The following is a 288358-nucleotide window of genomic DNA, read 5'->3' as shown; positions in this document are numbered from 1 at the left end:
CTCTTCCGGGACCCTAGAGTCGCCCCTCTCCACAGGTTGCCCCCCAAGACTGCATAGGTGATTTAGGTGAGACAGCCCGCCTTTAACTGACTGTCCTGCCGCTGTTTGAAGTATTGCTTGAAGCTGAATGTTATAATACTCCCTCGGCGTTCCGGCCACCGGTAGTGCGCCTCAGTAGGATGTTGCCTCGGTCTTACAGCACGACCCCTACTGGTATTTCTCCTTTTGCGTGATCTCGTTTCTCACTCAGCACAATCTATCTCGCTTCTAGTCCTTCCTTGGGCACCGCCGCTATGCTGAGCAGGCACGGTCCCGTTACGTTCGTTCAAGTTGCCAAGCCTCGGTCAGGATCCCACCCCTGACAGAGACCCTACTGTATCTTCCCCCACAACACCCTCTGCCACAAGGTGTTGCCTGGTTCCAACCCAGTCAGCTTTCTGATCTAACTTCCTGCCTGACCCCCAGTTTACCCACTATGGTGGGGAGTGGCCTAGTGAATAGAACCCTTAGCTCCCCCCGGAGGCCCAGCTGTGAAATGTATTGGTGTCTGTGATACCTGATCAGATGAACTCCTTCAGTGCCATCAGACGCACCATAGCTCCCCATAGTGGCGGAGCCACAGTACTGCAACGACCAGGACTCTGGGGCGCTGCACTCCCCCCTGGTTAAACATAGTACTCCGGGACTGGGAAGAAAACAACAATACAAGTTAGCAAAAAGACATACAGTTTTGTTGAGTGCAATAACAATAAGTATACTTGAACAGGCTTCCCTTTATGGGAGGTAAGGACACTTGAACGTTACAAACATGGTTAAATTTCATAGCAACATGCTACAAATAACTTTTCTTACCCAACCGGGTATTCTACTAAGTGCAACATTGTTAAACAATAATTTAACATTGCCTTTAAGGACATACACTCTAAATCCACTAAAGACCTTCCTATAATCACATTATAAGGTAATTTAACTTTTTCATTCTCCTTCTTTAAATCTGCAGGACCGCCTGTCCTATCGGCGCCAGACCTACTGCCTCTCCTTTCTTACAGGACCGCTCCTTTCAGCCCGAGCCTTCTGTCTTTTCAACTACTATACACAGTATAGAACATAACATTACTTTCAGTTTAAGAGCACTGAGCCATCTCTACATGACTCCTATGAGGACTCAGGGTTTACCTTCTATCCTAACTATCTATCACATTATCAAAACATTTTCTATTGAACATTAAGCCTTCTCATTATCTTTCTCTCTATCATGCATGCTGGACATCACGTCTATCCCTACGGGCCCACTGCATCTTTCTTCTATCTTTCAATTTTCTTTTCAGAGAACATCATCAGCATTTCTTCACAATTAACTGGTTAAATACATATAACTTACTCACATAAACATTATCATCACTTTCTTTGGTCAAGACATTATTGCTTCCAGTCTTAAAGCAATATCACGGTTTAAGCGCAACAAATGAACATCCCCTTTAAGAGAGGACCAAGTCTCTATGAGGTAGCGCGTTTTCTCAAGCTACCAGTCCATACTCAGCAAAGGTTCCAGTGTGGTATCTTCACAAAAAGTCCTTCTTTAAGTAAAACCAGTAGGGAGCACCTTCAATAAGGTGCAAACTATATACAAGAAGTTCGGATCATGCACTGTTCATGATTTCAGCAGTTCTGGAAACTTGTGCAACAAAACTTCAAAAGAATGAACAAAAAACAAAACAATAGGGATCCCAGGTCCACAGAAGGATCCCCTTTAGAGTTAACCCTGAACGGGTTCAGCAGCAAAAAGCAGGGAAACAAACAGTTAACTATTTACATATTCAGGTTTCCGAGGTTTAGTTGGACGGCTTCCAGGGCTGCACCTGGCACTTAACCCTCCTTGGCCTGGGCAAAGTGAGGTCCAGGGTTACACCCAGTGCTGGACAAACACCGTTAATCCGTCTTTCATGTATGGTTAAATCATGCGCAGCGATGGAGGTCTGCGCAGCTTGAGTATGGGCATTTGCTGCAGCAGAGGTAGCGGCTGCTGCAAGATCAGTCACGGGAATGGAGTCAGCAGTTGTGGCACTAGCAGTCACCGGAGTGGTGTCGGTCGTCAGGGCAGGGTCGTCCTTCATACCTGCTTCAGATGCGGTCTCTCCGGTGCCGGTCTGCTCTGCCTCCGCTGGGGTCTGGAATGCTGGTTGCGGGGCCTTGTGCTGCGGCGTTGTCATCTCTGCATGCAGCATACCGCTTTCCGGCAGGGCCTGGCTTTCCAGCTTCGGAGCACTGGAACTTCTTTCCTGCTCCGGACCAGACGAGGCTGCCGACAGGCGTCTGGCGAGGCTCCCGATGAAGATCTTCTTCCACCCGGCCTCAGTGCTCAGCTGCGTCCACCGGGGTCGGTCGTTGAGCTCGTCCACTCCGGCCTGCAGGAATTCAGCATCAGCGGTGGAGGCCTGGTTGCGGTGCCCCTCTGGGTGGCTGGGGGAGTCCTCTGCTCCGACCCCACGCTCCGGCTCCGGGCGGCTCGCCATGTCGTCCTCCATGTCGCTGACTTCTTCTTCCTGGTCTTTTTCCCGCTCTCTCCTTCGTGGGCGGTTTCGTTTTCTCTGTCTCTGCCCACCATTGAGGATCAGGAGGCGATCTCGGCTGCTGACGGACACGTCCTCAAGGGGCCGGAATGTTTAGACTGGGCGGCCATTGTCTTTCGCGCTCTTCAGCTTGTTCACGCCCACTTCCACGCCCTTCTTCTTCTCCTGCGCTCTCCTTAGCGCTGTAATGGCGGCGGTTTTGGCGGGAACTTTTGGCGGCAAGTGGCAATCCACAGTCTTTGCAATAAAGTACAGTCCAAGCACAGTAAATCACAGTTCCAAGGCACACCTGACCTGATTCTTCAGGCTTAAGTAGATCCTGTTCGTGACGCAAAAATTTGTAGCACCCCCACCGCCGCAGGGCCGAGGAGTACCCGGTACCGGGCCTGTGAGTCTCTGCTCTGGGGTTGTCACGGCGGCTAGGCCCCGGTCCGTGACCCTGCCGTGGGGCGCACAGTGAAAGATATGATGGTGGTGATGCTGTGGTGGTGCGGGTCGCAGTAAATAACGAGGACACCAGGTTGCAGTCTCTTTACCTCTTTACTGAAGATCTCTGGGTCCTCAGTCCGGAACACGGTTCACCAGGCTGCGCAAGTCCGGCCGGTCCAATGGCACCTCCAGAGTTCCCCTCACAGGTGGAAATCGGTGCCTTCCTTCTAGCGCTATGTGTTGTGGTCCTTCCCTGCTGTGCTTACGGAAAGTCCCCCACAACTGTTGTGTCTGTTTCTTAAGTTCCCTCACAACTCGATTAGATGATGTTCTGCTAATTCTCCGTCCCTCCCTGATGTTCTGGTTGGAACGGCACCCGTTTGACGGGTAGGCTCGGAGCTCTTCCGGGACCCTAGAGTCGCCCCTCTCCACAGGTTGCCCCCAAGACTGCATAGGTGATTTAGGTGAGACAGCCTGCCTTTAACTGACTGTCCTGCCGCTGTTTGAAGTATTGCTTGAAGCTGAATGTTATAATACTCCCTCGGCGTTCCGGCCACCGGTAGTGCGCCTCAGTAGGATGTTGCCTCGGTCTTACAGCACGACCCCTACTGGTATTTCTCCTTTTGCGTGATCTCGTTTCTCACTCAGCACAATCTATCTCGCTTCTAGTCCTTCCTTGGGCACCGCCGCTATGCTGAGCAGGCACGGTCCCGTTACGTTCGTTCAAGTTGCCAAGCCTCGGTCAGGATCCCACCCCTGACAGAGACCCTACTGTATCTTCCCCCACAACACCCTCTGCCACAAGGTGTTGCCTGGTTCCAACCCAGTCAGCTTTCTGATCTAACTTCCTGCCTGACCCCCAGTTTACCCACTATGGTGGGGAGTGGCCTAGTGAATAGAACCCTTAGCTTCCCCCGGAGGCCCAGCTGTGAAATGTATTGGTGTCTGTGATACCTGATCAGATGAACTCCTTCAGTGCCATCAGACGCACCATAGCTCCCCATAGTGGCGGAGCCACAGTACTGCAACGACCAGGACTCTGGGGCGCTGCACATGTGCTGTGACTGTCACACAGCCGCGACACATGCAGCTGAGGCACCGGATAGCTGATCAGCAGGAGCGATCCAGGTATCCGGGTTCCCTCTGCAACTTATTCAGTAAGCGCTATAGCTTAGGAGGAGCCGATCAAATTTGCTCATGTCTAGTGGAGACGTGTGGACACATACTCTTCCAACTTGTTGAAAAGCTGCCTCCTCCTACTATGGACTGTATCAGATGGTGCTGCTGGATGTTGTGGCTTGCAGAGGAAGGTTTTCCACAATTCAGCCAGGCTACCCCTTTCCTTCTAAGGTAATGGCAGTGACCCAGCTGGGTTGGCAACTTCTCCCTTCTCTGCCTTGTTCTTCAACTGCGTCCCTGCTGTCAGGTGTTAATGCAGTCAGTAGTGCATCTACCAGCGAGTGCTTATATTGCCACATTTCTTTATACGGCTGCATTAATGGAAGTAACACAATTCAGTAGCATACATAGTCCGTCCTGGTTATATACATCATACAATATTAATACTGTCCATATCGACCAAGACAGACCTAGGACCACATGTGGACAACTGCAGATATATCATATCATACAAAGCACCAAGAACGCAGTCAAAAAAACGTCCGATTTATGCAAAAATAGAAAACAACTTTATTGGATTAAAACACACAGGTGTACAGCATGGCGGGCAACAGATTTCCCCTATATAAGCCCACACACACATCTCATATAGAGGGACCGAACAGCAGTGCACTGATATTTATTATGGGTCCTATAGATAAATAGTCCATATATACTATAGGAACAACAAAGATAAAGGAGCATCCATATATAATATATGTGACCTTATGGACAAGTGTCCCAGACGTAGTACATACCACAGTGGTGAGTCACAAAGTATGTGCACAGCAGTCGCGTCCTCCCCAACGCGCGTTTCGGCGGGTGGCCTTCCTCAGGGGGGGGGGAAGGCCACCCGCCGAAACGCGCGTCGGGGAGGACGCGACTGCTGTGCACATACTTTGTGACTCACCACTGTGGTATGTACTACGTCTGGGACACTTGTCCATAAGGTCACATATATTATATATGGATGCTCCTTTATCTTTGTTGTTCCTATAGTATATATGGACTATTTATCTATAGGACCCATAATAAATATCAGGTCACTGCTGTTTGGTCCCTCTATATGAGATGTGTGTGTGGGCTTATATAGGCGAAATCTGTTGCCCGCCATGCTGTACACCTGTGTGTTTTAATCCAATAAAGTTGTTTTCTATTTTTGCATAAATCGGACGTTTTTTGACTGCGTTCTTGGTGCTTTGTATGATATTAATGGAAGTAAGCAGGGCCGGACTGACCATCTTGCAATTCTGGCAAATGGCATAAGGGCCTGTCTGGTTATGGGCTGCCTTGTCTGCTACGTTGTTAACAGAATCGTTGTTCTCAAGACACCCATACTGTTAACTGTTGTGATGTAGCACAAAGTCACTCACTCTGTCACTTACCCCAGCAGGCCACGAGTATCATTAGAAATATTGGTTTTGTAGAAAATCGTCCTTTCCTCCATCCAGGGTAATATTAGTAATATATCCTATCTGGTTCATGGGGACGGAGACAGCATGGGCATGTGTGATTTCAAATGCCAGGGCTGAATTTCAGCCCCAGTCCATACCTTGAAAGTAAGGATGGTATATTGTCCTTGGAGCAGGGATCCAACATGGTGGCCATCCAGTAATCAGCACTAGTAACAGTCTGGGCAAATCGGCAAGCCATCATTACGCTGCCACAGCAGCATGTATTGGCTTATGTGTGCCAGGTTGCCCAGAGACATTGACAAGCTGTTGTAGCCGGAGGGAGGTATATCGTCTGGGTCTTCTGTATCTCCCCCCCCAGCCATGCTCCAGTTATGCCCATGAGCTGCTTTGAGTGCCACCCTGCTGTGAACACAGTTCTTCCTCCTCCAAAACTGTTCCCTGGCTGGACCATTGTGTACCTCGCCACTGATGGTACAGGAACCCATCCTCCAAGCCATGTGTGGACGACTGGCCTGATAATGGTGTGAACGGTCCTGGTTCCCCCTCCTCCTGTGCCAGAACCTCATGAATTGCCTGAAGCATTTTTTTCAAATGGGAATAGACTTGTTATAGTAACTCTGATGATGGGGTCATTGTAACAAGGTGGCCCGGGGCGGTAGTCCTAGCTGAGTCAACTAAGCAACAGTCAGTATACACCTCGGAACCTTGTACATGAAATAGACAGAACAGATGCAGCCCCCAGACAAGTTACCTCTCCTCCTTAGTTACTGCAGTCCAGGAACAGAGTTATAATCCAACAGGGAAACTATTTGTTTTGTAGGATAAACAGGGTAAGAAAAAGGTAGTAGCAGTAAATATAGTAAAACTTCCTGCTCTTTCCCTATTCCTCTTCACTGCAGTGTCAGCAGCAGTAGTAGTGGAGATGCTTCAGTGGCTGGTATCTGGACGCTTATAGTCCCTTCAGTGGAGCACTCACTCAATCTCGGTGCCTGACAGTCCTGGCAGCAAATATTCTCCCCAGACGGGAGTCCCTTCTGACCCGGATGGGGACACACTCATGCCCCAGATGGGGGTTCCTTCTGTCCCAGATGGGGACACACTCATGCTGGAATCTGGACGCTTAAAGTCCCTTTGGCGGGGCACCTACGTAGTCCTGTGCCCACTTCGCTGCTCGTGGGCAGCAGTTTCTCACCCCTCCAGGGGGGTCCTTGGCTCCAGACGCTGGAGCACAACTTGCCACGGCCAAGCTTGGCCTGGCTCTGCTGCAGAAGCTGGAACTTCATGCTCCTTTGAGGCTGCAAGTCCAGCCCCCTAAAGTATCCCCTTCTGTCTCTGCCTCTAACATGTGCAAACAGATATGGCAGTGTAAAGCACAGAGAACAATACAGCACAACAGTAATACAATATCAGTTAAGACAGTACAGAGTAAAAGTGGTATCACACATTGCATCAACACATATGAAACATTGCAAACATAGCACATTAATATGTTAACAGATGCACCGTTCGGGTGCCGCATAAAGTGGATAGGCCCAGCATACGGGAGAGAGGGGGCAGACAAGGGTTCCTGCCACCTCCTTACACACTTCCCCCCCTAAAACATGGCATTCCCCAGCCATGATGACCTCCAAATAGGTAAAACAGTAATAAACATCAGGGTAACAGATGTCAGTTACAGCAAATGTAAGAGTCCAAGTCTCTTGCTCAAAACAGCTCTGATGGACCAAGCTCTCCCAGCTTTGACCAGAACATGGGCTTAGCAGCAAACAGGTGTGCTGGGCTTCAACAGGGGCCCGTCCAAGGTAAAAGGAGTCTTTGCCACAGTCGCACACACAGTCAGTTAAATAGGATTGTCCGGCCCGTGATCCCGCAAGGGATGTGCAAATAACTTGGAGAAGGGAAAGACAAACAATACCTAGTCCTTTAACGGTGACCATGGTGGCCACTCCTCACACCTCAGTCCTTTGGTGCCATGCAGGGCTCCTGCCCACTCAGGAACGTGGAATACCCTGGTGCCATACTGGGCTCCTTGCCCTTAAGAGATGCAGAATAGTCTCTTCACAGTCTTTCAGGTGCTATATATGGCCAACTGCCCTTTCAGGGACGCGGAACAGTCCCTTCCACTGCTCAGGTGCAACCAGCACAACACTTTTTTTTTTTTTAGTGAACAGAGCCACATCACCTAATGCAGGGTAACTGGGCAGCATAATAAGCTGCATTCGGGCCCTGCACCACTATGTATGTGTGGCCTAAAGATTCACTAGAAGAGGAGTCACCCCTGTTGTTCCTTCTGCGTCTCACACTCCTCAGCGGTGAGTCCAGGGTCTCCGGAGCTTCCGGCTTCTTTCTTCCAGCAGCGGCCAGCTCTACAAACTTGGAGCCTCCCACTCCCGGGACCCGACTATTGTCACCAATTTCTCTGAGGGCACCTCTCCCCTCTGGCTTACTGCGGGGGTAGCGACAATTGCAGGTGGCTGCACATAACACCGTGCTTTCCGTGCTGGTCACTCCTCGATGCTAGAGAGCACTTTTACTGCCACAGCATACAGTCCCTGGGGATGGAGTAGGTGCGGGGATTGGGATGAGGGTAAGCGTCGCACTCATTCTGACTGCATCCAGCTGCGATGGTCCTCCACTGCGGCAGCGCAAACTCAGGATTACGGCCACGACGGTCCCGCTTTCAACTGCTTCCGCCTTCTCGACTGCTCCTTCTGACTTCTTCAGTCTCACAGGTTCCTCACTCTCCATATCAGCAGGTAATGGCGTCTCTCTGGCAAGCATGTTGTCGGACTTCTTTGGGTTCCACCCATTCGTGGGCAGGACCACACTTCTCTGTTCCACCGATTTACTTAGGTTCTGCTGCACGGGCGGGCACTCTTTCTTCACCTGCACCCATTTAGTGCGGGCACACTTCGCAAAGGGTCATGGTATTCTTTCTTTTGGTGCCAAACTGCTTCTTTGATGCCCACAACAGGCAGCCTTATCCTTAGTTTTTGCACCAACGGCCGTCATCTTTTTGGCAGCTGTCAGCTCCATCTTTGAGTCCACAACATCCGCCATCTGCAATTCTGTCACGGCGGGCATCAGAATACAAGTCCCGAATCTGAAATCACAGAGCTCAGGCACTTCTTCATCACAAGCCCCAAATTCAAATTCACAAGTCTCAGGCACTTCTTCCATTACTCTCAGGGTTACAGGGATGCGGAGGTCGGATCCTGCCAACTACGCCAAGAGTAACAAAGTGGCCCGGGGCGGTAGTCCCAGCCGACTCAACTAAGGCACAGTCAGGATAAACAGGGAAAGAAAAAGGTAGAAAAGGTAATTGCAGTAAAACTTCCTGCTCTTTCCCTATTCCTCTTCACTGCAGTGTCAGCAGCAGCAGTAGTAATGGAGATGCTTCAGTGGCCGACATCTGGATGCTTATAGTCCCTTCGGTGGAGCACTCACTCAGTCTCAGTACCTGACAGTCTTGGCAGCAAATATTCTCCCCAGCTGGGGGTCCCTTCTCTCCCAGGCAGGGACACACTCATGCCCCAGATGGGGGCTCCTTCTGTCCCAGATGGGGACACACTCATGCTGGAATTTGGATGCTTAAAGTCCCTTCGGTGGGGCACCTGTTATGAGCTGGTGGTTTAGGAGCAACATGGGATGTGCTCTGGAGGAGGTGGTACCTGTACTGACCGCAGTTCCTGAGCTTAACACAACACTAGAAGTAGCCGTGGGATGTTCTTGTCACTCCCTAGACACCTCGTCACAGCCGGAGGACTAACTACCCCTAGAGATAGAAACAGGAAAGCTATCTTGCCTCAGAGAAAATTCCCAAAGGATAGGACAGCCCCCCACAAATATTGACTGTGAGTGGAGAGGGAAATTACATACGCAGAATGAAACCAGGATGTAGCAAAGGAGGCCAGTCTAGCTAGATAGATAGAACAGAACAGAATACTGTGCGGTCAGTATTAAAAACTAGAAAAATCCACCACAGAGTTTATAAAAATCTCCACACCTGACTAAAGGTGTGGAGGGTAAATCTGCTTCCCAGAGCTTCCAGCTTAACTGAATAAATCCATAATGACAAGCTGGACTAGAAAAAAACATAGAAAGTGCAGAAAGATTAAGTCCACCACAAGTGGACTACAAAAGAACAAAGCAAGGACTTATCTTTGCTGAACTGGTCAGAATATCAGGGAAATCCAAGCAGAGATGCGAATCCAACCAGGAACCATTGACAACTGGCACAGGCTGAAGGATGGAACCAGGCTAAATAGCCGAGCCAGAAAGACAATCAGTGGAAGCAGCTGCAGACCACTAAATCCAAGGAGCAGCAGTACCACTTAAAACCACCGGAGGGAGCCCAAGAGCAGAACTCACAAAAGTGCCACTTACAACCACCGGAGGGAGCCCAAGAGCGGAATTCACAACAGTACCCCCCCCCTTGAGGAGGGGTCACCGAACCCTCACCAGAGCCCCCAGGCCGATCAGGACGAGCCAAGTGAAAAGCACGAACCAAATCGGCGGCATGGACATCGGAGGCAACAACCCAAGAATTATCCTCCTGGCCATAACCCTTCCACTTGACAAGATACTGAAGCCTCCGCCTCGAAAAACGAGAATCCAAAATTTTCTCCACCACATATTCCAACTCCCCATCAACTAACACCGGGGCAGGAGGATCAACACAGGGAACAACGGGCACCACATATCTCCGCAACAAAGATCTTATGGAAAACATTATGGATGGCAAAGGAGGCTGGAAGGGCCAAACGAAAAGATACCGGATTGATAATCTCAGAAATCTTATAAGGACCAATAAACCGAGGCTTGAACTTAGGGGAAGAAACCTTCATAGGAACATGACGAGAAGATAACCAGACTAAATCCCCAACCCGAAGCCGGGGACCAACACACCGACGGCGGTTAGCAAAACGTTGAGCCTTTTCCTGAGATAACGTCAAATTGTCTACCACATGAGTCCAAATCTGCTGTAACCTGTCCATTACAGAATCCACACCTGGACAATCGGAAGGCTCAACCTGCCCCGAAGAAAAACGAGGATGAAAACTAAAATTACAAAAGAAAGGTGAAACCAAAGTAGCCGATCTAGCCCGATTATTAAGGGCAAACTCGGCCAACGGCAAGAAAGCCACCCAATCATCCTGGCCAGCAGACACAAAGCATCTCAAATAGGTTTCCAAGGTCTGATTAGTTCGCTCAGTATGGCCATTAGTCTGAGGATGAAACGCCGAAGAAAAAGACAAATCAATGCCCATCCTGGCACAAAAGGCCCGCCAAAACCTAGAAACAAACTGGGAACCGCTGTCAGACACAATATTCTCCGGAATGCCATGCAAACGAACCACATGCTGAAAAAACAATGGAACCAAATCAGAGGAGGAATTTAGGCAAAGGTACCAAATGGACCATTTTAGAGAACCGGTCACAAACCACCCAGATAACAGACATCCTCTGGGACACAGGAAGATCCGAAATAAAATCCATGGAAATATGCGTCCAGGGCCTCTCAGGGACAGGCAAGGCAAAAGCAACCCACTAGCGTGGGAACAGCAAGGCTTAGCCCGGGCACAAGTCCCACAGGACTGCACAAAAGAACGCACATCCCGCGACAAGGAAGGCCACCAAAAGGACCTAGCCACCAAATCTCTGGTACCAAAAATCCCAGGATGACCGGCCAACACCGAACAATGGACCTCAGAAATTACCTTACTTGTCCATCTATCAGGAACAAACAGCTTCCCCACTGGACAGCGGTCAGGTTTATCAGCCTGAAATTCCTGAAGCACCCGCCGTAAATCAGGGGAGATGGCAGAAAGAATCACCCCTTCCTTAAGAATGCCAACCGGCTCAAGGACTCCAGGAGAATCAGGCAAAAAACTCCTAGAGAGGGCATCAGCCTTAACATTCTTAGATCCCGGAAGATACGAGACCACAAAATCAAAATGGGAGAAAAACAGGGACCATCGAGCCTGTCTAGGGTTCAACCGCTTGGCCGACTCGAGGTAAATCAGATTCTTATGATCGGTCAAGACCACAACGCGGTGCTTGGCTCCCTCAAGCCAATGTCGCCACTCCTCAAATGCCCACTTCATGGCCAACAACTCCCGATTGCCGACATCATAATTGCGCTCCGCAGGCAAAAACTTTCTGGAAAAAAAGGCACACGGTTTCATCAAAGAACCATCAGAACTCCTCTGAGACAAAACGGCCCCTGCCCCAATCTCAGAAGCGTCAACCTCAACCTGAAAAGGAAGAGAAACATCCGGCTGACGCAACACAGGGGCAGAAGTAAATCGGCATTTAAGCTCCTGAAAGGCCTCAACAGCCGCAGAGGACCAATTCGTCACATCAGCGCCTTTCTTCGTCAAATCGGTCAGGGGCTTAACCACACTGGAAAAGTTGGCAATGAAAAGGCGATAAAAATTAGCAAAGCCCAAAAATTTCTGAAGACTCTTCACAGATGTGGGTTGAATCCAGTCATGAATGGCTTGGACCTTAACAGGATCCATTTCTATAGACGAGGGAGAAAAAATAAAACCCAAAAAAGAGACCTTCTGAACTCCAAATAGGCACTTAGACCCCTTCACAAATAAAGCATTATCACGAAGGATCTGGAATACCATCCTGACCTGCTTCACATGAGACTCCCAATCATCGGAAAAAAATCAAAATATCATCCAAATACACAATCATGAATTTATCAAGATAATTGCGGAAAATATCATGCATGAAGGACTGAAATACAGAAGGAGCATTAGCGAGCCCGAAAGGCATCACGAGGTATTCAAAATGGCCTTCGGGCGTATTAAATGCAGTTTTCCATTCGTCATCCTGTTTAATACGAACAAGATTATATGCCCCTCGAAGGTCAATCTTAGTAAACCAACTAGCCCCCTTGATCCGAGCAAACAAATCAGAAAGTAAAGGTAAAGGGTATTGGAATTTGACCGTGATCTTATTAAGAAGGCGATAATCAATACAGGGTCTCAAGGAGCCATCCTTCTTGGCAACAAAAAAGAATCCCGCTCCCAATGGTGACGAAGACGGCCGAATATGCCCCTTCTCCAAAGACTCCTTAACATAACTCCGCATGGCTGTATGCTCTGGCACAGACAGATTGAAAAGTCGGCCCTTAGGGAACTTACAGCCAGGAATCAAGTCAATAGCACAATCACAGTCCCTATGTGGAGGAAGGGAACTGGACTTGGGCTCATCAAATACATCCTGGAAATCCGACAAAAACTCAGGAACTTCAGAAGAGGGGGAAGAGGAAATTGACATCAAAGGAACGTCACTATGCACCCCTTGACAACCCCAACTAGTCACAGACATAGATTTCCAATCCAGCACCGGATTATGTCCCTGTAACCATGGGAAGCCCAGTACAACAACATCATGCAAATTATGCAGCACCAGAAAACGGCAATCTTCCTGATGTGCTGGAGCCATGCACATTGTTAGCGGAGTCCAATACTGAGGTTTATCCTTGGCCAACGGTGTAGCATCAATGCCCCTCAAAGGAATAGGGCTCTGCAAAGGCTGCAAGGAAAAACCACAGCGCCTGGCGAATTCCAAGTCCATCAAGTTCGGGGCAGCGCCTGAGTCCACAAATGCCATGACAGAAAAGGACGATAATGAGCAAATCAAGGTCACAGATAAGAGAAATTTAGGCTGTACGGTACTGATGGTAACAGACCTAGCGACCCTCTTAGTACGCTTAGGGCAATCAGAAATAACATGAGCAGAATCACCACAGTAAAAACACAACCTATTCTGGCGTCTGAATCCCTGCCGTTCTGCTCTAGTCAAAATCCTATCACATTGCATAGGCTCAGGACTCTGCTCAGAGGATACTGCCATATGGTGCACAACTTTGCGCTCGCGCAGGCACCGATCAATCTGAATGGCTAGAGACATAGATTCGCTCAAACCAGCAGGCGTGGGGAACCCCACCATAACATCTTTAAGGGCTTCAGAAAGACCCTTTCTGAAAATTGCTGCCAGAGCCTCCTCATTCCATTTGGTGAGCACAGACCATTTTCTAAATTTCCGGCAGTATACTTCTGCCGCTTCCTGACCCTGATACAGGGCCAACAAGGTCTTTTCTGCATGATCCACAGAATTAGGTTCGTCATACAATAATCCGAGCGCTTGAAAAAATGCGTCTACATTAAGTAATGCCGGATCCCCTGATTCAAGGGAGAATGCCCAGTCCTGAGGGTCACCACGCAGCAGAGAGATGACAATTTGAACCTGCTGAATGGAATCACCAGAGGAACGGGGTTTCAAGGCAAAAAACAATTTGCAGTTATTTTTAAAGTTCAGAAACTTGGATCTGTCCCCAAAAAACAAATCAGGGGTAGGAATTCTAGGCTCTAAAGCCGGAGTCTGGACAACATAATCTTGGATACTCTGTACTCTTGCAGCAAGATGATCCACACGAGTAAACAAACCCTGAACATCCATGCCAGCGCCAAAATCCTGAACCACCCAGAGATTAAGAGGAAAAAAAAGACAAAACAGACTGCAGAAAAAAAAATGGCTCAGAACTTCCTTTTCCTTCTTTTGAGATGCATTTAAATCATTTTTGGCCAGTTGTACTGTTATAAGCTGGTGGTTTAGGAGCAACATGGGACGTGCTCTGGAGGAGGTGGTACCTGTACTGACCGCAGTTCCTGAGATTAACACAACACTAGAAGTAGCCGTGGGATGTTCCTGTCACTCCCTAGACACCTCGTCATAGCCGGAGGACTAACTACCCCTAGAGATAGAAACAGGAAAGCTATCTTGCCTCAGAGAAAATTCCCAAAGGATAGGACAGCCCCCCACAAATATTGACTGTGAGTGGAGAGGGAAATTACATACGCAGAATGAAACCAGGATGTAGCAAAGGAGGCCAGTCTAGCTAGATAGATAGAACAGAACAGAATACTGTGCGGTCAGTATTAAAAACTAGAAAAATCCACCACAGAGTTTACAAAAATCTCCACACCTGACTAAAGGTGTGGAGGGTAAATCTGCTTCCCAGAGCTTCCAGCTTAACTGAATAAATCCATAATGACAAGCTGGACTAGAAAAAAACATAGAAAGTGCAGAAAGATTAAGTCCACCACAAGTGGACTGCAAAAGAACAAAGCAAGGACTTATCTTTGCTGAACTGGTCAGAATATCAGGGAAATCCAAGCAGAGATGCGAATCCAACCAGGAACCATTGACAACTGGCACAGGCTGAAGGATGGAACCAGGCTAAATAGCCGAGCCAGAAAGAATCAGTGGAAGCAGCTGCAGACCACTAAATCCAAGGAGCAGCAGTACCACTTAAAACCACCGGAGGGAGCCCAAGAGCAGAACTCACAAAAGTGCCACTTACAACCACCGGAGGGAGTCCAAGAGCGGAATTCACAACAGGCACCTACGTAGTCCTGTGCCCACTTAAAATCATAGAATGGTAGAGTTGGATGGGACCTCTGTTGTGAATTCTGTTCTCGAACTCCCTCCTGTGGTCATGAATGGTACTTCGGCGAGTTCTGTCCATGGACTCCCTCTGGTGGCTGTGAGTGGAGCTGCTGGTTCTGAGGTTCCTTCTCCAGCTGACCTCATTTAGTTCTAGGCTGGCTGCTCTATTTAACTCCACTCAGATCGTTACTTGATGCCAGCTGTCAATGTTCTAGTACTGGTTCAGTTCTCTCTTGGATCTTGCAGATGACCTGTCTACTCCAGCAAAAGCTAAGTCCCTGCTAGTTATATTGTTTATCTCTGTTTTCTGTCCAGCTTGCTATCATGATTTTGCCAAGCTAGCTGGAAGCTCTGGGATGCAGAGTGGCACCTCCGCACCGTGAGTCGGTGCGGGGGTCTCTTTTGCACACTCTGGTGGTTTTTATAGTTTTTTGTGCTGACCGCAAAGTTGCCTTTTCTATCCTCAGTCTGTTTAGTTAAGTCCGGCCTCCTTTGCTGAAACCTATTTCATTCCTGTGTTTGTGACTTCCCAGAGCTGGTCCTGTATTACTAGTTTGCTCATCAGGTCATTCCTAGTGCTCCTAACCACCAGGTCACCATAACAGTTCAGCTGGCCAGTAAAGTGTTAATGCATCTCAATAGAGGGATAAGAGAAGTTCTGAGACCATTTTTTTTTTCCTCTGCAGCGTGTTTTGTTTTTCCTTTCCCCTAAATCTCTGGGTGGTTCAGGACACAGGTGTAGATATGGACATTCAAGGTCTGTTCTCTTGTGTGGATCAACTCACTGCAAGGGTACAAGGCATTCAAGATTATGTAGTTCAGAATCCGATGTTAGAACACAGAATTCCAATTCCTGATTTGTTTTCTGGGGATTCATCTAAGTTCCTGAATTTCAAAAATAATTGTAGACTGTTTCTTGCTTTGAAACCCCGCTCCTCTGGTGACCCCATTGAGCAAGTAAAAATCATTATTTCTTTGCTGCGTGGCGACCCTCAAGACTGGGCATTTTCCCTTGCGCCAGGAGATCCTGCATTGCGTAATGTAGATGCGTTTTTTCTGGCGCTTGGATTGCTTTATGATGAACCAGATTCAGTGGATCAGGCAGAGAAAATCTTGCTGGCTTTGTGTCAGGGTCAGTATGAAGCGGAGGTATATTGTCAGAAGTTTAGAAAGTGGTCTGTGCTTACTCAGTGGAATGAGTGTGCCCTGGCGGCAATTTTCAGAAAGGGTCTTTCTGAAGCCCTTAAGGATGTTATGGTGGGATTCCCCACGCCTGCTGGTCTGAATGAGTCTATGTCCTTGGCCATTCAGATCGATCGACGCTTATGTGAGCGCAAAACTGTGCACCATTTGGCGGTATCTTCTGAGCAGAGGCCTGAGCCTATGCAATGTGATAGGACCTTGACCAGAGCTGAACGGCAAGAATACAGAAGTCAGAATGGGCTGTGTTTTTACTGTGGTGACTCCACTCATGCTATCTCTGATTGTCCAAAGCGCACTAAGTGGTTCGCTAGGTCTGCCACCATTGGTACTGTACAGCCAAAATTTCTTTTGTCCGTTACTCTGATTTGCTCTCTGTTGTCCTATTCTGTTATGGCATTTGTGGATTCAGGCGCTGCCCTGAATTTGATGGACTTGGAGTTTGCCAGGCGCTGTGGTTTTTTCTTGGAGCCTTTACAGTATCCTATTCCATTGAGAGGAATTGATGCTACGCCTTTGGCCAAGAATAAGCCTCAGTACTGGACTCAATTGACCATGTGCATGGCTCCTGCACATCAGGAGGATATTCGCTTTTTGGTGTTGCATAATTTGCATGATGTGGTCGTTTTGGGTTTGCCATGGCTACAGGTCCATAATCCAGTATTGGATTGGAAATCAATGTCTGTATCTAGTTGGGGTTGTCAAGGGGTACATGGTGATGTCCCATTGTTGTCAATTTCGTCTTCCCATCCTTCTGAAGTCCCTGAGTTCTTGTCGGATTACCGGGATGTATTTGATGAGCCCAAATCCAGTGCCCTACCTCCTCATAGGGATTGCGATTGTGCAATTAATTTGATTCCTGGTAGTAAGTTTCTGAAGGGCCGACTGTTCAATTTGTCTGTGCCAGAACACGCCGCTATGCGGAGTTACATAAAGGAGTCCTTGGAGAAAGGGCATATTTCGCCCGTTGTCATCACCGTTGGGAGCAGGGTTCTTTTTTGTGGCCAAGAAGGATGGTTCTCTGAGACCTTGTATAGATTACCGCCTTCTCAATAAAATCACCGTCAAATTTCAGTACCCTTTGCCTCTGCTGTCTGATTTGTTTGCTCGGATTAAGGGGGCTAGTTGGTTCACTAAGATAGATCTTCGAGGGGCGTATAACCTTGTGCGTATTAAACAGGGCGATGAATGGAAAACAGCATTTAATACGCCCGAGGGCCATTTTGAGTACCTGGTGATGCCATTCGGGCTTTCTAATGCTCCATCTGTGCTTCAGTCCTTTATGCATGACATCTTCCGAAAGTACCTGGATAGATTCATGATTGTATATTTGGATGATATTTTGGTCTTTTCGGACGATTGGGAGTCTCATGTGAAGCAGGTCAGAATGGTGTTCCAGATCCTTCGTGCTAATTCCTTGTTTGTGAAGGGATCTGTTATGACCCCAATGGCGAGGGTCTCAGAGGAACGTGGAAGTCTGCAGAATACAAAAATCCAGCTCATAGGGCAGTGGTAACTGGGTTGACCATATATCTACTCCTAACGCCAACACTAGAAGTAGCCGGGGATCATTCCTACGTTGATTCTAGATGACACGCGCCAGCCGGAGAATCTAGCTACCCCTAGTAGAGGAAAACAAAGACCTTTCTTGCCTCCAGAGAAGGGGACCCCAAAGCTGGATAGAAGCCCCCCACAAATAATGACGGTGAGGTAAGAGGAAATGACAAACACAGAAATGAACCAGGTTTAGCACAGAGAGGCCCGCTTACTGATAGCAGAATAAAGAAAGGTAACTTATATGGTCAACAAAAACCCTATCAAAATCCACACTGGAAATTCAAGAACCCCCGAACCGTCTAACGGTCCGGGGGGAGAACACCAGCCCCCTAGAGCTTCCAGCAAAGGTCAGGATGTAGATTTGGAACAAGCTGGACAAAAATACAAAACCAAAACAAATAGCAAAAAGCAAAAGGCAGACTTAGCTGATATAACTGGAACCAGGATCAGTAGACAAGAGCACAGCAGACTAGCTCTGATAACTACGTTGCCAGGCATTGAACTGAAGGTCCAGGGAGCTTATATAGCAACACCCCTAACTAACGACCCAGGTGCGGATAAAAGGAATGACAGAAAAACCAGAGTCAAAAAACTAGTAACCACTAGAGGGAGCAAAAAGCAAATTCACAACAGGGATCTAAATGTCTCTTTGGAGTTCAGAAGGTTTCATTTTTGGGCTTCATTTTTTCCCCTTCTACTATCGAGATGGACCCTGTTAAAGTTCAGGCCATTTATGATTGGACTCAGCCTACTTCTGTGAAGAGCCTTCAGAAATTTCTGGGCTTTGCTAATTTTTACCGTCGCTTCATGGCCAATTTTTCTAGTGTTGTTAAACCATTGACTGATTTGACCAAGAAAGGTGCTGATGTGGTCAATTGGTCCTCTGCGGCCGTTGAGGCTTTTCAGGAGTTGAAGCGTCGTTTTTCTTCTGCCCCTGTGTTGTGTCAGCCAGATGTTTCGCTCCCGTTTCAGGTCGAGGTGGATGCTTCTGAGATTGGAGCAGGGGCTGTTTTGTCTCAGAGAAGTTCTGATGGCTCGGTGATGAAACCATGTGCTTTCTTTTCTAGAAAGTTTTTGCCTGCTGAGCGCAATTATGATGTGGGCAATCGAGAGTTGTTGGCTATGAAGTGGGTGTTCGAGGAGTGGCGACATTGGCTTGAAGGAGCCAAGCATCACGTGGTGGTCTTGACGGATCACAAGAATCTGACTTATCTCGAGTCTGCCAAGCGGTTGAATCCTAGACAGGCTCGATGGTCGCTGTTTTTCTCCTGCTTCGATTTTGTGGTTTCGTACCTTCCGGGTTCTAAGAATGTGAAGGCTGATGCCCTTTCAAGGAGTTTTGTGCCTGATTCTCTGGGAGTTCCTGAGCCGGCTGGTATTCTCAAAGAGGGGGTAATTTTGTCTGCCATCTCCCCTGATTTGCGGCGGGTGCTGCAGGAGTTTTAGGCTGATAGACCTGACCGTTGTCCAGCGGAGAAACTGTTTGTCCCTGATAGATGGACTAGCAGAGTTATCTCTGAAGTTCATTGTTCGGTGTTGGCTGGTCATCCTGGAATCTTTGGTACCAGAGATTTGGTGGCTAGATCCTTTTGGTGGCCTTCCTTGTCACGAGATGTGCGTTCTTTTGTGCAGTCCTGTGGGATTTGTGCTCGGGCTAAGCCCTGCTGTTCTCGTGCCAGTGGGTTACTTTTGCCCTTGCCGGTCCCGAAAAGGCCCTGGATGCATATTTCCATGGATTTTATTTCGGATCTCCCTGTCTCTCAAAGGATGTCGGTCATCTGGGTAGTTTGTGATCGCTTCTCTAAGATGGTCCATTTGGTACCTTTGCCTAAATTGCCTTCCTCCTCTGATTTGGTTCCATTATTTTTCCAGCATGTGGTTCGTTTGCATGGTATTCTGGAGAACATCATGTCGGACAGAGGTTCCCAGTTTGTTTCAAGGTTTTGGCGGTCCTTTTGTGCTAAGATGGGCATTGATTTGTCTTTTTCTTCAGCTTTCCATCCTCAGACAAATGGCCAAACCGAACGAACCAAATCAGACTTTGGAAGCATATCTGAGATGCTTTGTTTCTGCTGATCAGGATGATTGGGTGTCCTTCTTGCCTTTGGCTGAGTTCGCCCTTAACCCCTTAATCCCGTATGACGTACTATCCCGTCAAGGTGACCTGGGACTTAATTCCTGGTGACGGGATAGTACGTCATACTGTTTAATGCGACATCGCGACTTAAGTCGCGGTGATCGCATTAAATTTCCGGCGCCATCTCACCTGCAGGATGATGGCGTCGGCATCCCAGGGGCTGGCTCCGCCCCCCAGGCCTCACGATCGCTGTGATTGGCTGTTCAATTCTGGACAGCCAATCACAGCGTTTCTCATTGTTTCAGCCAATCGGAGCGGCTGAAACAATGAAGTCCCAGGCTAGGATCGAGTACCGATGTACTCGATCCTAGGGCCGGTGCCTGGCAACGCCAGGCACCGGCAAAAGACCCCCGGATTGGCGCGATCGCCGATCTAATCGATCGCGCCAATCGCTGGGCACGGCAGCGGTATTACCGCGCTGTGCCCTGCTGTACTCGGCCCTCCCCGGCTCTCCCCTGCTGCAGCGGCCTGGATCGGTGCTTCAATCGCACCGATCGCAGGCCAGAGACTAGTGCAGGCCCAGCAGGGCCTGCAGGAGGTGATTGGCGCGATCGATGCTATCGACGATCGCGCCAATCACAGGGCACAGCGGCGGTCACGTTGTGACCGCTGTGTGCCCTGCTGGTGACCTGGCTGTGACCTGCCTAGAATCCTAGGCAGTTGCCATGGTCACCAGGACCTGCAGGGATTGGTGGGATCGATGTTATCATTCGATCCCACCAATGACAGCTCACAGCAGCGGTGTGACCGCTCTGTGACCTGTCTGTCACCTGCAGGTGACCTGTCTGACCGCTCTGCAGGGGTCCTCACTCTAGCTGAGGACTCCTGCAGAGCGGTCACACAGCCAGATTTTGTCTTGCTGGGCCTTGTGGTGCTACAGAAGCCTGTAACACCACAATCCCCTGCGTTTGAAAACAGCGAAAGCAAGAAGAAAGAAAAAACGAAGAAAGAAAACCGAAGAAAGAAGAGAGTCTACAAGCGTAAGTGTTAACAGCCCCTACCCGATCTCTCTTCACCCCCCCATCCCCCTTCCCCCCCTTCCCCTCCCCCCCCCCTCTTTTAACCCCCTCCGTCCCCCTTTGCGCCACCTCCGTGCGCACGTTCAGCAGCCGCCGAGGTTTGATTGGTGACGCAGTTCACCAATCAACACTCGTGCTCGCTTTTTTTTCATCAGCCCCCTTTGCCCAATTCCGTACACCCAGCCCGCAGCCGCCAAACTTTGATAAGTGACGCAGTTCACTTATCAGAGCTTGTGCCTGCCGTTTTCCTTTTTTTTTTTTTTCACAACACCTGTGCGCACACCCAGCAGCCGCTGAACTTTGATAAGTGACGCGGTTCACTTATCAAAGCTCTCGTGCCTGCCGTTTTCTTTTTTTTTTTTCCATTTTCGTGCGCTCACCCAGCCGCCGCGTCTAACCCGCGCCTTTCTTTTTTTTTTTACATCTCCGTGCGCTAACACAGCCGCCGCGTCTAACCCGTGCCTTCCTTTTCTTTTTTTTTCCCAATTTCCGTGCGCTTACCCAGCCGCCGCGTCTAACCCGTGCCTTCCTTTTCTTTTTTTTTTTCCCTATTTCCGTGCGCTTACCCAGCCGCCGCGTCTAACCCGCGCCTTTCTTTTTTTTTTTTACATCTCCGTGCGCTAACACAGCCGCCGCATCTAACCCGTGCCTTCCTTTTCTTTTTTTTTTTCCCCATTTCCGTGCGCTCACCCAGCCGCCGCGTCTAACCCGCGTCTTTCTTTTTTTTTTACATCTCCGTGCGCTAACACAGCCGCCGCATCTAACCCGTGCCTTCCTTTTCTTTTTTTTTTTCCCCATTTCCGTGCGCTCACCCAGCCGCCGTGTCTAACCCGCGCCTTTCTTTTTTTTTTTTTTTACATCTCCGTGCGCTAACACAGCCGCCGCGTCTTACCCGTGCCTTCCTTTTCTTTTTTTTTTCCCCATTTCCGTGCGCTCACCCAGCCGCCGCGTCTAACCCGCGCCTTTCTTTTTTTTTTTTTTTACATCTCCGTGCGCTTACCCAGCTGCCGCGTCTAACCCGTGCCTTCCTTTTCTTTTTTTTATTCCACATCTCCGTTCACACACCCAGCAGCGGCCGAACTTTGATAAGTGACGCGGTTCACTTATCAGAGCTCTCGTGCCTGCCGTTTTTTTTTTCATATCCCGTTCACACACCCAGCAGCCGCTGAACTTTGATAAGTGACGTGGTTCACTTATCAGAGCTCTCGTGCCTGCCGTTTTTTTTTCACATCCCGTTCGCACACCCAGCAGCCGCTGAACTTTGATAAGTGACGTGGTTCACTTATCAGAGCTCTTCGTGCCTGCCGTTTTTTTTTTCACATCCCGTTCGCACACCCAGCAGCCGCTGAACTTTGATAAGTGACGCGGTTCACTTATCAGAGCTAGGGCCTGCTGTTTTATAATTTTCTTTCACAGGTATTTTTTTCCCTATTTGCTTTTTTTTCCTTTAGCTTTTTCTTTTTAGAGTAGTTTTGCACCAAGCACTATCCCCCCACACTTACACAGTTACCAATAAAGTACACCCAATCACCACACTTACAAAAAAATGTCCCGCTCGTCCCGTTCGTCCCAACAGCGCTATTCAGCGGAGGAGGCATATTCTTTCCTTGCCTCCGACACTGATAGCGAGGGAGAGGATCCCACTTTTCTTTATTTTTCTGATTCTTCCTCATCCTCTTCCCACTCCTCATCTTCCTCCTCCGGCCCTGCGGAACCGCCACGCAGACGCCGCAGGACAGAAGATGAGGCAAGGCCCATCGTTGATGAAGATGAAGATGAAGCGCCCACCATTGCTGAAGACGAACCAGCGCACCCCACTGCGGACCCCATATGGACCTCGCCACCTGAAAATTACGAGCCACTGATTCCTGATTTTGTGGCAGAATCAGGAATCAAGTTTGACACCACCGGCCTCACAGAACTAGACTTTTTCAAAATCTTTTTCTCTGAGGCTTTCGTTAACCTAATGGTGGAGCAAACTAATCTGTATGCTCGGCAATTTTTGGACCAAAACTCTGGTTCATCATATTCTAACTGGTCTCCTGTAGACGCAGTTGAAATGATGCAGTTTTGGGGCCTGGTCCTCCACATGGGGATCCTAAAGAAGCCTGAACTTCGGCAATACTGGAGTAAAGATATTTTATATAACACTCCAGTATTCCGAATGGTCATGAGCCGGCCGCGTTTTGAGGCCATCCATAAGTTCCTGCATTACAACGATAATGCACGGTGTCCCGCACGAGATGACCCCAACTTTGACCGTCTGTTCAAAGTTCGGCCGGTCATCGAACACTTCAACAAAAAGTTTGCTGAAGTGTACGTGCCTCAAAGGGACATCTCCGTGGATGAGTCCTTAATTCATTTTAAGGGGCGGCTCAAATTCCGTCAATACCTGCCCAGCAAAAGGGCCAGGTATGGAATCAAACTCTACAAGCTGTGTGAGAGTACCTCAGGGTACACCCACAGCTTTAGAGTTTACGAAGGGAAGGACACCAGGATTGAACCGCCTGAGTGTCCTTCTATCCTGGGAGTGAGTGGGAAAATTGTGTGGGATTTGGTGCACCCACTGCTGGATAAAGGTTATCACCTCTATACGGATAACTTTTACACCAGCATCCCACTCTACAAATCTCTCTCTGCGCGAGGTACCGCAGCCTGCGGTACTGTCCGCAAAAATCAGAGAGGCCTCCCGAAGACGCTACTTGGGCAGACTCTCAGAAAAGGTGAGAGTAAAGCCCTATGTAGCGACCACCTGCTGGTGGTCAAGTACAAGGACAAAAGGGATGTCCTTCTACTGACCTCCATACACGGTGATGGCAGCGCCCTCAGCACTGTAAGGGGTACCTCTGCACAGGTCTGCAAACCGGACTGTGTACTGGGGTACAACAAAAACATGGGGGGCGTTGATCTCTCTGATCAACTCCTCCAACCGTACAGTGCTTTGAGAAAGGCCAGGGTGTGGTACAAAAAGCTGTCCGTGCACATTGTACAAATGGCAATGCTCAACGCCTTCCTGCTGTCACGATGTGCACACAACACCAATACTTCGTACCTTCATTTCCAGGAGGTAGTGGTTAAGGCCCTGATGTTTGGCACGAGGGAAGGAGCTGGCCCCAGTACTTCTGGAACTGAAGGTACACGTATCGTACCAGGTCAGCATTTTCCGGGGGTGATCCCGCCAACTGGAAGCAAAGGTAAGCCGCAAAAGAGGTGCCGAGTGTGCTACAAAAGAGGAATACGGAAGGACACCACCTATCAATGCGACACCTGCCCCGAAAATCCTGGCCTGTGTATGAAGGATTGCTTTAAATTGTACCACACCTCCATGCACTATTAATTTACAGGAAACAGATTTATTCCAAAGGAGGGACATCTACGTAAGTTCTTTGGGGACCTACTTTCCAAAATGTTGTCACTTGTGGGTTTTTTTCCTGTTTAGGCACATCAGGGGCTCTGCAAACGGAACATGACGCCCGCAGACGATTCCATCTAAGTCTGCATTTCAAAACTTCAGTACTTCCCTTTCGAGCCCCAACGTGTGCCCAAACAGTTTTTTCCCACATGTGGGGTACCAGCGTACTCAGGACAAATTGGACAACAACTTTTGAGGTTCAATTTCTCCTGTTACCCTTGGAAAATTAAAAAATTGGGGACTAAAAGATCATTTTTGTGGGCAAAAATTAGGATTTTTTATTTTCACACCCGGGCGTTCTAAACTTTAGTGAAACACTTGGGGGTTCAAAGTTCTCACCACACATCTAGACAAGTTCCTTAGGGGGTCTAGTTTCCAAATTGGGGTCACTTGTGGGGGGTTTCGACTGGTTAGGCACATCAGGGGCTCATCAAATGGAACGTGACGGCCGCAGACGATTCCATCAAAGCCTGCATTCCAAAACATCACTACTTCCCTTCCGAGCCCTGACGTGTGTCCAAACAGTAGTTTTCTCCCACATATGGGGTACCAGCCTACTCAGAACAAATTGGACAACAACTTTTGAGGTCCAATTTCTCCTGTTACCCTTGTGAAAATAAAAAATTGGGGACTAAACGATCATGTTTGTGGGAAAAATAGGATTTTTTATTTTCACGCACGGGTGGTATAAACTTCTGTGAAGAACTTGGGGGATAAAAGTGCTCACCACACATCTAGATAAGTTCCTTAGAGGGTCTAGTTTCCAAAATGGGGTCACTTGTGGGGGGTTTCCACTGTTTAGGCACATCAGGGGCTCACCAAAGGCGACATGGCGTCCAATCTCAATTCCAGCTAATTTTAGCTTGAAAAAGTCTTATGGTGCTCCTTCCCTTCTGAGCCCTGCCATGCGCCCAAACAGTGGTTCCACCCCACATATGGGGTATTGGCGTACTCAGGACAAATTGGACTACAACTTTTGTGGTCCAATTTCTTCAGTTACCCTTGTGAAAATAAAAAATTGGGGACTAAACGATCATGTTTGTGGGAAAAATAGGATTTTTTATTTTCACGCACGGGTGGTATAAACTTCTGTGAAGCACTTGGGGGATAAAAGTGCTCACCACACATCTAGATAAGTTCCTTAGAGGGTCTAGTTTCCAAAATGGGGTCACTTGTGGGGGGTTTCCACTGTTTAGGCACATCAGGGGCTCACCAAAGGCGACATGGCGTCCAATCTCAATTCCAGCTAATTTTAGCTTGAAAAAGTCTTATGGCGCTCCTTCCCTTCTGAGCCCTGCCATGCGCCCAAACAGTGGTTCCACCCCACATATGGGGTATTGGCGTACTCAGGACAAATTGGACTACAACTTTTGTGGTCCAATTTCTTCAGTTACCCTTGTGAAAATAAAAAATTGGGGACTAAATGATCATGTTTGTGGGAAAAATAGGATTTTTTATTTTCACGCACGGGTGGTATAAACTTCTGTGAAGCACTTTGGGGATAAAAGTGCTCACCACACATCTAGATAAGTTCCTTAGAGGGTCTAGTTTCCAAAATGGGGTCACTTGTGGGGGGTTTCCACTGTTTAGGCACATCAGGGGCTCACCAAAGGCGACATGGCGTCCAATCTCAATTCCAGCTAATTTTAGCTTGAAAAAGTCTTATGGCGCTCCTTCCCTTCTGAGCCCTGCCATGCGCCCAAACAGTGGTTCCACCCCACATATGGGGTATTGGCGTACTCAGGACAAATTGGACTACAACTTTTGTGGTCCAATTTCTTCAGTTACCCTTGTGAAAATAAAAAATTGGGGACTAAACGATCATGTTTGTGGTAAAAATAGGATTTTTTATTTTCACGCACAGGTGGTATAAACTTCTGTGAAGCACTTGGGGGATAAAAGTGCTCACCACACATCTAGATAAGTTCCTTAGAGGGTCTAGTTTCCAAAATGGGGTCACTTGTGGGGGGTTTCCACTGTTTAGGCACATCAGGGGCTCACCAAAGGCGACATGGCGTCCAATCTCAATTCCAGCTAATTTTAGCTTGAAAAAGTCTTATGGCGCTCCTTCCCTTCTGAGCCCTGCCATGCGCCCAAACAGTGGTTCTGCCCCACATATGGGGTATTGGCGTACTCAGGACAAATTGGACTACAACTTTTTTGGTCCAATTTCTTCAGTTACCCTTGTGAAAATAAAAAATTGGGGACTAAACGATCATGTTTGTGGGAAAAATAGGATTTTTTATTTTCACGCACGGGTGGTATAAACTTCTGTGAAGCACTTGGGGGATAAAAGTGCTCACCACACATCTAGATAAGTTCCTTAGAGGGTCTAGTTTCCAAAATGGGGTCACTTGTGGGGGGTTTCCACTGTTTAGGCACATCAGGGGCTCACCAAAGGCGACATGGCGTCCAATCTCAATTCCAGCTAATTTTAGCTTGAAAAAGTCTTATGGCGCTCCTTCCCTTCTGAGCCCTGCCATGCGCCCAAACAGTGGTTCCGCCCCACATATGGGGTATTGGCGTACTCAGGACAAATTGGACAACAACTTTTGCAGTCCAATTTCTCCTATTACCTTTGGGAAAATAAAAAATTGTTGCTAAAATATCGTTTTCATGACTAAAAAGTTAAATTTTCATTTTTTCCTTCAACATTGCTTTAGCTCTCATGAAGCACCAGAAGGGTTAATAAACTTCTTGAATGTGGTTTTGATCAGCTTCAGGAGTGCAGTTTTTAGAATGGTGTCATTTTGGGGTATTTTTTGCTATATAGACCCCTAAATGTGACTTCAAATGTGAGGTGGTCCCTAAAAAAAATGGTTTTGTAAATTTTGTTGTAAAAATGAGAAATTGCTGGTCAACTTTTAACCCTTATAACTCCCTAACAAAAAAAAAATTTGTTTCCAAAATTGTGCTGATGTAAAGTAGACATGTGGGAAATGTTACTTATTAAGTATTTTGCATGACATATCTCTGTGATTTAAGGGCATAAAAATTCAAAGTTGGAAAATTGCGAAATTTTCAAAATTTTCGCCAAATTTCCATTTTTTTCACAAATAAACGCAGGTAATATCAAAGAAATGTTACCACTATCATGAAGTACAATATGTCACGAGAAAACAATGTCAGAATCACTGGGATCCGTTGAAGCGTTCCAGAGTTATAACCTCATAAAGGGACAGTGGTCAGAATTGTAAAAATTGGCCCGGTCATTAACGTGCAAACCACCCCCGGGGCTTAAGGGGTTAATAATTGGGCCAGCTCGGCCACTTTGGTTTCGCCCTTTTTCTGTAATTCTGGTTTCCATCCTCGTTTTTCTTCAGGGCAGGTTGAGCCTTCGGACTGTCCTGGTGTGGATTCTGTGGTGGACAGGTTGCAGCAAATTTGGACTCACGTGGTGGACAATTTGACATTGTCCCAGGAGAAGGCTCAGCGTTTCACTAACCGCCGTTGCTGTGTTGGTCCCCGACTTCGTGTTGGGGATTTGGTTTGGTTGTTGTCTCGTTATGTTCCTATGAAGGTTTCGTCTCCTAAGTTTAAGCCTCGGTTCATTGGTCCTTATAAGATTTCTGAAATTCTTAATCCTGTGTCATTTCGTTTGGACCTTCCAGCTTCTTTCGCCATCCATAATCTGTTCCATAGGTCGTTATTGCGGAGATATGTGGCTCCTATGGTTCCCTCCGTTGACCCTCCTGCCCCAGTGTTGGTTGAGGGGGAGTTGGAGTATGTGGTGGAGAAGATTTTGGATTCTCATATTTCGAGACGGAAACTTCAGTACCTGGTCAAGTGGAAAGGTTATGGTCAGGAGGATAATTCCTGGGTTGTTGCCTCTGATGTTCATGCTGCCGATCTGGTTCGTGCCTTTCATTTGGCTCGTCCTGATCAGCCTGGGGGCTCTGGTGAGGGTTCGGTGACCCCTCCTAAAGGGGGGGGTACTGTTGTGAATTCTGTTCTCGAACTCCCTCCTGTGGTCATGAATGGTACTTCGGCGAGTTCTGTCCATGGACTCCCTCTGGTGGCTGTGAGTGGAGCTGCTGGTTCTGAGGTTCCTTCTCCAGCTAACCTCATTTAGTTCTAGGCTGGCTGCTCTATTTAACTCCACTCAGATCGTTACTTGATGCCAGCTGTCAATGTTCTAGTACTGGTTCAGTTCTCTCTTGGATCTTGCAGATGACCTGTCTACTCCAGCAAAAGCTAAGTCCCTGCTAGTTATATTGTTTATCTCTGTTTTCTGTCCAGCTTGCTATCATGATTTTGCCAAGCTAGCTGAAAGCTCTGGGATGCAGAGTGGCACCTCCGCACCGTGAGTCGGTGCGGGGGTCTCTTTTGCACACTCTGCGCGGTTTTTATAGTTTTTTGTGCTGACCGCAAAGTTGCCTTTTCTATCCTCAGTCTGTTTAGTTAAGTCCGGCCTCCTTTGCTGAAACCCATTTCATTCCTGTGTTTGTGACTTCCCAGAGCTGGTCCTGTATTACTAGTTTGCTCATCTGGTCATTCCTAGTGCTCCTAACCACCAGGTCACCATAACAGACCTCCTAGGTCATCTGGTCCAACCCCTTGCTCAAAGCAGGATTCACTAAATCATCCCAGACAGATGTCTGTCCAGCCTCTGTTTGAAGACTTCCATGGAAGGAGAACTCACAACCTCTTGTGGCCACCTGTTCTACTCATTGATCACCCTGTCAAAGTTTTTTCTAATATCTAATCAGTGTCTCCTCCCATTCAGTTTCATCCCATTGCTTCTAGTCTTTCCTTGTGCAAATGAGAATAAAGATGATCCATCTACAATGTGACAGCCCTTGAGATATTTGTAAACAACTATTAAGTCTCCTCTCAATCTTTTTTCCAAGCTAAACATTCCCAAAACCTGTAACCGTTGTTCATAGGACATGATTTGCAGACTGGTCACCATTCTGGTCGTTCTTCTTTTAACTTGCTCCAGTTTGTTGATGTCTTTTTTGAAATGAGGTGCCCAAAACTGGACACAGTATTCCAGATGAGGTCTGACCAAAAAGGAGTAGAGGGCAATAATGACTTCTTGTGATCTAGACTGTATGCTTCTGTTGATACATCCCAGAATTGCATTTGCCTTTTTTGCTGCTGCATCACGCTGTTGACTCATGTTCAGTTTATGATCTATTAGTATACCCAAGTTTTTTTCACATGTGCTATTGCTTAGTCCTATTCCTCCCATTCTGTATATGCTTTATTCATTTTTATTGCCCAGATGTAGTACTTTGCATTTTTCCTTGTTAAAAACCATTCTGTTAGTTGCTGCCCACTGCTCCAGTTTATTTCTATCTTTTTGAATCCTCTCTCTCTTCTCTAGTATTAGCTATCCCTCCTAGCTTTGGGTTATCAGCAAATTTAATCAGTACCCTCAATTCCTTCATCTAAATCATTGATAAAGATGTTGAACAATCCATGGCCCAGGACAGAACCCTGTGGTACCCCACTTGAGACATTCTTCCAACTGGATGTGCAGCCATTTACTCTTTGGGTCCGATCACTAAGTGTCACAGCTCCCAGGTATTAATGCTGCAGGGAGAGATGCACACAGCAGCAACGGAGCTGAGCCAAACGCCGGGTACAAACTTGGTCACCAACAGGGCCTTAGACATGTGACAGAGTGGGAGGTGGTCAGGGGGTGGAGCTTGATGCCGGGGAACAAAGAAGGGATAAACACGAGAGAGTTACCAAACAAGCAAATATGTAACAACTCTGCTGGCATCACGGCATGGCCTTGCATCTCTCACACTATCTTACTCACTGCTCCAGGTCATGATGTGGTTTCTGTTTCATGCCAGCTTCATGTTCTGTCTCTCTGCATGCTTCATGGCTGTGTATAGGGGGGTGGCGCCTGAACTCTCTGGTTCTTATAGGAATCAGGTGCATCTGTCTAATCTGTTCCTGACCAATTGCCAGGAGGCCTCCAGTATATAGTGCAGCTCCACCCAGTGGTCTGGGCCTGTGCAATGTGTTAGCTCAGTTTGTGTTTAGCTGCTGAGTTTGCCAGGCCTTGCTCTGCGTTACTCCCTCTCTGGAGGCTTTTCTCTGTGCTACTGCCTTGGTCTTGTTGTCTGCCCTCCAGGAGGCAGAATATCCTGGTCCCTGTGTCTTTGTCTTTGTTTCTTGTCTTGTTCCATTTCCTTGTCTGTACTTAGTCTTATCTCGGTCTCCTTGTCTGTGGCTTCCTTCCCTGCTGTGTCTTTCTTCGTGTTCTCAGTCTGCTTACACTCCGCACTCTGGCGGCTCTGCCTGTTCTGTACCCTTGTGGCTTTACCTCTGCTCCGCACTCCTGCGGTTCTGCTCCTTTCTACTCTGCTTATCATCTGCTGCTGCAGTTCTCCCTTGCTGCAGCTCCTCTCCACATTCCTTGTGGCTCCGCTCTGCTTTGCTGCAGAAACCTCTTGCTGCAGCTCCTCTCCGTATTCCTTGCGGTTCTGCTCTGCTTAGCTTTTGTTGCTACACTATCTCTTGCTGCTCTACCATTCCTATCCGCAGCCTTGCAGTTCTCTTCCTGTGTGAACAGGTCCCAACCTGTTCCTTCATTCTCCTTTCCTTCTGGCTTGTTTCCGTACCTACATCTCCTGTGTAAACAGGTCCCAACCTGTTCCTTCATACCTCATTCCTTTCTGCTTGTTTCCTTTCCTGAACCTCCAGTGTGAATAGGTCCCTACCTGTTCCTTCATAAACCACATCATCCAGTCCTGCTGTTCCTGCTGTGCCTTCCAGTCCTGTGTTCCTGCCATCCTAGCCAGTCCTGTGTTTCCTGCCGTCCCTGCCAGTCCTGTGTTCCTGCCAGCCCTGTGTTCTCTGGCGTGTCTCTGCCAGCCCTGTGTTCTCTGCCATGTCTCTGCCAGCCCTGTGTCTCAGCCATGCCAGCCTACTCGTCTGAGTTTCAGCCGTGCTCTTCTGCCAGTCCTGCCTGATGCCCACACCAATCCTGGTGTTCCTGTCTCCCAAGTGGGATCAGCAGCCACAGCCAGACACCACCCTGGAGTAGCACCTGGCAGCTGCCTGCTGCATAAGCCTTACCTCACCATCAGAGGCTCCAGTGAAAACCCAGGCAGCTGTCATAGTCACGCCCCTTCCAGGGTAGTCTGGTTTGTGGCACAGTGGGGCCCCAAACCCCCCAAGCTCATGCCCACCAGTCAGGGAGTGAGAGTGACAAAATATCAGAGCCAGGAGATCACGAGGTACCAAAGGGTAGATACAGGGGATTGTCAGAAGCAAAGCCAGAGGTCAGAAATCCAGAATAGCAAACAGAGTAATGCACAGAGAGCAAGGTAAGCACAGTGCAGACCGAGCAGACACTCCAGGTGTCAAGCAGACAAACCAAAGCAGAACCTATAGCTGACAAAGAACCCCAGCTGGGAATGAGTATAAATACCCTTCCCATCTTGAAAGAGAGGCCAACCAGCCTACAGTTCCCTGGGTCCACCTTCTTCCCCTTTTTGAAGATAGGAACAACATTTGCTCTACTCCAGTCTTCTGGGACTTCTCCTGTTCTCCAAGAATTTTCAAAGATTATGGAGAGTGGTTCAAAAATTTCTTCTGCTATCTCCTTCAGTACTCTGGGGTGTAATTCATCTGGACCTGGAGACTTGAATTCATTTATGTTAGCTAACTGTTTTCTCACTATCTTTCTGTTTATAGATATCCTGGATTCTTCTATTCCTTTAATAGGACAATGAAGATCAGTTGATGTTACATTTCCTTTTTGAGAGAAAACAGATGCAAAATAGGAATTTTAAAGTTCGGCCTTCTCAACATTCTTTCTTACCTTTTCAAAATCCTGTCAAAATCCTTTAGCATCTTTGACTTTTCTTTTACTTTTGACATATCCCCAAAATATTTTTTTTATTGCTTTTGACATCTCTTGCAAGCCTTAATTCATTGTCAGCTTTAGATAATCTGATTCGTGCCCTGCAGGTTCTGTAGACAGCATTATATTCTTCTTTAGATATGTGTTATGATCCTAGTGGTAGAGGATCTCAGGAGTTGTAGCTAAGTCCGTAACCACAAAAAACCAGCTCATAGGGAGGTGGTAACTTGGCTGACCGCATACCTGATCCTAGCACAACAACTAGAAGCAGCCGGGGAACGTACCTACGTTGGTTCTAGACGTCTCGCACCAGCCGGAGAACTAACTAACCCTTTCAGAGAAAATAAGACCTCACTTGCCTCAAGAGAAAGGACCCCAAAGTTAATATACAAGCCCCCAACAAATAATAACGGTGAGGTAAGAAGAAAAGACAAACGTAAGTATGAACTAGATTTAGCAAAGAGAGGCCCACTAATTAATAGCAAAAAATAGGAAGCGGACTTATGCGGTCAGCAAAAACCCTACAAAAATATCCACGCTGAATATCCAAGAACCCCCGCACCGACTAACGGTGTGGGGGGAGAATATCAGCCCCCTTAGAGCTTCCAGCAAAAACAGGAATCACATTTTGTACAAGCTGGAACAAAATAAGAACAAATGCAATAAACCAAAATAAGAAAGCGGACTTAGCTTTTCTTGCAAAAATCAGAGGACCAGGAGTCAGGAGAAAACAGACATAGACTGATTACATCGATTCCAGGCACTAGACTGAGCATCCAGGAAGTCTAAATAGGAACACCCAAGGCCTAACGAACCAGGTGGGTATCAACCTGGAGAAAGACAATCAAAGTGTAATACCGCTAGTGATCACAAGAGGGAGCCAAGAAATACAGTTCACAACAGTACCCCCCCTTTAAGGAGGGGTCACCGAACCCTCACCACGACCACCAGGGCGATCAGGATGAGCAGCGTGAAAGGCACGAACCAAATCGGCCGCATGAACATCAGAGGCGACCACCCAGGAATTATCCTCCTGACCATAGCCCTTCCATTTGACCAGATACTGAAGCCTCTGTCTAGAGAGACGAGAATCCAAGATCTTCTCCACCACGTACTCCAACTCGCCCTCAATCAAGACCGGAGCAGGAGGGTCAACAGCAGGAACCACAGGCACAACGTACCGCCGCAACAAAGACCTATGGAACACATTGTGAATGGCAAACGACACCGGAAGATCCAAACGAAAAGACACCGGATTAAGGACTTCCAAAATTTTATAAGGACCAATAAAGCGAGGCTTAAACTTAGGAGAGGAAACCTTCAGAGGGACATACCGAGAAGACAACCAAACCAAATCCCCAACTTGAAGTCGGGGACCCACACCGCGGCGGCGGTTGGCAAAACACCGAGCCTTCTCCTGTGACAACTTCAAGTTGTCCACCACATGATTCCAAATCCGCTGCAACCTATCCACCACGGAATCCACCCCAGGACAGTCAGAAGATTCAACATGCCCCGAGGAAAAACTGAGGATGAAAACCAGAGTTGCAGAAAAATGGCGAAACCAAAGTAGCGGAACTAGCCCGATTATTGAGGGCAAACTGAGCCAATGGCAAGAAGGTAACCCAATCATCCTGATCTGCAGAAACAAAACATCTCAAATAAGCCTCCAGTGTCTGATTAGTTCGCTCCGTTTGGCCATTAGTCTGAGGATGAAAGGCAGATGAAAATGACAAATCAATGCCCATCTTAGCACAAAAAGATCGCCAGAATCTGGACACAAACTGGGATCCTCTGTCAGACATGATATTCTCAGGAATGCCATGCAAACGAACCACATTCTGAAAGAACAAAGGAACCAGATCGGAAGAGGAAGGCAACTTAGACAAGGGCACCAAATGGACCATCTTGGAAAAGCGATCACATACCACCCAGATGACAGACATTCCTTGAGACACCGGAAGATCTGAAATGAAATCTATGGAAATGTGTGTCCAGGGCCTCTTCGGGACGGGCAAGGGCAAAAGCAACCCGCTGGCACGAGAACAGCAAGGCTTAGCCCGAGCACAAATCCCACAGGACTGCACAAACGAACGCACATCCCGCGACAAGGAAGGCCACCAAAAGGACCTAGCTACCAAATCTCTGGTACCAAAAATCCCAGGATGCCCTGCCAACACTGAGGAATTAACCTCGGAGATAACTCTGCTGGTCCATTTATCAGGAACAAACAGTCTATCAGGTGGGCAAGGATCAGGTCTACCAGCCTGAAATCTCTGCAACACACGTCGCAAATCAGGAGAAATGGCCGACAAGATTACTCCCTCTTTAAGAATACCAGCTGGCTCTGAGACTCCCGAAGAGTCAGGCACAAAACTCCTAGAAAGAGCATCAGCCTTCACATTCTTTGAACCAGGCAGGTATGAGACCACAAAGTCAAAACGGGAGAAAAACAACGACCAACGAGCCTGTCTAGGATTCAGGCGCTTAGCAGACTCGAGATACATCAAATTTTTGTGATCAGTCAAGACCACCACATGATGCTTAGCTCCCTCGAGCCAATGACGCCACTCCTCAAATGCCCACTTCATGGCCAACAACTCCCGATTACCAACATCATAGTTCCGCTCCGCAGGCGAAAATTTCCTAGAAAAAAAAAGCACAAGGTCTCATCACAGAGCAACCAGAGCCTCTCTGCGACAAAACAGCCCCTGCACCGATCTCAGAAGCGTCCACTTCAACCTGAAAGGGAAGTGAGACATCAGGCTGGCACAAAACAGGCGCCGAAGTAAACCGGCGCTTCAGCTCCCGGAAAGCCTCGACGGCTGCCGGAGCCCAAGTAGCAACATCAGAACCTTTCTTGGTCATATCCGTCAAAGGTTTAACAACGCTAGAGAAATTAGCAATAAAACGACGGTAGAAATTAGCAAAACCCAAGAACTTCTGTAGACTCTTAACAGACGTGGGTTGAGTCCAATCATAAATAGCTCGGACCTTGACTGGGTCCATCTCTACTGTAGAAGGGGAGAAAATGAAACCCAGAAAGGAAACCTTCTGCACTCCAAAGAGACACTTTGAGCCCTTCACAAACAAAGCATTATCACGCAAAACCTGAAACACCATCCTGACCTGTTTTACATGAGAATCCCAATCATCAGAAAAAAACAGAATATCATCCAGATAAACAATCATAAATCTATCTAGATACTTCCGGAAGATGTCATGCATAAAGGACTGAAACACTGAAGGAGCATTAGAGAGCCCAAAAGGCATCACCAAGTACTCAAAATGACCTTCGGGCGTATTAAACGCAGTTTTCTATTCATCTCCCTGCTTAATGCGCACAAGGTTGTACGCACCCCGAAGATCTATCTTGGTGAACCACTTGGCACCCTTAATCCGGGCAAACAAGTCCGACAATAGTGGCAAAGGATACTGAAATTTGACCGTGATTTTATTCAGAAGCCGATAGTCTATACAAGGTCTCAAAGACCCGTCTTTCTTGGCTACAAAAAAGAAACCCGCACCAAGAGGGGAAGAGGATGGACGAATATGTCCCTTCTCCAAAGACTCCTTTATATAAGAACGCATTGCGGCATGCTCAGGTACAGATAGATTAAATAATCGTCCCTTAGGAAATTTACTACCAGGAATCAAATCTATTGCGCAGTCACAGTCCCTATGAGGAGGAAGGGCACTGGACCTGGACTCACTGAACACATCCTGATAGTCCAACAAATACTCCGGAACCTCAGAAGGAGTAGAAGAAGCAATAGACACCGACGGGGAATCACAATGAATTCCCTGACAACCCCAACTTGACACAGACATTGCCTTCCAATCCAAAACTGGATTATGGGTCTGTAACCATGGCAAACCTAAAACGACCAAATCATGCATTTTATGCAGAACAAGAAAACGAATCACCTCCCGATGTTCAGGAGTCATGCACATGGTCACTTGTGTCCAATACTGCGGTTTATTCTCCGCCAATGGCGTAGCATCAATTCCTCTAAGAGGAATAGGATTTTCTAAAGGCTCCAGAACAAAACCACAGCGCTTGGCAAACGACAAGTCCATAAGGCTCAGGGCAGCACCTGAATCCACATATGCCATAACAGGGTAGGAAGACAATGAGCAAATTAAAGTCACAGACAAAATAAACTTAGGTTGCAAATTACCAATGGCGACAGGACTAACAACCTTTGCTAGGCGTTTAGAGCATGCTGAGATAACATGTGTAGAATCACCACAGTAAAAACACAACCCATTCTGACGTCTATGATTTTGTCGTTTGGTTCTAGTCTGAATTCTATCACATTGCATTGAGTCAGGTGTCCCTTCAGACAACACCGCCAGAGGATTAGCAGATTTGCGCTCCCGCAAACGCCGATCAATCTGAATAGCAAGAGCCATAGAATCATTCAGACTTGTAGGAATGGGAAAGCCCACCATCACAATCTGAATAGCTTCAGAAAGGCCATTTCTGAAATTTGCGGCCAGAGCACACTCATTCCATTGAGTAAGCAGGGACCATTTCCGAAATTTTTGGTAATATACCTCAGCTTCATCCTGGCCCTGAGAAATAGCCAGCAACGCTTTTTCTGCCTGAATTTCAAGATTGGGCTCCTCATAAAGCAATCCAAGCGCCAGAAAAAACGCATCAATATTTGTCAATGCCGGATCTCCTGGCGCCAATGAGAAAGCCCAATCCTGAGGGTCGCCACGTAAGAAGGAGATAACAATTTTTACTTGCTGAGCTGAGTCTCCAGACGAACGAGGTCTCAAAGAAAGAAACAATTTACAATTATTCCTAAAATTCCTAAATTTAAATCGATCTCCAGAGAACAGCTCAGGAATAGGTATCTTAGGCTCTGACATAGGACTACTTGTAACAAAATCCTGAATGCCCTGCACTCGTGCAGCAAGCTGATCCACACTAGTAATCAGAGTCTGAACATTCATGTCTGCAGCAGAGCTTCAAGCCACTCAGAGGAAAAAGGGGAAGAAGAAAAAAAAACAAAAAAAACAACTCAGAACTTCTTTTCTTTTAATCCCGCTTCTGCAATGCATTAAATATTCACTTTTTGGCCTGGAATACTGTTATGATCCTAGTGGTAGAGGATCTCAGGAGTTGTAGCTAAGTCCGCAACCACAAAAAACCAGCTCATAGGGAGGTGGTAACTTGGCTGACCGCATACCTGATCCTAGCACAACAACTAGAAGCAGCCGGGGAACGTACCTACGTTGGTTCTAGACGTCTCGCACCAGCCGGAGAACTAACTAACCCTTTCAGAGAAAATATGACCTCACTTGCCTCAAGAGAAAGGACCCCAAAGTTAATATACAAGCCCCCAACAAATAATAACGGTGAGGTAAGAAGAAAAGACAAACGTAAGTATGAACTAGATTTAGCAAAGAGAGGCCCACTAATTAATAGCAAAAAATAGGAAGCGGACTTATGCGGTCAGCAAAAAACCCTACAAAAATATCCACGCTGAATATCCAAGAACCCCCGCACCGACTAACGGTGTGGGGGGAGAATATCAGCCCCCTTAGAGCTTCCAGCAAAAACAGGAATCACATTTTGTACAAGCTGGAACAAAATAAGAACAAATGCAATAAACCAAAATAAGAAAGCGGACTTAGCTTTTCTTGCAAAAATCAGAGGACCAGGAGTCAGGAGAAAACAGACATAGACTGATTACATCGATTCCAGGCACTAGACTGAGCTTCCAGGAAGTCTAAATAGGAACACCCAAGGCCTAACGAACCAGGTGGGTACCAACCTGGAGAAAGACAATCAAAGTGTAATACCACTAGTGATCACAAGAGGGAGCCAAGAAATACAGTTCACAACAGATATGCCTCCCTCTTTCCATTTGATAAATATTTCTTTCTTCCTTTTTAACATGTGTTTAAGTTCTCTGTTCATCCATCCTGGTTTCCTTAAATGCTTCATATTCTTCCCTCATTTTCGAATTTTTAATGATTGTGTTTGAGAATCTCATTTTTAAAGACTTCTCATCCTTCCTGGACAGTTTTGTCCTTAAGGATATCCAGCCATTGGATCCCTCAGATTCTCTTTCCGAGTCCCTTAAAATCTGCCTTTCTGAAATCTAACCTTGAAGTCTGAGTCTTAACAGGTCTTCCTCCTCTAGCTATCCAAAATTCTAAAATAGCATGGTTGCTACTTCCTAGGGTCCTAGCCACTCTTACCTCCACAACCATTTCCTCCCTGTTTGTAAGGATTAGATCCAAGGTAGCAGATCCCCTTGTTTTCTCCCCTACCTTTTAGAAGATAAAGTTGTCCGCAAGAGAGGATAAGAATTTGCTTGACCTGTTAGTTTTGCCTGAGATTCCCAAGAAATGTCTGGATAGTTGAAATCTCCAATGACCACTGTCATATTTTTTGGAGAACTTGGCCATTTGATGCATAAAAAGTTCTTCCATATCTTCAGCTTGCACAGGCGGTCTGCGCTGAAGTTGATAATGCAGATCTTACTTTGACCAAATGAGGAGGCGGTGGAGGAAGCGGAGTAAGAAGAGGAGGTAACATGGACAGAGATCCGTCCAGCAATCCGTGGTGGTGGTAGAACATGCACCAAAATACCTTCTGCCTCAGGCTCACCTGCCACTTCATTTACGCAGTGGGCAATTAGAGAGATATAGCTTCCTTGCCCAAGCTTACTGGTCCAAGTATCAGTGGTTATGTGGACCTTGCCACTGATGGAGTTGTGCAGTACACACCTGAATTTCTCCACAACATGTGTGTGCAGGGCAGGGATGGCACACCTGGAAAAGTAGTGTGGCTGGGAAACACATACTGTGAGACAGACACCGCCATCAATTTTTTAAAACTGTCTTCACCAGCCAGAATGGTTCTCTAGTGGGGTACTTTCTTTTTCTCTGGAGATGCATGGTGACACTGCTGGTGCTGTCACATCTCACTCTCTTTGCAGTGAGCCAGGTGGCCCTGTCAATTGGGAGCAGGAGGAAGAGACTGAGACCATAACAGAAGAGGGAGCAGAAGGAGCCTTATACTGGTTTTTCAGGTGCGTACTCTACTGCAGCTCGGGCTTTGAATTCAGAAGCCTCATCATGCAGGTGGTGATCAGGTTCAGAAAATACATGCCACACTTCAGGCTCTGACATCACAGCATGCAAACCATCTGTGTCTTGTCGTTAGTATATTGCCTAAAGAAATGCCATGCCAGGGCTCCTTTGAGCTGGCTTTGATGTGCTCAGTTCATCGGCGTGGTGGGCAGTAGCTATCTGTTTACATACTGGCTATGCTCTCTTTTTCAGTGCAACTGGGGCAAAATGACCACATCCTTTTCCTCCGAATTTTCATTAGGATGGTCTTCACTCTATGTGGGGTCTAGGACCTCATCATTCCCACATCATCTTCCACCCACTCCACACACCTTCCCTCATTGCCTGTCTGCACACTGCAGAAAGACGCAGCAGTTGGCAGTTGTGTTTCGTCATCATTATAGATGGGCTGTGGTGGTCCGCTGACCATATGCACATGTCCTCCATACACTCATCCTCAAATTGAACAAGCAGTTGGGCACTGTTTGGCTGATTTGTAAAGGGGTGAGGTAGAAAAAAGATGCCCATGGGCTGTAGGTGCCAAACTATGCGCTTTCAGCAGGGGTCCGGGTGGAAGAGAATGTAAAGGTACTGGAGGTACTCTCAGCCATCCAATTTAAACTGCCTCAAAATGTTCTGGCTTCACCATTTGTCCTGTGATTCTCGGGCCTACGAAATTAAGCAAAACGTCCTATCGCCTGTGTGCACCAGAGAAAGGTATTTCATTTGGGCAAATAGCAGGCACAGAATGACCACCACAGCAGCAACAGCACCACGGCCACTTCCACATCCCATATTTGATTCCCTCCTCATTTTTTGCACCCCAAGAAGTGCACAGTAAAGAAGAGAAAGTGCCCAGTAGATTATTACACTCTTAAGGTACGCTGCACCAGGCGCTGTCAGGGCACTCTGCACCAGGCGCTGTTTAGGGCACTCTGCAGCAGGCTAATAGAATAGAATGGCAGCACAAACCCTGATCTGGCATTTATACAGGCCGGGTCACATAGTGCGTCAGACTATGACAGCGATGCCAATACTTGGCATGGCTGAGATGGCTCTGAAAGTGCCCAAAGTCTAAAGGCTTGCTGGTTGACTGATCTGCAACATTTCAACAAACTGTATTCAGAAAAAGGTTGCGAGTCTCCTGATTTAATTCTACTATCATTTTTTATATGGTGCATAGAACTGGTAACTACCACTATATAGTTACTTTTTAGTAGTAATATTCGTCTTGGTCTTTGTATAATGTTTTTTTATTCATTAACAGGTTTCTCATCTTTTAAGGAATCCACCATATCCTCTATAATTATGATGCACGTCTGCAGTTGTACCTGTGTTACTTGGGCTGAGGGGTCACTAATAAGTCTTTTACCTCCTACTGCACCCCAAGTTATGTCTCTGGTTCAATTTCTATAGAGAGGGACCTACAAACACCCCTTACACACAAATCAGGATTTAGAAGGTAGAGGGACCTACTCCTCAGTTAATTACTTAATGGCTAACTTAGAGTTTGCCAAAGCGCACTCTTATTAGGAAACAAGATTTCTTTAGGTCTGATATTCACTGTATGTACTACTTAAAGGGAACCTGTCACCTGAATTTGGCGGGACCAGTTTTGGGTCATATGGGCGGGGTTTTCAGGTGTTTCATTCACCCTTTCCTTACCCGCTGGCTGCATGCTGACCGCAATATTGGATTGAAGTTCATTCTCTGTCCTCCGGAGAACACGCCTGCGCAATGCAATATTGCCTTGTGCTGGCATGTACTCCGGAGGACAGAGAATGAACTTCAATCCAATATTGCGGCCAGCATGCAGCCAGCGGGTAAGGAAAGGGTGAATGAAACACCTGAAAACCCCGCCCATATGGCCCAAAACTGGTCCCGCCAAATTCAGGTGACAGGTTCCCTTTAATTCTAGAATCCATTCATTTTGTAATAAGTTGTCTCACTGTTGTCTCGCATTGAGCCAAAGGCCATAATCATCATAGATACATTAGACTTACAAGTAAGAATTCTTCATGTTCAGAAACATTTTGGAAACAAATAACATTTTGCAGAAATAAATCTTAAACTAATTTGGTTGTTAATTTATTCCATTGTTAAATATATTTTGTCACTTATAATCACTAAGTTGTTAAAGGGTTTATCCAGGACTCGTGATAGACTATCTGCCTATCCTACTCAGCGAACGGGCTCAGAACAGTTACCGGTCGTCCCTGCCGGCGATATAGCTGCTCAACGTCAACAGAGCAGCTCTTCCTCTGTAGACTGCTTTTTTGATGGGGCGTGACTGCCGGCATCATGCTGATTGACAGCCGGGTCTTCACAGTTAGGCAGCTGGGAGTTGGCTGTCAAGCGGCAGTCACGCCCCGTCAACAGAGCAGAGTAGAAGAAGAGAAGCCACTGCTCTGTTGATGTGACATCAATGGAAGCTGCTGAATGACAGCAGGATTGGTCTGTGACCACTCTGTGCAGGCAGAGACTGGCGCCAAGCCCAAAAGGCAGGTAGGTAGCAACCAACTGACCGTTAATAAAAAAAAAAACCTTGTGGATAACCTTTTTATGTTGGTGCATTTTATGTAAAAATATGATAATAAAAAGTTTCATATGCAGATTTTATGATGAGTATAGCTGCTGTTGGTCCTGTCTTTGAGTCATGTTGGTTTTTATCCAGAGATGTGTCCTTCCTTGCCTTAACACTTGGCCAGAGAGGTTGTTGGATAAGAAGTGGGAAATGAACTACTTTAAAAAGGCCAGATAATCATAAAAAGACCTAGGGATTACTGCCAGGTAGGAGGTTGTTCTCAGGGCCACCATTCAGCAGCCACAGAATACTGTTGTGGCCGATGAACCAGATCCTGCAAATTGTTTCGTAAAAAAATTTTGTTTTAACCTCCTCTCGACACAGGACGTACTTGTATGTCCTATGTCAGAGTCTATGCATGGAGCAGGTTTGGGAGTTGGCCCACTCCACAAACAGGTCGCCTGTGTTATACAGCAGACGTTCGCCTCAAGCAGCAACAAAGCTATTGATTGTGGAGTGTCGATGGGTTCCTGAAGTCCTCCATAATTGCCATGTTGGTCCTCTTCTTATAGTCTTAGGAGACCACCAGTTTTCCTAATACTGTGATACATAGAACAAGTGATCGCAGGCTCAAATTTCCTAAGGAGATTAAAATATTAAGTGAAAAAAGGTATTTAAAATATAACAATTATTCCCCTTTCATGAGTAAATAAGTACGGTAAATAAATTTAAAAAAAAAAGTATCTATCAAAATTATTTCATTTGCACGCGGCATAAAGCAAAAAACAGAAACAGAATGGGAACATTGTAGGTGTCCCAAGAGGATACCAAAGAAATAGGTAGTTTTTCCCCCCCTTATGCCAAAACCCCCCCAGCTCCATTGGCAGAAAATTGAGACCATTACAGGTCTCAGAAAATGTAGTTAAAACCCACATTTTTAGTTTTTACAAATTTAATTAAAAAAAAAACCAAACAAACAAACAACAATTTTGTTTCCAGCTTTCCATTACATTGAATGGCAAATTAATGGTGTCAATCTAAAGTAGAACTCATTCCCAGCTATGAGGATGTATAACAAAATGAGAAAATTAAGTCTCTTAGAAGGAGGGGAGGGAAAAACAAAATGTGCAAAAAAAAAGGAAAATTACCTGGTCAGAAAGGGGAGCGGAGAATGCAATTACATCCAGGTCGTGGTGATCAAAGATGCCCCTTTGTCAGATGAGAAGGCATTAGTAATGGGGACATTATCACGTGTTAAGTTGGTATCAGGGGGCATTAGTAATTTTTAAGGGGACACTCAGAGAATTATTACTGGTTAAAGGAGCACTCTTTATTTCGTCCTTTGATAGGGGAAGAGAATGTGTGTAGTGTACATTAAAATACTGCAGTCTTCTGCCGTTTCCAGCACTGATCCAATCCTCTCCTACATAATGTGACTGCAGCTCTTTCTTGCCGGTTCACACCTCTTTCTCAGTCTCATAGATTTATATTGGGAAAGTGACATGTGGTGCACAAAGATGATACTGTATGGAGCCAGCAAGTCACATCTGTGGTCACGTGATACAGTAAAGGTTCAGAGTAGCGCTAAAAATGGCAAAAGACGGCAATCAGTATGTATTTTAATACATCCGTTACACATGATTGGTAACAAAGGGGGAAATAAAAAATAATAATAAAATGCCAGAGTGGTGTTTTAACTTTTTTAAAGGAGGCACTTTGAAATAATTATTCATGCCGACTTCAACTCAAAAATATTTCACGGATCTGTACATTCCTAAACCAAGAATCTGTACAAACCCTAGTCCATGCCCTCGTCATCTCCCGCCTCGACTACTGTAACCTCCTGCTCTGTGGCCTCCCCTCGAACACTCTCGCACCCCTCCAATCTATTCTAAACTGCTGCCTGACTAATCCACCTGTCCCCCCGCTATTCTCCGGCCTCTCCCCTCTGTCCATCCCTTCACTGGCTCCCTATTGCCCTGAGACTCCAGTGCAAAACCCTAACCATGACACACAAAGCTATCCACAACCTGTGTCCTCAGTATATCGGTGACCTTGTCTCTCGGTACTTACCTGCACGCAACCTCCAATCCTCACAAGATCTCCTTCTCTACTCCCCTCTTATCTCCTCTTCCCACAATCGCTTACTAGATTTCTCCCACACATTCCCCCTACTCTGGAACTCTCTACAGCAACATATCAGACTCTCGCCTACCATTGAAACCTTCAAAATGAACCTGAAGACCAACCTCTTCCAACAAGCCTACAACCTGCAGTAGCCACCGATTGACCAAACCGCTGCATGGCCAGTTCTACCCTCACCTACTGTATCCTCACCCATCCCTTGTAGATTGTGAGCCCTCGCGGGCAGGGTCCTCTCTCCTCCTGTACCAGTCGTGACTTATATTGTTTAAGATTATTGTACTTGTTTTTATTATGCATAAACCTGCTCACATTTAAAGCTCCATGGAATAAATGGCGCTATAATAATAATAAGTAATAATAATAGTTGTTAATTGGATACTCGGTGGGCAATATAGTTTGCCAAGAGACACTTAGGGGGACATGATTACATGTTAAGTGGATAGCAGGGAGATTATTCTGTAAGTGGGCAGTTAGGGCATTATTACTTGTTCTGGGATTCTCACGGTATTAATACTTTTTAAAGGAGGAACTCAAGGGTTATTATTAAGGAGGCACCTTAGTGCCATTATTACAAGGGGGCACTAACTCAGAAGGCACTATTACATGTTAAGGGAGTCAATATTACTTGCTAAGACATGCAGGGGGGCATTATTATTCTTTAAAGGTAATTAAGATTTTTTTTCGGGGTCACAGGGTATTACTTGTTAATCGAGGACTTGGGATAGTATAGAATTGTATAATCATCTACACTTTTTGATACAGGTAAACATATAAAAGATAGGCAGGCAGTGTGCACATACTCTTGTAAAAATATCACTTCTTTAGTTAAAAATAATTACTTTGAAATGGTATGGAGAAGACTACGGCATTTGAGATGTTGAAATTATATCACAATGCCAAATGGGAATAGGGACAATCATTGTTAAATTATTACACACTTATTAAATTTTATAAATAATATATATATTATATATATATATAATTTAAATATATAAATTATTTTTATGTATTATCCACATGTTATTTATATATATACACATGCATATTTATCTATTTTTTATTTCTTTTTAGAAAGAGGAGTAGGATGATTTATATACCATAGATTTAGGATATTCCTATTACAGCTATTTTTTTCTAAATACTTAAGACATTTAGAACAAATAATATACTCGAAAAGCAGACCTAGATTTTATGGGATCCAAAAAAATGTGGCAATAACACAGATAAATTAAATTCAGGAAAAATAAAAAAGTAAAAAATCTATTTATAAAACAATGAAACTTTAGATTTACACAGAACAATATAATCCAATAAAATGTAATCCGGTGTGTTATAGTCATAGTAATGATATAAATTGTTCCCAAAGCCCTTGTAGATTCCTCTATTCAAAATTGAACCCAAAAAAAAAAAAAAGAGTAAACTTTACGCAAAATAAAAAATTCAAACATTATTGTCGGAATGTTCCAATTTCAAGATGGAATTTATAATAAAATTCACAATTCTTCTTTGTGAATAAGGTTTTTCTTAGAAACTGTTTAGGAAGCCATGTCATTGGGGTAAAATTGCAGCACATTTTTGGGATAAGGTTTTATTGATGACTTTATGCTATAAAAGCCTTTGGAGTAAAGCTATTCCAAATGCAAAGTGTTTAAAAAGTTATGCCGCTTTTTGCAAATTATTCAGAAGGAATAAGATTTCCAGACATTTACAGCATCTTTCCACAAGCTGTTGGGAAATAGATCTTTTCCAGATTTTTTCTTATTTTAGGGGGGATTTTTTTTTTTTTTTTTTTTTAAATCTGGTTTCCAAATGACTCAGTCTTCGAAAGGACTGAAGTTTGTCCCTATTAAATCTCTACAATTATTAATTAGCACAACACCTGACAGGATGTCAAGGGCCGCAAGACTTTAATCTATATTTATTTTTCCCTCAATGTCGGCCGCATTGCTTTGTCCTAGTTGCTGGAAGGAGCGACTAGGAAATATTTTTTTTTAATGGATCAACTGGAAGGTTTCTTCCTTTCTCTGTCAGAGAGAAATGATAAAAAATCCTTTTATCACTCTACAAGTTGTTAATGTTCTACCTCGGGACCTCTTCATCTGTAATAAACATCTTAAGGAAATATGTAGCCCTTGGGAAAGGTCACTTAATTTCCTCATGGCCTCCCATACGTAATGGTTTTTATTGCATGCAGGTGCTTGGGTACAATAGCAGAAACTGCTAATAAACGTCAAGAAGGGAACAGGTACCACCTACCTCTGGATGGCGGATGTGCACCTGTTTAAGGAGGACAGATAGATGCGGATGTGCTTAGCCCAAGCCAAGGATAAAAAAAAGGGTCACTGTGGAAGAGTAGTTGAGTATAATGGGAATGGTAAATAATAGGACATCATGAGTTAAGCCTTCGGGCTCTTGTAGACGTCCATGCAACAAGGTCCAAGCAAGGACTATCCATGGGTCTCTCAACCCTTCATGTGAAGCCGTCATGCTCATTTCCAGAGTCCAACAGCCAGTCCATTACTCGGACGGTGTTGCATGAACATCTACATGAGCCCTTAGAGTTTCTACGAGTTAGGTCATCTTCTCGTAGTCATCCTTGGAAGGACAATAGGATTTTTGTCCACTCATTGCAGTCTTTTCTATTATAAGATCTTGATTCTACTCATTGAGTTGGTACGTTTTCTTGTATACCATTCTCTAAGAAAATAAATACTGGTCATTTTGAATAACCTCACTTAAAACATACCCTAGGAAATTTCTCATGGTCATAAGGAAAAAAGAAAAAAATTAAAAGGGCTTATTAGTCATTTACATATTCTCTATGTAGTATAATAGAAAGATTTGGAGCCATAAAAACAAAAGATCCAACCAACAGATGATATGATCATATGACATTACTGCCTACGGTTGGCCCAATGCAATGTCAGACTGGTGCATAAAAGTTGAAGAAAAGCGGGCACTCACCATTCAGATAAAGACCCATGGAAGCGCAACTGGGCAAAATGGCCATCGTCTTGTGGAAGCCCATGTTTCCCTGCCTGTCCTGCATTTGACATGATGTCAGAATAAAGTTTGGATTTTATCTGGATGGTGAGTGCCCGCTTTTCTTCAACTTTTATGCATCAGTGATTTGAACTTGTTTCAGCGTGAGCACCCGATATCCATTTTGGCTTCTTGGTATCTGAGTCACACTTAGAAAGATTAGGTGATAGAACCAGCTGGTAGTGCGGTCCTTTTTCTCTGTTTTTCAATGTCAGACTGGGTTTGCTTAGGAACACCAGGGGATGATCTACTATATAATTGTCTAAGGGTCACTTCCGTCTTTCTGTCTGTCTTTCTGTCTGTCTGTCATGGATATTCATTGGTCGCGGCCTCTGTCTGTCATGGACTCCAAGTCGCTGATTGGTCTCGCCAGCTGCCTGTCATGGCTGCCGCGACCAATCAGCGATGGCCACAGTCCGATTAGTCCCTCCCTACTCCCCTGCAGTCAGTGCCCGCTCCATACTCCCCACAGTCACCGCTCACACAGGGTTAATGCCAGCGGTAACGGACTGCGTTATGCCGCGGGTAACTCACTCCGTTACCGCCGCTATTAACCCTGTGTGACCAAGTTTTTACTATTGATGCTCCCTATGCAGTGTCAATAGTAAAAAAATCTAATGTTAAAAATAATAAAAAAAATAAAAAATCATTATATACTCACCTTCCGCCGGCAGGTTTCGGTGGCAAGGATGGTTTGCGCAAAGGACCTGCCATGACGTCACAGTCATGTGACCGCAACGTCATCACAGGGCCTGCGCGAGAAGGACCTGCCATGACGTCACGGTCATGTGACCGTATGCGTCATGGCAGGTCCTTCTCGCGCAGGTGCTAAGAAGCTGCGGTACCATGGGACAGGCAGGGACAGCATCAGGAGCGCCAGGAGCAGGTCAGTATTTCATATTCACCTGTCCGCGTTCCATTCGCCGGGCGCCGCTCCGTCTTCCCATCCTCTTGCAGTGACTGTGCAGGTCAGAGGGCGCGATGATGTATTAGTGTGCACGCAGCCCTCTGCCTGAACAGTCAGTGCGGAGAGACGGGACGCTGAGGAGCAGTGACGAGAGGTGAGTATGTGATTTTTTTTTTAAATTGCAGCAGCAGCATTACATGTGGCACAATACTGTATGGAGCGTCTATGGGGCCATAAAGAACTGCATGGAGCATTATATGGGGCATCTATGGGGCCATAAGTGCATGGAGCATTATATGGAGCATCTATGGGGACATAACTGCATGGAGCATTATATGGGGCATCTATGGGCCCATAACTGCATGGAGCATTATATGGAGCATCTATGGGGCTTGAATGAACTGCATGGAGCATTATATGGGGCATCTATGGGGCCATAAGTGCATGGAGCATTATATGGGGCATCTATGGGGCCATAACTGCATGGAGCATTATATGGGACATCTATGGGGCAATAACTGCATGGAGCATTATATGGAGCATCTATGGGGCCATAAGTGCATGGAGCATTATATGGGGCATCTATAGGGCCATAACTGCATGGAGCATTATACTACGTGACTGGGCAAAATACTACGTGACTGGGCAATATACTACGTGACTGGGCAATATACTACGTGACTGGGCAATACACTACGTGACTGGGCAATACACTACGTGACTGGGCAATATACTATGTGGGCTGTGCAATATACTACGTGGCTGGGCAATATACTACGTGGCTGGGCAATATACTACGTGGACATGCATATTCTAGAATACCCGATGCGTTAGAATCGGGCCACCATTTAGTACACTATATGGAGCATGTATTTATCCACACAAAATTGTGTTGTAATTTGTTTTTGTCATTGCACACATACATCTCATTGGTAAGGAATGAAAGAAATATCGCCTAGTGGAAGGTGATTGGCTTCAAAGCCAGCTCCTATTGGGGTCTGCTGCTAGATCTTTGGTAGAATGAAAAATCAAGGTGCACTATTTATGGGACTGATCTAAAGTGATTAAAGAGGTTGTCCACTACTTTAACATTGATGACTTATCCTTTGGATAGGTCATCATTGTCTGATCAGTGGAGGTGCAGCAACCGGCACCACTGTCAACCAGGTGTTCCAGATGCCAGCCGAAATGGCTCAGTTTGGAGCTGCACAGCTCTGTCAACTGTATATTGGCCACAGCTGAGTACTGCACATCCGCCCCATTCAAATCAATAGAGATATTCAGTACCCGGCCGCTGCCAATATCAGTAGACGGAGCAGCTCCATTACGGAGCACCTCCTGCCACTGCCGGCACCAAAAACAGCTGATCGGCGGGGAAGTATCACACCCCCACCTATCAGACAGCAATGGTAAAGTAGTAGACAACCTTTTTAATAATACATGATAATCTACTGAATTATTGTTTTCTATCACATTTTTCTTACACTATTTTAAGCTTTCCAAGTAGAACTTTCAACCATACATAAAAATGTGCACAGGTACTGAAAAAATGCAGCTTACTCAGAAGCGTAAGAGTTAGTACAAAAAGAGATCGCAAGATCCGGAAAGTCACGAAGGCTTGTGTGATTCCACTCTGCATGTCAGAATCCCACATCAGACTTGCTAGAAACGTGGACATTTGGGACAATGGGACACTTAGCACTTCTTTTGTTGATAGTTTTTTTTTTTAGAACACTCAACAGTCTGAGGCTGCCCACTCTCTTAAAGCACCAATTAAGTATCTTTTTTTTTATTTCAGTGCTAGAGTGGTGCAACTAATCTAAGTTCCCTAACCTTAGTATTATACTTACCAGCTGCCATCTTATGCTCCTCCCGATGCCACTCTGGTCATCTTGAGATTGCAACATCTGACTGACCGGAAGTCAAAGGTAATAGTCACAGGTTCTCATTGTAAGTCTATGACAGCCTTGTTCTGGCCTAGTTCTGGCTCTTAGATTTTCTTTGTGTTGCGACTTTCGGATCGCCCTGCAAATACTGGAGCTATCCGGCAGGTCACAAACTGCTAGAAGCCTACTGGAGCGGTACAGATGAACACAGCAGCAGGTAAGTATATGATTATGGGTATGGAACTTCGATAAGTAGCATCACTCTAGTACTGCAATCATAAAAAAGGGCAGCTGCAGACTGTTAACAGGGATTCTTTAGGCATAAGTTTGAGCCCTGACTGTTTTTGCATGACTCATCAATATCTGATTGCCTATGGTTTTATTTGGTACCAGCTCTCTCCTCTAAAACTTACTTTTCAGGGTTTTTGTGCATAGCCATATTACAGGACCGTGTTATATTGCAGTCGTTCAGTAGGAATAAATATACTTCTGATTTCATACAGGCACGCAAAAGAGGATTTTACAGTATAAATTATTTGTGTGTAACAGTACTAGAATGTCAAAGTTCTGAAAACAAATGATAATATGTGCACTTAAGAGAGACTACCATGGTGATCAACGTGTTTGTGCAAAACTGTTTGACTTGGCTAAATGAGGAGGCTCCTCAGGGGTGGAGATCAGAATTTCTCAATAGGATGAGTTGGGTTTTTTTTTTAAACCATACAACCCCACTGCATTTCAGAGGTAGGTATATGCTGTGCTGTTCCAAATTTCAGCAAAGATTAAGCATCAGTTGATACTGAAACCAGTCAACATTTTGTCGACAGACAGCTTAGCTATGCGTATACATCAGCACTCAATTCCGCACTTTTTTTTTTTTTTTAAACGAAAGTGCTATTTTTGGTTTACTGTACCCAAAAACTATTCTTGAATTTAAAACAGTTTACTATCAAAAGATTATACTTTATATTTCAATATAAAAAATATAGATAATAGATAGGAGATAGATAGATAGATAGATAGATAGATAGATAGATAGATAGATAGAATGCAAAACTAGTGGGTAAAAATAGCCACAAAAATGTTTCTCAATTACAAATCTTCCGCTTCAGCTAAGGAAAATTTAGGACAACTGAAACATTTTTTTTTTATTGGAAATTCAACTATTTCACACTATTACTAAACAGGTCTATCCAGGATAGTATTTGCCTCTAAGTGATTGGTCTTAACTGCAAGTGCAAATCTAATTTAGACATGTTTGCATTTTTATTTTAGCCACAAGGCTCCATAAGCACGTGAAACATATTAGAAGTGGAAAAATCATTTGATTTCCATTTTTAGATCACCGCCATTGTAGTATTTACAAGGCCAGTGAAATGGGATCCATGTGGCCAAATATTACTTTTCCATGGACCTAAGGACATTGACATATATCAATTTAATTTTTTTTTTCACACTTATAAAAGTAAAAATACAGGAAATAAAAAACATAGCAAACACCAAATCAAAATGTTTGCAGTTTTTAAAATGATTTGATGACAAAGATGGAGACGGTAAAATAACTACAAATGGATTTTCTTTCAGAACTCTTTTGTTCTCAACTCATTTTTTCATTATGATTTTTTTCTCTTTAAATTTGTACCAGATTACAATATTTTAAAAAAGGCTGCATTGTTTTATTTAATTGCCTACATATATATAGTAAAAAAAAAAACAATAATAAACATATCATTAAATTAAATTCTTCTAAGAAATGGAACAAATAGAAAATGTACCCCAATAAAAACAGTATGATTTTTCAATACAAGGTTTTTTTTTTTGTTTTTTTTTCAAAATTTTGCTAAATGTTTTAAGTATGAAAATTAAATTAACTAAATATATTCAAACTTTATACTTTGTAATGTAAATAGTTATAAAAATAATTCTAAAAGATTTATTGTATGCAAATAAATATTTGTATACAACACAATATTATTAGCAATATATGGGATCCAGAAATCGAAGAAATGGTCGATGTGAATGTTTCTAATAAATCAAATATAAGCAGTTTTAGGTTTATATTGTACCATAAATAGGTTGATTGGCCGTCCTTTTAACGATAGATGGCTGTGAATGGAGGTATTAGAGCCAATTTTTTTGGGTAGGTTCTATTTTCAAAGACATTGTGGCTTTTTTGATTCTCCATTGAAGTTTTAAAATAATAATTTAAAGACCAATTTGCAGGAAAAAAAAAAAGTTTAAAAATATTGCAGTGTCATTTTTTTCATTTTCACAGGTTAAATTATTTCACAACATATCAGTGCAATTGGCTTTTGTGATTTGCCCAATTTTACCATGTAAGAATAACAGTTTTGCAAACAATTAATAAATCAAATTGTGCATATCAAAATCCACCACTATGAATAAAATAACATATAAACATACATAATAGAATTGCTCTATCATTTTTCTTTTTTTTTTTTATTTAAAAATTAGGTTATATAATTTTTATTTAAAAATTAGATTCCATAGCAAGTTTAAAGATAAAGAGTGGAATAATCCATAAATTAAGTTTCACAAAATTAATTAAACTGAAATAAATAAATAAATAAATAAATAAATATATATAAAAGGAAAACAAAGTTGACATTATAGTTTGTCCTGTTCAGGTTAATATTTCAATTATATTTGACACTGCACATTTTTTCAAAAATTTGTTCAACTGATTTTAAAAAAAATATTGTAACTGATTTTTTTTTCACTCTGAAAGTTAAAATAAAACTTTATGAAGATAGATAATGAAAAACATTTTTTCAGGTATATTAGATTTAAGATGAATTAATATAATAACATATTGAAAACATATTAGAATTAAACAAATAAAGTTAGACTTTCTATTTTCATTTTCTTTTAAATATACATTAAACATAAAACTAAACTTTCTATATTTATTTTTTCTTTTAAATATACATTTTATTTTTAAAAGACATTAAATATAAAGTTGAACTTTCCATTTTTATTTTTTCAATTTTAAATATATATTTTATTTTTTTATTTTAAATAAAGTTAGACTGTTATTTTTAATATTTTTTTATTTAAATATACAGAAGCATAAAGTTAGACTTTCTATATTCATTTCACTTTTTTTTCTATTTTAAAATAGGCATGTGTATGTAAAGATTAAGTAAATTAAGAGCAAGGTGTAAATAAAGGTGCGTAAAAAGATTTAAGCTCTATAAAAAGAATATTTCACAGCAAATATTTAAAGCAAAAATTACCAAAATTTCAAAAACATTTTGACAAATTTTAATTAAGTTCCCAAAAAAGTATTTAACAATCGAACACAACATATATAATTCAATAAAACCTTGTGAAATTACATCTCGGATCAACGAATTAACGATATTTAGGTAAGACATTTGTATCCAAAAAGTCTTCTATACCATTTATCCTACTACCAGAAATGTATATGAAAATGTTTCTTATGACAAGTTCATTCATTTCTTACTCCATAAATTACACTTAAAAACTTTGTTTCACTTTTTTACATGTAAAAAATAAAATCGAATAAATAATCAAATAAATGAAAACTAAAAATATTAGGTTACATGCGGAAATATACTGTTACTATTGATATTTCACTTTGGTAATAAAAAAAAATACTGCGGCTTGCTGGCTTATTTGTAGAAGTAACCGCTGCTATGAATATATAAGCATTTCACATTCTTGATGACATTTCCAGGTTTAAATGTACGTACATGATTTAATAGATATGTTTTTTAAATTATTAAATTTATATATTTTTTAAATAAACAACTTACTGAAAAAAAAAATCAGAAATCTCAAAAACTCATTTTTTGGAACATATTTAAATTAAAATATTGTGCCTGGTCTCTTATTGGCCAATTTCATTTTTTGGGGACAATTTTACCCATTATCTGCAGGAGATAAATGTCTTCGGACAGCCACATGTAAGACGCATAATATTAAATAGATGGTGTTGCCTTTCCATATTTCCAAAACATCTTAATGACCTGTCTGTTTCCACTTTCCTCCCATACAGACCACAAGAAACGAAAGCTTTTTGTAGGAAACCAACCTGTTTGAATGTTCCATTCCCAGAATCCTCCGGGGGCCTCCCAGCGTTACAGATTAGTTCCTTCCCTTTCCTTTTGAGCCGCGTACGGATTAGCTCCCAATTCTGTACCATTCGGGTCCTTTGGAAAATTTGCAAATTTGATAGTGATTTTATTAAAAAAAATTTAAATAGAAATCTTGAAAAATAATTTGAATGTTACAATTTAAAAAAAATAAAAAAAATAGAAGTACAATAAAAAAAGAAACTAGCAACGTGAGAATTTAGTGCTATGTATCTTTACTACCATCACTTAGCAACTGTCTAATTTCAGAAAAAGATTTGCGCCTTTTAACTAAGCTCTGACAGCATGAATGCTTAGAAGTGTTTTCCCAATAAGACAGTGGCAGGAAACTAGAGTTCTAACAAACTTAACCCTTTTCTTGCCAGAGGGTTCCCTACTTTTGATTCTTTTTTTTTTTGACAGTCCAGAGGTTAATGACTAATAAAACCGGGGAAATTGGATAAAATGTTTTCTCTTAAAATCTTGAAAGAAAATGCAAAAAAAAAAAAATACTTTATAACCTTGATACTTTGAGAAGATCGGAACTTGATTCAAAGAAGAGTGGGAGTTTGTTTGTTTTTTTGTCCCGGGGATAAGAAAAAAAAAAAAGTAGTGGATATCAGTAGCACCTTCTTACAACTCAACTCAATTACCTTAACTGGTTTCATGTGGCCAGACGTAATTTCACAAAGATTAACAGGGAAAAAGGATGAACTGACACAATCACCGAGGATGTAATTTGCCAAAAACTACAAAAATAACAGAATCTTATAGTTTGCCCTCTTTTCACACCTCCAACTGTCCACCTATCCGATCCAGTGAGAAAATTCCAGGACAATTTGTAAAAAATAGGGCAATTTTTTGTAAAAAAAAAATTGAGGCATCCGTAAATTTGAAGCTGAAGAAAATTATACAGTATTAGGTTTTTCCTAATTTTCATTTTACAGTAGTGATGAGCGAACGTGCAGGGATGAGGTGATATCCCCCATGCTCGGGGGCTAAAGGAGTGTCTTCGGCGTGCTCGAAAAATATGTCCGAGTTCCCACGGCTGCATGTCTCATGGCAGTTCGACAGCCGCAACACATGCAGAGATTGTCTGATTGTGTTGCGGCTGTTGAGCAACCGATAGACATGCAGCCACGGGGACTCAGATATAACAGTGAAAAGACGTTCCAAAGACAGAAGATGTGTTCAAAACTTAGTTTTTTTTTCTCCATAGAAATGCATAGGTTCATTATTTTGAGCATTTTCCATTCTTTTTTTTTTAGGTAGTTTCTGATGCGGAATCGTGTGCACATACCTTTAATAAACTCTGAGGGTGACAGAGAGATGACAATTTTTTCATGTAGTTTTGATTTTTGTTTCCTCATTTCATTCTGTGAAATTAAATGGACAGAGTACATATATTTTATTAATTACACAAATATCCTTTATGACCGGTGTGAAATTTTGCCTTAAAAAGCGCTTATGGCAAACAATAGGAGTGCTGCTTGCATGTCGCAAACGACATGGTAAATTGGTAATGGAAACTCAAAATCAGCTGTTTTGGGAAAGACTAATCCCCACCACCCCTGAATTAATGATGGAAGTGCACATCAATGTGGATTGCAGGCAGAAAATTTGCCGCCTGTTACTGTATTAGCAAAACTGACAAGATTTTAAGAAATGCTGCCGACAAATTCTACAGGAGCAATTGATCTGTGCTGCAAATTTCTGCAGTTCTGTACTGAAATCCACATAGGTTTTTTATGGATTGGATTTTCTGGCATGGAAAGTTCGTAAAGGATCAGTCTGCGTGGATGTGACCTTTAAAAAAATTATAAATACAGCATCTGATAGTAAAAACCTAGTCATTTTCAGTACAGGTATTGGGAAAATAATTAGGGATTTATGGTCTTTACTAGTACATCCCAGCAAACAGCCGCTAATTATTATGGGCTAGTATTCGAGATGAGCAGATAGTTGAAATTCCAATTTGTCAGCTCACCAAAAAGAAAAAAAAAAGACAAACTGGCTGTTTGTAGCATCAAAAAGACCCCATGCTTCATGAGATAGGACTGAACTTTGCATGGTGCTCACTGTCAGGATACTCCGATGAAGGCAGACTTCCGGCCACATTCCAACTAGACATGTCCAGCCTCGCTCAATTTTCTTGTATTGAGCAAGGTTGCTCATGTCTAGTCGGCATGTGATCGCAAGTATGCAAATTACATACTTTTGGTCACATGCCCCTGATTCCCCTTTGTAAAGTAATAATTCCCCAAGTGCCATCTTATAAAGTAATAATGGTCTGAGCTCCCCTTCTGCTCTTAGCTCTCCTTTATACAATATTAATGTCAAGTTTCCCCATATAAAGGAATAATTGCCTAAAAGGGACTCAATCACCACATTTCTTGCTACCCCATCTTAGAGCAGCAGGATGTAGGGGCAGAGACCCGGGTTCCAGCGATGTATCACTTACTGGGCTGCTTGCTGCAGTTTTGATAAAATCATTGTTTTCGCTGAGGCAGATGTAGCAGTTCTCGGAATATTGAGCTCTGTATAACACAGTCCACACCAGCGATTGAAGATTTCTGTGTACGCTGTGCATAGGCAGAAAGCTTTCAATCAGTGGTGGGGGCAGGATTATACAAAGCTCATGGATATGGAGGACTACCTGGCAGCAGATTACTAGTCCTCTAGTGATAAAATCACTGTTATCAAAACTACAGCAGTGAGCTCTGTAAGGGACACATTGCTGGAACGAGGGTCTCTTCCCCTACATCATGGTGCTTTCAGATTGGTTGGCAAAAACATGGTTAGACTCCCTTAAATGCCCAATTACAGAGTAGTCAATTCATGAGTACCCCTTTAAAGTGAACCTGCCAACCAGGTTTGACCCACATGAGATACGGCCACCACCTTTCAGGGCTGATACACGGCATTCTATAATGCTGTATATCTGACCCCAACCCGACTTGCAAGACAAGAAAAAGACCTTTTGTTATACTCACTTGCGGGGCAGTCGGGTCCTGCGCCTCCCTTCTTCTTGTGATGCCATCCCCCTTCTTGTTTTGTGTGGATGACCCGTCCCTATGTCTTTAAAGAGGTTGTCCACCTTTGCAGTCATTTTTTTTCACTTAAATGCATGTAATTGGGGCTAAAAATAATTTTTGCAACTTGGTTTCATAATAAAATGTTGCACCTTTGATAGCCTCGGTGTTAGGGTGCGGTCAGACGCCCATATAACAGGGACGAAGATCGCATCGCAGTGCACGGCGGCTCTCCTGACCCGAGTGTGACGGCTGCATAGAAATACACGCTGTCACACTAGGGTCAGGAGAGCTGATGGCCAGTCTGAGCATTACGGTGCTAGTGTCGTCCGTGTTTTACGGCCGTCTGACTGCACTCGCCCTGTCTATTGTTGGCTGCAGAATGAGCTAACAGAGAATTGATCAGTCAGCTTGCTTTGGTGATCTAACTGGGAGTTTGTGACTCCGTCATCTGCCCTTTCTTTGAACTTCTCTCACCTGATTTATGATCACAGACCACATCAAGGTGCAAGGAAACAAACCGCCTGTAAGAGCCAAAAGGCACCTTTTTAATGAATCCCTATTGCAAAAATGATTTATAGCCATAAATACATGCATTTAAGTGTAAATTAAAAAAATGTCCCCATAGGTGGGCAACCCCTGGGTCTACCACTTAAAGGGAACCTGTCACCTGAATTTGGCGGGACCTGTTTTGCGTCATATGGGCGGGGTTTTCGGGTGTTTGATTCACCCTTTCCTTACCCGCTGGCTGCATGCTGGCTGCAATATTGGATTGAAGTTCATTCTCTGTCCTCCGGAGTACACGTCAACGTAAGGCAAGATTGCCTTGTGCAGGCATGTACTACGGAGGACAGAGAATGAACTTCAATCCAATATTCCGGCCAGCATGCAGCCAGCGGGTAAGGAAAGGGTGAATCAAACACCCAAAAACCCCGCCCATATGACCCAAAACAGGTCCCAAATTCAGGTGACAGGTTCCCTTTAAGGGTTGCTTCCCCATTGCTTTTAGTCCAGGCTTGGTAGCCCCATGGGGGCATACAGTACGTCCAAACCCTCCTGAAAAATGGGATTCGGATGTATGCGAACATGTGCTCTGCCGTGCATCATTTTTGAGTGTGCATGTCTACTGGAGGCGGACATCCAGACACAGTCTACAACACCTGAGTGTCCGCCTCCAGTAGGCATGCACTCTCGAAAATGATGCACAGCAGAAAGCACATTCAATTTGTCAGCACCATTATAGTCTATGGCCCTGTCGATGCATACGTCCGAATCCAGTTTTGCAGGAGGCTTCGGACGTACGCTCCAACAGGGCCACCGAGCCTCTACTAAGCACAATGTGAAAGCACCCTAAAAAACAATGGACCTACCAAAAATACTGGTGGAAGCATTATAAAATCTGGAGGTACATGTCTGGTTCACCAAATTGGATGCTAATTATAGGGACACCATATACGTGCATATTCCTATCGCAGACATCCTAAAAGCATGAAAATGCGTCATGTTAATTTTTTAAAAGAAAACACAGATTTTTACTCTAAATTTTCCTTCCATTTTAAAAAAAGTGGATACACATCAAATCAAAGTCTTCTTTGTATTTTTGTAGAATTTTGCCAGACTTGAGATTCATTGCTCTTTCTTGGTCTCCTTCTAACTCAAACTCTTCAGTTGTGAAAGCGTTAAAAGGCTTGCACTACTGAGTGCACTTTCTTGCCCCGGCTTCTTATACACTCAAGTGATGAGGAGGTGAAGGAGGAACCTTAGGGGTTAGGAAAGAAATTGGCCTCTGCTGAATTCTCCACTGACAGGAATTATTGCCAACCTCTTGACCCCTAGTTTACTCCGCCAGATTAGCTGAGTACTCCTAAGGGGAATCAGAGTGTCCGGTGCGGTGCATGGAGATGCAGTTATTTATTTTATATATATCTAGTTTGTGAGAGAAGTTTGTTTTTTTTAAAAAAAGGGGAAATTTAAATATCAGTTTATGGGAACTTTGGTGAAATCACTGCTGTAGGGCACAATCCTATGGAGATGAAAAAGGGGACGGAATTTGTCATCGGAATTTACCCTTAGAAGGTATCATTGGCGCTTAATCATCCTCCTAGTATCCTCTTTAATTACGTATTAGCCCTAAACACTAAATGTAGAGTGAGGTGCAAATGGGAGTCATCCGAGAGAATCGGGCAATTATGCAAATGGTACTGATCAGAGTTTCATCATAGTATGATCTGATTATCTAGGATGAGGAGAAGATGGAGAAAAAAAAAATGTCTCCATCTTCTCCATTGTGTCATTGTCTCCATCTTCTCCATTGCGTCAATGTCTCCATCTTCTCCATTGGTTACATCTGAGTGCAGTCTCCTTTCCACGGATTAACACAGAGTGCAGTCCAATGTTTCACTCATACTCATTGACTTGCATGACCGAGTGCAATATGAATATCAGATCAAACTCAGGCACGTAGCGATTCTGTTCGGGGAAATAATCGGACCTATGCACGGATGTTTTGTCAGCTCACACGAAGACCGATAATATGGCTGCCTGCAAGACCCCCAAGTGCTTAAAAACTAACTTTAATTGTCTCGACTCTCACTGCCTGTGATCCCCGGCCTAGTCCATGACTGCTGTCAATCAATACTGCTGCATGGTAGGAGCACGTCCACGGCAGTATAAGTGCTCGTGTACACGGACAATTTTCTTGCCTGAGTGCGATCCGTGGTTTTCACCCATAGCACCCGTACCAATGCTATTCTATGGGGCTGTGCACATGGCCGATTATTCCTTCGGACCACAAAATAAAATTAAAGACATGTTTCTGATACATGGAGAGGAAAAAAGAAAAAGTTTCTCCACCTTGTGTTATGTCAGTCTGTGAAAAATCGGAAGGCACTCAGATGCAATATTCCTTATCAGTGTGTTTTTGGAATGTGGGAGGAAACTGGAGAACCTGGAGGAAACCCACGCAAACACGGGAGAACATATAAACTCCTTGTAGATATTCTCATTGGTATGATTTGACCCCAGCACTGTAAGGCTGCAGTGCTAACCACTGATCCACCATGCTGCCCACGCTCCTACCACACGGTAACGGACAGCGGTCCTGGACTAGTCCAGTGACCTCAAGCAGGGAGAGCAGAGACAAACATCTTACATGCCTACATTTAGTGTTTTGGGCCAATCCAAGCATCTGGGAGACTAATAAGGCATCCTCATACCTTCTAGATGTAAGTCCTGGTGACAGGTTCCCTATAAGCTTTAAAACGGAATATTGAGCTTCGGCACAGGAAATCTCAAGCAGATGAAGGCTGAGATAACTGCAAGTACATTGCCCTGTTTTTTTTTTCCAGATTCACTTCATTAATCACCATTCCTAATGCTGAACTAACAGTCGCTCTGCAGTTGTCCTGCGGTTGCCTCTGCAGTTGACCTGCAGTTGACCTGCGGTTGCCTCTGCAGTTGACCTGCGGTTGCCTCTGCAGTTGACCTGCGGTTGCCTCTGCAGTTGACCTGCGGTTGCCTCTGCAGTTGACCTGCGGTTGCCTCTGCAGTTGACCTGCGGTTGCCTCTGCAGTTGACCTGCGGTTGCCTCTGCAGTTGACCTGCGGTTGCCTCTGCAGTTGACCTGCGGTTGCCTCTGCAGTTGACCTGCGGTTGCCTCTGCAGTTGCCTCTGCGGTTGACCTGCGGCTGCCTCTGCAGTTGACCTGAGGTTGCCTCTGCAGTTGACCTGCGGCTGCCTCTGCAGTTGACCTGCGGTTGCCTCTGCAGTTGACCTGCGGTTGCCTCTGCAGTTGACCTGCGGTTGCCTCTGCAGTTGACCTGCGGTTGCCTCTTCAGCATCGGAAGAGTGCAGGGACACTGAAGTTGGCTGGATCACTTCAGAGCTGCACTAGCAATTCTGAACTCATTGCTTAGGAAACTGTCCACCTTTCAGAACACTTTGCAGAAGTGGCCGGCGAACTAAGAAATGAGCAGTAAACTATAAAATAAATTAATCAGAGGGTTTTTAGTAATAAGTAAATTGCAAAGTTTTCACAAGCACTTTACAACATTAACTATTTTTCATGAACAGATAACCCTTTAACCCCTTGATAACAGGGAAATTTTACATTCTTGCACTTTCACTAAGTTCTACTCCCCTTATTACAAGAGCCATAATCTTTTTATTCATTCGTCCAGTAATATAGCATATGAGGGTTTGCATTTAAATGTGGCTCTCCTATGGAGCTCTGCCAGTGGCTGAGCTGCACAGGAGGACCAAAGATGGACATGATGATGGCCCCATAATGACCATCAGTTCCCCCACAATCACCTCGCACCGATGGGAGCCGGTGTGTATGCAGCGATCATCATGAAAATTAAATGACGCTGCCAGGGATGGACGGGGTATTTAACTAGATGAACAGCAGTGGGGCAGAGCTTGCTCTGGCCACGATCATGTGCCATAAATTGACGTAATGTGGACCCTATAGAATACATCAGATACCCTCAAAGAAATAGGTTATTGACAGGTCACATACACTTTAAAGGGAACCAGTCAGGATGATTTTACTAATCAAACCTCAAACTAAACTTGGCTGTAAAGGTTGTGAAATGACAATAAAATTGATGCCCATGTTGTAGCAATCCTATGCGCCAGCGCTGAGAAATTAAAGGGAACCTGTCACCCCCAAAATCGATGGTGAGGTAAGCTCACCGGCATCAGGGGCTTATCTACAGCATTCTGTAATGCTGTAGATATGCCACCGATGTTACCTGAAAGAGGAGAAAAAGAGGTTAGATTATACTCACCCAGGGGCGGTCCCGCTCCGATGGGCGTCTCAGGTCCAGTCCGGCGCCTCCTATCTTCATTCCATGACGTCCTCTTCTGGTCGTCACGCCGCGGCTCTGGCGCAGGCATACTTTGTCTGCCCTGTTGAGGGCAGAGCAAAGTACTGCAGTGCGCAGGCGCCAGAAAGGTCAGAGAGGCCCAGCGCCTGTGCACTGCAGTACTTTGCTCAGCCCTCAACAGGGCAGACAAAGTATGCCAGAGCCGGAGCCGCAGCGTGAAGACCAGAAGAGGACGTCATGGAATGAAGATAGGAGGCGCCGGAGCGGACCTGAGACACCCATCGGAGCGGACCGCAGCGGGACTGCCCCTGGGTGAGTATAATCGAACGTCTTTTTCTCCTCTTTCAGGTAACATCGGGGGCTTATCTACAGCATTACAGAATGCTGTAGATAAGCCCCTGATGACAGTGAGCTTACCTCACCATCGATTTTGGGGGTGACAGGTTCCCTTTAAGCTTTAAATTCACATGTAAATTAGCCTGTAAGTGCATTGGGGGGTGCCAATATACTCCAAGTGCATCGCCACGCTTCCTTTGAGGCTAAGGCTGGATTCACATTACGTTTACAGCAGCCCGTTCAACACATAACGGGCTGCTGTAAACGCAAGTGCCTGTATGGCAGCACGCTAGCGCAGATAGAGCATCTGCTAGCTCTATCTGTCCTAGCAGTGATGGACCTGGAAACGCTGCAGCCCGCGTCTCAGGGTCCGTCACTCAATGACGGCACATCGCTAGTGCACGCCCATTGTGGGCGGGTGCTAGTGATGCGTCTGACATTGGAGTCAATGGCGGCGTTAAACAGACTACGTTACACCGCGTTGTGCCGCTGTGTAACGTAGTTCGTCTAACGGACGCCCATAACTTAATGTGAACCCAGCCTAATTTACATTTAGCTTCAAATCTCAATTTCTTAGCACTGGCACATCCGATTACTACAAAACATGCATCATTTCTCTTGTTGTTCTATGACCTATATTACCGTATCATTGATTTGATTAGTAAAATCATCCTGACATGGTCCCTTTAAGATGTTTATCCAAGTGGCTGGTTTGAGAAAGAAACAGGTTGATGCAGACAAAGCAGTTATTAACTTTTGATTGGAGGGAATTAAAGACCTGTCAATCATCAAGCTGAGCTGTATTAAAAGAAGATATGATAGAAGTCAGTAACATAACTCCTTAAAGGGAATCTGCCAGCAGGTTTTTGCTATGTAATCTGAGAGCAGCATGATATAGGAGCAGAGACCCCGCCTCCAGCGATGTGTCACTTAGTTTACTGGGTAGAGCAGTTGCGATGGAGTCCCTGTTTTCTCTGCTGTAGATTTAGCAGAGCTCTGAATGCGGAGCTCTATATATCCCCACCCCCACCTCTGATTGGCTGCTTTCTTTGGTGGAGCGTGTGGTTGAACTAGGAAGCACGAGACACTCAGTCCTGTAGTGATAATCTCCTGCTGATTAAACACTGAAATAGAAAAACACCTGATAGGTGGCACATTGCTGGAATTAGGGTCTCTGCACCTGCATTATGCTGTTCTCGGAATACATTACAGAAACCTGACATATTCTTTTTAAATATGGCAGCTGAAATTAATTCTGCCTAAGAAAGTCTGACACTGATAATAAAGGATATCCATACTCTGGACTAGAATACACGATGAATAAGGAAAGCAGCGCAGAGACCGGCATTTCCCCTTTGGATGGGTTAATATCACATGTGGTGGGCTTCCAGTTCTCCCATCTTTCACCAGAGCGGGTCACAAACTGAAAACATGTGAAGGAGCTTAAAGAGTTTTGCTTAGTTTATCTCTCAGAAATCACTGTCTGGGGAAGGATCTATCCCGCTTCTCTCAACGTGCATTAAATGCAGATATCTCTGGATGTGTCTGTCCAAGCCCCACAGGATACACTTGTACACTTTGGCTACTTACTAATATAAATCCAGCATAATCCTTCTGACTTCTTTTTCCTTCAGCACTTACCCTGAAGGTTGCAGAGGAACACAGAGATTCCCCTGGTTGGGGTCATGGGAAGATGGTGCTGCTTTTCACATCCAGACAGTCGAAAAGTTCAATTCTTTGTGAAGTTTTATGAAGACCCAACTTTAGCAGAATACCTCTACTCTTGCACCAGTTGTGCTGAAGTTTGTAGATCAGAGTCCCAATTTCTCACTTTTTGACAGATTTGGATATCTACAGGTTATGGAGCGTGACGCGCTTCACGCCTGGTCACACTTTCTACAAGGTAGTTCTCATAGATGAGACACTACGCATGCCGCCAAATGGATTCTCTGCACAGCACCGTACTACACAGGGCATCTAAATGGGCATGGATCCCCTATGAAAGAGAAAATAAAATTGGGGATGGGATACACATACAGTTGGTTCTCAAAAGGAATCTGTGAGCAGGCTTTTGCCACTTAATCTAACAGCAGTATAATATAGAGCAAGTGAGCCTGATTCAAGGGATGTGTCACTTACTAGGCTGTGTGTTGTAGGTTCAATACAATCAGTGTTCAACCCCTTAATGACCGATACGCCTTTTAAAGGAGGCAGTTAAGGGTACTTATTCCTCAGGGCTGCTTTTTAATGGCGCTGAGAAATAAGGTTATAGCGCCAGAAAATCTCCGGGGTCTCGGCTACCGGGGGTAGCGGAGACCCCTGGCAAGTATGATTTGAGTTGGTTTTTACCAACCCAAGTGTTGCGATCACCATTATTCACCACAAAAAAAAGTCTGATTTCCCATTTATTTCTCTCTCCTATGATATGATCTAGCATACCAGAGAGATGAGGTCCCCCCCTCCAGGTGTCCCTGGACCCTCCGGCTCTGTCCCACAGCGTCTTTTTTTTTTTTAGATCCTATTACAGTGATCAAAATAAAAACAAGTGTAAATCAACTCCCCCTTTATCATTCCCTTAGTTAGGTAAAAAATATAAAATAAAATATGTATTTATTTCCAGTAGGGTTAGGGTTGGGACTAGGGTTAGGGATGAGCTAGGGTTGTGTGAGGGTTATAGTTGGGTATGGGGGTTAGGGTGGTGTTGGAGTTGGGATTAGGGTCAGGGCTAGGGCTGTGTTAGGGTTGGAGTTAGAATTGGGGGTTCCACTGTTTAGGTACATCAGGGGGTCTCCAAACGCGACATGGCACCCGCCATTGATTGAAGCCAATTTCGGGTTCAAAAAGTCAAATGGTGCTCCCTCCCTTCTGAGCCTTGCCATGCGCCTAAACAGTGGCTTTCCCCCACATACTGGGTATCGGTGTGCTCAGGAGAAATTGCACAACAAATTTTGTTGTCTATTTTCTCTTGTTACCTTTGTGAAAAAAAAAAAAAAGTTTGGGTCTAAAGTAAATTTTTTGTGGAAAAAGTAAAATGTTCATGTTTTCCTTCCACATTGCTTTAGTTCTCAAAGCACCTGAAGGGTTAATAAACTTCTTGAATGTGGTTTTGAGCACCTTGAGGGGTGATGTTTTTAGAATGGTGTCACTTTGGTAAAATTTGCCAAATTTCCGTTTTTTTTTCATAAACGCAAGTCATATCAAAGAAATTTTACCACTATCATGAAGTACAATAGGTCACAGAAAAACAATATCAGAATCACCGGGATATGTTTAAGCATTCCAGAGCTATGACTTCATAAAGTGACAGTGGTCAGAATTGTAAAAATTGGCTTGGTATTGAAGTACAAAATTGGACCTGTCACTGAGGGGTTAAATAGCAGAAAATTATCACTGCCTAAGTTTATGTGTACAGCAGTCCAGCTTCAGTGCTGTGAGCGGGGTTATGCGCAGCTCAACATTCAGAGAACTGCTACATCTACAACAGGGATTATATGAAAACTACACCACACAGCCCAGTAAGGGACACATCACTGGAATCGGGGTCTCTGCCACTACATCACACTGCTCTCTGATTATGTAGCAAAACTTGATGACAGATTCCCTTTAAATCACTATTATGTTGCAATCTGGCTCTGCTCACCTCAAATGCTTGTTATAAAGCCATAGTACATCCAGGTACAGGAGCCTTTCCTCTATAATGATAGGAGCTTACAGGCTCAGTTGACAGTCTAATGTGTATGACGGTTTCCTAACTGCCCGCCACCACCACCGGTGTCAGGGAAGATAAGGACCCAACAAGTCTGATTTCATACAGCGAAAAATTTTGTTTGCCACCAGAAATGACAGAGCTGCTCTTTCAGAGAACACAGGAGTGTTCGGCACATGTATGGGAGAGTCAGGAGATATCACTGCCCGCTGTCCAATCGCCGGCACCATCATTCTGCCATCATGCATCTGTAGTGTATGATTACCTACAGTGTAATCTATCTTAAGAAACAGAAACATTGTTCTTGGGGGAAGACATTGGAGCCTCTTGATCAAAGGGAGTCTAAAAAAAATTATAAGATCACTGTCTTGTTAAAGCTGCACCCATCTGTACATTGGGCACTATTTGCATGTAAATGACCAAGCTGATGAACTTTATAGCTAACAATTACTGCAGGGTTGTTAAAGAGACGTAAGGCGTATACTCTAATGGATGCCAATGGGTCCTTGTGGAGACAATGGGGGAATCAGTGGGTGCTATAGTTTGCTAGCCCGAAAACACATGGCCCAGGGCTCATCCCACCGAACGTCCTCTCTCCTTTTCCTGTGGGCATACTACTACTCTGGCAACACAGGGTGAGTATAAAACAGCATGGCAATATTTCATAGAACCACAAAAAAGACAAATGACACATGGAACAGTCGCAGCAAAATACCCAAGATGGTGCAAACTTACAGCGTCTCACCCTTCCACTGACTCACCTGGATAAGAGGAGCTGTGACTTCAGAGCTTCCAGGGCCAACTACTCCCACCTGTGACATGCACAGAGAGGAGGTAACGACAAGCTTAGGAAGCCGACAGTCCATTAAGGTACAAGGCCAGGTGACTGAAGGGTCACAATCTGGCTTCTCCGAACATATCTATGGAGCCAGATGACTGGTGGGTCCCTATCCTGGCTTTCCCAAACGCATCCATCTGACTCTTGTGACCAGTGGGTCCAAATACTGACTACTCCAAATGTTTCCATGGGTTCAGGGATGATCATTGGAGTTTTTTCAGCTGGAGTCCTGGTCCCTAAGCTGACATCCTATAGAATGTCAAATCTGTTCTTGTGATGGAGCCATGGTGTCTTGGCTGCTGCCTTGTAGACTGTTCCTGGCTGTGGTTTTGTAAAGAGTCTCTGGTTCTTTGGATCTCTCGAATATATTGTTACAGAGGCATATCCCCTTTTTATAGTTCACAACTACTGTCCATCAAACCATAATCCACAGAACAAGGAGAAGGGGTGATAAAGTTAACCTGCATTGTTTGATTATTAATAGTTTATCCTTCAATGTTTGCAAATCAACAAACTGCATGGCCTAGTATAATGTGTAATCAACATATCAGCAAACATCATTGTTCAGTGACCCTGCATCCTTGTTTTGCAAAGATAATAGTTCAATAAACTGTAGGAGCTGATATAAGGGGTTAATAATCATTCGTCAATTTACAAATATCAATCCAACCTACAAGAAGAGTCAGCATAAACAAAACAGTCTATGCCACCTGGCTTACTGAAAATATATGTCTGGATTATTAAGATTAAATGCGGTGTCGTCACAGCCTTTTTTTTTTTTTTTTTTTACTCTTTATGTCCTCAGCTGTATGTGTCTACAAAAGCTAGAGTTCGAAACCTATGGACCTAGATAAAAATATACATAAATGAGATGCAAATAGTTACTTTTTTAATTTAATTCAATTAATGGCGGCACCGAATCGGTCAGGTGACAGTCACTACACACGGTGTCCAGCTGTTTCACTTCTATTCCCATACTTATGATAGGAGTTATCTGTGTTGGCAGGTGACCACAGAAATGTGTGAAGGAGGCTGGGTGACTGCTTATTTTAACTCTCGAGGTTGCAGAGGAGGCAGACTTGGCTATTAAATTATCAGCCAGGCCCCTTATCAAATTATTTTTTTAATTCACTTAGGGTAGGTGCCCCCAATGTCAGGTCCAATGACATACTGGTCCACTAATTTTAATTCTTGGTCGTTGTGACAGAGAAGGATGGCTTAGCTAGATCATCAGTCTTGCACAGCTATGGGTGTATGCCCAGACAGGAAACTCTGTCCTGTATGGAGCACAGGATGAGAAGCCAAGTGAGCCAAACGCTGGATAAATCAGCTACGAGGCAGTCTAAGCACCTAGCTGAACAAACTAAAGCAGCAAAATATATAAAACTAATGGCAGCTCATTTATTTAGTGGTAGATAGCAGACATATAAGTGATTACTGTACAGTTATTTATTTATATAGCACCATTGATTCCATGGTGCTGTACATGAGAAGGGGTTATAGGCAAAATTACAGATATCACTTACAGTAAACAAACTAACAATGACAGACTGATACAGAGGGGCGAGGAGAGTTATAGATGGTGACTTACCGCTGACATTCTTTCTGACGGAATAGTTCACTTTTCATGTCTTTTCCATCTGGCCCAGACCGACATGACAACTTCTCCAGCCAGGACTCGTCTGCAGAGAATACAACAAAGACACATCTGACTTATCACATTTCCAGCACCGGCCCCATCTAGCTCCAACCTGCACAAACTCCTCATCCTGCCGATACCCCAAAAGTGAGCCACTGCTGCCGCATTTGTCCCTAATACTGCACCTACTGTGTGGTACAAAAACCGTGCTCCTCTTAGTAGCCCACATTGTAAAGGACACCACGGTGGTGGCATTACTAAGTATAATGCCTTATATGTGCCTACTAGATGGTAAAATTGATCCCTAGAATATAGTAATGCCCTGTGCAAGTGTCCTAGAAAACAGTGCAGACATTTTGCCCTAGAAATTAATAATGCCCAAATGAACCTTTGACAGTCACATTACTGAGTGACCCACTAATACTTCAGTACCTTTTTAACATATAATAATGTCCCGAGTTCCCCATGTAAAACTCCTCTATACACTGTATGTTGGCCCACAGCTCCTCTATACACAGTACAATGCACCGACAGCTCCTCTATATACAGTACAATGCACCCACAGCTCCCCTATATACAGTACAATGCACCCACAGCTCCCCTATACACAGTACAATGAACCCACAGCTCCCCTATACACATGATATCCCCACTGCTCTACGTATACACATAATGAACTCCACAATAGTCCTCACAATGTATGATGGCACCCAAACTGTACAAAAGCCCCGACACTGTATAATGGCCCAAAGTAGTTTCCACCCTGTATGAGGGCTTACCACGGTAGCCCTAAAACTGAATAATGGCCCCCACAGTCACTCACTCACACTACATCATGACCCCTACATTAGGTCTTACACTGTATAATGGCCCCCATAGTAGTCACCACAACGCATGATGGCCCCCACGGTAGACCCCCAAACTTTACAATGGCTCCCACATTAGCTCCCATGCTGTATAATGGCCCCGACACTATGGCAGGCCCACACTGTATGATGACCCCCACAGTAGTCCCTACAATGTATGAGGTGAATCCCTCACAACAGCAACCCAACATTGTATGAGGCCCCCTCCCACAGAAGTCTCTACCCTGTATGAGGGTCTCCCATATTATGCCCCCACATTCACATCACATGTTTTAATTAAAGTAACAAACAACATATACTTGCCTAATTCAGGACTCTGACGACTCAATCTGCAAAGCACCAGCGCATCCTCTGGACATGAGTCCCGGCTCAGCGAGATCACAGCGCCTGGGCTGCCATCCTGTCCGCGGTGAAGCTTCAGTACCTGTATTACCCTGCTGTGCTGTAGACCACAGGCTTAAAGTGATCTGTGGTCTACAGAACGGAGAGTGGTAGTTCAGGGGGATCATGTCTTACTGCCTTACAGCACAGCATAATGTGCTATTCCCATCTCCAAGATCCTATCCCAATATGTAGTAGGTGTAAAAATTATAATATTAGCAAATATCTCCAATTAGAAATGTAGTATAGTTTTTATTCACTATGTCTCTTTTCTCATGTGCAGGCATTGCAGCACCTTAGGTATCCATGGTTACGTCCACTGATAAAGTTAGCTACTTGCTAGTGGTCGTAACCTTGGATACCCAAAGGTCCTGCAAGGAAATAGACATAGCTAATAAATGAAACTATACATTTCTAATTGGAGGTATTTGCTACTATTGTTATTACACTGACTGCGTATTGGGATAGGATCCTGGAGATGGTGGGCCCCTCTGAATGCAAGACCTGGGCCAACTACACTCCACAGTAGCTAAGCTACTGATCCAAACCTCATGAAGTTCATGGCAAAAAAAAAGTATTTTATTCTTTTGACAAATTAAGATTCTCATTTTTTTGCTTTGATGGAGCATTAGCGGATGAGAACATTATGTAAGTAAATCTCATAACAGTGAAAGATGAGTTCCGGAATGACAATCCAACAAAACATGTAAGGTGTGACAGCTATAACCAAAACATTGTAGTGCCAAACTACGCCCAATTTTGCCTATAACAATGAAAGTTCCACACTGCACCTGTAAAAGGAAAAAAAAGGGCATCCGACTGGTCATCCATTCACTCGAGACCATGAGACAAGACCGGGTTCGTGAAACTTATTTCCTCCAACAAGCACCTATAAATTTAATAACTATTGCATGGCCGGTTAATGATGTGGCGTGCATGCTAGATATTCCATCAGGTGAACCCTTTAGAGGTCAGGGACAAATCCAGCTTCCCCTCCTCTTCTGTCCCACAAGTGGTTTTCATTTTGAATAACCAGAGGTTAGAAAAACAAAAAGAAAAGCAAAGAACAGCCAGGAACCACATGATTAATCTGCTCAATCTCAAGAGGACATTCCACATTTAAGGGACAGGCAGAGAACAAGTCATTCGGAAGAAGGATGCAGATTCCTATTTGTGCTCTGACTTTTAAAAGAAACTTTTTATCCTTTGGGATCAAGCATTTTTCATTAGAAGTTTATACACATCCACAATGCAACGTATGTGACAAAGATACAATGTGACGGGAGCAGAATTACAATAAGATGGATGAAAAAAAATAAATTAAAAAATCAAAGCTCATGAAGACCTGGAATATCGTGATCATGTCCTCAGAACGCAATTATACCAAACTTCCTTTCTTTTTTTACACTGGACTACGTTGTGATGGAAAACCTAGATTCCTAAAGAGGACTCCTATATGGCTTTACCTAAACAAGAAAAAAAAACCTCAAACACAAAACCACAGGATACATTTACTACAAACGTAATGGATGGTTCTACAAGGGTCATCCAAAAGTGATCTATTCACCCAAGAGTTCTGTATTTCACAAATAAAGACACACACTCATTAGAGTCTATGGGGCTGGTAACCTGTCCATGTATTTTTGTGGACTGAACACATGGAAGCTTTTCTGATTTTCATCAAACTCGACAATTAAAATCTACGGGTCGAGTACAGAAAACCTCCATCACTTTTTTTTTTGCATAAGAGAAAAACGTAATGAAACCAGTTAAGGTCTATAGAGCAGACCCATAAGAATCCAAATCGGAAAGCATGTATATACACACACACTGTATAGTAAGCATAGTTAGAATATATTCCACTACAGATATCACCTACTAAACAAATATCTAAAAAAAAAATAAAAAAATAAACCCAAATGTTTGTGTGAAATGAAGAATTCAGAGAATTTCCACTTGCAATCTGAAATGAACTATGTGACCTAAATACATATAACAGATGAGTATTCGAGATTTAAAAAAAAAACAAACAAAAAAAAAAAAATACAAGCATATTTTAAAACACAACCTGTATAAATCATTAAGTAGAATCTCTGACCTGATGAGACTGGTGTACTTGCCTTGAAAATTCATGTTACAATGCATTAAACTGAGCATTTTAGGACGTCCAAATGTATTCAGTTTCCACCCACTCACCCAGCTGCAGCTTATACTTAGCACTACGAGATCTCAGCAGGGAGGAGGGACACTGAGGATCTCAAAATCAGGCTAGGAGGGCACTGTTCATCATCCGATTTGTCAGTTTAAACCTCTCCCAGTACTCTGTACTTGCCTATCTAAGAGCAGGGGGAGGGTCTCAAGTTTGACTATGCACCCCCCCTAATCCGATGGATCGGCCAAGAGCAGGGGGAGTGGCTCAGACTACCATTTTGCATACAGGAAACTTTACATACATGAAGTTTTGAAAATCAGAATAACAGCGGCAGGAAGGTTAAAAAGGAGATCACCAAGAATCTAAACCCACCATTATGCACTTATTGTGATTTTTTTATATAGAGAGGTAAAAAGTTTCTTTAACCTGGATCCTTTACTAAATTATCGAGGAATCAGTTTTAGCAAATACATCTTTATTGGGGGCTATCTCCTGGTATCCAAATGACAAATCTGGATGTCAGAGTACATAATGAAGGAGAAAAGCAGATTTACAATAGATTTAATAAACTATTTATTACTGAATGACTAAACAAAAAAGGTTAAAGACAAACTTTTATTTAACAAATTATATTAAGAATACACACTAATATCACAAGAAGAAAAAATCCCCTTCTTAAAATACAGGGTGTCCTGTTAAATAAATATAAAATATTTGTATACATAAACTGCACACTTCCAAGAAAGCCTAACAAAAAATGCATAGAACAGAACATTTCTGGACAGATTTCCTTGAATTTGTTTTCCGGCACTATAAAATTGGCTCGTTTCACAGCACATATATAGAGGAGTAGCGATTGCACAGGATGCTGGGCGACCATAGGGTTTGGCTTTCTAAACACCACCTATGGCCAGAGGTGGGACGGTTTCTGGAAGAAAGTAACTGTTTTTTCTAATCCTGCACAATCCATTTTTCTAAGTCTAAATATCAATCATTTGTTCTTTTGCCCGTAGCATTAAAGAGTAACGATTCTCCATGCAAAGCTAAATTATGCATTTTTTTATGATTTACTTGATTCTCTTACTTTGCTTCTTTATCTCCCAAACATTATGTTGCAGTGCCCATTTCATGCTTCTTTAGAAGCTGCTTTCAACTGCTGCCTGCTTTCAACTGCTGCAAAGCCAAAAAGATCCATACTCTGTTTACATTGGATAGGAATTTCCCAGTACAAGTACTGGATTGGAGAGCAGAGGGGTTTAGCGAGGGAAAGTCCGAAAAGACGGATTAGAAAGAATGTAAGATCTTGGTAGAGCAGCAATTGAAAGCAGCTCCTAAAGGAGCCTGAACGGACAAGTGTAAAACACTGTGGTAGAATGGTGAGAATGGTTTGTGAGAAAAGGAAGCAAAACAAGGCAATGAAGTATTACAAAAAACTTATATCTTTGAAGTCCCAGGAACATTAATTTAAAAAGAAAAATAAAAGATCAGTTACTCTTTCATGAATTCTGACAAGAAATTAAAAAAAAAAAAAAAAAACATTCTGCATTTCTGAATTTAGTCTATGGTGCAAAGGCTAAAGGAAAAAATTTGGGGCAAATTTTTTTCCGCAGTGTATCTGTATCTCTTATATCACTCTTCATATTTATCACCTTTGAATATTTGATTTGGGAGATATGCTCTCATAGTAGACTACAGAGCATAAAAAGAAAGAGACATTATTCCATTCAGGCTCTGTTCACACTGCATTTCTTTAGTGCGTTCTGAGGTTTAATCGGATTCCCCCTTAAAACTGGGACTCACACGGAAGCCACAGACCGGGCCATAAACCGCAATGATGCGGAGTTCAAACTGAACTCAATTTGTGTTTTTTCTTACAGTGTTTGTAGGTTCAGACGGGCATGGAAAAGCAGTGTTGTCGCGGTCCATGACCCTGACGAGGGTTCATCGGAGTCCTGTCCAAGTCCCATTTTTAGGGAGATTCAAGCAGAACCCCTGAACGCCCGTCAGAAATGTGGTGTGAACAGGACTTATCAAACAACATACTAAGAGAAAAGTCGACAATCACATTTTTGAGGTTCCCCGAAGCAGCCACTGTCCCCATCAAAAGGCCACAAATTAAGTTTGGTGTTAAAGTGCAATAAGTAGAGGATCATACACACTTGGAACCAATTCAATGGAGGCGGCTCTACTGGGAGAAAGGACACGCAGAGCTCAGTAGTACTGACACTGTATAGAGCAAGGATGGAAAAATGGAGTCTGTAGGGCGAGTACTGGATGGACACATACAGTCCCTAAACTCAATTAAAGCAAAATCTATTGCATACCAGTTAGATCGTACGAAAAAAAAGAAATTACGGGCACTCCAAAGGCTACATATACCAATAGATCCAAAAGGATAAGAGGACTCAAAGTGGTTTCTCACAGCAATTTACCCTCAAAAGCGTTCCCTTTTCACCGGATTTATCGCATAGAGGGGTACAGCGACTATCTTCCATCTCTACAAAGTTCATATACTTATCAGAATACTGTAGACTGTACAGCCAAGTACAAATGAACCTGGGTTCTTCAATAATTGCATGGATGTAAACTTCGCAGAAACAATGGCAATCAGATTGTTATTGTCAAGTATCTCTTGAGCTGCTCACAACTCTGCAGTCTCCTTACTTCTTGGTTCCGGCAGTGCGGGCTCTGCACCTTAAGTGATCGTTCTGGTGAATAGCACAGCTATAGTAATAGTATAACTATAAAGTTCAGCACTAGTTTTGCTGTAACATACTCAGGTATTAGTGGTTTGTTCTGGAGTGTACACTTAATATATATATATATATATATATATATATATATATATATATATATATATATATATATATATATATTAGATAGAGAGAAAGAAAGAGAAAGAAAAGGAGAGAGAGATAGATATAACAGTGCACTTGAAAATGCACATGGCTCTGGCAGTGATAGCAATGATGGTTGGGGCCGGGGAGTTATGGTCACACAGAACTGATAAGAGCAGCTTGTCAGGAGATGACAGGGAGGCAGGGGGAAAGCGAGCAGCTAACTTGTATAGAAATGAATGGGCTGTAGAAAGATGGATAGTATGTTAAGAGTCAACTCCTCTCCTGAAATGTAACTACGGCGCACACTTGGCCAGCGTTTGGCAGGCAAGAGTGGTCAAGCTTCATAGACACAAGCTGTACAGTAAAATAAAAGCTCTCCCTGCAGGAGAATGACAGCAGATAGAAAAAGCAAGTTTCAAACTTATTTACATGCTGTCTAATTAAAGCAACTTAATAATTTGAGAATACTTTTAAAAAATATTGTTTGTAAACCAATAGTTCTCCGGAGTCATGGTCCTTAAGACTTGGTCACAGACCCTACATAAACAGTAGAAAGAGTTTTACAATCAGGAGGACAAAACGATTTTCAGTCAGATGCTTGGAAGTAAAGACCAGCACCAGAGCAAGACCTGTGGGGATCGGTGGAGGTGGGTATCTTTTAAAAAAAAAATTAATATTTTTAACAGTTTTATTGGCTGGAAACCCCGTTGACATTATTTAAAAAAAAAAAAAATCACACGGATATACCTATCTTTTACTGCACGGACATCTTAAATTATAGAAACTATAGGTATTAATAAGTGCGCATAAGCCAACAACAATTTATATAAAGTTTCAGAAGTTTTTTAAATTAGGAAACCCCTTTACTTGCCAATTTACTTTTAAAATAGACCCTCCAAAATCTTCATTGCTGATGGGACAACAACCAGTTAAACTAGAGGGACCAAACTCCGCTTGTTCATTATCTTCCTTTTTTTGAAATTACGGAATACACTTTTCTTTTTTTTTCCTACAGTCCATTTAATATTTAATTAAGAGTCCGGCTCTCGCACAATATTGTATTACAGCCTGCAGAATTGCCTCCCATAAACCTCCAGCATTTTTAATTTAGAAGAATAATTACAAGAAATCTGGTGGTTATGAAATGTATCCTGTATGTATCTTACACAAAAAGAATTCTAAACACCCCCGAAGAGTATCGGGCTTATGCCATCTGTCTAGCATCTAATCTGATCTCCACTTCAGAAAAGCAGAAATCGCCCTCGTTTGTGCTTTTGCTTTATACACAGAGGTCATTTGTGCTGAATGGGGCAAGTGGAGGTGAGCGGAGTTACGTTAAAAATTAATTGAAGTTGTGAAAATAAATTAGTTTTTCATATTGCCTGCCGATGTTGATGTTTTTGTGCTGTTAAAGGCATTGGCCACTTTGTAGCTAAAGACCAAAAAAAGGAAATAAACTCTGTCATGCTAAAGGTAGAAGAACGCAAAATCATCTGTGCAACATGTGAACAGACACGGCCATTTCTGCATGCACACCATGAAAAACGGTGGTGGCCACATATCTCCATCTGACTACTTTATTGGATACCTCCTTTCTGCACGTTCACAGATGCAGGTGGTCGTTGCTGCATGTGGCGACAGACTAGGAAGAGCCATGGGAATCTATCCCTTGAATATCAAGAATGGATTTTTTGAGAAGGAGAAATCGCCCCATCCATTATTTAGATGGTGCCTAGACTGAGGTTTTTACTAGCACAGGGAGGGAATTAATATTTTGGTACTTTCAGGCCATCACAGTTTTTTTTGCCTTTTATCATTCTGGTCTATAAAAGTAGACAGCCCATTTAAAGGTAATCGGTCATCAGATTTTTGTCACTTAACCTGAGAACAGCATGATTTAGTTTGACATATCACGTACTGGGCTGCATGCTGTAATTTTGATTAAAAAAAAACAAACACTATTTTATCAGCAGATTATCACTAGAGGACTAGTAAACCAGCTGCCAGGTAGTCCTCTACATTCATGAGTTGTGTTTAACCCCGCCCCCATGATTGATTGGCTGCTTTCTGCCTAGACACAGAAAACCACCAATCAGATGTGTGGGCGGGGTTATATAGAGCTCAGCTTTCAGAGAACTGCTAGATCTGCAGCAGAGAAAGCAGTGATTTAAAAAAAAAAAAAAATGCAACAAGCAGCCCAGTAAGACACATCCCTGGAATCAGTGATCCCCTATAAGTTATGGGGTCTCAATTGGTCCAATCTGACAGGTGCGCGGCCCACTGGGGGACAGATCTGGTCAATATAGAGTGAGATTTGCCCAACCTATGGTGGTCCACCACACAATGGCAATCCAAAGTTCTCTATTAAAGGGTTTTTTCATCACAGAACTTTAGGACATACCCATACGATAGATGTAAATCCCATCTCTCTCCAATACAGGGGTCCTTCTGGTCTCTCGATCTAACTCTTGCAGTGATAAGAGGTAGTTGTGCATACGCACATGCTCAGGAGTTTTCAGGACCCCCACAAAATTCAATGGAGAGAGCAGAGCATGTGCAGACACAGAGAATGGGGGGGACCCTCCTTATGGAGATAAGTGATCGTCCCACGGATGGAAATAAGATGTCCTGTGGAAATGTCTGTAGACACATCTCTTTAACATACATGTTTTACAGATATGGGAAAAGTATTTAACCCCTTCTAATTCTTCATTTAGCGACCCTAAAGAGTAACTGGACTTCCAAGGTTTTGATTGGTGGAGATCCTTGTGCCGAGACCTCCTGCATCGCTTGCGGAAACAAAAGGAATGTTCTGCTCTACTCGAGAAGATGAGCTCACAGATATTCCATTGAGGAAGTTTTCTGCTGTCCTCACCTTCTAGGAGCTTCCACTCAATTATTTCAGCGATTGTGGGGGGTCTCTGTACTCGGAACCCCACCGATCAAAATTTCTCGTGTGTCTCTATGTTTTGTCACTTTTTCCCCCCCTCTTTTTAAGACTTCACTCTTTGGGCTTATGTATGTAACAATCTCTACATAAAATCTGCTTAGATCTTCCCTTAAAATTCTGCACAGTTTTTCCACGCTCTGACTTCTGGCATGTAACTGGGAGGACAAGCTCCGCATGTCCTAGCCCCAAAGGAGGGTACCAACACAAGCCAGCCTGAATTTGCCAGGGTATGTAGACCCACGGAAAGGATGACTACCAGCCCAGCTGGACGAGAGCCGAGCTGCAGCTTGCCTGTGCCTCTTAATAAATCTGACGCAGCTTTCAGCGGGTGTGAATTGACGCCAACAATTTCTGGCATAAAATAAAATAATGCTGCCGCCCATTGGGGTCCATCATGCCCTCTCCCACTCAACCACAATCACTTTGCCAGACAATTTATGAAAAGTTACAGTGTAAGTGTGGGGTGCCCCACAATGGGGACTTTTTAAGGTGTAAAAAAAAAAAAAAAAAGATGGCAATGCCTTTGCTAAATTCCCCTATGACTGCTGCAGATAAATGGATAAACAGCATGTAGCAATATGGAAACTATCCACAGCATAGGTGATAAATGTGATAAATGCCTGATCAGGGGTGATCAGACCCCCCACTAATTAAGGGAAAGGGGGTGCTCCATGTGAATGGAGTGACAGTGTGCATTTGTAAGCACAGATCCCTTCACAGCCTGTGGGAGCGGTGTTCATACACACGGCCTACTCCTCCATTCACTTCCCCCCTGTTACGGATCAATCGGACCTCAACCAATCATACATTTATTGGATTTTTTATAAATGTTTATGGGATAACCTCTTTAAAGACATGCATGTTTTATGTCATAGGGGGTTGTCCAAAACTAAAAAAAACAAACAAAAAAAACAGCATTTTTCCCCCCAGAAATAGTGCCACTGCTGTCCATGTCAGGTATTGCAACTCAGCCCAAATTGAGTCAGTGGGGCCGAGTTGTCATACCAAAGTCCACAATATCCTAGAGTAAAGCCGTTTCTATTTATAAAAAAAAAAAACCCAAAAACCCCCCTTTTTTTTTCTAACTTTTTGCCTTCCTTTTGGCCAAGGATGTATGATCATGGGATCTTCACGCTGCCAAGCACTATGCACTTAATGTAAGCGTCAGCTTCCCTTATATCACATATGGTATAGGAAGAAAGTGCGTTTTGGACAAAGCGATGGCGTAACGTTACATGCCGCCATCCCGGACTGCTCATGGATATCGCATCTACAGAGACTGGAAGTGTGCAGACCAACTTAGCAGCGGTTAACACTGGCGAGCGCAGAGCTGCGGAGCTCAGCGTGGATAGAACAACTCAACATGGGGTTGTTGGTTTTTTTTCGTTTTCAGTCGCTAGATTTACAAAATACCAATACAAAAAAAAACAACCTGTTAGAAAAAAAAAATCCACCAACTCTTCATGACTGCCACTTTGGCAGGGCAGGGGTTAGAAGTTTTGGTTAGCAGCAATGGGTTCTGCTCAGTAGTACTTGTGCGCGCCAACTGCATTAGGCCATCTTCCCATATCTCACGGCGGGGGCATCTGTTGGCAACGGGCAGGACTGGGGGGCAGGCGGGCGGCAGCGCTCTGTTCTGTTCTGAAGCTGTAGTCATACTGTGGGAAGACAAAAGCGGAAAAGGTTGTCAGAGGGTTATTATTCATACAGATTACCCGCTAACGGGCGGATACAGCGAGCGCATTTCATTTTGTGTAGTAAAGATAGCACTGCCATCTTGTGGCCAAAGAGAAAATTGCTACACATCACCAAATGAGTATCTTATAAACTCACAAGCAAGTATACGTGGAGAAGACATCATAGGTCTTTCATCTCCCAAGTCCTAGCTAAGAACGGAGCCTGCTGGGAACATAACCAGCTCCCAACAACTGGCCAGCTCTGATCAAATTAATTTAACCTCTTAAATGCTACTGTGAAGTGTGTAACAGCTGTAGTCACATGGCGGATGTCCCTTCTGATGGCCATCAGTACCCCACGGAATGTGATCCTGGAGGTGCCGATCATTTGCCAAGCAACTGGTGGCCTCCAAAGGCTCCATGTCAGCCATCAAAGACTGGACTTCATAGGAAATCAATTTCTCAATATATTGCAATACTATCGATTGCAGGTTCGCGTTCCCAAGAAGATCGAACGATAAACCCCCCCCCAACTTTTTTTTTTTTTAAGCTGCTAGAGTATAAAAAATTATAAGATTGGCATCACTGACCTAGAGAATTATGTTTGTTCTTTGTGCTGTTAAAATAACCTAAGTAAAAACAGATCCCCAAAACAATGGCAGAAATAAGAGGGGAAGGAGGGGGGAATCATCATTACTTTGATTTTTTTTTTTTTTCATATTTTCAGTACATGATAAAAATGAGTGGGGTCAGTTAAAACTACAACTCGTCTCGCAGCAAACAAGCCCTGGTACGGAAATGGAAACGTTTACGGAAAGGTAAAAAGGGAAGGAAAATAGGAAAGCACAAAAAAGTGAAAATTCACCTTGTCCTTAAGGAGTTAAAGTGATCAGTGAAGTATGGAGTCTTTACGGGCCATCGGCTGGGCAGACTCTGCTTTACACTGTATGGGAATATTTTAAGTATTTATACTGTAGTAAGGTTTGACATGTTTTTTCTTTTTTTTTTTCCTGCGCCTTCTTTCTACACTGATGAGGGGCAAACTACCTGAAACAGGCTTCCTGTAAAGGAGTTTCTGGTTTATTTATCGCAGGTCATATAGCAAGGGTCGGACATTGACTTATAGGGCGGTTACCTCTCCTAGATGGTACTAGGAGGTAAAGTGCTGCTCATCTCTTAGTGCAGGAGATCTCATCGATGTCTTTCGCAAAAAGTTCCTTCTCATGAGCAGTCAACCATTTGACAATGATCCCAAACACACAGCCAAGGAAACGCTCAGTTGGTTTCAGAGAAAAAAAATAAAGCTGCTAGAATGGCCGAGCCGATCACCGGACCTGAATCCAATAGAAAATGTATGGAAGGAACTAAAGCTGAGTTCATAGAAGGAACCCAAGGGACCTTCAGGATGTGAAGAGTATTTGTGTGGAAGAATGGGACAAAATCACACCTGAGCAATGCCTGTGACTAGTTTCTCTATACAGGAGGAGTCTTGAAGCTCCATCAACAACAAAAGGCTTTTGCACCAAGTATCAAAAAAATTTCAGTAAGTGTGTTCAATACTTTTTCCCTGTGTAATTTCTCATTATTACACAAAATATATGGACATCTATGGTTTAATTTCTTTGCCTGTGTGGATTGGATGAGTTAACGACATGACGCATTCAATACTTATTTCTCCTGCTATATACGTGTATATATACACACACACAGACATACCGTACATATATACATACCAATATGTAGACATACATGTGTACCCCATTATGTAGTAGGTATAATAATTATAGCATTGCATCCAATTAGAAATGTAGCACATTTCTTTTGATAACCTATGTTGCTTACCCCATGTGCAGGGCATTAGAGTAGCATAGATATTCACTGTTACGACCACTAACATATAGCTAATTAACTTTCTGTCACTATAGGAGTATTCGTAATCTAAGTAAATGCCCTGCACATGGGGTAAGTCACATGGCTAAACAGAAGAACTATACTACATTTGTAATTGAAGGTATTTGCTAATATTATTGTTACACCTACTACATATTGGGATAGGATATTGGAGATGGGAATACCCCTTTAAAGTACATCTCATGTTAATAAAAACTAGAATTAGAAGTCCCCATAGAGTTATCTGAACTGCTTTTATATAGCCACCAAACAATATATATACAAATATATATTCAATGGGAATCTAATAAAAGAGTGAAATTCTATGAAATTTGTCAGTCCCGCTTAATATGAACAATTTTTGATTCAATCGAATCCCTAAAAAAATAAAAAATGACAGATGCCTTGTAACACATTGCATCAGTCACAGAAAGGTGACAAGACTCCATGCACAACGGTGCAGAATCAAAGCCTTGCGGCTGTAACACCACATAGTATAGTAAAGCCAATCAGGAGGAATTTCACAGCCTGTATAAAAGCCAAGAAAGTCATAGTTACTCACCGATAACGGTGTTTCTCAGAGACCATGACAGCACTACCAGAGAGAGAGGATCCGCCCTTCAGGGACAGGAAACCTACAGGATAAAAGGGCGGTACCTCTCCCCTGCATCAGTTTTGTTTACCAAGCATCGGAGGTCTTCCAGGTTAGTCACAACAACAAAAAAATATACAATTTAACGTATCTCTTAGTAAGTAAACACCGTGTCTATATGGAAAACCACTTCACACAAAATAATGTGCTCACCGCACACGTGATGAGGGGGGGAATAAGCAGGTGCTGTCATGGGCTCTGAGAAACACCGTTATCGGTGAGTAACTGACTTTCTCAGTCGCCCATGACAGCACTACCAGAGAGAATTTCAGAGATATTGCTTAGGGAGGGACCACAGCCTGTAGAACCCTTCTTCCGAAGGTCAGGTCAGATGAAGAGGCTAGGTCTAAGCGGTAGTGTCTGAAAAAGGTTGAAGGTGATGACCAGGTGGCCGCTTTACAGATTTGATCTAATGGTACCTCCGACCTTTCGGCCCAGGAGGTCGCCATAGCCCTCGTAGAGTGGGCCTTCAGTCCCTCTGGAACAGCGTTTCCGGTGGATGAGTACGCCAAGGCTATTGCGTCTGTCACCCATCGAGCAATAGTGCCTTTAGAAGCTTTGAGTCATTTTCTAGGCCCCTGGAAGCAGATAAAAAGAGACCCTTCCTTCCTATGCTGCTGGGTGATTTTAAGGTATTGGGCTAGACACCTTTTCACATCTAGTGTGTGGAATTTCTCTTCCTTCTTATTTCTAGGGTCTGGACAAAAAGAAGGAAGTATTATTTCCTGAGATCTATGAAATGAGGATGCAACTTTTGGCAAATAGGCAGGGTCTGTTTTTAGTATAACTCTATCATCCAGGATTTGTGTAAATGGAGGGTTTGCGGATAGGGCTTGGAGGTCACTTATTCTACGGGCCGAAGTCAGGGCTATTAGGAGGGCCGTTTTAAGTGAAAGAATCTTAAGAGGGAGTGATTCTAAGGGCTCGAACGGGGATTCTGTTAGGGCTGACAATACTAAGTTCAAATGCCAAGATGGTAACCTCCGTATAGTTACGGGTTTAGATCTTGCGGCTGCTCTGACGAATCGTACTACCCAAGGGTTGGCTGATATGTTTTCACAGTATAATGCTCCTAGGGCTGCTATTTGTACCTTTAATGTACTTACTGAAAGGCCTAGGTCTAACCCTTTTTGTAAAAACTCTAGTATTTCAGTGATTGGGACCCCATCCTGCAATCTTACCCCGAGGATGATAGAAATTTTTTCCAGGTTTTACCGTAAATTTTTGTAGTCATAGGTTTCCTACTTTTCATTAGAGTGGACACTAGTTTGTCAGAAAAACCTCTTTCCCTCAATAGTGACCTCTCAAATACCATGCTGTCAGATGTAAATTCTCTGACTGAGGGTGGAACACCGGTCCCTGAGACAGGAGGTCCGGAAGATCCGGAAGGACCCAGGGATCGGTGATTGATAGCATCCTCAGCCATGAGAACCAGGCTCTCCTGGGCCAGAAGGGGGCTATTAGGATGAGACTGGATCTGTCCTGCCTGACCTTCCGCAGGACTGCTTTAATGAGAATGGTGGGGGGAAAAGCATACGCCAGTGTTTGTGTCCAGGGAATTGTGAATGCATCCACAGCCTGAGGGTTCCCCCCGGGATCTAGGGAGCAGAAGGCTTCCACCTTCCTGTTGTGAGAGTTGGCAAAGAGGTCTATCACAGGGACTCCGCATAGATCTGTGATTTTGTTGAAAATCCCCTGATTTAGAGACCACTCTCCCTGTCTTAATTGGGTACGACTCAAGAAGTCCGCTTTCTGGTTTTCTACTCCCTTTATGCGTAGGGCCGATAGGGAAAAAAAGTTGTTTTGAACCAGGCTGAAAATTTCGGAGGTGGTCCTCATTAATGTTTGGGATCTGGTTCCCCCTGGTGGTTTAAGTAAGCTACCACTACTCTGTTGTCCGAGAATACTCGGACATGGTGACCTTGTAACTCGTTTAGAAAGTACAGTAAGGCATGCTTTACCGCTCTCAGTTCTTTTTGATTTGAGGAAGACAGTAGCTCCTGATTTGTCCATAACCCCTGAGCGATTCTGTTGTCCAGGTGAGCCCCCCACCCTGTGGGACTTGCGTCTGTAGTGACTATCTGAGATGTCTCTATCACCCAAGGAACTCCCTTTGACAAGTTGCTGGGATTTAACCACCAGGCTAGGGAACGAATAGTAGGCAAATCTAGAGTCATGCGACCTTCTAACCACCCTCCCAGTAGTTTCTGTTTTTTTAAGACATCCCACTGGAGGGGTCTTGTGTGGAGTTGCGCCCACTGAACTGCTGGAAGGCAAGCAGAGAGGGACCCCAGTAGTGACATCGCCTTCCTTAGAGTCATGGTAGGGTTCTCGCACGTGCTTCTGACACTAAGTGAATTATTTTTTGTTTTTTCTCGTGTGGCAGGAGACACATTTGAGAATTTGAGTTAAGATGAGACCCAAAAATTCTTGAACCCTGGCTGGTTCCAGCTTCGACTTTTGGAGGTTCACTAACCACCCCAATTTTTTTAAAACGTCTATGACTGTCGCGTTGCTGGCATCTTACTGCGCATGCCCGCAGCCAGCAACCCGGAAATGGAGTATTCCGGTTCCGGGACAGCGCCATCTTGGTGCAGTCACTCAGAGCGGCGCCCCCGAAACCGGAAGTTCCATTACTACTTCCGGTGCGGCGCCATCTTGGATTCCGGCATTCACACAGCATGATGAAGCCCCAGGCTCCCATCAGAGCGCCGGCTGCGCTTCCCCCCGCACACACTACCGGACCCATCAGTCGGAGCTGTGGCGGCTTCGGATACCGGACCAGCCGTGGCAGGGGCGTCACCGCTGCCAGAAGTCCGACTGGCCGGCCCCGGTCCTCGTCGGTCGGTCTTCAGCAGGTACCGTCCAAGGAGGTTCCCCGTCAGGGACAGGAAACCAAACTGATGCAGGGGAGAGGTACCGCCCTTTTATCCTGTAGGTTTCCTGTCCCTGAAGGGCGGATCCCCTCTCTCTCTGGTAGTGCTGTCATGGGCGACTGAGAAAGAGAATGCAGCAGCCATTTTAAGGTAATTTTAGGATAGTGAAAAGTTTGTTAGTATCGTTATTGCTGAACTGTGAGCTCTAAGAAAAAGCCTTAAAACATTGAACAAATCTTCCATGCAACACTGAAGATGAGTAGTAGTCTGCAAGTAATACATCGATTCATTTAGAATTACACTTTTTTCCAGTTCATTCCTAATGCACTAGAAGAAGCAAGACAACAAAATAAATTTTTACTGAAAAAAAAAAGATCTGAAATCTGTGTCAGAGGGTGAGCTTTGCGTGACAAGCGACTTTTGAATGTCTTGTGCAGTCGTTTCGTAAAAGGAGGGAATTATTGTTTTTGAAAAATACAGAAGAAAAATCTTTTTAAGCATTTATGTCCTTTTTTGACAAAAGTTGACTAACTGGGGTTGCAACAACTACAACGTTGTCTACAGTGAGGCTTCTTTTACACATACCGTGGTTTTGCGGCCCCAATAGATTTCTATGGGGCTGAAAAAACGGGCCGCAATAATTTCACGGTGCGCCGTATGGCTGTGAGGGCCATATTTACGGCCATGAAAAAATATCAAGCCCGTTACCTCTGACAGTGACATCATCAGTTTGAATGAGAGTTCTGCACGGGTCTGCCCGATTACCAATGACTAACAAAGATAATTTTTAACTGTTTTTTTTTTTTTAAAAAAGATGAAAAAAGTTTGTGCTCCACTGTTTTTAAATGGGCTGATTGTTGCTACAGTTTCTATGACGAGTTCACTTTAACACAATCACAACCTTGTTAATCATTCAGACATTTTTTGAGGTACGGGAAAAAAAGGACCAATGCCTCTGATCAGACTCTGGGGTCGGGTCTGAGTGACGTCCGTTTTTCTGACAGTCCATGAAATTCGGACCACTCTGGGTTGTCAACCGAGTACGGTCTGATTTTTTCACGGACCCATTGACTTCTATTGACAGGTCTCGGCAATTATCAGTGGTCTCTGCCTGCAAAAAAAAAAAAATCACTAATCCCCTTGGTTAGTAACACAGATACAGCATAAACTATGGTACAATTCACCATTGTGAGTGAACGCAAGATTTAAAGGAAAACAAAAGTGTTGCGCCATCCGAGAAAGAATAGGGTAGGGAATATAAGGGTGCTGTCATGGGCTCCTGAAAAAAACACCGCTACCGGTAAGTAGCTTACGTATTTATTCAGTCGCCATGACAGCACTACGAGAGACTTTCAGAGAAGTAAGAAAAAATTTAGGGAGGGATAACTGCTTCAAGCACCCTTCTCCCAAACGTGAGGGCGGAGGAGCCACCCAGATCCAATCTATAGTGTTTAAGAAAGGTAGATGGAGAAGACCATGTGGCTTACAAATGTCTTCAATCGACACCTCTGATCTCTCCGCCAAGGATGTTGCCACGGCTCGAGTGGAGTGAGCCTTTATACCTTCCGGGATCTCCATGCCACCTGCTGTATAAGCGAGAGAGATCGCCTCCCTGATCCATCTGGCTAGTGTGTTTTTAGATACTCCAAGACCCTTTCTAACTCCCTGATAAGATATAAATAAGGAGTTGTCTTTTTTCCAGGTATCTGTAACTGAAATATATTTCAGAAGGCATCTTCTTACATCTAAAGAATGAAATCTATATTCCTTATCAGTAGGATTAGAACAAAACGAAGGTAGGACCACCTCATGTAACCTATGAAATTTTGAAGCAACTTTTGGAAGATAAAGGGGATCAGGTTTCATAATAACTCTATCCTCCCTAAACTGCATGTATGGAGGTTGTCTAGATAGTGCTTGTAGATCACTAACCCTTCTTGCGGATGTGAGTGCAAGTAAAAGGGCTGTTTTAACCGACAGAATTTTTATTGGGACAGTATCAATAGGCTCGAATGGGGCTTGCGTTAAAGCTGAGAGTGCAAGATTTAGGTCCCATGGCACTATTTATTGTTTAATGACTGGTCTGGATCTAGTAACCGCTTTAAAGAACCTGGATATCCAGTGATTGCTGGCTAAGTTAGAATTGTATAGCGCCCCCAGAGCTGACACTTGAACTCAGAGTGCTTGTGGCTAAACCCATTCCTAGGCCCCTTTGTAAAAATTCTAAAATTTGATTAATACAAGGTTTCTGGTCGATCTGCGCTCCTGAACTTGATAGAAATTTTTTCCAAACCCTGACATAAATGTTTGTCATCGAGGTTTTCCTACTCTTTAGAAGTGTATTTACAAGATCTTGAGAAAACCCTTTCCCCCTTAGTAGCAACCTCTCAAATTCCACGCTGCTAGGTGTAAATTGGCTACTTGTGGATGGAGAACTGGGCCCTGGGAGAGGAGATCTGGTAATTGTGGGAGAATCCATGGTTGGGTAATAGACATCTTCCTCATCCAAGGAAACCACGACCTCCTGGGCCAGAACGGGGCTATCAGGATTACTCGGGCCCTGTCTTCCCGTATTTTCCTCAGAACTATAGGAATTAGGTTTAGAGGGGGAAAGGCATAAGCGAGACTGAAGTGCCAGGAGATTAGAAGAGCGTCCACTGCATATGGGTTGTCCCTTGGATTTAAGGAACAGAATTGGTGTAGTTTTCTGTTTCCTCGGTTGGCAAAAAGATCTATTTCTGGACATCCCCATAAATGTACGATCTGATTGAAGATGGCCTTATTTAGTGACCAGTCCCCTTGTCTGAGTTTGTTGCGGCTTAGATAGTCGGCCATGGTATTGAGCTTTCCCCTTATGTGAAGAGCCGTAAGAGAAAGTAGGTGATTTTCGGCCATCTGAAAAATACGATCCGCAACCTCCATTAATGAACCAGACAGCGTACCTCCTTGATAGTCAATATAGGCTACGGTTACCTGGTTGTCCGAAAACAGCCTGACATGTCGACCCTGTAGGGGTATAAGAAGACTATTTAACGCGCGCTCTACCGCTAACAATTCTTTTAGATTGGAGGATGAGTGTTGTTCAGACTGGGACACAGTCCCTGGACCCAATTATTCCTCAAGTGTGCCCCCCAACCCTTGGGGCTAGCATCAGTAGTTATTATCCGTGTTATATGATTTGTCCAGGGAACCCCTCTACGAAGATTTGGTATGTGCGTCCACCAATTTAATGAATGAATAGTTTCAACAGATAGTGAAAATTTACTTTCAAGATTAGCTCCTAGCCGACGAGAATTATGTAGGACATCCCACTGCAGTGTTCTGGTGTGATACTGAGCCCAGAGAGCCGCCGGAATACAAGATGTAAGTGAAACCAAAAGTGACATCGCTCCTCTTACGGAGACTAATGGATTGCTAATCATTCTGGTGGCCAGCCGTTGAATACTATACTATCCACTTTTGAATCTGGCAGGCGACATTCCTGCTGACTAGAGTCTATGACAAGACCCAAAAATTCCTGTGATTTTAAGGGCTGCAAACGAGATTTTTTGAGATTAATGATCCATCCTAATTTGTGCAATGCTGCTATCACCTTCCCCAATTGGTCTTTACAATGTGATTCTGAATGTCCCACAATCAATAAATCATCTAGGTAGGGAATTATTAGTATGTTCTGTTCGTGAAGGTGCGCCATAACCTCTACCATGATTTTAGTAAATACACGGGGTGCAACTGCAACACCAAAGGGAAGTGCCTGATATTGAAAGTGTTCTACTCTGCCAGCAAATGAAACCACCACCCTAAGAAAACGTTGATGATCTACATGTATTGGGACATGATAATAGGCGTCTTTTAGATCTAAGACAACCATGAAGCAATTGTTAAACAGAAGGCTTATTGCCGTCTTTACAGACTCCATTTTGAAGGATGGGGCCAGCAAAAATGTATTCAGGCCTTTTAAGTTGATGATGGTACGATATGATCCATCAGGTTTTTTGACCAGGAACAAAGGGGAATAGAACCCCTTACCTCTTTCTTCCGTGGGCACTTTAATCAGAACCCTTTTTTGTTGGAGTTCCTGAACTTCCGACTCCAGTGCCAATTGTTCTGTAGGAGAAGAACGGATAGGCGTCAATTTAAATTTGTCCTGAGGAACTCGATAGAATTCGAACATCAAACCCCTTTCAATAATACTGAGAATCCATGGGCTATTGGTGATCTGTATCCAGGCCGGATGGTAGGATAAAAGTCTACCCCCCCACCTGGTCCGCCAGTCATTGTGGCTTTTTAAAGTCCCGAGAGGAATTAAACATATATCCTCTACCTCTTCTCCTGTAGCTGTCATGTCTGGTTGGTTCTCTGTTTGAATCTCTTGTTTGATCTTGTGCGGTTAGCCCATCCTCTGTTGTACTCCCCTCTATAAAAGGGCCTTCTTAAGAAAGGAAATCGCTTTTTATTGTCTCCCGCCTTTTCCAATAGTTCATCCAGAACTGTTCCAAACAAATGAACTCCTTCACAGGGAATGCTACACAGTTTTGATCTGGCCTGTAAATCTCCTGGCCAACATTTAATCCACAGCGCTCTACAGGCTGCGTTGGATAGGGCCGAGGATCTGGCGGCCAATTTAACAGAATCCGCCGACGCATCCGAAAGAAATGCTGCTGCATCCTGAATTATAGGTATGGAAGACAAAATCCCATTTCTGGAAACTTTTTTTTTGAGTTGATCCTCTAGGTGACCCAGCCACACCATTAACGACCGAGCTGTGCAAGTGGCTGCAATTGCCAGCCTCAGGGAACCTGCTGATGTTTCCCAAGTACCCTTAAGGAAGACGTCGGCTTTTCTATCTAGTGGGTCCTTTAAATTTCCCAAATCCTCGAATGGAAGAGAGGTTTTTTTTGCACGCCTTGGCCACAGCTGCATCTAGCTTCGGGCCTTGTCCCATGAGGATGAAGCCTCCTCCTCAAAAGGATACCTTCTTTTGAACGCTGGTGGAAGTGAACCCTTCCTTTCGGGTTTTTCCATTCCCTTGTAATCAATGTCTTTATCTTATCCACTACTGAAAAAGACCTTCAGGATTTCCGATCTATACCCTTAAACATTATGTCTTGAATGGAGCATTCTGACTGGGTCTCCTCAATCCCCATTGTGTTGTTGACTGCTTTAACTAAGTGGTTAACCCTATCGAGCGATAGACAGGCCTGGCCGGATTCTATGTCCCCCGATGAGGAGGATGATGGGAGGGAATCTGAACTCAGTTCACCCGAGTCCGAACCTATATCTGAAATAGGGGATGTAACTTCCTTCCTCTTTTTGGCATCCGTTCTCTGAGACCTGGATTTTATAGAACCTCTGACTTCTTGTCTAACCATCTCTCTTAGCGTAGAGGTAAGGTCAGGGGCCTCTTCCTCAATTAAGTGTTGTATGCAGGATCTACATAATCTCCTTGTACGACCATCTGGGAGTGGTTCCCCACACTCGGCACACTCCCTATGTTTGGCCTTGGTAAGACATTTTCTCCCCTAGAGAGGGAAAATAAGGAGGAATAACAATCAGTAAGTGAACTTCCACGTAGATCACTTACCCAGCCCTGCAGCGAGTGGTACCGTAGTTGGGGGGGTCCTTCCTAGCCGGTGATTCTTTACGGCTTGAGGACTTGCTTGATCTTGATTTTTGAGTCTCCTTAGCTCCACCAGCACGACTACCGCCACTAGAATGCCGCTGGGAGATCACCTGAGACTCTTCGGAATCCTGAAGCTGCTGTTGCTGCTGCTGCTTGTCCAGCTGCGTTGCTACCTCTGACGATTCCATTCTGAGAATGGGTTCGGAGCAGTTTGCAGCTTCCTCCAATACTTTAAATACCCTCACGGTACCGCCCCCGGATGCGGGGTAGCAGGAACTCCAGGTGGCCTGCCCGGTACCATTAACTGAAGGGACGTGTTCTCCCCCTTCAGGGCCACGCCCCCGCCGCCGGCCAGTGAGACCCCCGCCCACCCCCCCTGGGTCCAAGCCCCGCTCGGATGTGGGAGCGCCGCCATCGGCCGGAATGGCGCTTTCTGCGCATGCTCCGCCGCGTCATCAGGCCGCGCCGCCCAGTCGCATTATCCGGACACGCCCCTTCCGGTTGCGACGGCGGCTTTGCAAGCCGACACGCGACCGAGGACGCCAGCACCGCCCGGACCAACGCGCACGCCCCCAGCAAGCAGCGGACAGATCCCAAAGGCCCCAGCAGGCGCGGTCCCCGAGGAGAGCCCCATACTCACCCGGTACACGCGACGATGGACCACATCGGAAGCCAGCCCTTTTAAACCTCAGGCTGCGTCCTCCTGCTATCACCGACACCAGACAGTTCCCCTGCGGTGTGGTGCTTCCAGCAACCGGTCCAGGCCGAGGTAGGGAACCTCCGCTACCTGCATCGGTCTGTCAGGAGTGGGATACTTTCTTTTTTCTTTGGATCTCTTCTTAGGGCCTGCCTGAAGAGGTTCCCTTGTGAGGGACAGGAAACCAACTGATGCGGGAGAGAGGTACCGCCCTTTTATGTCTGTAGGTTTCCTGTCCCTGAAGGGCGGATCCGGTCTCTCGTAGTGCTGTCATGGCGACTGAATAAAGGACGTGTGCCAATTGGCAAGAAATGTTTGAGGTCGGACCCACCCCGATGAGACAGTGATGGCCAATGTTAACCGCCGAGGTGGATGAGCCATTCCGGCACCCTAGGCCATGTGATGAGGTTGTTCCCATCTACCACAACCACATCTTACAAACTACAATTCACCATTTTTTTATGCTCTGTCCACGACAGTTTCCAGCTCACGGTTATCGAAGAGACACCGGGCTCGTGTCAACCAACTCTCCAGAAATCGACCGTTTCTTGTCCCGCCAGGTTAAAAATAGGTGAAAATTATTGGTAAACCAACCTCGTTGGTCGGAATAAAGCAATGTACTGGCACAACATCTAAGTGGTAGAGAACAGGCAGTGTTGTCATGGGGCCTCACATCTTCCTCTCTAAATCTTGAAAGGGGTATTCTTAAAGTTTGGAAGTTCTCCCATATCCATTCCAATTGATGGGATCCTCACCGATCCTGTGAGCCTGGGCTCTGAATATGGCGGTAGTCGATCATGTGCACTCATTCATAATGGGATGGTCGTAGATGGCCAGTGCCCACTACCACTCAGGATTGGTGGGGGATCCCAGGGGTCAGATCACCAGCAATCGGGAAACCATCCCCTATCCCATAAACAAGGGATGGCTTCCAAACTTGAGAGAATGCCACTTTAACTATATTTAACATTTTAAGTTATGAGAGCTAGAATCCTGATTGTAAAGTCTTAGCCCAATATAAAAAAATCTTTGTCTTCTCAATGCCACCACTAGAGGGCACTAACTGCATACACAATGCTCTGCATAGTAAGCCAACAAAAATTAAGTGACTGTTCAAACTGAGCGCAAGCAGAGTGTTCACCTTTATTTGTGGCGACCAGTTCGATGAACCCCCGATCCCATAAAGGCAACAGGTTTCTGCTAATAACCAAGAAAAATTATCTTTCACAATCGGTGCAGAATAGACCTGACAGAATAACAAATCTGCAGGTGGTCGGGCATCTAGGAAATAGCGACCACAATATTGTACAGTTTCACCTGTCTTTCACTAGGGGGACTTGTCAGGGAGTCACAAAAACACTGAACTTTAGGAATGCAAAGTTTGACCAGCTTAGAGATGCCCTTAATCTGGTAGACTGGGACAATATCCTCAGAAATAAGAATACAGATAATAAATGGAAAATGTTTAAGAACATCCTAAATAGGCACTGTAAGCGGTTTATACCTTGTGGGAATAAAAGGACTAGAAATAGGAAAAACCCAATGTGGCTAAACAAAGAAGTAAGACAGGCAATTAACAGTAAAAAGAAAGCATTTGCACTACTAAAGCAGGATGGCACCGATGAAGCTCTAAAAAACTATAGGGAGAAAAATACTTTATCTAAAAAACTAATTAAAGCTGCCAAAAAGGAAACAGAGAAGCACATTGCTAAGGAGAGTAAAACTAATCCCAAACTGTTCTTCAACTATATCAATAGTAAAAGAATAAAAACTGAAAATGTAGGCCCCTTAAAAAATAGTGAGGAAAGAATGGTTGTAGATGACGAGGAAAAGGCTAACATATTAAATACCTTCTTCTCCACGGTATTCACGGTGGAAAATGAAATGCTAGGTGAAATCCCAAGAAACAATGAAAACCCTATATTAAGGGTCACCAATCTAACCCAAGAAGAGGTGCGAAACCGGCTAAAAAAGATTAAAATAGATAAATCTCCGGGTCCGGATGGCATACACCCACGAGTACTAGGAGAACTAAGTAATGTAATAGATAAACCATTATTTCTTATTTTTAGGGACTCTATAGCGACGGGGTCTGTTCCGCAGGACTGGCGCATAGCAAATGTGGTGCCAATATTCAAAAAGGGCTCTAAAAGTGAACCTGGAAATTATAGGCCAGTAAGTCTAACCTCTACTGTTGGTAAAATATTTGAAGGGTTTCTGAAGGATGTTATTTTGGATTATCTCAATGAGAATAACTGTTTAACTCCATATCAGCATGGGTTTATGAGAAATCACTCCTGTCAAACCAATCTAATCAGTTTTTATGAAAAGGTAAGCTATAGGCTGGACCACGGTGAGTCATTGGACGTGGTATATCTCGATTTTTCCAAAGCGTTTGATACCGTGCCGCACAAGAGGTTGGTACACAAAATGAGAATGCTTGGTCTGGGGGAAAATGTGTGTAAATGGGTTAGTAACTGGCTTAGTGATAGAAAGCAGAGGGTGGTTATAAATGGTATAGTCTCTAACTGGGTCGCTGTGACCAGTGGGGTACCGCAGGGGTCGGTATTGGGACCTGTTCTCTTCAACATATTCATTAATGATCTGGTAGAAGGTTTACACAGTAAAATATTGATATTTGCAGATGATACAAAACTATGTAAAGCAGTTAATACAAGAGAAGATAGTATTCTGCTACAGATGGATCTGGATAAGTTGGAAACTTGGGCTGAAAGGTGGCAGATGAGGTTTAGCAATGATAAATGTAAGGTTATACACATGGGAAGAAGGAATCAATATCACCATTACACACTGAACGGGAAACCACTGGGTAAATCTAACAGGGAGAAGGACTTGGGGATCCTAGTTAATGATAAACTTACCTGGAGCAGCCAGTGCCAGGCAGCAGCTGCCAAGGCAAACAGGATCATGGGGTGCATTAAAAGAGGTCTGGATACACATGATGAGAGCATTATACTGCCTCTGTACAAATCCCTAGTTAGACCGCACATGGAGTACTGTGTCCAGTTTTGGGCACCGGTGCTCAGGAAGGATATAATGGAACTAGAGAGAGTACAAAGGAGGGCAACAAAATTAATAAAGGGGATGGGAGAACTACAATACCCAGATAGATTAGCGAAATTAGGATTATTTAGTCTAGAAAAAAAGACGACTGAGGGGCGATCTAATAACCATGTATAAGTATATAAGGGGACAATACAAATATCTCGCTGAGGATCTGTTTATACCAAGGATGGTGACGAGCACAAGGGGGCATTCTTTGCGTCTGGAGGAGAGAAGGTTTTTCCACCAACATAGAAGAGGATTCTTTACTGTTAGGGCAGTGAGAATCTGGAATTGCTTGCCTGAGGAGGTGGTGATGGCGAACTCAGTCGAGGGGTTCCAGAGAGGCCTGGATGTCTTCCTGGAGCAGAACAATATTGTATCATACAATTATTAGGTTCTGTAGGAGGACGTAGATCTGGGGATTTATTATGATGGAATCTAGGCTGAACTGGATGGACAAATGTCTTTTTTCGGCCTAACTATGCTACTATGTTCTTGTTTTGCATCTACCTCTGCCCTCCTCCTCTTCTGTGATTGACAGCTCACACATTACAGGAGCCAGAGGGGGGAACATATAGATGGAACCCTAGTAGGTGGGAAAGGGCACTGAACTGCTTAGCCACACCGAGAGTGCACTGAGCACCTGTACTTGGTTTGAACAGTTGTCCCGAGCTGACAACGCAACCGCTTTCTGATCCAACATTGACAATTTGTGTAAATCACCTTTTTCTTCCTTTTATCAGACCAAAGCACAAACCATAAAATATAGTGCAGCACCATCTTAGCAGAAAGAATACATTCTTAAGGTCATTATTATACTCAAAGATGTAGAATTTAAAAAGTGTTTATGCTTCCTAACCTGGTGTAGGAGCAGAGACACTGATTCCAGCGATGTGTCACTTACTGAGCTGCTTTCTGTAGTTTTGATAAAATCATTGTTTGATAAGCAAGAGATTATCACTAGAGAACTAGTAAACCTGCTGCCTGGTAGTCCTGCATATTCATGAGCTTTGTATAACCCCGCCCCCACCACTGATAGGCAGCTTTCTGTGTACACTGTGCATAGGCAGGAAGCTGCCAGTGTGGGCGGGGATATAAAGCTCAGCATTCAGAGAATTAGTAGATCTGCAGAAGAGAAATCAGGGATTTTATCAAAACTGCAGTAAGCAGCCCAATAAGTGATACAATCACTGTAATCAAGGTCTCTCCCCTTACATTATGTTGCAAAATACTAGTGATAGGTACCCTTTTAAAATTATTTTGAGAGACTTATAATACCAGTAAGGTTTGTTGCCAGAATATATTTACCTACATTTTTATTCATGACAGACCAAAAGGAAAAAAGAGCAACATGCAAGGTATCTACATAAAAATATATGAATTTTTATTATTGAACATCAGAAAAAAATTAGAGAGAGAAATAACTAAAACATGTCAAACCAGTAAGTGAAACTATGCCAGATCCTGGATGAAGCACTTGCGAAACGCGCGTCGGGTGAATTGCATTGTTTTCATGTCTTCTTAAGCATTTGTGGAATCCATAGTTTATCAGGGTGATTTTATTTTGTCCACAGTGACCTCAACTACTTACTTTTAGTCCCCGTGATTTATTACTATGATTTTTTGGATGGAATTTGTGTCTCGCAAATAATTGCACCCTTCTTTTTGATTACTTAGCCTTACATTGCATTATATAAATTTCTGTATGTGAGAGATACACTGCTCAAAAAAAATAAAGGGAACACTTAAACAACAGAATATAACTCCAAGTCAAACTTCTGTGAAATCAAACTGTCCACGTAGGAAGCAACACTGATTGACAATCAATTTCACATGCTGTTGTGCAAATGGAATAGACAACAGATGGAAATTATTGGCAATTATCAAGACAACCTTAATAAAAGGAGTGGTTCTGCATGTGGGGACCATAGACCACATCTCAGTACCAGTGCTTTCTGGCTGATGTTTTGGTTACTTCTGAATGTTGGTTGTGCTTTCACACTCGTGGTAGCATGAGACGGACTCTACAACCCACACAGTGGCTCAGGTAGTGCAGCTCATCCAGGATGGCACATCAATGCGACCTATTGCAAGAAGGTTTGCTGTGTGTCAGCATAGTGTAAAGAGGCTGGAGGTGCTACAGGGACACAGGCCTATACATCAGGAGACGTGGAGGGGGCTGTAGAAGGGCAACAACCCAGCAGCAGGATGGCTACCTCCACCTTTGTGCAAGGAGGAACAGGAGCACTGCCACAGCCCTGCAAAATGACCTCCAGCAGGCCACAAATGTACATGTGTCTGCACAAACGGTTAGAAACCGACTCCATGAGGATGCTCTGAGTGCCCGCCGTCCACAGATGGGGGTTGTGCTCACAGCCCAACAGTGCAGGACGCTTGGCATTTGCCACAGAACACCAGGATTGGCAAATTCGCCACTGGCGCCCTGTGCTCTTCACAGATGAAAGCAGGTTCACACTGAGCACATGTGACAGATGTGACAGAGTCTGGAGACGCCGTGGAGTGCGATCTGCTGCCTGCAACATCCTTCAGCATGACCGGTTTGGCAGTGGGTCAGTAATGGTGTGGGGTGGCATTTCTTTGGAGGGCCGCACAGCCCTCCATGTGCTCGCCAGAGGTAGCCTGACTGCCATTAGGTCCCAAGATGAGATCCTCGGACCCCTTGTGAGACCATATGCTGGTGCGGTTGGCCCTGGGTTCCTCCTAATGCAGGACCGTGCCAGACCTCACGTGGCTGGAGTGTGTCAGCAGGTCCTGCAAGATGAAGGCATTCAAGCTATGGACTGGCTTGCCCGTTCCCCAGACCTGAATCCGATTGAACACATCTGGGACATCATGTCTCGCTCCATCCACTGTCGTCACATTGCACCACAGACTGTCCAGGAGCTTGCGGATGCTTTAGTCCAGGTTAGGGAGGAGATCCCTCAGAAGACCATCCGCCCGCCTCATCAGGAGCATGCCCAGGCGTTGTACAGTAGGGAGGTCATACAGGCACGTGGAGGCCACACACAATACTGAGCATCTTTTCCTTGTCATGAGGCATTTCCACTGAAGTTGGATCAGCCGGTAATTTGATTTTCCACTTTGATTTTGAGTTTCATTCCAAATCCAGACCTCCATGGGATATTCATTTTGATTTACATTGGTAATTGTTATGTTTTATTGTTCTGAACACATTCCACTATGCAATGAATAAAAAATTTCAACTGGAATATTTCATTCAGAGATATATAGGATGTGGGATTTTAGTGTTCCCTTTATTTTTTTGAGCAGTGTATATGTATGTTCATTTTGTGGCTCACCCACCATCTTTGTGTGTGTACTTTGGCATGTTTTAGTTATTTATCTAAGGTTGGGAAAATAAGTATTTGATACTCAGCTGATTTTGTAAGTTTCCCCACCTACAAAGAATGGAGAGGTCTGTAATTTTTATCGTAGGAACACTTCACCTGTGAGAGACAGAATCTAAAGAAAAAAAAAAATTCTGAGAATCGCATTGTATGATTATTACAGAATTAATTTGCATTTTATTACATGAAATAAGTATTTGATACAATAGAAAAACAGAACTTAATATTTGGCACAGAAACCGGTGTTTGCAATTATAGAGGTCAGACGTTTCCTGTAGTTCCTGACCAGGTTTGCACACACTGCAGCAGGGATTTGGGCCCACTCCTCCATACAGATCTTTCAGGTTTTGGAACAGTTATTGGGAAACATTGAGTTTCAGCTCCCTCCAAAGATTTTCTATTGGGTTCAGGTCTTGAGTCTGGCTAGGCCACTCCAGGATCTTGAAATGCTTCTTAATGAGCCTTTTAGTTGCCCTGGCTGTGTGTTTAAGGTCATTGTCATGCTGGAAAACCCAGTCACGACCCATCTTCAATGCTATTACTAAAGGAAGGTGGCTGTTGGCCAAACTCTTGCGATACATGACCCCATCCATTCTTCCTTCAATATCGTGCAGTGATCCTGTCCCCTTTGCAGAAAAGCACCCCCCAAAGTATGATGTTTCCCCCACCATGCTTCACAGTTGGGATAGTGTTCTTGTGGTTCTTCTTCCTCCAAACATGGCAAGTGGAGTTGATACCAAAAAGTTCTATTTTGGTCTCATATGACCACATCACCTTCTCCCATGCCTCCCCTGGAGCATCCAGATGGTCATTGGTGAACTTCAAATGGGCCTGGACATGTGCTGGCATGAGCAGGGGACCTTGAGTGCCCTGCAGGATTTTAATCCATGACGGCGTAGTGTTACTAATGGTAATGTTTGAGACTGTGGTCCCAGCTCTCTTCAGGTCATTGACCAGGTCCTCCTGTGTAGATTTGGGCTGATATCTGACCTTTCTCAGAATCATCCTTACCCCACAAGGTGAGCCCTTGCATGGAGCCCCAGATCGAAGAAGATTGACAGTCATCTTGTGTGTCTTCCATTTTCTAATAATAGCGCCAACAGTTGCTGCCTTCTCACCAAGCCGTTTGTCTATTGTCCTGTAGCCCATCCCAGCCTTGTGCAGGTCTACAATTTTGTCCCTGGTGTCCTCAGACAGCTCTTTGGTCTTGGCCATGGTGGAGAGATTGGAGTGTGATTGAGTGTGTGGACTGGTGTCTTTTATACAGGTAACGAGTTCAAACAGATGCAATACAGGTAAGTGCAGAGTAGGAGGCTTCTTAAAGAAAAACTAACAGGTCCGTCAGAGCCAGAATTCTTGCTGGTTGGTAGCTGGTCAAATACTTATTTCATGCAATTTAATTATGGAAAAATCATACAATGTGATTTTCTGGATTCTTTTTAAAATTTTGTCTCTCACAGTTGAAGTTTACCCAAGAAAAAAAAATGACGGATCTCTCCATTCTTTGTAAGTGGGAAAACTTGCAAAATTGGCAGAGTATCAAATACTTATTTTCCCCACTGTATGTATTTTTTTGATATTTAATAAAAAAAAAAAAATAATCATATGTTTCATTGAGATTTCATGCATCCTGCACTTTCTCCTTGTGGTCTATCATGTTATACTGTATGTGCGCTGCGGGATGAAAGAACCTTGCCTTTGGACAATAATTTTTCGGTTTCTACAAAATTCACGTGTAGTCTCCCGATTGCTGCTGCACCATCACTCTGATCCTGTCATTACGAGTGGTAAAAAAAAAAAAAAAAGCAGCACCTAATTTTTAAAGTAGTAGGAGTATGTATTGTTGACTTTTAACTGGCAAACCTACCTGAATTGTATGTTTCTATGTTTCTTGATACATCTTTATTAATTATGCTTACTCGTTTATATACCGCGATCATATTCCACAGCTCTTTAAAGACACCATCACCCAAAATGTGTAAGCAGTATGGGTTTTTTTATGTGTGCACATTCTGCCAATTTTTCTATCCTATGTTATTGAAGGCTAAGTTTTAACTACTTTTCCTTGGTGCTGGAGAACATTCCTTTTTGGACCATTGACAACTATTTGACCAGGGAATACTCCGTGCACCAAACCCAGACCACGGACTGTCCACCATGGAAGTCTCCTGGGATACTTCTCTCTAACACAAAAGTGGTGAGCTTGATTGAAACCTTCTGAAAATTTTGAAGAAAAATTGTGGTTACACAAATAGTCGATTGTGAGTTAGAAGGATGCCATTTAATGCCTGAAGTGATGGAAAAGGAGAGGTCTAGTTCATTTCAAGCTCTGAGAAACGAACGAGACAAGTATGTATTTTGACTTGAGGTAGAGGATACATCATACAGTCAGTTCTCAAAGTTGATGCATCAAAAGAAGTAAAATGGACACTTGTAAGGATCTGAGCCAAATCGTGATGACTGGGTCAAAGCATCACCAAAACTGCAAGTCTCATGGTATGTTTCCGGTATTCCTTACGATCAAAGATCGAAGTAAAGGCAACTGGTAAATCAGTGACATCATCATGGGCACCAAGGCTCAGTGACGACTAGCCCATCTGGTCCGTTCCCACAGAAGAGAGATACTATAGCAAAAAATTGTGGCATAGACAAAGTCAGAACATCTCAGCTATAGGCCTGTGTGGCAACAAACTGGTCAAGGTGCTCATGGTGACCCTTATCCAATGCCAAAACTCTCAACATTGGGCGTGCGAGCATCAGAACTGGAGCAACAGAAGTTGGCTTGATTACATTTTCTTTCACATCACGTATGTGCATCACTTACCTGAAGAAGAATTGGAACAAGGATGCACTAAGGACAGAAAATCAATGGAGGCTGTGATGCTCTGGGCAATGTTTCGCAGGGAAACTTTGGGTTCTGGCATTTATGTGGATGTGAATGACATGAAAAACTGACAAAAACATTGTAAAGACCAAGTAAACTCCTTTATGACAACTGTTTTTCCCAAGGGTACTTTCATATTTCATTCTGCCATTCGTTCGGTGATTGCGTTGAGGCTTATGTCTGAAACCCCCACAAAACGGGATATGGAGGTATGCGCCGATGGGGCTATAGTCTATAATGGTGTAAAATAATCGAATGTGCGCTCTGCATCATTTTGGAGCGTGTACACCTCAGACTCAGATGTAGTAGACCCAGTTACAATACCGATTGTGAGAAATATTTTGGTAACTATCTCTGTCTGGGTGTCCCATTGATGCTATTAAAGAGGTACTTATACCAAATATTAAATTTGGCAACAGACAATATTATTTAGAAGACTTGTCCTTAGGTCAAAAGTGGTCAGGATTTACTCTATTCAGGGGAGTAGCGGGAATGGAATAACTTTTTTTGCTTTGTTTTAACTCCACTATAAGATTCATGATATATTAGATTTGCATAATTTTTATGGTCTTAATTAGTGATGAGCGAGTATACTCGTTGCTCGGGTTTTCCAGAGCATGCTCGGGTGGTCTCCGAGTATTTGTGACTGCTCGGAGATTTCGTTTTTGTTGATGCAGCTGCACGCTTTATGGCTGCTAGCCAGCCTGAGTACATGTGGCGGTTTGCCTGGTTGCTAGGGAATCCCCACATGTAAACAAGCTGTTTATCAGCTGTAAGTCATGCTGCTGAGGCAACGAAAACCAAATCTCCGAGCAGTTACAAAATACTCGGGAGACCACCCGAGCGTGCTTAGGAAAACCCGAGCAACGAGTACACTCGCTCATCACTAGTCTTAATAAGAGGAAGTGTCTCACAGGCTCCTCTGGGGCGGGTCTTTAGGCTGCTCTGCGTTATTACCCAGTGAGCAACGCCCCCAAGGTACAGATCTAAAAATTAAAACTAAATAAAAAGAAACATACCTCTGGAAACATAAGTCGTGTTATAAAAAAATAAAACTGATACTCAGAGGAGCAACAGGAATAAAATAAAAGCAAAAGCTGGACACGTTTATCTGGTGATGGGTATTCTTTAAAACAGAACTATCGAGTCATATAAGGAACAGAAGGGGTTACTGCAGTCAAGTAGGAGACGGTTTTGTCAAACGCAAACCTCCTGGAGCTGAATTGCAAGGAGGCGACTTGATCTGAGCACAACACATAAAGATGTCGAGTACTCGCTAATTAGCTCTTAAAAAAAAAAAAAAAAATTAGATATGCGTGGCTAACAGCAATTATAATCAAGACGAATCTCCAGCCATTTGGGAACAGAAGAAAGAAACAAAGGAGTAAAAGAAAAGCAAGGAGGAAGAAAGACAGGAAATATGGGTCACATTCTTTCTTTTACTACATGGGAGACATATTGTTCATTTTGCTACAAGCACTGATTTGCTGCTACCTTCATAGAAAGTGAACTGTTATCTCATTGTTAGGTGTCATCTTCAGCTATTCTGCATCTTTCATGAGCAAATACAAATCAATAAGGTGTATTGTTAACACATTCATGAAAAAGACAATTTTTAGATGTCGGTCCACCTAGAGAAGCTTACATTGCACCTTTATAGGCTGATTTCTGCTAATGTGTGATTGTGCATCTGAAAATTCAGAGCTCATTGAGAGTTTTCTATCATATTTACTATGCTGCACAAGACAATTTTTTTTTGTGCGCAAAATGCAACTTAGCTAAATTCTCACGGATAAATAAGCTGTAAGTAAAAAAAAAAACAACAAAAAAACAAACAGGTGGGCAGGTGTGACGGAAGAGCAAGCATATCTCATAACTTTGCAGCCTTTACAAAGTAATTGTCCTGCTACTCAAGCCCCTAGATTCCACTTTCATTGCACCCATAAAGTAGGACCTCAGCAAAAGTGCCCCACAAACACTATGATACCACCACAGTGAGTTCCTCCATAGCACCCCCCACAAGCACAGTATTGTGACCCCAACACAGTATGATCTCCCAACTATAACCCCCACACAGTTCTCCATGCAGTACAATGGGCAGTATAATGGCCCACAGCTCACCGCACTGTATAATGGCCCTCGCTAACCCTCCAAATGGCCCCCCACACAAACCTTCACGATGTATAATTGCTTGGATACAGTATAATGGCCCCCACATAGCCCTCCAAATATTATAATAGCCCCCATATAATAAAATAGATAGTCCTCCATAGGGTATACTGCACTCCCCATAGTCCTCCATGGAGAATAATGCACTCCCCACAGTGCTCCTTACAGTATAATACACTACCCATAGTCCTCCAGAGTACACTGCACTCCCCACAGTCCTCCATAGGGTATACTGCACTCCCCATAGTCCTCCAGAGTATACAGCACTCCCCATAGTCCTCCATGGAGTATACTGCACTCCCCACAGTCCTCCATAGGGTATACTGCACTCCCCATAGTCCTCCATGGAGTATAATGCACTCCCCACAGTCCTCCTTACAGTATAATTCACTCCCCATAGTCCTCCAGAATACACTGCACTCCCCACAGTTCTCCATAGGGTATACTGCACTCCCTACAGTCCTCCAGAGTATACAGCACTCCCCATAGTCCTCCTTACAGTATAGTACACTCCCCATAGTCCTCCAGAGTATAGAGCACTCCCCATAGTCCTCCATAGAGTATACAGCACTCCCCACAGTCCTCCATAGAGTATAATGCACTTCCCATAGTCCTCCATAGAGCATACTGCACTCCCCACAGTCCTCTATAGAGTACACAGCACTCCCCATAGTCCTCCTTACAGTATAATACACTCCCCATAGTCCTCCATAGAGAATACTGCACTCCCCATAGTCCTCCATAGAGTAAACAGCACTCCCCATAGTCCTCCATAGAGTATACTGCACTCCCCACAGTCCTCCATAGAGTACACAGCACTCCCTATAGTCCCCTTTACAGTATAATACACTCCCCATAGTCCTCCAGAGCATACAGTACTCCCCATAGTCCTCCATAGAGTATACTGCACTCCCCACAGTCCTCCATAGAGTATACAGCACTCCCTATAGTCCCCTTTACAGTATAATACACTCCCCATAGTCCTCCAGAGCATACAGTACTCCCCATAGTCCTCCATGGAGTATACTGCACTCCCCACAGTCCTCCATAGGGTATAATGCACTCCCCACAGTCCTCCATAGAGTATAATGCACTCCCCACAGTCCTGCAGAGTATATGGCACTTCCCATAGTCCTCTTTACAGTATACTGCGCTCCCCATAGTCCTCCATGCATTATTATGGCCACTACAATGTACTTATTGATTTAAAAAAAAAAAATGTAAAAAAAAATAAAAAAATACAATTCTCATCTCCCCTCCTCGTTCCCCAGCTGCTCTGGTCTCTGCAGCGTGTGTTCTTAAGTGCCCGCACATCTCAGGTCAGTGGGAGTCACGTAATGACGTCATTGCGCCCACTGCGCTGAGATCAAGACACCACGTCGTGGAAGAATGATGGAGGGAGCTGGGTCTCCCTCTTTCATCAGTGCCTGTAACTATCAGCAGACAGATGAGCTTACGATGACTGGCGGGGGTGTTGGCTGGGTAGGGATGGGGCCGGCGTCAGCACCAGGTCCCCCAACTCACGGGCCCCATAGCAGCCACATGGCTGGCCGCATTAGTGGCACATATAGCGATTTATTTGAATTTTATATTTGAATTCTTCCTTTTCTCCATATAAAAATAGGGAAATAAAAGCAGATATTTTGTATTGCCGCATCTGTAAGAGTCCAAGGAAAATTATTTAAACTCCTTAACAAAACAAAGAAAAGAAAGAAAAAAACGTACTAAAATAAAAAAAAAAAATATATTCGAAATGTCAAATATACCCCAAAGAGATGAGATTACAGCACAGTAAAGAGGTTTCATTTTCAATTAAGATTTAAGTTATTCTACATTTTTGCAACATTTTCTTATTTTCTTAGTATGAGGCATTAAACGAGTAATCAAGATATGGTGCAGGAGACTTCTAAAAAGTATTTTTTGGGATATGCTGGAGCAATTGATGGCTTATATACAGGTTGATGGACTGCGGTAATTGAGGGCTTAAAAGTGGTGGCTTTTGTTTATAAATGGGAAAACCGGGTGACAGCTTCCATTTATCTATGACAATAGAAAACATTTTCAAAATCGCTCGTTTTCGTCTTACCTCTTTTTCGATTTCTGCCAGAGACTTGATTGTAATCCCCAAAAGATCAACCTGCTGCATCTGAAACAAAGAAACCTCTTTCTGATTAACCAGAATTTAAGAGGTTCAATTAAAAAAAATAAAATTGGAATCTTTAAATTGCAAAAAATAAAATCAGTGCATTACATCATTTTCTTAACACAAACTCTGATGAATATAACAATCTCTTCTGATAAGAAATTGTGCCCAAAGACAATTCCAGCAATTCTACTGCTGACCACATGAGGGCAGCAAAACCAAAGGAATAGATGACAATTTCTAAGAAAACATTCCTAGTCTTCAATGTGTATTGCGAGGTACCCACACCACAACCCACAGATGAAATATGGTTTTAGAAACTATCAATATTTCTATTGTGTATTAAAAATTATATAAAATATTTTCACTTCTGTAAATGAATATTTTTTTTTAGAAAATAAAAATGTGTAAAATTTAAAAATGGAGCGAAAAAAGTGTACTAAAAAAAGAATGAAAATAAGCAAAATCGTATTATATATGTATACGTACACATTTAATTTTTTCATATTGTATACTTTTCTAAAACTGTTGTAATTTTAAAATTATATATTTAGTTTTCTTTTAAAATATATTCATATACATACCTCTTAAAACAAAATTTTAAAAATAACACATTTATTTAGTCTAAAACAAACATTTAAAACATACAAAGTCTCCACCCCTCCCCCCCCGAAAAAAAAATAATAATAAAAAGTAATAAAAAATATACAATTGACTTCAGTTTTACATATTTTGAATAAAACCCCAAAACAAATATTTGCAAGATAATACTAAAAAAAAAAAATAAATATAAAAAAGTAAAGAAGTGTATATTTAAAGACAAAAAGCAGTAGAACAATATAAAAATATTTCTATATCTTCTTAATCAAAAACATTGGAAAAAACACAACCTGCCCTTAAAAATATTATATTTACAAACACAGACTACGTAAAACTGAAGTAAATTGTGTGATTTTTTTTAAACATTTTTTTTTATTATTTTTAGAAAATTTATAAAATATTTGTATATTGCTCTACTGTGTTTATGATTAAATATCCACTTTACTGCTCTATAATTTTAACTATTATTATTTTTTAATTAATGGTACTATTATTTTGCAAATATTCTGTTATTGGTGTTTTAAAACAATATTTGCAAAATATAAAGATTAAAATAAAAATAAATTAATAAAAATAAATGATAAATACTAAAAACGTTAATAGTAAAATTGAGATAAATTATTATATTAAGAAATATTACTAATAAAATACTATAATACAAATACTAAAATTATACCAGTAATAAAATAATTGTGATAATATTTCTTATAATATAATTTATCACATTATTTGATTACTATTATAATTTTGGCATTATTTTATTAATATTTAGCAATATAATTTAATAAAATACTAAAATAATAATACAAAAAAATAAAATTATAATAGTAATAAAATACTAAAATAATACTAATTAAAAATACTACTAAAAAAATACTAAAATACAATACTAAAATACCAAAATAATAGTAATAAAATACTAAAATACTAATAAAAAATACTACTAAAATACTAAAATACCAAAATAATAATAGTAATAAAATACTAAAATACTAAGAAAAAAAATACTAGTAATAAAATACTAATAATAAAATACTACTACTACTACTACTAATAATAATACCATTACATAAGCTAGTAAAGAAGTGATACTTAGTGATAAGAGCAGTAGAACAATTATTAATCATTTGTGCTATTGCATTTCCTATCACAGTGATTGGAATAATGGCTAGGAGAACAGATCTACGGTACCTATACACATAGCAGGAATCTAAGGGACGAGCTGTAGGGGGCTGCAATGTACAGACCACTCTGAAGGAACGGTGATGGCATAACCCGTATTATCGGACATGCCATTTTATATTAAGCAGCTAATAACTTACATTCCCATCAAACTCTTCTCCCTGAAATATCTCTGGAAGGTTAACCAACTTTTCGGATATGCAATCGTCCATAATTGGACTGATCTGGACAATAGAACTTTAAGAACGGAATTATTTATACAGATTGCGTACGGACAATCCGACAGCAGGAACTAATAGGAACGTTCTTTCCAGTTCTAATGGAGAGAAAAGCTTCATCAGTTCTCACACTGTAAATACAAGAAAGGGTCAACCTGCTTTCCTGAGAACGTCACTCTTGGGAATGGGCGAGGTCTGTCCTGGCAGATAAAGGGCTGTTCCCATCTGGGGCATTTAGGACAATATAATTAGTGCTAGTTTGAGAGGTTATTGCCATTTATTGTGAGTATGCCGTAGATGTCTAACAGAGTAATACCACTTTAAGAAGGGGGTTGTCCTCATTTGGAGACATGTTATTTTTTTTACTTTATGAAAATCATTTTTGTATTTCAGTCCCATTATAAATTTTGCATCGTTTGGCTTTTACAGGTTCTTTGGTCCCCTGCACATTCAACTTTGATGTGGTCTGTGGTCATAAACCAGCGGAGAGGAGCTCAGAAAAAAAAAAAAAAGAATTTGAAACTTCCATTGGACTATCAGAATGAGCTCACTGCTAAAGTCTCAGTTCACTCATTCTGCAGCCAGCAAAAAACACACAGTTTACAGAAGGGAAACGGGTGCAACATTTTTACTGAAGCCAAATTACAAATATTATAATTTACCCAAAAATTATCCAGTTGAGTAAGTTACTATTTAATTATCCTCAAAAGGTGGCCGAGCAATGGGATGGAGCTGCAAAATCAGGCAGAGCCTATCGAGAAAAGCTGTGCCGTTTCAGGAAAGAAAGTAGACTTTTTTTTATCTTCGATTTCCCGTATTAATAGTGAACAGGAAGATAAGATAAAAAGAACAAACCGATCGGTCAGACTATAGCGTGGATCGTACACTCACCGCCTCTGACGCACAGGCAAACTTCTCAGAAATCATAAAAGGAACGCCATCCATTGCTGAAAGAGAAACAAAGGAGGAAGCGAAAAGAAAGAAATTTAATAAAAAATTATCAGGCCTGCAATCATTTATAAACGATATCACTTTCTGTAATCAACACAGCAAAAAAATTAAGACATTTTTTATGTTTGTGCCGCTGCCTTCGATACATTTCTCAAAACCCCATAAAGCCCCGACGCGCGTTTGCGTGACAGCCCAGATACGGTTCTGACGGGCTATTCATAGAAATGTTTCCTGTTCGCCGAGGGTCTGCGCAGAGTCGCTCTCATCTGGGCGTCTGTCACATATGAGTTAGGGCAGCGCCGCGCGGCATAACAAGCTCTCTCCGTGTCACCTGCAGTCATTAAAGCTGAAGCCACTTCATCTGGGCGTTCTGCCACTGTACGGCGTACAAGAACGCGAGCCCATGCCAAGGGCTCAGCAGTGTAATTAGCATCCTCCTAAACAAACGAGTTTCCACACAGCTGTAATTAAGCAAGCTTGTAATTAAGTAGATGCCCTTTATCATACAGATCATGCTTAAAAACGCTTTGAAGAATGGATGTGTTATTAATGCGATAATGTCAAATCACAGACATTCACCAGGGCTGTCAGCGTGCTCCCCCTCCGCACACTACACACTCCGCGCAGAAATATGGAAACTACATCCACGTTACATTTAATTACTTTATGGTAGGATTAGCAAACACTAAAGTCGCACGTTTCCAAAGAGAGTTATTAATATGGACCGAGCTCGCAGGCTTCCCGGCCTGTCTATCACAGAAGTGGGGGGAAAACACAGAGGGGGTGGGCGAGAGCCGAGTGCCCCCACAATCATGTACCACCATATGTGCGGTCTGTGGGCGACAAAGAGGACGACGCTCTGCTCCTCATAACACCTCAGCTGGAAAGGATCATCAGAAAGTGACCTACTGCTGAAATCAGGTTTAAACCTGCATTTAACATGATTATTCCATAAAATATAATATTATATATATATATATATCTCATTTCTCACGCTTGCCACCATGTCTAATACTACATTTCTACTTCCTGTTTTTAACACTGACTCAAACCCTAATTATTTTTTTATTATAAGTGTTTTCTGGGTATAGGTCACTGTCAAGGAAGGGGGTGGAGGTGAGCTGTGGCATCACCTATTGTTAATGGTGGATCCTGTGTTATCTACGGTATATAGAGGTGTTATCAGTCATTGTACAGGAGGAGGAGGTGAGCTGTGACATCACCTATTGTGAATGGTGGATCCTGGGTTATCTACGGTATATAGAAGTGTTATCACTCACTGTACAGGAGGAGGAGGTGAGCTGTGACATCACCTATTGTGAATGTTGGATCCTGTGTTATCTACTCTATATAGAGGCGTTATCAGTCATTGTACAGGAGGAGGAGGTGAGCTGTGACATCACCTATTGTGAATGTTGGATCCTGTGTTATCTACTGTATATAGAGGTATCACTCATTGTACAGGAGGAGAAGGTAATCTGTGACATCATCTATTGTGGATCCTGTGTTATCTACTGTATATAGAGGTGTTATCAGTCATTATCCGGGGGGGGGGGGGGGAGCAGGTGAGCTGTGACATCATCTATTGTGAATGGTGGACCCTGTGTTATCTACTGTATATAGAGGTGTTATCAGTCATTGTACAGGAGGAGGAGGTGAGCTGTGACATCACCTATTGTGAATGGTGGATTCGATGTAATCTACTGTATATAGAGGTGTTATCAGTCATTGTACAGGAGGAGGAGGTGAGCTGTGATATCACCTATTGTGAATGGTGGATCCTGTGTTATCTACTGTATATAGAGGTGTTATCAGTCATTGTACAGGAGGAGGAGGTGAGCTGTGACATCACCTATTGTGAATGGTGGATCCTGTGTTATCTATCTACTGTATATAGAGGTGTTATCAGTCATTGTACAGGAGGAGGAGGTGAGCTGTGACATCACCTATTGTGAATGGTGGATTCGATGTAATCTACTGTATATAGAGGTGTTCCCTTTCATTGCACTTTTACTTAAACACATGGAATTTGAGCTAAGATCATTTTTTTTCAATTGGGTTTCAATAAAAAAAAACATTTGGTTTCTATAGCCTCTCTATTGTACAATCCATTGCTGGCTGTAGAAGAGTTAACCAAGAATCCATCAGTGAGCTCACTGACAGTCTTATTATAAGAGTTTGTACCTGTCTTTAAATAAAATAAAAAAGGAGGAATCTATTTTCTTAACAAAACCTCTGAAGTTCCTCAATTATGGGGCATCACAATTTTCGGGGGGATAAGCCTATAGTTGCAGAAAAATCTCTGAATATTTTGACAGAGAGTAAACTAAGTGTCGGAAATTGGGCTCCCAAAAGAAATGAGATTTCTGCCTTTGTGCAGAGAAAACAACACCTATTGTTTTGTCTGGCATTTGGAGACGGCGCAGGAGAGAGCGCTCACCCGGCGGATCACTCAGCCGACACATAAATTGAACTGCCTACATGGATGGCTAAATCCTGCCTGAAATGATAATAAAATACTATATTAATATGGAAATTATCCTGCTGTTACCGAGCACCGATTAGTATATAAATTACACCTCATTACATATTACAACCAAATAAACACAAACCGTGTGTATAATGAATTACGGGAGAGAGGGCAAGAATTCTAGTCCCGAAACCCCTCCTGCTTCCTCCATCCATCTGCTTTGTCAGTAGACCACTGTATATATGGCCAACATATAGAAGGCACAGCCTGACAAGAAAAAGGATGGCATTACTAAGGCGATATATTCTTTTCTCCCTCAAAGGGATCATGCGTTCAGAAAAAAAACTAAAAACTTTAAACAAAGTTTCCCATGTTCAAAACATTGTTTAAAGAGGTATTCCCAGTCTATTGTTTACGGAGGTCAATGTGGCTGCTATAAAGTGATGCTGTTAACAGAAGCTCAGGCAAGATGGACGCTCCCATAAACAAAATATCAAATGAAAAAAAAAGAAACTGCCAATAGAAAATAAATATATGTTTATTAAAAAAAAAAACAACTAATTATACACATACATCATAAAAAGTTAGGGATATTTGGCTTTCGGGTGAAATTTCTGGAAGATCCTACAATGCCCTCTATCCTTTTCATGTGAACTTAATGTGACGTCGGGATGCCCATGTCCAACTGGTCAATGTTTCAGGACTTTTTGCACAACTTGCTGTTCCCCAAGAAGGAGCTTAATGGCAAAATTCACAACAGGTGTTTAATCCGTGAATCGGCCAATACATGTCGGTGGTCAGTTAGAATTGGTATTAAACAGTCCTCCTCATCACACTGGCCACATTGTGACCAAGATGACACCTAACAATTGATCACCAGGACCTCATTGTGAGGCTTCAGGCAGAATTATATTAGATGCAAGAGGACACTGAGCTCAGAGCGTCAGAGTCATCAGCAGGCGGCAACAGAGATCGACAGAGGCTGGAAGAGTCACAGAAAGGCAGAGAAGAGGACGTCCTTTGGCCACATCCCACTCATAAACGCTTCATTGTGAACAATGCTCTGTAGAACCAGATGATGAAGGTCACAAAACACCTGGCACATTAAAGGGAGGCGAGAGGCACCCAGGTGTCACGTCAGAACATTCAAAACAGTTCACACCATCAGGGTCTGTGTGCTAGACGACCTACAAGGGGTATCTGACCTCATCACCAGGCGCAGGCGTCATCGCCTTGTATGGGCCAGAGAGCTGATGACAGTCGATTCATGCCGAGTAGAAATGATGGCCGCCACGAAGTTGGAGACGTCAAGGAGAACGTTATGCATCAGCCACTGTTGTCAACGGAAGAGCCTTTGTTTGGTGGTGGTGTTACAGTGTGGGCAGGTGTGTATAGTCCATACAGAACTGTCCTACATTTTATGAATGGTACAGTGACAAGTGTCTACTACTAGAATAGCATCATTAATCCAGACATTGTACCTCTGCATGAACAACACAGGCCTAATCTCATCTACATGGACGACAACGCTGGGGTACCAGTCATATGGAGAGGCCTGGACTTTCTACAGAAAACACAGGGAGTTCAGATGAGCCACCAGTAGAAGCTCATAATTCCGTACCCCAGAACCTTAATGACCTGAGGTCCATCCTTCAAGAACAGTGGGACACCATACCTCAGAAGACAATAACTCCACTTGTGAATAACAGGAGACGTCGTTGTCAGCAGTAATTGAGGCTCAAGGTCACAGGACAAGTTATTGAGACATGAATATTTTTTGTTGGGGTATACCCATCACTGTTGGAGATATAATGTAGCGGGACTGCACAGAATGAGACCAACTCATCTGCAGGATTTTTCTCATGTTGATTCTTTAACCTCCTGATGAACTAACACCCGGTGGCGAAACGCGTGAAGAAGTAACAGAAAAGAGCATATGTACTGATAAGCATCATGGCGCATGACTAACTTTAAATCATAGATGTACAAATCTATTAATCTTTATCATGATTTTGGATCCATTTACTTTTTAAGCTTGCTTAAAAGTTGCCGATCTTCTCTAAACTGTTCTACTATTGTCATATTGTTATATGGGGGCCAGTGGGGTTTATGTCAGTACCTTAAATCTGATTCTGTGTACACCTTTTCAATGAGATATATATCGTGATGGAACCCATAAGAGATGGGCTATACCTACACAATCATAAGTTTACTGAGTACCTATCTCCGACATAGTTCTGTTAGTGACCCATTGTTGCCATCAACCATATAGTGGCATCTGTTTGATTTATTCGGCAAAGTTACGGTAATACCCATTAGGTACATATTTGAATCTTATTACTTGTGGACGTTGTATGAACAAGATCTTTTTCACCCTTATGCCAGATTTTCTTGGCTGACCCAAATATATTTATATCTGATTAGTGGATTTAGAGAAATATAGGAAAATAGAGGGATAGATGATGTCTCTATTATCCATGCTAGAATGTTAAGAGTTTGAAGGGACCTCCAGCGTTGTGTGCAACCCCCTGCTCAAACCAGGAGTCACTGAACCATCTCAGACAGATGTCTGTCCAGCCTCTGTGTGAAGACTTCCATTGAAGGAGAACTCACCACCTCTCGTGGCCGCCTGTTCCACTCATTGATCACCCTTACTGTCAAAAATTTTTTCTAATATCTGGTCCTTGGAAAACCTTAATTGTAACAGAAATCTCTATATGGCAAAGCATGGATTCAGTTTTGCCCCTATAGCGTCTTTGGTGATATTGCCTCTCAAATCAGATGAGCATTGGTGTGGTGATATTACATAGATGGGGGTCAAATGCAAAAAATATGTCTGCGCATGGGTTTCTAATAAATAGCATTAAAAAAAAAATTCTCTCGTTAAGGCGACAGATAATCGAGAACAATTTTTCTGAGGAAATCTTATTTCCCAATAAACTTAGGTGTCTAAACAAGCTGCTGATCACCCACTTGTTTGCTCGTGGAGATAATTTTGAAGCTTGCTTAAAAAAAAAATAAAAAAAAAAAATTGTTCTCGGCAGCACTTTTTCCTGTGTAAACACGGGATGTGCTGTCGAGAAAAATGACAGTCTATTGGTACAGAATGATTATGCGTGCACTGGAAGTACAGTTTTCTTGCCATGCACCAATCGGCACACATTTAGCCGATCGGTGATCGTTTAACAGCCAGGGTCGACAAACGCAAATTAGTCATTACATTAAGCAACCAATCACAGCTTTCATTTTTGATTGGTGGCGATAGGCAACAAGGGCGGCTTTGATTGAGTATGCCTACTCAATCGATGGAAAACAAAAGTTTCAATCAAATCGGCATCACTATAGCCCACGGTCCTAAGCTGACTGAGATAATACGAGTTTCTGCGCCGAGAACTAATATAATAATGTCACAAGTTAATGAGCAGCCTTGTAAGAAATTTGCATATATTCAAATGCATTTTAAGTAAATTGAGCATCAGAGTTCTCCTGATCCAAAGAGTGAAATTTAATAAGTCATAAAAAAAAAAATCTCATAATTTTTCCTGCTAATTAACGAATTCGGTTAGCGCTGGCCCCAATAAAAATAACAGCTCAACATGCGCAAATGTTCAATTGTCTGGTATTGCAGCTATTAGGATAATTGAGCCTTGTAATTAAGATAATACTCAGTCCCTGAAGCCAATTAACAAGACAACAATTAGTCCCGTTCGTTAATGCAAATCAAAGATTTTTCTCTTTATTAGTGGAGCAGTTGCCGAGCCCTGGAGGAAAAGCCAAAGTGTTTGCACCAATCTCGAGAAAGGTTAGACTATTCCGCTATTAATGCAGACCTTGTCAGGGCGTAATTAGTTATGATTAATCAATAGCAGGGTGAATTCATCCGTCTTACTCTACAGGACCTGACCCCTCATATTCATTGCCTGGAACGCATCAAGTATACAGACAGGATCTGATCCTTACACCATAAATAATGTGCCATAAACAGGAGAGGTATGTCATTTTAGGAGAATTCTCCAAGACGCTAGATATTGTAATACAGTGATGCTTCAAAGTTTGAGAACCCTTCAGAATTTTCCATATTTCTGCATAAATTTGACCTAAATTTTCATCCGTTTTTCATACAAGCCCTAAAGTACATAAAGGGAACCAAATCAAACCAAGGAGTCGAAACATTAGACTGTCATTTTTTTATTTTTTTTATCAAGGAAAATGGTCCAATAGCACTTCGGACAGCAGCAAAAGTATGTGAACCTTTGTTTTTAGTATCTGTTGTGTCCCCTGTCTGTACAATAAATTAATCTGATTAGTCCAGTACTTTTACAATCATGTGTTGAGAAGTAAACCATAAAAACAATGATCAGACTTTGATACAGCCGTTAGTTAAAAAAAAAAACAAAAAAAAAAAAACACAACAACAACAGGTAGCCCATTCATATCTGATAGTCGTCCCATTGATTTAAAAACAAATTTATCTGGTAACCTTAAAGGTTCACATACTTTTGCCACTCCATACATGTGATATTGCAAGATTTTCCCATTTTTTCTTTTAATAAAAAAAAGGTCTAATATTTTTGACTCATTTGTTTGTCCCTCTAGCTCCGGTTTTAGAAGATTTAGGTAAAATGTATGCATAAATGTGGAAAGTTCTGATGGGTTCACAAATTATTAGGCACCACTGTAAATGTCAATAGAGATTTGGTTTATGGATGGTATTATTATAGGGGATACTGGGGGCGGCATTGTAAAGGAAGAACACGAAAGGTGAAATTATTGCGAGAGGTGGACATAACGAAGGGAGACAAATGTTTGACGAATGTATGGCAAGGGGACGACAATTCCTGGGCAAGCGCCTTTATTTTGGACATTTTTATATGACGTTAACATCCTCTTTTCAGCCCCCAGAAACAGAATTTGAGGGTGTTGTATGTAGCATAATAAATCCTGGTGAATGAGGAGAACCTTAAGGTCACCATACACTAATGCCGGCTGAGCCCACAGATATCGACAGGTTTGGCCTACACACTTGAATATGTATGGGGGGCCTCTGATTGGGAAATGATTTTTAAGCTTGCTTTAAAAAAAAAAAAAACAGTGTTCTCAGCAGCACATCTGCTTGTGTAAATAGGACATGCTGCAACCTATGTGCACAGAACGATCTATTGACGATTGTTCTGTGTGCACCGGAAGTGAGGTATGCCTGTCTAAACGGGATATTAAACGATGGCCAATCAGCACACATCAGCCAGTGTAAAGGCATGCAAAATCCTGACAGGAATATGAAACAGGAAAAGTCCTTGATTGATGCTGCTGGCTAAACGGTGTGCCAGTTGGTGAAACATTGTAAACAGTGAAGAGGCTGCGGTGATAACACGATCACCGCGACCATTGAAATAAATGATCGGAATCGATGCTGAATCAGACCCCAACATCCTGCTAATAATGGCATATTCCAATAGCAGCCCATGTTGGAAAATCCCTTTAAGTACTATAATACAGCACATATCACTGACGGCTAAGGAGCAACTTGAAAAGGAAGATTACAGCCTTTCAAAGTTTGGTTGACTAAACTCTCTAAATTATGGTACAGAACATTTTCCACAGTCTTTCCATTGTTGATCCAAGTCATATGTTGATCTAATCATTCACCCAACTACAAGTAGACCTAAGAGACAGTCTTTTGCTGGAGTACATAATTACACACTCATTGCTTGTGAAGACTCTTCTTAGAAATGAAACTATGACGAAAGTTCACAGAAGAAACGTTAATCTAAATTAGAATCATCTTGAAAGATGCACAGAAGTAGTTTACAGAACAGGATGGAGCACAGTCTTGGACAAGACGTACTAGAGACGATGAATCGACTGGTGCAGCTCGGAGACAGAATTCAGCATCTAAAAGGATGACGAGTTTACCAATCCACATGTGAAAGTTACCAATCAGATGAGAGAGAAGCAGGGCTCCTTCAGCATGGTGAAAGGAAAAATACAAGTATCAGCAAGAAGAGAGAAAAGTGCAGGAGACCAAAAGGATAAGCGCTGGCATACAGGACAGAGGATGGGGTAAGTATCGATCAGTAGCTGAAAGGCAGCCAGAAACAAAGCCTTGGAGCAGACTAGCACAATATTGGAAGTTATGTGCAATCTCTCCTTAGCCCTGGGCAACCATTAACCTAGTTTAAATAATTATTTATTTTGTTGCCTTTAATGGGAGTCCCTATCACATTCTAGGAGACAAACAGGCTTTTTAAAAGTATAACCATTTGTCCCAGCAGGTCAAGTAACAACAACCCATCCGATCCACACAAGCAAAGAAATCAAACCATAGATATCAATAAATCAAGTTAATATATTAATGAGAAATGACAAAGGAAAAAAGTATTGAACCCATGAACAAAGAGGAGCTAAAAGTCATGGAAAGTCATGACACCAGCTGAAATCTTCCAGTAATTAGAAAGCAATCCTGCCACTTAGTGAAAAATAATATCAGCTGGTTCAACTGATGGCCTATAAAAATATGCCATTACCAAGGTGCCACACAAGAAACATGTCAGACTCATGATGGGTAAAACCAGTGAGCTGTCTCAAGATCTTTGCAACATTATTGTTGTGAAACATACTGATGGCACTGGTTAAAAAAAAAATTATTCGAAACTACTGAAGGTTGCAGTGAGCACTGTTGGAAGTGGAACCTTCCAGAAAGGGGAAAGAACATAATTTCACCATAAACCGTCCACGTGCTCCCAGTAAGATTTCAGACAGAAGGGTGAAAATGTGAGCACCTATTCTTACTGCAACCCCACATCTTGCACCCCGAGTATGTATGTATGCAGTGGAATCATGGCTTACAGAACCAAGAGGGCCCCCAATCTTGGTCAAGGATAGGCCAATAGGAGGATGCTACTCAAAAAAATGTCTTGAAAGCGAAGATCCTCAGGCTGGCTGAGAGCAATCATGTTCCTCAGATTTCACTCCTAAAGCACTATTTGTCAAAAAGTGTCACAGAAATGTTTTGGGAACATACTTACCGTATATTAGAAACTGCCATAAAAGCATCTCCGCTTGCACTCATTAGTGCCGCCTTCCGCAAAGGTCTCCGGTTGTCAATATGGCCATTGATTGAAGAGCATGTGACCAAAGCTTCTTCCAATTGAAAAACACGACACATGAAAAAGCTGTTTTTTCAATTTGAGAAGCCGGATGTACTAGTCGGGTCTCATGCTCCTCCATCAGAAGCCATCTTTGCTTTTACCAAAGCTCATCATATTAAGCCATCACAAATAACTGTTGCATGTAGTCATGATACATAGAACATAAAAAGTAACTTATGGACGCCTACTGTGAGTATGAAATAGGAAAGACAGAGGTTTTCCTTCCTCCCCAATAACAGCAAGGCGCTCACACCAAAGTCAAATAGCGACTGGTAAAATTAACATAAGGTCACTATTAGGGTATGTTTCCACGGTAAGTAAACGCTGCTTATTTGACGCTGCAGCGTCAAACAAGCAGCGTCCAGATGTTCCAGCATAGTGGAGGGGATTTTATGAAATCCCGTCTCCACTATGCGTGGAAACCCGCACGCGGCGGCCCTGCGACTCCGGACATGCTGCGCGTCTTTTCAGATCGCAGCATGTCCGTACACCTTGCGGGGACGCAGCGTCCCCGCAAGGCATATCACAGGGCCCTATGGCGAGGGGTGCGATGATCCCGGATGTGTACTGTACACATCCGGCATCATCGCGTCCCAGAAAGGGGGCGGGGCTTAGCGCCGAGCGGCTTCGCCGCTGCGGCGATAACGCTGCCCCTCCGGACCGTGGAGCCATACCCTTAGAGGGAAAAAAAAAAAAGTTGAGGTTCAAGAAACTCAACAGTTAATACTGGTCAATTTATAAAAGAATGTAACTTTTTTCTTAGCTCCTTCTGCCATTAGAGTTGCTTAAAAAAACACAGACTTATTTTCTCCCAAAATTTGTAGGTTAAAAAAAAAACCTAAATGCTCACGTAACCTTTCTAGTAATACAAAATAAATCACATGAGACCAACCACCAGCTTATTACAGTATCTACGAAATCTTAAGAAAACATTAAAAGGAGTTTATGGAGATTTATGAGTGTGACATACACATCTTCAACGCTAATTAGATTTTGGAAATTAAATGCACACTTTACTTAACTTCTGAATATCCTGACTTAATGGTCAAGGACTACGTTTACTAGGTCTGCTTCAAATGTAAAACCCAAAAAGCAGACGCTTGTCACATAAGATATAGCCATGGGTCTGATTTGCTAAAATGAGAAGTTTTCTTTTGCAATTGATAACGTATCCACAAAATCCTATTTTTGGGAAAATAAAAAAAACACACAAACATAATGGCATTAGGATAGGGGCGCATACTCGAATGGATATTGAGCTGTAGAACCAGAGAAGGTTTTGATTTTCGTAACTCTTCATCTGGCCAGGCCAACGACAGAGATGAAACCGGCTAGTGTGGGTACCTAGTGTCTGACCCCCATGCCCGGATATTGATAATCTATATTTTTATATCTTAAGTCATACTGAAAGGAACAGTTGTCTTTGATATCACAGGGCTCAACTGTATGGACATGCACAAAGGCATACTTGCAAGTGATATGCCAAAGATAAACTTTTACGGCATTCATGCCACTACCATAGTCTATGGCATATACACTAACTCGTCCAGAATGTTCCTAGAAACTAGAAAGATCGCCAGGACTCCAGAAAGATTAAAAAAAACCTCCCAGGGGCCAAAAAACTCCAGAAGGTTTCTTACATATGCCACCAGGATACCTTTTGAAAAAAAAGGAAGAGGGCGAAAAATGGCGGAAGAGGGCCAAAAAGATATCTGGTTTTCTAGCTCACCTTCTTCATTTGACTGAAGACATGGCCAAGGTCTCTCCAAGAATTTGGCCTTCTAAAGAATAAAAAGACTCCTCTGCTCGGCTTTCCATTCTCTTGTGCAGGAAATTAAACAGAATTTGACTTTCATACAAGAAAATTATGTGAGCTGGTCGAATAGCGCGGCTCATTGTACTGAGTCACAAAAGGGGAAAAATGGGTTTAATCCTTCTTTGTCAACGAGAGAAAATGGAACAAGGAAACACAGCCCAGACAAATGTAAGAACAGATTAAACTCAACGATGATACAGAGGAGATAGAAAGAAAAGAAAAAAAATATTTAAAAAAAAAATAAAAATTAATTTGCTCTAAAATCTCTCCAGAGGAATAAAATAAAATATTATAATAATTTTGCATAATCAGCAAGTGCCATCTGGAACAATTAACAAGCCTTCTATAGAAATCTGAGAGCCGTTCACATTATATTATTAAGGATCTGGAATTATACAAGCAATAAATCTTTGCAAAAAAAAACACGAAAAGGGGGGGTGAAAAGCCATTTTCTGTGGCTTGTCAGAGCGATTTTAAGCTTTGAATACAGGAGAACACTTGATAAAGAAATTAATATTATGCAAATGACATCCTGTATTTAAAATTCTCCATGATGGCACAGGTTTTAGTGCGGACGACGCGCGCCGGCTTCATGTTTAATTCATGAGCAGGTTCACCTGTCAGTTTGCAATCAGCGATATGGAGGAGCGTGCACAAACAGCGGCGAGCGGAGCTTTAATTGGAAAACTCTGCTGCATCTTTCAATTATTAGGAGTAAATTAAAAGCAGATGCAGACGGCGTATTAAGGATTTCCGAGAGGACGGGAGAAGTGCACATTCATTGTTGTCGAGCCGCTGCCGCGGATGTTGAAATGCAAAACAATTTTGGGCATCAAAATCTGTTGGAGCAACCTGGCGAGTGCCATTCTGTTAACAATGGCATGGATGCTCGCATTAACCCCTTCCAAGACGTTTAACATCGACAGTACAAACCTGGAGATTCAACAGGTGCGTGGACACAAAGCTCCAAAAATCAGCACCTGTCCTCTAAGTGCTTGTTATAGATTATGCATGTTCTTAAAGGGGCTTTTTTACGTTTAATTTATACCCTAAGGCCGAATTCACCTGTCCATTTTAAATTTACGTGTCCTATCAGTGTTTTTCACAATACAGTTTCGACTGCTCAAGTGTCCGTATATTATTTTTGGACCTAGTGGCCGATTCATTAAGCCACTCTTGCTGGAATACGATGCGTCAAATTCATTAAGAGGCGGAATTTGGAGCATGGAGTGTACCGCCATATGCCTCACCAGAAATGCTTCTCAGGTCAGGGACAGAAGCAGCATTTTTGGCATAAAAGGCACTGAAACTTTTGCCGATTTTGACGTTCAGGCGTAGACACATCCCGCCCTAACTTCTCCCCAGCTCCATGCATTTTTGTCGGAGCCTATTCAAAATGGCGTGTAAAAGCCAGAGTCATGAAATTTTGACTACTAAATTATTTTTTTTTCCGCCAGTTATTCTGATCTAAGAGCTTTGATGAATCCCTTGACAAGTATTCACAAAAATAGCCAAAACAAAGGAGACGTGTATGTCTTTCGATGAGTAACGCACCAATTCAAATTAATGGGTCAATGGGGAAAAAAATAAAATAAAATTGTGGGACTCAGGATGCCATCAGCACATCATCTGTGTACTAGACATTTTTTTTAAATTATTGAATGGGTTGGAGGAGCAAGACTTTTTATTGCATATGCGAAAAATGGATGAAGAATTCACAGCAAAATAGGAATACTTCTGAAAATCTGATTCAACATACTGATGGAAATCAGTTTGGTTCTTTGACAAAAAATGAAAAAAAAAAAAAAAAAAAATGGGGCCTTAGAGAGAGTTCAGGAAGCATCACTTAAAGAGGTTGTCCACTACTTTATCACTGATGACCTCGCTCTAGAATAGGTCATCATTGTCTGATCGGTCCGGGTCCGACACCCGGAACCCCTGCTGATCAGCTATCCTCGGTATTGGCGGCCAGAAATGCTCTACTGTGGAGCTGCTCCATCTTCTGATAGTGGCCGCGAGCAGGGTACTGCACATCCACCTTCTAATCAAATCAAATCAGACCCCGACTGATCAGACATTGATGACCTATCCAAGGATAGATCATAACTGATAACTTGGTGGACAACCTCTTTAAAAAGAAAAGTTATACTAGGAATCTTATTTCGTCTACAATTCTGCCTATACTACGTGTGGATTTAGAAAGAAGAAAGAGAAAGGACAACTTTGGGTGGCACTGCCCACGATTTCCCAGAATAGTGAACAGTGATGGTGGAAATAATGGTTAACGACCTTCACTCTATACTGCACTACACGTTACATCTAAGAAACAAAGTCTTCGTCAGGCAAACTGGGCAAGTCATAGACCCGATTAGAACTTGAAAGAAACCTTATGAATGCAGAGTCAATAACGGAATCCAAAGAACTATCTAAATTGGAGAAAAACTGTATGAAGATTTTGCTCTTCCTTACACTGCGTGCAGAATTATTAGGCAAGTTGTATTTTGATCACATGATACTTTTTATACATGTTGTCCTACTCCAAGCTGTTCAGGTTTGAGAGCCAACTACCAATTAAGTAAATCAGGTGATGTGCATCTCTGTAATGAGGAGGGGTGTTGTCTAATGACATCAAAATCCTATATAAGGTGTGCTTAATTATTAGGCAACTTTCTTTCCTTTGGCAAAATGGGTCAATAGAGAGATTTGACGGGCTCTGAAAAGTCCAAAATTGTGAGATGTCTTGCAGAGGGATGCTGCAGTCTTGAAATTGACAAACTTTTGAAGCGTGATCACCGAACAATCAAGCGTTTCATGGCAAATAGCCAACAGTGTCGCAAGAAGCGTATTGGGCAAAAAAGGCGCAAAACAACTGCCCATGAATTGAGGAAAATCAAGCGTGAAGCTGCCAAGATGCCATTTGCCACCAGTTTTGCCATATTTCAGAGCTGCAACGTTACTGGAGTAAGAAAAAGCACAAGGTGTGCAATACTCAGGGACATGGCCAAGGTAAGGAACAACTTTGAACAAGAAACATAAGATAAACCGTCAAGACTGGGCCAAGAAATATCTTAAGACTGACTTTTCAAAGGTTTTATGGACTGATGAAATGAGAGTAACTCTTGATGGGCCAGATGGATGGGCCAGAGAGCTCCACTCCGACTCAGACGCCAGCAAGGTGGAGGTGGGGTACTGGTATGGGCTGGGATCAAAGATGAACTTGTGGGACCTTTTCGAGTTGAGGATGGAGTGAAGCTCAACTCCCAGACCTACTGCCAGTTTCTGGAAGACAACTTCTTCAAGCAGTGGTACAGGAAGAAGTCGGTATCATTCTAGAAAAACATGATTTCCATGCAGGACAATGCTCCATCACATGCCTCCAACTACTCCACAGCGTGGCTGGCCAGTAAAGGTCTCAAAGAAGAAAAAATAATGACATGGCCCCCTTGTTCACCTGATCTGAACCCCATAGAGAACCTGTGGTCCCTCATAAAATGTGAGATCTACAGGGAGGGAAAACAGTACACCTCTCGGAACAGTGTCTGGGAGGCTGTGGTGGCTGCTGCACGCAATGTTGGTTGTAAACAGATCAAGCAACTGACCGAATTTATGGATGGGAGGCTGCTGAGTGTCATCATAAAGAAAGGTGGCTATATTGGTCACTAATTTTTTGTAGGTTTGTTTTTGCATGTCAGAAATGTTTATTTCTAAATTTTGTGCAGTTATATTGGTTTACCTGGTGAAAATAAACAAGTGAGATCAGAATATATTTGGTTTTTATTAAGTTCTCTAATAATTCTGCACAGTAATAGTTACCTGCACAAACAGATATCCTCCTAAGATAGCCAAATCTAAAAAAAACACACTCCAGCTTCCAAAAATATTAAGCTTTGATATTTATGAGTCTTTTGGGTTGATTGAGAACATAGTTGTTGATCAATAATAAAAATAATCCTCTAAAATACAACTTACCTAATAATTCTGCACACAGTGTATATTAAAGCCCAGGACTCAATACCTCAAGGCAATGGTGATGACCATACAGTGAACCACTGGCAAATCTATTGAATCACCAAACTTAGTGAATGTTCACCCAACTTTTCTTACAAAAAGCTGTAGCCCACCCTACCCAACCATGCAGTACACAGGATACATATCACAATTTACACAGATAAATGAAAACATGCCCAAAGTAAATGGGTCATAACCAGGGGTCTTACTACAACAGGTGCAGGGGTTGCAATCGCACCCCGCCCCTGGAGCCTAGGGGGCCCTAAAAGTCTTTGGCCTATAGAAAAAGACTATTGCTATTAAAGATTTTAAATATTTGGGGGCCCTATTGGAGCTTTCACATTGGGGCCCATAGTTTCAAGTTACGCCACTGGTCATAACAATATGGTATATGGAGATAAGGGTTACAATACCGAAGAAAGTCCTGGCCTGTTAATGTTAATATAAAAACAGTAAAAGAAAACAAAAAAAATGTATACTGTCACAACATCCCAAATACAGGACTTAAAGCCACATTGATAAATACCCAATCATGGTAAAAGACCTGCACAATCTGTTCGAGTAGGGAAGAGACCCCACTTGTATCGCTACTAGAATAAGGCTTCCTCAGGGACAAATGTACAAAGAAAGAGGCCTGTAAGACCACATAAATGATAATTAATAATCAAATAAGTAATTGATTACAGCCTGTTGTAGGCAGTGAGGCAGAGTGATGTACAGGTCCTGTCATCTCCCAAGACATTGCGCATGCACAAACAAAGTTCATCGTAGTACCTCAATGCGCATGCACCAATACTTTCACATAATTAAAGATTATAGTGAATTCCAACACGCTTGTGCAAATGAAGAGCAATATTTAATTATCGGTTGTTACAGATGGTGAAACGGAGTGATATTCAAGACTTAGTGTTTTCCAGGACACAGCATGCAGCGTCTTTCTCACAGAGAACGAAGGAGATCTCAGCATAGTTCTATGTATGCAGGAGTCAGGAGAGATATCTCCTGACCAATAAGTTGAACCATTGTTCGGCCAACAATACATAAATTGTATCGGGGTGTTTTAGGAGTTAGCGATGGGTCATTCGTGACCGATCCGAGACAATGAGCTTGCTCCCTGCTGGGAAGAATGGGAGCCAGCACCTCAGTGGTAGCGACTAAAGGTACCTTCACACTGAACAACTTTCCAACGAGAACGACAACGATCCGTGACGTTGCAGCGTCCTGGATAGCGATATCGTTGTGTTTGACACGCAGCAGCGATCTGGATCCCGCTGTGATATCGTTGGTCGGAGCTAGAAGGCCAGCACCTTATTTCGTCGCTGCTCACCCGCTGTCATCGCTGGATCGGTGTGTGTGACACTGATCCAGCGATGTGTTCACTTGTAACCAGGGTAAACATCGGGTTACTAAGCGCAGGGCCGCGCTTAGTAACCCGATGTTTACCCTTGTTACCCGGGTGCTGCAGGGGGACTTCGGCATCGTTGAAGACAGTTTCAACGATGCCGAAGTCTTTCCCCTGATCGTTGGTCGCTGGAGAGAGCGGTCTGTGTGACAGCTCCCCAGCGACCACACAACGACTTACCAACGATCATGATCGCTGGTCGTGATCGTTGGTAAGTCGCTTAGTGTAACGGTACCTTAAAGCAGTGTTTCCCAAACTCCAGTCCTCACGGACCCCACAGGTCATGTTCTCAGGATTTCCTTAGTATTGCACAGGTGGTGGAAGTTTCATCAAGCCCTCAGGAATTCTGAAAACTGAAAACATGACCTGTGGGGTCCGTGAGGACTGGAGTTTGGGAAATACTGGACTAAAGTCTCTGAATGGCTCTCAATGGGGGTAAAGAAAAAAAAAAAAAAAAAATCCTAAAAGTCAATATCTATCCCTTCAACAAGCCTTGCCGCATGACTTAAGATAAAAGCCAAATCAGACACTTTATTTGCATACACATGTTTCAGAGTATTTGCCCCTCCTCAGTGCAAATAAAAAAGTCAACTTGGCTGGATGAGAGGCCTCTCATGGGTGTCCCACTCCCCCACTACCTCCTCATCCAGCCCTCTTTCTGTTGGTGTGCATCAAGGCTCTGTTCTGGGACCCTTACTCTTTCTCAATCTATACCATTGGCCTGGGACAACTCAAAGTCCCATGGCTTCCTGAACTACCTATATGCTGATGATACTCAGATCTACAGTACCTCTCTGGCACAGACGTCACCGCTCTGCTGTCCAGAATCCGAGAATGTCTATCAGCCATATCCTACTTCTCATCACACTTCCTAAAGCTCAATGTAGATAAAACTCATCATCTTTCCTCCACCTCACCCAACTCCTCTACCTGATCTATCACAGTAAATGATATCATGCGTTACCTTGTACCGCAAGTCCGCTGCCTCGGAGTAACCCTCAACTCTGCCTTGTCCATAAAACCACATATCCAAGCTCTTGCCATCTCTTGCCGCCTCTAACTCAAAAATATTTCCGGAATTCATCCTTTCCTCAACCCAGAATCTACTAAAATATTAGTGAATGACCTCATCATCTCCTGCCTCGACTACTACAATATCCTTCTCTGTGGCCTCCCTGCTAACAGTATCGCACCTCTCCAGTGCGGCCTTAACTCTGCTGTCTAATTAATCCACCTCTTTCCTCGCTATTCCTGTGTTTCTCCCTTCTGCAAATTATTTAGTTGGCTCCCAATTCCTCAATGCATCCAGGTCAAACAATTAACACTGACCTACAAAGCCGTCCATAATCTGTCTCCTCCGTATATCGCTGAACCAATCTCCGGTTACCTTCCAACACGTAATCTCTGGTCCTCTCAAGACCTCTTTTCTCCTTATTTATGCATTCCATATTAAATCACATCCAAGACTTCTCCCCCCATACTCTGGAATTCTGTGCCCCAACACTTCCGAAACTGGCGGATAATCGGACCTTTCAGGCAGAATTTGAAAACCAATCTATTCAAGAAAGCTTAAAGCCTACAATAACCCGCTGACACCTCACCACAACCAGAACTGCCGCAACCACCCAACTTACTGTCTCCTTCCCCATTATCCTGTAGACTGTAAGCCCACCAGGGCAGGGCTCTCTCCCCTCTGTACCAGGCTGTCATTATTAGTTTGTCCATTGTAATTTATGTTTGTATTTTGCATGTAACCCTCATGTACAGCACCAGGGAATCAATGGTGCTCTAAGAAATAAAATACTGTATACTATGGGAAAGCAGACTTTTAGGCTATGCAATGCACTTTTGGAAAATTAAATAATGTAAATTGCTTTTTCAGAAACGAAGAGGACTAGAACACTAGAACTTTAGTGCCACCTATTGAATGTAAAACAGAAAAAAGGTTAAAGGCGCTCCCTGCATGAACTTGTAATGGATAGCAGATCTTGATATGCACAACAAGATTGCACCAGGGGAACGTGATGGATCGTCCATAAAAACCTTCGTCCAAGAACGCCTGACTTTTATCTTGAATTGATGGATAGCTTACAGTCAATACCACCATCTTTTCCTGTTTGGTCTGCACCCATTGGATGTAGCAATTCTACTAACAGGTTGAACTGGAGTCACTATTCTCTTCCTGTCTGAAGGGGTAATTTGGATATTTAGTTTTCCAGAGGAGCTTTGCATGGCCTATAAGTCTCCTAACCCCACCTTTGCACTCTCCACAAGGAGTGGAGAGAAGTTACCCCGTAGAATTATACAAGAAAAGAAAAATCATAAAAAGAAGGATACAGAAAACAGTGGATGCATATAACAGCGCGAGGTTCAGGATCAATCAGCTTTGAAGCTGGATTAACTCTATGCTTGCCTAGGAATGGGCAGAATACCAAACTATTTAGATCCAATCCCAAATCAGCATGTACAGTAATCCAGTGTGGGGACAACAGAGGAGAAGCCCTCACTTTGCCACAGTGGAAATTATTTTCCCATTTTAGTAAAATATCTCTTGGGAAACTTAGACCAGTAAAACCAATAATGATATATTAGTATGATGGCCTGATTGGGAGAAATATCTTAATGTGTAGACCTTGCCCCAGGCTACGCTTTAAGGACGCAATAAGACACAACCATTAACACTCTTCAGTGTAACGTCGTCCTCCCATTAACTTGCTTGTTGCTTTTCACACTGAATGGAAATGAGTAATGACAGGGTCGCCATAGGACGACTTGTTTGTAGAAGGAATGAATGGTCCTCTATTGTAACCCGGGAACCTTTCCTCAGCAGTCCCCTGCAGGACAAGTTCCACACTTACCTTTATCCAATTAGTCTGGTCCATCATCTTGCCTTCTCTAACCTTCAAGGCAAGTCAACACCATTCATTTCTCACAGCAGAAGAGATTAAATTTACTCTCGCAAACAGGGTTACAAATAACACAATAGAGCCGGTGTGCCACCCCGATTGCCTTCCCGTTCACACCACATCTATATATGAAATATATACTCGTTCCCGACAGACAATTTGTCTTTTCAACAGAGAAATGATAAAATCAATCTCTAACAAAATTTTGCTCCAGTTACAGATGAAGCCGGTGACTTTGTCTCAGCTGCCCAACTGCTCACTCAGCAAATCCGCTCTTAATTTTCAAACCGGGAACAACAAAGAAAGATCCCTGCAAAACCAATGTTAGGAACGAGTCGGAATCCTCTTTACCTTCTAAACATTGCATAACCAAGACTGGAATGAAGTAAGTCGTGCATGATCTCATTTCAGACTCCAGAACCTGAGCCAGGGACCTGTTCTCCTGATCGGAGAGGAAGATCCCAAAGATGGAACTCTGGTCTACGAGAGGTTTATGACAAATTCCTTTGGATGCACCATACGTGTATATGACAATCTAACTCCAATGGTGGGCCATCACCTCAAGTTGGAAAATATAAAAATCGCCAGACAAAACAAATTGTAACTAACACCGAGACAATGAATTTCCCTAAAAACCAAGTATGGAGTCCAACCAAATGTGCATTTCAATCAAAAAGAAGGAGAAATTGATTGGTGGTCATCTATATCTCTAAATAAATACTTATAGTTAAGTCATACTTAAGCCCCCCATACACTTTAGATTGTGATGGGGTGAACGATGGTTAACGTCTGATCATTCAGCCTGCAGGCTTCTCACCCAACTCTCCCACACACGGCCAAGCGCTCCTGTGTTGTCCATGGGAGAGCCGCTGCCAGACATCTTTGGTAGCAACTTCTCTTTCAAAGGACAAAAGAATTAGCAGTCCCAAATCTAACATGATGATGTCTGGCGTCAAGAGTTGGGGGCCGCCATACACATTAGACCATCGGATATTAAATATCAGAGGGTTTGACTGATGTTCGTCTAATAATTGGCATATTATCCAATTTCTTTTGGAGGTCTTCCAATTCCCCCCCATGTTGATGGAAAGAAAACAGGCAGGTCAAAATTTTAATGCTCGATTCTTTTGATCTCCCAGGAGAGAATCTTGTTAAAGGGGTGTCTGCTTATTCTTCACTAGTCATTGAAGCTGTATAGGTCCACTCAACCGGACCGACCTCATACGAGTATGGTGTGGGAAGGTAGGGAGGGATAACTGGCCAAGGAGGCCATCATTACATGTTGGGCTTATTTTCCCTTCAAATATTTCACAAACACAGACAGAGGTTCTAAACTCAGATTTAAAAACAAAAAAAGCCCCTTTCTAAAAAAAATAATCTTAAAAAATAGGATTTCAGACTTGCCAAATTTGTAGTGCTACCATAAAATAAATTTGCAGAGAAATATATATATACATACATACATATACACACACACTTTTTCTGCCATGCAGCGCTAGAAAGTAAATTGAACACCTCATTACAGTTAAAGTGACCCTATCCTGATATTAATTTCTAATATGCATGTAACATGTATGTGCCCTTTTCACACGTACAGCTACATGGAAGAAGAAAGAAGAAGAATTTCTATGACTGGTCTGTCGGACTAAATAAATGAAATCCCTGGCTCTGTACACTAGGGGGCGCTCCATGGTCTAAGTTCAGCACAATTAGTTTAAAATGTTTGGTGTTTTTCTTCTTTTTATTATAATAAAATGTTTAAAGGGTATATTTGTAATGTAATAGTTTTATTTACTGCAACTAAATGCTCAGTTGTTGAACACTTCTCTATAAATCAGCACATAATAACATTAACTTTAAAATAACAAAAAGCAATGTTTGATGTGCATCCAACCTAGCAGAACAAGGTGGAAAATTATGTGACCGCAGACTTCTAGTAGTTTACATTATTTTTGCTAAAAAAAAATATATATATATATTTTGCAAGATAGGGGAGATTCATGGCACTAACTTATTGAAAACCATGAAGCTTTAGCCAAGTTCACACTAAGCGTTTATTCAGCGTTTTTTTTTATGCTCATTTTCAGCTGCGTTTTATAGTACCAGCTATGTCTATGAGATTTCAGATATCTCATTCACACACATTGGTATTTTGTCATCAGGATTTTGTGCTTTGCATGGTTTCATTGCACAGTGGAGAATGTCATTTCTTTCAACATTTTTCACCCATTAACATGATTGGGTCGCGAAAAACCGCTAAAAATCCGCAGCTAAAACACAGGTTATCAGGTTTTGCCGCATTTTTTGGGCCAAAACTTGATTCTATTGAATAGGACTTTTTTTTTTTTTGCACAAAACTTTATCAGCATACACAAGAAACAAATCTAACATGCGAAAAACACACCAAAAAAAAAAAAAGCAGCAAATCCTGCAGCTTCTTTTCCTGCCACGAGAGCCAGTTTTGGTGCAGGAAAAAAACACCTGGTGTGAACTTACTCTTAAAGTGAATCTGCAGCAAAAAAAGAAGCATATAAGCAGGGTCCGCAGCAGGAAAGGAGCATAAAAGGAGGGTCCCCAGCAGGAAAGGAGCATAAAAAGGAGGGTCCGCAGCAGGAAAGGAGCATAAAAGGAGGGTCAGCAGCAGGAAAAAAGCACAAAAGGAGGGTCCGCAGCAGGAAAAGAGCAAAAAGGAGGGTCCGCAGCAGGAAAAGAGCAAAAAGGAGGGTCCGCAGCAGGAAAGGAGCATAAAAGGAGGGTCCGCAGCAGGAAAGGAGCAAAAAGGAGGGTCCGCAGCAGGAAAGGAGCATAAAAGAAAGGTCAGCAGCAGGAAAGGAGCACAAAAGGAGGGTCCACAGCAGGAAGAGAGCATAAAAGGAGAGTACGCAGCAGGAAAGGAGCAAAAAAGGAGGGGATGCAGCAGGAAAGGAGCAAAAAGGAGGGTCCACAGCAGGAAAGGAGCAGAAAAGGAGGGTCCGCAGCAGAAAAGGAGCAGAAAAGGAGGGTCCGCAGCAAAAAAAGGAGCATAATGAGGGTCCACAGCAGGAAAGGAGAATAAAAGGAGGGTCAGCAGCAATAAGGGAGAATGTGCTGAAATTCAGCAGCAGAAAGGAACAGGTTTCGAGCTCTGCAGCAATACAAGAGCATGTAATGATGGTTTGCAGCATTAAGGGAGTATGTTGCTACGAGGTTCTGCAGCAGTAAAGAAGCATATCACAGAGATCTGCTACAGCTGGAGGAACATTTTTTGCAAGTCTTATCCAGGCTGCAGCACATTACAAAAGAATAGATCGTTTTTGTGTTTCTCAATTGTTTTCTCAACAAAAAGCATACCTCCCAACTTTTGAAGATGGGAAAGAGGGGCAAATTTTAGGCCACACCTCTGACCACACCCATTCATAATTAGTCACACCCATATCCACGTCCCAACCACACCCATTTAGCACTGCTGATCACACTGTTTCATATACAATAATTATAAACAAAAAAAAATGGCCACACAGTGCTCCATACTGTATAATGGCCACACAGTGCTCCATACTGTATAATGGCCACACAGTGCTCCATACTGTATAATGGCCACACAGTGCTCCATACTGTATAATGGCCACACAGTGCTCCATACTGTATAATGGCCACACATTACACCTCATACACACACGGCTCCGCTCCATACACCTCATACACACACGGCTCCGCTCCATACACCTCATACACACACGGCTCCGCTCCATACACCTCATACACACACGGCTCCGCTCCATACACCTCATACACACACGGCTCCGCTCCATACACCTCATACACACACGGCTCCGCTCCATACACCTCATACACACACGGCTCCGCTCCATACACCTCATACACACACGGCTCCGCTCCATACACCTCATACACACACGGCTCCGCTCCATACACCTCATACACACACGGCTCCGCTCCATACACCTCATACACACACGGCTCCGCTCCATACACCTCATACACACACGGCTCCGCTCCATACACCTCATACACACACGGCTCCGCTCCATACACCTCATACACACACGGCACCGCTCCATACACCTCATACACACACAGCTCCGCTACATACACCTCATACACACACGGCTCCGCTACATACACCTCATACACACACGGCTCCGCTCCATACACCTCATACACACACGGCTCCGCTCCATACACCTCATACACACACGGCTCCGCTCCATACACCTCATACACACACGGCTCCGCTCCATACACCTCATACACACACGGCTCCGCTCCATACACCTCATACACACACGGCTCCGCTCCATACACCTCATACACACACGGCTCCGCTCCATACACCTCATACACACACGGCTCCGCTCCATACACCTCGCACACACATGGCTCTGCTACATCCACACTGTACACCTCCTGACCCCACACAAGCCATTACTTACCTCATCCTGCAGCACCATGTGGCAAGTTGGCAACCAGCACAGAGCAGAGTCCTGCAATCCACGGAGGTCCCGATCATGTGACCCCTGACTCCTCCCCTCCTGTGACCTCATCACAGGTCTTGTGCGCAGAAAGCAGGCAGCCATACAGAAGGGTAAGGGCCCGGGGCATGGCTTAACACAAGGGGGCGTGTCGGTCCTGCTGTCTGCGGGAAGCAGAGCGTCCCGTGCTGGACAGCGGGGCAAAGGCTCAAAACAGGGACAGTCCCGCACAATGAGGGACGGTTGGGAGCTATGAAAAAGGGAACTACAATGGCATGTAAAAGTTTTGTCACCGCTGGTCAAAAATACTATTGTTATGAACAGTTAGGCAAGTTGAAGATTAAATGATCTCTAAAAGGCCTAAAGTTAAAGATGATACATTTACATTGTATTTCAGGCCAAAAAAGATATATTGCCATTGTTTACATTTAAAAAGCTATAAAAAAAGAAAATAAGCAGGTGCTAAAGTTTTGGCACTCTTGGAGATTTGTATGCACAGATAACTTTGAACAAGATTTCATACCTTAATTAGCCTGTGAGGGTTATGGCTTGTTCACTATCATTGTTCGGAAATGCCAGGTCATTCAAATTTCCCACTTTTATAAACACCCAGCCTCCTCCAGTCTTGTGCCAAAGCAAGCAGCCATGAGTTTGTCTAAGCAGCTGCCTAGCACTCTTAAAATGAAAATGGTGGATGATCATAAAGCAGGAGAAGGCTATAAGAAGATAGCAAAGCATTTTCAAGTTGCCCTTTCAACAGTTCAAATTTTAATTAGTCCCCTGATCTGAACGACATTGAAAATCTGAGGCTAGACCTCAAAATAGCAGAGGATGCAAAACTACCCAGGAATGTCACAGGACTGGAAGAATTTTCCAAGGATGAAAATCTCTCAAACAAGAATTGAAAGACTCTTGGCTGATTACAAAAAGCGCTTACAAGCCGTGATACTTGTACAAGGGGATGCTACTAGGTACTAACCATGAAGGGTGCCCAAACTTTTGCGTTGGCTCATTTTCCTTTTTGTAATTTTTAAAATGTAAAAAAAATATATTTTTGCCTAAAATACAAAGGAAATGTGTCATATTTAACATTAGGCCTTTTAGAGATCATTTCATGTTTCTTAAGTGTTCACAATAAAAGTCATTTTGACCAGGGGTGCCCAAACTTTTACATGCCAATGTATAAAAGCAGAGTACGTAGCCTCTGCTTCAGAACCTACCAAAGAAGCGAGAAGGGCCATGCGGCAGGCGGTGAAGGTAGTAGGGGACGAGGAAGTGAAAAAGAATAAAGGAGAGTACCTATAGCTTAGGCCACTATAAGCCTGGTAGGGAGAGCAAGAAGGATCCCTCCTAGTAGCTAACTGAGGGTCAGGGGTGAGGCCACCTGCGCCTGCTGATACAGTTGAAGGCAATAGTGGAGGAGAGAGCATCAGTTGAGGTTTCCTCTCCCATCATACTTCCTCAGCATCTGACCTACTAACCAGAATCCCTCAATGTCTGTCCACTATTTCATCCTTCTTCTCCGCTAGATTTCTGAAACTTAACATGGACAAAACAGAATTCATCATCTTTCCCGCATCTCACGCGACCCCCCCCAACGAACCTATCCATTACAGTACATGGCTGCCCACTCTCCCCAGTCCCACAAGCTCGCTGCCTCGGGGTAATCCTTGACACTGATCTCTCCTTCAAACCACATATCCAAGCCCTTTCCACTTCCTGCCGACTTCAACTCAAAGATATTTCACGAATCCGTACATTCCTCAACCAAGAATCTGCAAAAACCCTAGTCCATGCCCTCATCATCTCTCGCCTTGACTACTGCAACCTCCTGCTCTGAGGCCTCCCCTCTAACCTCTAACACTCTCGCACCCCTCCAATCTATTCTAAATTCTGCTGCCCGACTAATCCACCTGTCCCCCCGCTATTCCCCGGCCTCTCCCCACTGTCAATCCCTTCACTGGCTCCCCATTGCCCAGAGACTCCAGTACAAAACCCTAACCATGACGTACAAAGCCATCCACAACCTGTGTCCTCTATACATCTGTGACCTCGTCTCCCAGTACTTACCTACACGCAACCTCCGATCCTCACAAGATCTCCTTTTCTACTCCCCTCTTATCTCCTCTTCCCACAATCGCATACAAGATTTCTCTTGCGTATCACCCCTACTCTGGAACCCTCTACCACAACATATCAGACTCTCACCTACCATCGAAACCTTCAAAAAAATCCTGAAGACCCACCTCTTCCGACAAGCATACAACCTGCAGTAACCACTGATCGACCAAACCGCTGCAAGATCAGCTCTATCCTCGCCTACTGTATTCTCACCCATCCCTTGTAGATTGTGAGCCCTCGCAGGCAGGGTCACTGTACAGGGTATGGGGTGCATTATACTGTACAGACAATGGGGTGCATTACACTGTACGGGTGCATTATACTGTACGGACTATGGGGTGCAATATTTGGAGGGCTGTGTGGAAGCCTTTATACTGTATGCAAGCGATTATACAGTGTGAAGGTTTGTGTGGGGTTCATTATATAGTGTGGAGACCATTATGTTGTATTTATACACAGTAATCTCCTGCGATCTCAGGCAGGAAGGTAAGTATAGAAATTATATCTTTATTTCTTTTGTTAAAAGAGCATATTACAGGCAGTGGATATCCCAGTGTATGGTACAAAAATCTGACGCGTTTCAACTCAAAAGAGTCTTAAACATGATTAAGACTCTCGAGTTGAAATGCGTCGAATTTTTTTACCATACACTGGGGTGTATCCACTGCCTGTTATATGCTCTTTTAACAAAAGAAATAAAGAAATCATTTCTATACTTACCTTCCTGCCTGAGATTGCTGGAGCTTACTGTGTATTTGGACTTGTATCCGCCAGGCCAGGGCGGCTCCGTGCGACAGTGTGGATGCTGCTGTCCAAAGACGCTAAGGGGTGAGCTGAACATTTTCTTTTCATTATATTGTATTTAGGCCCATTATACTGCATGGAGGGCTGTATGGGGGTCACAGTTGGGGGATCATTCGGTGCTTGGGTCACCATATTTTTCCAGGGGAGTTGAAGGGTTGGAGTACAGCGGGGTCATCATACTGTGTGGAGGTTATGTTGGAGGAATTCACTGTGGAGGTATCTTACAGTGTTTGTGGACAGTTTTGTTGGCATCATACATCATGAGTGCAATGAAAGGGGAATCTAAGGCTTCAGTAAGAGGAAAATTAGTGGCCACATAGCACCACACAGTTGTTGCAGTAATAAGGACACATGAGACAGCAGCGGCTCAGTATTGGGGTAGCAGAAGGATAAAGACATTGCTGGAAATGTGAGAAGTCAATATCTGGGTGAACCACCATAGTTGTAACCAGGGTTACATGGTTACAGGCCCACTCAGTTTTCGCCCTCTTCCCCTTGAACCAAACCCTTTGCTATGCCTCTGATCCCTCCAAAATGTCATGGAGGGGTTCTGCCTATTTTACATGCACTTTTAGATGAAGGCAACACACTTAGGAAGAAAAAAAACAAACAAACACACATAAATCCTAAAAAAAAATAGTAATAAAAACATCACACAAACCACAGCAGGCATGTAACAATGTGGCTCTGAACCTTCATAGTAATCAGAAACGAGACATTGTGCTTACCTGATATGGCATACAGGTTAGACTGCTGATTTTCAAAGTCTGGCCGGGTATTATTTCTACCGCGGAACGTGGCCGGAAGAGTCAGGGATATATGTCTGAAATCAGAAGCAAATAGTGTGATCGATACAAGCGCTAGTAAAGTACAACAATATAGTCCATGAAATATAAATATTGTACAGGAAACACCAGTGCAACCCACGAGGAAACAAATCTCAACTTTAAGGGGATAAAAAACACAAAACTTAACACCGATCGCCGCCTTCTCCAGTTTCCAGCTCAGCTCCAGTCCTCTTCTGGGTCACATGACTCGCCAGATTATACTGCCTTAGCCGGATGTGACCCTTACAATGTAGGTATATGGAGCATTAGATCAATGCTCACTGTGAAAGAGACTTCCGGCTCACACATAGATCTGGAGAGTCAGAAAAGAAGTCAAGTGAGAAGAGTAGAGGATCGGAGTTGAGCTGTAAACGGAAGGAGACGGTGATCAGTGAGTTTATTACTTCAATTACACACACATTTACACAAGTTTGGGCAATAAAATATTTGGCGGAGAGCTTATTAAACTCTGCCTATATGCTTAAAATTATAAAACTCTAACATCGCACAGTCTGTAATAAAGAAGAATGAAGTATTCCTACAAGTGCACAAAGAAGAAGCTTGCCGGATGAGAAGCCGTTTTCTCCATCCCGCACTTCCGAGTATGGAGAACGAGCATATGGCAAATCAAATGCCAGTATAAAGATTAGGTCCCCCCCAGGAAATAATCTGGGACACGTCTCCATTCACATTACAGTCTTTACAATTAATCATCATTTGGGGGAACAAAACTGACACAAACAACCGCTCAGTGGCGTACACACCATGTATGCGACGGGTGCCGCCGCATCCGGGCCCCACGGCCGGGGGGGCCCGGTGCTGCCCGGCCCCATGGTGTGTACGCCACCTATTTTTTTTTTTTTTTTTTTTTTGTGTTAATTTTTTTTTGCTCGGGTCGGGGACCAGTCGTCCCGGGGGGGGGGGGGGGGGGGGGGCGCGCGCGCGGCGAGGCGACAGGGCTTTGCTGTCGGGCCCTGTCGGAGATGAGCGTGTGGGGAAGCAGGAAGCTTCCCCACGGTGCTGCGCTGCAGTTGGAGGGGGAAGGTCACATAGGGGGCGCGGTGATCTCATTTCCGAGCGACCGGAAGTGACGTCACCGTGCACCCTTTGCGACCGACGGCTGCTCGCTCCTGGACTCCTCACATACCGTGTTTCCCCGAAAGTAGGACCCCCCCGAAAGTAAGACAGGGTGGGGGTTACGGGGGGGTCCTTCAATGTAAGGCCTCCCCCGAATGTAAGGCAGGGTTGGGGGGCCGCTGTGAAATGTGATGTCTTCACTGGTATCCATGGTAAACATCGGGTTACTAAGCGCAGGGCCGCGCTTAGTAACCCGATATTTACCATGGATACCATGGTAAAAGTAAAAAAAAAAAAACACTACATACTCACCGTCTGTTGTCCGTCACGTCCCCTGGAGCTTGCCGTAGTGACTGTCTCAGCGACGTCCGGCCGTAAAGCAGAGTCCAGCGGTGAACCTGCAGTAACAGTGGTTCACCGCTGGGCACCGCTGTTACGGCCGGCCGGCGCTGAGACAGTCAGTGCGGCAAGCGCCGAGGGACATGAAGGACGACAGAAGGTGCGTATGTAGCGTTTTTTTTTTTACATGGAGAGAGCTGTCTGTGCGAGCCCCCGACTCTGCAGCCGGCCCCTCTACAGTGAGAGCCCCCGACACCACAGCCGGCCCATCTACTGTGAGAGACCCTGACTCTGCAGCCGGCCCATCTACTGTGCAAGCCCCCTACACCGCAGCCAGCCCCTCTACCGTGCGAGACCCTGACTCCACATCCGGCCCCTCTAGAGAGCGAGCACCAACAATGTATACAAGGAGGCCTGGAGGTCTTCCCTAATAAATATACCATGATGGGGGAGTGTGGAGCCAGGAAGGAGCGCTTCCCTAATACGGAGCAGCCAGTGTCGCACTAGTGGGGTCTTTACCTCACTGAGGATCAGCATCTTAGGGCGATGGAGACAAGTACGGCCGCTCCATACAGGCCACGTGCACCAGGGGCCACAGCTGTGTGGTGCAGGCACTTTTCCCATGTGGGGCCCCATAGTGCAGCCATGCCAGGAGCAGAGAGAGGGGCACAGTGCACCAATGCCTGCAGACCCATATGGGAGCAGTGATCTCCTGCAGGCAGACTACAAGCCCCAGCACAGCTCAGTGTGTTTTTTCTTCCTCCCCTTTCTTTCCCTTCTCCCCCGTCCTCGTTCCGGTCGGCCCATTTCCTTGGGTCTGGGTATCTCCATGGAGACTTCTTATACTTCCGGCGTCTATTCCTCCCTCTATGCGATCAGCGCGCATTTCCTCACTTCCGCCTCCTGCATGGCGGCAACCCAGCTGTATACACTCCGGATGATGATTGGTCCGTATATATGGTATGTAGGTTCTTACCACCACTACACTCACTTCCCCTGACGAAGCCGCTGCAGTTACCTTCGGCTAATGTAAGACCTCCCCCGAAAGTAAGACAGGGTGGCACTTATTGGGGTAAAATTAATGTAAGACAGGGTCTTACTTTCGGGGAAACACGGTATAATGTACGCTGCTTATACTGGTGTCTACTGGGGTGTCCTCACATATAATGTACGCTGCTTATACTGGTGTATACTGGGGTGTCCTCACATATAATGTACGCTGCTTATACTGGTGTATACTGGGGTGTCCTCACATGTCAAACAGGCACAGCACTTTACATTCACATATAATGTACGCTGCTTATACTGGTGTCTACTGGGGTGTCCTCACATGTACACATATAATGTACACTGCTTATACTGGTGTCTACTGGTGTGTCCTCACATGTACACATATAATGTACGCTGCTTATACTGGTGTCTACTGGTGTGTCCTCACATGTACACATATAATGTACGCTGCTTATACTGGTGTCTACTGGTGTGTCCTCACATGTACACATATAATGTACACTGCTTATACTGGTGTATACTGGTGTGTCCTCACATGTACACATATAATGTACGCTGCTTATTCTGGTGTATCCTCAAATATACACAAATGTATCATACTAAAGTGAATAAATGTTTAGGATCACACTGTATTGGGGATGGCAAATAATAATAGTTTCACTTTTTTAGGTTGAATTCATTTTATCTATTACTGCAATGCAATGCTGCTTTCTCCTGCAATGCTGCTTTCTGGTAAGTCTATTTTTTATTGCCTTCGCCATATAAATTAGTAATTGGGGGGTGTGGCTGTGGAGAGGGTGTGGCTGTGGAGGGGGTGTGGCTGTGGAGGGGGCGTGGCTTAACATGCAAATTTTCGACGCGCTACGCGCGCCACCTATTCCCCTCCCTTCTTCGGGGGGGGGGGCCCTTTGCTCAATTTTGCTATGGGGCCCTGTGAAATCTATGTACGCCCCTGCAACCGCTCCATACTTGTAATTAGAAGAAACTCCATCATATTAGGTGAAGACTGACACAATTACAGGAAACTTAATGGAAACATGAAGATTCAGAAGAGTTGTTCCGGTGCACGGGGGATTTCACACCGTGGGCTGCTGGTGCCACCTTAATCCGAACAGATTGCTAAAACATCAGAGGATGGGTCCACGTGAAAGGAACAGACAATACGGTCTTCGTACGGTCAGCTCTGACACGTGCCGTTCCTCCGACGATCCTCCTACGCAGACAACTGAGCATTACCAGATCGGCATTTCTGATTGATCAGACTGTCTACAGATCCGCCTCCACCTGTCAACACCTAGTTGTTATTTTATTCATAAATTTACAGAAAGGAGGCAGAACATGTGTTGGTATGAGTGCAGCGTGTAGGTACGTGTTCACACTGTGGCCACCTAAAAGACGTACTGTTTTTATCTTAGAATGCAAAGTATTTACCGTACTAAAAACAGACTTGTCAGGAAAGGCGATCAATGCTCCTTAAAAGCCATTTACATGACCCCTCAGTATAAAAAGGGGTTTTGCACTTTCAGCAAAGTGGACCCCAAAAGCTGGCAGGCATGTATAAAAACAAAGCCAGCTGGTACTCGCCTTCATACGCTCCACCACACCGGTCTTTTGGCTGCAGCGCTCATATCACATGAACAGAGTGGCAGCCAATCAGGGAGCTCCGCGGCCCCGAGCGTCTTGTGCTGTCAACTCTGTTTTGCGCATGTATTGCAAGAGTTGCAAGTAATAACAGACACTGGGACTTGGAGAAGTGTCGGTGTCCCGGCAGATTGTGAGGTGTTATTTTTTTTGTTTTTGTTTTTTTTAAACAATCACCATGATAAATATCCTCTGAATTAAAGGGTTTAGTAAAACTGCTTGTATGCATACAATCTGTTTTTAGGGGCGTGGGAAAGGGGGATTTTTCAAGATGGCCTCATCCAGGAAATGAACTATGTTCATAACTGGATGAGGTACATAGATGATATTTTGTTTTTCTGGGAGGGAAGCACGGAGGGTTTGCATAATTTAATGTCTAAATTAAATGACAACGATCAGAATATTAAACTTACTTTTGTCTTCGGCAGAAAAATTGATTTTCTGGACATCAGTATTCAAACAGATGATCAGGGCAGAATTCAAACTGATATGTTCAGAAAGCCAACGGCTACCAATTCCCTACTTATGGCAGATTCATCACATCCGAGATCTACTATCCGTGGAATCCCTATCGGACAATTCTTAAGAGCAAAAAGAATCTGCTCTAATGAACAGAACTTTGAAAAGCAATCAGTGGATTTAGCCGCAAGGTTCACCCAAAGAGGTTACAGCAAGAGATTGATTAAAAGAGGATATTGGAGAGCCAAAAAGACCCCACGAGATCAGTTATTATATGGTCTTCCAAAACATCATGATCATACGGAGAACATTGATCAGGTACGTTTTATTTCTACGTACAACAATAAATGGCAGGATCTTACCCATATCATCCTTAATCATTGGAATGTTCTGAAGAGTGATCCCATTTTAAAAAGGGTTTTGCCTGTAAAGCCGTCATTTGTGGCTAAAAGAGCGGCTAACCTAAAAGACATTCTAGTGCATAGTCACTACGAACCAACAAAAAACCTTGATAGGGTGAAAAAGGAAAAAGGTCGGGTTGGATTTTTTCCCTGCGGTTTATGCAAAGGATGTCTCAATCACGTAAAAGCCTCTATTTTTTCAAATCATGATGGCACCCGTAACTATGATATACGGAAGCATTTGGATTGTTCATCAAAGGGAGTCATTTATCAGGCTAAATGTACCTGTGGAAAAATTTATATAGGTCTAACAACTAGGGAGCTTAAAATAAGAACTCGTGAGCATGTTAGGGACATCCTAAAAGCGAAAACCACAGAAGATATTAGCACTCTCAAGACTCTCCCTAGACATTTTAAAAAATATCATGGATGCACTACTAATGATCTGACCATCAGAGCCATAGACCAGATAGATCTCGGGATTCGAGGCGGGGATCTAGGTCGAGTTTTGGCTCAATTGGAGAGTAAGTGGATTTTCCGTTTGGGAGCCATGAGCCCACAAGGGTTAAATGAAAATCTAGGTTTTGCAGCATTTCTTTAAATTGGATATAATAGGGCATTTTAAAATTAAGGGAGAGAGTGGTTCTAGTCTCACCTTATTTTAGTGTTTTTATTGTGTATTATTCTCTATTTTCTAATTGTTTTATTTCTTTCATTAGATGGGTGCTTATGAACCATTAGATTGTGGCCATATAAGGGGGAGAATCTTAATATTTTTTTCTACATGCATTAATGGAGTCTGGTTTTCGGATGGATAAGCGAAAGACTTGGGATTGGTGGCAGCAATTTCCTCTACAGAAGACAGAACATCGAGTTGCAGAGACAAGAATTTAGTTATACCTATTACTAATATATTATTGTAAATATGTTATATTCACTACTGTGAAAGTTATTGACATTATATTTAGATTTATGTTATTATGTTATTCTGCATATGATATTTATTGATGGGAGTATAATTTAGAAAGGTCATGTTGTTCTTAGTTTTTCTTTCCATTGAAGCGTTCAATGAAGATAGTATACAGTGGGGTATTGATAGCAATAGGAATAGATAATAATAGGCATTATATTTAATTCACATTATATGATCTTTGAATAATTATTAATTTATAAGTAGATTTTATTTCTTATTAAGGCACAGAGCACTTTATATTCATACTAGTAGACACTGTATTGTTATAAATAGCACTACATGGTTCATTTAGGACCCTGGTTCGTTATAAGCACTTTATTTAATGTACTTTTTTTTATGGAGCGCTCTAGGAAGATAACATTAGGCACTGAGCACTTTATATCTATAAGTATAGACACAGTATTTTCATAACAGCACTTTATGGTACAACTGGACTCTGGTTGTTTTAAGCACTTTATTTAATGTTCACATCACTATTAAATAAAATATATTTATTATATTTGGCGGTCACGTATATTTATTGGCGCATTCACTTCTTGCACCTTGATATTTTTTGCACTAAAATAGCCCCTAGTATATCTTCTCAATTTACACCAGGATAGTTCGATAACATAAGACTTCTCGTCCATTGATGCCTGTCTTGCGGAGCGCATGCGCATTACACCCCTAGTCCCGGCGCGCTGAGATGCGCTTAGTATCTGGTTACGTCTGCGTGTCACGCAGCGTTCCAGTTAGCGCAGTCTCAGTAGCACTTGTTTATGAAGGAAGGGGATGGAAGTGCTATGCGCCGCTGAGCTTGATAGATATTCACAATTACCCCTCCCTCCATGACGCATCGTTAGATGATAGGCTGCATTTCACATAAGTAACCACCCCTTCTCTCACTGGGTTACGCCCCCGGAAGAAGCTTACGGGCGAAACGCGCGTCAAAGGGGCGCACGTGGAGGGATCGGTGTGCTCAATATTTGTTATTCACGTCGCTGGCTCCTGAGAGTACCATTCATTTGTAAGTAATCTGTGATATTACCGCATATAACCTGTCAGTGTTAGACTATGTTATGAGATATTGAGATATTGAGATTTAGCAAGTGGATATACTGGCTTTGGTACGTGCGGTATCCAGTATACTACTAGTGATATATAAGGTGATTTCCTATGGGATTGTTATATCACAGCAGTCAGTGATGTATGTGTTAGTCTATTTAGACAAAATTATTTGACATTTTATTTTGAGTTCATCCGGTCTATTTCCTCGGATACTTTGTTTATTTATGTCATGCTTTGTTTATAATGTTTTATTTTTTATGTTTAATAAAGTACTAATTTTTAATTACATGCATATGGGTCTCTTCATGCGGCAAAGAGAATATAAGCCCGCAATTAGTAGGATATTCATTGGAAGTGCCATTATTGGTAACTTGAGAGGACTTATTAAGAAAAATCAAAACATGGCAGCAAAAAAAAAAAAAGGAAAGAATGAAAACAATGTCCAGACATGAATAATGCACCGCATGATTAGTTTGTAACAAAAAGGGCAAAGATAGATTAACCTATGATTGATAAGAAATGTGAGAACTGATCAAGACAAGCATGTGAGCCTCATGATTTTCATGCCTAAAAATGCCAGTTTTATTCCCCTTTCCTTGTTCACAATGGCAAAGAGAAGCGAGGTGCCTGAGAAGACTAGAAATGCTTCGACAAACAATAGACACAGGCTATATTCACATGTTGCGTTTTTGCTGCTTTTTTATGCAAATTTTAAAGGGAACCTGTCACCCCGTTTTTTCCGTATGAGATAAAAATACCATTAAATAGGGTCTGAGCTGTGTGTTACAATAGTGTATTTTGTGTACCCTGATTCCCCACCTATGCTGCCGAAATACGTTACCAAAGTCGCCGTTTTCGCCTGTCAATCAGGCTGGTCTGGTCGGATGGGCGTGGTGACATCGCTGTTTCTTCCCCCAGATCTTGCTTATTTTTCCGTTGGTGGCGTAGTGGTTTGCGCATGCCCAAGTGCCGAATCCACTGCACAGGTGAGGAAAAAGAGCGCGATCTGCGCTGTTCCCCTGGTGATCGGTGGGGGCGGCCATCTTCCTGTGGCCGCGCGTGCGCAGATGGAGCGCTCTGCTGCCCGGGGCTTCAGGAAAATGGCCGCGGGATGCCGCGCGTGCGCAGATGGAGATCGCGGCGGCCATTTTCCTGAAGCCGAGATGCGAACACGGCTTCAGGAAAATGGCCGCCGCGATCTCCATTTGCGCACGCGCGGCATCCCGCGGCCATTTTCCTGAAGCCCCGGGCAGCAGAGCGCTTCATCTGCGCACGCGCGGCCACAGGAAGATGGCCGCCCCCACCAATCACCAGGGGAATAGCGCAGATCGCGCTCTTTTCCTTCAGCTGCGCAGTGGATTCGCCTGTTGGGCATGCGCAGACCACTACGCCACCAACGGAAAGATGAGCAGGATCTGGGGGAGAAACAGCGATGTCACCACGCCGATATGACCAGACCAGCGTGAGTGACAGCCCAAAACGGCAACTTTACAAAGGTATTTCGGCAGCATAGGTGGGGAATAAAGGAACAAAAAATACACTAATGTAAAGCACAGCTCTGCCCCTATTTAACGCTATTTTTATCTCATCTTGAAAAAACGGGGTGACAGGTTCCCTTTAAGCTGCATTTTACAGTACCAGCAGTAGCTATGAGATGTCAGAAATCTCATGTACACACGCATGTTTTTTTTTTCCCCCTGACAATTGGAAAACTGCATTTTTGAAAACTGCAGCATGTCACTTTTAGTGTTTTTGCAGCATTTTTTTCACCCATAGAAAGCAATGAGTAAATGTAAAAATGCAGCAAAAATGCATGTATCAGGCTTTTCTGTGTATTTAGTGAGAAAAGCAAGCACAGTAGTATGTGAAACATTTATTTTTGTGATTTTTCCAATTTTAAACCATAATGTCTTGGTCTCCTCACCTGAGAATGGCAGTCAGGATTATCACAGTTTAATTAAAATTAGTGATGTGCTAAAGTAAACATTAGCTGACCAAGGTGTGAGATTGAACAATGTCTGGCCCACTCAATTTCCAGACCACTGTGTCTAAGGGTACCGTCACACAGTGCCATTTTGATCGCTACGACGGCACGATCCGTGACGTCGCAGCGATCGTATGATTATCGCTCCAGCGTCGTAGACTGCGGTCACACGTTGCAATCACGGCGCTGGAGCGATGCCGAAGTCCCCGGGTAACCAGGGTAAACATCGGGTTACTAAGTGCAGGGCCGCGCTTAGTAACCCGATGTTTACCCTGGTTACCAGCGTAAACATAAAAAAAACAAACAGTACATACTCACATTCCGGTGTCTGTCCTCCGGCGTCTCAGCTTCTCTGCACTGTGTAAGCAGCAGAGCCGGAAAGCACAGCGGTGACGTCAGACGTCACGCTGTGCTCGCTTTCTGGCTGGCCGGCGCTCACAGTGCAGAGAAGCTGAGACGCCGGAGGACAAACACTGGAATGTGAGTATGTACTGTTTGTTTTTTTTACGTTTACGCTGGTAACCACGGTAAACATCGGGTTACTAAGCGCGGCCCTGCGCTTAGTTACCCGATGTTTACCCTGGTTACAAGCGAACACATCGCTGGATCGCTGTCACATACAACGATCCAGCGATGTCAGCGGGAGATCCAGCGACAAAAGAAAGTTCCAAACGATCTGCTACGACGTACGATTCTCAGCAGGATCCCTGATCGCTGCTGCATGTCAGACACAGCGATATCGTATGGATATCGCTGGAACGTCACGGATCGTACGGTCGTAGCGATCAAAGTGTGACTGTGTGACGGTACCCTAAGGCTACGTTCACATTTGCAGTCAGCGCCGCAGCGTCGGGCGCCGCAGCGTCGCCGCATGCGTCATGCGCCCCTATATTTAACATGGGGGCGCATGGACATGCGTCGCACTTGCGTTTTGCGCCGCATGCGTCACTGCGGCGCCCACGTCCGGGCGCAGAGGACACAGCAAGTTGCATTTTTGCTGCGTCCAAAATCAATGAAAAAAAGGACGCATGCGGCGCAAAACGCAGCGTTGTGCATGCTTTTTGCTGCGTTTTTGTTTGCGTTGTGCGTTGCGGCGCCGACGCTGCGGCGCACAACGCAAATGTGAACGTAGCCTAAGTAAACAATGTCTCCTAATGGAAACATTAGGACAGTGCATAATGGGACTGTGCAGGAATCATTGGGAGAACGTCCAACGATACTGTGAGGGAATCATTAGGAGAGCGCCCAATGTGACTGTGCGGGAATCATTAGGAGAGTGCCCAACGCAACTGTGCGGGAATCATTAGGAGAGCGCCCAATGGGACTGTGCGGGAATCATTAGGAGAGCGCCCAATGGGACTGTGCGGGAATCATTAGGAGAGCGCCCAATGGGACTGTGCGGGAATCATTAGGAGAGCGCCCAATGGGACTGTGCGGGAATCATTAGGAGAGTGCCCAATGGGACTGTGCAGGAATCATTAGGAGAGTGCCCAACGCGACTGTGCGGGAATCATTAGGAGAGTGCCCAATGGGACTGTGCAGGAATCATTAGGAGAGTGCCCAATGGGACTGTGCAGGAATCATTAGGAGAGTGCCCAATGGGACTGTGCAGGAATCATTAGGAGAGTGCCCAACGCGACTGTGCAGGAATCATTAGGAGAGTGCCCAATGGGACTGTGCAGGAATCATTAGGAGAGTGCCCAATGGGACTGTGCAGGAATCATTAGGAGAGTGCCCAACGCGACTGTGCAGGAATCATTAGGAGAGTGCCCAATGGGACTGTGCGGGAATCATTAGGAGAGTGCCCAACGCGACTGTGCGGGAATCATTAGGAGAGTGCCCAATGCGACTGTGCAGGAATCATGAGGAGAGCGCCCAATGCGACTGTGCGGGAATCAATAGGAGAGTGCCCAATGCGACGGTGCAGAAAACATTTAGAAAAGTGAACAATGAAATATCAGAAGAACTTTTCCCCCTTCATTTTCAAGGTCGGTGGGGGTCTCAGACAGCGAATGATAAACCATAACATAATAATAATACAGGAGAGCCCTGTTAAGAAGCATTGCTCCAGAGGCAAGAATCCTATACTAATGGGATTCTCTTTATGTTGCCGGAAAGCTAGTAATATAGATCTCCATTTCAGAATTCATATACCCACAAGCCCTCATTGCGGCATATCAGTAAATATTCTCCACTGTTCAAACATGATAAGTGGCACCGAGCATTTGTCTCACATGCAGCTCATAAAATCATGATAACTTTGGGAGAGACATAAACATCTTGTCAGAGAAGCCGGCCGCTCATTACAGACACGCCAGGCTATGTCATACATCTACAGACAGACAGACAGGTTTTACCGTACGCCATTAATTGAACTTTCAATTATTCCACAGAACACGGTGCGTTTTAACTCAACCAGATTACAATACATTTTATTCTGACGCTTGTTTTATTTGCCGAGTAAAACAAAACTGATTCAATTTCCCTGCAAAGCCATAAACTGCGGAGATACATGAAGCCCAAAATGAATCAGGTTATTTGAGAAGGAAAGAGATGCCAATTGAATCCTGCAGAGAATAGTGTGTCTCACTTCCAGGCGATGAGCTGCCATTAACTGATCAATGATGAATAATGAGTCTTTTTATACACGGTTAAACTGTAGGAGCGTTACCGGTAAAAGATGACACCATACAAAGACAGCGATGGGACGGAACTACACTCATCAAAAATAGTTGTCATTCATGGTTGCGTTTTGGCAGGCATGGGGCATCGAGAATATGCATTTCAACTGGTATTTTAGATCACTGGTTATATGAGAAGATATATGGTCTTACTGGAAACTATGGGCAGCAACTAAACTTTTGTGTTGTTTTCATACGGATGGTCCATGGAGTATCCAGTGGTATACATACTACACTTGAGGGCATGACTTGAGAATAATTACTCGACAACTCTTCAAGAACATTCAGAAGGTTCCCGGAAAGGGGACTGTCCTACTCGGCTCCTAGAAGAGTTGGCAACTCTGCCAGGTGCCACAAAAGCCTCCTTGACACCAGCACTTCCAGAGGCTTCTTGCCTTGAGTAGAAACTCTGACATTCAGTCAGGAAATGAGATAAAATGAAGGTTGGAAACTGTTAAAACAATGGTGGTTACAATTTTATGATAAAATGACATCAAACAGTTGGCATGCATGGCTTATACTAGAAACCATACCTAAAAGAAAATGAGCACCTGAACAAACATTCGAATGGGCCCCCAACATGATAATCGGCAACTCAAGATAGAAAAGTTTAACATTTGATTCCCATTCCACCAGCTTTGCTCAATTTGCCTACCCCTTGTTTGCTAGCGTGGTACCTCTAGATAATTGATCCCTAAAATCATATGATCTCATGGTCTAGTTCTTTGGTATCTAGGACCTTAGAAGTGTACAAATTCTTTGTCCAAAGTTGTACTGTAAGCCAGTTTCATACGTCCGACATTTACTCTCCAAGAACAGACAGACATCCGGACCGGCTGAACCCAAAAACAACAAACTTGTATATGCCTATGAAGCTGTTGAGTTTGGGTGAAGAGACCAGTGGCTGTTCTGTACTCTAACAATTAACGTTACAAACAGAAGGCTATATGAACTGATCCAAATTTGTGTGTCAGCACTTCCCCAACTAGGGTTCATCAGAGAAAGACAGCAAGAATAGTACCCACTTAGCAATCTTTCATAGTGGGCATTGGATATTTGTAAAGGTTACCTAAGAGGGTGAAATATTTCAATCCATGTTTGCAAATAAGCAGGAGTTTTTAAGGATGTTATCAATACCATGGATGGTAGGAAGAACAAAAATCAATTTTGGAACAAATCAAGGCAGACGTCAATGGAAGCAAGGATCACCAAGCTAAGACTTGCCTACTCAATACATCATACGAAGAAGGTTTTCACTGGAATAAGGACATCATGGTCTGAAGAACAGATGGAACAAAATGAAGAAGACGACCAGCAACCCAATGGCTTGATACTATCAAGATAATGGAGAAGACGACCCTGGTGCACCTACCTAGGTATGCACAAGATCGATCTTCCTACAGATCGTACATCCGTCAAGACACCATGGCTGGAGATCGAGCCAAAGGAAGTTTAAAAAAAGAAATTGGTGGTGCTGACCCATCAATAACATTTATCAACTATCCTCAGGGTTGGTAATAAATGGATGAACAATGGGGCCCCGCTGATCACTAGAGTAAGGTACCAAAGCCCAGTTCTGGAGCCAGTCGAATTAACCAGTGGTTGTGAACACTCACTACCGCTCTATTTAATATTGACAACATTGATGGAGATGGCCAAGTACAACACTATATCTGACAGTTCCATACACATCCAGAGGAGCAGGAGAACGAGTCCGTGAACATCGTTCCATCCTAACCTCCTCCAGAGAGGTCCCAGTAAAGCAAAGTCCTAACTATTGTATACTGATTACCTATTCTTATAAGCAATAAGTGTTTTGTAGGATTCTCTCAGGATCGATTTCGGCCAAAGATTTTGTCAATCGTCTGGTTGGCTTTTATTTAATTCTTAGTCATGAGACACAGCTGATCTGGAAAGAGGCGATTACCTTGGGAGGTTTGGAGCAGATGCAGATGTGACCACAGCAGATGGGGATGAAGGCGTTGAAGGTTGTGGAGACTCGGGAGCACGTGGAACTCTTCCCATTCGATACCAGATGCCCATACTGTTCAACTCCCTGTATAATAGATTAAAAGCAAATTAAAGTCAAGATGTTAGGCAGGCAAAGTAAGAGTTAACATACATACAAATATTTAATTTTTTTCATGAGGCTTCAGTGTTGTGCACAAGTATTCGCCCCCATCCAAAACATCCGCTGTTATTGCATATTTGTCACAGTTGGCTTGCCCTGATTTTCAAACATATTCTGACTGTAGACAAAGGGACCCGAGTACACAGAGTTATTCTGTAAAACCATTACTGCCTATGTTTAACCCTTCCGTGGGGGCCAGGCAGCGAGAGGCTCACAGGGGCCAAGAAGCGAGAGGCTCGCGGGGCCCAGCTACATATCAAGTCCTCCCAGCTGTACAACTGCCCCATGTGCCAGAGAGACGGCTGTGACCTTAGGGGTTTTCATGTGATCTGTAAAAATTAATGGATTAGTTCTGTTCACTTCCACATCAAGACTAAGGGCTCATACCCACTTGCGTGAAATACGGCCGAGTCTTGCATGGTAACACTCGGCTCTGGCACTTGGGAGCAGAGCGTGCAGCTCCATGTATTGCTATGTGGCCGCACGCTCCACTCTGGAGTGCCGGCGGCAGAGCCAGGTATTAACATACGAGACTCGGCCGTATTTCACGCAAAGTGAGTTATGAGCCCTAAGAGAGAGGAAGGCAATGTAATGTCTACTGGCAACTGCCGGGACCAGCGGGTATCCAACACCTGTCCCATAATGAAAAGAGGTATCAATAGATGTGGTATCAGCTGCCCCTCTCACCTTTCGATTAAGAAATTATTAGAGCAGGATTGAAGGCACCCTAACACAAACGAAAATCACGTAAACCTGACGATATTTTAGGGAATTGTCCAGCAGTCCAATATGTATGGCGGGCCTCAACTGTGTGTCTCTCACTTGAATAGGGCAGGTTTTTATTTACTGGAAGTAAATAATTGATGTTTATACTGGCTACAAGTAGAGATCTTGAAAAATGTTGATGAACGAACACAAACTAATTTTTGGAGAATAGCTCTTCATTTACAATGAATGAGCTCAGTTTGCTGTAATTGGTTTATGTGCCTCTTTTGGGTCTTAACTCCATAGACAATTTTCGTTTTTGCTCTTTCGTTCTTTTCTCCTCTTCTACGATAGATGTATGAGAGCTTTTTCTAATAAAAAAAAAATGTGATAAGTTGAAAGAGCGCGGGGGAGAGCACAAGCCAGCACGGGGGAGAGCGCAAGCACGCGCGGGGGAGAGCGCAAGCCAGCAGGTCATCAAGAGCTCATACACTGAGAAATATTGCAGCATAAGGGTGAATAGGAAAAGGATGGCTTTCTTCAGGCGGGGCCGTGGGGGCAGCCTGTACCATATTCAACATCTACATAAATGGACTAGCTGCAGCTCTGGAAGCCTTCTCCGCCCCAGACCTCAGTCTGCACGACCAAGAAGTGAAGTTCTTGCTGTATGCAGATGACCTCCTCCTACTATCCCCAACGAGGAAGGCCCACAAGATAGCCTGGCAGTGCTGGAAACATTCAGAGCAACATGGGTGCTGCCAAACCAGAAGCCTAAAGCAAGCAGCAGAGGCCCAGAAAAGAAAAGCGTGAATAACCTGCTATGCCATCAGAAAACAACTGTACCACCTCAAGCCACTAGTGAGAGTCTGGCTTAAGCTATTTGAGTGTCATCACCCCTGTACTGCTAAATGGCAGTGAGGTATGGGGCCCAGCAACTTATCCAGACCAGACAAAGTGGGATCTCAGACCAACCAAAGTCTTCCACCTGGAGTTCTGCAAATATCTCCTCCAGGTCCATCGCAGCACCTCAAATATATAGCCTGTCGGTCAGAGCTGGGCAGATTCCCCATATGGCTCAATATACACAAGAGGGCGCTATCACAACAGGCGCACATACAGAGCAGCAACCCCAACTCCTACCATCGTAAAGCCCTGCTGATTTGGAGCCCAGAGAAAGCCAGGAAACCCGGCAGCCAGTCCAGCCAAAGTCAGCAACACACCCTTACAAAAGCCCAAATAAAGGGGACCTCATAGTGCTGCAAGAAGCGATACATAAAGGGATGGAAAAGTGAATTTGAGAACGTCCAGAAACTCACCATCTATCAATCCCTGAGGAGGGATTACAGTCTTCGGCCCCATATTTGGAGAGGTTACGAAACCCCAATGACAGGAAGACAATCAGCCTAGAAGTGGAATCAGGGCAGCACTGACAGCCATACAAGCCGCCGGAGAACAGACTGTGCCAGCACTGCAAGCAGGGGACCCTGGAGGACAAGGTGCACCTCCTGCTGCACTGCAACAAATACTCAGCAGTGAGGGCCTCTCATTTCCCGAGACTCTCCATCCATGGACAAGGAGAGAAAACTCTGCATCCTACTGGGGGAAGAGGAATTAACGGAGATGGGCGCCCAATATTTCACCACATGTCATAAGCGTAGAGGAACTAAATGGACTATTACTGCCCAAATTGTGCCCCCAATATCCCATACCAATAAACCCGATCCCCTCCCCTGTCACACTTATTTTTTTCTTGCTTTGGCAACAAAAATTTCATTTTGGACCTGCTAATAAAGTCTTTTTGAGGGAGAACACAGTTATAAAACGAACGTTTGGTTGTGGTTATCAATATTACAGGGACTTTACATACAGTGGCATGGGAAACTTTGGGCACCCCTGGTCAAAATGACTGTTATTGTGAACAGTTAAGAAAGTTGAAATGATCTCTAAAAAGGCCTAAAGTTAAAGATGACACATTTTGGCTATGTGCACACGTCAGGATTCTCTGCAGAAATTTCCTCAACAAAACCGGACTTTTTCTGCAGGAAATCCGCACGCGTGTGTTTTTCGCGTTTTTTGCCCGTTTTTTATCGGAGCTTCCCAATACATTAAATAGCGGGAAATCAGCGAAAAATCCGCAAAATTAATGAACATGCTGCATTTATTACCGCGAGCGTTTTTTTTGCGGAAAAAAAACCGCAACATGTGCACAAAAATTGTGGATTGCATTCTATTAATAGAATGCTTAATGGATGCTTTTTTTCGTGGTTTATCGCGAAAATCCGGAACGTGTGCACACAGCCTTTGTATTTTAAATATTGTAATTTTTACATTTTATAATATTACAAAAAAGGAGAACTGGCAGATGCAAAAGTCCAGGCAACCTTGGAGATTGTGAGCTCAAATGAGGTTTGAAACATTGGTAAAAAGTTAATTAGCCTGTTAGGGTCTAGGATAATGACAATTTTTTTCCACAATCTTTGGTTTGTTTTTTTTTCACCACTTAAATAAAAAACAACCTATACATGTTTGGCATCTGTAAATCTTAACCTGGAGAATCACAATGGCAGGTCAGTTTTAGCATTTAGTAAATATGGTACAAAAAATAAAAATGTGGAATAGCATTTTTTCAATTTCACAGCACTTAAATTTTTCTCCCTTTTTCCAGGACATGATATGGTAAAAGCAATGGTGTCGTTCAAAACTAAAACTCGTCATGCATAAACCAAGCCCTCACATGGCCATTTTGCTGGAAGAATAAAGTTATGGCTCTGGGAAGAAGGAGAGCACAAAAAAAAAACCAGAAATACCCCTGGTATTTAAGGGGTTAAAATAGAACTCTGTCCACAATGATCAAAAGGTATGAGTGGAGGAAAAAGGGCACAGAATTTCATGAAAAGAACATCTTGCCAACCATTAAGCATGGGGGTGGATCAATCAGGCTTTGGGTGTAAGATGAAGGTTTTACAATGGCCCTCACAGTCCCTTGATCTGAATGAACATCAATGAAAATCTGTGGCTAGACCTCAAAATAGCAGAGGATGCAAGACGACCCAGGAATCTCACAGAACTGGAGGAATTCTCCAAGATAGAATGGATGAAAATCCCTCAAAGATTTGAAAGACTCTTAGTTGACTACAAAAAGCGTTTAGAAGCTGTGATACTTGCAAAAAAAGGGGCACTACTAAGTACTAACCATGGAAAGTGCCCAAACTTTTGCATTGGCCCATTTTCCTTTATTGTAAACATACTACCCAAGGCCATTTTTCTCAAACGAGAAACAGGCAATACTCCATATCATATAGAACCATACAGCTCACGTAACAATTAAGCCACATGTAGATCAAGACTGCTAAACACTTGTAAATTAAAATATAAAATATTTTATCTGAACAAATATAGATTTCAGACAGATAAAACAGACTAGTATAAAAAAGGGGGTTCCTTAAACTATAAAACACACTTGGGGAGAACAGCTACAGAAATGGTACATCATAGAAAATTATCTACACTGTTTTGTTATTGGAAACAGATCCCTTACATATGTAGAAAATAGATCATTTTAGTCTCTGATTAATTAGCATTATACAGGTATTTTGTATTTTACTTTACAAGTGTTTAGCACTCTTGATCTACATGTGGCTTAATTGTCACGTGATCGGTATGGTTCCATTTTTCTTTATGTAGTTTTTTTAAAGATGAAAAAAATAAAAAATTAATTAAAAATCATAAGAAAATGTGTCATCTTTAACTTTAGGCCTTTTAGAGATCACTTAATCTTCAACTTGCTTAACTGTTCACAATAACTGATTTTGACCTGGGGTGCCCAAGCTCATACATGCCACTGTACTGTAGATGACATTAGTTTGGGGTCTAAAACCTGCAGGTTCCCTTTAATAGATCATTCTGTGCTCATAGACTGTCATTGCTCTCGGCAGCACATCTCATGCTTAGATAGTACAATGTGCTGTTGAAAACGATGATTACAATTCATTTCACACAATGAACGAGCATTTTGCTCATTCACTGCAAAATCAGCCGCCTTTTTACACTGCCCAGTTTCCGAGAAGTTATCTGGTTCACGATAATTGGCCAATGTAAAAACTTCCCAAGTCATTCCCTCGCAACCTCCTCTTTGACATCCACGGATGCCATTGTTGTAGTTGTACAGCTCCTTCACCGAGTGGCCTGAAAATGGATTTTTTGTTAGTAGTGTACAGGGCAATGAGCAGAACTGCCGATCACACTCACCCTATGAACGTATACTGAGGTGGGGCCTGTTTCGAGCGGCTCAGGATGCGGATGTCACAGATAGCAGCTTCCGTCGAGTCTCTTGGGATAAACTTGATACACAGTCGTTTTTTCCGAAAGGCAACCTCCTCTGTAGGGGAAAAAAGTCATCAACAGCTAAGTTTTCCAACATCAAAATTGAAGATTCCACAGGTTGTTCATTAGTTGTTTATGATGGACTTTAAAGGACTTGGAAAATGCTTTATACAAGACTAGATCCAACTTAGGGACACTGAATGAACACATTAAGGCTGCCGTCACACTAGCAGTATTTGGTCAGTATTTTACATCAGTATTTGTAAGCCAAAACCAGGAGTGGGTGATAAATGCAGAAGTGGTGCATATGTTTCATTATACTTTTCCTCTAATTATTCCACTCCTGGTTTTGGCTTACAAATACTGATGTAAAATACTGACCAAATACTACTAGTGTGAAGGCAGCCTAAGATTGGCTTTTCAGTCTATGCCAAGGGGGTTGTTCAGGACCTAACAACTGAAAAATTATCCTAAAGATAGGCAATAAAGTATTGGAAATCTGGTTCACAGCATAGTTCAGATTAAAATCCGAGAAACTCTTATTATTACGTATTGACAACATTTCTTATAATCAACGACATGTGGTTGATCTGTGGGGTCGTTGATGATTGTAAAAATTTTTACCAATGTGGAATAATAGTTTCTTGAATTTTAATCTAAATAATGCCGTGAGCCAGAATACTACTACTTTGCTGGACTTCAACACAGCAGGTTCAAGCTGCGTCCTGGGCTCAAGTTACATAGAGGAAAAGACAAGCTACTAGTTGAGAGGGTGTTTGCCTTTGAATTGCTATCTTAAGGGTACGTCATTAATGTGAGATCTGGCAGGGTCTGGCACTGAACACCACTATTGATGAGCTGAAGACTGCCAAGTCAGCAGCGCTGTGCATTTCTTAATGGCCACTGCAGGGTAATCGCCCACAGTACTGCACAGATATCGCCATATTGATGACCAATCCTACTTTTTGGCCATTCATTTTTAGGTCACAGCCAACCCCAACCAGATAAAGTGAAATTCTTATCATTTACACCCAACCAATGTAGGGGCTGTTATGTTCAGCTTAGTTTTGGCTGCAGCCTGAGCAATTTTCAGCTATTGGTGGTGTTGCTGGCTGACAGACCCCTCACTGATCTCATATTGATGACCTTTATACAGGATAAGACTTAAATCGAGGACCACAGATCAGCAGGGCTTGCCAAAAGTTGGATCTCCAATCAATCAGATTTTAAGGCCTTTTCCTAGGAAAACCCAGGTTAAAAAGCATGATATTCACATTCATTCGAAAGCTGAAAATGCATCAGAAGATGCTCTAGTTGGTTTTCAATGGAAACCACAATCTTATAAAAGGGGTATTTCCAGGTCATAAAGCATTGAAAAATCATGCAGTTATTATTGGTGGTGGTCTTATCTCCAAAACCCTTTGCAATCCCAAGAATGAAGAGTTCATAGAGATACAGGACAAGAGTTCATAGAGTTGATTCAGAACTCCGTTCTCCTTCTCCGTCACTCTGAAAGTAAACGGCATCATAGCCCCATTCAGTGGCTCCCTGCAGAGCCAACAGGGGTCTCAGAAGTTGTAATAAGGGTCTCGGAAGAGCAACCCCTACCAGTCATTAAGTGATGGCATATTTTAGCAATGATAGGAGGAGAATAAAGCTTCATACATTGACAAGTACTTACGTGTATCAACCGTCTCTTGGATGGGTATGAAGCCCACAGGTAATGTGTCCTTTATATCGATCAGTTTCATGTCTACCAAGACATTCCCTAAATGGCTCTGAAGAAGAAGAACAGGAACAAGGTGAGGAGATGACAACAAATGACAGCAAACCAAGTCACTGATAAATGTTCCGACTTACGTTTTCTCTTGAGAAAGCTCTGGTGAAGCAGAGATATCTTGTCACCTTGGACTTAAATAAACCATCCTTCCAAAGGTCTGCATCCAGTCCGTCTGTTGTCTGTGAAACCTGTGATGTGTGACATGGACAAGCAGATAATTAGTTCTGAGCTGGCTACATAATCGCTTTTTATTTTTACTGCAAAATCAAATATAGCTTACCTTTCCCAATATAAAATAAAGAATAAAAAATATAGTTAAACAACAAAAACAGAAAAAGAAAATCTGATTGGCAGCAAATTTGGGATGACTTCCTAACCGATGTATCCAATTTTGTGTTTTGTGAATTCTTAGACACGATTGATGAAGGCCAACAATAAGTGATTGTTTTAATATGAAAGTGAACAGGTCAATGTCACGAAACTCTATTTACCTACAGATATAGGGTTATTCTTAGGGTAAAATGGTGAATTACTAGAGCAGCAGCTACAGGGTGAAAATTAAAGTTGGATTCTACCTGCAGCCACCCATTTAAAAGGAATATGTGAGTAGGAACAATCCTTTTAAGTCGTCTGTATGGGCTTGTCAGTCATAGTAACAAAACGATCCCTTGATATCTGCGATCCGATGTCTTATTCCGGAGAAATCCACTTTTTTTTTTTTAATATGTAAATTAGCTTTTAACATCTATGGGCTGGACATCTATCTCCCTGGGAATCTGCCTCCAGGGCTTATTTTATATGAAAGGGGTCTTTACCAGTGTGAGACATGCAGATCAGAAGTGTAGACTGTCAGTCATTAAATGTCTCACACTGATAACGCCCCCTTTATTTTAAATATCAAGGACATCTGTGTCCCATCCATAGATCTTAACAGCTCATTTACATATTAAAAAAAAAAGTGGATTTTTCGAAAATAAAACAATCGGATCACAGAGATCAATGTATCATTTTATTCAATTTTCTATAACCTACATGTTGTGAGGTGGCTGACAGACACATAGTTGATGGGCGGTATGCATCATGGAGGTGGTTGTCCTCTGTGATGTAAACCTGGAGTATTGGTCTAGTGCACATGGCCCAGATGCACAAAACAAGCCTCTTGGTACTAAGTTTACGGGCAGCGTAAGAGATGGGTGGGGGTCTGGCTGCCCAAATACCGTACCCACACACCAATGCATGTGGCTCACAAGGTAAAATCGAGTCTGTTTGTATCACACATGGTCTGTGTATATGGAGGCAAGAGGACATTCTGTGTGATATCTCCAGACCGAGCCAATATACTGGAGGTTATCCAGCCTGTGTGTCCTGGACTGTCTCTAAAGTAACTTTGTTAGAACAGTTTACTTTGTTTTGCCTGCACTGAAAGGCTGTTTATTTTCCTTCTGCTTGTGGCTGGTCTATGAAGCCCCAATAAACCAGCCTGGACATTTAAATGAAAATGGTTTCTGTTACCTCACCATGCATCCAAGTAGGTAGCATTGCCACAATGTCCATGTTGACAGATTCCCTTTAAGTGACCACTAAACCTTATCCTCTAAGTATATTGTCTAGAGTTTTGGGTGGAAAACTTCTAGTGAAAACAAAGAGCAAGATTCAGTTTGGAGAGATTTTATCAAGACGTTCTTATTGTGAATTTAAAGGGAATCTGTCATCAGGTTATTGCCATGTTATCTGAGAACAGCATGATAAAGAGGCAGAAACCCCTTTTTCTAGCAATGTTTATATTACTGGGCTGCTTGCTGTAGTTTATTCTGAGCAGATCTACTAGTTTTATGAATGCTAAGACCTGTGTAACTCTGCCCATGCCATTGGTTGGAAGCTTTCTGCCTATGCAGTGAGTTCACAGAAAGCTGCCAATTAGCGGTGGGGGCATGGTTGGACAACAAGGCAGTAAATGTAATAGTCTTCTAATGATAAAACAGTGATTTTATAAAATCTACAACAAGGAGCCCAGCAATTGACACATCGCTGGAATCCGGGTTTCTGCCTCTACATCATTCTGCTCTCAAACTTGATGGCAAAGAGCTGGCGACAGATTCATAATATTTGCATATTTAGCATGCAATGTGAAAATGCAGCGAATAAAGGACAGGTCCACTTAAATGTTAAGACCCCCACACAAATTAAGACTAAAGTTTGATATCGGCTGTTTGCAGTTAGCGCAAAATGCACGTCGTTTCCAGAAGTCCTCCACTATCCTCCCGCCGAAACCATTGTTGCAGGATTAAATGAAGGAAACTTAACGGGAGGGTGAGTGCAACCTATTTTTCTACTTTGGAAATTGCAATCACGTATGCCTTTTCTGAGTATGCACCTGTAATCCGAAATTTGGCTGACGCTTGCGGGCAGGCAGATAAAGTTTGACACAGCTGCATCCAGCCAGGGATTTAGGGCCAGTAATTCCCCTTTGTCCACGTTTCAAAAAGAAGCTAAGGGTCCAGCCTGCTGAATTTCTACCAGCGATCCTTTAGTTCTCTCTGGAGAGAAGTCTGGCTCATAGAGAACAGGCATTCCTGGGTATGGGGTAGTCCAGGGAGAGGTTTGGCAAACAGCTGTCTAATGTCTATGAGGGCTGTTATTCTGCTGTCATATAGAGATACTCCTAAATAGAACACATACAGAATGTTAATGTGGAAGTAAAAGAAAAAAAAAATAGATATAAGCTGCTCATGTTTATTAGATAAAGGTTCAGTAAATCCGTTGATTTCTGGAATCGGCTAGTGGTCTAATTTACTGAGGACCTCCCAGTCTGTCAGAATCCAGAAGACTTGGTTTTAACTTCCCTGGTCTTTTGTTATTATGGAAGATTAGATACCACTGAAAGCAGTAAACTATGGGGTACTGGGAAGTGTCCCCAATGATATGATAAAGGATGGTGGGAATAGTATTTTCGTTTGACAGATGCCAGGAGAAGGCTGACGGCACAAAAGTGTAAGGACAAATGAAAATATTAGTGCCATCTGGAGCCGTTTCTCATGCTGTGGACATCCAGGTCTAAAGAAGAGAAAAACAGCTTACTAGAACGAGACCCAATTTTTTAGGTGATGAGCTTTTCTCCGATACCGGGTATCAGATGGACATCGATCTGATATGGATAGCTAATCCTTAGGATCAAAGTAATGAAAAGCCCTTTTACTATATAAATTGTGCCAGTGCGGTAAAACAGTAAATACTTAAGAACTGCATATACTACTACTTATCGATCTCTCACGGCTTCTCCATCCTGCTGGTCATGTCACCCGCCAGTCTCCTCTCTTCTGGAGAGGTTGGCACGTCACAGTTGCAGACACCTTCCACAAGCATTAGTTGGCTGCAGTGGTCAAATGCTCACCATGCCAGAAGAGAAGAAAAGGTGGCCAGAAGGAGCAGTGAGGGATCAAAAAAGGTGAAGGGTAAGCATACGCAGTTATTTTTGCCACAATGGAACCACAAAGTTAGAGGAAGGGGTTTAAAGCCCAGTCAGAGATGAACACTCAAAATGCCAAGTAGCAGTGGTATTTAATGGATTGATTGTAAAGAGGTCAGTTTGCTTTTCAGCATGGTGTCCGGCTATTTTTGGTAGAATCCTTCCAAGGGAACCTCTAACACTCTGCAGTCTGCAGTGTGATTCCTAGAAGTGTGTCCTAAAAGTGTGAAGATAACTGTAGAATTAAAACCTGAAAGATGTATACAGACTGTGCCCTGCTACCTGCCACCATCGCACTCTAACAAGCATCTCTATTCTTCCGACAGGTATGTTCATCCACCCAGCTCTCCTGCTGTCTATGAAGTGCACATAGTACATCACCCAGCTTTGCACACAGATTTTCCTCTGCTCCTAGTATTCTCATGGTATGTTCATCCACCCAGCTCTCCTGCTGTCTGTCTATGAAGTGCACATAGTACATCACCCAGCTTTGCACACAGACTTTCCTCTGCTTCTAGTATTCTCATGGTATGTTCATCCACCCAGCTCTCCTGCTGTCTGTCTATGAAGTGCACATAGTACATCACCGAGCTTTGCACACAGACTTTCCTCTGCTCCTAGCATTCTCATGGTATGTTCATCCACCCAGCTCTCCTGCTGTCTATGAAGTGAACATAGTACATCACCCAGCTTTGCACACAGACTTTCCTCTGCTCCTAGCATTCTCATGGTATGTTCATCCACCCAGCTCTCCTGCTGTCTGTCTATGAAGTGCACATAGTACATCACCCAGCTTTGCACACAGATTTTCCTCTGCTCCTAGTATTCTCATGGTATGTTCATCCACCCAGCTCTCCTGCTGTCTGTCTATGAAGTGCACATAGTACATCACCCAGCTTTGCACACAGACTTTCCTCTGCTTCTAGTATTCTCATGGTATGTTCATCCACCCAGCTCTCCTGCTGTCTGTCTATGAAGTGCACATAGTACATCACCCAGCTTTGCACACAGATTTTGCTCTGCTCCTAGCATTCTCATGGTATGCCTTTCAGCTAACCCCAGCTTACCCTGTGTTATTTATGACCTTGTTTACTCAGGCTTGATTGTATGCATCTGGTCCACCCTTAATTCTCTGACCAAGATGAGCAGAGACCACTCCTCTCTACTTCACACCTGAACGCACTTAGTTTTACATATATTGCATAGCTAAAGTCTGCATGACTTTAGTCTGCAGTGTGATTCCTAGAAGTGTGTCCTAAAAGTGTGAAGATAACAGTAGAATTAAAACCTGAATTGAAACTGAAGGGAACTGGCCAGTCACTGTAAACAATGTTTGTTTGTTGTCACTCTCAACCCTATAATCCGTCACTTCATGCTACCTCCCCTAATCCCCACACCAAGTAAGGAACTGTTTATCTCGGCTTCAATCCTCCCCATCCATCTCACCTCCTCCTAAGAACTGTTCCTTAACATACAATCCTCTGCCTCCAAACACAGACAGCAGGTGGGAGCCGGAGAGGGCATGAGGGGGCTAACACTTTCTCTGCTCCTTCTCACTGCTGGTGATATCTCTCCAAATCCTGGTCCTCCTCACCACATTCCCACAGTCATTTCTACCTCCCATCCACGCTCTATCACAAACTTCCGTAACCTCTCTAACCTTATACCCATTCGCCCAGCCCCCGCTTCCCCAGTCCCACTAACAGGAGCTCTGTGGAACGCTCGCTCTGTCTGCAACAAGCTTTCCTACATCCATGATCTTATTGTTACTACCAAACTTTCATTCCTCGCCATCACCGAAACCTGGCTCACCCCTTCTGACACAGCCTCCCCTGCTGCACTCTCTTACGGTGGCTTCCACCTTTCTCACACACCCTGCCCCAGCAGCAAACATCGCGGAGGAGTTGGTTTTCTCCTGTCAGATAACTGCTCCTTCACCCCAATCCCACTGCCACCCTCTGTTACCCTCCCTTCCTTTGAGGTGCACTCTATGCGCATCTACTCCCCCTCCAACCTCCAACTGGCTGTCATTTACCGCCCCCTAGGGCCAGCCACCACCTTCTTTGACCACTTCACCACCTGGCTACTTCATATCCTTTCCGCGGACATCCCCACTATCATCATGGGTGACTTCAACATCCCCATTGACACTTCCCTCTCAGCTGCCACTAAACTTCTATCTTTCACTTCCTCCTTCGGCCTCACTCAATGGCCTTCTGCAGCCATCACAAAGATGGTCACACACTGGACCTCATCTTCACCCGCCTCTGCTCCCTATCTAACCTCTCTAACTCACCTCTTCCTCTCTCTGACCACAACCTTCTCACATTCTCTTCCCTCTCCACTCCATGTCTACAATCCCCACCCCACAAACTTTCACACCCTCGCAGAAATCTTAAGCATCTTGACCTACATTCATTCTCTGAATCCCTCCTCCCTCTCACAGACATAAGTTCCCTACACAATGCGGATGACGCTGCCGCTCTATATAACACCACAATAGCTGTAGCTTTGGAATCTGCTGCCCCACTTACACATACCAAAGCTCGCAAAATCAACAGACAAGCCCTGGCACACCAGCCTGACCAAAGAACCGAGGCGAGCTTCCAGGGCTGCTGAGGCCAGATGGAAAAGATCCCACTCCAACGAGCACTTCATCGCATTCAAACAGTCCCTCACTACTTTCAAGACCACACTCGCCACAGCTAAACAAACCTACTTCTCATCTCTCATATCTTCCCTGTCTCACAACCCTAAACAGTTATTCAACACCTTCAATTCTCTCCTCTGTCCCCCAGCACCTCCTCCCTCCCCACTTATCTCAGCTGAAGACTTTGCCTCATTTCTAATTTTTCAAGCAGAAGATTGATAACATCAGAGACAGTTTTGGTCAACAACCCCTAGAGCCCTTCCTCCCGACTTCCCAGCCCTCCACCTTCAAAACCAACTTCTCCACCATTACAGAAGATCAACTCTCCACTCTACTCTCAAAATCGCATCTCACCACCTGTGCACTTGACCCGCTCCCATCCCACTTCATTCCAAACCTCACCACAGTCTTCATCCCAACCCTAACCCATCTCTTCAACCTATCACTAACAACTGGTGGTGTTTTCCCCTCAAGCTTTAAACATGCCTCCATCACGCCTATCCTCAAAAAGCCCTCTCTTGACCCATCCACTGTATCTAGATATCGCCCTATATCACTTCCCCCTTATGCCTCCAAACTACTGGAACACCACGTCTACCTTGAACTGTCCTCCCATCTCTCTTCTTGCTCCCTCTTTGACCACTTACAATCTGGCTTCCGGTCACACCATTCCACTGAAACTGCCCTAACTAAGGTCACCAATGACCTCTTAACCGCCAAGAGCAAGCGACACTACTCTGTCCTCCTCCTCCTGGACCTGTCGGCTGCCTTTGACACAGTGGACCATTCCCTATTATTACAGACCCTCTCATCCCTTAGCATCACAGACTTGGCCCTATCCTGGATCTCATCATACCTAACAGACCGGACATTCAGCGTCTCCCACTCACACACCACCTCCTCACCTCGCCCCCTGTTGTGAATTCTGCTCTTGGGCTCCCTCCGGTGGTTGTTGGTGGTAGTGCAGTTGTCTTGGGGTTGTAATCCAGGGCAGGTGTTTCTGCTGATTGCAGCTCTATTAGGTATTTAGGTGTGCAGGATCCATGAGTCCGTGCCAGTTGTCCATTGTACTTGGAGGGATTGCATCTCTCTCTGGTTCCTCATGCCCTGCTGCCAAATTCAGCAAAGATAAGTATCTGGTTTTTGTCTCTGTGCACACATGCAGTGTGCTTTGCAATTCAGTGCAATTCATTGTGTTTTTGTCCAGCTTAGACTTTGTTTGGATTTTTCAGTCATGCTGGACTCTCAGGAGATGCAGATATACTTTCTATGTCTTTAGTTAGATGTAGAATATTTGTATTATCTGCTGTGGATATTTTTAGGATTTTTATACTGACCGCTTAGAATTCTGTCCTATCCTTTTCTATTAAGCTAGAAGTGCCTCTTTTGCTAAATCCCGTTTTTCTGCCTGCGTGTGTCTTTCCTCTTATACTCACAGTCAATATTTGTGGGGGGCTGCCTATCCTTTGGGGTTCTGCGCTGAGGCATGATAGAATTCCCATTTTCATCTATAGGGGTATTTAGTCATCCGGCTGTGTCGAGGTGTCTAGGACGTGTTAGGTACATCCCACGGCTACTTCTAGTTGCGGTGTTAGTTTAGGGTTTGCGGTCAGTACAGGTACCACCTACTCCTGAGAAAGTCTCTCATGCGGCTCCAAGGTCACCGGATCATAACAGCCCCCTATCTGTCGGAGTCCCACAAGGTTCAGTCCTTGGGCCCCTGCTCTTCTCCATTTACACCTTTGGCCTGGGACAGCTCATAGAATCTCATGGCTTTCAGTATCACCTCTATGCTGATGACACACAGATCTACATCTCTGGACCAGATATCACCTCCCTACTAACCAGAATCCCTCAATGTCTGTCCAATATTTCATCCTTCTTCTCCGTTAGATTTCTGAAACTTAACATGGACAAAACAGAATTCATCATCTTTCCCTCATCTCACGTGACCCCCCCCAACGAACCTATCCATTACAGTACATGGCTGCCCACTCTCCCCAGTCTCACAAGCTCGCTGCCTCGGGGTAATCCTTGACGCTGATCTCTCCTTCAAACCACATATCTAAGCCCTTTCCACTTCCTGCCGACTTCAACTCAAAAATATTTCACGAATCCGTACATTCCTCAACCAAGAATCTGCAAAAACTCTAGTCCATGCCCTCATCATCTCTCGCCTTGACTACTGCAACCTCCTGCTCTGTGGCCTCCCCTCTAACACTCTCGCACCCCTCCAGTCTATTCTAAACTCTGCTGCCCGACTAATCCACCTGTCCCCCCGCTATTCCCCGGCCTCTCCCCTCTGTCAATCCCTTCACTGGCTCCCCATTGCAAGATTTCTCTCGCGCATCACCCCTACTCTGGAACCCTCTACCACAACACATCAGACTCTCGCCTACCATCGAAACCTTCAAAAAGAGCCTGAAGACCTACCTCTTCCGACAAGCCTACAACCTGCAGTAACCACCGATCTACCAAACCGCTGCATGACCAGCTCTATCCTCACCTACTGTATTCTCACCCATCCCTTGTAGATTGTGAGCCTTCGCAGGCAGGGTCCTCTCTCCTCCTGTACCAGTTATGACTTGCATTGTTTAAGATTATTGTACTTGTTTTTATTATGTATACCCCTCCTCACATGTAAAGCGCCATGGAATAAATGGCGCTATAACAATAAATAATAATAATAATAATAACAACAACACTCATGTGAACAGAGCCCGACTTACCCTTCACCAAGACCTTCCATAAAAGAGAAAAACCACACCAATCAGCCATCTGAAAGTGTTAAGGTACCTTCACACTAAACGACTTTGCAGCGATAACGACAGCGATCCGTGACGTTGCAGCGTCCTGGATAGCGATATCGTTGTGTTTGACGTGCAGCAGCGATCTGGATCCTGCTGTGATATCGCTGGTCGTTGCTGAAAGTTCAGAACTTTATTTGGTCGTCAGATCGGCGTGTATCGTTGTGTTTGACAGCAAAAGCAACGATGCCAGCGATGTTTTACAATGGTAACCAGGGTAAATATCGGGTTACTAAGTGCAGGGCCGCGCTTAGTAACCCGATATTTACCCTGGTTACCATTGTAAAAGTTAAAAAAAAAAAAAACAGTACATACTCACCCTCTGATGTCTGTCACGTCCCCCGGCGTCCGCGCTGCTGCTCAGAGCTTCCTGCACTGAATGTGTCAGTGCCGGCCGGAAAGCAAAGCACAGCGGTGACGTCACCGCTGTGCCCTGCTACTGCCGGCGCTTACACAGTGCAGGGAAGCGGACGCCGGGGGACGCGAATGTAAGTATGTAGTGTTTGTTTTTTTACATTTACACTGGTAACCAGGGTAAACATCGGGTTACTAAGCGCGGCCCTGCGCTTACCAACCCGATGTTTACCCTGGTTACCCGGGGACTTCGGCATCATTGGTCGCTGGAGAGATGTCTGTGTGACAGCTCTCCAGCGACCACACAGCGACGCTGCAGCGATCGGCATCGTTGTCGATATCGCTGCAGCGTCACTTAGTGTGAAGGTACCTTTAGATATCAGATGGTAATTAACAAAAGTGTTCTCTACAAGACAGTATCAGGATATGGTGACTGACAGACACTGTGGGTCAGATTTTTTCAGTTTACCCTTCTCATTCCCATCTAGTTTTAGGATATCTTTAAATAGACCCTTTCATAGCAGAGTTGTATAGCACCACTATAATTTACAAACCTCTAGAGCTGTATGAGAAAACCACAACATGAGTAAACTGGCTGGAAGACAAACTCTGGAAGAATTGTTGATCTCTGTGGTGGATTTGTAACCCACAGTCGCCAGAGCTGAACATGGCGGTTTCGATGAGAAAACAGAACGCCTCAAACTAAGATATATATGCAGACAACGTACTGGAGTTTCTTTAAATTTACTATGGAGTTGTCCAAGAAATCACTCAACAATCGGGATCCAAAAAGAAAGCTTAGAGATAACCACAAAGATCTAGCTAATAGAAGGCAGCATCCAAGGGAAAGCCAAGCAAGGCGACGAATCTGGAAATTCTGAGCCAGACAGTGGCATAAAAGTAACAATAAGATGGTTTGGCATTGCTTCCTCTCCCTGAAGAAGACTGTTAACAGAGCCTTCAAGCAAGGTGAAGTGCTTAGATACTCAAGTAGTTTTGATTAAGGGAACAGATGTGGACTTCCTGCTTCTATAAGAAGAAAGGTGATAGGATGACAAACTGTACTGGGGAACTCTAGTGGAGAACAGTTCAGAACCGGAAGACAAGTTGGAGTTTGCACCTGAGGATCAACCATTTCACTGAGTAAGACACCTCTGCAAGGAGTCTGAAAAGGTGACAACAGATAAAGTAATGTTAAGACATGTTAATGGCCAACAGGGGTGGCATCGACAAAAGCAGAAAACAGAATACTGAGAGTGAGAACAGATCATGTTGTCCAATATGGAAGAGATCATGAGGATCTTGCTCATGAGATCACGCAGGCTGCAAGGCCTCCTGGAAGCAGAAATGGAAAGCCAAGGATGACACTTGGCCAACCCGTGGGACATGTAAGGATCATGACCTTTGTATCAAACATCAACAATCCATGGATTAATCCTTTGTACCTACCTTTTTCTTTAGAACATATTATACACTGTTTATTCTATGTGGTCTACATAATGCACTTTTGTTTACAGGTGCACAATAAGGGATTATGATACTCTGCTGCACCTCCAGATAAAAATGCTGGAGCTGGAATGAGTCTTTGGCCTAATCCACTAATTGTACCCATCATTGCAAAAGGACAATGAAGGAATACGTTTGCAAGTTTGCTGAAGATGGGAGGCATTAGGGAGGACACTAATGAACTGCGCTACCACTTTGTACCTGAGGACAGTTGGGAGGATAAGTTAGGAGAAGATAAAGGGAGAGGCTATAGGCCAATATGGTGGAGGGTAAATAGTCCACATGCAGTGCCTACTGGAGCTGCACCCAAAGCCAAATATGGTGGCCACCTGTAAATATGAAGATCTAGGGAGGCAGGCCATGGAGGATGGAGGTTTCTAGTGATCTGTGCATCATGTGTCTAAAACTGGATAGACTCACAATTGCTAAATGTCCAGAAATTCCACAATCCATACGAAAAAAGCAATATGATGTGCGAGTGTTTTTTTTTTTTTGTTTTTTTTTTTAAGTTGAAGATTGTAAAGAGTATTACGATTGCAGTGACTAGTTCATAGTAAATGGTGTGACTGCTAGCATATTCATATCAGTATTCTAAGCTCCTAAGATTACTTAGAATAATTCTGGTTCATAATCGTTTTCTAATGTGTTCATAAAAGAAAATGTCTTTCCGGGATTTTTTGGATAAGTTATCTAGAAAAAAAAAAAAATAATAATAATAAAGCTTCAACTTGGCAATCCTGGATAGGCGTGCACTGTCAGCCTAAGGATATCTGCAGATGTTGAGCATTAGCAGTAGATATTTCTGCTGCAAAAACCAGAGTGTTTGCAGGAAAAACGCTGCATAAAATACGAGCGTATTTTGAAGTGACTTTGTCCCATTCAATTGGCTGGTTGAAAAACGCTGCAAAAATTGACATACTGCAGGTTTAAAAAAAAAAAAAAAAAATTACGGTACACTTTACACGTTCACATATGAAAGGAAAAAATAAGCAACATTGCATGAAATTAGGTCTGGAATGTAGACTACTTTGGCCCAATGGGTTAAGCGGTACAAAGAAACTCAAAGCTAAACATAACCCCACATCACTCATGTTCAAAATTTGATTGTCTAACTAGGATTCTTTACATTTCAAAGCCAGCTGGGCAATCAACTCATCATTGAATATGTAGCTGCAGGGAAAATGTAGTATTATATGCCAAACTTTCAAATGAATGGCCAACCATGTAATACACCGGCAGGGCATGTCAACCACCACAGAGATTTGCCGCCAGTTGTGGAGTAGAAAAGCTATAAGGTATCACATAACAGTAAATGCATTTTGAAGGGCAATAATTGGACCCTCGTAAATCTGGAACTGATCATAGAATTCACAAGAACGTCAATCAGCTCTGACATATCAACATTATATTACAAGAAAGGGACCCATAAAGAAAACAACTCTTTCCAGATTATCCAGTACTCAAGGAGGAGAATCAAGGATTCCCAACACGATTAGAAAAGTTTTCTAATTTTCCATTTTATAGTCAATGTAGCATCTGCACAGCACATGTAAAGATCTTCCGGCTCATGTCTGTGGACATATAACTGGCAACGACCCCGGTACTTTGTGTCTAAGGAACAGCAGGAACGCTCCTGTAAGGGTTCGAGGACACAATCTAGAATTTAGGTTGGGTTCCGGGTTTCTAATTACAATTATTGTGTGCTCTTTGTATTGCAAAAAATAAGAAAAGTTTTTAAAAAAGTATTTCTAAAAACATTCTGAACATTGCAATTTTTTTCAAAAATGCATCTTCTAAAAGTCAGAAAGCCAGGATTGGGACCCGCCGGTCGCCTGGCTCCATGGAGATGTTTGAAAACGCCAGATTGTGACACTCGGGTCACCTGGCCTTGTACCTGAATAGATTGTCATCTTCCTAAGCTTGTCGTTACCTCATTTCTGTGTGTGCACGCCACAGGTGGGGTAGTCAACCCTGGGAGCTCTGACATAACAGCTGTCATTATCCAGGCAAGTCAGTGGAAGGATGAGACTCTAAAGGTACCTTCATGCGAAACTACTTTACAACGAGAACGACAACGATCCGTGACGTTGCAGCGTCCTGGATAGCGATATCGTTGTGTTTGACACGCAGCAGCGATCAGGATCCTGCTGTGATATCGCTGGTCGTTGAATAAAGTTCAGAACTTTATTTGGTCGTCAGACCGGCGTATACCGTCAGGTTTGACACCAAAAGCAACGATACCAGCGATGTTTTACGCTGGTAACCAGGGTAAATATCGGGTTACTAAGCGCAGGGCCGCGCTTAGTAACCCGATGTTTACCCTGGTTACCAGCGTAAAATGTAAAAAAAACAAACAGTACATACTCACCTGCGCGTCCCCTGCCGTCCGCTTCCTGCTCTTACTGAGCGCCGGCCCTAAAGTGAAAGTAAAAGCACAGCGGTGACGTCACCGCTCTGCTGTTAGGGGCCGGCGCTCACACAGTACAGGAAGCGGACGCCGGGTGACGCGCAGGTGAGCATGTACTGTTTGTTATTTTTACTTTTACGCTGGTAACCAGGGTAAACATCGGGTTACTAAGCGCGGCCCTGCGCTTAGCAACCCGATGTTTACCCTGGTTACCCGGGGACCTCGGCATCGTTGGTCGCTGGAGAGCGGTCTGTGTGACAGCTCTCCAGCGACCAAACAGCGACGCTGCAGCGATCGGCATCGTTGTCGCTATCGCTGCAGCGTCGCTTCGTGTGAAGGTACCTTAATGTGCACCATCTTTGGGTATTTTCCTGGGACTGTTCTGTGTTATCTGCCTGTTTTGTGGTTCAATAGAGCATTGCCACACTGTTGTACCCTCACCCTGTGTTGTCTGAATAGCGTTATGCCCATGTTAAGGAGAGGGCGGGGGTTTGGAGAAACAATCCCTGGTCCACACAGTTCCAGCTAGTGGACTGGGGTGCCCGCCAACCCCCGTGACTCCACACAGGCGTTTCCAGGTTGGAGCTGAATTGTCCAAATTTTACTTTTCAGGTTGTTGGTAACAAGTACACGTTTTTAAGATTTCAAGACCAACGGCTGCCAATCCATCAACATGGCAACTCCAAATTAGTCCAGGGGAATGGATTTTGTCCACTGATGGTATTCAGTTGTTGTAGACCATTATTGCAGGATATAGGCAGCACATGTGACCGCATGGTGTCCACCTCTCCACATGATAACTTGTTGATTGGTGGAGGTCTCAACGCTCAGACCTGCACAGAAAGGCAGAATGGGGAAGTTTTATCCTTATTTGAATTGAGAGGCAGTGCCGATCCATTAATTCAACTCCACTCAGCTTTTCCTGGTAGCCTCTTAGAGAATGAATGGAGCGACAGTAGGGCATCCAATCTGTGGCTTGTTTGGCAACAGGAATAAAAAAATTTCCCCTTTTGAGGATAAAATTCCAAGTTCTGAGGATGACGCAGGTCCCATCAGTCAGATGTTCACTGATCCATAAGCTAACACTAGATGACCCCTTTAAAGGGAACCTGTCACCCCGTTTTTTCCGTATGAGATAAAAATACTGTTAAATAGGGCCTGACCTGTGCATTACAATAGTGTAGTTTGTGGCCCCCGATTCCCCACCTATGCTGCCGAAATACGTTACCAAAGTAGTCATTTTCACCTGTCAATCAGGCTGGTCTGGTCAAAAGGGCGTGGTGTCTTCCCCCAGATTTTGCTTAGTTTTCTGTTGGTGGCGTAGTGGTGTGCGCATGCCCAAGGTCCCGAATCCTCTGCCAGGGGATTGAAAAGAGCGCAATGTTCGTTATTTCATTGGTGATCGGTGGGCGCGGCCATCTTCCTTTGGCCGCGCGTGCGCATTAGCGGCGCTCTGCTGGCCGCGGCTTCAGGAAAATGGCCGCGGGATGCCGCGCGTGCGCAGATGGATATCGCGGCGGCCATTTTCCTGAAGCAGAGTTCGCATCTCGGCTTCAGGAAAATGGCCGCCGCGATATCCATCTGCGCACGCGCGGCATCCCGCGGCCATTTTCCTGAAGCCGCGGCCAGCAGAGCGCCGCTTCTGCGCACGCGCGGCCAAAGGAAGATGGCCGCGCCCACCGATCACCAATGAAATAACGAACATCGCGCTCTTTTCAATCCCCTGGCAGAGGATTCGGGACCTTGGGCATGCGCACACCACTACGCCACCAACGGAAAACTAAGCAAAATCTGGGGGAAGACACCACGCCCTTTTGACCAGACCAGCCTGATTGACAGGCGAAAACGACTACTTTGGTAACGTATTTCGGCAGCATAGGTGGGGAATCGGGGTCCACAAACTACACTATTGCAATGCACAGCTCAGGCCCTATTTAACAGTATTTTTATCTCATACGGAAAAAACGCGGTGACAGGTTCCCTTTAAGTATCATGCAAATTCAGGAGCCACATAACTAATTTCTGGGAAATGCTTATCGTTATACCCGAGACTATGCAGTATTCCTATGTGAAAAATAAGCAGTCCCAGTGCATTATCGAAGCGCAGGCAGTTTTGGGTAAGAAGCCTGACATATAGTTTTGGTAGTAAAGTTTAATGACGGACTGATTAGGAGAAAGGTGTTGTCTCAATAAGACATCCATTGTCTAAATTCCCTATTGGAGCATAAGGACATAATTTGGTACCTCCAGCTATAACCCAGCCTATCATAGCAGATTAACTCATCCATGCATTGCATTGATGACTACACATTCAAATAAAATTAGCTGGGACGGTCCTGATTTTTCAGATATAATTTTGGCAAATTCAGTGTCGTTGCCGCAACAGAAAAGGGGCACAGCTTACGTAAACCCCTCTACTGAATATGGGAATACAGTGGACCAAATGTGGTGTTCCCAGGCACGATTCGAGGCGTGAATCAAAAGGTGTGTACGTTATCAATACCATGGATTACAAGAAGAACAAGCAAACCAATCTTGGAAAAACCAAGCCAGACATGTCACTAAAAGCAATGATCACCAAGCTACGACTGGGCTACTTTGGACACATCATGCGAAGAACGCAAATCAGTGAAGGACATCATAGTGGGAAGAATAGAAGGGAAAAAAAAAAAAAAAAAAAGGTGAAGAGGAAGACCAGCAACCCGATGGCTAGATACATTCAAGATAACAGTAGAGAACACACTGGTGGACCCATCTAGGCTTGCACAAGATCAATCTTCCTACAGAGTGTTCATCTATCATGTCGCCATGGCTTGAGATCAAGATGAAGGCCATTGAAGTTATACCCCTTTCTATAACTAGAAATTAGCAATTTGTACTATCCTGATCTGGCGTTCAGTCTGACCTTCCATGTCAGCCAGTCTTGTCTTCACTTTTGTGCCTGGCATCTTGGGCAACTTTGCTGCTCATAAGGTCCAGCAAACTTCATGAATTCTCTTGAGATTTAGGCACTAGTCCTCACAGGTCAATCTCACCTACGGGACTAATAAGCAGCAAAGGCATTCAAAATGCCAGAATAGTAATAGCAGGAGCAGAAATGAAGCCTGGATTCCATGAAGGACCGGAATAGAGGCACAAATCGAATTGTTCATCTCTGTCCGTCTTCTGAGACCCCTCCCAAAAATATTCATTTTCTATGTCGGAGATAGCAGAGTACTGTGCTTAGATTAGGTGTGGGTCCCAGTGGTCGGATTTTTTGAGATTGATAAGAAGCCCACTCCCCCCCCCCCCACTAATCCCAAAAACACTACATTTCCTAAACCAAAGAGAATACTGTGCTTGGATTAAGCGAAGGTCCCAGTGTTCAGAACTCATGCGATTGGTAAGAAGCTCCAAATTTGCCGCAAATCCTTTATACATCCCTATGCTACGGATTCTTAATGAGGTCTCCGGTTAAGTAAAAAATACACACAACACACCTCAGCTTCCCGGATGCAGTATGTTAATCTTTGCTCACCTTTCCCGGGTCTATTGCTGAGACTCCATCGCTGCTCCCGGTATCCGTTATCGTCTGCAACGCTTAGGTGACGTTGACAGCCAAACAAGGAGCTTGCTCTGCTCTGAGCAGCACATCAAGTCAACTAGGGCTGAGCTCAGCTGCTGGATGAACACAGTGACGGCCACCAGGAACGGCGGCAGAGAGTCAGCATTGGACCTGGGGAGGGTGAGCAATGCAAAGATTGTTTCTTTCAAAACAAACTGCAGCAGGGGAAAGAAGAGTTTCTTAAAACTGGAAAAACCCCTTTAAAATGTAATTAATTAGAGAAGACATATCCACCTGCAGACCAAACATTCCCTTCAATTCCATTGCTATAATTCACATACAGCAAATGGCAAAAATCCAGAAACTACAGCAACTTCCATAGATTACCGGTGTCATGTTATCTAACTGATCATAGGAGCACAGAAACTTAATAGGCTCCTAACAGCCCAGCAGGATGGATTTATAGATCATGTAATAGGCAAGCACTTAAGTCATTGCATGCACAAAGTTTTAACAAGCAATTAAAAGACATAACAAAAAGCACAATAAGCCCCGAAAATTTGTGTTACAGGTTTTGGGACGGGCATTGTAAAACATGCTGACACAAGGTTTATATTCTATACAAGGGCGGAGAGAGGAGGAACAAAAGACAATAAAGAAGAAAGGAGACTATCAGAAATTATCCCGCGGTAAATGTGCTGCTGTACAACTTCCAGATGTCTCCGAGACTGTGGAGGAAATGTGTTTTTCTTGTTTATTTGCATTAGGCTTTAAGGAATATTTTTCATAGAGGAAAAAAAAAAAAAAAGTCTTGTGCATTTGACAAAATTACTTACTCATGAGCAGTCATTACTGTACAGGGAATGTCCTCGTCAGACCACCCACCTGACATCCTGGGAGGCGGCCCATGAGAATTGCTCCCACCAGGCGCAGAGGTGCCATCGGAGGGGGCCTATTTCTCTAAATGGCCTATGTAGAGATAGATTTTAGAAGATTCTAACATGCCTTGTAGAAAAATGGTATTTGTCCAATAAGAACTGCAAAGGGTGGATGAAGTGCAGGTAGGAATAATCCAATATATGAGCTTTATCTGCACTTCTGATTCCTAGGACATGATGGGCTGATTGATTAAGACTGGGTTTTTGTAAGCCAGTCTTGATCTATTGTGCGCTGGAATAATATGGCACAAACTCATTAACGGGAATCTGTCACCACCTAATCTGGAAGCAGCGATGTGTCACTTACTGGGCTGCTCGCTGTAGTTTTGAGAAAAATCGCTGGTTTAATCAGCGAGAGATCACTAAAGGTATAGTAAATCTACTATGTAGTACTCCTACTCTGTATAACCCCGCCTCCAATGCTGATTGTACACTGTGCATAGGCAGAAAGCTGCCAATCAATGGTGTAGGCAGTTTTCTGCCTATGGCAGCTTAGAAGCCCCCCCAGTACCCGATGCATCACATGACATGTTACACGATCCCCCACTGTTAAATCATGTGATAGATCATGTGAGTAAAACAAATACACAAAGAAAGTAGGAATTCGTCCTACCGGTAATAGTGTTTCCAGGAGTCCATCATGATAGCACCACCAGGAGGTTGTCCTTCGTATCCTTGATAGGGACAGGAACACAGAAGAGGTTAAATAGCCCCTCCCCACCTCCATCCTCCAGTGATTTTCCCAAGTACCAGATCAGGATGGATGCAACTCTATTTTATTGAAATTCCTTTCTACACATATTTACATCACATATCAGACAGGAACTCAAGGGAGGTTATATAAAGGGTGCGGTCATGATGGACTCCTGGAAACACTATTACTGGTACGACCAATTCCTACTTTCCAGGACATCCCTCCTGACAGCACCACCAGGAGAAATAGCAAATAACTCCTATTTTAGGGTGGGATTACAGCTTGGAGGACTTTCCTCCCAAATGTAGTTTGTTGGTTTGCTGTAAAGTCCAATTTATAATGTCTACAGAAGGTATTTGATCTAGACCAAGTTGCAGCTCTGCATATTTGGTCAATTGAAGCCCCAGCGTTTCTGCCCATGAGGCCGAGACTGCTCTCAGCGAGTGCGCTTTGCGACTTTCTGGTGGGGGTCTCCCTGCCAAGATATAGGCTGTCCTGATAGTTGACTTAATCCATCTAGCTAGAGTAGCTTTGGAAACCTTCTTCCCTCTGTTTCTTCTGGCCATCTGGATGAAGAGATTAGGGTCCACTCTCCAATTGTTTGTGATCTCTAGGTAGTGGAGTATTGTCCTTTTAACATCTAAGGTGTGAAGAGAATGCTCCTTCTCATTACTATAATTCTGGCAAAAGGTAGGTAGAACAATCTCTTGACTTCTATGGAAGTCGGAAACCACCTTAGGGAGAAACCCGGGATCTAGTTTAAGGATGATGCAATCATCTTGGATTTTCAGGTATGGATCTTTAATAGATAAGGATTGAATCTCGCTGATACGTCTTGCTGAAGTTATCGCTACTAAGAAGAGGGCTTTAAGGGTTACCGCTCTTAAGTCTGCTTGAGTTAGTGGTTCGTATGGTTCTTTACAGAGTTCATTCAAAACCAGGTTTAGATCCCAGGGAGGTACTGTACTGCGTATCGTAGGCCTAAGCCTTTGGGTGACCTTAAATCTCATTACCCAGGGATGACTAGCTAACTGAAAGTCATAGAAGGAACTTAAATTTGTACTTTTAACGTACTAGGTCTTAGTCCTTTATCAAAGCCTGACTGGAGAAAATCTAGGATTTTAGAAATATCTGGGCCCTGGGAGACCAAAACAGGAGTTGTACTTTGTGAACAAAACTTCTTCCATATTTTCCCGTATATTGCAGAAGTCACAAGCTTCCTACTGCTCTGGATAGTGGCAATGACTGGTTCCGAGAGGCCTTTTGACTTTAGGATCTCTTTTTCAGGATCCACGCTGTTAACTGTAGCAGACCCGGGTTTTGATGAACTAGAGGGCTTTGGAATAAAAAGGTCCGGTCTTGCTGGTAGATGGATTGGCTCTTCCAAGGACACCCATTTCAGTAGAGGAAACCAGCTCCTTTTGGGCCAGTATGGAACTATTAGGATTACCGATGCCTGGCTCTCCTGGATCTTCCTCAAGACTCTCGGTATTAGAGCCAATGGTGGAAAAGCATACGCCAGATTCATATCCCACTTCTGAGCCAGGGCGTCTATTCCTGACGGCCTGTCTCCTGGATTTAGAGAAAGAACCTGTTTTTGTATTTTTCTTTGAAGCAAATAGATCCACTTCAGGGAAACCCCAACGTTGGGTTAACTGGAGAAAGATTTCCTGATTTAAGGACCATTCTATGGGGCATAAAACTTATCTGCTCAGAAAGTTGGCTACCTGGTTTTCGGTGCCTTTTAGGTGAACTGCTGTTATTGATTTTACTGCGAGTTCTGCCCAGGAGAATATTGTGTCTGACAGGTCCTGTAAATGGCGATGCTTTGGACCTCCTTGGTGAAGTAGGAAGGCTACTGTTGTTGAATTGTCTAAGATACGGACGTGTTGGTCCTTTAACTCTTCCTGATATGTCTTTAAAGCTTCCCAGACTGCTATGAGCTCTCTGCAATTTGAAGATTTGCTTTATATTGACTCGGGCCAAGTTCCTTGGGAGTAGTCTTCCCCCATGTGGGCTCCCCAGCCCCTGAGGCTTGCATCCATAGTGATGTTCACGCACGGAGATGTTCTCCAAGGTCTTTCTTGCTCGAGGTTTGTTGTTATGGTCCATCATGACCGTGATCTTTTTGCGTCTCTGGATAGGCGCACTTTGTTGTCCAGAGATGTTTCTCTGCCGTCCCAAAGTGAACGGACTTCCTGCTGCAAGGGTCTTGAGTGATACTGACGCCATTGAACGCTGGAAATGCATGATGTCATTAAACCCAGCACCCGCATGGCCTTCCTTATGGAGGTCTGTTTTTGCAATATTTGAATCTCTTTTTTGAATGATTCTTGCTTGTGTTGCGGGAGGGTACGTATGTTCCCGAGTTGAGTCTAGGATCACTCCAAGAAACGACTTTGTCTCTGGTTTGAAGTTTGATTTTTTTTAGATTTTATTAGCCATCCTAGACTTTTTAGAACTGACACCGTCGTTGTTAAATTCTTCTCCATCTGTTGAGGGGAGTCTGCTATAAGCAGGATGTCATCAAGATAAGGGAAGATCAGGATCTCTTTCTCTCAAAAAGGCCATCACCTCTGCCATGAGTTTGGTGAAGATTCTGGGAGCAGACAAGAGGCCGAATGGCAGGCACCTGAACTGAAAGTGTAGAATGTGATCTCTGTCTTTTATAGCAAATCTGAGATATTGTTGGTGTGAGGCGTAGATGGGAACCTAGTAGTAAGCACTTTTTAGGTCTAATGTGCTCATTACCGAGCCTTTCTGGATTAGAGGTATTACGGATTTGAGGGACTCCATCTTGAACTGTTTGTAAGTTACCCACTGATTTAGTGGTTTCAGATTTATGATCGTACGATATTCTCCACCTGGTTTCTTTATGGAGAACAGGCTTGAATAGTGTCCCTTGAACCTCTGCGAGTGGGGTACCGGAATAATGGCTTTTATTTGGGTAAGTTCCTGAATATCCTTTAGAAGTCTTTGGTGAACTGTCAAGGACTGGGTCTGAGTCAGACAAAATCTTCTGGGGGGGGGTAACTGGCTGAATTCTATTCTGTACCCCTGCTCTATTGTACTTAAGATCCATGAATTCTGAGTGGTCTCTTGCCAGCCCTGTAAGAAGTACTGGAGTCCTCCACCCACTAAGTTGGCATCATTGTCTGTTGGCTCTTGGCTTCTGATCCTGAAAGGTACCCCTACCTCTACCCCTTTTCGGGTAGCTACATCTTCCACCTTTCCCCTTCCCTCTATAATCCAGTCTGGGATGGGAACGAGGCCTACGAAAGGATGGTATATTTTTCGGCTTCTCCTCCGGAAAGCCTTTCTTCTTGTCTGCTGCTTTTTCAAGCAATTCGTCCAATACTGGACTGAATACATGAAGACCGGAGAAGGGTATTGAACATAGTTTGTTCTTTGATTGCGTATTGCCAGACCATGACCTGAGCCACAGAGCTCTTCTTGCTGCGTTGGACAAGGCGTTGTTCCTTGCTGCGAACCGAACCGATTCCGCCGAAGCACCAGCCATAAAATCCGTCGCCATCTTCAATAATGGTAAAGACTTTAGGATTTCCTCTCTAGGAGTTTTATTGTTAATTTGGTCTTCTAATTTTTCTACCCACAGAGCCATTGACCTGGCCACTGAGGTAGCCGCGATATTAGCCTTCATGATAGCTGATGATGCTTCCCAGGCCTTCTTAAGGAGATTTTCTGATCTTTTGTCCATAGGGTCTTTGAGACCAGAGGAATCTTCAAACGGTATGGCGGTCTTTTTTCAGACCTTGGCCACTGGTATATCCACTTTAGGCACAGATTCCCATACTTTAAACTCGTCTGGATCAAAAGGGAGGCGGTATGCAAAATCTTTTGGGACTATTAGCTTCTTCCCGACAACCTCCCATTCTTCCAGGATAATTTCTGTTATATGGTGATTCACTGGGAACACCCTGTTTCTGCGAGCTCTAAGCCCGCCAAACATCTCATCTTGGACCGTCAGGGGTTTTGTGGCTTCTTCCACCTTCATGGTGTTTCTGACAGCCTGCAGGAGAATATCCGTGTTTTCAGAAGAGAACAGATACCTCTTTCTCTCTTCTGGGAGCATGGCTGAGGAACATTCGCTATCCACGGAATCAGATATAGAGTAAGTTGAGAGCTCACCCTCTTCTGAGCTAAGATCTTGCTCCCACCTGGGTTTTTTAGGACGGGGAGATTCATCCGGCATCAGGGTTGATACCGTGGACTGTACTTCCTCTCTGATCATAGCATTAAAACTATCTAGAAAGGAGGTCTGCTCCTCTTTAAGCAGTCCCGACATACAGCCGTCACACAATTTCTTAGAGTGTCCTTCTGGCAGTCTGTTAGAGCATAGTGGACATCTATTTGTCTTGCGTCTAGTAACTGCTGCTGGACGCTTGGGCGCTTCTTTATCCTGCAATATAGAGATATAAGAAGGCCCTATAGCTTGTGTGTGACTAACGCTATGAAAACCCCACTATGTACAACTCTCAAGTTCTGGGGCGAGCTCTGAGGACTGGTTGTCTGGACGATTAGCACCTTCCATGTTTCCTAGGTCAAGTGTGCTGTCAGGTGTTCATGTTTAAATAGTCTGCCTCACCTGGCTTCAAACCATCTGACCCGTCCTCCTTCTCTGAGCTCAGCTGCTGGCGATCCTCCTGATGACCTCCGGCGGGCCTGCGCATGTACCTGGTGGAAGTCACGCTGATTCGTGGACGAGAATCCCCCCAAGGCCCACTACAGCAGCCCCACAAGGCCACGCTCTTCGGCGTCCCCACCGGCAGCAACGAGGCCCGGCCGGAACCCTGCCCTCGGAAGTAGTCACTAGAAGTCAATGCCGGCGTTCCTGATGATGCGGCGCGCCTGGAGTCAGATCACAGCCGGCATGTGGCCAGGTATACAGCTGTCGGCGCAGAGCCCCATGGAGAGGGATGCGCCGTAGATGGGAGTACACAGCTCAACCCGCGCTGAGGGAACTCCCTCGGTGTCAGCGCGTTCTGTGGAGTCTGCTGTAGAAGCAAGCCTCCGCTGCTCAGAGCCCTCTGGAGAGGGATGAAGCCGCCCCGGGAGCCCTGCTTGACCGGTTGTTAGGTGCGGCTTACCGAGCCAAAGATTTTTAAATCCTCTGCGTCTGTCCCCGATAGGGACAGGAAAAACACTGAAGGGTGGAGGTGGGGAGGGGCTATTTAACCTCTTCTGTGTTCCTGTCCCTATCAAGGATACGAAGGACAACCTCCTGGTGGTGCTGTCAAGAGGGACGTCCTGGAAAAAAGTATATGCAAAAATCAGGGATCACCAGAAAAATTACATCAACAAATCTTTATTGTTGAACAACATGCAATTTAAAAACACTTAAAATAGTTCATTAGATAGACCAAAAACAACACAATCCAAAATATAAAGTATAATACTATCTGGCCCATTAACCTGATGATATAAGACGGTCAGAGCATCCAGCAATATCCCTAAAGTGAATAGCATATGAGTATACAACTTGATATGCAAAGAGATATAGCCTATTTGCTACACCTATATGCTGTCCTATAGCCACAGAAACCCTTAATAATAATCTCCTAATACAATATTTACCAGATTGATCATCATGTGGCATTGCACAGATTAAGAAAAAACAGCATAGGGATAAAGAGCAAGATACTCAATCCTAATCCAAATCTCCTAGTCGCCCCCTGACTGTGCAGACAGTCAGGCTGAACGGGTCCATGGACCCACGCGTATCGACACTGAATGTGTCTCATTCAAGATAAGTATGTCACCTAGTTTAACACTATTTTAAGTGTTTTTAAATTGTATGTTGTTCAACAATAAAGATTTGTTCATGTATTCATTTTTCTGGTGATCCCTGATTTTTTGGGGGTCTGGTCTATATGCAGTAGGTGATCCCAAAATAATTTGAGGTGGTGCCCGCTTATTTCTATGTATTAGGTCATGTGAGTAACACACAGGTGCTCTGGGGCACATCCGTACACGGAAAATAACAGAGATAGCAATTGCGCCACGCACAGTTTTCCCTTAATTATAGCGCTATACAAAATAGAGCAGGGGTGGGAGATTAATTTTCCTAAGGGGCTACAGGACAGACCATGACTATTGTGGAGGCCGAACCAATAGCCTGAAATTAATTCTGCTCCATATTAATAAGATAATATTAAAAATTCTATGAATTAATATTGAGCAGAATTAAGCATCCCGACATCCCCTATATACAGTATGACCCACCACGTAAGCCTCAATCAATAACCAAAAGCAAGCAACCTATGGACTCCCTTATACGTGTAAACAATAACAAAAAAACAACAACAAAAAACCACTTAAATATTCTCTCTTTATCTAGTTAGAACATATAAATATATACAATATAGATACCAGAGGGCTGAGGGGAGATATAAACTGCTCAAAAAAATAAAGGGAACACTTAAACAACAGAATATAACTTCAAGTAAATCAAACTTCTGTGAAATCAAGCTGTCTACTTAGGAAGCACCAGCTCGCATTGATGTGCCATCCTGGATGAGCTGCACTACCTGAGCCACTTGTGTGGGTTGTAGGGTCCGTCTCATGCTACCACGAGTGTGAAAGCACAAGCAACATTCAAAAGTGACCAAAACATCAGCCAGAAAGCATTGGTACTGAGATGTGGTCTGTGGTCCCCACCTGCAGAACCACTCCTTTATTGAATGTGTCTTGATAATTGGCAATAATTTCCATCTACTGTCTATTCCATTTGCACAACAGCATGTGAAATTGATTGTCAATCAGTGTTGCTTCCTAAGTGGACAGTTTGATTTCACAGAAGGTTGATTTACTTGGAATTAGATTCGGTTTCAGTGTTCCCTTTATTTTTTTTGAGCACACACATACATACACTCAAAACTAAATATCCCTGAGTTTTGGATCTCCATTTCTGTTCTGTATTGGAGACTCAACAGATCCACAACACACACACACACACACGAGATAAGGCTTCCCAATACAGTTCCTTTACATTTGTGTCAGTCCTTCAATATTTCTCTTCAGAAATCTGATTCCACCAAGTTGTAAGATCCCCTCCTCCCCCGTTTTAATTTGGAAACGCTGACATTTCAAGTTCAATTCACAAACAAGCAACTTCTACACAACTTGGCAAATGTCAGGACCATGAACATCTGTTAATATTTTGCAGTCAAGACAAATTCCTATTCATTTAATTTATTTATTTTTTTCGAGGTCTAATGAATCAGTGGAGAAATGTGCCTCACGGAGCTCGCACATGTGTATATCGAGTAGTCAACTTTATTAGGAGGACATAAAAATAGCACAGCAGTAAAGGCAGGTCTATATAAAGACAAGCGAGATCTAAAGAGGAGGAATTAGTTACAGGGCAATGTTGTAAAAGCCACCAGAGTGTATCACAGTCGTTCTGGACAACTACACACTCGTGTCAGAGATCAGATTCCTCTGTATATTCTAAATAACCAATACACAGGAGAAAAGTATACAAATGACGTAAATTTGTACTTTGGAGACTATGTACAATAAAAAAAAATAAAAAAAAATATATATATATATATATATATATATATATATATATAATCTGTCACGAAAATCCCAAAACAGCCACGACCAATCAGCGACGGGCACAGTCCGGCGGCAAAATGGCCGCCCCTTACTCCCCGCAGTCAGCGCTCACACAGGGTTAATGGCAGCGTTAACGGACCACGTTATGCCGCGGTGTAACGCACTCTGTTAAAGCTGCTATTAACCCTGTGTGACCAACTTTTTACTATTGATGTTGCCTATGCAGCATCAATAGTAAAAAGATCTAATGTTAAAAATAAAAAAAAAATCAATCATTATATACTCACCCTCCGTCGCCCCCCCGGATCCAGCCAAGGCCTTTCCCGCTCCACGCGACGCTCCGGTGACCGGTCCATGAATTGCGGTCTCGCGAGATGATGACGTAGCAGTCTCGCGAGACTGCTACGTCATCATCTCGTGAGACCGCAATGCACTCTTGGGACCAGAGCGTCGCAAGGAGCATTGGTAAACGCCTCGGCTGGATCCGGGGGGGCCGACGGAGGGTGAGTATATAACTTTTTTATTTTTATTTATTTATTTTTTTAACAGGGATATGGTGCCCACATTGCTATATACTACGTGGGCTGTGTTATATACTGCATGGGCTGTGTTATATACTACATCTCTGTGCTATATACTATGTGGGCTGTGCTATATAGACTACATCGCTGTGCTCTATAGTACGTGGCCTGTGATATATACTATGTGGCCTGTGATTTATACTACGTGGCCTGTGATTATACACTACGTGGCTGGGCAATATACTACGTGGCTGGGCAATATACTACGTGGGCTGTGCTATATACTATGTGGCTGTGTTATATACTACGTGGCTGTGCTATATGCTACGTGGGCTGTGTTATATGCTACTTGGCCGTGCTGTATTTCTCTGCTGTATCTGTGCATCATGAATCGTGGTATGTGTTTAAGAGGGGGGCCCACTGAGACTCTCGCCCAGGGCCCTCAAAAACCTGGAGCCGGCCCTAAATTGCATTATTCTGAAAACTTCATAAATAAACCACATACATATTCTAGAATACCCGATGCGTTAGAATCGGACCACCATCTATCTATCTATATATATATATTCAAAGCCTGTAGTACATGTGAGTCCATGAATCTACATGCACAAAGGATTGGCAGAAGTGTCTTTTAGGCCATGTTCAGTATTTGGTCAGTATTTTACATCAATATTTGTAAGCCAAAACCAGGAGAGGGTGATAAATACAGAAGTGGGTGATTGTGTTTCTATTATGCTTTTCCTCTGATTGTTCCTCTCCTGATTTTGGCTTACACATACTGATAAGAAATTCTGATAAGAAATTCTGACCAAATACTCAACATGTTCACGTGGCTTCAGGAGGGGATTACTGTAAGGGGAATGTTAGGAATTTAAAGAGGTAATAAAATAAGTTACAGTAAACAAAAAAAAACAAAAAAGAGAAAACACACGAACGACCAGAGATGGGTGAACCTGAACAGAAGAAATGTTCGGCGTTCATACCGGACAATGATTGTTCGGGCTTGAAAGACGAACATGGACCTTCTGTTGAAGTCCAGTGACGTTCAGGTAAGTCCAGAGAGAAAACGCAAGAGATAAATAAGTGTTTTCTCTTTTCTTAACAGTTTGGGTAACCATATTATTTTTTTAAAGGGGCTCAGGTTCTGCTGAAAATTCGGGTACTGTTCTGGTACCCGAACTTTCTAAAGAGTTCAGGTCAGGTATCAGAACCCGAACTTTCACCTGTTCGTCCATCCCTACACACCACCACATTGAATCTTTAGTCTACAAATTTGGAAAATACAACAACAAATGATAAATAATGACAGTATAAGTTAACAAAAACTAGAACAAAATGTAGATGCAGGGTGTGAAAAATTCAGTACAAAATAATGATATTGAACTACTTAGCAGCAATAACGTGAAGTAAGGGTTTTCTGTATGACGCATCGATCTAGGAGTGCTGCCCCAATCTTCTTTAAGACATTGCTTAAAAGGATGGTCCAAAACTAACATGAATTTATTCCTGAATGTGTCTCCATTTAATGTAATAAGCTAATAAGTTTTCAAATATACTTTAAATGACAAAGTCCCTACTGCTCCCTCTCTATTTCAACTACTTTATTTTTATTTTACTTACTTTGGGTTTGAAGACATCATTTTTTTTTTCTAAAGACGTTTTGTATCCCCAGTGCATGCTAGGATACACAAAAAAGATGTCATCGGGGGTAGCCTCTGTCCCCACCCTGAAATGAAGCATGTGTCACTTATTAAGGAGAGAAGCTGGTATGCAGGAAAAGCAGAGAACACCTGCTCCATAAAGGGACATCATATGTTCGAAGGCGGGACTGGTCTCTGCTTTTCCTGCTTGCCGGGTTTTCTTCTTACAATGCGCACTGACAGTGCGCTCTCTTGTCGTTTCATCACTTCTCATCAGAGTCGGCGAGGGAGCGAACGGTCACTGCATTGAAAAGTAAATTGCATACTGAGAAGGTAGCTTGTAATGAGCATTCGTCAGAACTGACAACCAACGCATGCTCAGTAGAGCAGGAAATAGCCCAGCCCCTGAAATGGACTTCACCGATGACACTTTGCTTCAGGGAGACGACAAAGGCTGGGACAGTGATGGCAGCCCCGGCCCCCTGATGAGGTCTCTGAGTATTAAAGCATGCACTCTAGATTCACAAACTTATCGTCAAACCCGAAGTAGGTAAAAAAAAAAAAAAAAAAAAAGCAGTTAGATAGCAAAGTGAAGGAACGGTAGGGACTTTTTAACTGAAGTATATTGGAAAAGCCATTAGAATTATTACAATAAATAGACATTCAGGATTAAGTAAAACTTCGTTTCAGACTACCCCTTTTATGTTCATTGAGGTTTATGGGTATTTGTTTAAGCACAAATCTCTCAAGATCCCCGCCATGGCATTTTGCTTGTGTTGCGGTCTGGACTGTGACTGGACAATTGCAACCCCCTTGATTCTTTTCTTGTTTTGGCCAGTCTGATGAAGAGTTCCTGGGTAGCATTGTCCCATTGCATAACACAGTTTTAGCTTTAGAATTGATGGCCTCACATTTACTCCAGGAAAACACTTTGGTTTAGAGTGGAGTTTTTGGTTGACTCCAAGGTGGCCGAGGTGTTGTGGCTGTAAAACATGCCCAGATCATCACCATTCCACCAATGTGCTTAACATTTAGTGGTGTTTGATTTTCACAGAAGATGGCGCAGGGGGTTATGGCTAAACATCTGCACTTTGGTCCCATCTGACAAGAGGACATTTTTCCAGAAGTCTTGTTTGTTTAGATAGGAATTTTGCGAACTTTAGCCATCACGCCATGTATTTTTTTTTTTAATACAAAAGTCTTACTCCTGGAAACCCTTCCAAACAAGGCATACATGTTCAGTCTATTTTTACTTGTACCGTCACGTAGTTGAGTATTGCGTGGTCTTAACTCGGGGTGAATTTGCCTAGTTGTCCACTCATGTAAAGATTGCCAACTGCCTGGAATGTTTTCCACTAAATTGTTTGGAAAAGGCCTAATAACTCTTCTCAGATTGAAGGGCAGCAACAATTGCTCCTGTAAGATCGTTGCTGATGCCTGTCCTCTTAGCCAGTTTAGTAACATAAGCCCACAAGCTCCAGACCAGCAAACTTCCTAAACTTCTGCTTTTATAGAGTTGACCACACTTGCTGGTGAACAATCATGGGCAATTGATTAACCGCACCTGGCTACTAGTTACCCACTTTATTCCTTTGGAAGCAGTAAGGGTGTCTTTTTTATAAGGAGGAAATACTAGGGAACCATTGAGACCTGGATAAGCGATGTGGTTAGCATGAAGTCTGTCCGTGAATGCCTATTTGAATCGACTGATGACTAACACCACGTGGCCCACATGTTCCAAGAGCTCCTTAGTCATTAGGTGAGACAAGTTATCAAGCACTAAAGCATTTTGTACAACAAACAAAATAAACTTCAAAATAGTAAGAACACGATTCCTCCAGTGAGTCTACAGCAAACCACAAAAGGGGATAATGAGACTCCACTAAAGCCCATGGTGTCCAGATACAGCCTTGGCTTAATGCATGAGCCACGGAACAGTTGTCAATCATTTACAATAAGATTTATTTCCCAATGTTTGAGTTCACAAATACAAAAAAGGACAATCAACAAATATAGATATAACAAACAGGATTCATGTCAGAAACTTAAAGTAGCAGGCTTCTAAGTCGTCTCGAAGCTGAACCAATACTTACCACATCATAGCCTGTAGGGGCCCGATTCCTTGATGCTACTACCCCAACACCAGTGATGGGATCCATAGACAGGTCGGTCAAAGCATCTGAAAGGTCCCGAACCTCAGGCATTATAGTACGATCCTGCAGAGAGTAGTAACATTTATTAGTAAGCTCTTGATTTACAACCCACTCAAGGTCCATTAATGAAATTCCAACACGGAAAGCACGAGCACATTCCTACCACCCCGAGCACATTCCTACCAACCCGATAGAACGCACTTTTCCTTCTCTGGCACACAAAGTAAACAAATCTCAGAAATATCTTCACATCAACCAAACTTTATAGGAACTCGTAGAATAAGTCATATCCTAACAGCAAACACAAGTTCCACAAGTCCCACAGTAACGAGGAGCCAAACAGAAGGTACAGCTTAAACGTTAATTTTTTATAATGTCCTTAAATAGGCACCGGGGAATTTTATTTGTCAACCCAAAGGTGAAGTCAATTTTTTTTGCTAGTTTTATGGACATTCTGAATAGCTGACTGGTTAAGAAATGAATAGCAACAGTTGTGCATGGCCCGGGGAGAGGAAGACGATTAAGTTTGGTTAACGTACTGGGAGTAATAGAATAAATAGCATGCAACTCTCTTTCATAGGCAAATATCATTCCTGTACAGCCTTCATTTTTTTTGGACTGATTCTAATTCAATGAAGAATAGTCAATTGCTCCAGAAAGTCATTCCATCACATAGCAAATCAAGATCCTTTCAGTGGGATTTAAATTTTATTTTATTTTTAATTTATTTACATTTATAAGATTGTCTCAGCGCAGGAACATTTTATTTTTAAACATCCAAAATGGGAAACTTATTTGTATTCCAAGATCTATTGATCAAGAGATACCTTCACTCATGGCACAACTCCTTTAAATGATGACATATCTTAGCAATATGCTGTTCCTTAAGGCAGGGGTATTTACTGCCCTCGATGAGCTTCTATCCGGCCCCTGGGCAGATCACTGGTTGCCACAGTACTTGTGCCAGCAGCTGTATTTTGATGACTGCTGGCCCATTAATTTCTTCATGCTCTGTGAGCACAAGCACGCAGTGTTCACCACTGAGCGCTGAGGTGCGTGCAACAAAAATTACATCCTGACACCAGTGCGAGTGTCAGGACATACTTTGTGAGTGGAGTTAGCGCGCAACTTGTATGGCCCCCGAAGGCCGCTATAAATATCTAAATGGCCATTGGCGGCAGAAAAAAAAAAAAAAAAAAGATACCCCCACCCCTGCGCCACTGCCAAAAATGGTGTACATTTGTGGCATAAATTATTACGAATTTGTTGGACGGGCCTCGTCATGCCATTCACCACTGCTAGAACAGTCGTGACAATAACAAAAATAGTAGTTACTCACCGATAACGGTGTTTCTCTGAGCCCATGACGGCACCACGGAGTGAGGGGATCCGCCCACCAAGGACAGGAAACCTACAGATAAAAAGGCGGTACCTCTCTCCCGCATCAGTTTGTTTACAGAGCATAAAGGGAACATCAGGTTAATGATCACAAATGTTACTACATTACTAAACCTTTAATAAAGATACCGCGTGCTTATAGATTATATACATAACTAAACATTATAAATGTGTGCACACCCACGCGTGAGGGAGGGAATGTACGGGTGCCATCATGGGCTCAGAGAAACACCGTTATCGGTGAGTAACTACTATTTTCTCTGTCCCCCATGACGGCACCACGGAGAGAATTGCAGAGACTGTCTACATTAGGGAGGGACTACCGCTTCCAGAACCCTTCTACCAAAGGTAAGGTCTGAAGAAGAATTTAAGTCCAACCGATAGTGCCTAAAGAAAGTTGAGGGTGAAGACCAAGTAGCAGCTCTACATATCTGGTCTATTGTCGCTCCGGCTTTCTCTGCCCAGGAAGCCGCCATCGCCCTAGTTGAATGAGCTTTAACTTCCCCTGGAGCTGGCATCCCACTTGAAGTATAGGCAAGGTTGATGGCATCTCTGATCCACCTTGCCAACGTACCCTTGGAGGCCTTCTTGCCTTTCCGAGGGCCCTGAAAACACACAAAGAGAGAACCTTCCTCTCTACACTCCCTAGTAGCCTCCAGGTAATGGATGAGACACCTTCTAACATCCAATGTGTGTAGTGATTTTTCCCCCTCGTTTTTAGGGTTAGGACAAAAGGAGGGAAGAGAGATCTCTTGGGACCTATGGAACCGGGAGGCCACTTTTGGTAAGTATGCTGGATCAGTTTTTAACACCACCCTGTCCTCCAATATTAGCGTGAAGGGTGGCCCGGCTGACAAGGCTTGTATGTCGCTAATTCTTCGGGCTGAAGTGAGGGCTACCAAAAGGGAGGTCTTAAAGGATAGAATCTTTAAGGGAAGTTCTTTTAAGGGCTCAAAGGGTGCTTTGGTGAGGGCCGTAAGAACTAGATTTAAGTCCCACTGTGGGGCTCTACGTGAGGGTAGAGGCCTAGATCTTTCTGCCGCCTTAATGAATCTGGACACCCAACGATTCTTTGCTAGATTGTAATTAAATAGTGCCCCCAGTGCGGCAATATGAACCTTCAGTGTGTTAGTGGCTAGGCCTTTTTCCAGCCCATTTTGCAGAAATTCTAACACTAATTTGAGAGGGATTCCTTCGGAGATTTTTGCCCCTGAGGAAGAGAGGAATTTCTTCCAGATTTTACCATACTGTCTAGTAGTTGTTAATTTCCTACTTTTTAAGAGGGTTGACACTAGACCTTGAGAAAAACCTTTCTCTATCAGTAACCCCCTCTCAAATTCCAGGCTGTCATGTGTAACCTCGCTACCTGCGGGTGTGTTACTGGTCCCTGGAATAGGAGATTGGGCAGGTCTGGGAGTATCCAAGGGTCTGTTATGGACATCCTTCTGGCCCAGGAAAACCAAGTTCTCTTCGGCCAGTAAGGGGCAATCAATATCACCCGGGCGCTGTCCTCCCTTATTTTCCTCAGAACGGCTGGTATCAGTGTGATAGGGGGAAACGCATATGCTAGCTTGTGCTTCCAAGGAATCATGAAAGCATCCAGCGCCACCGGGTTCCCTGCTGGGTTTATGGAACAAAAGGGGGTCACCTTCCGATTTAGATTGTTCGCGAAGAGATCTATTGTCGGAACCCCCCACATCTCCGTTATCCGATTGAATATGGACTGGTTCAGTTCCCATTCCCCCTGTTTTAGGCAGACCCGACTTAGGTAGTCTGCCTTGACATTGTCCACCCCTTTTATGTGAAGTGCCGTCAAAGATGCTAAATTTTCCTCGGCCATCTGTAAGATTGAATGTGTGACTTCCATCAGTGGTTGAGAGTGTGTTCCCCCCTGATGGTTTATGTAGGCCACTACCACTCTGTTGTCTGAAAACAGTCTTACATGATGTGAGTGAAGGGGTTTTTGGAATTCTGTAAGAGCGAATTTTACTGCCAGTAACTCCCTCATGTTGGAGGATGCTTCTTTTACGTCGTCTGACCATGTCCCCTGAACTACTAGATCGTGTAGGTGAGCCCCCCACCCGAAGGGACTTGCATCTGTGGTTACCACCTTTGACACTGGAATCACCCATGGTAGACCGCGGCCCAAGTTGCTGTCTTTTGTCCACCAATCTAGCGAGAGAATTGTGTTTAATGAGAAGGTGAACCGACCTTCTAAATTTCCCTTCAGGAAAATTTCTTCCGCTAATGTCTGCCATTGCAGCTCCCTTGTATGTGCCTGGGCCCATTGGACGGCAGAAATGCAGGCCGTCATGGACCCGAGGAGAGACATTGCCTCTCGAAGTGATAGAGGGAAGATCTCTTGCCCTGGACACTAACCCCACCACCTTTTGGATCTTTTCTTGGGGTAGGCGACATTCCTGGGAGATGGAATCCAACGTGATCCCCAGGTACTCCTGAATCTGACTCGGTATTAGTTTGGACTTCTTCAGATTCAGGAGCCACCCCAAGCTTTCCAAAGAGTCCATAACTAACTGTAGCTGGTTTTTGCAATGTTGGGGAGAGTTGCCCATTATCAGGAAATCGTCCAGGTATGGGACGATTAGGGTGTTTTGTTTCCTCAGGTCTGCCATGACTTCGGCTATCAATTTGGTAAATACCCTTGGGGCTATTGCGAGACCAAATGGTAGGGCTGTAAACTGGTAGTGTTTTACCATCCCTCCTATTTCGATTGCCACCCTGAGGAATTTTTGGAAGTCTTTGTGAATGGGGACGTGGTAGTATGCGTCCTTTAGGTCGAGCACTACCATGAAACAATGTGGAAACAACATTTTGACTGCTGTCTTTATTGTCTCCATTTTGAAAGGTTCCACAATCAGGTGTTTGTTTAAATTTTTTAAATTGATAATCGTCCTGAAAGATCCGTCTGGCTTTTTCCTGAGAAAAATCGGAGAGTAGAACCCTCTCCCTCTTTCTCGGGGGGGGACCTCCAGAAGAACCCCTTTGTCTAGCAATGTTGTGAGTTCCTGTTCCAGAGCTATCCGCTCCTGTGGAGAAGCTCTCTGGGATGTCACCAGGAAGGATGGCTGAGGGAACGTAAGAAATTTGAATTTTAGTCCCGACTGTACCAAATCCAGAATCCAGGCACTGCTGGTTATCTTTTCCCAGGCTGAAAGGAAGAGGGACAATCTTCCTCCCACCTGGGGCAAAAGTTCATTGTGATGGTTTTTTGGGATCGGTGGGGCTTTTGTTGAAGATAAACCCTTTGCTCTTATTCTTTTTGTCTTCCCATCTGTCCTGCGGTCTAGGTGGCTTCCTACGGAAGAATTTTTTACTCCGAAAAGGACGTTTATAAGATGGGTATTGCAGGACGGGAAAGGACTTCTTTTTGTCCCCTGCCTTTTCCAAAATATCATCCAGAGTAGAGCCGAAAAGAAATTCTCCCTCACAAGGAATATTACAAAGTTTAGCCTTTGTTTGGAGGTCTCCGGGCCAACATTTGAGCCAGAGGGCTCTTCTGGCTGCATTGGAGAACACCGCTGACCTGGCCGAAAGCCTGATTGAGTCTGCCGACGCATCGGCCAGAAAAGCGGCTGCCCCTTTCATTACTGGTAGGGTATTCAGTATACTGTCTCTGGATGCTTTATATTTGAGCTGGGATTCCAGCTGGTCAAGCCACACCATAAGGGAGCGGGACGTGCAAGCTGCGGCCACCGCTGGTTTTAGGCCCCCTCCTGCTGCTTCCCAGGAACTTTTTAGGAAAGCATCCGCTTTTTTATCCATGGGATCCTTTAAGACCCCCATGTCTTCAAAAGGTAGGGCAAACTTTTTTGACGCTTTAGCGATTGCCACGTCTAATTTAGGTGCTTTTTCCCAAAAGGAGCATGCAGGGTCTTCAAAAGGGTATTTCCTTTTGGGTGTAAGTAGGGCCTTTCTTAAAGGTTTTTTCCATTCTTTATTTATTAAGGCTTGTATTTTGTCATTAAGGGGAAACACCCTTCTTTTTTTCTGCTCCAGTCCACCGAACATGATGTCTTGGACTGATTTTTTAGTGTGGGAATCAGCGAGGCCCATGGTACTTCTGACTGCTTTAAATTAGGGAGTCTGTTTCTTCTAATGGGAAACAACTACGACCTCTCTGAGAAGAGGATGATGAAGAGGATGATGAAGAAGAATCGGAGGAATTTGAACTAATCTCCCCACTATCTGAGGGACTAGAGTCAGATATAGGGATATTTTGTTTAATCTTTTTACGTTTTTTACCCTCCTGGAGAGACTTAAAGGTATCTTCCACCTGAGTTTTAATTAATGTTTTGAGTTCTGTGGCGAACCCTGGAAGCCCTTCACATAGAGTCTCTTCCATACAGGATTTACATAATCTTTTTTCCCAGGAGGCAGGTAAATCTTCTTTACAAAGGGCGCAGATCCTATGTTTGGACTTCCCTGCGCTCTTCCTTCCCTAAAACAACAAAAGAAAGGTAGGCTCTATTAGCCGGAGCATTCACGGAGATCACTCACCACCTGAGAACCCTCAGTACCGGCTGTGGATGGTCCGTATCGACAGTATGGTGCTCCTTCGATCCGGATGTAGCACTAGAATTTTTGCTGTGCTGAGATCCAGACCGTGCTCCAGTTGCACGCCGCTGGACATGAGAGGTAGCTTGCCCCTGCTGCCGGCGTTTTTTGCTGCTGCTGCTGCTGCTGCTGCTGCGGTGCCTGCGTTTGCTGCGCTGGTGAGCCCTGCAATTCGGGGTCACTCATGGCTGCTGAGGAACGCTGGCTGTACTCCAATAGAGCAACTAGCCAGGGAGACAGGACTCATTTAAATAGTCAGCGCGCCGGTTCCCGCGCGCTCCCCGATGCTAGATTTGCGCATGCGCGAATCCCAGCATGCACCGCGCTGTCCCAGCAAGCTTTGCGCCGCCCAGAATGCCCTGCTTCGACCAGCAGGCATTGCGGCACCCGCGCATGAGCGTTACCAACCCGGAAGTGCGGCACCATGCCGCTTGATGCTTCCTGGAGCGCTGTTCACGCGCGCATTGTCGCGCCGTGCACCACCTTATGGAGGGACCCCTCACCGTGGTTTTCGCGGGTGTGTGCCATGTGGAACCCCCACGCAGTGAGGATTCCTCTAGGAGCCGCAGCGCTGCTGCTGCAGTCCCCCGCTCACCCTAGAGACCTACTGATCCCAGCGGTGGCGCATCGGGTGGCCCAGCCTAGCCGAGGCAGGGAACCCCCGCTGCCTGAACCGGTCTGACTGGCCCCGGAATCCAACGACGATCTGAGGTAAGATCTGCTGCAGGTCCCGTCAAGGACAGGAAACCAAACTGATGCGGGAGAGAGGTATCGCCTTTTTATCTGTAGGTTTCCTGTCCTTGGTGGGCGGATCCCCTCTCTCCGTGGTGCCGTCATGGGGGACAGAGAAACAACACTTTTTGAGCAATATCAAGTTTTGAACATTTTCAGAACATTAAAAAAAATTTGAAAAACCCTTGATGAACTGGGCTATAATCAGTGTTATCCTTCTTCCGTTCAGATGATTAGCTTATACTGCAGGAGAGAGGTGGTGTACTGTGGCGACTACTTAACTAAAACGCTGCCAGATAATACATGGCAGTATTAACTCCTCTACAGCAAAAGTTTTTTTTATTTTCATCCACTTTCCCTTCATTGGTTCTTTTGGGTCATAAACATGTATGACAGCTATGAAAAACATGATGAAGTTGTATCTGCATCAGTGGATAATTCCTTTAATTTTTGTGGCCAAGTGATACAATGATTGATGGAAAGGCTGCTCTTGATACAGAATAATAAGATTTCTAGGGGAGAAGTTTTTCTCCCCAACATTGTTTGCCGATTTAGATGCCGAGTAGCCATGCCAGAAAATGTAGGTCACTATGTGATCAGCATCTCCAAAAGACTTTTTTTTTTTTGTGTGTGTGTGTGGGGGGGGGGGGGGGGGGGGGGAAACAAAAAAAAACATCACACACAAAACAAAACCATGAACTAGCCAAAAGAAGGAATCCTGAGTCTAGTCACAACCTTACAAGGAATGCTTAAGCTGAACGACAGGGACAAAAATAAAAAATTAGCCACACATGCCATTTTTTTTTTTCCTGGACTGGTCATCCATAAAAGTCCAAGGCTGTACAACCTTGCCTGATCGGGGCAAACATATCATCGGTGCAAAGTATGCACCCACCCAGGGGCCTGAGGTGGTAAGGGGGTCACATACACCTCCAAAGCAGATGGAATTGGACTGCAACTGGCTCATATATATTGTTCTTGAACAGAGACGCCCTTCTGTCTGTGTCCGCCAGTGGTCCTAGGAATATGCCGTCAGACTAAAGAAATTCCAAGGTCAATAAAAACGTAAAAATATCATTGGGAGACATTTGTGGCAAGTGGCAGTGAAACCATTACCTATAATGAGAAAGGAGCTCCTCTTCTTCCTCGCTCCCAATCTAATGGGATGTTGCATGCATGTCCGTCTCCATAGAAGTTTCGAGGAGTAGGCAATCTTTGTGACTCAAACTATGGTGGAGATAGCCATACCTCCATTCCCCAACTACTACTCCTGGAGACCCCCGTTCTGTAAATGTATAGGGGGTCCCATATTAGCATACAATTAGCCACTCCTTGTGTCTCACATGCAAAGAAAACCTGTGAGCGCCACACGTCACCCCAGGTTGCAGGATGGCAAATTTGTGGGGAGATAAGGAGCAGGCAAGCTCGGTCACCTGCAGATTTTGTTTCTCTGTTCTTGGAAGGAAAATCCACAGACAAAAAAGGAGTCTAGCAGTGGTTAGGGTCCATTTACAATGCAAGATTATGCATCTCATGAGAATCTTCCAACCTAAACAGGCTATAGACCATCCGATGAATGAGCAAAATGCTTTTTGATCATCAGGTGAAATGATCACAAAATAGCATTGAATGATGTTTAATAGATTTTCAGTATGCATGAGCTACCATTGTTCTCGGCAGCACAGGTTCTGTTTACACAGGAAGTGTGCTGCCGAGAACAGTGGCAGCCCATGCATACTGAAAATCTATTACAGGCACCTGAAAGACGGTTGGGCTGTGAATTCCAACTACTAATTGACCGCCGGTCAGCAGTGATCCAACGCCGCCGGTCAGTTTGCGTAAACGAACCCTTACTCAACTCTTTACCGAGACTGCATGCACAATTGGTCAACCCAAAGGTACAGTTGTATGGAGGGATAGCGAGATAGCAGCCTGCCAAACATGTGTACGGCCAGTGGGAAGATAAGGAACCCCAGCAGAGTGAATCAAACCATGATCAGTCAAGCCAGAAGCATTAGGGCTTTATTTTTGTAAAACCCACAAACAATGATTGAGTATAAGGACATTTGGGAGATCCGTTCTCCTTTAACTCTTTTTATAATAAAGATTAGATCACGGCTCAGATGAGAGAAGTCATACCCTAAGGAAATCTCTCCCAAATGTGACATAAACCCTAGTCATTGACTGGTTTCATTCAAGTGTACTTACGACCTCACCCAACAGCGAAACCGGGATCTTTGATGGTTGTTTAATGCCTTTTTATTACACTCTTATGAAAGCTACCATATTTACTTATGGTATGTCTATTGTAACTCGTCGGGGTTACGAAGAGTTACACTATGTACAGATGAAACTAGAACTTTACATACACTATATTATATAAAGACACATCTGTATGTTTTTCTCAATATCGGACATGAAATCAGAATATACCTCTTCCGTTTTAGGTCAATTAGGAATACCGTAATTATTAATATTTGCCAAATGCCAAAATAATGAGAGAGAGAGAATATTTTAATGCATTTTCATTACTTACTACAAAGTAAAAAGTTTACATACACTAAGATTACTATGCCTTCAACCAATTCTTGACTGCCCATATGACGATGTCATGTGTTTGGAAGCTTCTGAAGCTTTTTTTTTTGGCAACATCTGAGTTAATTACAGACACAGCTGTGGATGTCATGATTAAGGGAGCTTAATCTCCAGAAACGAGTTGAGATTCTTACCCATATGGTTTGTGCTGAAGTTTGTATCCTCCATGTTTAAGTTTGTGAATAAAGAAAGACTTTTTTTCACGGATTCGGTGAAGCTGGACATTTTTCTTCTCTTACAATTTCAAGATACCTGAAGGTGCCTCGTTCATCTGTACAAACAATTATATGAACGTACAATCAAGACATACCGCTCAGGAAGGAGACAGGTTCTGTGTCCCAGAGATGAACGTGCTTTGGTCTGACATGTGCATATTTACCCAAAGACAAAAGCAAAAGACCTTGTGAAGATGATGGCAGAAGCTGGTAAGATGGTGTCAATATCCACAGTGAAATGAGTACTGTATCAACATGGGCTGAAAGGCCACTCTGTCAGGAAGAAGCCATTACTCCAAAAGAAACATAAAAAAAAGCCAGATTAATGTTGGCAAAAGCACACAGGAACAAAGACCTTAATTTTTGGAGACCTGTCCTGTAGTCTGACGAATCTAAAATGGAACTTTTTGGGGCCTAATGACCATCATTAAGTTTGAAGGAAAATGGGTTGGAAACCTAAGAACACCATCCCAACTGTGAAACATGAAGGTGGCAGCATCATGTTGTGGATTGTCTGGCTGCAGGAGGGATTGGTGCACTTCACAAAATAGATGGCATCATGAGAAAAAAAAAAAAAAAAAAGAGATTACTTGGCAATACTGAAACAACAGCTCAAGACATCAGCCAGGAAGTTAAAGCTTGGGCAGAAATGGATCTTCCAAATGGACAATGACCTAAAGCATACTGCCAAAATGGTAACAATGTGGTTTAAGGATAACAAAGTCAATGTTTTGGAATGGCCATCACAAAGTCCTGATCTCAATCTTATTGAAAATTTACGGGCAAAGATGAAAAGGCCGGTGCGAGCAAGGCGACCAACAAACATGGATCAATTACACCTGTTTTGTCAGGATGAATGGGCCCAACTATTGTGAGAAGCTTGTGGAAAGATATCCCAAATGTTTGACCCAAGGCATTCAGTTTAAGGGCAATGGTACCAAATACTAATGAAATGTATGCAAACGTTTGAATTTGCAGTAATAAAAATATCTTAAAACATTTTCTCTCTCTCATTATTCTGGTATCTGGCAAATATTAATAATTATGGTAATCCGAATTGACCTAAAACAGGAAAGGTTTATTCTGATTTCATGTCAGATGTTGAGAAAAACATGCAGATGTGTCTTTTTATATAGTGTATGTAAACTTCTGGTTTCAACTGTAGCACCAACATATTTAGCGACATTGTACAGAGTTTTAATGGGTGCCTATGGTGAATGGATGCCTCTGTATCCATCCTGACCGTGGTCACTGGGCACTTACCTCCTTAGTGTATGCGCCCTACCAAACAATGCCTAATTTATGGATTTCAGACACATACTAGGAACAATTTCACAGGTAGCTAACCAACAAGGGGTTTGGGGAGTGTTGGAGGAAACCCACTTTAATTTTTGGATTTTAGGACCTCCATGGTGGCAAGTCAGTGGAGCTAACCACCGAGCCATTAAAATTCATTTTCCTGATGCCACTGCCACGATGTAGCAGGTGCAGTACGGCGGCTGAGTGGCTAGCAGATTTTTTGCCGCATTGGTGTCCCAAACTCAAAACTAATGAAGGGAAGCATCTGCATGGAATTTTTAGGTTCTTCTGAGTTTAGTCAGGCTACACTTTTTTTTTTTTTTTACACCTCCAATCTCAAAAAAATAAAAATAAAACACATACTGGAAAAAATAGATGATAAGCCTTAATGCAGTCATACAGCGCTGCAAAATAAATTGGAGCAACATATACAGTGGGGCAAAAAAGTATTTAGTCAGTCAGCAATAGTGCAAGTTCCACCACTTAAAAAGATGAGAGGCGTCTGTAATTTACATCATAGGTAGACCTCAACTATGGGAGACAAACTGAGAAAAAAAAATCCAGAAAATCACATTGTCTGGTTTTTTATCATTTTATTTGCATATTATGGTGGAAAATAAGTATTTGGTCAGAAACAAAATTTCATCTCAATACTTTGTAATATATCCTTTGTTGGCAATGACAGAGGTCAAACGTTTTCTGTAAGTCTTCACAAGGTTGCCACACACTGTTGTTGGTATGTTGGCCCATTCCTCCATGCAGATCTCCTCTAGAGCAGTGATGTTTTTGGCTTTTCGCTTGGCAACACGGACTTTCAACTCCCTCCAAAGGTTTTCTATAGGGTTGAGATCTGGAGACTGGCTAGGCCACTCCAGGACCTTGAAATGCTTCTTACGAAGCCACTCCTTCGTTGCCCTGGCAGTGTGCTTTGGATCATTGTCATGTTGAAAGACCCAGCCACGTTTCATCTTCAATGCCCTTGCTGATGGAAGGAGATTTGCACTCAAAATCTCACGATACATGGCCCCATTCATTCTTTCATGTACCTGGATCAGTCGTCCTGGCCCCTTTGCAGAGAAACAGCCCCAAAGCATGATGTTTCCACCACCATGCTTCACAGTAGGTATGGTGTTTGATGGATGCAACTCTGTATTCATTTTCCTCCAAACACGACAAGTTGTGTTTCTACCAAACAGTTCCAGTTTGGTTTCATCAGACCATAGGACATTCTCCCAAAACTCCTCTGGATCATCCAAATGCGCTCTAGCTAACTTCAGATGGGCCCGGACATGTACTGGCTTAAGCAGTGGGACACGTCTGGCACTGCAGGATCTGAGTCCATGGTGGCGTAGTGTGTTACTTATGGTAGGCCTTGTTACATTGGTCCCAGCTCTCTGCAGTTCATTCACTAGGTCCCCCCGCGTGGTTCTGGGATTTTGGCTCACCGTTCTTGTGATCATTCTGACCCCACGGGGTGGGATTTTGCGTGGAGCCCCAGATCGAGGGAGATTATCAGTGGTCTTGAATGTCTTCCATTTTCTAATTATTGCTCCCACTGTTGATTTCTTCACTCCAAGCTGGTTGGCTATTGCAGATTCAGTCTTCCCAGCCTGGTGCAGGGCTACAATTTTGTTTCTGGTGTCCTTTGACAGCTCTTTGGTCTTCACCATAGTGGAGTTTGGAGTCAGACTGTTTGCGGGTGTGCACAGGTGTCTTTTTATACTGATAACAAATTTAAACAGGTGCCATTACTACAGGTAATGAGTGGAGGAAATAGGAGACTCTTAAAGAAGAAGTTACAGGTCTGTGAGAGCCAGAAATCTTGATTGTTTGTTTCTGACCAAATACTTATTTTCCACCATAATATGCAAATAAAATGATTAAAAAAACAGACAATGTGATTTTCTGGATTTTTTTTTCTCAGTTTGTCTCCCATAGTTGAGGTCTACCTATGATGTAAATTACAGACGCCTCTCATCTTTTTAAGTGGTGGAACTTGCACTATTGCTGAATGACTAAATACTTTTTTGCCCCACTGTATAGGAAGCCTTTTTTTTTTTATAAAAAAAATAAAATAAAATACAAGAAGATAGTGTTGGTAAACCATGAAAATTAAATGGGTATTCCCATCTCAGATATTTATGGCAAGTTTCGACAGTAGGCGCCGTCTTGAGCATCTGCTGTCTCTTCATTCACTTCTACGGAAAATCCAAAAATAGCAGAGCACCATTTTACTTATGGATCAAAATAGTAAGACACCAAGTAGGACCAACTTTACACACAGAGGAAGGAAATGAGTCAGAGACTGTTTCTAAAGTTTTGGTAACACTTGAGGTCACTCATTTTGGGGTCGGTGTCTACAGAAGCCATTTGATGTCGCCCACCATCGTTAGCTTCAACTTACTGAAAGCATACAGAATTTGCTGCTGTGAGTTCTCAGTGGAGATTACGAGGGGGGAGAAGAAAAAAAAATTGCAAAATAATTCTTTGTTTGGATGTAATTCTGGTTGACTGGCCGTGTTAATGAGCCCCAGTCAGAACTGATTCATATACATCAAAATAATGTGGGATCTCAGAATTAAACAACCTAAAACCTGTGAGAACTTTATCCAGGGAGTAAATTATGGTCGTTACTAGACTACTTAAACACAAGACTTTATAATCAGCTTAATGGGAACTTGGGTAACAATCGGCCTCAGGAAAAGAAATTTGTGAATGGAAATCAAAGCCTTTATTAGTAGAGATGAAGTCATCAACATCAATGGTTCTACTAAGCAACCACATGTTTGACATTCCACAGGGAGGAAATCTCTAAATTAAGAAGTTCTGATTCCTTAATGTCCTCGCCTCGCCCTGTTTTATTGGCACCAGAAAATGCCTCTTAGGATAGACTGCCCGGCTTAAAGTCATCTACCTGATATGTTGCCTAATGATCATGGTTCCTCTTAGTATGTGTGGATAGCTGTCTGTTTCTGTTGTATAATGTGACCTTATTTCCAGACTACACTTTCAACCTTGTCCTTTGGGAGACCATGTCTGGTTACTCGTAAGACCACTCCCTGGTTTTGGCCCTGTCTATATTCCTTTTTTTATACTACACTTGGTGGCTGTGGTGCTACTCATGGTCTTGTCCTCCTGCTTGCTCGAAATCCACACTTCATTCTTGGCTTAACCCATTAAACCTGCCACATCCCAATTGGAATTCTGGTGACGACCCAAGGCTCCTTTCATGACCACGGACAACAACACTACTAGTTGATGATAATGAGGCAGCAACTTGGGATTCGTCTTGTCAACGCCAACTTGCGGAGATTAAGATTGAGGATCGGAAAGTGCTTTAGACTACAATCCAGTATACCAAGAGTCAAACAGATGAGAGAGTCAACATCCTGATACGGGTCCCTGTGTACATTGGGTTAACGTTTTCCACACTTGTTGATGTTGACCAGTTCGGCAGACAGTCTAAAGGAAGGGCATGTCGGCCGTATAACTTGGACAAGATGATGACCAAACAATGCTTCGGCCAACAGCCATCTAATGTCTATGGTGGCCCTTATAGTTATGTGATGGAAATTAATAGAAACAGGTGATGGACACTCACCATTAATCTTCTGATATAAATATATTTATAAGTCAAAACAATTATTGATCATTATTCCTAGGGACGCTCGTTACACGATAATTGTATAGTACATATAGGATGATGATCAGCTAAAAACCTAGCAAAATGCTTATTTGTTGGATCAAGGGATCTTTTGAGCAACCGAAAGATCATCGTTCTCAGCAGCACATCGTCCTATTGCAAAACCTGTGCTGCCAACAACAACCGCGGCCTATTACAGATCGTTCGGAGCACATCTGAAGTGGGGTCTGACTGTGTTAACAAGCTGGGTCTTTTAGACTATTAGTCTTGACAATCGCGTATAAGTGTGATGTCACATGAACCCTGCAGCCAATCAGCGGCAGCTTCACTCTCTCCGCCTTAGGACAAATCTCTTACATCCGTGAATTGAGCGTTTCTGCTGCTCTCTTCTTCTGGATGTATGCGACACGGCCTATGGTGGAGAGAGTGAAGCGGCTGCTGATTGGCCGCAGGGTTCATGTGACATCACACTGATATGAGATCGCTGGGAGTGACAGTGCAGACACTGCTGGAATGGCGCAGGATGTGAGCACGAGTGTTATTTTAAAAGAGGTAAAAAAAAACATAGGGATTGAGAAGGGGATAACTGCTTTTACATTAAAGGGGTTGTCTGGTCCAAATTGATATGTGTTACAGACGCCGCTCTCCTGCGGCGCGGTTCTCACCGCTCCAGCGTTGCGTCTCTGCATCCCCGCTCCACTGCTACTCCTCAGCGGCGCGCTTCTCACCTCTCCAGCGTTGCGCTCCTGCGTTCTCATTCCACCGCTGCTACGTCCCGATTTGCTCGCTCCTCTGTCTCCCCAGCACTTCCGGTGTCCAGGTCCTCAGCTGGTTTCCTGTCTCTGCGCAGGCACTCTAGCTTCCCTCCTGGACGAAGATCCAGCCTCCCAGCTACCGCCCCCTGAGGTCATGGGACCTTCCCTCATCCTATCCTGTTCTTGCTCCTGCTATTAAAGGCAGGTTCACCTCTTCCTCAGTGCCTGATTGTCATTAGCCTTTGCTTGTGCGTCTGGTCCCTTCCGTTACTAAGCTGTGTACCTTCTCCGTTTGGTTCCTTGCCTTGTCTCTTGGTTCGCTCCCTGCTCCCTTCCAGTACCTGCTCCTTTCCTTCCCCTAGTCTTACTGTTCTTTTTGTTTCCTCAGCCTTCCACAATCCCCAGCCTCATCGCCTCTCCAGCCTGGTCAGCCTTCCTTCCTGGAGCCGTCCCTCTTGGTACTCCACCGTGGGTAAGTGACCTCTGGGCTTGCTCCTAAACGATCCCTGTATAGGGGTTGGTTCCTCTCTAGGTCCGCTCGCCCAGGGGTAGTTCCCCCACGGTCCAGAGGGTCCACTCTTGTTTTGTTCCTGCTCGTAATAGTACAATCAGGCCATGGACCCCGCAGGTACCTCTTTTTCGGCTCAGAAGGAACTGGCCCATTTACGTGACAACCAGCAGCGTATCATGGCTTTCATGAAAACTATGGAGTCACGCTTAACCTCTCTACAAACTGCTGATCCCGTAAATGCCGCTCAGCTTACTAGCCTCCAACAGGAGCTCTCGCAGCAGCGAGATACTCAGTCCCGCATGCTGAGCTATATGGCGTCGATTGATGACCGCCTGTTTCATTTACAGTCCGCTCCCTCTGCCTCTGTTCAAACATCCCCTCTTGACTCCGGCCCTTCTGCCACTCCTCATCCCCCTCCTCGTCTGGGTAAACCTCCTAGGTACGGTGGCGAGCCTAAACTCTGCAGAGGGTTTTTGAACCAATGCCGTCTCCATTTTGAGCTTCTTCCCCAGCAGTACCCCTCTGATCGAGCCAAAGTGGCGTTTATTGTATCTCATCTGGAAGGAGAGGCCCTAGCTTGGATTAATCCATTATGGGAACGTGATGATCCCGTAGTCTCCCATTTAGAGAATTTTCTCGAGACCTTTCGTAAGGTCTTTGATGAACCTGGACGTTTGGCCTCTACTACGGAGTCCCTCTTTAATCTACGTCAGGGATCCTTATCCGTCGGACAATATGCCATCCGTTTTCGGACTTTGGCATCAGAGCTTGGGTGGAACAATGAGGCTCTAGTGGGTGCCTTCTGGCGGGGTTTGTCCAGCCGAATTAAAGATGAGCTTGCCGGACGTGACACTCCGACTACTCTCGAGGATCTTATCTCCCTCGCCACTCGGATTGATCTCCGCTTCCAAGAGCGGTCTCGTGAGTCCGCAAGAGAGAGGAGACCTAATTCTTCTGCTTCCACCTTTCGCCAGCCTAGTAGTCCTCGTGTTTCTGTCTCTACTACTTCTTCCTCTCCTGCCCCTGAACCTATGCAGGTAGATCGATTAAGGATGGCAGAGCAGCGCCGTAAGGAGAGACGTACCCAGGGTCTCTGTTTTTATTGTGGTAGTGCCGCTCATTTGCTTCACAGTTGTCCTGATAGGCCGGAAAACTCCTCCGCCTAGGGCAGGTAAGAGAGGCCTCCCTAGGTGATCCTGTCTCCTCTCAACCTTTGACTCTTTCAGTTTTACTTGTTTCCAACCAGGTTCGTTTCTCCGAGGTCGCGTATGTGGATTCGGGCGCGGCAGGCAATTTTATCAGCCTTGAGGCGGTTCGGAGGCTTCGCATCCCAGTAATCTCGTTGGACTCCCCACGCCTGGTTGCATCAGTGGACGGAAGACCTCTGCAGGATGCTATTTCTTTAGTCACAGAAGAAGTTGAGCTACAGATCGGCGCTCTTCATCATGAAAAAATTGCCTTTTATGTTCTACCGAGTCTTTCCCACGCCTTTTTGCTTGGTCTTCCATGGCTCAGACTTCATGAGCCCACTCTTAATTGGCGATCCGGAGATGTTCTGCGATGGGGTCCTACTTGCCATGATCGGTGTCTACGTTCTGTGCGTCCTGTGTTCCTTACTCAATCCACTTGTGTTCCGGTCGGCCTACCTTCACCCTATTGGTCGTATGCTGATGTCTTCGACAAGAGGGAAGCTGAAAGTCTTCCGCCACATCGCTCCTACGACTGTCCGATTGATCTCCTTCCCGGCTGTTCTCCTCCAAGAGGAAGAATCTACCCCCTCTCTGCTGCAGAAACTAAGTCCATGTCCGAGTATATTCAAGAAAATCTTGCAAAAGGATTCATCCGAAAATCTTCCTCCCCTGCAGGAGCAGGTTTTTTCTTTGTAAAGAAAAAAGATGGTACTCTACGACCTTGTATAGACTATCGTGGGCTAAACAACATCACAGTCAAGAATAGGTATCCTCTGCCTCTGATACCCGAGCTCTTTGACCGTCTTCGAGGAGCCCGCATCTTTACAAAACTTGACTTGCGTGGAGCTTACAATTTAGTCCGAATTCGCTCCGGTGACGAGTGGAAAACCGCCTTTAACACTCGGGATGGACACTACGAGTACCTGGTCATGCCTTTCGGCCTGTGTAATGCTCCCGCGGTTTTTCAAGAATTCGTTAATGATATCTTCTGAGACCTTCTCTACATATGTGTAGTGGTTTATTTGGATGACATTCTCGTATTTTCTCCAGACCTTCCATCTCATCGAAGGAGTGTGCGCCAAGTTCTGCAACGTCTGCGGGATAACCATCTGTATGCCAAGTACGAGAAATGCGTCTTCGAGCAAACTTCCTTGCCTTTTCTTGGATACATCGTTTCGGATTCTGGTCTCAAGATGGATCCCGAGAAGGTGAATGCCATTCTCAACTGGCCACAGCCCTGCGGAGTAAAAGCCATTCAACGCTTTATTGGTTTTGCCAACTACTACAGGCAATTCATTCCGCATTTCTCTTCAATCATCAGTCCTCTTTCTGCTCTTACTCGAAAAAATTCCGGCTCCAAGAAGTGGTCTCCAGAAGCTGAAAAATCTTTTCTTTTGCTTAAAGAATCGTTTTCCTCCGCTCCAGTTTTGCATCACCCAGAGGTAAACAAGCCCTTCGTCCTGGAAGTAGACGCCTCTTCCTCAGGTGCTGGAGCTGTGCTCTCTCAAAAGACTTCCGAAGGTCAGATGGTTCCCTGTGGTTTCTTCTCTAAGGCCTTTTCGACTTCAGAACGGAACTATACCATAGGAGATCGAGAGTTGTTAGCCATCAAGTTGGCCTTGGAGGAATGGAGATATCTTCTTGAAGGATCTGTACATCCGTTCATAATCTATTCTGATCATAAGAATCTTGCATATCTGCAGACTGCGCAAAGATTAAACCCCCGACAAGCCAGGTGGTCCCTGTTTTTCGCCCGTTTCGAGTTCGAGCTGCGCTTCCGGCCTGGCTTTAAGAACATTAGAGCAGATGCTCTGTCTAGGTCTTTTCAGCCACCTGATACTGAGGAAGAACCTACATACATCATAGACCCTTCTAAGGTCTTAACTGTTGCCCCTGTACAGTTGATTCACCCTCCACCAGGAAAAACCTTAGTCTCGGAGGCAAACACAAGAAGAGTGTTAACTTGGGGTCATTCTTCTAAACTGGCGGGGCATGCTGGTTCCAAAAAGACGTTCCTCCTCATCTCTCGGTACTACTGGTGGCCTACCCTGCGTCAAGACGTCAAAGAATTTGTCGCTTCTTGTCCCTCGTGTGCCAGGAACAAGGTGCCTAGGCAACTACCGTATGGAAATCTGCTTCCTCTTCCTGTGCCATCAGCACCTTGGCTCCATATCGCCATGGATTTCATTACCGACTTACCTACCTCTTCCGGATGTACAGTCATTCTTGTTGTGGTGGACAGGTTCTCGAAGATGGCTCACTTTATTCCGCTGCCCGGTTTACCTTCTGCTCCTGAGTTAGCGGACATTTTTATCCTGAACATCTTTAAACTACATGGTTTACCACTACACATTGTGTCTGACAGAGGTGTACAATTTACTTCCCGTTTCTGGAGAGCTATGTGCAAACTTCTTGGGGTGACTCTGGACTTTTCTTCCGCGTATCACCCTCAGACTAACGGTCAAGTAGAACGAACCAATCAGACTCTAGCTGCCTATCTACGGCATTTCACTAACGCTCATCATAATGACTGCGTAAACCTTCTTCCTTGGGCTGAGTTTGCCTACAATAACCATTCCAGCGAAGCCTCTGCGAGAACCCCCTTCTTCATCGTATTCGGACAACATCCTGGAGTGCCTCTACCAGTCTCCTCTACCTCCGGTGTTCCGGCAGCCGATTCTCTGGTCTGCGAGTTTTCCACTATCTGGAATGAAGTCAAGGAGTCGCTCGACAAAGCATCTTCAAGAATGAAAAGGCAAGAGGACAAAAGACGTCTAGATCCACCTTCTTTTCTACCAGGTGACAAGGTCTGGCTTTCCTCAAGGTACATCAGACTCAAGATCCCGTCCTACAAACTTGGGCCACGATTCATAGGTCCTTTCGAGATTCTGCGTCGAGTCAACGAAGTCGCTTACAAGCTGAAATTGCCTGCCTCGCTCCGTATACCCAATACTTTTCATGTTTCTCTTCTCAAACCCACTGTCTTTAACCGCTTTCATCCCTCTTCTCGCACGTCCCCTCTACCAGTTAGCTCTGACAACGTCTTTGAGGTGAAGGATATTTTGGCTGTCAAAAAGGTTCGGGGCAAAGAATTTTTTCTAGTAGACTGGAAAGGGTTTGGTCCAGAGGAGAGGTCTTGGGAACCCTTGGAGAACATTGATGCTCCTCGTATTCTTAATAAATTCCTTGCTACTCTTCGTAAGGGGGGGTGTAAGAAGGGGGGTACTGTTACAGACGCCGCTCTCCTGCGGCGCGGTTCTCACCGCTCCAGCGTTGCGTCTCTGCATCCCCACTCCACTGCTACTCCTCAGCGGCGCGCTTCTCACCTCTCCAGCGTTGCGCTCCTGCGTTCTCATTCCACCGCTGCTACGTCCCGATTTGCTCGCTCCTCTGTCTCCCCAGCACTTCCGGTGTCCAGGTCCTCAGCTGGTTTCCTGTCTCTGCGCAGGCACTCTAGCTTCCCTCCTGGACGAAGATCCAGCCTCCCAGCTACCGCCCCCTGAGGTCATGGGACCTTCCCTCATCCTATCCTGTTCTTGCTCCTGCTATTAAAGGCAGGTTCACCTCTTCCTCAGTGCCTGATTGTCATTAGCCTTTGCTTGTGCGTCTGGTCCCTTCCGTTACTAAGCTGTGTACCTTCTCCGTTTGGTTCCTTGCCTTGTCTCTTGGTTCGCTCCCTGCTCCCTTCCAGTACCTGCTCCTTTCCTTCCCCTAGTCTTACTGTTCTTTTTGTTTCCTCAGCCTTCCACAATCCCCAGCCTCATCGCCTCTCCAGCCTGGTCAGCCTTCCTTCCTGGAGCCGTCCCTCTTGGTACTCCACCGTGGGTAAGTGACCTCTGGGCTTGCTCCTAAACGATCCCTGTATAGGGGTTGGTTCCTCTCTAGGTCCGCTCGCCCAGGGGTAGTTCCCCCACGGTCCAGAGGGTCCACTCTTGTTTTGTTCCTGCTCGTAATAATATGTCTGCTGTCAGTCTGTGTGACTGCGGACTTATGGCTCCCACTGGGCAGTGCGGAGCTTCCCCAGTTTCTGAGCTGGTGTCCACTAGACGGGGCATGGCCGACTATAAGACGAAGCCTTGCTCCATGCATGAAACCGGCGAAACCTCGCACCGCACAGTGCATGCGCCAGGGGAACTGCAGACTTATCGATTTGGACAGGACATCCCCTTTAAATTTAGATTTTAACAATAGGTCATTTTCGTATTATTTATTACCTTTAATGACCAGAAGAAACACTATTTGGGGAAAAGTTATAAAGTGGTTCCTTCACTTTTAGGATCATGAGCAGCTTATTTTTCTTATTATTCTGTATACCAAGCCAAGCCTGACAACATTGGCACGTAGACAAGCATATATTTTTTTTTTTTTTCGGGTTTTTTTGTGTGAAATGAATTATTTTTGAAAGGTGTTATTCAATTCACCATATATTGTAATGGAAAAAAAAAAAAAACACAGGGAAAAAAGTCCAAGTGTGATGAAATAAATAAAAACACAATTCTGCCATTGTTTATATGACACCCATTGTGCAATAAAAATTACGTTGTGGGAGAGGGGGGGGATTGCGAATCAAACTTACATTTTTATAAACTTTTTTCCTTTAATTTTTAGTTCCTCTTCGCAGATTCAACTTGCAATAGTTTGATCGCTTGTTCTACATGCAGCGATATTATTGCCTTGAGTAGTAACCCACCTTGAACTGTCCTCCCATCTCTCTTCTTGCTCCCTCTGACAGCTTACAATCTGGCTTCCGGTCACACCATTCCACTGAAACTTCCCTAACTAAGACCACCAACGATCTCTTAACCGCCAAGAGCAAGCGACACTACTCTGTCCTCCTCCTCCTCGACCTGTCGGCTGCCTTTGACACAGTGGACCATTCCCTATTATTACAGACGCTCTCATCCCTTGGCATCACAGACTTGGCCCTATCCTGGATCTCATCATACCTAACAGACCGGACATTCAGCGTCTCCCACTCACACACCACCTCCTCACCTCGCCCCCTATCTGTCGGAGTCCCAAAAGGTTCAGTCCTTGGGCCCCTGCTCTTCTCCATTTACACCTTTGGCCTGGGACAGCTCATAGAATCTCATGGCTTTCAGTATCATCTCTATGCTGATGACACACAGATCTACATCTCTGGACCAGATATCACCTCCCTACTAACCAGAATCCCTCAATGTCTGTCCACTATTTCATCCTTCTTCTCCGCTAGATTTCTGAAACTTAACATGGACAAAACAGAATTCATCATCTTTCCCCCATCTCACGCGACCCCCCAACGAACCTATCCATTACAGTACACGGCTGCCCACTCTCCCCAGTCCCACAAGCTCGCTGTCTCGGGGTAATCCTTGACACTGATCTCTCCTTCAAACCACATATCCAAGCCCTTTCCACTTCCTGCCGCCTCCAACTCAAAAATATTTCACGAATCCGTTCATTCCTCAACCAAGAATCTGCAAAAACCCTAGTCCATGCCCTCATCTCTCGCCTTGACTACTGCAACCTCCTGCTCTGTGGCCTCCCCTCGAACACTATTGCACCCCTCCAATCTATTCTAAACTCTGCTGCCCGACTAATCCACCTGTCCCCCCGCTATTCTCCGGCCTCTCCCCTCTGTCAATCCCTGCACTGGCTCCCCATTGCCCAGAGACTCCAGTACAAAACCCTAACCGTGACATACAAAGCCATCAACAACCTGTCTCCTCCATACATCTGTGACCTCGTCTCCCGGTACTCACCTACACGCAACCTCCGATCCTCACAAGATCTCCTTCTCTACTCCCCTCTTACCACAATCGTATACAAGATTTCTCTCGCGTATCACCCCTACTCTGGAACCCTCTACCACAACACATCAGACTCTCGCCTACCATCGAAATCTTCAAAAAGAACCTGAAGACCCACCTCTTCCGACAAGCCTACAACCTGCAGTAACCACCGATCAACCAAACCGCTGCATGACCAGCTCTATCCTCGCCTACTGTATTCTCACCCATCCCTTGTAGATTGTGAGCCTTCGCGGGCAGGGTCCTCTCTCCTCCTGTACCAGTTATGACTTGTATTGTTTAAGATTATTGTACTTGTTTTTATTATTTATACCCCTCCTCACATGTAAAGCGCCATGGAATAAATGGCGCTATAACAATAAATAATAATAATAATAATAATAAATCTTCCATGGCGACCCCCTACCTCGTACCCCCTGTGCGATCACATTGCAGTGGTGGGCATTAGGTGCTGATGCGCATATGAACTTTATACATTATTAAACAGATCTCTTAGACCTGTTGTGACTGGTGCAATTACTTTGAAAATCAAAAGTCACAATGGCTGTATAACCCTTTTCGAAAGTTTTCCTGCCTAATATAAAAGTTTACATTTTAATGAACCCATCTGTAGCTGAACTAAAAAAAAAATGCTCAAATTAATATCAAGATAACTATTTATTTTCAAAGTAAGTATACCAGCCTCATCGGGTCCCACATTTAATAATGAGTGCAATATTGTAAAAACCTGGAGATAGATCCATTTTAAATGATGGCGTTTTCCTAACAATATGAGAAATGTAGATGTGCAGTCCAATAATAGAAACATTATTTAGCCTGAAGTGGTCACAATCACCTGCCATCTTCAGCCCTGCACCACGAGTTACCGCAACTGAGACCATTCCTGTAGCTTATCATAAGGGTAAGTTAATGCGTGTATAAAAAATAAATAATAATTCAGAGCTTCATCCAGAAAACTCAGACTTTGCTTTTCCTCACTTCTCAACCATATTACAGGTTGTTTTTTTACAGCAACAGATATTAAATAATTTACAAGACCATTTACAGCTTCCTATGTTACAGAACAACCATGTATCCATAAAACTCAGACACTGTATTCTATCTCTGGCATAGACTTGAATGGGTGCCTCTCATCCAATTTACAGAAAAATAAATAAATAATTTCGCTCATCTGCACTGCCCCATTGAATAACATTGGTCCAAGCTCCATCCGTTTTTTTTTCACAAACAGCAAAAACGTTGGGTGCACGAGCCCATATAGTGAAAATATAATATACAAGGACAATTATAGCAAAACCGCAACCAACCAGTCACCTTCTGGACATTTAAACCAAAATTGCATTGACTAGTGGTCTTTGCATAACATTAGAGATGAGCGAATAAATGTGCAGACACTGGTCCGTAGCCCATAGCGGGGAGACAGTAGCCCTGAAAACTGCTTCCTACCTGCCGGGAGTCTCATCCGATTTACAGACCTGGCGTGACATCACTGATGTGGAATGATGTCACACCGAGCCTACCAATCAAAAGGGGCGCAGAAGATCCCAGCAGGTAGGAAGTGATTTACAGAGCTGTAGTCTGGTGGCCAGGGACTACTAATGTGGCTGCTGGAACAAAGTCCTGCAAAAAAAAAAAATCTGGTCTATTGGAAACGTTTTCCCGTGTTATCATCTATCGTTTGACTTATGCTACATGACATCTTGAGTCACGTGTATCCAACATCGCAGCCTAGCCTTCCCCCAACATCGCAGCCTAGCCTTCCCCCAACATTGCAGCCTAGCCTTCCCCCAACATCGCAGCCTAGCCTTCCCCCAACATCGCAGCCTAGCCTTCCCCCAACATCGCAGCCTAGCCTTCCTCCAACATCGCAACCTAGCCTCCCCCAACATTGCAGCCTAGCCTCCCCCAACATTGCAGCCTAGCCTCTCCAACATTGCAGCCTAGCCTCTCCAACATCGTGCCATAATCATCGCCTTCATTATATAAAACTTCTGCATCTACAGGATAAATCGAGGTCATCAGCACAAAGTGCTCTTCTAGCTCCAGCCTAATGCATAGACCATCCCCTCCCTTCATAACCATCCATGTAAAACCCATCTCTGATACATTGTTACACACAGTATGGCTTCCAGCAGCTGCAAGGCCTCCCGGCCTCAGTAACATTACCTTCTGCAGATAACAGTTCAGGGCTACCCAAAATAATAATAAAAAATAATATTCCATCATGACAGCATCCAGTGAAATAAACCTGCATGGCTGCCATGGAAAGGAAAGGGAGGAAGGAAAGGGAGGGAGAATATAGGAGGACACAAATAATGCACGAGAGGAAATTCTGTCATTCTGCCCCCTCCCCATTATAATAACCAGTGATTCCAGAGCCCAGCTAGTGCCATGAAGGGGTTAACCGCTGCATCCAATGAGCGCTCGGGCCTTGCTGCATCCCTGCAAACACTGAGCAAGCACAACAAAGCCTGCAGGCTGATGGCTCCCACCCAGGAGGGCGCTGCAGATGGGGGCAGGCTGGGGGGCTTCACAGGACACTTAACTGTTATGCGTGGAAAATCGTCCCTTCTTTTCATGCAAAGGCAGCTGTTCATTGCCAGTCGTGGAGGGAAAGAGCAGAGGGAGGTCTGGGAAGGAGGGGGAGAGGCTGAGCAGAGAGAGAAGAGGAGACACATATCAGACACAGTGCATAGAGGAGGGGAAAGCCTTACCCAGTGAGTGACAGGCTCGGGTCCGATGCCCCCCGTCGGTGCCCACCCCTGTCCGAGCTGCAGGTCCGCCTGTGAGATCACAGCAGTCACCTCCTGGCCATTTAAACTTTCCACCCCCAGCAGCACTGACAAAGTGGAGGGGACATGTGAGGCTGAGCAGGCGGAAGGAAGACTGCTGCCCCTGGCGGACAAGAGGCGCAGGTGCAGGGGTGGGTTTTCATCCTGTGTGATGATTACTAATAGGGATGTTTCTATTTACTAACATTGTATCTGAAAAAGAAACACAGGTTATACATTGTGCACATAACAGTGGGGAGAAGAAGGGAAAAGTGGGTCCCTGCAAGAGCCTAGGGACTTAAAGGGGATGTCCAGTGAGAACAGGGTACTCCTTATCCACTGTGGGGGTCCGACCGGTGGGATCGGCAGAACCGGACACTTTTATTCCTGCGGTATTTTCCATGTACAGGAAGAATGGAGCAAATTTTGATGAGACTTTGATCAGTTTTTCTCATACATGGAGAGAAAAAGGACAAAGTTTCCCCACGTTCTCCATTTTAACAGTTTCCGAAAATCGGTCTGATTTTTTTCACGGACTCATAGACTTGCAATGACGATTTTGACCCGACTCCCTGATCAGACATGTTTCCGATATTTTCCGCAGATGGCTAGGTCCAAGTAGAAAAAAATCAGACATGTGCACAGCCCCATAGAATGTCATGGGCATGAGTGATATCCATGAACAACACGACTAACTCAGGCGAAAAAAATCAGAGCCCTTAGAATGGAGCGACTGACGCATATCAAATGAATGGAGCGCGGTTTGGGCGTCCAACCTACCACTTAATTTTGAAACAAAGATAAAAGTGCCCCCCGTTCTGCCAATTAGTGCGGGTCCGTCCCAGCAGTCAGACAGGAAGATAAGTGATATATATGTTTTCACTGCACAACCCCCTTTAATTAAAGGGATTTTTCAGGCTATGTTCATATAGAATATCTTTAAAGAGATTATCTGAGACTTTTATATTATATTCTTATAGGGGCTAAAAATTTACAAGCGGGTATTTGCCAACTTCCTGCCTATTCAGCCCAGCGCCGATCTCTGCCAACTCAGATTGGTTACAGACTGCTCCAGTCGGCAATTCTTCACCTTCCGGTGACAACACTTTGACAGAGCAGCTTCTTCTCTTCTGCTCTGGGTTGCAACGGGGCGTCACTACTGATATCATACTAATTGACAGCTAGCTCCCTGCTTCCTAACTGCGGGGAGCCAGCTGTCAATCAGCATGATGTCAGCAGACTAGAAGAGGAAGCGCTTCTCTGTTAACATGAGGTCAAATGAAGCAGCAAAATCGCTGGCAGGAGTGGTCCATGTCAGCCCTGAGCCGGTAGAGATCAGCACCAGGCAATTCTTAGCCCCATAAAAAAAATCTGTTAATATGAGGGGTTTTTTTACAGCATTTTTTATCCTGCAGATTTTGAAAATCACCTACTGGAAAAAACAAGTGCATTATGTCCCTTCTCTGAAGCAGTTCCTTATGGAATCCGCATCAAACAAGGCACGATAAAAAAAATGCTTAAAAAAACAAAAACTTTAGGGTATGTACATACATCGTCCACTCAGAAATCTGCCTAAAAAAGCAGTTAAAAAATCCGGAAAAGAAAGAACATATGCACTGAAATGTCCAAACCACTTGCTGATCACATGTTCAGTCTTTTTACCGCTTCAGTTTTCGAAAGTCGCAAAGTGCTTGGCAGCCGCTCTCTATTCTATAGAGAAAGTGAAAAAAAAGACGGCAAAAATGTCACTTCAGGAAAAATACCAGCGATGTTTTCTTGAGGTGTCTTCTGCTTGAAAAACTTAATGGGTACGCCGGTGTCTAAAAGGAGTCATTACCCTTTTTATCTCTGGCATTTTTTGAGCAAGTCCAAAAGGACACATGAAGGGACCTTCCTATTCATATCTATGTAAAAAAAAAAGAACTTGCTCTTATATGTTCAGGTTTTGGAGCGTATTTTAACTGCGTCAGGTTTCAAAAAAACCAAGTGGTTAAATTAAGTGACCGAATGATTCTTCAGTTCAGGCGTTTTCTCCTCTGAGGATGATGCCCAGAAGATGCCCAGAAGATGCCCAGGTCTTTCAGCGTTTTTTGCCTCTTTATTGTTTTTGGAATATAAAAAAAGTCCTGAAAATGACTGTAAAAATAAGCTGAAAAAACAGTAAGAAAAATGTACGCTGAAAAAATAACCATTGAAAAAGCACCTAAGACAGAAAAGCTTAAAAAAAAAAAAAAGATGCTTAAGGTTTACAAAATTCTAGAGAAAAAAAGTGATTCCTGCAGCGCTTTCTGCTTGAAAAATGTACGTTTTTGACTGCCGTGTGCACATACCCTATGACTTGTATATGTTTATCACATATCTGTACATCACCATCCTTGATGCATAAATGCAAGAACCTGGTAAAAAAAAAAAACATTATAATGTGGGCTTCATTAGGGGATCATCAGAATAGTTTCATGTTTCTTTTGGATATTTTTTTTTACCTTTATTATAGAGTGTTTTATGTATAATACGTGATCTTAGAGAATTATCTTCTGCTAATTGTAGAGAGTCCAAAACTGCTGCACCCAAACACCTGGCGGAACTTTCCTTCACCCCGGGGGCAAAAATTCAGATTTATATCCAAACACTCCATCTATATTCTATAAATTCTGCCAAAAACACAGTAGCTTGTTGGCTCCGGCCCTGGCACTCATCACCTTGGGCAAAAGAATAATATTTCATTTCTAATTTTTGCTTTACTGTTACTGCCTGACAATCCAGAATATTTGATAATCTGGCACATATTAAGTTCCATTGATGATGAAGAGTCTGTTAGTGGCCCAAATGCCGGGACTCCGACTTATCATGAGAAAAAGGCGCCTGTGCCCCCTCGCTTAAATAGCCTGGCGGCCACGCTTGTGCGTCGCTGCTCAGCTCATTGTCTCCAGGACTAGCGCAGATAGCGGAGCACAGAGCTCAGATGTCTTTATCAGTCCGGTAGACAATTGATGGAGTATCAACAAGAATTTGAGCCCACTTATCCATTCACACAGCGGGGGAGGGGGGGAAAAACCCAAATCTGAACGCAGCCTAAGGCTACGTTCACACGATCCGTTTTTCACTGCGGATTTTTCCGGTCCTTTTTCGGGGAAATCCGCAGTGGAAAACGGCGGTGCTTCTCTCGGCGGATTTGTGTCCTTTTTCTTCTGCGGATTCCACTGCGGGTTTCCAACTGCAGTTTCCTATTGGTGCTGTTGGAAACCCGCAGCGGAATCCGCTGAAAGAATTGACATGGTACTTCTTTTTTCCGTTGGCAAATCCGCGCGGATTTTCCAGCGAAAAAAAGGATCGTCGGCACAGCGGGTTTTGTTTTCCATAGGGTAACATTGTACTGTACCCTGCATGGAAAACGGCTGCGGATCCGTAGCTGCAATTCCGCTACGGATCCGCAGCAAAAAACGGATCGTGTGAACGTAGCCTAAGACTATGTTCACACATTGCTTTTTTGCTGCTTTTTTATGCAAAAAATGCAACAAAAAACGCAGGTATCAGGTTTTGCTGTGTTTTTTGTGCAAAAACCTTAAGGAAGTTGCAACATGATTTTTTGGGGGGCACTAAACTTTATCAGCATGCACAAGAAACAACAAGAATGCAGTAAAAAACGCAGCAAAACCTGTTTTTTGTAAGCAGCTTCTTTACTGCCAAGAGAGCAGGTTTTGCCTGCAGAAAAAAAAAAAACACAGCAAACACTCAACACGAGAACCTGAGGCTAAAAGATATTTTTTTCTTTCACAAATGGGTTTTACACTGGTCACTAGGGCTTTTTTTGCCTCATAGTTCCTGTTCTTACAGGAAGAGGTTTCAGCAGTCTCCTTATCAGCAGAGACAGTATTGCAATGACAGGTATCACTACTACACACAGATGACACAGGATCCACCAATCACAATACTTGATGACCCTGCTCCCTGACCTTCACAATGACCTTTGCACACGCTCCTTAGATGGTCAGTGCAAAAGATAGGGTCTGTTCATTGTTGCTAATATACATGTGTTGTTTCCTGAAACAACAGGAAATTAAATGGAATCTGTCAGTAGGATCCACCTTCCTAAGCCATCTATATGGGCATGTAGGTCATAGGGAACTGAATAAAATGATACCTTGATATCTGCGATCCATTGTCTTATTCCAGACAAATCTGCGTTTTTCTTAATATGTAAATGATCCGTTAAGATCTATGGGCCGGACATAGATCTCCCTGAGAATCTGCCTCCAGAGCTTATTGTAAATGATAGGGGCGTTAGCAGTGTGAGACATGTAATGACTGATAGTCTGCTCTCCTCAACTACGTGTCTCACACTGGTGATGCACCTGATTATTTGCAGCAATTTCTGGAGGCAGATTTTCAGAAAGATCTATGTCCGGCGAATAGATCTTAATAGCTCATTTAGATATTAAGAAAAATCTGGATTACTCAGGAACCATTCACCAGATCGCAGATATCAAGATATAATTGTATTCAGCTTCCTATGACCTACATGCCCGTATAGACGGTTTAGGAGGGACGATCCTACTGACAGAATCCCTTTAAGAGTCTAAAAGAGCCCCAGTGGCCAGTGTGAAAATAGCAAGATTTCCCATTTTTATTTTTAATACAGATTATGATGGGTAAAAATAAATAAAAAATTACCAGCAATGATGAAAAAAACATTTTAAACAAAATCCTGATTTAAACAATGTTATTTTTGATGATAGCTTCCTGTCACCGGGTCAAAAGTGGGCAGTTTTAGCTCTAATTTTATTCCAGCTGCCCGGTTGACTGTTCTTTTTTTTTTTTCCTTAAATCAGCCATATGGTTCCAGAAATATGGGCCTTTTTATTCACCACAACTTTTTTATGGTCTTTACTAAGGCGTGATGATCCTCTGGGGCGTGTCTTCTATCTGATCTGCATTATTACTCTGTGATCTATGCCCTCTTTGTAATGACCATAAAAATGAGCACTAAATAAAGCGACCCATATCTCTGGAAGCATAGCGGATTTTAAAAATTCAAAAACTATATAACCAGGGGAGCATCGGGAATAAAGTAAGATCATAAATTGGCCAATTTTGACATGTTGACAGGTCCTCTTTATCCCCTTTTAGGGGCAATTTTCCTTTTTTTCGTTTTTGTTTTTCCTCCCCTTCTTCCAATAGCCATAATTTTTTTATTTTTCTGTCTGTCCCCATAGCTGTATGGGGGTTTGTTTTTTGCGGGACGAGTTGTACTTTTGAATGTCACCATTAATTTTACCACATAGTATACTGGAAAGTGAAAAAAAAAATTCCCAGTGGGTTGAAATTGCAAAAAAAGTTCAATTCCACAATTGTTTTTTGGGTTCTTTATGTACCATGTTCACTGTACGGTAAAACTGACCTTGCAATATGATTTTTCTGGTCAGTTTGATTATGCAGAAACTAAACATTAATAGTTTTTTTTATTTAAGTGGTGAAAAAAAATTGGGAAATGTATAGGAAAAATCAAATTTGGCTTGTGTCGCCATTTTTCGAGACCCGTAACATTTTCAAATTTTGGTATCTGGTGCTGGATGAGGGCTTATTTTTTGCACCCTGAGTTATTGTTTTTATTGATACCATTTTGAAGTAGATACAATATTTTGATCGCTTCTTATTGCATTTTATTGTAATGTTGTGGCTGACAAAAAATTTTTGACGTTTTGATTTCTTTTTTCATTACGCGATTTAATGATCAGATTAATTTACTTTATGTTTTGATAGTTTGGACATTTCTGAACGCAGCAATAGCAAATATTTTTTTTATGTTTAATGGGACAAAAGGGGGCTGATTTGAACATTTGTTTTTTCTATTATTTTCAGATTTTTATTCTTTTTTCCACTTTTTGCAGTATTATTTTTCTTAGGGGACTTGAGGCTGTGATCATCTGATCGCTACTGTTATACATACACTGCTCAAAAAAATAAAGGGAACACTTAAGCAACAGAATATAACTCCAAGTAAATCAAACTTATGTGAAATCAAACTGTCCACTTAGGAAGCAACACTGATTGACAATCAATTTCACATGCTGTTGTGCATAAGTAATAGACAACAGTGGGAAATTGTTGGCAATTATCAAGACACCCCCTATAAAGGAGTGGTTCTGCAGGTGGGGACCACAGACCAAATCTCAGTACCAATGCTTTCTGACTGATGTTTTGGTCACTTTTAAATGTTGGTTGTGCTTTCACACTCGTGGCTCGGGTAGTGCAGCTCATCCAGGATGGCACATCAATGCGAGCTGTGGCAAGAAGGTTTGCTGTGTCTGTCAGCGTAGTGTCCAGAGGCTTGAGGTGCTACCAGTAGACAGGCCAGTACACCAGGAGACATAGGAGGGAAAAACCCAGCAGCAGGATGGCTACCTCAGCCTTTGTGGAGGAACAGGAGGAGCACTGCCAGAGCCCTGCAAAATGACCTCCAGCAGGCCACAAATGTGCATGTGTCTTCACAAATGGTTAGAAACCGACTCCATGAGGATGGTCTGAGTGCTCGACGTCCACAGATGGGGATTGTGCTCACAGCCCAACTCCTTGCAGGACGCTTGGCATTTGCCACAAAACACCAGGATTGGCAAATTCGCCACTAGCGCCCTGTGCTCTTCACAGATGAAAGCAGGTTCACCTGAGCACATGTGACAGACGTGACAGAGTCTGGAGACGCCATGGAGAAAATTCTGCTGCCTGCAACATCCTTCAGCATGACCGGTTTGGCAGTGGGTCAGTAATGGTGTGGGGTGGCATTTCTTTGCAGGGCCGCACATGCCTCCATGTGCTCGCCAGAGGTAGCCTGACTGCCATTAGGTACCAAGATGAGATCCTCAGACCCCTTGTGAGACCATATGCTGGTGCAGTTGGCCCTGGGTTCCTCCTAATACAGGACAATGCCAGGCCTCGTGGCTGGAGTGTGTCAGCAGTTCCTACAAGATGAAGGCATTGAAGCTATGGACTGGCCCGCCCGTTCCCCAGACCTCAATCCGATTGAACACATCTGGGATATCATGTCTTGCACCATCCCCCAATGTCACGTTGCAACACAGACTGTCCAGGAGTTGGCGGATGCTTTAGTCCAGGTCTGCGAGGAGATCCCTCAGGAGACCATCTGCCACCTCATCAGGAGCATGCCCAGGCATTGTAGGGAGGTCATACAGGCATGTGGAGGCCACACACATTACTGAGCATCTTTTCCTTGTCTTGAGGCATTTTCACTGAAGTTGGAGCAGCCTGTAACTTCAATTTCCACTTTGATTTTGAGCATCATTCCAACTCCAGACCTCCGTGGGATATTAGTTGTGATTTACGTTGATCATTTTTAGGTTTTATTGTTCTTAACACATTCCACTATGTAATGAATAAAGATTTACAACTGGAATATTTCATTCAGTGATATCTAGGATGTGGGATTTTAGTGTTCCCTTTATTTTTTTGAGCAGTGTATATAGTTAAACACTCCAACGTGTAGCGAAAAAGATGATCTCCTATGAACATCAGCCATGGGCTGTCTTTCACAGGAGGATCGTAATGACAAGCACACAAGTCTTCAGCAGACTTCTGGCTGTCATGGCAAACCATCAGCACCCTGCGATGACGTCATGGGTACACTGATGGGAGTGTGGAATGACGCCCCATCAGGTTAACAGCCGCGGGCAAAGCGGCACTCCAGCCACGGCTGTAAGAGGCACACGATGGCTGATTAAATCAACCATCATTTGCCGGGAAACATTCGGACTCGGCGTGCAAGCCATCATTAAAAGGACACTGTCACCTGAATTTGGAGGGAACAATCTTCAGCCATAGGGGTGGGGTTTTCGGGTGTTTGATTCACCCTTTCCTTACCCGCTGGCTGCATGCTGGCTGCAATATTGGATTGAAGTTCATTCTCTGTCCTCCGTAGTACATGCCTGCACAAGGCAATCTTGCCTTACACTGGTGTGTACTATGGAGGACAGAGAATGAACTTCAATCCAATATTGCAGCCAGCATGCAGCCAGCGGGTAAGGAAAGGGTGAATCAAACACCCGAAAACCCCACCCCTATGGCTGAAGATTGTTCCCTCCAAATTCAGGTGACAGTGTCCCTTTAAGGTCGGGGTCACAACATATGACGTAAATGTACATCATATGTCGTGAAGGGGCTAAAGGTGGTCGGCCATTTTTTCTTGTTAGTGCAGCTTTCCTCAAAATCTGACCAGCACTTCTATCCATACAATGGCTACTGGCGAACGAGCATGTGACCAGATCAGTCCATCAGTCTCCTCCAATGGAAAATCAGCTTTCCAATGTGTGGTGCATTACTATTGGAGGAGACTGATGGCCAGCTCTGGTCACATGCTCCTCCGCCAGCAGCCATTGCATGGACTTGAGAGCTGTGCAATCTGCGAGGAAAGCTGCGCTAACAAGAAAAAATGGCTGACCACCTTTAAGTGTGTGGTTACATAGCAGGTGAATGGCTTGTATCACGTGTCCAATGCGTGGATGGAGGTTGCGCGATATGTATACCAGCATATAACACATTAAATATATATATAGTATATACTGTGCTCAATATTAATAAAGGAACGCTCGCACACCACAGTGTAACCTCAAGTCACTTCAGGGATATTAATCTTTCCAATCAGTAAGCGGAAGTGATTGTAAATCAGTGTCATTGGCTTTGGCACAAATGAAATGAGAACAGGAGAAATGGAGAGATACAGCAAGATGACCCCAACAAGAGGAACAGTTTTGCAGTTGGTGACCACAGGCGATTGCTTTCTTCTTATCCTTCCTGACTTGTTCTTCTCTCATTTTGTATTCTGTCTTGTCTCTAATAGTTGCTGTACCTCCAGCACATTCATGTTGCACAGGTGGTCCAGTTCCTGCTGAGGAGCATGGGGTAGATACCAGGACAAGGGTCGATACATGAGAAGAACTGGACATGGCCATAGAAGGGTTTCAACCCAGTAGCATAACTGAGAATTTGGGGAGGAACTGCTACTATCCCTCAAGACGACCTCCAGGTGGTTATTGGTTTACATGTTTTTGACCAAATAGTCAGAAACAGACTCCATGAAGGTGGCATGAGTGTCTGACACCCAATATTAGGACCTGTGTTCACAGCCCAGTACCATACAGCCCAATTGTAATTTTCCAGAGATCTCTAGAATTGGCCATTCTACTATAGTCATCTCCTTTTCTTCACAAATGAGAGCAGGTTCACTCTCAGCACATGTGACAGATGTGCACGAGTCTCGAGACGCCATGGTGGACATTATGATGGTTGTATGCAGCAAAGAAGAAAAATGCAGATAGCACTCACCGGTCCTTAAAACTTCATCCTTTATTCAAATTTTAAAATGTCATGGCCAGAGGAACAGGTTGCTGGAATGTGCGAGCTGGTGTAAGACGACGGCTGTTTCGCGCCACTTAGCGCTTTAACGGGTCTATCAATAGATAGATAGTGGCGCAAAACGGCCGTCGTCTTACACCAGCTTGCACATCCCAGCAACCTGTTCCTCTGGCCATGACATTTTAGAGTTTGAATAAAGGATGAAGTTTTAAGGACCGGTGAGTGCTATCTGCATTTTTCTTCTTTGCTGCATACACCCTGTTTTTGCATGAGCACCCGGAGTCCATAGAGGCGGTCTCTATCCAGAAAGCACTCCATTCAGCATATGGTTGTCTGGCCCCACAGCAGTACCGTTATACTTTTCTTTTTTGCATATGTGGATTATGATGGTTGTAATAACATCCAGCATGACTAGTTTGGTGGTGGGTCAGTGATGGTCTAGGAAGTGTGAGGGAGTGACTGGTGTTACATGAAAGGGTCACTGTATGTTCACCACAGGATGCGCACAGAGGCGTATTGAGGCCATGAGAGTGCATTGCAGTCACAGGAGTAGCTATGGTTGTAATGCAGACTAAAGTGAGTATAAATCTTGAACATGCTGTTTGTCCAAGGCAGATTTAGAGAAAACCTGCTCTGGGCTTTTTGTGTTTTGAAATGGACTACAGGACGGTAGTGGTGCAGTCCGTTTCCTATAGTATAGAGTTTGGGTGTGTCAGGTTCAGAGTCAGTGTCAGGCTGTTGTTGGCAGGAGTACAGAGCAGGATGCTCTGCAGAGCTCCAGCTGTGTGAGGCAACACAGGCAAGCGGAGCCAAACAGCCAATGCAGCTGAAAAGCCTGACACCCACAGCGTATACAGCGGTGCAGTCGCCCACAGCAAGTGGTCTCAGAAGGTGGACTGGCATGTTTAGTGACTGTAAACTGGAGGATATCATTCCCAGCTGCGATCTGGAGGATATTGTGTACTGTGTATTATTGCTGTGAGTAAATAGACATTAACAAGGTGGTGCAGTCGCCCACGACAACAGGTCAGAGGTGGGCTGGCATATTTACTGACTGTAATCGAGAGGATATGTGCCCGACTGCGAACCAGAGGTGGACTGTCTTGTTCCAGTTTGCGATCATGAGGTGGACTGTCCTGTTTCCCGGCTACGATCCGGAGGATATCGTATGCTGTGTTTTTTTAGTTGAACATTAAAGAGATGTTTTGCTTTGAACTTTGCTGGGTCAATGCCTTATCACTGCACAAAGTGCTACTGCTGCACTACATATGGCTGGAGAATGCGGAGCTGCGTGAACTGAGGCATACCCCAAAGCATGCTGCATGTCGGTGAGCAAGTCTGCTGGAGAAATAGAAGAGCTTTTGAAGCAAGTGGTCCTCATGCAGCAAGAAGCTCTTCAGTTCCATACAGGAGTATCAGCAAGAGGTGCTGCAGTTTCAACGGCAGCTGCAAGAGGCGCTGCAGTTGCAGTGGCTACAACCGAAGCATCAAAGAGGTGACCCCTAAGGTGAGGGGTGATCAGCGGTGTCAAGAAGAGACCCCTAAGGTAAGGGATGATCAGAAGGTGTACCAGTGGTTCTATGCAGAGACTCGTCCTGCCAGGTCTTAGGTGTATGACTTATTACAGTTGGTGGAGGAATGGCTCCAGCCTGAGACTTTGACCTCAGCCCAGATGGTAGAGAGGGTGGTGGTCGACTGGCTGGTGAGGGCTCTGATGGCTGCCCTGCAGCATTGGGTGGGGCAAGGGGACCTGGGCACTCTGGACCAGCTGATAAGCTGGATTCAGAGGTATACAGCCACTCAGGACTTTGTACGGGACACTGCTCCACTTCGGCTGTCACGTTGGGCCTCGCCAGCTCAGGGGCAGGACTGTGGGTATACTCGCCGTGTGTCTGTGTATGCCCAGCCAGGTTGTACCGCCACTACAGGCACTGCCGGCAGCGAACAGCGGCTGTGGCAGGTGTTTGTGAATGGGTACCAAGCAGAGGCTCTCCTGGACTCAGGGAGCATAGTGACTTTGGTACATGGGTTCCTTGTTGCCGGGGACAACCCCAAAGGACGGGAAGTGGAGGTGATGGGTATCGATGGGAAAATCCGGGAGTACCTGAACACGGAAGTTAATTTTTCCACACTGAGTGGGGACATTAAACATGTGGTGGGAGTGGTGAAGAACCTTCCATGTGGGACTGTGTTGGGAAGAGACTTGCCCTTGTTCAGGTTCCTGTGGGAGACCAGGGTCAACCATTCCAAGGTAAATGTTGTTCCGTGCATAGAACCCGAAGATCCCAAGTCAGGTATACCTGCCATAGGGGTCGCCAACCTAGGGATAGAGTGTAACCCCCATGGGCTCCCTCTAGAGTTATTGGCAGGAGAACCTCGGCGTTTCAGCATGACATAAACACCGAGGCATGGGTAAGGGTACGGAGGAAACAGTACCAAGGGCCCGAAGGCAGGTACTTGGATCACGGGATGAGCAGCGGGGTTAGTGAACCCCAAATAAACAAGATCGAGACCACCCAAAACTGGCCCAAATCTACTGTTAGTCAGGAAAGTTAGCGTGTCTTCTGCAACGGAGAACGGGGAGGTGGATGGTCACGTAGCAAAGTATGCAAGAGAAACATAAAGGGGAGGGATGCATGTGTCAATCGATGGTTCCGGTCCCTACTTTGTTTTCTCAGTACAGTGTCGGGTGGGGGTGTCACAGGGTCGTGCGGATGCCCTGTCACATGCCCATGTAGGGTGACAAGTTTTCAACCCCACAGGTTTAAACAGAGGGAGGGGGTATGTGAGACAGTGACTGGTGTTACATGTGAGGGTCTCTGTATGTTCACCCCAGGATGTGCACAGAGGCGTATTGAGGCCATGAGAGTGCATTGCAGTCACAGGAGTAGCTGTGGTTGCAATACAGACTAAAGTGAGTATAGGTCTTGGGCATGCTGGTTGTCCAAGGCAGATTTAGGGAAAATATGCTCTGGGTTTTTTGAATTTTGAAACGGACTACAGTACGGTAGTGGTGCAGTCCATTTCCTTCCTGGATGGGTTTTTTATGTGGCTGAAGGCCAAAGGTTGCTCATTAAAAACTCGGCAGTATAGGGTTTGATTGTGTCAGGTTCAGAGTCAGTGTCAGCCTGTTGTTGGCAGAAGTACAGAGCAGGAGGCTCCAGCTGTGTGGGGCAACAAAGGCAAGTGGAACCAAACAGACTATACAGCTGAAAAGCCTGGCAACCACAGCGTACACAGCGGTGCAGTTGCCCATGGCAAATGGTCTCAGAAGGTGGACTGGCGTGTTTAATGACTGTAAATTGGAGGATATGGTTCCTGGCTGCGATCTGGAGGATATTGTGTATTGCTGTGAGTAAATAGGCATTAACACGGCGGTGCAGTCACCCACGGCAACAGGTCAGAGGTGGGCTGGAGTGTTTATTGACTGTAATCCAGAGAATATGTGCCCGGCTGTGAACCGGAGGTGGATTATTTTGTTCCTGGCTGCCATTTGGAGGTGGATATCATGTGCTGTGTTTTTTGAGTTGAACATTAAAGAGACATTTTGCTTTGAACTTTGCTTTGAACTTTGCTGGGTCAATACCTAATCACTGTGTAAGAAGAGGGACCAGACCGGGGGTACTTTTTTTGCACCAGGGCCAGAACTGCTGGGACGGTCACCGTTATTGTCTGAGGGAAAGCTTAGAGACCCGGACCGATCTTTGCACTCGACAGCAGGGGGTGTAGCTAGAATAAAAAGGGCAGAGCGCGTGAAAAGACAGAGAGACTTGGCGGGAACACGCAGCGCACAGCAGGAGAAGTTTGGAGCTCCGTCCTCCGAGCACCGTGACAGCGCAGGTCAGCGCTACATTGTCCCTGCTGCCACTTACAAAGACTGTGACCGGAGAACCATATTCCGCCCGTTGGCCCTCGCTGCTCAAGACTTCTGCCGAGCTCTGTCAAGCCCTGACATTGTTGGAGGCTGCGCTTCGCTCTGCAACTCAGGACCCCGAGCAAGACGTCAAGGACTCATTGTCACCGCCAGAAACCGGATCATGAACGCCTGCAGGTTGATACCGGATTCATCACGTGCTGGCCGTGTTGGCACCACCGTGAAAATCTAAGACTCTGCACTCAGGAAGCCTTTGGATTGATAAGTTTACTCTTAATGAACAGTTGTTATACCTTTTGCCCTCATTACCTCCCTCAGCACACGGATTGTGCTAATATCACCTGCCTCAATTTTCCCTCCTCCCTGCGTGGAGTATACCCCTGTTTCAGTAAAGTTAACTTTAACCCTTGCTCTGCCTTCTGTCCATTACTGCATCCCGCAACCTGCTCACAACTGCACAGATGCTACCACTGCACTGCAGAAGATATATCCTTGGTAGGTTGCACAAACATCCATATGAATCGGTACCCTGACCACTGTTAGGTACCAGGATGAAGTCCTCATATTCATTGTTGGACATTATGCTGGTGCAGTTCTCCCTGGGTTCCTCCTCATGCAGAACAATGTCCGGCCTCATGTGGCCATAGTGTGAACTCAGTTCCTCAATGATGAAGACATTGATGCCAGTAACTGGTCCTCACATTTTCCAGATCTGAATCCAAATGAGACCCTCTGAGACATTATGAATCAATACATCCAACGATACCAAGCAGCACCACAGACTGTCACTGATTCCCTGATCCACGTCCACCATGTCATCAGGGACAAGTCCAGATGGTGTCAGGAGTGCACACGGTGAAATAGGGGGACAATACTGAGTCACATTATAAGTTATGTGATGAAATTCACGCAAATTGGATCCGTCTTTGAGTTCAATTTTTACTTTGAAAATTCGAGGTGATTAGAAATCCGGCCTTCGGTTAAAGATCTTCTACTGGAATCTTTTTGGGGCAGTACATATTATTCTTTTGGTTTTTATTGCTATGTTATTAGCGTCCACTCCTGCACATTTTCTACAGACGTAGCCACAGTCAACATGATGGCTGCGGTGGGCTACGTCCATAGCAAGGTACGCTTAGGCTATTTGTGTAGTCAAAGTAAATCGAAATGGCCACACTACGGTACACTACAATGGCGTACCATGGTGTTAACGTAGCATGGCAGTCATTATGTTGGCCGATGATGCATCTCTACAAATTAAACTGGTACCAACTCAATCTCTACATTACAAAACTTTTACCTTTGCAGAGCGTAGACTTATTTGTTAGGAAATTTTATAAAAATACAATTTTGTAGGATGAATTAAAGTAGTTGGCCAACGAAAGAAAAGTTATCACTTATCTGGTTAGGTGATAACATTGATCTGTGGGGGGAACAGGAATCTTTATACACATTACAAAATGAAGTGGCTGGTCAGATACCCAACTGCATCTCCATTCATTCTCTATGAGGCTGCTTATCTTACTTGTCTTATCTCAAGATACCACTAGGAAATAGGAAAGGTAAGGGACACACATTTGTAAGTAAAGGTACCGTCACACTCAGTGACGCTGCAGCGATATAGACAACGAGCCGATCGCTGCAGCGTCGCTGTTTAGGTCGCTGGGGAGCTGTCACACAGACATATTTACCCTGGTTACCATTGTAAAAGTAAAAAAAAAAACAGTACATACTCACCTTCTGATGTCTGTCACGTCCCCCGGCGTCCACAGGGTTACGCGCTGCTGCTCAGAGCTTCCTGCACTGAATGTGTCAGCGCCGGCAGTAAAGCAGAGCACAGCGGTGACGTCACCGCTGTGCTCTGCCGGAGCTGACACATTCAGTGCAGGAAGTTCTCGGCAGCAGCGCGTAACCCTGTGGACACCGGGGGACGTGACAGACATCAGAAGGTGAGTATGTAGTGTTTTGTTTTTTTTACTTTTACAATGGTAACCAGGGTAAATATCGGGTTACTAAGCACGGCCCTGCGCTTAGTAACCCAATGTTTACCCTGGTTACAAGTGAACACATCGCTGGATCGGCGTCACACATGCCGATCCAGCGATGACAGCGGGTGATCAAGCAACGAAATAAAGTTCTGGACTTCTAGCTCCGACCAGCGATATCACAGCAGGATCCAGATCGCTGCTGCGTGTCAAACACAACGAGATCGCTATCCAGGATGCTGCAACGTCACAGATCGTCGTCAATCTCGCTGCAAAGTCGCTTAGTGTGAAGGTACCTTAAAACTTCCATTATTATGGGGTTATGTATAATTAGGTTAAACATGTCTGTTTTACTCCAAAAAGAGTGGCATACCTGTTTATGGGATCTGTGTGTGTAATACCAGACACAACCCATAGACAGGTTTGGCGCTGTTTCTGGGAAAAAAACTACATTTTTGTAATGACAAATGACACTTTTAAGGCTCTATTCACACTAGATTTCATGCCGATCAGTCTAGATTTGCATCACATCAGACTTTCTGGTATTTTTGACAGTAAGACAAGCTTAGATTGCAGACTATTCTTTCTGTCAAACATAACTTAACCCTTAAGGATCACTACATGCGTTGCCCTTTAATTAACATTTATCACTTTTTCACCGAATAGATGGTATATGTACAATCGCTGGAGGTTCAACTACTGAAACCATCACTGATCCTGAAAACGAAGCTGTAGGGAGCATGTGCAACAGCCTCTCCTATAGATATTGGAGCACTGGTTGGACATGCTCACAAGAGCCACCCTTCTTCAGATCAGTGGGGCTTTCAGTGGTCAAACATGAATCACTGGTATAAATGGAAGCCAAGACAAAAGTGTGAACATATCCTATTTATTATCACAGTGAAAATTTATGTAAGAGTTAAGGGCCCGATTTATCATTTGTGATTTATTGAGGTTTTTTGTCTTGTGGTTTTTTCTAACATTTTATTTTCCTTTAGTTTTTTTGGTGTCCTTATCCTTTAGATGAGCTGACCTTCCCTTTTAAAATAAAAAAATGCTCTTAAACTTTGTCTTTAATCGTTTTCTGCAACTTTTCAACACCAAAAGTCACCTATTCATTAAAAAGTTGCATAAATGCACCAAATTGAAAGCTCATCAGTCTTACTCCAGGCGGAGGGACAAGAGCGAGATGCACCGAAAAAAATGCGACATTTGATGAAATATTTATTAACAGGATCATGAAGCACTATAGTAAAATAAAAAAGAGAGCAGACTGGACTGGCTCTCCCCAGGCACTCAACAGGTGCCAATACAACAGGACAGCTCCGAACAAGGAACAGCACAGAAAAATGGAGCAAGAACATCCATAACATCGTAGTTAAGAAGTGTATATAAAGTTTATTTTAATCAAATACAAAATATCCACACCATTAATAGGTGCTATATGCAAAGTGCACAACATGGAGGGCAATGAAGAGAGGACATGACGGTAACCAGGTTCACAGCAGGGAGACACAAAGTAAATCACATAAGTTACATAGATTTGCAAGCAAAATGGCCCCTATATAGCATGGTCCAACTGGTATCCACACATCAACAATTAGCATCAACAGCATACAGTATCCATGCCGTGACAGAGGTCACGCTTACCCATTATTGTGTATCCAAAAGAAGTGTCCCCGGCTGGCCTGGTGTCTATGTAACTTATGTGATTTACTTTGTGTCTCCCTGCTGTGAACCTGGTTACCGTCATGTCCTCTCTTCATTGCCCTCCATGTTGTGCACTTTGCATATAGCACCTATTAATGGTGTGGATATTTTGTATTTGATTAAAATAAACTTTATATACACTTCTTAACTACGATGTTATGGATGTTCTTGCTCCATTTTTCTGTGCTGTGACATTTGATGAAAGTTGCATTTTGGAAATCTGTCCAAAAACATCGGGATAAGCAAAGTTTTAGAGGGGAGGGAGACAACTTTAAAAAGTGGCTAAACCCACTAAAGGGGCACAAAATTACTACAGAAAAGTGGTGAAACGACTATGATGATACAAGGACCTATCAAATATTAGACATAATTTATAAACATACTTACATTTGTTTTTCCTGCCTACCTAGTGTGTGTGAGTTCTCTGTATGCACTTTACCCATGTTATCCTACGTGACCTATGAAGTAGTTGAGTTTCTCCAAGGGCTGTAGGACATATCAGCTCTCGGAGAGTTTCAGGAGTCTTTGTGTGTTTTGGAGTCAGTGAGATCCCCATGGTAAACGATATGCACGATTACAATACCTTGTGTCTCCTCTGTCCCGGTCTCTTCTGCACTGACTGCACTGCCCCGCTCCCTGCTCATTTATAGACCCACAGTCATTGTCAGTAATGGCCTATGTGATGTCACCGTCTCTATGATATCATTCACTGGGCTAATGTGATCCGTGCCAAGCATGTAAAGACAGACGGTGTCAAGCTTTCACCCATAACGGTCCTGTCTTATGTCCAAGTAGGAAAGAACTAAAGCAAAGTCATCAATGGTTTTTATACAGGTTCGCATTACGATTTGGTGAGAAAGCCCAAGGTCACCGGGGAGATGTAATGCGGTCTCTCTGGATGAGAAGTAGTTAATGGTGTCCAATCTTCTAGGCCGAACAGCAGGAAATCTCTCCCAGCTATTATAGGGCCATCTGTGGGGGCTGGGGCTTGTGTGAGAGATGCTATTCATGCCACAGACTACGCACCCTGAGGCTCAATCCTCCATTGTTCCAAGTCAGCAATGACTCTAGCATCACAACAAAGCTTGTTGCCTCTTACCAAAGACCCTCAGCATCTCTTCATAATCCCTAAATAACCTTCAATCCCCCTAAAACATAGTTATCACACCAAGTTTTAATTATTGAATTGATAGACTTTGTTAAAATTGTTTTTTTTTTAAGTTTTCTATTTCCCATGTCACTTGTATATGGAGCTGGTGGGAAAAGTTGCTGTTGACCCAGGCTTCCTTCACTACCATATTCCTCAGACCTAGACTGCAATCACATTGATCCTCGTCCTACGGTAAACAATCCAATTTTGACATTTTATAAGACCTGCTATCTGCATTTTGTGGGACTAGTGTGGGAAAACTGTATTCGGACTACTCATGATACGACGCATGGGGCTAAGATTTGTGTTGGATCTCCATTGTACATGGTGGCTATAGCACCACTGTGCATGAGTAAGTCAAATGGACCGCAATAAAGGACCCCAGCATTTGCCGCTGGTGAAGATCAGCAGTGTTGAAGAAAAGTTAGAAAAATCATCTCTTCCACTTGTAAATGAATAAATCTTTATTTTGGATACATTAAAAAAGTATTCCCATACAGTAGAAAAAACTCATGTGTTTCTGGCTCTAAGTTACTCTTTAGAATCATGGAAAAGACTTATAAAAGACAGAAGACCAATCATATGGGAACATCAATAATGATGGACAATATGTGGGTGCATAATAGAACCAAAAGCAAGACAGCAACACAAAAAATGACAATATGCACCTGACAGAAAAAAAAATATTTTTTTCTCCTTCCTTTTTCTCCTCCCTTTTTCTCTTCCATTTTCTCCGCCTTTTTTCTCCTCTACTTTTTCTCCTCCCTTTTTGTTCTTTTTTATCCTTCCTTTTTCTCCTCCCTTTTTCTCATTCCTTTTTCTCGTGCTTTTTCTTCTCCCTTTTTCTCTTCACTTTTTTTTGTCCTCCTTTTTCTCATTCCTTTTCTCGTGCTTTTTATTTTCCCTTTTTCCTCTCACTTTTTTGTCCTCCCTTTTTCTCTTCTGCTTTTTTCCTCCCTTTTTCCTGTTTCATTTTTTGTCCTCCCTTTTACTCCACCCTTTTTCTCTTTCCCTGTCTCTTCCCTTTTCCCCGTACTTTTTTGTCCTACATTTTTTGTCCTCCCTTTTTCTCCACCCTTTTTCTCTTTCCCTGTCTCCTCCCTTTTCCCGTGCTTTTTTCTCCTCCCTTTTTGTCATACCTTCTTTTCTACCTCCCTTTTTCTCCTCCTTTTTTCCTCCTTTATTCATAATTATTAGCAAACATTAATTCAATGTATGAAAAAGACATAATTTTTGAAGTTCATACCATGTGGATATTTAGTGTTCAGGTTCAAAATCCCAAACACTTCCCTAGCGTGAAGTTGCCAGTTACATTGCAGAGGGTCCCAGTATTTGAACTCTCGGTGATTTGTCCTGGCATTATTTGGTGGGAATAACCTTTTAAAATCAATATACATGTTGTCTAACCAGTGCAGTCGTGTGAGATATGAGAACAGATGGTGACATTGGTTGCGCAACAGCAAGTTTCAGACAAAACCAAAAACATCTGTGAGACTTGTCGATGCAGAAAACATTTGGGATCTGCAATTTGGCTGTATCACAAATCTCTTGGCAATCCTTAAATGGTGATGTCGCATTGAGGCATTGCAATCCTCATGTGGCCATATATCTCTGAACTTATAGTAAGTTCTCATGAAGTGCGACTTTCCTAGTATTGTGCGTTGCAAAATCTGCAGGGCATGAATGAAGCCCAGACCAGACTCTAGACCTACAGATTACTTGCGTCACTTACGAAGATCTATTCACATAAACAATCCGAGACTGGATAGAAAACCATATATGTAGCTCTGTATTGCCCTGATCACTAAAAAAGACCCACCATCTGTGATCTCCACCAGTGTGGCTAAAATATCAGCTATACAAATCATGACAGCGCCGCACAATGACGCCATGTTAATTATCATTGCGGCTCTGGACACTTGTAGGATTTCCCATGATTATTCCCAAAAGACTCATGACCATAACGCTGCTTCATTGTCGTGATGGGATCAGGCTTCAGCTGCAGCCTAGTAGGGGACAACGTGGGATCTGATGAATGGTCCCATTCATAAAAAGGCACTGTAATAAATTTTCCCTTAGACTTTTATTGACCACACATGGTCAGTTAATCACTTTCGCACGATCTGATGAAGAAACAATCCATGTATGGAGAGATATCAAACACGATATCAATAGCTTTTGGTTTTACACGATCAGCTCACATGATTGTTCCCCAATGTTCCTGCAAAGTTTCTCCAAAGGTCATGTACCCAAATACATAAGTAAAGTTTGGATAACTTCTCACAAATATCTCTAAGAAAAAATAATAAAGAACATATGTAGTTTAGGGTTTTTCTTTGCTCCCCTCGGTTCAGCAGCTGACACAAACTCAGTGCACTGAATACAAATGAGTGTAAGGCGTCTCATTTACATGGTTCTCAATGTCTTCCTTAAATAAGCAAAACTGTCTCAGATAAAGCATCATGCAAATAAGGGATGTCTGCTTTGTTGTTTGCTTTCAGTACAGTGTCGCTTTGTCCCCCTTTTATGCACAGAGGACAGAGAATCAGCTTTCCATGCCATATACACTAAAAAGAGTATAAACAAAATATGTAAAAAAATAAATAAAATACTGACAAGTCAGGAACTTCAACAGGAAATTCTATTATACATTTTATTTTTTAATTTTATTGATTTTTCTTTTTCAATATTACATATTGGCATAACTTGAGTCCTATGGGCCTTGGTGCAGAATTGGATCTGGGTCCACACATGCATGTTGGTCAGGTGTCCAGGCTCCTGTAATAATGTCTCCCATCCAGGGATCCCATCTAATAATAATGACCCCCATCCATGGGCCCCATTCAGTAATAATGTCCCCTGTTTATGCCCACATCAAGTAATAATGTCCCCCATATATGCCCCATTCGAGTAATAATTTCCCCCGTTTACGCCCCATTCGAGTAATAATGTCCCCCGTCCAGACCCCCATCCAGTAATAATAAACCCCATCCAACACCCCCATCCAGTAATAATGTTCCTTGTAAAGGACCCCATCCAGTAATAATGTCCATTGTCTAGGCTCCCTTCCAGTAATAATGATATCCGTCCAGGCTCCCCTTCAGTAATTATAACCCATATCCAGGACCTCATCCAGTAATAATGTCCTTTGTCCAAGCTCTCATCCAGTAATAATGTCCCCTGTGCTGGCCCCCATCCAGTAATATGATCCCCGTCCGGGCCCCCTTCAGTAGTAATAGCCCTTATCCAGGGCCCCCATGCAGTAATAATGACCTCCGTCCAGGGCCCCCATACACTAATAATGTCCCCCGTCCAGGCCCCCATCTAGTAATAATGTCCACTGTCCAGGTCCCCATCCAGTAACAATGATCCCTTTCCAGGCCCCACCCTTCAGTAATAATAACCCCCATCCAGGGCCCCCATGCAGTAATAATGACACCGGACAAGGGACCCCATCCTGTAATAATGACCCCTGTCCAATGTCCCCATCCATTCATAATGATCCCCATCTGGGCCCCCCTCCAGTAATAATAACCCCATCCAGGACCCCATCCACTAATAACGTCACCTGTACAGGCCCCTATCCAGTAATAATGATCCCCTTCCAGGCCCCCCTCCAATAATAATAACCCTCATCCAGGGCCCCCATGCAGTAATAATGATCCCCATCCAGGCCCCCATCTAGTAATAATGACCCCTGTCCAGGGCCTCCATCCAGTAATAATGTCCCCTGTTAAGGCCCCCATCCAGTAATAATAACCCTTATCTAGGGCCCCCTCCAGTAATAATAACCCTTATCTAGGGCCCCATTCAGTAATAATGACCTAAGTCCAGGGTCCCCATACACTAATAATGTCCCCCATGCAGTAATAATGACCCAAGTCAAGGCCTCCATCTACTAATAATGACCCTATCCAGGGCCTCCATCCAGTAATAATGACCCCTGTCCAGTGACCACCTCCAATAATAATGTTCCCTGTCTATGCTCCATCCAGTAATAATGTCCCCTGTTATGGACCTGGTGGTTAGGAGCACCCGAAGTGACCTGATGGTTAAAACAGAAAACCTGGGACAAGCTCTGAGGAGGTGGTAACTCTACTGACCGCAATCCCTAATCCTATCACACACACTAGAAATAGCCGTGGAGCGTACCTAACTCTCCCTGGACGCCTCTTCACAGCCTAAGAGCTAACTACCCCTAAAGATAGAAATAGCAGCCTACCTTGCCTCAGAGAAATTCCCCAAAGTAAAGGTAGCCCCCCACAAATAATAACTCTGAGTTAAGAGGGAAGTGACAAACACAGGAATGAAACAGATTTTAGCAAAGGAGGCCGAATCTTCTCTAGATAGACAGAGGATAGGAAAGGGAACTATGCAGTCAGTAAAAAAAACTACAAAAACCACGCAGAGTGTGCAAAAAGACCTCCACACCGACTCACGGTGTGGTGGTGCAGCTCTGCACCCCCAGAGCTTCCAGCTAGCAAGGAAATATCATAATAGCAGGCTGGACTGAAACCTAGCATGTACTGAAAAATATATTCAAAAACCAATGAACAGCAAATGACTAGCAAGGACTTAGCTTCTGCTGGAGTAGACAGGTCATCTGAGAAATCCAAGACAGATCTGAACCAGTACTGAGACATTGACAGCTGGCATGAACTAACGACCTGGGCAGAGTTAAATAGGGAAGCCAGAAGCAGCAATAAACGAGGGCAGCTGAGAAAGCCAACCTCAAAGATCAGCAGTTCCACTCAAAGCCACCAGAGGGTGCCCAAGGACAGAACTCACCAAAGTACCATTCACGACCACAGGAGGGAGCCCGAGAACGGAATTCACAACAGTACCCCGCCTTGAGGAGGGGTCACCGAACCCTCACCAGAGCCCCCAGGCCGATCAGGACGAGCCAAATGAAAGGCAATTTAGGCAAGGGTACCAAATGGACCATCTTAGAAAACCGATCACAAACCACCCAGATGACAGACATCCTTTGAGAGACAGGAAGATCAGAAATAAAATCCATGGAAATATGTGTCCAGGGCCTCTTCGGGACAGGCAAAGGCAAAAGCAACCCACTGGCACGAGAACAGCAAGGTTTGGCCCGAGCACAAGTCCCACAGGACTGCACAAAAGAACGCACATCCCGTGACAAAGAAGGCCACCAAAAGGACCTGGCAACCAAATCTCTGGTACCAAAAATCCCAGGATGACCAGCTAACACCGAACAATGAACCTCAGAAATAACCCTACTAGTCCATCTATCAGGGACAAACAGTTTCTCCACTGGGCAGTGGTCAGGTCTATCAGCCTGAAACTCCTGCAGCACCCGCCGCAAATCAGGGGAGATGGCAGACAAAATCACCCCCTCTTTAAGAATACCAGCTGGCTGAGGGACTCCCGGAGAATCAGGCAAAAAACTCCTAGAAAGGGCATCAGCCTTCACATTCTTAGATCCCGGAAGGTATGAGACCACAAAATCGAAACGGGAGAAAAACAGTGACCATCGAGCCTGTCTAGGGTTCAACCGCTTGGCGGACTCGAGGTAAGTCAGATTCTTGTGATCAGTCAGGACCACCACGCGATGTTTGGCTCCCTCAAGCCAATGTCGCCACTCCTCAAATGCCCACTTCATAGCCAACAACTTCCGATTGCCGACATCATAATTACGCTCGGCAGGCGAAAACTTTCTAGAAAAGAAAGCACACGGCATCATCAAGGAGCCATCAGAACTTCTCTGAGACAAAACAGCCCCTGCCCCAATCTCAGAAGCCTCGGCCTGAAAAGGGAGCAAAACATCTGGCTGACGCAACACAGGGGCCGAAGTAAAACGACGTTTAAGCTCCTGAAAGGCCTCAACGGCCGCAGGGGACCAATTCACCACATCAGCGCCTTTCATCGTCAAATCAGTCAAAGGCTTAACCACACTAGAAAAATTAGCGCTGAAGTGACGGTAAAAATTAGCAAAGCCCAGGAACTTCTGAAGACTCTTCACAGATGTAGGTTGAGTCCAGTCATAAATGGCCTGAACTTTAACAGGATCCATCTCGATAGTAGAAGGGGAAAAAATGAAGCCCAAAAAGGAAACCTTCTGAACTCCAAAGAGGCATTTAGAGCCCTTCACAAACAATGCATTAGCACGAAGGACCTGGAACACCATCCTGACCTGCCTTACATGAGACTCCCAATCATCCGAAAAGACCAAAATATCATCCAAATATACGATCATGAACCTATCCAGATACTTCCGGAAGATGTCGTGCATAAAGGACTGAAACACAGATGGAGCATTAGAAAGCCCGAATGGCATCACCAGGTACTCAAAATGGCCCTCGGGCGTATTAAATGCTGTTTTCCATTCATCGCCGTTTAATACGCACAAGATTATACGCCACTCGAAGGTCAATCTTGGTAAACCAACTAGCCCCCTTAATCCGAGCAAACAAATCAGACAACAGAGGCAAAGGGTACTGAATTTTGACCGTGAATTTATTGAGAAGGCGATAATCTATACAGGGTCTGAGAGAGCCATCCTTCTTGGCCACAAAAAAGAACCCTGCTCCCAACGGCGACGAAGACGGGCGAATATGCCCTTTCTCCAAGGACTCCTTTGCATAACTCCGCATAGCGGCATGTTCTGGCACAGATAAATTGAACAGTCGGCCCTTAGGGAACTTACTACCAGGAATCAAATTAATAGCGCAATCACAGTCCCTATGAGGAGGTAGGGCACTGGACTTGGGCTCATCAAATACATCCTGGTAATCCGACAAAAACTCAGGGACTTCAGAAGGAGTGGAAGAAGAAATTGACATCAAAGGAACATCACCATGTATCCCTTGACAACCCCAACTAGACACAGACATTGATTTCCAATCCAGTACTGGATTATGAACCTGTAACCATGGCAAACCCAACACGACAACATCATGCAAATTATGCAACACCAAAAAGCGAATATTTTCCTGATGTGCGGGAGCCATGTACATGGTCAGCTGAGTCCAGTACTGAGGTTTATTCTTGGCCAATGGCGTAGCATCAATTCCCCTTAAGGGAATAGGACTCTGCAAAGGCTCCAAGGAAAAACCACAGCGCCTGGCAAACTCCAAGTCCATCAAGTTCAGGGCAGCGCCCGAATCCACAAATGCCATAACAGAGTAGGACGACAGTGAGCAAATCAGAGTAACAGAAAAGAGAAATTTAGGCTGCAAAGTACTAATGGTGACAGACCTAGCGAACCTCTTAGTGCGCTTAGGACAATCAGAGATAGCATGAGAGGAGTCACCACAGTAAAAACACAGCCCATTCTGACGTCTGTGTTCTTGCCGTTCAGCTCTGGTCAAAGTCCTATCACATTGCATAGGCTCAGGCCTCCGCTCAGAGGACACCGCCAAATGGTGCACAACTTTGCGCTCGCGCAAACGCCGATCAATCTGAATGGCCAAAGACATTGACTCATTCAGACCAGCAGGCGTGGGGAACCCCACCATAACATCCTTAAGGGCTTCAGAAAGACCCTTTCTGAAAATTGCTGCCAGGGCACACTCATTCCATTGAGTAAGCACAGACCACTTTCTAAACTTCTGGCAATATACTTCTGCCTCATCCTGACCCTGACATAGAGTCAGCAAGATCTTTTCTGCCTGATCCACAGAATTAGGTTCGTCATACAGCAATCCAAGCGCTAGAAAAAATGCATCCACATTAAGCAATGCAGGATTTCCTGGCTCAAGGGAGAATGCCCAGTCTTGCGGGTCACCACGCAACAAAGAAATAATAATCTTTACTTGCTGAATGGGATCACCAGAGGAGCGGAGTTTCAGAGCAAGAAACAGTCTGCAATTATTTTTGAAATTCAAAAATTTAGATCTATCCCCAGAAAACAAATCAGGAATTGGAATTCTAGGCTCTAACATCGGATTCTGAACTACATAATCTTGAATACTCTGTACCCTAGCAGTGAGTTGATCCACACAAGAGGACAAACCTTGAATATCCATATCTACACCTGAGTCCTGAACCACCCAGAGGTTAAGGGGAAAAGAAAGACAAAACAAACTGCAAAGAAAAAAAAATTGACTCAGAACTTCTCTTATCCCTCTTTTGAGATGCATTAACACTTTGCTGGCCAGCTGTACTATTATGGACCTGGTGGTTAGGAGCACCCGAAGTGACCTGATGGTTAAAACAGAAAACCTGGGACAAGCTCTGAGGAGGTGGTAACTCTACTGACTGACAGAGGATAGGAAAGGGAACTATGCGGTCAGTATAAAAAACTACAAAAACCACGCAGAGTGTGCAAAAAGACCTCCACACCGACTCACGGTGTGGAGGTGCAGCTCTGCACCCCCAGAGCTTCCAGCTAGCAAGGAAATATCATAATAGCAGGCTAGACTGAAACATAGCATGTACTGAAAAATATATTCAAAAACCAATGAACAGCAAATGACTAGCAAGGACGTAGCTTCTGCTGGAGTAGACAGGTCATCTGAGAAATCCAAGAGAGATCTGAACCAGTACTGAGACATTGACAGCTGGCATGAACTAACGACCTGGGCAGAGTTAAATAGGGAAGCCAGCAGCAGCAATAAACGAGGGCAGCTGAGAAAGCCAACCTCAAAGATCAGCAGTTCCACTCAAAGCCACCAGAGGGTGCCCAAGGACAGAACTCACCAAAGTACCATTCACGACCACAGGAGGGAGCCCGAGAACGGAATTCACAACAGTCCCCTGTCCAGGCCCCAATCCAATAATAATGACCCACATCCAGGCCCCCATATAGTAATAATGACCCCTGTCCAACACCCCATCTAGCAATAATGACCACCGTCCAGGTCCCCAATCCAAAAATAATGTCCCTTGTCCATGCCCTCATCCAGTAATAATGTTGCCCATCCAGGCCCCCGTCCAGCGATAATGGCCCCATGTTACGGCTGCGACCGCAGACATGGCCGAGCCGACGCCTCCATATCGCCAGACATGACAACGTGGGGTGAGCGTCCCTAGTGGGAACAGAATGTGGACCCACTGGACCACATAGAGTTACCTGGACCTACCCAGACTAGGGAAGGGCAGGGAGCAGGGTCTGTGGCAGCTGAGCATGTGGACAAGATGGCGATATGCAGAAATAGATTACACCGCACAACTTCAGGTATGAAGAAACAAAGTTTACGTAAATGAAAACACAGTACATAACAAAAACATAATGATGTCAGGATCCCGATTCCACACATCAGAGTAGGGTACACGTCTCAGGAGGATAACAGACGAAGGCAGGAGGACATCACGGGTTGATGAAGTCCAGGGTAATCTGGCACGGGCATACTAGGACGGCCTCACTCTCAGGCCTCAGGCGCAGCACAGGCTCAGCAGGAGAACATCAGACACCGACCTCGGACGGACTTCAGATGATGGCAGGGGTCAACATGGGTTGATTCAGTCCAGGTTCATCTGGCACGGGCTTACTAGGACGGCCTCTCTCAGGCCTCAGGCTAGCACAGGCTCAGCAGGAGAACATCAAACATCGATCCCAGAAGGACGTCGTCACAGTGTGGACCCCGGGGAACCGGAGGAACATCGGGTCACAGGCTAGACATCAGGACATTAAGACACGGACTGGACATCAGGACATCAAGACACGGACTGGACATCAGGACACAGGCTGGACATCAGGACACAGGCTGGACATCAGGACACAGGCTGGATATCAGGACATCAGGACACAAGCAGGACATCGGAACATCAGGAATACCGGATAGATATCTGGGACACTGGCGTGGCAGCCAGGATCATCGGCTGGGACACTGGCGTGGCAGCCCAGGGCATCAGTTACATCAGGACATCTGCCACAGGAAGGACATCAGGACACAGGCAGGGCATCAGGAATACCGGATAGACATCTGGGACACTGGCGAGGCAGCCCAGGTCATCGGCTGGGACACAGATGGCACAAGACCAGCTAGCGGCGGTCACCAGGTTCCTAGCTACGGCCGTCAGGCTTCGAGCATTGGACCTAGAAAGGAACTCAAGCGCAGGGCTGCCACTAGAAATTTCGGGGCCCCATACTGGCAACCTTTTCGGGGCCCCCTTTAGACTCCGCCCAGGCTCCACCCCAGCCCCGCCCTCAACCCTCGAACTGTCTACAGCACCACCGCTGACTCTTGGAAAAACTACACTTCTCACCAATCACACATTAACAATTCCCATCACCAGATCACACACATAGCCAGCAGATTTTGTTTTGGCCAAAAGGTTTTTTTAATCTGCCACGATGACAAGGTAAACTCTTTTGGCCGGGCCCTACTCTACTCTAACTTATTAAACATTTGTTAAAATATGCAATACAATTTAGGTATATTTTTATTTATTTTTCAATTTTTCAAATGACCAATAATTCCACATACAAGGGACAAATAACACAACACCATGACCAGACACCACATTATCACCACATAGTGACCTATAATACTATCTACAAGGAATAAATACTGCCACACCATGTGCAGACCACATATTACCACCACAGTGACCGAACAATATCGCATACAAGGGACAAATACCAAAGCAGAATGTACAGACCACATATTACCACCACATGGTGACCAACTACATACAAGGAACAAATACCAACACAACATGACCAGACCACATATTACCACCACACGGTGACCGTATAATAGCACGTACAAGGAACAAATTTTCACCACACCATGACCAGACCACATATTACCACCAAATAGTGAGTGGTGACCAAATAATAGCACATACAAGGAACAAATACCGCCACACCATGGCCGGACAACATATTACCACCACATTGTGACTGAATAGTACAATACTGATCATTAATAAAAAAAAATACTATCACCATAAGTGCTATTATACATAGGAGATCTTTACTTAGTATGCAGTGTCTGTGTACAGGTAATACAGTGGTCACCGATGCCATTATACACAGGAGCTCTATATATAGTGTCAGTGTACAGGTAATACAGGGATCACCAGTGACATTATACACAGGAGCTCTATATATAGTGTCAGTGTACATGTAATACAGTGATCACTAGTGACAGTATACACAGGAGCTCTGTATATAGTGTATAGTGTACAGATAATATAGTGATCACCAGTGACATTATACACAGCAGCTCTGTATACAGTATACAGTGTATGGTGTCAGTGTATAGGTAATACAGGGATCACTAGTGACATGATACACAGGAGCTCTGTATACAGTATATAGCGTATGGTGTCAGTGTACAGGTAACATACTGACTCACCAGTGATGTCTCTAGCTGAAGTCCTTCATCTTTGCGTTTCTTTTTAATCCAGCGCAGACCGCCATCACTTCTTTCAGCCAGGACTCGTCTCTGCATAAAATAACACAGTTATCTAGAGCACCGCTTTCAGAGCATATTCCCCACTTTTTTCCTTTCTTCTACACTACCCATCTGAATACAGACATTCACCCACCATTAATATATACTGTAATTGGTTATTATGCAACCCACCATTCCAAATATAAATTATAATACGCCACTGAGCCCCTTCTAGCTATACATAGCCACTTTCCCCATTTAATATATAAATTAATTAGCACCTGTACTCTTTCTCCCAATTTATTTCCAGTCACTTTATCCTCAACGATCCCACTATGCGCCTCCCGCTCTAACCCTAACTCCGATTCATTATAGTTACATGCCCCTTCTGCCTCAATTCATTGTCATGTCTTCTCTCTCTCCCACCCTCTATTCATTATCAACTGCTCTTCCCCACCCTCAAAATTCATTATTTGCTCTCCCTACCTTCAATACACCATTGGCTCTCCCCACCCCCACCTTCAATTCAATTGCTGTCCACCGTCCCTCACACTCACTTGATGTGCATGCAGTCCCCATCACCCTTACTTCATCATTTGCAGCCCTCTATCATTTCATTATGTGCAGTACCCCCTCAAACACACTTCATCATCTGCAGCCCCCTATCATTTCATCATGCGCAGTGCCCCCTCAAACACACTTCATCATCTGCAGCCCCCTATCATTTCATCATGCGCAGTGCCCCCTCAAACACACTTCATCTGCAGCCCCCTATCATTTCATCATGCGCAGTGCCCCCTCAAACACACTTCATCATCTGCAGCCCCCTATCATTTCATCATGCGCAGTGCCCCCTTAAACACACTCCATCATCTGCAGTCTCACTCTCACCCACCTCACCCATTTAAAAAAACAAAAATAAAAATGTTTTTTATACTTACCTCAGTCGTTCCCGGGGCGTCTAGTGTTTCCAGTAGTGAAGCAGCAGCTAGAATGTATGGGCTGCTGAGAGGACCTGACAGGAGCCCCTACATTCTAGCACATTCACTACTGAGACTGCTAGAATCAGAAGTGTAGCTAGGGTTTCAACTTAGGGGGGGGGGGGGTGGGCGAAACATCTGAGTGGGCCCCTAACCAGCTAACCCTGATTACAGCTACGGTTGAGCACTTATTGTGAATATAGGGGAACCTCAGAATATGACCCTACTGTTATTGAAAATAAATCTCTATACAAAAACGAACATTGATTTTACCGCCATATTGTGATAATATGCAACTTTGATGGTCACAATACTCCGAGTGCCCCTATAACAATGATGCTTAAGTGCCCACTTAACATTTAATAATGTCCCCTAAGTTCCCCCTTGTACTGCTCCATTATACACAGTATGGTGAGCTTAAAGCTTCCATATACACTGTATAAGGCCCCCACAGCTCCCCTATACACAGTATAATGATTCTATAACTCCTTGATGTTCCCACTTCTCCCCTATTTACACAGTATGATGTTCCCACTGCTCCCCTATAGATGAGCCCAATGCTCCCCTATACACAGTATAATGCTGACAGAACTCCACTATAGAAAGTAGAATGCCCCCCAGAGCTCCCCTATATACAGTGTAATGGGCCAACAGCTCCCATATGCACAATATGCCTTCACAGTTTCCTATACACAGTATGATGGACCGGCAGCTCCCGTCAAACAGTATGATGTCCCTCACAGTTCTCCTGTACACAGTATGATGGGCCCACAGCTTCCTTATACACAGTATGATGGGCCCACAGCTTCCTTATACACAGTATGATGGGCCCGCAGCTCCCGTATACACAGTATGATGGGCCCACAGCTCCCTTATATGTAGTATGATGGGCCCGTAGCTCCCATATATACAGTATGATGGGCCCGCAGCTCCCTTATACACAGTATGATGGGCCCACAGCTTCCTTATACACAGTATGATGGGCCCGCAGCTCCCGTATACACAGTATGATGGGCCCACAGCTCCCTTATATGTAGTATGATGGGCCCGCAGCTCCCATATATACAGTATGATGGGCCCGCAGCTCCCTTATACACAGTATGATGGGCCCACAGCTTCCTTATACACAGTATGATGGGCCCGCAGCTCCCGTATACACAGTATGATGGGTCCACAGCTCCCTTATATGTAGTATGATGGGCCCGCAGCTCCCATATATACAGTATGATGGGCCCGCAGCTCCCTTATACACAGTATGATGGGCCCACAGCTTCCTTATACACAGTAGGATGGGCCCGCAGCTCCCGTATACACAGTATGATGGGCCCGCAGCTCCCGTATACACAGTATGATGGGCCCGCAGCTCCCGTATACACAGTATGATGGGCCCGCAGCTCCCATATACACAGTAAGATGGGCCCGCAGCTCCCTTATACACAGTATGATGGGCCCGCAGCTCCCGTATACACAGTATGATGGACCCCAGCTCCCTTATACAGAGTATGATGGGCCCGCAGCTCCCGTATACACAGTATGATTGACCCCCAGCTCCCTTATACACAGTATGATGGGCCCACAGCTCCCTTATACATAGTATGATGGGCCCGCAGCTCCCATATACATAGTATGATGGATTCACAGCTCCCGTATACACAGTATGATGGACCCCCAGCTCCCTTATACACAGTATGATAGGGCCGCAGCTCCTGTATACACAGTATGATGGGACCACAGCTCCCTTATACACAGTGTGATGGGCCTGCAGCTCCTCTATACACAGTATGATGGGCCCACAGCTCCCTTATACACAGTGTGATGGGCCCACAGCTCCCTTATACACAGTGTGATGGGCCCGCAGCTCTCTTATACACAGTATGATGAGCCCACAGCTTCCTTATACACAGTATGATGGGCCCGCAGCTCCTGTATACACAGTATGATGGGCCCGCAGCTCCCGTATACACAGTATGATGGACTCACAGATCCCTTATACACAGTATGATGGACCTGCAGCTCCCGTATACACAGTATGCACTTTGTTGCAGATTTACTGCGGATTTCCTGTGTTTTTTGTGCAGATTTCACCTGCGTTTTACCACCTGCGGAATCCTATACAGGAGCAGGTGTAAAATGCTGCGGAATCTGCAAATAGAACTGACATGCTACGGAAAATACAATGCAGCGTTTCCGCACCATGTGCACTGTGGATTTGGTTTTCCATAGGTTTAAATGGTACTGTAAACCAGATGGAAAACTGCTGCAGATCCGCAGCGGCCAATCCGCACCGTGTGCACATAGCCTGAGAGTGAGAAAGAGGCCAGAACGAGGCTCCCATAGACTCACACTGATTAGTGACCTCTGCGCTGCTCCATGAAACACTGGAGCCTCGGACAGGACACAAACTACAGGAGACGGAGCTGAGCGGAGACAAAAACAGATGAAGACGCCGGAAGGTGAGTATCAGACAGGGGACGGGGATTGTCAGCACCTAGAAGTGGTGCTGTAAATGTGATGCAGCTCTAGGTTACTGTATGCGGGCTCCTTATACTAACACTCATAAAATATCCAGGTGGTACGTATCAAAGGCCCCCTACCCCCATCTCCAGCCTCCCCGTACATATACTATCATAACATTATAATATTCAGCCCCCAGTGACCTGTCCCCCTCCCCCACAATACCCCCATCGTCTCACATCCACCCCTCAGTGCCCTGTCCCACCTCACCCACCTTCAGCCCCCACAACACCCCCATGGGCTCACATCCACCCCCCCAGTGGCCTGTCCCCCCTCACCCACTTTCAGCCCCCACAATACCCCAGCGGTCTCACAGTGACATACCTGAATTTAATAAACCTAAAATGTCCCATCCCCACTTACTGATGAAGCTCGCACTGCAGGCAGGACCAGGAAGTGTGAGTGAAATGCAGGGTGTGGGCACTAGGACCCAGCGTTCCTGAGCCAATCCCAGCGTGCACAGAGTGAGGAAAACTGCAGCCGGGAAAAGCTTCATGATCAGGTCAGAGGGGGTGAAACCATTCACTGCAGGGGGGAGACTGCAGCCGCCACTGTGCTAGCAGCGTGCAGCTTGTCAGACGGGAGCAGACGTTATACTGCTCTGCTCCTATGTGTTCTGCCTCGTCACAGAAGTGGCCCTGCCCTGGCTCCCCGTGGGCCCCTTCATGTGACAGGGCCTGGGGCGATGGCCCCCTCTGCCCCCCCACGCTACTGGCTAGAATGGATGGGCTGTAGTCAGGACCTGCAGGGAGCCCATACATTCTAGCTACAGCCGAGCAGGAGCTGTGCAGCCGACTAGGTAAGAAGACGGCCGTGCACAGCTCCAAGACGGGTCTCGGGCCCCAGCACCGACGTGTGCGCCGCAGTGCACAGTATTTTAGTGCACGATGCGGCCCGATCAGTAGAACCACAACAGTGGGGCCCCGGATCTGCAGGCCCCTCTGTGTACTGCTGCTGACCGGGCCCCATACAGCAGTAATGGCTGTCATGCCCTGATGGCGGCCCTGCTCAAGCGTGATGGTGCAAGCACCACCGGACTGGACCTGGGCCGGACGGGGTTAGCACTGCATAGCACGCTGAGCACAGCATAGTAAGAGCTCAGCAAGAACACCGGACTCCATCTTTAAAAGATGAGCCCAGAAAGTTCAGACACTGGGTATGGGGTGTCAGACACAAAAGGACTTCAGAAACATAACACAGAGGACACAGTTCAGACAGGGTCAGGTACTGGATATGCAGCCTCCGGGATGGCGGGTCTGGGTACTCTGCCCCCAGAATAGGCGGAAAAACAACACACAAACGGATCTGGATATACAGCCTCCAGGATAGGCGGGTCTGGATACTCTGCCCCTAGAATAGGCAGAAAAACAAAACACAAACGGATCTGGATATGCAGCCTCCAGGATAGGTGGGCCTGGGTACTCTGCCCCCAGATTAGACAGAAAAACAAAACACAAACAGATCTGGATATGCAGCCTCCAGGATAAGCGGATCTGGGTACTCTGCCCCCAGAGCAGGCGGACGACAGGTATCAGCTCTCCCAGAACATACTGCAGACAGAACGGGAGCTGGATACCCCACACACAATGCTAGATTTAGAAACACAATGCAATGCTCTGGTGACGCCCAACAGGAAAGAGGGAGTTTATATAGGAGCTGCCCTCAGCAATAAGCTGAAGGAGCAACACAGGTGCACACTCAAACCCTAATAAAAGCAGGGTAGGTGTGGCCGCACGCACCCTAAGCACAAACAGAAACCATTACAGCACAGACAGCACAGGAACTGTGACTTAGGCTACGTTCACATTTGCGTTGTGCGCCGCAGCGTCGGCGCCGCAGCGCACAACGCAAACGAAAACGCGGCAAAACGCACGCTAAAACGCTGCGTTTTGCGCCGCATGCGTCGTTTTTGGCCGCAAGTTGGACGCAAAAAAAATGCAACTTGATGCGTTTCTTGCGTCCAACGCTTGCGGCCATGCGGCGCTAAACGCAGCACAACGCATGTCCATGCGCCCCCATGTTAAATATAGGGGCGCATGACGCATGCGGCGCCGCTGCGGCGCCCGACGCTGCGGCGCTGACCGCAAATGTGAACGTAGCCTTAGGGCACCTGGCAGTGACTGCTAGCCTGAACACATGTGGAAAGTCATGCACCAGCTGCAGAGGACCTCTCAACCCACGGATAGCTTCCAAAGCGGCAGCCAGGGACCGCACATGCAGATGGTTATGCAGCAAAGCAAAGACTTGACAGCACATACGCAGCGGAGCAGGGAACTGAGCCGCATCCATACAGGTAAAAGACAACAGTATCCCTGCACATTAGGGGGAGAGGAGAAAGGGTTAAAGCAGAGACATGCAGAGTAACGCCGAAGTATTAAGGTATAAACCCACCGGCGTTACACCCCATACTAGTAATAATGGCCCCTATCTAATAATAACAGCCCTAGTCCAGTAATAATGACCGTTGTCAAGGCCCCATCCAGTAAAAATGTCCTCTATACTGGGGTCCATCCAGTAAAAATGACCGCCATCCTCTTCTCCAACACATTTAAAAAATAAAGGATACATCTCACCACCTTGCTCCCATGGCGTGCAGTGTCCTCTTCATCCTCCATGGCCGGTGCATAGGGGCGGGCAGCACATGGCAGTGACGTCATGTGCCGCCCACGACTGGCATGCTGATGTCACCTGCTGGTCACAGATTGGTGCAGGGAGGCGATGGAATTCTGCATCGCAATACATGTCAGCTAAACATGCATTCAAGAACACACACCCCGCTGATAAGAGAGCTGGTTCCGCAGGTCTGGACGTGGTCGCACCCTCTGCGACAGCAATCATTACGACTATGCATATCACTATTTACAGTTGCAATCAATTTTTTTCAGCCCCCATTGTAAAATAAGTTTATTAGCAAAATTTACAAACTTTCTGCATTTTTCATCAAACCAATTATTTTACTAAAAATAGTAGGCTTTCCTTCACCTGTTATTTATCTGCCTTCATCTCTGTATCTAAATACCCTAAGGAAAGGAGGCTCATTGGCACATTTCTACAAGAACCAGTAGTCTCCACCAGAATCAACTGTATTAATGTACAAGAAGGTTATGGTAGCTTGCTTTCTGAGGATCTAGAGTCATTCACAATAATCTTTGCACACACTCATTAGATACTTCAATACGAAATATAGGGTCAGTGTCTATTTATTGTGGTTAATGTACATGTGTTGTTTCCTGAAACAGAGAAAGTTAGAATCTAAGGGTATGTGCACACGTTGCGGATTCGTTTGCTGATTTTTCAGCACGGATTCTGAAAAATCCGCAGGTAAAGCACGGATTTACCGCAGATTTACCGTGGATTTTGTGCGGAATTCGCCTGCGCTTTTACACCTGTGGATTCCTACAAAGGAATAGGTCTAAAATGCTGCGTAATCCGCATAAAGAATTTCCGCAGCATGTGCACTGCGGATTTGGTTTTCCATAGGTTTACATGGTACTGTAAACCTCATGGAAAACTGGTGCAAATCCGCAGCGTCAAATCCGCTGCGGATCCGCAGCAAAATCCGCAACATGTGCACATAGCCTAAGAAAGCGCCAGTCGCCAGTGTAAATATTGCAAAATTTCTATTTTTGTATTTTTAATACGGATTGTAATGTGGAAAAGAACCATTCCCCAAAATACCACAAAAAACCTTATTTAAATAATAGGCAATTTTATGAAGATGGTTTCTATTTAAAGGGGTTGTCTACTACTCGGACCACCCCTTCTTAATCACCATAGTTACTCCATGTAAAATAATAACAGCTCTACTCACCTCAAGTACAGGCATCGATCCATTGATGTCGACGCATGTTCTCCTGTGACATTTTGTCATGCGAGTCCTGCAGCCAGTGTCAGTTACATCCAAAGGTATTTAGAAAGCAGCAGCACTCCGCCCAAGCGAGCCCCAGGAGAGTAGTGGTCGTGTGCGTCAAACATGTCCCGGTTTATTGTATGTATATTGCTGCCTTGTAATGTCGCTAAATCATTATTTATGGTTATATGTAATATTCTGTATCTAATGCTGCTATTTGGACATTGATGTTAGGGAAAGTGCAGTACCTCAGTTATGACACTAGATGGGGCACGATAGTGTAAATACTTAAAGGGGTGGTCCACTGCTTTCAGTTAACCCCCCAATGTATCCCCCTGGGGTCCCTAATGAATTTTATAAATACCTTCTGTTGCCATTTTCGCCTGTGAGTGGCGCTATGGCGACTGCTGAGTCACGTGACCCCCAGGCTGCAACCGCCGCTAATTTCCGCCGATGTCATGTCAATTTCCAGACTCTGGAAATTGACGTGATGCCAGCAGCAGGCGTGACCCAGCCTCCATAGACAGCAGTCACTCAAGAGTGACTGGGCTGTGGGCGGAGCTGGGGGCTGCCTGCAGGGCTGTGCTGGGGAGGGCGGAGCTGTGCTGGGGGCGGGGCTGTGCTGGGGGTGGGCTGTGCTGGGATCTGTGGCCGGACGAGTATGGGGTCTGCCGGCCGGCCGCGCTCATGTGCTGAGATGTGTGGCCAGTGCGGTCGTGGTGGAAGCCAGTGCGATGGTGGCGGCGGCCGGTGCGGTGGTGGCTGAGGCGGGTGGGGGTCTGCGCGGTGAATCTGCCGAAGGTGCTGGAGTGTGCGGGCGGGGGGTCTGTGGGGCTGTGCAGTGGGGTCATTGGTCTGTGTGTCTCTGTGTGCAGGCATCGTACGATGGGACTGCAAGTCCCATCAGGCTCTGCCTGCTACAGTGACAGTGAGTGACACATTAGCCATGATGGGACAGTAGTAGTCCCATCATCCGGCTAATGTGTTGAATGTAAAAAAAAAAAAACACATACACACATATACAGTACATACATACATACAACATACATTACACACATACAGAACATGCACCATGCGACATGCACCATGCGACATGCACCATGTGACAACATGCAACATGCACATGCAACATGCAACATTTGACGACATGCGACATGCAACATGTGACAACATGCGACATGCACCATGCGACATGCACATGCGACATGCACCATGTGACATGCACATGCACCATGCGACATGCACCATGCGACAACATGCAACATGTGACGGCATGCAACATGTGACAACATGCGACATGCAACATGTGACAACATGCAACATGAGACATGCTACATGTGACAACATGCGACATGTGTCATTGGACATGCACATGCACCATGCGACATGTGACATGCGACATGCACCATGCAACATGCACCATGTGACGACATGCAGCATGTGACATGCGACTTGCAACTTGTGACAACATGTGACAACATGCGACATGTGACATGCGACATACAGCATGCGACATGCAGCATGTGACGACATGCAGCATGCGACGACATGCAACATGTGACAACATGCGACATGTGACAACATGCGACATGCAACATGTGACAACATGCGACATGTGACATGCAGCATGCAACATACGACATGCAACATACGACATGCAACATGCCACATACAATACATACATACAGTACATACATACAACATACATATAGACATACAGTACATATAACATAGAGTACATACTCACCATCACTTGTCACTTTGATCCCCGAAGCCAGTGTCACCTGTAAAAAATATTAAAATAATAAACAAACACTATACTCCCTGATCCGCAGATATCCAATTAAAACAAGTGTCCCACGACGATCTCCCGTGGAGAGCATCAGCATCAGCTGATGCGACCGCTCTCCAGGGGCTCCAGGAATACAATGATGGAAGGTATCTTTCCACAATGTATTCCCCACGATGTATTCCTACGCCCCTGTGAGAAAATAGTCTCTAATCTCACTTTTGGCATTGCTGTGTGAGAAAGTTCCCACGCAGCAAATGCCATAAAGTGAGACCAGTGAACTAAGGTAACCTCTCAGTGATGCACTGCAGGAGCCATTGTCTCCTGTCAGTGTGTCACTGGAGGTCCTATAGAGCAGTGACATCACCTGATGTCACTGTTTTATAGGGGAGATCGTCGTGGGACCCTCATTATTAATTGGACTACGGTGGACAGGTAGTATACGGTTTACTATTTTACGCTTTTTGCAGGCGCTGAAGTATGGTAAGTATGGTTAAATTAAGAATATTAAAATACTTTTTTCTGGCTGTGTCTTTTTTTTTTTTTTTTTTAACTCTTTCACTACTATAGGATTAACAATGGATAGGCGTCATATTGACGCCTCTCCATTATTAACCCGGCTTAATGTCACCTTACAATAGCAAGGTGACATTAACCCCTTATTACTCCATATCCCACCGCTACACGGGAGTGGGAAGAGAGGGGCTAAGTGCCGGAATTGGCGCATCTCACAGATGTGCCATTTCTGGGGTGGCTGCGGACTGGTATTTGTAGCCAGGGGGGCCAATATCCATGGCCCCTCTCTAGGCTATGAATATCAGCCCACAGCTGTCTACGTAACCTTTCTTTTTTGGGGTGTCCCCCTATTTTAATAGCCAGTAAAAGCTACGCAGACAGCTGCGGGCTGATATTCATAGCCTCGGAGGGGCCATGGGTATTACCCCCCTCTTTTTTAACTGAAACATATTGTTCATTAACCCCTTTCTGCCAGCTGACGGAATAGTACGTCAGCTGGCAGTATCCCCTGCTTTGAGGTGGGCTTCGGCGGTGAGCCCACTTCAAAGCCGCAACATGTCAGCTGTTTTCAATAAAAAAAAATTTACATGATCGCTAAACGGCGTAGCGAGAAAAAAAAATCAAAAGCCAAAATTATGTTTTTTTGGTCGCCGCGACATTGCATTAAAATGCAATAATGGGCAATCAAAAGAACGTATCTGCACAAAAGTGGTATCATTAAAAACATCAGCTCGGCACGCAAAAAATTAGCCCTCATCCGACCAGATATCTCAGAAAATATAGACGCTACAGGTATGTATCGGAAAATGGCGCAATTATTTTATTTCTTTTTAGCAAAGTTTGGAATTTTTTTTCACCACTTAGATAAAAAATAACCTAGACGTGTTTGGTGTCTATGAACTCTTAATGACCTGGATAATCATAATGGTAGGTCAGTTTTATGCTGTGTGCACATGTTGCAGATTTGGGTGCAGAATTTTCTGCACAAAATCTGCATCTCCTTGCAGAAAACGCAGCACACAGCCTTAGCATTTAGTGAACCTAGCAAAAAAGCCAAGCAAAAAACAAGTGTGGGATTGCACTTTTTTGCAATTTCATCGCACTTTGAATTTTTTTCACATTTTCTGTTACACGACATGGTAAAACCAATGGTGTTGTTCAAAAGTAGAACTTGTCCCGCAAAAGATAAGCCCTCACATGGCCATATTGACAGAAATATTATGGCTCTGGAAAGAAGGTGAGCGATAAACGAAAAAAGCTCCAGGGGTGAAGGGGTTTAGAAACATTGATATGGACATATCTATGGAAATAGACATAGATATATCTGTATGTATCTAACTATCCATCCCATATCTATCTATCTATCTATCATCTATCCATCCATCTATCTGTGTGTAATGGAGTGTGGGTTGGACAAATGTAAAAGAGGAGGTTGGACAGAAATGACATCACAAATCTTTTTGAAGATAGAGGGGGGAGAGGAGGGAGGGATTTAGGTGTGTTTTGGAGTGGGTGTGGTAGGTTCGGGCTTAGTGGCCAGTGCAATGCATCATGGAACTTGTAGTATTAGAGCACAATAACTCAGGAGAAAGGAAGTTGTCGATTAACCCCATGAGAGCTGGATCCAGCACTGAAGATGTGCTGCTACAGCATGATAAAAGGTAATATTGCTAAAATAAACAGTGAATGTTTTCAGTGGCACATAATAGCAAGATTTATGAAAAAAAAAATTTTTTATTGTAGTGGACAACTTCTTTAAAGTAGAAGGGGCCAGCTGTGGATAAGATAGGAGTATTTCCTTGTTGCAGTTTAGTGGAGCCAGGAAGCTGAGACAGCTCAGGAGGACCAGAGAGCCCAGGCAGTTCTGGAGGGCCCTAGGGCAACACAATGGGCCCCGTACATTTGAAAAGCTAGGAGCCCAGACATCCAAGGGCAGGAGATCAGGAATTGCAGCAGCCCAGGAATGCAGGTGGCTCTATCATGTGGCAGCTTACTACATGGTAAGATGCCCTTTTGTCTGTTGCAAAGCAGACAGGGGAACTCCAGAGAGTTGTGAAGCTGGACAGGGAGGACGCTGTGACACCGGATACGATGGTCCGATCCGGGAACATGCTGAAGGACATGAGGGAGAGCACAAGGAAAGCGAAGGATGTAAACTGTGTGGAACCCTGTGTTGATGCTGCACAAGACATGGATGTGCTGAGAGAAGAAACCAGTTAAGTTATCTGTTTTAAGTTGAACGTGGACTCTGTCTCTTTTTGTGCAACAACACCAGCAGTAGAACTTCAGCCGCTCAGATGAGACCCTGACGGTGCAGATGATGTAGCTGAAGGTACGCTGAAAAGGGGACATTGTTTTCATGTGGCGAGAGGCCAGGGCACGTGTAAACAGATATTCTTAGCCATAACTACAGCCATGGCGCTCCCTCACATAGACATCTTCGAACCGCACAAGCACCGAATGTGGTTACAGCTGCTATTATTTTACATTGGGAAACTATGGTGATTGCGATGGGGTAGTCTGAGTAGTGGACAGCCCCTTTAGGCTACTTTCAGACATAGCGCATTTTTGAGCGCTATTTTGCGGGCGCTTTTCAAAAATGCGCAATGTCATTTTCGTCTGCCGGCAAAGTGAATGAGAAATTCACTTTGCCGTTCAGACACACCGCAAAAAAACGCGGCGCTTTTGTCTGCAAACACGCCGGCGTAAAAAGAATTGACATGTCAATTCTTTACGCAGCGGCGTGTCTGCGTATCCCCATAGGGCCCCATCTTACCGTCCACACACAGCGCCTTTGTCCTGGGTGTCGGCGTCTTTGTACGGAGGGGTTGACACCCAGGACCGGACGTGACGTCGGACAGGAAGAGGGAAGCCCCCGCCCCCCAGTGAAGCAGCATGGAGTCCAACAGAATGAGCATAAACGTGGGGCTGCTGATCGATTTGGTGTGTGTGTGTGTGCGCGTGTGTGTGTGTGTGTCCCCATGCGACGCTAGTGCCACCATTGTGCTAAGTCGCCGTATGGGACTACTACTCCCATCCGGTATTAGGATGGGAGAGTTGTCCCTGTGTCCGGCGACTTAGCACAATTGTAAAGTTACACAAAACACCTACACACAATACACATACATGACACACAGTACATACAACACATAACAGAGTATATACTCACCAACAGCACACTTGTAGGCGAAGCCCTCGATCCTCCAGGAAAAAATCCAAAAATAATAAACCAAATTCATACTCCCTGTCCGCAGAATCCATAAAACGAGTGTCCCACGCCGATCGGCTGCTCTCCGGCGATACACTGCCAGGAGCGAAGCTCCTAGCAGTGTATCGCGTACTGTTCCGGAGTTCAATGACTCCGGCGTCTCGGTTAACAGCAGTACAGCTGCGTTGAACTTTCCCACGCAGCACTGCCGTTAAGCGAGAGTGCCGGGGTAAATGACCGCCGGTAAACTCGCTCGCGCATGCGCAGTGACACACCGACAGGAACTATGGCTCCTGTCAGTGTGTTGCTGCAGCCGTGGAGAGCAGACATATCTCTGGATGTGTCTGTTCTCCATGGAAAATCTTGATACGTGGCACTTAAATATGTGGCAATTAAATACGTGACACGTGGCACTTATACGTGATACATGTCACTTAAATACGTGGCACTGAAATACGTGATACGTGGCACTTTGATACGTGGCACGTGGCACTTTGATACGTGGCACGTGGCACTGAAATATGTGGCACGTGGCACTTTGATACGTGGCACGTGGCACTTTGATACGTGGCACGTGGCACTGAAATACGTGATACGTGGCACTGAAATACGTGGCACGCGGCACTGAAATACGTGATACGTGGAACTTAAATACGTGGCACGTGGCACTGAAATACGTGGCACTGAAATACGTGGCACTGAAATACGTGGCACTTAAATACGTGGCACTTAAATACGTGGCACTTAGGGAACCTGTCAGGCAAATCTACCCCCCTATCCTAACACTATACCTGTCCCTCCAGTGTGTATTGTATTCTGAGTCATAAAGACAGGAAATGACCTCAATTACTCTTTTTTTTTCCCCCTTTTTTTTTTTTTAAAACAAACTTTATTTTCAGTACACAATGCTGAAAAAAACGCAGCTGCAAAAAACGCAGCAAAAAACGCAGTGTGTGAAAGCAGCTGCGTTTTTTGCCTGCGTAAAAAAACGCAGGTAAAGCAGCAGCAAAATACGCGCGCGTAAAAATACGCAGCAAATATGCTGTGTGTGAAAGTAGCCTTAAAGTGTTTGTCTAATTTAGAAAATCCATTTTTATCAACCCCATAAAGGAATTCTAAATGAATGAGAGAGCCTGTTCAGAACTCTTATATGCCAGTCTGACTAGAGGGCACATACAAGGGAAACGATCTCTCTGGAGGATCCAGAACTTCCATGTGTGATATGATTTCTGTGGTGATCTAAGGGGCAGGCTCAGACTCGCCCACCAGAGAACCGGAGGATTCTCCGGTGGGCCCAGGCACTGACACCTGCTGGCATACTTGCCAGCAGCTGCCTAGGGCCCCCACTGCTTCAAGGGCCCCACTGCTCCAGGGGCCCCAAGCCTGTGGCTATGGGGCCCCTGAGTCAAGGGGCCCACCCTGTGCCAGCCTAGCAGCAGCTGGAGACAGGATCCTGTCCCCGCTGATAAAGCAAAATGAATATTCACGCTTCTCCACGCCCCTATGGGCGTGGAGAAGCGTGAATACCATTTTTTTTAATAGCGGGCAGCGTTAGCCGCAGGGTGAGGCTAACGCTGCCCGCATGTAAAACCACACCACACACACGCACCGTCCGCACCACATACACAGGCACACAGAGTCAGACACACAGCGCAGTTTACCTCCTGGCAGCTAGTGATGTGTCGTTCGCGAACGAGCTGACACAAAGAGCCGGCTCCCTGCTGTGAACGAAGGGAGCCGGCACGCCAGTGAGAGCCTCTAAAATTCCTGAATGGCTCTCACTGGGCGTAAAATCCCGGACTTCGGGAGGCATAACTCCGCCCACCTGAGCAAAACCCCACCTACTCTTCAATTTAATTGGCTCAAAGAAGTGGGCGGAGTTTCTGCGGTAGGTGGGCGGAGTTTCAGACGCCTGAACAGCTATTCAATAGGGATCCATTTAGGATCCAAAAAGAGCCGTTTTGTGAGCCGAAAGAGCCGGCTCTTTTTGACGAGCGGAGCCATGAGAGCCGGATCACCAAAAAGAGCCAGACTGCCCATCACTACTGGCAGCAGCAGCACATCCCGGCGTCCTGCTTCCTGTCTGAGACAGCCCAGCTGGACGACGTCATCATCCAGCATGCTGTCTCACACAGAAAGCTGCCGGCAAAGAAGAGGCTGCAGGGAGGGAGGTGAGCTGTGCTGTATGAGTGTGCCTGCATGTCTGTGTGTGAGTGTACCTGTGTCTGTGTGTGAGTGTGCCTGTGTGTGAGTGTGCCTGTGTCTGTGTGTGAGTGTGCCTGCGTGTCTGTGTGAGTGTCCTGCGTGTCTGTGTGTGAGTGTCCTGCGTGTCTGTGTGTGAGTGTGCCTGCGTGTCTGTGTGCCTGTGTGTGAGTGTGCCTGTGTGTGAGTGTGCCTGTGTGTGTGTGTGAGTGTGCCTGCATGTGTGTGCATGCGTGAGTGTGCCTGTGTCTGTGTGTTGGTGGCAAAGCACAGTGATATTGGTGGGGGATGCAATAGTGCAGGCGATGGGGGGAGACAGTGATGGAGGTGATGGGCAATGATGGCGGTGAGGGGAGACAATGATGGAGGTGATGGGCAATGATGGTGGGGGGAAATGATGGTGAGGGGAGGCAACGATGGAAGTGATGGGCAATGTTGGAGGTGATGGGCAATGAAGGTGAGAGGAGGCAATGATGGAGGCGATTGGGCAATGATGGTGGGGGAGGCAATGATGGAGGTGATGGGGAGGCAATGATGAAGATGATGGGCAATGATGGTGGTGGGGGAGACAATGATGGAAGTGATAGGCAATGGTGGAGGTGATGGGCAATGATGGAGGTGATGGGCAATGATGGTGGTGGGGGAGGCAATGATGGTGGGGGGAGGCAATGATGGTGGCGATAAGCAATGATGGTGGGGAGGCAATGATGGAGGTGATGGGCAATGATGGCGGTGGGGGCAGGCAATGATGGAGGTAATGGGCAATGATGGTGGTGGGGCAGGCAGTGATGGTGGGGGAGGCAATGATGGTGGCGATAAGCAATGATGGTGGGGAGGCAATAATGGAGGTGATGGGCAATGATGGCGGTGGGGGCAGGCAACGATGGAGGTAATGGGCAATGATGGTGGTGGGGGAGGCAATGATGGTAGGGGGAGGCAATGATGGAGGCAATAGGCAATGATGGTGGCAATAAGCAATGATGGTGGGGGAGGCAATGATGGAGGTGATGGGCAATGATGGCGGTGGGGCAGGCAATGATGGAGGTTATGGGCAATGATGGTGGTGGGGGAGGCAATGATGGAGGTGATGGGCAATGATGGTGGTGGGGGAGGCAATGATGGAGTTGATGAAATGGGCAATGATGGTGGGGGAGGAGGCAATGGTGGAATGGGCAGTGATGGGGTGGTGGGGGAGAAGAAGGCAATGATGGAGGTGGTGATGAGGACAATGATGGGGGTGGAGAGAGGCTGCATTATACTTTGTGAGGGTGGCTACATTATATTCCGTGGGGGGACTGCATTATTCTCAGGGGACTACATTATATTCTGGGGGCCTACATCATACTATATGAGGGGGCTACAGTATACTTTATGGGGGCTGTATTATATTCTGTGGTGGGGCTGCATTATTCTCTCAGGGGACTACATTATATTCTGGGGGGGGCTCCATATTACTATATGAGGGGTCTACAGTGTACGCTATGGGGGGCTGCATTATATTCTGTGGTGGGGCTGCATTATTCTCTCAGGGGGTGACATTATATTCTATGAGGGGGCTACCCCTCTATGATTCAACCCCAACACCTGCTACATAATTAAGATGTGTACTACCTTATATTATACCCTGATATTAGCGTGTTTTACCACACAATTGGTGGTCTTGTATTTCTAGGTAACTGCATAGTGGGCCACAAGAATGATTTTCTCTGGAGGGCCCAAGGTGCTCCAGTCTGACGCTGCTAAGGGGTAACATTTCTCCTTGTGGAGACTGACATGTCAAGCCTGACATGCCAAGGTGGGGAGACTTTTAAGCCTTGCATTGCTCCTGTGGGAAATATGCAAAATGTCTCTTCAGAGAGGAAGAGTTCTAGTTCTCTTCCTCTCTGAAGAAACAATTAACATTAATTCTATGGGAACGGTGCAATGTTTCACCTGCCCTAGGTAGTGCTGCAGGGAAATTGAACACTTGCTGCAAGGTCTCCCGAAGATCACAGCTGATGGCAGGGCATCTTATCAGGGATGCACCTTATGATTAAACTCTCATTAGTCTTTTCTAATTCTTTTAGGGGATAATTTTAGGAATGAGTGAATCTAATGAAAATCAAATTCGCCAGATTCACCCAATTTTCCAAGGAAATTTAATTTGTAGCAAATAGAATCCACACTAATTGAAAGTACTCCAAAGTTTTCAATTGTTCCGAAAAATATGTCACTACTATTCTATTTTCCTCAAACTAATTTTCTCCACTGCTGTGGAGTCTTTTCAGTGTTTATGACTTTTCTGTCCCTATATCCAAGGCTAAGCTTTATGCTGTGACGTCCTCTCACTATCCTGATTTTCTACTACATGGCTGCTGCATTCCCTCCCTCTACTTTTATACAGGCTATGATAGTCCATTCTGATTGGCTGAGTTATACCATGTTATGTGATAATAACATTTGAGGAAAGCCTACCCCTGGTCCTTAATTTCCCCCAGAAATGATTTATAACAGAGATTTATACAGACTTTTATGAAATTGAAATAAATAAAAATGAGCTATCAATAATACATGGCTAGTAATGACATCTGCCACCACTAATCATAGCTGATCCATGATATTTAATACAGTCTGAGTGTAAATAGGATACATAATACAAGAGATAGCTTTTCAGCCATCAGTTAATTGTGTTTTCATTAAAATGTAATGCACTTTATTGAAAATCCCAGTCCTCAGGCTCAAAGAATATTCATGGCCATTAATAATTTTCCACTGTCTTAATGGAATATATTGTGCATCTCCAATCTCAGATACGGTTGTATGTTCTGTGTGGAGTTAATCACAGAAGTGGCAGACTGATAAATAATGAAAACCAGGAGCTTGGGGCTTCCTTCCTGAACATAGTTTTCATCACTGCTCAAAAGCTCAGCAGTAAATGTAACATCAAAATGTAATGTTCCTTAGCATAAAACCAGGTCATCAAGAATAAAGAATGGCTTAGGGGTTAGTTGTAAAGGGGGTATAACAGGTAACCAGTGGCGTAACTACAAAGTTATGGGCCCTGGTGCGAACTTTCAAATGGGGCCCCCACCATGCCAAAATATTTTCCACCCAAATTCACATTTTTCCTATTCATTTCGCACACTATAGCTTTATTGCAAAGTTGTATAGTGTGACCTCAGTGGCGTAACTATCCAGTGCCCCATCCTGGTATATATTTGTACCCCGTACTGCCATTGTTATGTAATGTATAAAAGAAAATAAACCATTATACTCATCAGGGGCTTACATAGAAGCCATGGGGATCCATATAAGAAGTATAATGCACCCCATAGTCCTCCTTATAATATAATGCACCCCCATAGTCCTCTATATAATATACTGCACAGTTCATAGTCCTCCATATAGTATAATACACTTCCCATAGTCCTCCATATAGTATTATACACTCCCCATAGTCCTCCATATAGTATTATACACTCCTCAGTCCTCAATATAGTATAATACACTCCTCATAGTCCTCCAAATGTTAAAATACACTCCTCGTAGTGCTCCATACAGCATAATACTCTCCTCATAGTACTCCATATAGTAGAATACACTCCTCATAGTCCTACATATAGAATAATACACTGCTCAGTCCTCCATATAGTATAATACACTCCTCAGTCCTCCATATAGTATAATACACTCCTCAGTCCTTCATATAATATAATACAGTGCTCATAGTGCTCCATATAGTATAATGCACCCCTCATAGTCCTCCATATGGTATAATACACTCCTCAGTCCTCCATATAGTATTATACACTCCTCATAGTCCTCCATATATTAAAATACACTGCTCAGTGCTCCATATAGTATAATACACTCCTCATAATGCTCCATATAGTATAATGCACTGCCATCGTCATCCATGTCGTACAATTCACTTCCCATAGTATAATGCACCCCATAGTTCTTCATATAGTATAATGTATTCCCCATAGTCCTCAGTACAGTATAATGCAGCCCACATATAGTATAATGCAGCCACCCCAGAGTGCAGGATAATGCAGCTATCCCTCAGAGTATAATGCAGCCACCCCATAGAGCATAATGCAGCCACCCCACAGAGTATAATGTAACCCCCATAGAATATAATTCAGCCCCTTATATAGTATAATGTAGCCCCCTCATAGAGTATGATGCAATCACCACTCATAGAATATAAATATAATACAGCCCCCATAGAATATAGTGTAGCCCCGAATAGAATATAATACAGCTCACCTCCCCATAGAATATAATGTAGCCCCATCAAAGAGTATGATGCAATCCTCCCTTATAAAATCTAATACAGCCCCCCATAGAATATAATACAGCCCACCTCCCCATAGTATATAATGTAGCCCCCCTAGAATATAATACAGCCCACCTCCCCATAGTATATAATGTAGCCCCCCATTGTATATAACACAGCCTCCCCAATAGAATATAATGTATAATGTACCCCCATAGTATATAACACAGCCACATAGTATAACACAGCCTCGCCCTTAGAATATAATATACCCCCATAGTATATAACACAGCCTCCTCCATAGAATATAATGTATACTGTACTCCCCATAGTATATAGCACAGCCTCCCCATAGAATATAATATACCCCCCATAGTATATAACACAGCCTCCACCATAGAATATAATATACCCCCATAGTATATAACACAGCCTTCCCATAGAATATAATGTATAATGTACCCCCCATAGTATGTAACACAGCCACATAGTATAACACAGCCTCCTCCATAGAATATAATATAATATACCCCCCATAGTATATAACACAGCCTCCCCCATAAAATATAATATGCCCCCCATAGTATATAACATAGCCTCACCATAGAATATACTATACCTCCCATAGTATATAACACAGCCTCTCCCATAGAATTTAATATACCCTCATAGTATATAACACAGACCACGTAGTATATAGCACAGCCCGCGTAGTATATAGCACAGCCCGGGTAGTATAAAGCACTGCCCGCACAGTGTATAGCACAGCTCGCACAGTATATAGCACAGCCTGCATAGTATATAGCACAGCCAGTGTAGTATATAGCACAGTCCGCGTAGTATATAGCACAGCCTGCGTAGTATATAGCACAGCCCGCACAGTATATAGCACAGCCCGCGTAGTATATAGCACAGCCCAAGTAGTATATAGCACAGCCCGCACAGTATATAGCACAGCCTGCATAGTATATAGCACAGCCCGCATCTCCCCCATCCAGGACCGTGATCCGATTGAGTTTGCAAAAGTCTAGGCTGGGGCGTAACCCCCCGTCTTTTTCTTATCAAAGAAAAAACCTGCAGTAATGGGAGATGAAGAAGGTTTGATATGACACTTTGCCAGACTGTTATCGATATAGTCCTTCATGGCCTGCCTCTCTAGAGCAGAGATATTGTATAACCTGCTCTTTGGCAGCTTGACCCTAGGAATAACATTAAGGGTGCAATCATAAGGACGATGTGGAGGAAATTCCTGACACCTCTGTTCTGAAAACGCATCCCCTAAGTCAGACAGGTATTCAGGCAGAGATTGGGTCCCCACCCTGGCTAGCCTTGTGCCCAAGTAGTGTTCTTGACAATATTTGCTTCATTTAACCACCTCCTGAATCTGCCAGCCTACCACAGCGTTGTGTAGCATAAGCCAAGGTAATCCGAGAACAACTGGAGCGGGAAACCACTCTAGAACATAAAGGTACCTTCACACGAAGCGACGCTGCAGCGATAGCGACAACGATGCCGATCGCTGCAGCGTCGCTGTTTGGTCGCTGGAGAGCTGTCACACAGACCGCTCTCCAGCGACCAACGATGCCGAGGTCCCCGGGTAACCAGGGTAAACATCGGGTTGCTAAGCGCAGGGTCGCGCTTAGTAACCCAATGTTTACCCTGGTTACCAGCGTAAAAGTAAAAATAACAAACAGTACATGCTCACCTGCGCGTCCCCCGGCGTCCGCTTCCTGTACTGTGTGAGCGCCGGCCCTAACAGCAGAGCGGTGACGTCACCGCTGTGCTTTTACTTTCACTTTATGGCCGGCGCTCAGTCAGAGCAGGAAGCGGACGGCAGGGGACGCGCAGGTGAGTATGTACTGTTTGTTTTTTTTACTTTTACGCTGGTAACCAGGGTAAACATCGGGTTACTAAGCGCGGCCCTGCGCTTAGTAACCCGATATTTACCCTGGTTACCAGCGTAAAACATCGCTGGTATCGTTGCTTTTGGTGTCAAACCTGACGATACACGCCGGTCTGACGACCAAATAAAGTTCTGAACTTTATTCAACGACCAGCGATATCACAGCAGGATCCAGATCGCTGCTGCGTGTCAAACACAACGATATCGCTATCCAGGACGCTGCAACGTCACGGATCGCTGTCGTTCTCGTTGTAAAGTCGTTTCGTGTGAAGGTACCTTAAGTCTGTAAATTTAGAGTGCATGGCCCTTACCTGTAGAGGAAACATATAAATGACCTGAGATAAATACCCCAGGCTCAAGGGTGCAGAGTCAATACCGATAATGGGCATTGATCTTCGTAATACTTGTGGTTTGAGGTCATGGGCCTGGACAAACCTAGCGTCAATCAAGTGAAACCCCACCTTATCTTTTACTAAAATGGATTTTGGCCAGTATAAAAAATTGAGATCTACCAATGGAGGAAATAAGTACACCCGAGTTGCCAACCTCCCCCCAACTCGGGCTCCTAATTTTCCAGCTGCTGTTTGTGGGGGGATATGGATGGACACTCACCCACAAAGTTATTCTCTTCACCACAGAAAAAACACACTCCACCTTTATGCCGAAAGGGTCCTTTGCAACCTCACCCAATTCATGGGTTCCATGGTAGACTCAGACCCGGGTTCCCTTGACTCCGGGCCCTCCGCAAATTGAAGTGTCTCCTTATATCTCCGATGAAGACGGCGGTCCACACGGATGGCCAGAGACACTGCCTCGTACGGGGAGACCGGAGTCTCATGCAGGGCAAATGCAGCGCCCCAGAGTCCTGGTCGTTGCAGTACTGTGGCTCCGCCGCTAAGGGGGGCTATGGTACGTCTGATGGCACTGAAGGAGTTCATCTGACCAGGTATCACATACACCAATACATTTCACAGTCAGGCCTCCAGGGGGAGCTAAGGGTGCTATTTATTAGGCCACTCCTCACCGTGTGGGTAAACTGGGGGTCAGGTAGGAAGTTAGAGAGAAAGCTGACTGGGTTAGAACCAGGCAACACCTTGTGGCAGGGGGTGTTGTGGGGAAGATTCGGTAGGGTCCCTGTCAGGTTTGGGACCCTGACAGAGGCCTGGCAACGAGAAAGAACGTCACGGGACCGTGCCTGCTCAGCATAGCGGCGGTGCCCTAAGAAAGGATCAGAAGCGAGATATATTGTGCTGAGTGAGAAACGAGATCAAAGCAAGAAGGAGAATACCAGTAGGAGTCGTGCTGTAAGACCGAGGCAACATCCTACTGAGGCGCACAACCGGCGGCCAGAACGCCGAGGAAGTATTCATATATCTAGCTCCAAGCAATACTTCAAACCAACGGCAGGACAGTCAGTCACAGGCGGGCTGTCTCACCTAAATCACCTATGCAGACATAGGGGGCAACCTGTGGAGAGGGGCGACTCTAGGGTCCCGGAAGAGCTCCGAGCCTACCCGTCATACGGGTGCGTCCCAACCATAACACCGGGAGGGACGGAGGATTAGCAGAACATCATCTAATCGAGTTGTTGTGAGGGAACACGAGAAACAGACACAACAGTTGTGGGGACTATCCCGTAAGCACAGCAGGGGAGGACCACAACACATAGCGCTAGCAGGAAGGCACAGATTTCCACCTGCAAAGAGAACTCTGGAGGTGCTATCGGACCGGCCGGGCTTGCGCAGCCTGGTGAACCGTATTCCGGACTGAGGACCCAGAGACCTTCAGTAAAGAGGTAAAGAGACTGCAACCTGGTGTCCTCGTTATTTACTGCACCGCACCACCACCACCATCCACATCTATCATTTACTGTACGCCCCTCAGCAGGGTCACGGACCGGGCCTAGCCACCGTGACAACCCCAGAGCAGAGACTCAGAGGCCCGGTACCGGGTACCCCTCGGCCCTGCGGCAGTGAGGGCGCTACAACTTGGCGTCACGAACAGGATCTACTTAAGCCTGAAGAATCAGGTCATGTGTGCCTTGGGACTGTGATTTATTGTGCTTGGACTGTACTTTATTGCAAAGACTGTGCTGCGCCACTTGCCACCAAAATCCGCCGCCATTACAGCGCTGAGGAGAGCGCAGGAGAAGAAGAGGGGCGTGGAGTGGGCGTAGACGAGCTGGAGAGCGCGAAAGACAATGGCCGCCCAGTCTAAATATTTCTGCACCGTGAGGACGTGTCCGTCAGCAGCAGAGATCCGCCTCCTGATTCTCAACGGTGGGCGGAAACAGAGAAAGCGAAACCACCCACGAAGGAGAGAGCGGGAAAAGAACCAGGAAGCGACTCACGTGGAGGACGCCATGGCCAGCAGCTCGGAACCCGAATGTGGGGTGGAAGCAGGAGTCTCCCCCAACTACCCGGACGAGTACCGCAGCCACTACTCCACAGACAACGCTGATCTTTTGCAGGCTGAGATGGGAGACCTGATTCACCAGCTCCTTCAGCTGAACACGGGGGCCCAGGCTCCGCACCAGGTAGCGCCGGAAGGAAGTCCTCTGACATCGGATCCTGTACCGCTGCCGGAGTGGTTGCTGAGGCCCTCGCCGACACCGTTAGCGGAACCCGCCACGGAGGAGAAACCTGCATTGGCTGGTGAGTCCGTCGACCCTGTCCCGCCAGCGGAAGACTTGTTAATAGGCCCCGTCGCGGCACCCCCTCTCCCTGGGACCCATAGACTCCAACGCCTGTTACCATGGGAGGAGGCCACAGGCATGGAACACCGCCTGAAGGCCCCGATCGCGCCAACCACCCTGTTTTGTGAGACCCATGCGGAACGCACGGTCTGCCGCTGGGTGAACCCAGGATCCAACCTCATGGGGTTCCCCGGGGTGAAGACACGGGAAGGGGAGATGGTGCAGGCTCTGAGCTGGGAAGAATACCAGGCCCAGCTGGAACAGCAGTGGAAGGAGAGAGAAAAGGAGTACCAGGCCGGGCTGGAGGCCTACCATCAGAAAGAGCTGGCGGTCAAGGACCGGGCCCGCAAGGACCCCACCGCTCACCAGGCCCCGCGCAGGCAGGGCATCATCACCACCTTCAAGCTCCGCGGAGGCTGGGGCTTCATTAAAGAGCCGGGCCTGTATGCTGAGGTGTTTGTAAACCGAAGGGATGTCGAGTCGCACCTCAGAGAGGGCCACCCAGACCGGGATCTCTACCCGGGGGATGAAGTCTCGTACACCAGGCACTTTGGGGAAAAAGGGTGGTTTGCCCTGAATGTCCGCAAGAGGCAGAACCCTGTGATATCCCCGGTTAAGGTGCCAGTGAAGCTAACCCCTGTAGCAAAGGTGTCCCCTTGTGGTCAGCCCATGGTCATTGCCAGGATCACCGAGGACACCCCCAGGTGCACTATGGTCAAGACCACGACATGCAGCATTGTCACCTCCACCACCCTCGTCGCCAAGGAGGCACCTCTACCGGTGGGTGATGCCCGTGCTGCTCCAGAGCTGAAGACTGTGGGTACACAGACCCCCAGATTGGACAACAGACCCCCTTATGCAGTACCGGGCGGCTCGCAATACCCAAGGGGGTTGCCTCCGCCGGTGCTGCCTCCTGAGTGGTTCGAGTAAGCAAGAATGCTTTAATGATTGTAAATAGTTCATTGTTTTTCTGCTATGATTGCTAAAACCCGTCCAGGGTTAACTCTTAAAGGGATCCCTTTGTTGACCCGGGATCCCTATTGCTTTTTGTTTGTTTTTCTACCCTTTTGCTCCGTTACTAAGAAACTGCTGAATCATGAACAATGCATGATACAAACTCCTTGTACATAGTTGCACCTTCTTAAAGGTGCTCTCTACTGGTTTTATATAAAAGACGGACTCTTTGCGAAGATACGGTTATTGGAACTTGTACTGGAGTCCTTGCTGCATACGGACTTGCAGCTTGAAAAGTTGCACTACCTCATAGAGACTTGGTCCCCTCTTAAAGGGGATGTTCATCGATAGCACTTAAGGAATGATGATGCTTTGAAAGAAGAAGTAGTAATGTTGATATGTGAAAGTTAAATGTAACCAATTAGTTAATTGTAAGAAATGTTCAATAATGTTAATAGAAGGATGAGGACAGGAAGTGAACCCGTAGGGGTAGTGGTGAGTCCTCTTAGGAGCCATATAGGGATGGCTCAGTAATCTCCAACTGAAGGAAAAACATGTTCTATACTGTGTATAGTAGTGGAAGGACAGAAGGCTCAGGCTGAAAGGAGCGGTCCTGTAATAGAAAGGAGAGGCAGTAGGTCTGGAGCCATTAGGACAGGCGGTCCTGCAGACGTAAAGTAGGAGAATGTAGCACAGTTGCTTAAGCCTTATAATGTGTTATAAGAAGGTCTTTAGTGGATTTAGAGTGTACATCCTTAAAGGCAATGTTGAATTAATGTTTAAAAATGTTGCACTTAGTAGAATACCCGGTTGGGTAAGAAAAGTTATTTAAAAGTATTTAACCATGTTTGTAACGTTCAAGTGTCCTCACCTCCCATAAAGTCTTAGGCAAAATGAAGACCGCGCTCACGGGATATATTTAAAATGGTTTATTTTAGCCTACGCGTTTCAAGAGCGTTCCTGCTCTCTTCCTCAGGGCATGTAATACATAACACAATATGGAGTATATTTATAGAAAAGACAGGAAGGGGAGGGGCGACAATGCCCCTATATTATAGTACTTGAACTAGTTAAAAACATATGTATATGGTAATACAAAGGCAATACACATTAATATCAATAACCTAAAACGAAAATTTATTAAAAAGACAAATAGAAACATGAAAAGATGAAAAAAATGATTAAAATAAATAAAAAATAAACTGGGAACTGAGTATAAAAAGGCAGGGATCTCAGGTAGCACAACAAGTATTCGAACCGGGGACCCTTGTATGGTAATTCTATTAATTCTATTATTGAATTACCATACAAGGGTCCCCGGTTCGAATACTTGTTGTGCTACCTGAGATCCCTGCCTTTTTATACTCAGTTCCCAGTTTATTTTTTATTTATTTTAATCATTTTTTTCATCTTTTCATGTTTCTATTTGTCTTTTTAATAAATTTTCGTTTTAGGTTATTGATATTAATGTGTATTGCCTTTGTATTACCATATACATATGTTTTTAACTAGTTCAAGTACTATAATATAGGGGCATTGTCGCCCCTCCCCTTCCTGTCTTTTCTATAAATATACTCCATATTGTGTTATGTATTACATGCCCTGAGGAAGAGAGCAGGAACGCTCTTGAAACGCGTAGGCTAAAATAAACCATTTTAAATATATCCCGTGAGCGCGGTCTTCATTTTGCCTAAGACTACTACTCCCAACATCCTCCTGGATTTCTGTGGAGACCTGCTGCTACGGTTACACCCGCATGGGAGTTGTGACCCATTTTCACAACTGCAATAGGTGAGCATATTCCCTACCAAGTCTGTATTTATCTATATACAGTGTGACACATTGGGGGCGCCTTGTGTTTTTTTTTCTTTTCACCTCCCATAAAGGGAAGCTCTGTTCAAATATGCTTATTGTTATTGCACTCACAAAAATTGTATGTCTTTTTGCTGACATGTATTGTTGTTTTCTTCCCAGTCCAGGAGTACTGGATTTAACCGGGCGGGAGTGCAGCGCCCCAGAGTCCTGGTCGTTGCAGTACTGTGGCTCCGCCACTAAGGGGGGCTATGGTACGTCTGATGGCACTGAAGGAGTTCATCTGACCAGGTATCACATACACCAATACATTTCACAGTCGGGCCTCCAGGGGGAGCTAAGGGTGCTATTTATTAGGCCACTCCTCACCGTGTGGGTAAACTGGGGGTCAGGCAGGAAGTTAGAGAGAAAGCTGACTGGGTTGGAACCAGACAACACCTTGTGGCAGGGGTTGTTGTGGGGAAGATTCGGTAGGGTCCCTGTCAGGTTTGGGACCCTGACAGAGGCCTGGCAACGAGAAAGAACGTCACGGGACCGTGCCTGCTCAGCATAGCGGCGGTGCCCTAAGAAAGGATCAGAAGCGAGATATATTGTGCTGAGTGAGAAACGAGATCAAAGCAAGAAGGAGAATACCAGTAGGAGTCGTGCTGTAAGACCGAGGCAACATCCTACTGAGGCGCACAACCGGCGGCCAGAACGCCGAGGAAGTATTCATATATCTAGCTCCAAGCAATACTTCAAACCAACGGCAGGACAGTCAGTCACAGGTGGGCTGTCTCACCTAAATCACCTATGCAGACATAGGGGGCAACCTGTGGAGAGGGGCGATTCTAGGGTCCCGGATGAGCTCCGAGCCTACCCATCATACGGGTGCGTCCCAACCATAACACCGGGAGGGACGGAGGATTAGCAGAACATCATCTAATCGAGTTGTTGTGAGGGAACACGAGAAACAGACACAACAATTGTGGGGACTATCCCGTAAGCACAGCAGGGGAGGACCACAACACATAGCGCTAGCAGGAAGGCACAGATTTCCACCTGCAAAGAGAACTCTGGAGGTGCCATCGGACCGGCCGGGCTTGCGCAGCCTGGTGAACCGTATTCCGGACTGAGGACCCAGAGACCTTCAGTAAAGAGGTAAAGAGACTGCAACCTGGTGTCCTCGTTATTTACTGCACCGCACCACCACCACCATCCACATCTATCATTTACTGTACGCCTCTCAGCAGGGTCACGGACCGGGCCTAGCCACCGTGACAACCCCAGAGCAGAGACTCAGAGGCCCGGTACCGGGTACCCCTCGGCCCTGCGGCAGTGGGGGCGCTACACAAAGGCATCATTTAAACTTACCAATAACCCTTGATAGAACTAGCTACGGAGTGTGCAGTCATTCCACATAGTATCAGTGGACCACCCCCCAACACGGAGCAATACTCTTCCGCCAGCTGGTCTCCCTGCTAAAGCTGAAGTAGTGTAGACTCAGCCAGGGAGACATGGTTGGGGTCATTATATATGTGACCAGCTCCAGAAAAAGTTCCTCAACCATCCGTGGCAACTGAGAGTCGGCTGGAAGAAAAAATGCCCAGGCTTGAGGTTCACCCTGGTGGTGCGAAATGCTGATCCCCACCAGTTTCTCCTCAGTTCCAGGGGAGCGTGGACGCAACTTAAAGTAAAGTTTACAAGCCTCCCTTGAAGCAACAAACTTGTCACGTCCCCCGGAGAACCTGTCAGGCAAAGCAACCTTGGGCTCCACTAAAGGTTGTTTGGGAGTTGCAGTCCCCAAACCAGACGTGTTTGGGTGATGCAAAACAACACAGCGAAGATCTGCCACCTCTAGACTGAGCTGTTGCAGTTGCCCAGCCAGAGCAGTAATAGGATCCATGATGAATCAAAAAATAGTGTGGGCCAGTGTTACTGTACTGTTATGACCCCAATGGCAGAGGGTCTCAGAAATAATTACTAAGTCTGCAAACACAAAAAACCAGCTCATAGGGCAGTGGTAACTGAGCTGACCATATATCTAATCTTAGCACCACAAATAGCAGCAGCCGGGGAACGTGCCTACGTAGGTTCTAGACGTCTCGCGCCAGCCGGAGAACTAACTAACCCTAGAAGGGAAAAGAAAGACCTTTCTTGCCTCCAGAGAAAAGACCCCAAAAGTTGGATACAAGCCCCCAACAAATAATAACGGTGAGGTAAGAGGAAAAGACAAACGTAAGAATGAGCTAGGTATTTAGCAAAGAGAGGCCCACTAGCTAATAGCAGAATATAGTAAGATGACTTATATGGTCAGCAAAAACCCTATCAAAATATCCACGCTGGATATTCAAAAACCCCCGAACCGTCTAACGGCCCGGGGGGAGAACACCAGCCCCCTAGAGCTTCCAGAAAAGTCAGGAATCACATTTAGTACAAGCTGGACAAAAATAAGAGCAAAGCAAATAACCAAAAAACAAAGAAGCAGGACTTAGCTTAATTTTGCACGAACCAGGACCAGCAGACAGGAGCAAACAGAAAGGATCTGATTACAACGATGCCAGGCACTGGACTAAGGATCCAGAAAGTTTATATAGCAACACCCATGGACTAACGACCCAGGTGGGTGCCAAACTGAGGAAAGACAATCCCAGAGTAATATCACTAGTAACCACAAGAGGGAGCCAAAAAGTCTAATTCACAACAGTACCCCCCCCCTTAAGGAGGGGTCACCGAACCCTCACCAAGACCACCAGGGCGATCAGGATGAGCAGCGTGAAAGGCACGAACTAAATCGGCCGCATGCACATCAGAAGCAACCACCCAGGAATTATCCTCCTGACCATAGCCCTTCCACTTGACCAGATACTGAAGCCTCCGTCTGGAGAGACGAGAATCCAAGATCTTCTCCACCACGTACTCCAACTCGCCCTCAACCAACACCGGAGCAGGAGGCTCAACAGAAGGAACCACAGGTACAACATACCGCCGCAACAAAGACCTATGGAACACGTTGTGAATGGCAAACGACACCGGAAGATCCAAGCGAAAGGACACAGGATTAAGGATTTCCAATATCTTGTAAGGACCGATGAAGCGAGGCTTAAATTTAGGAGAGGAGACCTTCATAGGAACAAATCGAGAAGACAGCCATACCAAATCCCCAACACGAAGTCGGGGACCCACACCGCGGCGGCGGTTGGCAAAACGCTGAGCCTTCTCCTGTGACAACTTTAAGTTGTCCACCACATGATTCCAGATCTGCTGCAACCTATCCACCACAGAATCTACCCCAGGACAGTCAGAAGGCTCCACATGTCCCGAGGAAAAACGAGGATGGAAACCAGAGTTGCAGAAAAATGGCGAAACCAAAGTAGCGGAACTAGCCCGATTATTAAGGGCAAACTCAGCCAACGGCAAGAAGGTCACCCAATCATCCTGATCTGCCGAAACAAAACACCTCAAATAAGCCTCCAGAGTCTGATTAGTTCGCTCCGTTTGTCCATTAGTCTGAGGATGAAAGGCAGACTAAAACGACAAATCAATGCCCATCCTAGCACAAAAGGATCGCCAGAACCTGGAAACAAACTGGGATCCTCTGTCAGACACAATATTCTCAGGAATGCCGTGTAAACGAACCACATTCTGAAAGAACACAGGAACCAGATCGGAAGAGGAAGGCAGCTTAGGCAAAGGCACCAAATGGACCATTTTAGAAAAGCGATCACATACCACCCAGATGACAGACATGCCCTGAGACACCGGGAGATCTGAAATGAAATCCATGGAAATGTGTGTCCAAGGCCTCTTCGGGACAGGCAAGGGCAAGAGCAACCCGCTGGCACGAGAACAGCAAGGCTTAGCTCGAGCACAAGTCCCACAGGACTGCACAAATGACCGCACATCCCGTGACAAGGAAGGCCACCAAAAGGACCTAGCCACCAGATCTCTGGTGCCAAAAATTCCCGGATGCCCTGCCAACACCGAGGAATGAACCTCGGAAATGACTCTGCTGGTCCACTTATCAGGAACAAACAGTCTGTCAGGTGGACAAGAGTCAGGTCTACCAGCCTGAAATCTCTGCAACACACGTCGCAAATCAGGAGAAATGGCCGACAAGATAACTCCCTCTTTAAGAATACCAACTGGTTCTGCGACTCCAGGAGAGTCAGGCACAAAGCTCCTTGGAAGAGCATCAGCCTTCACATTCTTTGAACCTGGTAAATACGAGACCACAAAGTCAAAACGGGAGAAAAACAATGACCAGCGGGCCTGTCTAGGATTCAGGCGTTTAGCAGACTCGAGATACATCAAATTTTTGTGATCAGTCAAGACCACCACACAATGCTTAGCACCCTCGAGCCAATGACGCCACTCCTCAAATGCCCACTTCATGGCCAGCAACTCCCGATTGCCAACATCATAATTCCGCTCAGCAGGCGAAAACTTCCTAGAGAGGAAGGCACATGGTCTCATTACCGAGCAACCAGGGCCTCTCTGCGACAAAACGGCCCCTGCCCCAATCTCAGAAGCATCCACTTCGACCTGAAAGGGAAGTGAGACATCAGGCTGGCACAAAACAGGCGCCGAAGTAAACCGGCGCTTCAACTCTTGGAACGCCTCCACGGCTGCAGGAGCCCAGTTAGCAACATCAGAACCTTTCTTGGTCATATCCGTCAAAGGTTTAACAACGCTAGAAAAATTAGCGATAAAACGACGGTAGAAGTTAGCAAAACCCAAGAACTTCTGAAGACTCTTAACTGACGTGGGTTGAGTCCAATCATGAATAGCTCGGACCTTGACTGGGTCCATCTCCACAGCAGAAGGGGAAAAAATAAACCCCAAAAAGGGAACCTTCTGTACTCCAAAGAGACACTTTGAGCCCTTAACAAACAAAGCATTCTCACGCAAAACCTGAAACACCATCCTGACCTGCTCCACATGTGAGTCCCAATCTTCAGAGAAAACCAGAATATCATCCAGATAAACAATCATAAATTTATCCAGATACTTCCGGAAAATATCATGCATAAAGGACTGAAACACTGAGGGAGCATTAGAGAGCCCAAAAGGCATCACCAAGTACTCAAAATGACCTTCGGGCGTATTAAATGCTGTTTTCATTCATCTCCTTGCTTAATGCGCACAAGGTTGTACGCACCACGAAGATCTATCTTGGTGAACCACTTGGCACCTTTAATCCGGGCAAACAAGTCCGACAACAGAGGCAAAGGATACTGAAATTTAACAGTGATTTTATTCAGAAGCCGATAGTCAATACAAGGTCTCAAAGATCCGTCCTTCTTGGCCACAAAAAAGAATCCCGCACCAAGAGGGGAAGAGGATGGACGGATATGCCCCTTCTCCAGAGACTCCTTGATATACGAACGCATTGCGGCATGCTCAGGTACAGACAGATTAAATAGTCTTCCCTTAGGAAATTTACTACCTGGAATCAAATCTATGGCGCAGTCACAGTCCCTATGAGGAGGCAGAGCACTGGACCTGGACTCGCTGAATACATCCTGATAATCAGACAAATACTCAGGAACTTCCGAAGGAGTAGAGGAAGCAATAGACACCGGCGGGGAATCAGCATGAATTCCCTGACAGCCCCAACTTGACACAGACATTGCCTTCCAATCCAAGACTGGATTGTGGGTCTGTAACCATGGCAGACCCAAAACGACCAAATCATGCATTTTATGCAGAACAAGAAAACGAATCACCTCCCGATGTTCAGGAGTCATGCACATGGTTACCTGCGTCCAAAACTGCGGTTTATTTTCCGCCAATGGCGTAGCATCAATACCTCTAAGAGGAATAGGATTTACCAACGGTTCAAGAACAAAACCACAGCGCTTGGCAAACCTTCTGTACTCCAGAAAACAGTTCAGGAATAGGTATTTTAGGTTCAGACATTGGACTACTGGTAACAAAATCTTGTATGCCCTGCACACGAGCAGCAAGCTGGTCTACACTTGTAATCAAGGTCTGGACATTCATGTCTGCAGCAAGCACAAGCCACTCAGAGGTAAAGGGGAGGAAGAGAGGAAAAAAAAAAACTCAGAATTTCCTTTCTTATTATCCCACTTCTGCAATGCATTAAACATTCAATGTTGGCCTGGCATACTGTTATGACCCCAATGGCAGAGGGTCTCAGAAATAATTACTAAGTCTGCAAACACAAAAAACCAGCTCATAGGGCAGTGGTAACTGAGCTGACCATATATCTAATCCTAGCACCACAAATAGCAGCAGCCGGGGAACGTGCCTACGTAGGTTCTAGACGTCTCGTGCCAGCCGGAGAACTAACTAACCCTAGAAGGGAAAAGAAAGACCTTTCTTGCCTCCAGAGAAAAGACCCCAAAAGTTGGATACAAGCCCCCAACAAATAATAACGGTGAGGTAAGAGGAAAAGACAAACGTAAGAATGAGCTAGGTATTTAGCAAAGAGAGGCCCACTAGCTAATAGCAGAATATAGTAAGATGACTTATATGGTCAGCAAAAACCCTATCAAAATATCCACGCTGGATATTCAAGAACCCCCGAACCGTCTAACGGCCCGGGGGGAGAACACCAGCCCCCTAGAGCTTCCAGAAAAGTCAGGAATCACATTTAGTACAAGCTGGACAAAAATAAGAGCAAAGCAAATAACCAAAAAACAAAGAAGCAGGACTTAGCTTAATTTTGCACGAACCAGGACCAGCAGACAGGAGCAAACAGAAAGGATCTGATTACAACGATGCCAGGCACTGGACTAAGGATCCAGGAAGTTTATATAGCAACACCCCTGGACTAACGACCCAGGTGGGTGCCAAACTGAGGAAAGACAATCCCAGAGTAATATCACTAGTAACCACAAGAGGGAGCCAAAAAGTCTAATTCACAACACTGTACATTTCTGTTGTCAGATTACATGGGGCTCCTTCCCTGTCCCTAATGCTAGGGACACCCTAGCTATCCCTGCTTCCTAGATTACTTCTGATGGTGAAGATGCTGGGGCCACATACCTTGCTGAACTTCTGCACCTGCCCTATGTCTGTCCCTTTCCCCAGAGAAGTGGGGAGGAATAGTGTATGTATATACACAAACCAGACAAACAAGGACAGATGTACAGGGATAAATGATAATACCGATCATACAAATATGTTTTTACAGATAACAGAGGGGAACACTGGGGAGAAAAGGTAGGGCAACTAAATAGGAGAGGATGAGGAATTGCACACAACCAAAACCCCTAGCAACAGTCAAAGATAAACACTCCAAAATGTCTCTACCAACAACCAACTCCTCCGCTCCTCACCAGGCAGTACAAGATTTAACACTGGCAATCCAGATTGCCAGAGGTGAGTAAATATAGGAAAGGGAAGTGGCCAATACTGAACAGCTGAGATCATCCAAGCAGGAACGCTTCAGTGACTAAGCTGAACAGATTAACCCCGGCTCTGCTAATAGAAGTGCTTCTGATCAGTACAGGAGTGCAGAAAATCAGACGCTGCAGTCTTCTGGCCCCTCTCTCTCGGGGTAAACTCATGACAGAAAGCTTATAAGTCTGGGAAATGTACGGTCCAGCGGAAAAGAGGGACCTAAGAAAAAGGCAGCGTCCTGCTATGAGTATTGAAACAGGGAACATTGTCTCAATGAGCGGCCCCTGGTACTGATCATAGTGAAACACGTGGACCCTTATGGACCCACCCGTAAGTAAATGCATGTAATTCCAACTGCTCCCCATGCCCCTTGTGGTACCTGTTGCTGAGAACAAAGTGCAAATCAAACATTAGTAAAGGAGCTGGAGTATTGTGTGGAAAATGGAGAAGGAGAATGTATGGTGTGGAGAGGGCTGCCCACTCACACGAATACTGCCAGAAACCAGTTTACAAAACAGTACGCTGTGGATACAGGAGTACGGAATGCAGGAGGGTTGACACCCATATGGAACATGAGAATGCAGAAATCACACACCTTGAAGGTTAGAGGGAACAGGGATAGTGGGATCCTCTGGGGAACGCCACCCCAGTGGGATGGAGAAAACTATGTTGTGTCAGCCTGGACAGCAGGATAGTCTTTGACTGCACTCATTGCTCATCATGCTTCTTATGTGCCTTTCCTGTATCTGTTGCTATGTGCCTGGCTTTGCAATCTCTAACAGCAGAATTTAAAGCGCACAGTCTGGGGGTTGTGGCGTTCCACGTGCCCATTGGCCACTTTGCAACACAATTGCAGGGTTTTGATGGATTACAGTGCTTGCCATGACTGTTCTCCTGTGAAGCAAAGCCTGTGGCTGGCATTCATAAGAAACAATGATTTTCACTATGCACTCCGATACTATGGTATTGCACTACAGTACAGTCTCGCTCATCGTTATTGGCACCCCTTCATTTTTTTCATAGACTGTACAATATCTTCAGAATTAAATGGAAAAGTACCATAGTTATATCTTCAGGATTTTTTAATTAGTGGTCCAAAGTAATACAACAATAAAACATTGTTTTTCAATTTATATGTTACAATTTCAAAGAAGAAACAGAATATACAGCATGTACAGCAAAAGAGGCTCTCCTAATTAATTCTTGGTTGCACACACTTTGGCATTGATGACAGCCTCCAAACTTTTCTTGCAGCCATCAATACGTTTCTTGTACTTCTCAGCTGTTTTTTTCTCCCACTCTTCCTTTGCAGTTTGTTCAAGCTCCTTTGCAGGGTTCTTTTTCCCAATGGCATATTATAGGTCACCCCAAAGATGTTCAATGGGATTAGGGTCAGGACTCATTGATAATCATTTTAAAACAGTCATTTTTTTTGGTTTTCAACCATTCCTGTATACTTTTGGATGTGTGCTTTGGGTCATTGTCTTGTTGGCAGACCCATGATCTTCGACTCAAACCAAGTTTTCTTACAACAGGTAGGGAATTTTGCTCTAAAATATCTTGATCATTCTCTGATTGCATGATTTTTTTGATATGGTCACGCCCTCCAGTATCATACGCAGCAAAACGACCCCACAGCATTATGGATACTCCACCATGCTTAACTGTTGGTAGGGTGTTCTTTTCCTTATAAGTTTCATTACGCTATTTGTAAACAAACTGTTGCTTGCATTGCCAAAAAGCTCTATTTTTGTTTCATCTGTCCACAGAACATTTTCTAAGAAGGATTGTGGTTTGTCAAGGTACTCTTTGGCAAAGCTCAGTCGTTCATTTTTATGTCTTGTCTTCAGCAATGGTTTCTTCCTTGGCCTTCACCCATAAAGTTATGCTTGGTTTGGTATTTGTTCAAACCATGACCCCAGACTGTTCCAGGTTGGTCTTCAGGTCTTTGGATGTTTGACGTGGTGTTTTTTCCACCATTCACACCAACCTTCAAAGACATATCTTGTCCATTTTCCTTTTTACCCCACTTCCAGGGATTTTTTGACGGTTCCCTGCTTGGCAAACTTTTTAATAACAGTGTACACTGTTGAAACTGGGATAACTGGAAACTGAAGATGGTCTTATACCCTTTGTGTTTGCTAATAACAACAGTTCTGATGTCTTGACCAGCGTGACGAAGGAACCTACCATGTGACCAGTGTGACGAAGGGCCTATCATGTGTCTTTTTAAATGCAACTTTGCCCCTCTTACAGTAGATGTCCAATAGGGCTTCAGTAACAGAAGATTGGATAGATATCAAAAGTTCCAATAACTAGTAAATTGCAGAAAAATCAACCTTTTCATTCTCATTACTGCTTATTGCACGTCAGTTATCCCAGATGTCTCACTTTTTCGGGCATTTGACTGTCAGAATTGTAATTTTATGAGATACACATTCATCCATAATTCAATAGATCAATCTATCGAAACATTCTTTGTGACAATCCCTGAAATGTCTCGTAGATCTCACCGATCTTGTTAAATGTAAAGATTAAAACAGTAACAAAATATTTACATGGTGTAATGCGTGTGACTGAGAAGCTACCGCTGCGTGAAGCTTATATATCCAGGACTGCTGTGCTCCAGCATAGGGCTGACTATGAGGATATGGTTCTGACAGGGAGTAGGATGCCTCCTGTGAATTTTATGATAAGGTCAGGGTATATCAGATATGAGGGCATTGAATGGGATATACAGGACTAGGAAAGCATGGAGCCTATTTCCATAAATCAGCCATGCATTCTGGGTGTCTGGCATTAAAGTTCGGCATCACTCACTTTAGTGTGGCACTGTGTTTGGAAGACAGTAGCCATGTTTTTCTAATCATTGTCAAAGAAATTTTCTGCTTTGAATGCTACCATGTGTAATCCTCCGCCCAACTCAGGTCCTGTAGCCGACATAATGCGGTTTATGATTTTTGCTGAGCGTATGCGATGCCTGGCACCTCTCCTGGATCCAGCGCTAGGCTCCTCCTCCTTCCTCTGGCTTTCTGCTCCTGGCACATTGCAATGTTGTGGCTACTTGAAGATCACCTCTGACATCATGCTTATGGGGTCGATCAGATGGCAGGACACCACTTGAGTATTCAGGTAGTTGGCATCTATGCTGCTATTGTGCCCTGAATGAACCTCATGACTATCTCATCCCTTCTGTTTCACTGGGAAGCTGTACAACACTGTTGGCCAATTCTGCTTGGACTCTGTGACAAACCCAGCTTTGCTATTTTGCTGAGTATGGCTAGATTCACACATGGTTGTGAAGTGTTACTATTCAAGAGAAATGGACCAAGTTTTTGTTTCTCGGGTATCTTCTTAGTTGCATCAGTTTTTTTCTTCATCTTTTTTTTCACTGAAGCAGGTAAACTATTTCATAATTTTTTTGTCTATTCACTCTTAACAATGTATCAGTTAAAAACAGATGAAACTAGAATGGGACTTTGAAATGCAAAGTCTTCCTAGTTTTATCCATGTGTCTGTCATGTCGGACGCTGTTCACACTAGGGCGTCCAACAGACAGCGGTAATTCCTCATTCGTCCACTATATGCTCAGTGGCACCGGCTAGATTGATCCAGATTGTCCGGGGTTAATCTGGCTGGTACTCGGGTTGGAGGCTTAGTCACGCCCATTGCCTTTAAATAGTTTTGCTGGGCTTTGGGCGTCGCCGATTATAGCTTGTGTCTTGTGCCTGGTGATCTCAGTCTGGAGTGGTGGTCTAGGAGAGGAAATATCGTATCTGGTGGTGTATTATCCTTCGTTATATTTCTCCTTCCTATATTTGTATTGTTTTGCCCTGTGCACATTATAGTGTTTTCCTGTGTGTCTGTGGCGTGGTGTGTTTCTTAGTTTTCCCTGTCTGTGCTTTCTGTAGGGGTTGGTGTGAGGTCTTATCACTGGGTGGCGAGTGGAGGTTTCAGCTTAGTACTGAAACAGGACTCAGGGTCAGGCCTGGCGGCCCAGACATGCACACCTTCAGTATAAACTCTGGGAGAGGGACAGACAGGGTTTCCCTAGTTTGAGGGATATTGCAGGGGCCCGGGTAATCAGCTGTACTCTACCCAGTACCCCCGTGACATTATAATCGGCCCAAAAGGAAAAAAAAGAAAAAGGGGGTTTTTTTTATGTCATGGATCCCATGACTTCCATAACCCGCCCAGTTGGAGGCGCTGTCCCTGCAGGTCACTGAGCTGAAGGGGACAGTTCAGCATCTGGGTCTAGTAGTATCTAAACTGCAAGCTGAATCTGCAGGCAGAGTTGCTGAGCCAAAGTTTCCTTTACCTGAAAGGTTTGCGGGGGAAAGCAGTAAATTTGTTACTTTTCGTGAATCTTGTAAACTTTATTTTCGTATGCGCCCGATCTCCTCAGGTAATGAGGCTCAGCATGTGGGCCTGGTGTTGTCATTACTGAACGGGGATCCTCAAGCATGGGCGTTTTCTTTACCTTCTCATTCTGCTGCATATAACTCAGTGGAGAGGTTTTTTTCTGCTCTTGGACTCATTTATGAGGATCCTGACAGAATGGGTCTAGCAGAATCTAAAATTCGCACTATCCGCCAGGGGGAGCGTATGGCGGAGGATTATTGTTCTGAATTTCGCCACTGGGCGGTAGATACACAGTGGAATGATACCGCGCTGTGGAGTCAGTTTGTTCATGGGGTTTCAGGAAAGGTTAAAAAAACCCTTCTGAGGTACGAGACTCCTGCTTCTCTAGAATCCGCTATGAGTCTTGTTATCCGCATTGATCGCCGTCTGTGTCAGGGGGTGTAAGAGACGCCGCCTATTGGAGAGAGCGTAGGTACACGTGAGGTTGCTGCAGGTGAGCCCACAGAGCCTATGCAAATTGCAGGGGTGTCACATGTGAAGCATCGTGCCCCTTAGCTCAGGAAGCAGAGACCCTGCTTTTGCTGTGGTAAAACTGGTCATTATGTTAATACTTGTCCTCTGCTATCTAAGAAAAGCGCAACGGCGGAAAAACTTTTAAGCTCAGAGGGTGTGGAGGAGGCCAATCTGAACTTGTGCCTATCCTCCATTGTGGTTTCTCAATGCATGCTCCCTGCCAAGGTTATGGTCGCTGGCAGAGAGCTGCCAATCACTGTGTTTGTGGATAGTGGTTCTGCCTCTAATCTGATTGATGAGGAGTTTGCGCGCACAGCCGGTTTCAGGATCGAAAAACTGCCTCATCCTATCCGGGTGGTCACCATCAATGCTGCTCTTCTCTCACAGGGAGAGATTACTGAGTTTGTGGCTGAGGTTAAACTCCACATTGGGGTCCTACATTCGGAGCAAGTTACATGTAGGGTGCTCAGTAATCTGCCTGCACAAGTGGTTCTGGGTTTTCCATGGTTGGCTATGTACAACCCGGTGATTGACTGGAAAACCCAGGACATCATCCAGTGGAGCGGATTCTGCCAGGAGAATTGCCTGGCCACGTGTGTTTCCGCTGTGACTCCTAGTATTCCTGAGTCTCTGCTGGATTTCGCAGATGTGTTTTCTGAGAAGGGTTGTTCAGAAGTGCTCCGACCTGGGTCTAAGAACTCTAAGGCGGATGCTTTGTCCAGGTGTTTTCCGGGGGGAGAACCTCGGGAAGAACCGGTACCCATCCTCCAAAAAGGTGTAGTGGTCTCGGCTATCACAACAGAGGTTGAGGCTGAGATTGCCGAGGCTCAGGAGGAAGTACCACCAGAACTTCCCATTAACAAATCGTTTGTACCGCTCCATCTTTGCGTAAAGATATTGGCAGAGCATCATGATGCTGTCCTGGCTGGTCACGCAGGGGTTAGGGGTACTTTGGAGTTGGTGTTGCGTCGGTTTTGGTGGCCCAAAATCCGACAGGACGTGGTTTCATACTTGTCAGCATGTACCACGTGCGCTAGGGCTAAGACGCTCCACTCCTGTCCTGCTGGCACACTACTTCCTCTCGAGGTACCCAGTAGGCCATGGACTGGTGGATGAACTCATATGAACTCGAGCGTGGGAACTTTTCCAAGGCTGCAGTTCATGGGAACATCCACCAGAGGGCGCATCACCGCAACTCAATGTAAGTACAGATCACTCAGATTTCCTTCATTCCCCGGGGATTACAACCCCGAGCGAGTGCTTTAGCGCAGCTCATGGCTGTAAAATAATTAACCCCTTCAGATGGATTACCTCGTGGGACGTGATGGTTCATCTGAGGGTATGTATCTTGTGCGTTTATTATTTTGCCAAGCGAGGGTCTGCAGCTGGATTGAGAGAACAATAAAATACTAAAACAACCTGTGTGTTTATTTCATTAAAATAATTTTTAATAATGTGTGTGTGTTTTTTAACCCTTTCAGACAATTGAATTAATAATGGATAGGTGTCACAATTGACGCCTCTCCATTATTAATCTGGCTTAATGTCACCTTACAATAGCAAGGTGGCATTAACCCTTCATTACCCCATAGCCCACCGCTACAGGGAGTGGGAAGAGAGTGGCCAAGTGCCAGAATAGGCGCATCTTCCAGATGTGCCTTTTCTGGGGTGGCAGGGGGCAGATGTTTTTAGCCACGGGGGGGCCAATAACCATGGACCCTCTCCTGGCTATTAATATCTGCCCTCAGTCACTGGCTTTACCATTCTGGCGGAGAAAATTGCGGGGGAGCCCACGCCAATTTATTCTGCCATTTAACCCTTTATTTGAGCAGCTACAGCGGCCAAATTTTGCACATACACACTACTAACATTAGTAGTGTGGAATATGCAAAAAAAAAGGGGGATATGAGATGGTTTACTGTATGTAAACCATGTCTCATATCCTGTCGGGTTTGTGAAGGAGAAATGCAAAGCCAGCAATTGATTTACCGGCTTTTCTATAGAACACCGCTGCGTATTTCTCGCAATGCACACTGCTGGTCCGTGTGTACTCCCATTTATTCTCGCCCCCATAGACTTTCATTGGCGAGTCTCGGCCGAGATACGCTGACAATCGCAGCCTGCTGCGAGTTCCCTCGGATCCGAAATACGGTGGAGAAAATATCGGATGATGGGAGCTGGACCGCAGATTAACATTATGCCGAGTGCTATGCGATTTTTTATCGCATAGCACTCGTCCGTATTACGGTCTAGTGTGACCCCGGCCTAAGGGTTAGGATCCTAGCGCTAACACTAAGGGTTACGGTTAGGATCCCTAGGGTTAGGGTTAGGATCCCTAGGGTTACTAGGGATCCTAACCTTAGGGTTAGGGTTAGGGTTAGGATCCCTAGTAACCCTAGGGTTAGGGTTAGGGTTTTCTTGTTTTTTCTTGTGTTTTCTTGTGTTTTTCTTTAAAAACGCATGCGTTTTTAACGCAAGCAAACGCATGTGCTTAAAAACGCATGCGTTTACATAGACAGCAATACATTTTTTTGCCACGAATAAACGCATGCGTTTTTTTGCGGCAAAAAAATGCCGCTAGAAATTACTACAGGTTGCATTTCTGCAACTAGTGAATAGCCAGACCTTTCCCCGGGAAGGAACAACCATGGGAAGGGCAGCATCCAATAAAGGAAAACATCCAATACAGGAAAACCACCTATGCCAAGCATGGTATCCATCCACAGACAGCTGTTTCGGAGTGTTTGCCCCTCATCAGTGTGGAGTAGGAATCTGGCTATTAGGAGCAGTGCCTAGTAAAAGGCTGTGAAGGAACAGATGATTGGCCTCGGGGAGACCAAAACATCCAACACCGCGGAGACACCATCACGTGTTTCTCAACGCAGTGATCCAGAACACTGCCCCCATCCCTTATGGGAAATATGCAAATGCACGTAGGATAGCTGCGGAGACACCATCACGTGTTTCTCAACGCAAGCAGTGAATAGCCAGACCTTTCCCCGGGAAGGAACAACCACGGGAAGGGCAGCATCCAATAAAGGAAAACATCCAATACAGGAAAACCACCTATGCCAAGCATGGTATCCACCCACAGACAGCTGTTTCGGGGTGTTTGCCCCTCATCAGTGTGGAGTAGGAATCTGGCTATTAGGAGCAGTGCCTAGTAAAAGGCTGTGAAGGAACAGATGATTGGCCTCGGGGAGACCAAAACATCCAACACCGCGGAGACACCATCACGTGTTTCTCAACGCAGTGATCCAGAACACTGCCCCCATCCCTTATGGGAAATATGCAAATGCATGTAGGATAGCTGCGGAGACACCATCACGTGTTTCTCAATGCAAGCAGTGAATAGCCAGACCTTTCCCCGGGAAGGAACAACCACGGGAAGGGCAGCATCCAATAAAGGAAAACATCCAGTACATGAAAACCACCTATGCCAAGCATGGTATCCATCCACAGACAGCTGTTTCGGGGTGTTTGCCCCTCATCAGTGTGGAGTAGGAATCTGGCTATTAGGAGCAGTGCCTAGTAAAAGGCTGTGAAGGAATAGATGATTGGCCTCAGGGAGACCAAAACATCCAACACCGCGGAGACACCATCACGTGTTTCTCAACGCAGTGATCCAGAACACTGCCCCCATCCCTTATGAGAAACACGTGATGGTGTCTCCGCGGTGTTGGATGTTTTGGTCTCCCCGAGGCCAATCATCTGTTCCTTCACAGCCTTTTACTAGGCACTGCTCCTAATAGCCAGAGTCCTACTCCACACTGATGAGGGGCAAACACCCCGAAACAGCTGTCTGTGGATGGATACCATGCTTGGCATAGGTGGTTTTCCTGTATTGGATGTTTTCCTTTATTGGATGCTGCCCTTCCCGTGGTTGTTCCTTCCCGGGGAAAGGTCTGGCTATTCACTGCTTGCGTTGAGAAACACGTGATGGTGTCTCCGCAGCTATCCTACATGCATTTGCATATTTCCCATAAGGGATGGGGGCAGTGTTCTGGATCACTGCGTTGAGAAACACGTGATGGTGTCTCCGCGGTGTTGGATGTTTTGGTCTCCCCGAGGCCAATCATCTGTTCCTTCACAGCCTTTTACTAGGCACTGCTCCTAATAGCCAGATTCCTACTCCACACTGATGAGGGGCAAACACCCCGAAACAGCTGTCTGTGGATGGATACCATGCTTGGCATAGGTGGTTTTCCTGTATTGGATGTTTTCCTTTATTGGATGCTGCCATTCCCGTGGTTGTTCCTTCCCGGGGAAAGGTCTGGCTATTCACTGCTTGCGTTGAGAAACACGTGATGGTGTCTCCGCAGCTATCCTACATGCATTTGCATATTTCCCATAAGGGATGGGGGCAGTGTTCTGGATCACTGCGTTGAGAAACACGTGATGGTGTCTCCGCGGTGTTGGATGTTTTGGTCTCCCCGAGGCCAATCATCTGTTCCTTCACAGCCTTTTACTAGGCACTGCTCCTAATAGCCAGATTCCTACTCCACACTGATGAGGGGCAAACACCCCGAAACAGCTGTCTGTGGATGGATACCATGCTTGGCATAGGTGGTTTTCCTGTATTGGATGTTTTCCTTTATTGGATGCTGCCCTTCCCGTGGTTGTTCCTTCCCGGGGAAAGGTCTGGCTATTCACTGCTTGCGTTGAGAAACACGTGATGGTGTCTCCGCAGCTATCCTACATGCACTTGCATATTTCCCATAAGGGATGGGGGCAGTGTTCTGGATCACTGCGTTGAGAAACACGTGATGGTGTCTCCGCGGTGTTGGATGTTTTGGTCTCCCCGAGGCCAATCATCTGTTCCTTCACAGCATTTCTGCAACTAAACGCACGCGTCAAAAAGCGCATGTGTTGCTGAAAACGCGTCAAAACGCATGCTAAAAAACGCATGCATTTTTAATGTTAAGTATAGGAAAAAAAACGCATGCGTTTTTTAGCGCTAAAACGCTGCAGATCAAAACGCAAGTGTGAAACCAGCCTTAGTCACGCCCATTGCCTTTAAATAGTTTTGCTGGGCTTTGGGCGTCGCCGATTATAGCTTGTGTCTTGTGCCTGGTGATCTCGGTCTGGAGTAGTGGTCTGGGAGAGGAAATATCGTATCTGGTGGTGTATTATCCTTCGTTATATTTCTCCTTCCTATATTTGTATTGTTTTGCCCTGTGCACATTATAGTGTTTTCCTGTGTGTCTGCGGCGTGGTGCGTTTCTTAGTTTTCCCTGTCTGTGCTTTCTGTAGGGGTTGGTGTGAGGTCTTATCACTGGGTGGCGAGTGGAGGTTTCAGCTTAGTACTGAAAAAGGACTCAGGGTCAGGCCTGGCGGCCCAGACATGCACACCTTCAGTGTAAACTCTGGGAGAGGGACAGACAGGGTTTCCCTAGTTTGAGGGATATTGCAGGGGCCCGGGTAATCAGCTGTAGTCTACCCAGTACCCCCGTGACAGTGCCAAGGATTGCCATTGACTTTAATGGCCGAGTCTGATCTGCAAAGCAGATGAGAATAGGATGTGCACTAAGCTCCCTGAACAGGAGACAAGGACCCATTTTTAAAACTGATGTATGTAAGGATCAGTGAAATTCTATGGGTCCTTGTGCTGGCCGAGACAGCTTTAGGACATGTTCTGCCAGGACTCTGTGGCAAACTCAGCTCTTTTATATCACTGGGTAACTCTACTATACCAATATCCAGATGTACCTGTACTCTGTGATAAACCCATATCTGCTATATCACTCAGTAACATTCCTATACTGCCATCAAGGTATACCTGGATAAAACCGGCTCTGCTTTGCCACTGGGCAAGCTTGCTACACCACTGTCCAGCCGTTTTTTGATTTAGTCAGTTCAGTAGCTCAACAGTAAGAGTCCAATGCAGAGGTGTTAGCAGAAAAACAGAATTTACTCAGCAGTCCAGCAGAACTGAGTCTACGAGTCTACTGCATCTGAGTGTAAGCAGATCGCAGGCATACATGCTCGAAAGTGATCCACAACAGAGCACATGTTCACTCTTTCGGCACCATTAAAGTCAATGGTTTTGCATCCCATTTTGCAGGGAGTTCAAACATTAATCCCAATGGGACCAATAAAAAGGTTCCAAAATGCAGTGTTAAAGCACCCTTAGGAGAAAATGTGTAACAGAATGGCCAGTCTTCACTATGACCCTCGGAGCTGGCTACACTCAAACTTCTTATCTTGTATAAATAGCACTTCCCATAGGCGCCCCACTTGCCTGTTTTAATATGACTACTTCTGCCACTTGATACATGGTTACTTCAGAACTTGCTAGCTGAGTATAGTCTTCTCTCATCTTCAAACACAACACCCTTGATCAATGCTGGTCTGCCAACAATCGTTTTTCCTGTTTCCAGTACTTTCCAACAACTCGCTAACAAAGATGAACCATGTCCCTATACCCATGTAACTCCTTCCAACATGTTCTGCCCTAATAGTAAACCTTGTCCACTGACTAAATGCTTCAGGTCACAGAATAAATAAAGCTACATAAGACACAGGCCAATGCATTATATTACTATGAGATCTTCAGGAGGGTTGTTGCCAGCTCTTCCCCTCCTTTACATAAACTGCATAAATATTCATCAGGAACCAACATACCAGGTGAGACATAGCAGTGCCATTAGGCTTCTCTGTGATCCCAATGTAAGAAATCATTGCTTGGCACTATGTCTCTGAGAAACAACTCCCCATCAGAAGGGTGCATGTGCCACACACCCAAACCGAACAAGATGGTCCATCCAGCACTTATACATGGCCACTCCCTGCTCCTCGTGGTGCGTTGTAGCTTCCTGGGTAGTGTCCACATGCTCGGGGGCTGACCACACACTGTGGTACAATCCTCCCTTAGCACTCTGCTGAGTACAGCTTCCCTCCTGGGAAAATCCAGCACCCTCCATCTGGCTTTCTTCCTCAGTGGCCACCCCTGCTTCTACATACATGAGGCCATCATGACTATTATCTTTGGCTTCCAGGAACCGATGCCAATTTTGTAGTGTTCCGAGAAAGTTGCACTTGGGCCCATGCACGGGGCTCTTCCACCCTTACATGCCTACTGATAGAACCTTTATGTTGCTATAACAGCAAGATGCAATTAATTCCTTTAGCAAAACAACCATCCTTGGAGACCAATTCCTAATGCAGAGCTCCAGATCTCCCGCTGCAGCTCCTTTTCAGTGACGTTTCTTGAACCTCACTGCCTTCATACTTAGAACAGGAGAGGTCTAGGAAGATGGGATGGAATATTCTTGTAATACGGCAGTGCTCACTACGAGAAAAACCCTTATGGCATAACAACTCCAAAAGATAATATGTAGTATCATATGGGTTAAATATCATGCTGGTCTCCCATCAGCCTCCTTAATGCCCGTGAGGGGCTGTCCAGCCATCATTGCCAGCCGGACACCATCTGCATTGACACTGGGACCTCATAATATGCTCCTTAATTACATCAGTAATGCCATCAGTTCTTGTATTAAGAGGGGTGTACGCAGATTACTTCGCCAGCCTGTGAATCTAATAATTACACAGAACAGCAGTGGCCAGATGTGAGGAGAGAAATAAACGGGAGAAAGCTGGTGGGACAGCTGCGGAGAGGGCGTAAGTACATAAACCCCACATGAACATGTAATGCAATTGTATGTAGCTAATATATTTATCCAATATAAATTATTAACAAATTAGCATTGCTCTGTGATACCGGTGAAACGATGCCCTGGAATCGTGTATACAAACGTAAACTATGCAAACAAAAGTATCAGGACATACCTCATAATCACTGACTTCAGGTATTCCATTCAGTTCCATTGCCACAGGTGTATAACATCCAACCCCTAAACATCAGGGGCGTAACAATATTGGCTGTAGGGAATGTCATTGCACCATGGTCCCAAAGGTCCCTTTGGCCCATATGTAAAGACTGGTGCTTAGAAAAATCTATATTATTTGGGAGCCTTGTTGGAGATGTTGCATTGAGACCCTTGAGCTTCAAGTTACTCCACTGATGGCCATGCCGTCTGCCTTTATGAATCTTTGTTCTGTAATAGGAGCCACCGGGGCAAAAAGTCCATTCATGATGTTTCTTCCCTCCTAGTTATCTCCTTTTCACTTGTGAGTGATGTGATATAATTGAGAAGTGGAAGTAACCGCAGCAACTCAGCCATGAAGAGAAGAGACCCCATAGCATTACAGAGTGGGGTCACAGAGTGCTGGGAAGCAGAGGGCAGAAAAGTCACCAACTTCCTCCCTCTGCTCTGCTGACTCTATAACTGCAGAATCCAGCACAAACACTG

At 44.6% G+C, this 288358-nt stretch overlaps 1 protein-coding gene across 9 annotated transcripts; it reads right to left on the bottom strand.

The window, feature by feature from the left end:
* Positions 1-75257: 75257 nt before the first annotated feature.
* Positions 75258-241167, bottom strand: MVB12B (multivesicular body subunit 12B). Of its 9 annotated transcripts, none has more exons than XM_077283631.1 (11): positions 229256-229273; positions 211516-211619; positions 186205-186327; positions 156084-156191; positions 155905-156001; positions 154149-154278; positions 148992-149120; positions 135353-135447; positions 107418-107473; positions 104470-104550; positions 75258-79140 (listed from the first exon to the last, which is right to left on the bottom strand). In XM_077283631.1, the coding sequence occupies exons 2-11, from the start codon at positions 211564-211566 to the stop codon at positions 79054-79056; spliced, it is 957 nt and encodes a 318-aa protein (XP_077139746.1). In that variant the 5' UTR covers positions 211567-211619; positions 229256-229273; the 3' UTR covers positions 75258-79053. The 9 variants fall into 9 exon arrangements, with proteins under 9 accessions (XP_077139746.1, XP_077139745.1, XP_077139749.1 ...); XM_077283630.1 differs by lacking the exon at positions 229256-229273 and adding an exon at positions 214071-214136; XM_077283634.1 differs by lacking the exons at positions 211516-211619; positions 229256-229273 and adding an exon at positions 241096-241167.
* Between the last annotated feature and the right edge of the window lie 47191 nt (positions 241168-288358).

Source organism: Ranitomeya variabilis, chromosome 2 (assembly GCF_051348905.1).
Source record: "Ranitomeya variabilis isolate aRanVar5 chromosome 2, aRanVar5.hap1, whole genome shotgun sequence".
Lineage (NCBI taxonomy): Eukaryota > Metazoa > Chordata > Amphibia > Anura > Dendrobatidae > Ranitomeya > Ranitomeya variabilis.
Note: the sequence above shows the minus strand (reverse complement) of the source record. Positions and strands in the feature narration are given on the sequence as shown.

Excerpts from the sequence above, each read along its gene's own strand:
- MVB12B (XM_077283627.1), bottom strand. The coding sequence starts at position 211,647 with ATGTGTCTCCTCTTCTCTCTCTGCTCAGCCTCTCCCCCTCCTTCCCAG. Across the intron at positions 154,279-155,904 it reads CCAAGAGACGGTTGATACAC|AGGAGGTTGCCTTTCGGAAA; the intron begins GTAAGTACTTGT and ends TTTCCCCTACAG. Across the intron at positions 135,448-148,991 it reads TCTGCTCCAAACCTCCCAAG|ACATATATCCCTGACTCTTC; the intron begins GTAATCGCCTCT and ends TTCTGATTTCAG.